At 40.2% G+C, this 229,521-nt stretch overlaps 7 protein-coding genes and 2 long non-coding RNA genes across 26 annotated transcripts; 3 read left to right on the top strand and 6 right to left on the bottom strand.

Moving 5' to 3' along the window:
- Nucleotides 1-2,950: 2,950 nt before the first annotated feature.
- Nucleotides 2,951-9,411, bottom strand: LOC104482480 (transmembrane protein 14C). The gene is made up of 4 exons (XM_010123971.2): nucleotides 9,020-9,411; nucleotides 6,579-6,680; nucleotides 3,719-3,806; nucleotides 2,951-3,522 (listed from the first exon to the last, which is right to left on the bottom strand). The coding sequence occupies exons 1-4, from the start codon at nucleotides 9,093-9,095 to the stop codon at nucleotides 3,465-3,467; spliced, it is 324 nt and encodes a 107-aa protein (XP_010122273.1). The 5' UTR covers nucleotides 9,096-9,411; the 3' UTR covers nucleotides 2,951-3,464.
- Nucleotides 9,412-10,433: 1,022 nt separating this feature from the next.
- PAK1IP1 (PAK1 interacting protein 1) lies at nucleotides 10,434-20,835 on the bottom strand. Of its 4 annotated transcripts, XM_086740205.1 has the most exons (11): nucleotides 20,486-20,835; nucleotides 19,554-19,716; nucleotides 18,508-18,628; nucleotides 18,350-18,424; nucleotides 17,641-17,693; nucleotides 17,004-17,149; nucleotides 16,820-16,917; nucleotides 15,336-15,435; nucleotides 13,668-13,794; nucleotides 12,869-13,058; nucleotides 10,434-11,784 (listed from the first exon to the last, which is right to left on the bottom strand). In XM_086740205.1, exons 1-10 carry the CDS (start codon nucleotides 20,546-20,548, stop codon nucleotides 12,898-12,900), a joined length of 1,107 nt encoding a protein of 368 aa, XP_086596331.1. In that variant the 5' UTR covers nucleotides 20,549-20,835; the 3' UTR covers nucleotides 10,434-11,784; nucleotides 12,869-12,897. The 4 variants fall into 4 exon arrangements, with proteins under 4 accessions (XP_086596331.1, XP_086596329.1, XP_086596332.1 ...); XM_086740203.1 differs by lacking the exon at nucleotides 10,434-11,784 and having other exon boundaries at nucleotides 12,045-13,058; XM_086740206.1 differs by lacking the exons at nucleotides 10,434-11,784; nucleotides 20,486-20,835 and adding an exon at nucleotides 20,110-20,241 and having other exon boundaries at nucleotides 12,045-13,058.
- A 1,058-nt stretch (nucleotides 20,836-21,893) lies between these two features.
- Nucleotides 21,894-33,989, top strand: LOC104475240 (tRNA selenocysteine 1-associated protein 1-like). 4 transcript variants are annotated; one of them, XM_086740209.1, is made up of 10 exons: nucleotides 21,894-21,964; nucleotides 23,402-23,482; nucleotides 24,483-24,559; nucleotides 24,658-24,791; nucleotides 25,440-25,571; nucleotides 26,456-26,575; nucleotides 28,687-28,882; nucleotides 29,480-29,525; nucleotides 30,327-30,495; nucleotides 33,673-33,989. In XM_086740209.1, the coding sequence occupies exons 3-9, from the start codon at nucleotides 24,530-24,532 to the stop codon at nucleotides 30,461-30,463; spliced, it is 795 nt and encodes a 264-aa protein (XP_086596335.1). In that variant the 5' UTR covers nucleotides 21,894-21,964; nucleotides 23,402-23,482; nucleotides 24,483-24,529; the 3' UTR covers nucleotides 30,464-30,495; nucleotides 33,673-33,989. The 4 variants fall into 4 exon arrangements, with proteins under 4 accessions (XP_086596335.1, XP_086596334.1, XP_010113981.1 ...); XM_086740208.1 differs by lacking the exon at nucleotides 33,673-33,989 and having other exon boundaries at nucleotides 30,327-30,722; XM_010115679.2 differs by lacking the exons at nucleotides 24,483-24,559; nucleotides 33,673-33,989 and having other exon boundaries at nucleotides 30,327-30,722.
- A 758-nt stretch (nucleotides 33,990-34,747) lies between these two features.
- On the bottom strand, nucleotides 34,748-35,391 carry LOC147601688 (uncharacterized). Its single transcript, XR_015257835.1, has 2 exons — nucleotides 35,165-35,391; nucleotides 34,748-34,982 (listed from the first exon to the last, which is right to left on the bottom strand). It is a non-coding gene; the product is annotated as an uncharacterized LOC147601688 (long non-coding RNA).
- Nucleotides 35,392-35,990: 599 nt separating this feature from the next.
- NUP153 (nucleoporin 153) lies at nucleotides 35,991-82,036 on the top strand. Of its 5 annotated transcripts, none has more exons than XM_086740201.1 (22): nucleotides 35,991-36,104; nucleotides 51,605-51,818; nucleotides 54,059-54,307; nucleotides 55,631-55,770; nucleotides 55,881-55,982; nucleotides 57,807-57,923; nucleotides 58,055-58,099; nucleotides 58,198-58,251; nucleotides 61,056-61,202; nucleotides 61,936-61,988; nucleotides 64,466-64,595; nucleotides 66,120-66,257; nucleotides 67,034-67,126; nucleotides 67,365-67,455; nucleotides 67,746-67,865; nucleotides 70,101-70,706; nucleotides 72,656-72,850; nucleotides 73,938-74,780; nucleotides 76,544-76,912; nucleotides 78,658-78,930; nucleotides 80,298-80,457; nucleotides 80,926-82,036. In XM_086740201.1, exons 1-22 carry the CDS (start codon nucleotides 35,997-35,999, stop codon nucleotides 81,002-81,004), a joined length of 4,326 nt encoding a protein of 1,441 aa, XP_086596327.1. In that variant the 5' UTR covers nucleotides 35,991-35,996; the 3' UTR covers nucleotides 81,005-82,036. The 5 variants fall into 5 exon arrangements, with proteins under 5 accessions (XP_086596327.1, XP_086596325.1, XP_086596326.1 ...); XM_086740199.1 differs by having other exon boundaries at nucleotides 55,854-55,982; XM_086740200.1 differs by having other exon boundaries at nucleotides 35,997-36,104; nucleotides 51,602-51,818; nucleotides 55,854-55,982; nucleotides 67,368-67,455.
- A 1,434-nt stretch (nucleotides 82,037-83,470) lies between these two features.
- Nucleotides 83,471-92,654, bottom strand: FAM8A1 (family with sequence similarity 8 member A1). The gene is made up of 5 exons (XM_086740197.1): nucleotides 91,990-92,654; nucleotides 88,379-88,499; nucleotides 85,996-86,119; nucleotides 85,639-85,778; nucleotides 83,471-85,333 (listed from the first exon to the last, which is right to left on the bottom strand). Exons 1-5 carry the CDS (start codon nucleotides 92,627-92,629, stop codon nucleotides 85,189-85,191), a joined length of 1,170 nt encoding a protein of 389 aa, XP_086596323.1. The 5' UTR covers nucleotides 92,630-92,654; the 3' UTR covers nucleotides 83,471-85,188.
- Nucleotides 92,655-98,012: 5,358 nt separating this feature from the next.
- CAP2 (cyclase associated actin cytoskeleton regulatory protein 2) lies at nucleotides 98,013-167,303 on the bottom strand. 5 transcript variants are annotated; one of them, XM_086740189.1, is made up of 15 exons: nucleotides 167,068-167,303; nucleotides 166,271-166,404; nucleotides 160,952-161,061; nucleotides 155,661-155,785; nucleotides 151,907-152,007; nucleotides 136,708-136,785; nucleotides 124,003-124,146; nucleotides 123,684-123,769; nucleotides 121,862-121,967; nucleotides 106,569-106,761; nucleotides 105,540-105,715; nucleotides 104,206-104,329; nucleotides 103,901-103,983; nucleotides 101,157-101,297; nucleotides 98,013-99,601 (listed from the first exon to the last, which is right to left on the bottom strand). In XM_086740189.1, exons 4-15 carry the CDS (start codon nucleotides 155,782-155,784, stop codon nucleotides 99,518-99,520), a joined length of 1,440 nt encoding a protein of 479 aa, XP_086596315.1. In that variant the 5' UTR covers nucleotide 155,785; nucleotides 160,952-161,061; nucleotides 166,271-166,404; nucleotides 167,068-167,303; the 3' UTR covers nucleotides 98,013-99,517. The 5 variants fall into 5 exon arrangements, with proteins under 5 accessions (XP_086596315.1, XP_086596317.1, XP_086596314.1 ...); XM_086740191.1 differs by having other exon boundaries at nucleotides 160,952-160,982; XM_086740188.1 differs by lacking the exon at nucleotides 166,271-166,404.
- A 5,751-nt stretch (nucleotides 167,304-173,054) lies between these two features.
- LOC147601687 (uncharacterized) lies at nucleotides 173,055-205,533 on the top strand. Its single transcript, XR_015257618.1, has 3 exons — nucleotides 173,055-173,182; nucleotides 204,111-204,197; nucleotides 204,808-205,533. It is a non-coding gene; the product is annotated as an uncharacterized LOC147601687 (long non-coding RNA).
- On the bottom strand, nucleotides 195,854-206,921 carry RBM24 (RNA binding motif protein 24). 4 transcript variants are annotated; one of them, XM_086740194.1, is made up of 6 exons: nucleotides 206,198-206,919; nucleotides 205,540-205,663; nucleotides 204,379-204,433; nucleotides 198,838-198,889; nucleotides 197,770-197,964; nucleotides 195,854-197,147 (listed from the first exon to the last, which is right to left on the bottom strand). In XM_086740194.1, the coding sequence occupies exons 1-6, from the start codon at nucleotides 206,363-206,365 to the stop codon at nucleotides 197,121-197,123; spliced, it is 621 nt and encodes a 206-aa protein (XP_086596320.1). In that variant the 5' UTR covers nucleotides 206,366-206,919; the 3' UTR covers nucleotides 195,854-197,120. The 4 variants fall into 4 exon arrangements, with proteins under 4 accessions (XP_086596320.1, XP_086596318.1, XP_086596322.1 ...); XM_086740192.1 differs by having other exon boundaries at nucleotides 195,854-197,964; nucleotides 206,198-206,921; XM_086740196.1 differs by lacking the exon at nucleotides 198,838-198,889 and having other exon boundaries at nucleotides 206,198-206,789.
- Nucleotides 206,922-229,521: the final 22,600 nt, after the last annotated feature.

The following is a 229,521-nucleotide window of genomic DNA, read 5'->3' as shown; positions in this document are numbered from 1 at the left end:
AACCTTACTTGTATTCTTGCACTACACTACAGATTTGTACTGAATTAAAGAGATTTTGCTACCTGTGAATGTCACATTAATTGAAAGAACAGCTTAGAGTGTGACATCTATCGATGGGCGAGTAGAAAGACTGCGTTTCCTCCCCTCAACTCAGTGCTGCCATTGAGCCTCAGTATATTATTGCTGTATTGGAGGTCTCTGTGTTGTACCTGTAGAGTCTAAGGCACACTCAAGGCACTCAAGTGTATAAGATTTTGACGCCCCCAAAATCTTTGTTCACATCTCTGCTAAGTGAGTGGTTTGGGACATTCCCTGCCTGCACATGCCTGCTGCTGCCCCAGCGTGTGCAATTGGGACAACTCAGGTAAGATCTTGAATGGGAAAGAATCTAGGGTTAGCCAGAAGTAAACATATAGCATAGGTGAAATGAGGGTTGGCCCCTGGGTTTTCCACCTGGGCAGAGGACAAGCTGGGTTCCATTTCTCAGCTTCAGGATGTTTCTGTATTTTTGCCAGTTACTATTTAGCTTTAAAAGAAGACTAAAAAAATAGTTTCTCCTGTTACCACAGGTCCCAGAAACTTCATGTTCTCTTCTCTGCTACAGCGTTGCTTCCCCAGGTAATATTCTTCCATGGGATATCCCATGGCCTGAGGAACAAAGCCCTTTCCTGGGAAGGGAGCTTAAACCCATCCAGAGCAGGAACTGAAGGGAGTCCAACATGTTTCACTTTCCAGGACTTACGGTAACCAAAGACAGGTATGCTTATACATGCCCCTCACAAAGTCTAGGGCAAGCTCCTACTTTGAAGAAATCATTTATCTACAAAAAAAAAAGCAGGAAATTCCCTACTCTAGTCTTGAGTCAGCTTCTCAAGAAAGGGGTGAAATACTTGACATTTCCTATTGCCACCCAGCTTCCACCAGCCACTGTAGATGTGACAGCAACACACGGAATAGAGGGCCTGAGTCTTCACTCCAGAAAATGAGGATTTGATAACCTAAACTCTCTTCTTCTGTCATTACTGTAATGTATTTGAGTTCTGGAGGCATGATTAAACTCTGAGTTGTTGAATCCTGGTGACTGTGTCTATTGCACTGTTCCTGTGCCTTGTTAAAAAAAAAAAAACAGTACTTATTTCAGCTTGTGCTGCCAGCTGATACTATAAGTAATTTTAAACTAACATTTTTTTCTTTTCAGAGTGTGTTTTGAACAGAGCAGCCTTAATTTAAGAACTATTTCAGCAGTTCATTTCCTAATCATAATTAACTAAATCACTCTTTCCAAACATTACATCCACATACAAGCTGACTCACAGCATGAAGTTTCACTGAAGCCATGGCACGGCCACAGCGAATTCAATGCAGAAGTAATAATGTCTATTTACAGACAGACCACCCTCACTGGAAAAAAAAACAAACACCCAAACCTACATAATAAAATAGAAAAGAAAACCCGTAGGATTATCTAAAAATTAGCCTAAAAGCACAGGCAGTCTGGAGAAAGGATATTAATGTCTTTAATTCTTGAATGGCTCTAGAAAATTCTGTAGGAGGAATGGAATTTTCTACTCAATTACATGGGGTGATTTGAAATGTATAAAGGTAATTACAAAACTTCTGTCGGATTTTGCTTACAGCATAGTCAAAGAGACTATGATTTAACCGAGACTAGAATTTCAGACATGCTTTTACATGTTTTTAGTGTTGCTCCCTGCAGATCCATCCTGTACAGATCAGGTTATTTACAGATGAAGTGCCTGGAAACAAGAGAGGTTACAATAAGAAATATGCTCCAAAGCCTGGAATTAATTTTATAACTTTTGCTAAGAGAATTAGTAACACACAGCACAACTGGCCCAACATCTGTAGATCTGCTTGCAATTACTACTTTCTACTACAACAACTTTCAACCTGCTACCATATGGGTTTCCACTGATTCATAACAATGGAAACATCACTCTGCTTCAATGCTGTTAAATGCCATCTTCAGAATAGGAAATACAAACTTTGAAATGACAAATGAAATTGAGTGATTATGTATTTGCTTTATGTGGTTTGAGAGAATTGTTACAAATCCCTTTAAGCACTACAAAATGGCAAGTGTGTATGATATAAGTTAATTTAAACTTGCTTTGTCATAATTATTTGTTGTGCAGTCTACAAAGTTCTGATATAATCAGTGGTATAAAGGTCCCAAAGTAAAATCCTAAATAGTCACTACATAAAATATAACTTTAAAATATGAGTTCCACACTGCAGGAATCCTAGTATATCAATAACCATGTAACACTAAAGAGTAAGTTGATAAAGGATTTTCTTTCACACATATCTTGCCTCTTCCTTCTATCATGGTGCTAAACCCATGTTAGCTGCACCTGCACTAATAGAGCCAAGAGACTCAGTGCGGGAGAAGCAATCAAGATTGGTGTGTCAACAAAAGCACCAGATGCCACTGATGCCCATTCTACACTTCAGTCCTCAGGCACCACAGCAGAACCAGGAACTCTCCTGATTCCAAGGTTTCCTAGTAAAGACAGATTTGAAGAGGCATAGCCACTTCCCTAAGAGATAAAAATAAAATGCTGATACATTCGATTGTCAAATAAGCCTGTAAGTTCAGAATTACACAGTGTTAGTGTTAAGCTATTTTATTCTGCTTAGACAGTCCTTTGGCCAGATCACATTCAAGTGTTCCTTCAGCCTAGCACAGATCTTGCTTAATTAATCCACAGAGCAAGTTCCTTCCCAACAACTGTTTTAATGCAGTGTTAACAAAGGCCCCTAATTTAACCTTCTGCCCCTCCATTTAAAAAGTGATTTTTAAATATCATTGAAAGACAGCACTTGGATACTAACAATTCACTGCAAAGACTTCCACTGAGAAGAAAAGAAGGTAAAAAAAATACTCCCTACCCCCATACACACAGAAAGGATACAAAAACATGCCAAATAAAGGTTTGAAATAGATTTTACTTGTAGAAAAGCAACATTTTAGCATCATTTTACAATAAAAAGGTAAGATCTGTTTGGTGTTATATAGACATGGTGTGTCAACTCAGAATGCAACAGGTAAAGCATGCTGTAATACTCAGTATGAAAGGTATGAGATACACTGCTGTATTTAGCCAATTACTCCGGGTGCCTCTTTGTGGATACTTTCTTAATTACAGGTCCTCTCTGCTTCATACGTAGTATATTTTGGAATATAAAAACTGGAAGTGTTAAAATACACTGAAATGTATCTGGAAAAATCAAACCCAGGACCAATTTGGCACTACTCCAGATCATTGAAACAGCACCTTGTATGTAAACTATCTATCCCATCATTCTACTCCCCCTTACACAAAAAAAAAAAAGAAAAAACAAGTCTTGATATAGAAAATTGTTCCATCTTCTTGCTTCTGCATTCATGCAACTTCATTATCAGGTTTTCTTATCCAGATATTAAACTGTAAAATGAACAGTTACTTATCATGGGGCTTTTCCACCATCTTCAGCGCTAATCTTCCAACCATTAACAAACTGTATAAGGGGGAAAACCACAGAATTAAACAACAATAATAATTTGTCAATTAATTTTCAAATACTTCCCATGTAACTGGTGCATGGAAACAGAAAAGATAACACAAAATACGATTCACTCCATTTCCATTTAATTAAGTAATTAAGTAAGAAATCACACATAGGAGGTTAAAAAAATAAGTATATTGTGTTGTACCTGACGCCAGCAATTAGCCCTGCAGGCATGAATTTTCCAGAGTTGTAAAATCTTGTTCCCATGACGGCAGCCAGTGTTCCAGATGTAACTTAAATGAGAGATTATACAGACCAGTCAGCAGAGATGCGTGTGGGAGAGATGCTGCAATTCAAAACTAACAGAAGTAGTAGGATCAAGTAAAAACCTAAACAGGGTTATTTCATGTGATGGACAAAAAGAGTCAATGAATTGTGTAAACTTTGGAATTCCTCAGTATGTGAAGTGTAAATATTCTAAATCAAGTTCTACGAAACAGTGCACTCCATATGTTTCTGCACACACTCCTCAAATTTGTCAAAATGTGCTTCCTTGGAGACTGGAAACAATGTATGCTACACTGCTCTGGAACTGTGCACAGGCAAATCACTAAACCTGTGCACATAATACTCCCACTGCTCATAAAAGGGAGAGCATTTTCATGTCTAACTTGTAGTAATGATCTGAGAATTAACTAATTTATGTTTGCAAAAGACTTCAAAAGGGAAGAGTGCTACGTAAGTGCTAAGCATCACTAATCCATTTCAGCCCTGCACCACTTTCCACTAAGATCAGAGAGTTAAAGCTATCCACCCTGACCACCTGACAAGTGACAAGAGCCAGGTAGTTTCACCGAGCCAGTAAAATAGAAAGGGCAATCCCTGGAACACTGTATCTCAAAATAAAGACAGAATATCAAGACAACTATACAGAAAACATACTGATTAAATCCTTAGCCTTAGCATGCATCTGCTACCCAGTGGTAACAGCTACACATTAATATGTTGTGCCAACCACTCTTAATTTCTACCATTCCTTCTACGTGATGGCTGGTCCCCCAGGACCCAGCTCATCTTCAATCCTAGCCATGGCATCCTTCCTCCTCAACAGCACCCTCAATATTATTGTCCTTGACATCTAACAGGCTCATGTAAGTACATATGTCAGAGACTGGGACTAAAGTCTAACACGTAGGAAAGAACTAAAATCCTTCAGTATTCAAATACCTCAAGCTCTAATCAGTAGCCAGTCTTCAAAATATGCGCACCTCACTAAATGTAGTTTTGTCTAAGACAGCAGTAGAACCCACCACCTCTAAAAGCTTTAAGCATGAGAAGGAGGAGGAGAAGACTCCATATGCTACTAAATTATAAAAATATATGTCTCCTGCATTTGGGAAAATACTTTGTCTCACTCTTGTTAAGCTTGCTGTATTTGCAGTTTATTCCAGTTATTCCAGCTTGACCATGTACAGCTTTTGACCTATTGAGATGTGAACGTGGACTGCAGTGTAGACAATGCTGAAGTGGAGAAAAATGCTGGGCCTTCCCCTTTCACATATTAAAGAGTTAGATGCTATATCACAGCTTCAGTGAACAAATGCTACAGTCAGTGGCAGCTCTTTAAGCACTGACTTAGCACTTAGACTTAGTGACTCTCTGCACTTAGCTTCTCAAAGTCAGGAAGAAGGGAAGCTCCAGTTCTGAGAAGAAGGAAGAAGAAATTGCATTAATGAAGATTCTTTCTCTTAACTCTCCCCAGGTGTGCAACACCTTTGTAACTCCACTTATTTGTCATATATAAAAATAAGCCACAGTCTCTGCCATTTTCAGCAATAATGAAAGAACCTGCTAAGGGTATGGGCATTCTGCAGGGGAACGACACTTCCTGAAATGGTCCAGCCTCCTACAGGATGCTGAAAGTACGATCCAGCCAAAAAGAGGACACACAGAGATCAGACATCCAGTTACTAGCACTTCCCTTGCACTACGATCCTTCAAACACACCAGTATGAGACACGTGCACAGTGCCAGCCATCAATTCAGTGAAGCCTGGGGACTGAAACAATAGCTAGTGCTAGAGGACTGCCATGCACTGGTATCTTCTACAGATCAGGAGAGGATACTACTAACACAGATACCGGCCAAAGGATTACACAAAACACACGCTCACAAGTATCTGAGATACAGCAGCCTAACAAGTGTCAGGTGAGCTACAGGAATTATCTACATATATTTTCTAAGCCCATTTCAGTTGCAAGATACCTTAACTTATTACCAAATGCAAAAAGATAAAGTCATGCTATTTTACAACTGGCATGACTTTAGGCATGCCCAGATTAAAATGATAAGTGATAATCATCTTAACTTGATCACAACCCTGAACTCTAGATGGTAAATGGCAGAAAGACAAAAAATGCATTTTGAGGATTCACACCATACTACATACAAGTTTTTAAACACAAAATGCTTGGTTTTGGGTTTGTGGTTTGTTTTTTGGTTTGTTTTTTTTTTTTTCCTTTTCTGAAGGATGTGAAATAATGGTATTTAGTTTGATTTTTTTTTAAAAAAAACCACCTAAGTTTCACTTCATCCTAGCACATATTTTCCTTCACAACCCATAGGTTTTTTCATGTTCAGAAGAAAATCTCTAATGATAAATAACAGATATTTTCCTCTCCTCTCCTGTTGTAGAAGAGGAACAAAACTTTAAGTTTGAACTATCACTCAAAGCACTTCATACTTCTTGCAGAAGGAATGCAGGAACACAGTGAGAAATCACTGAGCAAGACACACCAAGATAAGCAGTTTTTATATGCCTTCTCAATATATTCTTTAAAAAAATAATTAAGTAATGCTAAGAGTTCACATTCCTTGAAAAGCAATGGAGTTTAGCCACTAATGGAGATTTTTCACTAAAACACAAGTTTAAAGATTGGATTTAAACTAGATTTATAACATAATCACTTTAACCCTTCTGCAAAGACTTTTAAGTACTCATTTTAAGCATCCAGTTATTTTAGAGTAAATATAATCCCTTCTAATTAAAATTTTAAACAACTTACTCAAAGAAACCCAAACATTATTTGGATTCTGTGAGAGCTGATAGGCACCCAGTCCAGCCAAACTCCCAAAGAAAAGGCCAGCAGCTAGCGATGGGACACTACCTGAATAAGTAAAAGATAATGCACTTATTAGAAGCTCAGAAATAAATTTGCTCATCAGCTCCTATGTTTTGTAAAACACCAACAATAAAAAAAAGATAGACATTCATTGCTATACAGCAGATTAGAAATGTTTTTCTTTCTTTTAAGATATTAAGAGCATGCTGATCTGCACCAAGAAACATGTTCAAATACTCTTGCATAAGATACAAATAGCATTAGTATTGAATTATTTAACAGTAAAGCCATTAACATATTTACGATGGAAAGACTAGCAGGAAAAGCAAAAGAATTGGCATTTTCTTTGTGCAAACTGAAGCACGTGGTTTCAACACAGTTATATCAGAATTTCTTGAGAGGCAGTAAACCAGATGGATTACCTAGTAAGGGTTTAAGATCAGAAAAAGGACACATGGACTGAATTTGGCAGGAAGGCATGCAGATAAACAAAGAAAAAAAGTTGCCAAAGAAAAGAGCAGAGTCAAATAAAAGAGATCCTATCTCTTAAGTACATCTGAGATCTGATCCAAAGGTAACTGCAGATTTTGGAAGAAGGTTCCCTGGACTCACCTAAACTGTGAATCAAGTTCCCAGTATAAATTATAATCCTGAGCTACCAGAAGATAAAGGATACCACATCCAAATTGGTGATTTATAGATTACATCAAGTAACAAAGTGGTACGACCTCCTTAAGTAGTCAATAAGGTTAACAGAGAATTCAGGACTTAATGCTACTGAAAGTGGTTCTTTATATATTCCATTTTTCAGGTCACCTTCACAGGACTCAAGATGGCAAAGCTGAGCTGATAAAGATCTCCTCTCAATGTTACAGGAGGATCGCATACTGCTACCAGAAAGTAATCATCTTTCAGCCATCAACAAGGCAGCTGTCACATTGCTTTTGGTATAAAAAGCAAGAGATAAAGATGACAGAAAGCACCAGATATTCATGTACATGTGCAAGGAAAAGATGTACACTCTAGTAAGTGGCTGCTCTGCATGGTATACAGTTTAGCAACCAACATGTAGTAGATACAATTCTTTCCAGAAGCCTGGGAGCCCATAAATGGCCATCATATCCTTGACTTTTATCTCGAGGCATTGTTTAAGCAGCTATGGCACATACACTTACTAGGACAACCACATCACTTCTGGCTCAGGAAGTTCCTGAGTCCCAAAACACTGGGACCCAGAAAACTTACTAAACAAAGAGAGAAAAATCAGTCAATCATCAATCACTCTTTGCTTGCCCTGTTATCATCCCAAGGCACCTAGTGCTGACCACTGGCTGTGTGGGTAAATAGACCTGGCTGTAAAAGAACAGATGACCATCTTAGCTGTATGGATGAAAGTTTCATTTTCTTTTGGTTACTCCAAGTAACTCCAACTTACAAGTCATACAAGTTTCTGTTCCCCCTTCAAAAATCCTGTGAGCTGGATTCCCTTGCCTCCACATGACCATGCCCTCCCATCTGAGACCAGAGGATAAGAGAAACACCTACCACTTCATAACAGCCTCAGAGAAATATAGCTGCAATTAGTTACTTAAGTTCTCAGTACCGTCCTGCCTGCCCTAAACTCCACTCACAGCCCAAAGGATAAATCAAGCAAACAGAAAGCAGATTGGAATAGGCATTAGCATCTCTGTCGTTAAATGCACTGGTAAGAGTCTTACTGACTTCAGCAATGCACCTTCATATCACATATACTAGGATGGCTTAGGGATTTTCAAAGCTGAAAGAGAGAGTATTGCAGCAAGGATGAATCCACGGTTCTGTCTAGAGGAGGACAAACTCAGAAAATGGTCAGGAAATGAAAGCAGTAGGTCAGAGGGTAAGATTATGATGCAGAGCCCAGAAAAAGAACAAGCTTAAGGACTGATTTGCACTTTTCAGCTTTACTTGGAGAAAGGATCCTTCTGAAAACTCTCTGGAGTTTGTAGTATACTGTTACCAGCAAACATTAAAATGAGAATAAATCTCTAAGGACCAAAAAAGTGCTGATCTATGTCATTTGAAGATATAGAAAATTTATAGAATACTTATATTTATAACAGCAGGGAAAGAAGCCTTTCTGAAGCAAACATGCCAATTCACCCAAAGAGCACGAAGCAGAGGATACCAGAAAGCAGACTCTGGGCTTATCAGCCCAAAGCACCAGCTGAACCCAAAAAGCACCACACCCCAACAGCAGCAAGTTAACAGCGCATGGCACGAACTGATAAACTTTACATCAGTGTGAACTTCGAGATAGGAGGCTCTCGTAAAAAGCCGGCCAGCTCACACTAAGTTATTAGGGGGCAGGGTGGGGGGAGAGATCCAAGCACCTTCCCGCATCGTACCTGCTTTCGCATAGCCAATGAGCCCTCCTGATGCCACCAGGGCGGCGTAGCCAAAGCCGAGCCAGTCCACTGCCATGCTGAAAACCAGAAGAGAAATGGGGGTGAGGATCAGTATGTCTTCAATTTTTTTAGGGAAGCAAAAAAAAATAACAGCATTTCGCCGCCGGAGCGAGCTTTTGCACGAGCAAGGCCTGCCTAAAGCCTAAGCCCTAAACCGAGTACAAGCGATGAAACCCGAGCTGCCAGGAATGCAGGCCTGAGAGCAGACTTGGGGGTCAGCCCCGTCGGGGAGGGTACGCGGGCGGCACTAACCTACCCGCCGTCCCTGCTCCACAGCAGCGCAGGGCGGAGCTGCCTGCGGAAGGGGAGGCGGGAAAACAACACACTGCGCAAAGCTTCCCTTTTCCGGCTGCTCCGAGAGAAGAAGGGAAAGAACACTCCCTCTCCCCCCATCCCCCCCGAACCGAACCGAACGAGGTGGGGAGGGTACGTCCCGCAGCCCAGGGCTGGCGAGGAGAAAGCGCTGGTGCGCACCCGCAGAGCTGCGGTTATGCCCCCGGCGGGGGCATCCCGGAGGCCTGGGCACCTACAAACGAGGAGAGACTTCGGTGCAGGCTTGTCGAGTGAGGGGCAAAGATCCCTCCTACCTGCATTTATGTGCACATAGTCTATCCTAGTCCTGTACCAGAAGCAGGGGTATGCGGTACAGCTGAGAATTTGGGGTCGGGTTTTCGGTGTGATATGAGATACAACTCTGTACAGCTTAAAGGCCGCTTCTAGCTTTGATTAGTAATTTCAGTATAGCCGTTCTATGGAAGATGTCGGGGATTTCTAGAATCTTTAAATTACAAGCCGTTAGTGCACCAAAAAAATTTTTTTTTCTGCTGTAGAGGTTATGCAACAGTGGGAGATGAAAAAAAAACTCTTGATAAAGAAAATACTTTGCATTTTTTTCAATCTGGAAAAAATGTAGACAGATGTTTATAACTCTACAAAGATAAACTCTTTTTTTTTTTTTTTTCCAAGTGCTGAAACTGGCTTTCTTCATATAAACGGTGCTGCATGATTTATTCCAGTTGGCTAGGTGCTTCCCTCCCATGGGCATTTTTAACCACATATAAAGAAACAGCACTCCTCCCGCCATGTCTCTGAGCTGAGGGGCTTCAGATCCTCTTCCTAACAGAAGGCACAAAAGAGCAGAAGCCTGTGCTTTCTGCAAAATGCAACTTTCTCTAGCTGCACTGCAAATTTTCACATTTTTGTGAATTAGCCTAATGTTCAGAAAATGGAGAGCGGTTTAACTCCCGTGTTGGCCTAGGTGGTTTAAATAGAGATCTATCTTCCTGAAAAGTGCCACAATCAAGGTAGCTCTAAGCTATACTAGATGGGGCTCCCTTTTCTGTAGAAGCTGCGTAATGGCTATGAGGTTCAAGTCGCACTGGGCTCTGCTTTGTAATCCAGCACTGGGGTTCCCCAAGAGGGAAGGAGGAAAACTGGAGGAAATCCACAGCTGCTGGAGCTGTTGAACTCAGCTGCGGCTCAGCTGGGATGCTGCTCACTAGGCTGTGGTTTCCTGCAGCCCTGGCTCCATCTATTCTACCAGTGTCATACATGTTCACCCTTTCTGACACAGGAAGAGCTTTCTCACTGCTGACGTCTCCTCTCTCTCTGCACTGCTGCCTCCCCTCTATCATTCTAAGCAGTTCCCTGAAAACTAGAATGGAAAATGTTCTGAAAAGGAAGATGTGCCCAGGAAAACAACAACAAAAAAAAACCCCCTGCCAAGTACTGTTTAGTAGCTGAGCATTCACTTAAGGTATAGAAAACACGAGTTCTCCTCTCAGGACTGTTTCTGTATTTCAAATTAAAAGCTGTTAGGACTTGTCTTCTCTGTTTCCAGTTCACAAATTGTTCTGAGTCTCATGAGATCATGATTTGTTGTATAATACACAGGGACTTTGGTTTTTTACAAATGTCTAACTTGTACTTTTACGTCTAAACCTTAGAACCAAAATTCTGTGGAATTTTTGCTTTTTAATTCTTAAAATTATGTGCACACTGGATTTTCCTGGAGCTCATGAAAGCTTGCTTCTGCAATTGTGACATCCATGGCCATGAGCTCATGCACTAAAAAAATTCAAACAATAGAAACTGTTTTAGTAGTGGCAGCCATTTTGTCAAGGACATAAGATAAGCACTATAAAATAGATACAACACGTTACAAGTGAAGACACTTTACACAATTATCTTATTTAAGCTTATACTTTGTAAGTCCTATATTTACTACAGGAGCCTTGTTACCAATTAAAAACCTGATTTGGTACCTTTCCTGCCAACTCTACAAACCGTTTTAAGTCCCATATTAGTTGCCTGTGTTTGTGTACACACACATTCAGGGTATTATTAAAGTTCAAATTTGTGTATGTTCAAACTAAAGTACAGTTGAAATCCCTTCAATGTTGAATTAAACTGAGCTCATATAAATCAACTATACTGAATGTTCAGACGAGAGGTTATGATAATTTATCTAAATTAAGGAAACAGTTACAGCAGATAAATACACACACCCACCTCCAAGAAAGTACTGCTATTGCCACGTGAACAATCTCGTAAGAGCACTGATTATGCTCACTTTGTTTCAGTGTCAGAGCATACACAGGGATGAGCTGGAGTTACATCCTTTTTTACATCCCTAAGACAGACTGCATTCCTGTCTTCAGATTTCACTCAATCTTTTTTTCTGATTTTCTCTACCTTTTCTCCTGCTACATAAATAAGGAAGAACAGATTATTACTAAAGTGAATCAGAATAAAACATAATTCCAATTGCTCTTTGATAACAGAAGAATTAATGACCACTCTGGTAGTGCAGAGAACTACATTAAAATGCCTTACTTTAAAAGAAATAAAGAGAACATTTAGTACAGCTATTTGACCTTGTTCTCTCCAGCTCAACTTTGTTTTTTCCACTGTATATTTGTAACAAGACTTAGGATAAAATCCAGTTCCCACTGACTGAGAAGGTCAGGAATTCACTTTTTGTTTAAGTGCAAAACAGATGGATGACATTTTATCAGCATGACAAACATTTCAAGTGTTAAATAGGTTGGTTTTTTTTAACAATACAGCTCAGATCAAGGACTTGAAAAAATACTATGGGAGGGGGAAGAGAAGGTAAACCCTTATTGATATAAACTCTTCCACCTAAAAATATGTATCATACTCCGAACAAAATATTTAAATCATGTGAACCATGAGTACAAAGATTTTTTTTTAAAATGAAATGCATTAAGTATCGACATGGTAAAAAAACCCAAACATTTTGCTTATAAACTTTATATATAACTCCATGTCAAGAACCAGAATGTACGATTTTCTGTGGCTGTATGAATGGAACGTGATCATCATATTTTAAGTAATTTTAACATTTTCCTTCTTACAGTAGGAAAAGTAATACATGACAAAGGCAGAGCATATTCGGAGTCAAATGAACAGTAACCTTTCCAACACTAAAATGAAAAATTGTACATATTTTCAATATACATTTAAGTGAGACAAAAATGTAATGGAGACAGATACAACCATTTTTATCATTTTACCTGGCTTTTTCAGAGCCAGTTAAAAAGTGTATTCTACTGTTTGTAGAAAATATAAACATCACATATTATGAATTTATTTTTGCCTCATTCACTTAGAAAAAGTTGCCATGTCTTTTGCTAATTCCCAGAATGATCAGTCAATTTATTAGGAAAAAACATTCATTACTTTTAAACAACAGATCAGTTCAGAGGTATATGACCTGTTAGAGGTTTACATCCTTATAAAAACTGCAGCAACACCAATATTTACTTTTTATTCAGGAGAGAAAGTAGCTGCTTTCATGCTAAGCTCTTCCGTTTCTTTTTCTTCTTTTGCAGTGGAGCTTCCAATGTTTGCTTCTCTGGAGCAATTTTTCTCTTTCTTTTTGCTGTTGTATCACTTTTCTCAGTCCGACAAACTTTTTTTACCCTGACTATTGATGCTTTTTCATCTTCATTTGCTGAAAAAAAGCAAAAAATTATTCACACTGATATTTATGTCCAGTCTTTGTAGTCTAAAATTGCACAGAGACTTATTTTGATGTCATTTTAAAAAGGGGACTATAAATGATTTCTTATTTACAGTGGAATGTGCCACTTATTCTAGTTTTATCTGTGATACAAAAGTACTAAAGATCAAGTATGTAAATAGATTACGATACAGGAAGACAACAGCAAAAAAAAATATACTGAGCAAGACCTTCCTAAGTTTGCCCAACTACATTGGCCTCAGACCGAACTTTGTTTACAGGAAAACAAGACATGCAGTTCTATCAAACTGTTTATTCTTATCTGTCCCAAAAGCTTCACAGTGGCTTTGTCAGTACTTATTTCAGTAAAGAGAAACAAAACTTTCATATAATAAAAGTAAAAAGAGGCTTATGTGGTTGAACATACATAGAGGCTTGAGACACTGTCAGATTAGTAAGGATATCTGTATCACTTGCCAGCGTCATAGCCCCAGTTCTTCAAGATAACAAAACTTTTTCCAATGCATATAGTAAAACCCTCCCACTTAGTATCTTCCATTTCACAGACATATTAAAACAAAAAATACACAGCTCTGTTACCTTGAGATGATGTTGCAGCTTTATCAGAATTTTCTTTCACTTCTGAAGCTTGGTCAAGCCATACTGCAAGACATGTCAGCCTAGCTTTGGTATTGACTTCACACAGTAAAGATGGCATATCTTTAATCTGAAGATAATACAGAAAAATATTAATTAAACATTATCTTATTTCTGTTTAAATTTACTGAAGTATTTGAAGTAAGAAAGTATCTTACTGCCCAGCTTCCACTTTATTTCTGGTGCCTAACCATGTTTAGAGCTAGAGGCTGTATACAGGTTAATGGTCACAGTGCTGCAGTCCTGTTCCTGATAGCATTCCTCAGCGGTGGTTTTACAAGAAACTCACAATGGTTTTAAGAACATAACTTAATAAGCAAGATCAGTGGGTTTCAGGCACTTGGGGCTAAGTTTAATAGGAGGAATAACTAGATGAATCATAGACTCACAAACAAAAAAAAAAAGTTAATGGTTTCAGAAGTTTCTCCAGAGTAACAGGTATTTTTTTGGTACAGCTAAAATAATTTGAATTAAGTTGCTGCATCAGAGTCCTCTTCTCCCTCACAAAGACAAGGCTGCAGATTAAAAGTAATCTCTTCAGAGTGTGTTTCAAAGTGCTTAACTGCAACTGATCAGTCAGCTCTGGGAATACTTGAGAGAATATCCTATTATAGATATCAGGGGATAAAGTATCACAAACACATGTGCCACATAACGGAGCAGCCCACACAATTACACAAGGTTTTACAAAATTTTGCCTGCACAGGAAGAAAATCATATGTTTGGTCAAAATAAAGACAATGTTACAGAGAAAAGTAGAGAGTTCCCTGATCACTATGTCAATTATGTACAAAGGGAACAGAAATTTGAGGTGAATGGAAAAGAGACATTTTCACTACTTCACTTAAAAGTATAAAAATAATCAGGGAGAGTGAAATAAAATATGGGGAAATTAAGCTGAGACATATAAGGTGTATAAATGTTGAGAGATATTTATTTGAACTATTCAAGATACTTATAGTAGACTATAATAGATCCTATATTACTAGGCATTAAATTTAAAAAATCTAATTATAATTTTAAAAGACAAACCCCAGAGCAAACAAGAATCATGGGAAAGTTTAAAGGTAAGACACGATTCCTTGTTGAATTGTGATACTGTTTGAAAATACAGGAAACAAAAGTACACAGTCCATTAATGTGTTTGAGTTTTTCAAAAGTACAACTTTTTTTCCCCTACATGAACATCATCCCCCAAACCATAGACTCTGCATTTTTAAAAGAGTAGCTACAGTCATCAACATTACAAAAATTGAGATTCACAGCAGTCCTTAGAACATATGTAACAGATTACACAGTCGTAAGTCTGGCCATGTAGATCTAAAGGGAAGCATGACTTTACATAAAGAGAAGATGAGATCTCTGAAATAGCATCAGGTTTTATAGTCTCTCTAAAAAAAATTACAAAGATACAAAAATATACAAGTGCATAAAAATATGTGCATAGACACACGCACCTCTACTGAACATAACATGGAGGAAGATCAAGACATCCAGATTCCAAGTAAAATTTCCTTAGTGATTTAAAATTAATGTTTATACCAGAACTGTCTGCAGTTTTGGTTGTCTGGTATTTTTCCATAAATGTAACAAGCAGTTTAATAGACCAACCTTATTAAGATCCAGATTCCATATTTTAATGTAACCATCACTGGATGCAGTAACAATAACATGTTGTCCTTCTCTTTCAAAACTATAGATATCTTTTATTCTGTGAAAAAATGTAATACTTTGTTAGTATATAGTTAGCTTATAGCATGGCAGTTCACTTCAGAACAGTAAGCTGACAGAAATTAAAGATGAATAGCCAACAGTCTAAAAATCAATTTGAACTGAAAGGCGGGAACTTGGAACGGTAATCTGTTTTGAGTGCTGTCATTTACAGTAGGAACACTTGCTTTTGCTAGGCTTGTTAGCATTCAGTTCAGAACACTTCAGTACTTTTAAGCACACACTATTAATCACATCGATGACATTTAAGCTAATACTTTTGTGTTTTGATGAATTAAAATCAGCATTTGGACAAATATTTGATATTCAACAACAACAGAGAATATGTGATTACCCTCCTGTTGTCTGGACTGAGTATAACTGCTTTGTTTTATTTAAGCATTCTAAAGAGTCAAAATCTGTAAAGACTGGTTAAACATTCTTTAGATGGTCTTGCAGGAAAATACTGGTACCCAATTTCAGAAATACACAGACCACACACACAGAAGTGTGTGCGTATTTTTACACACGCACACGTATATAAATAAATAAAACCATACACATGCATTCTATATAAAACCATGCAATTTAGCAGAACCTTCTTCTGTTTTGGTCTCCTTACCTACCGCCTATACTCTTCAAAGCTTTGATATACCATGGTGACCAAGCTATGTTTCTAGAGACACCACTGGCCCCTGAGCAATTCCACACGAGCCAGGGGTGCGGGCTCTATTTCAGGCCTTGCAATAGGGATGAGCCTGCTGGGTAATTCAGACTCAGAACTGCCAAGAGGGCTACTGTCACAAGGACTGACCGAGGTAAGATAGGAGAACATCGACAGATGTCTTATATTCAAATTTGCTGTCTAGTATAGTCCAGTTTTGTAGTGGAGCACTGTGAACCCTGTACAGCCATTTTCATCTCCTGCCTGAGAAGCACTACAGACTCCACTGCAGTTTTGATACAACAAAGCCTTGGGGAGGGAAAGAGGGAAAGATGACCTTCTTCCAAAAAAAAAGATTAACATAGATCTATGCCAGTATATTGAGATCTTATATTTAAGACAGATATTTAGATATGATCTATATTGATCTTATATTTAGACCTAAATATTTTATACTGTACTTAGATCATACATTTAGAATTGTAATATTTCTAATTCTATACCCGGCTGTTTTTGTAACATGCATGGACAGCACAATACTTGGGCTCATACTAAAAGCAAACAAGTCTGTCTCAAATTTGGAATTTAGTACGTAAGTAAATTTACTTTCTGTACTAAAACAAAAACAGTAGTAAAATATGCTGAACATTACAAGTCATTGAACTTTACTGAGCACTCAGCATTGCCATAAATATTTAAATAGCAAACAAATATAAAATACCTGTTTTCATGAGCTTTAAATTCACACAGGCATTTTTGAGAGTCACAGCTGTAGAACCTTATCATTTCATCATCTCCAGCTATGGCAAGGATAGAATCCTTGGAATGGGAAAAAAGAAATTCAAGATTAATTTAATGTGTTTGAAACTAGTTAATTTCCTGGCATCTTTCTTTTTTGTACTTACTGTAATAAATCTAAGTGAAGAAATTCTCTTCTCTGTTGTGATAGTGCCAGTGATTGAAGCTGTGTCAAGCTTGTAGATATCCACTTTATTCGTTATCACGGTCACATACCTCTCTCCATCAGGGGACCATTTAATTATCTGGGCATCTGTACACATGGATACATTTGTTTGTATACACATGTACACAGTTTTTTTTCATCCTATATTGCATGAGAATCTAAAAGTAAAAATCTTTAAAAGCTGCTAGACACTCTTTTCTACCTAAACCTGAGAAAAAAAATGCAGGAAAAAAATCAAGTAACCTAAATAAACAAGTATTATGCTCTTAAATGTTTATTTCTGATTATCAGAAGTGTATGAAGTAAAAAAGTAAAAACAAAACGTATTTGTTTAAATGTCTTGACATCAACTTCCAAGGAAAAACAAAAATTGCTTTAGTGTCACTATGCTTTCCTTTTGGTAAATGGTTATTATTAAGGACATATGCTTACATTTGCTTGCCTGCATGTGTAAAAGAGACATTGTGAAAGTTGCTTCCAACTAACTGACTTGTTGATTAATTCAGTCTACTTTTCTTTACATAAAAATTAAACTATCCAATTTCACTTTGTTGTGGATTTAGACTGATAAAACTCACTTTGCTTCAGGTTTTTGATAAAGGCTGATCGTCCTTCTACAAGATTCCAAGTTCTGAAAGACAACAACAGATAATGTGCATTCCAGTTAAAAACAGCACAGTGAAACCGAAGTCCTAACTGCTGACATGAGGCATCCAAAGAAAGCTTTTAAGCATGTCTATGCATTTTGCTGCCTTCTTAATGCAAAAGAAAGTGATGACTTGTTATATCACTTACACACTATAAGGTTGAATTAGTGATATTTATTTTATAAACCACTGTTTGCAATGCAGAGCCCAAAAGGAGCCCAATACCAACCTGTCCTGTTAAAACAGCATTTTATATATTTAAAACACAAATATACAGCAACATGTAGACACTCCAAGTGAAAAATTACTTTTCTCACACTGAACAAAACTTGATAGCTTTCAGAAGTTTAAACAAATTGTGTTCCAAAATGCAAATGTATTTATACATCTACAAGCAACTATAAAGAGTCAGAGACTAACAAGAGGCGAGGAACAGGAAGGACTATTTTAAAAATACTTTAAAATATCGCTAGTACCTAGAACTTAAAAAGATAAGCCAATGCCTTTGAACCATTTGATGTCCAAATATATTTTATCAGTGTTGCACAGTCTAGTGCCAACACACTATTGTTGCTTACAACAATTTACTAGGAATTACTGAACTATGATTCTCAGCATTTCTTCATCAGTTTTGACTCACCTTAATGTTTTATCTGTTCCTACTGACAAAGCTAATTTCCCCGAAGGATGAATAGAAAGAGATGTCACGTGCCCCCTGATAAAAACAAACCAACGTATTAGCCACATATATTATTTAGAAGGAAAACTCATGTGAATATGCAGATTTAAGAAACTTACTTATGTGCCCTAATGGATTTCAGGCATTCCCATCTCTTTGTGTTCCAGATACAAATTAGTCCATCTTCAGCCCCACTCAGTAGATGTGTAGTACCATAGAATTCCAAACAAGTTATTGTGCCTACAAAACCCAAACAAGAGCTATTAACAATGTTTTACATACTAAACATTTTCTCAGATAATGTGTTAATTAACAGAGAAGCTTCTAGCATCAAAACATGCCAGCTACTACCCTACCCTTGGGCAATCTGAATTATGTCCTAAGTACTTCTTTACAATCTCCACCTCCACCAACTTTCTTGTTATATTCAATCACCAATGTGCTCTATCAGTCCCCCTATACATCTGAACCCCCATATACATCTGAACTCCACCAGATCTGTTCCCTGAAACAGGCAGCACTTAACCACTGTGGCTTGCTGCGCAGAGCTTCTGTTAGTGATAAGAAATGTTCCTATGTTAAAGCCCTGCTCTTGACACACAGCTGAATTTACTGCACATGCTTCCCATAAGCACCATATTTATCATACATCAGCTGAATGCAGGTACCACATTCAGTCTAGCTCCATGTTATTCTTGGTTATCAGGAGAGAAAAAGGACAATCAGGATTGAGCTACAAACGACCCAAACAGAGCAGCCTGGTCTCACACAGACACTCTTTCATGGGGTTCACATACATCCGGGGCAGGACAAGGACACTGGGAAAGATGGTTGTAGGAGGGAGTAGGCATAGTCTAAATAAACTGTCCTGGTAGAACAAAAGTGGTTTACAGGCCATTTGTGGGCCATAAATTCTTAAACAATTAAAACTAAAAATAGTTGGAAGAAGCAGCTATATTTGTGGGCTAACACCCAAACTGAGTTCTGGACTTTTATGCCCAAAAGCTTACTTTGCCTCTATCATCAGGCCATCATGGCTGCAACACCATCACTATTAAGGACTTACTAAAAAAAAAACACCCCGATTTTCTTCTTCTGGCAAGGGCCAGTTTTTCAGCTATAAGTTTCTATCATTAATGCTTTTTACGACGAAAAGTTCCCTTACCATTGTGCTGCAGCAGCGCCCCATGTTCTACCTTCTTTTTCATGTCATAGATCTGGATGGTCTCATCTCTGCTCCCAGTGACAACATATCTGTTATTCACTGCTACCGCTGACAACGAGGCAGAGTGGGCATGATGTGTAAAATCAGGGACAACCGTCCAGGACTGTAAGTGAAATACAAAATAAACAGGTCTTTCTGAAGCTTACCATAGTGAGCTTCAATTTCATAATCTTGTAATTTTTTTTTAAGGAAAATCTGAAAAACGTATATGTGTAAAATGTAAAGGAATTATACTCAGCGATAAGTATAATAGGATATTATTGAGTTAATGTGCTGTTAGGAGATTAGTGCGAACGATTTAAGTGTGCAAACCACCTCTTGTAATCAGCGTCGGGCTTAGATGAAGCTGTACGTGAAAAAGCATCTGCAGAGAGATAAATCTCGTGGACAACGGAGGCAGATTCTCTCTTTTTCCACCATTGCAGGCTAGAGACACGCCTTCCACCTGCCCCCCCCTCCCCACCATGTGGCATCCATCCCCTGCGCGGCTGCTTACGAAAGCCCGACAGGAACGAGCTCAGCCCACTGCATCCAAGCGGCCGCCCGCTTCCCGGAGCTCGGAGGATCCGCAGCTCCCAGCGGCCCTTCCCGCCTCCCGGGCCGCGCCACGCGGCGGGGCTATCAGCAGGCCGCTCTCACACTCTACAACCGGCAGCGAGGGGCCGAACCTTGCGGCTGCGGGAAACCGCCCCGCCCCCCGCGGCGCTTTAAAAACGTAGCCGGTGACCGAGCTCCGCGGCCGCGGAGAGGCGAGTCGGTAAGTAGCGGGGGCGCGCGCGCGTGTTCTCTCTCTTCTTTTCAGGGCGGGCGGCCGTTAGGGCGCAGCTAACGGCCGCCGCGCGCGCGTTCTATCCCTCTCTCCCTTCCGTTACCTCGGCGGGCCGCGCGGCGAACCCGAAGAGAACTTGCTCGTAGCAGCCCGCCACCAGCTCCATCCGCCACGCGCGGGGCCCTGCCGCTCTCGGCCGCCGTCCGTCTTCCGCGCTGCCTGCGCGCCCCCCCGCCGGAGCACTCCGCGCCGAAGTGGGCCCGCGGGGCTGGAGAACGGCAGGGCTCCTTCAGGGGAGAACCTGCGGCCTCCGCCGGCGAGGGAGGAAGCGCCGAGGTGGGGGGTGAGGAGGCGGTTTTGCGGGTCAGGCTCGGCGCGGGGCAGCCCGTACGGGAGGTCCTCGCGGGGCGGAAGCAGGGCTGGCGCTGCTGCTGATGGCGACGCGGAGGAGGAGAGACGTTAGTGCCGGGATCGGGGCGGGGGGGTGGCGGCCAGCGGGGAATGGAGCACGAACCCATCCCCTATGCAACGGAACGGGGGGCAGGAGGCAGCGGCCCTCTCCTTTCTACCGGGGCCTCGGAGCCGCCGCCGCCTCATGGGCGGCTGGGCCGCGGGCTGGGCGGGGAGAGCAGGGCAGGCTAGGCCAGGCCTAGCGGCCGTTAGGCCGAAGCGCGCCCGGTGGACCAGCCCCCCCCCCCCCCCGCCCGAGGGAGCGCCGTGGCCTTCTGCAGGGCCACGCTGGCTTTTTTTAATTCCTGTTTTCGTCGGGGTTATGTTGTGGATTGGCTTTTTTTTTTTTTTCCTTCCTTATCGCGTAGCACAATAAACGGGAAGCGCGGCCTGGGCGCCAGCGCGGCCGCAGCGGAGGGCGGCGGCCGGGCGGGGCGGGCTTCATGCGGGGCGCCGTGGCTCTTTCCGTTGTGCTGGGTGGCTTAGAAAAATGCGTCACGGCACGGTGCGGCTTGGGCCTGGGCTGGGTGGGCGCCTCGGCTGGGCCGAGGTCACCGCCCCGGCCTGAAGCGCTCTGGGAGCTTCCCTCAGCTCCGCGTGTGTGCGAAATGAATGCGAGAAGGGGGCGACTCGCCCTCTGAGCTCGAGTGAGCAGAGTCTGCCCGGGTGATTTTACTTGTAAATAGCTTCATTTGTCTTTTTTTTTTTTTTTTTGCCAGTACAGACGTTATCATAGAAATGTGGAATAAATGGGCTGGTAAAATGCTGGTATAATCCAATTAACGAGGGGTTTGAATTCTGGAGGTTAAAGCTGCCCCACTGCTTAAATGATAAGCTAACTGTGACTGTAGCTACGGTCACAGCTGGAATCACAGTTAAGGCAAGTGTGAAAAAATATGATGTTAATACATGCTAGTTTAACTGCTTTTTGCATATTTTTATTTTCTAGTGAAAAGATCAAGAGGCAACAGTCAAGATCAGACAGGGAAGAGTACAGAAACGAAGTTTTGTGTAGAAGCCTGATAACTGTGATCAAGAAACAATTGCATCGCTTGCCTTCTGATTGTCTTTTGCAATAAAACAGCTTTGTAGTGCATGCCATCTTCTGTTACATCTGCATGAGTAAAGAGTGGTAAGTTTAAAAAAAAAGGCATTATACAGCTGTGAATTCAAGTATTTCAGTGTTTAGAGCATGGAGGAGTTCTTATGGTTATGGAGGCGTTAATTTACTGTTAATAAAAGTAAAGCTAGCATTAGAGGAACACCACTTTGTGGTTACTTTAACTATGATCCTCTTTAACAGGAAAAAGGATATTGCTGCTGATATTTCTTTATAATGAGCACAGTTAGGTTTAGTAAGACAGCATATGCTAATCTTACTGGTATATGCCTGTAGTTAAGGACCTGTTTGTACTTGACTGTTTTGCTGGCTTCAGAATAGGTGTAAGGATGAAGTGCTTAGTTATCCTGAATAACACCATGCTCTAATTATGGTACATGGCTACCCTGTGTCAGGTTAACCTAATCCGTTTTCAGAAGTAGCACTCTGAACGTTCCTCTGTGTGGGCAAGCCTTTAAGGCATTACAAACAGTTTGCATTTGTGGTAGTATGCGAATGTGGATTTGATCAGCCAGTGTGTAAAACATTTCATAAATTCTTGCATGGAAATGGGAATTAAGATTTAGCAATCAAATATCTGCACAGAAGGAGCAGTACTGGATGTAAAAAATCAGTGGTGAATGAACAGGTGTGTGTGGAAGTAGATGCAAAATATTTTGCAAATGAAAATGTTTTTTGTGCTGACTTATGTTGGTTGGATGACTTGGGGGGGGGAAAAAACCCAACCTTAAAGGATATTGAAATCAAGAAGGAGGTACATGCCTTTTCAGGAAAGTGTTTCCACTGGTTTAGTGATACCAGTAAAAGGTCATTTATTGTTGCTAACTCACTGGTAGTGAGTGAAATGTGTATATAGAAGAGGCGAAAGAGAGAAGACACTTAAGAAAAGGTGCAAAGAAAGATCACATTTACCTGTACTGTGCACTCCTCCCTGTTTTATTTCTCTTGTTCTTTAGCACAGTAGGAAGTACCACTGCTTGTTTTCAGCTGTATAATTTGTGGTACAAGTAAATAAACTTTTAATTTGGCTAAAAGGGGAAAAAACAGAGGGATTGTGTGAAATATATCGAAGCCTCTATCTTTGCCTTATTTTTAACTATTTTAGAACATGGATCTTCTGAATTACTATATTATTATATGTAGGTATTTCAGAAATAAGGGTAAGGCATAGGTGACTTAAAAGCTCTCTGTAATTTTTTAGTGCTTTGAACAGAGGGCAAACTTTGTGGACTGTTTCAATTTCAGAAAATGAAGATGACTTCTAATCATAATCCCGTTGGCTGTATATCCTTTTTCTCTGCTGCTTCAGCAATGCCAAGTCAGAACTTAGAAATTTAAGTTCTGAATTAATAACATTAAAAACATAAGGCAAAGTGAATATCTTTGAAAGTAATTCATCTCAAGTTTAAGATTCTTTATCTTCTTGTTCTTGCTCCACATCTTTTTCAGCTGAAGGAGTGCAGTAAACGGAACCTGTGCAGCCGTATTTTTTGAGAAAGGCAGAAGACAGTTTGAACCATGGCAAGCCCGGTAAGATCACTTGGTCAGAAATTCAGGCAGGCAGTGCCTGAATGAATTCCAGAGCCGTACTCGGAATTCCTAGTAAACGTAAAGCTGAAATAGCTAGCTTGCTCTGAGTTGGATATTCTTTTAGTCCTGTGATTTCTTCTGGTAATTTGGTAATTGGTGCCTGTCCTCTGGACACTTAATCATTTCAACTGAAGCAGGTTGGGGGCATAACATTAAGCTTTGCAGTTTGGATTATTTGAGCATGAGTTCTTCTTGAAGGACCTTGTGCATAACACTCTCTATATAAGATACATGTAGAGTGTTCTAGAGGAAGAACATTAAAGCCTGCGTAAGTAAAAAAAAAAAAAAATGCTGCAAAACACCATTCTTATTTTCTGAAATCCTTGTTTTTCAGAATATTAAGCGAGGGAGGCAACCTTTGTTAACACAGCTGTTGTTTCCCTCCTCTTTTGTGTAGTTGCCCCACTTCCTCTTTCAACTGTGGTTTTTTTTGGGGTTGTTTTTTTTTTTTTCTTTTTTTTTTTTTCCAAGAGGTACTTTTTATGCCTCTTTCTGGCCTTGCGTCTGGGTTTGAGTTTTCCCTCAGCCAAGCTAGTGCCTGTTCTGGTCTGTTTCTCCTTACGTTCCATTAATTGGCCTCCTGTTGTTGTTCCTGGCCTGGGAGAGTGACTTACAGCTGGGTAGTGAGGAGAGGCATCTCAACGTAAGAGGAGTTCCTAGGTAAGGGGAGATAGGGACAGCTGAGATCCCCTCTAGGCAAGAGTGAAGATTTCCCTGCCTCTTCATCACATGGACTGCTGCTGCAGGGTTTTTTCAGTCCTGGAGCTCAAGCGGAACACAGTCCAGTCCTGAAGCTAATTAACATTAGGATTGGCCAACATCGAAGGGCTGTCTGCTTTTTCCCGAATTCCAAGAGGAAGCTGTCAATCCATTAGCCAGCTTGACAAGTCAGGGGAATATGGCTGTTCATACAATCCTTTGGCTCTGTTATTTTTGCCAGGCGTTTTCCCCAGAGGCTGCTTTCCCTCATGGGAGGCGGAGGGAGAAATGGGACCCCAGGCTTCTTTCAAGGGCAAGGTGAATATGGGGAAATCACCTGTGGTGATGGGGAGTGGGAGGGAGGAATGTAAATGAGGCTAAATATTATAAAGGTGATTTTTTTTTTCTCCCAACAGGACTTAATGGCAAAAAAAAGAGAATGTCTCCAGGCCTACAGCTGGTGGAGAACGCCACAGAAGAAACGGAAGAAAAAGAACAAAATAAAACCAGGAAGAATAGAATTCGTCCCTGCTAGTACTAGTTCAGCCAGGTAAAGACCTTTTGAAATTAGAAGCTCTGACACATTATCTGTTTAAATTGATAGTGACAAGTGGTTGCCATCACTTATTTTTAAAATACTGAAATGGCACATCTGGTGCCTGTACACTCAGTATTGCTTATAGAAATGTATTACCAATAGAATAATGGAGGTTTTTAGTGGTTAATCTCTTGCATAGTCACTGACAACTGGTGGCAAAGTAGTCATGCTCTTTTGAATTGTCGAGCTGTAACTTGAGTTAATAGTTTTTCTTAGTATTTTTGCTCCCATACCTGCTTCACACAATAAATACTCCTTTCTAAAACCAACTTCCAAAACTGGTGGTTTGGTTTTTTTGTATAAAATGGATCTTTGGAAGGTGTGGCTGTGTTTTGTTGGTGGTGGTTTTTGGGTTGTTTTGTTTGTTTGTTGATTGTTTTTTGTGGTTTGTGTTATGGACCAGAAAAATTGGTAACTTTATGCTGAAGTGATGGCACTGCAGTTCTGTAATTACTGACACTTTTGCAATTAATACTCTCTTCAGACTTTGTCTCCTTGTTTGTCTAGTGATAACTACCAGCTTATACATTAGGTACTTTGATACGGCAATCAGCTACCTTAGTCTCAAGCCTGACAACTGTTCTCTTATCTTCTTTAAAGACCAGATTATTCAATATTTGTTGGGGAGCTTACTCCAGAAGTGGATGATTTCCAGCTCTATGACTATTTCCTGAAGAGGTACCCGTCATGTCTTGACTGCAAAATTGCAACAGACCTGCTGGGGTATTCCAGGTAATGCCTGTGAAAATATGTAATGCTGTCAGTGTGTTTGCTTGTCGAAGTAAGGACCTGTGTTGGAACTGTTTCTGCTTTTTCTTCAGAAGCAGGAAGAGAGAGATTAGGGGTTTTTTAAACAGCAAAGATCCTTGTGTTTCTAAAATTTTCTGTCTAGTTTAAGCAGTTAATGTGATAAGCTTCAGTTTAGCCATGTGCGTATCTGCATGAAATAAATTAGGTGGTGGGAGAAGGGAGAGCTGTGCACTGAGATCTGTGCTGCTGTGCTTACTTACAGCAGCATGTCCACTTAGCCATCTGCAGTACTGAAGACAAAATAATTCCCTTTTTACATGTGGGAGAAAAGCGTAAGGCCTGGCAAGTCTTAGGGGGCTGGGAGACTGAATCTATCAATATTAGTAAGTAAAGCCTAGTAGAAGCTATACTGGCTAGGCAGTGAGTCAAGCAGGGGTGAGTGAGTTTGAAGTTCAAATAATGCTGCCTATAATAGACTAATTCAAGTAACTTATGAGAAAGTAAGTATAAAAAGAATATTAGTGCTGTACAGTGGTAGGAGTGGGTTAATACTGACAAATTAACTGCTTTAAATGCAGAAATATGGAATCTGATTACTCAACACAGATAGGAAGTAAAATGTATTCTTTCGCTGGCTCTCGGCAAGTTGCATCTTAATGCTATCAACAAGCTTTTTGCTTCTGGCCCAAGTTCTTAATTTAGTGAAAGCATCTTCTGTGCATATACGCATGCTGGAGAGGTTGCTTAGGTAACAGAAGCTGTAGTAGCTACTATCTTCTGGTTTTGTAGAAGACAGAAATTGAAATAATTAGCTTTGTAACTGTTATGCATACTAGAATTTGTTTTCTCCCTTTTGAAAATTGTAGAGGGTATGCCTATGTCAGATTTGGTGAGCAAGGTGATCAGATGAGGGCACTGCAAGACTGCCAGAATGCGCCAGGTCTGGGGGGAAAACGAATCCGGCTGAGCATAGGAATTTCTAAAAGGTAATGAGTTGTGCATTGATACAGTAATTCTAAATAATCAGATTCTTGTAGCTCTGCCTTTGTAAAGTCTGTGGCCCTTGCTATAATGGCTGTACACATGATGCAGTCTACAAAACCAAAAATACAGAAGTGTTATGTTTTGACTCCCTGGGTTCATCAACATCTTCCAGGATTGCTGGGGGAATCCAACTCTTAAGTCTAGCCAGATTGTGTAACTTGGCTTAGCTGCTGTTGTAACCAACCTTAATTCTTACAGTAGCCAAGCTGAATGCATTCACAAATGGTTCAGGCCTGAACAAGGTAGAAGGGACAACAATTGTTTGTATGCTAGGGAGCTTTTCTTGTAGACCCTTCCCTCTAGTTTAGGCAAGGTGGCACATAGCTAGTTTTACAGTAGGCTGGCAGAGGAAGGAGCTCTTACATGGAACAATACAGAATGTAAAGGGGAAGAATCCAAAGGAGATGTTGCTTTGGAACAGTTTGAGTACTGTTCTCTGCTTTTCAAGTGACTGGGGCAGCAGGGAATTTAGACTTTAATTGATTTTGAGAGGGGTTTTTACTCTGCTGGCTCAGTTGTCTCAGTTATTTAAGGCAATTCAAGTCTCTGAACAGTTTAGATAATTGATACTAAATTTGATGAACTTTGATGCAAGATACAGACAAAACCAGAATTTTTTTATATAAAACAATTTAGGTGTTAATGAGATTAGCTTGTATGTTCTGTTAAATAGTGAAAATAACAGCTTTTGTTTCTCTTTACCCTGGATAGTTCTGCAAATGTTGCCTTTTTGCTTTAGAATGGAAATGCTCTTACCCAAGAGAGCACTGTTCAGAATTACTCTGACTAAATTATTTTGAAAACAAGATGTCAAAACCAGGTTTCCTCACTTCTGCTATCCAGAAGAATGTCAGCAGTATTTTCAGATTTTTCTTTCCTACAGAGATGTATGTAGGAGAGAAATTGGAAGCAGAAGACTTTTAAGACATTATGTAGTCATTTGTTTACTACAGTAGTGAGTCAGTAGAATACCTATTTAGATTGTGTGTGTAGCTTTGCAGTAATGAAGCAAATGTAATGTTGGTATTAAAATACACATCACTAACTTGTATCTGTTTACAAATGGATAAGTACTGTGCTTTCCTGGCATCAAAATACCCAGGTGTCAGAGTAGCTTGTCACTAAGTCAGTTATATTGGAAAGTCGCTTTCTGGGCTTCTTCAGTTTGTGTCATTGACAAAAAGCCTGACTCTCCTGTAAGGAAGTGGAGATGCAGAGAAACTGGACTCTGCAAACACAGGAGGTATGCCTGTACATAATCAGTGAAAAATTGTCTAAGCATAGAGGATTTCTTGGAATTTTCAGCTGGGTTATCTTGAATGTATTTCATGTAGTGTATCTTTGTTTTAGTACAGTCAATACTTGTGTGTTGATTCTTGTCATTAGTGTGGAGTTGTCTAGTGTGGAGAAAATCTACTTAGGAGAAGGAAAGTCCTGAAAGCTGATCAGCTGGCACTTCAGTTTTAAGAACCCATGAGTTTTGTCATTTTCCTGCTGCTTTGGCTTCATACTGGATAATTACAGTGCTGACTTCACCTGAGAGCTATACTGTGGTGACTGTTCATGGACTAAAAATTGAGCAGGTGGAGACAAACTGGCAGGCAGTGTCAGATCCTCCTCTGAAACAGATAATCTGGCTTCACCCCCTTGTTTCTGGAAGTAATAAGATTTAGTATTAACCAAACAAAAGAGAAGGGCCAGTTAAGACTGAATGCATCTTTAAAGCAGCTGTGCTTAATAAATGTCTCTGATCTTAATAAATTGGTTTTTAGCAGAGCACAAAGATCTGTTAGCACCTTGCTTATACAGATAAGTGTCATGGCTTGAGTTAAACCATGAGAATAATTACTCTTGGTATTGGCAAAGGTGAGAGCATTTGCTTCTGTATAAACATGAGATCTTGTGCTGTAATTTCAACTGTTGCTTAGGCAACTGTTGAGAAAAGCTTCCTTTTAAACTTTGAGATGTTTAAGCTGGCAAATTGTTTAACTTCAGAATGGGGTTTACAGTTCATTGTTCTCAAACTCTAACTGTATATAACTTCATGTTTCAGACTGAAAGCAGAATTCCAGCGGTACCAGTCGTACAACTATAATGATTATTACCAAGATTATCAGAACTACTATTCACAGTGGAGTTATGATCCTTATGCTGACTACAACTACAGCTCCTATGCTCCCTATGAGAGCATGCAGGCTGTTGGAGACTGCTCTTTAGGAGATGCTGTTATGGCTCCAGCTGTTTTTGAGGTAAAGATACTACACACTTGCTTTGAATAAAAACCTAGTGAATAATGAATTGTATGAATTGTGTAAGAGCAAAGAAGTCCTAAAACTGAAATCATGCTTTCTGTGTAGTGTGGGGGTTGGAATAGCAGGCTTTATTCAGAAGTATCTTTAAGTGCTGAAGTAGTACATCTGTACAATTAGAGTTTTATATACCATTATTTATTCATGTATGCCAAATAACAGTTCTGGTAGCATCATTGTGTAGCCTTCCTCTCCCTATTTTTCTGTTGTACTTTGCTTAAAGCAAATTAAAGAACTACTGTAAGATGGTCTTGTCTTAGATCAGCCAATTTATCAATTACAATTTCCAGAAATCCCTTCCAACCTGAACTATACTATGGTTTTCTTAAAAACAACCAAAAAAGGGACAAAAACAGACAAAAAACCCAAAACAAATCAACCAATAAAAAAAAAAAACCACCCCAAAACCCAACTGTCCCAAACAAATACACCCCCCGCCTGTTTTTCTAGTTGTGAGGAAAGGGAGTGGTTTCAGATTTGTGATGCTTTCCGAAATAGATTATGATTAAACTTAAGAGATTTTATTTTTTTTTTTAGGAAACTTCAGCTATGACTGAAATCAGTGATGACCTAATAACTGAAGGTAATGATGATGCTGTCACTGCAATTTATATTTAGCCATACTCTTGTGCCTTTTAACAATACAAGCCACTGAGTACTGGATGAAGAATGCCTTGGAAATTCAGCTGATACAGTAGGATCCCCTATGGGTTATAGCTAAGATGAAGTAGGATTTTAAAGTTGATAGTGCACACAATGTCAAGTAGAATGGGACATTGCTAACAGCACTTCACAGTAGGTTTCTTGTAACTTTGCCTTCATTCTTCTTCCAAGATGGTCTAATACAGAATTTGTCATATCTTTGTATTGATTCTGCTAAGCATATTCTATGTTAAACTTACTAACAGGCAAAAGCTTTGCTTTCCAGACACTGGGGTAAAAGCTTACATTGTGGGTCCCAAAAGAAGGATTCAACTTGCACTTAAGGATTTGATATGGAACTTAGTTGTTTAGTCTGGAAGGTTTGCAGACAGTTCCTTGCATAGAGACATCTTGTGTTAGTGTTCACAAACTTTATCCTGCATAACGCATTGTAGTAGAAATTAATTAAATGGAGGATTTGGGGAGAGTTTCATGGTTAATTATCCTTGATCCATCTCTTTATCTTGAAATAGCAATACAGTCCTAGCATTCTCATACACAAATTTCAAAAGAAGCTGGACTTGTAAGGTTTGTTAAAATTCTAAGTGAATAAACATCTCAATTTACTACTAAATCTATTAAACTATGAGCTAAAATGCATTTTGTTAGGTATTTACTGCAGGTTTTTATGTGCATGCCTCCCAAGATCTGATACTTGTACTTACCAGGCTTTTATTTTCAGATCCACAGCTTTACCTGGATGTTGATGAAATGAACAGACAATTTATGGAGACAAGTGAAGAACTCTATGATTCCCTCATGAATTGTCACTGGCAACCTCTGGATACGGTCACTTCTGAGATCCCCCCTGCTATTTAAGTGTCTTATATAGCATGACCGTTATGACCAAGGTGCTAAAATTACATTTCTTCTACATTGCTCTAGATCATAAGTTTTAAAGCACAATGATAGGTTGGATTTTTTTTTGCTATGCTTTTGACAGTTTCTGTAATCTTTTTTTTTTTTGTTCATCACTCTTGGAGCATCTTGAAATCATGTAAATATTCTAGAAATGTAAAGAATTCAATGGGGTCTAAAGATAGACTTGCCTGTGTAAATAAAATTTTGTTTCTGCAAACCTGCCAGCAAGGGATTTTACTTACACATGTGAAGCACGTTCTCTTCTGGCTTGTGGAATTTAGCTGGAGGCAGTAGAGGTATTTAACCTGTCTTCAGTGTGGGCATCAGGACACTAGCAAAAACTAGCTCTCATGTATTTCCAAGTTACCTAGGCAATCTTTTACAAGTTCTTAATGTGCTTGCTTGGATTGTATGTGTACTTGGGAGACGCTCCCAGGGTTTATTAAGGGAACACTTAGGCCCATTCTTTCTCCTGCTGGCACTAATTGTACTGCTATTGATCTGCTAGATCAGTTGGAATTGCTTTATCAGTACAGTATTTGAAACACACAGAAGGGCAAACTTTCAGCTGCCATAGCTGCAAACATTCCAATGACTAAGGGTGATCCCTACTGACAATTTTATTCCTGCCCATTTTATCATTAATCTTCTCATCTGACACTTTACAGCAAAGACTGATGTAACATAATACATGTTACTAAACATAAAAATCCTTGGAAGAAAGCAACTTTCTGGTTTAAAGGAGGAAAAATAACCCATCAGGAACAAAAAAGTATCCCAGTAACAACTCCTCAACTAAGTTGCAGTCTATGCTAAACATCTCTAAAACACCTGAGCATGAAGTCTGAACAAGTTATAGTGATAAGGTTATAAGATTTTAGTAGTATGACAGTTTCCAATATTCAAGTCAAAGGAGATCAGGGGAGATAGCAATGAGGAAAGTTCTGCTTTAAGCTAGCAACTTCTGAGTGCCTTCCTCTAAACAGTTTTCATCTTGAAGGGTATAAAGTACTTTCTAGTCATAGGAAAATAGCCTTAAGCCCATGGGTATGCAGACTTACTACCTAATGTGCATAATGATAAAATAAATTGGGCTGGAAACAGAAGAATACTCTTCAAAAGAAAAAAGGTAGCAGAAATTATCATAGCCAACAGCTGTGGAAGTTACTGAAGCTAGTCAAGGCACTTTGGTACTGCCATGTGTGTTTTGGGAGCAATCTAAGTCGTACTTGCTATGGTGGCAGAGGCAGATAAGAATAAAGTTCTCTGTCTTTTTATGACTTAATGTAATTAAAGTGGTGGTCGTAACTATATGCTGTTCTTAAATTTAAAATGGATACTGTGGTGCAGGATGATAGCTTGGCACTGGCATGTCATTTCTAGCTCCTGACCAGGATGTCCCTCTTTGCACAGTTTAATTTCAGCTAGGAATATTTTCAAAGTCCTGCCCATGAAATGCAGATGCTCTAGGAAGTTGTTTCTTCCTGGATTTTGTGCAGATGTATATGTAGGTAGAGACAAAGCAAAAAACCTCATCTGGGCAGGGAGAGTAGCATCACAGTTTAGCAACTGTTTCCCTGCTTTGGGGAGAGCTAGTTGCAAGGTATCTGGGAGCATGGATTTCTTGGGTGAATGTTTCTCTTCTTTGAGCTGGTGAGTCTTTGGAGGGTGATGGTAGGGAGATTATTAACAAGAATGTGACAGAAAGTGGAGTAAGTGAAGCAAAGATAATCTGAATGGGAATGGGTGTGCTTGTGTGCACATAGAGTTGTTTTGGGGGCTGCAGTAGGGAGGAAACTCAAGATAGTAGATGCAAGCCCCTTGATCTTGGATGGAAGTGCTAAAACTTCCTAAAGCTTTAAAACCATATAGGATTTTATGGCACTTCAGTGCACAGCTGTGGTGCTTGAGCTTGGTAGTACAAACTGATCTGCTGTCTAGCCAGTACCATTACCACGAGCAGCAAGACAGCTTCCAGGTCTGTGCATGGGTTATATCCTGCTTTGAAGTGGTTTGCATAGCCTTGCCGAACACTGCACTTAAGTTGTAGCAAGTAAATTGTAAAAATCTTTTATTGTGTTATCAGTTAAAAGGGTGGTGCTAAGGATGTGTATTGGCTCAGCAGAAATACTATGGAATATCTATGCTGATCTTTAGCATTTGAGAGGTTGATCTATGTATGAACTGTGTAGTGAGGGGCCCATGTGGCTATGTGATTTCACTTAAGTCAAACACTGTATCACTGCAACCCCAGTGAGTCTGTAGCCACCTGCTTTATGCAGACTTTACCTGTTAACAAGATCTCTATGCTCTGCATTAGGGACTGTTATCAGACATACATACACTTTTTGTTCTGGGCTGTAAAGGACTCACAGAGTGAAAGTACTGTTTATGTAATGCAGTGGAAGAGGTTGGGCCACTAGTTCTCCAAACCTGAGAAATGTTGTGGGTGTGTTTTCTTCCAGTCAATGTACAAGAAAGTTGAGGTGAGAAGGAGAGCATGTTGGTTGCAGCCCATGTGACACTGTTCCAAAATAGCTCTCTGACCTCATTTTCTGTCTCCTGAGCCTTACTAGCCTATTCCTCTTTCCAGTTAGGAGTGCATACATGGGATCAAGGTGGTGTGTGCAGCGCACATTCTTTACTATAAAGGCACGCTGAATGCAAAATTTCTTCCTGTTGGGTTATGAAAGACCTGAAGTACAGGTGCCTGCCATCAGTTCTGCAAAGATCTGATTGCAGTGGGAGCATTTCAAACAAACAAACAAACAAAAAAGCCTTGGAAGCAAGTTTTTCAACATCATGATATTTCACTTCAAGTTGTGTTTTGCCTCTCTTTTACCCAGCTGAAACATGTTGGGTTTTTTTAAGCTTGATGAAGGTTTTTTTTTCAAGAATACCTAGTATTGGTTTTATAAACTCTTCATTGCACCTAGCTGCAATAGATAGTGCCTTTACTCAAACCCCACTAACTTCTTGAAGAAGAGTAGTGTTTTGGTTTTCTATCACTTCTTTAAACAGAATGGCTTTCGTATGATGGTTTGAGGGGCTGCTATTCCTTCAGTTAGTGAACAGGGAGAAGGAAACAGGCCAGAAAGGGTAGAGAGTAATTAAAAAGGGACAAAAAGGTTAAATGGTACTTAAGCCGTGAATGTTTCTTTTTGCAGGGATGCTCTTGGACCAACAGCTTCTTTCTAGCGCTACCTCAAAGTAACTTGCAGATATAACTCACAGGGAAGATTGATCAAATGGTGATGATCCGTATCATTCTGCTGGAGATATATATATATTTGCCTTCTGTTTTGTCTCATTTTTAGTAACATTTATTTAACTTCAGTGACTCACGTCAATAGACATTGTTTGACTACATCAACAAGTGTTTCTGAGTCATGAGTGTCATTAAAGGCATGTCACCTTATGGAAATTGTTCTAAATAAGTAAAATGGAAGTAAAATAAGTAAATAAAGCAGCACTTGAATTTACAGAGCAAACGTGGCTGCCTTTGACGCATACATGGAAGAGAAAATCATGTTTACAGGTTACCTCAATATACTTGGCATGCACCAGAAAGAAGGAATCTTGTTTTAAATTTGCCCAGCTCTTAGGTTTCCAGAGCAGGAGTGTTTTTGGTCAATTCCTCAACAGGTTCCATTTTAGAAGTCAGCGTTATTACTGTTACCAAAGGGCACAGTTGACAGCCCTTTGTAAATCTTGTAAATGGAAATACATCATTATACCCTTCTTTTCCCTCCTCTAAGTTGCAATCCTGCATGATAATTGTTGCCGGGACAAAAAGAGTTAACAAATCCAGGCTAAAATAATATTTTTTCTTGTATTTTGATGATTATATGGATGTTGATCTTTTCTGAGAAGTGTATTGTAGAAATAGAGCCTCATCTTAAAGTTGGTGTGCAGACTTAACACACCAGCGGTTCACAGGAGATGAGGTGGTTCTTGCAGGTCACTTCTAAACCCGTGTGTTCCACATCCTGGGAGGGATTATCGATCACTGCAAGCCATCCCGCTGTACCTAAAGTTGTATTCACGGTGCGGGAGGAAGAGCCACGAGTTCATGAGGAGAAATATCTGGAAAGCAATTCTGCTCTGCTGGGATTTCAGAAAAGGTTATCTCGATTAGATAACCTTGAAAGCAGGACTAAGAAATTGAGGAGGAGCAAGTCACACAGGAGAGCTGGGAAGATTCTGATTAGGTTAAAGAAAAAGCCAGTGTGAAACAAAGACTGGGCAGTACACAACTTTTATTTTTGGTGGAAGGGGTGTGCATGACATCACAGCTCTGACTTTCAGAGTACCTGTGTCTCATCCTATGTAATTTTTAGTACATTCTGGTTTTTTTCAACATAAACATTTTTATTGACTTCTGCATAGGGAAAGGGGTTGCAATTTTCTGCTCTGCCATTGTTCCCAGGGCACATCAATGCTCTAAAGAAGATGTAGAGCCATACATTTTTCTGACCTTTAGTTAAAATAAAAAAAAAAAAAGGAACTTCAATATTTTACATTTTAAAAATTTGTGGTAGAAATGCACTCTTCCTCTTGAAGAAGCAGCAGTTGTGTGGAAGCCTTTGTCCCCACCTGTTTCCAATCTGCCCCAAACGGAGCGGTGGTAAACCTACAGATCGTCCCTTCCACGCTTACCCAAACCCAGCTGGCGGTGGCACCTCGCGGGAAGGCCGCGTCCCCCACCCCGGCACCTCCCCGTCCTGCTCCCGCCAAGGACGCGCGAACCCTCCCCGGTCTCTGGGGGGGAGCCTTTCGTTGCGCCCGGCACAGGGCAAGTCCTTTGTGTCCCCGGAGCGCGGCGGGAAGAGGGGAGAAGGTGGAGGAGCCTCTGCCACCTCCGGGTCCGAGCCCGGCGCGGCCCAGCCCGCGGGGTTACGAGGACGCGCCCGCCTTCTGTTTCCGCCCCTCTCGCTCCCCTCCGGCGGGCGGTGCCCGGGCGCGCGGGGGCTGCCGGGCGGCCCCGCTCTTGTGACGCAGCCCGCGCGGTTTAGTGACGCGCGGCCGCCCGGGCGGGCGCCGTGTGGTTCGTCGGCCGGAGCGGGGGGGGGAGGGGTGCAGCCGCTCGGCCGCGGGCAGCGGGCCGGCCGGGCGCGCGGAGAGCAGCGCCAGCGAGGAGCGGGCGGAGGGCGCACGAGGGAGCGCAGAGGAACGTGAGGGAGAGCGAGAGCGAGAGCAAGAGCGCGAGCGCGCACCCGCGCGAGAGCGCACGAGGGGTGGTGCGGCGGGGAGGGAGGGGCAGGCCGCGCAGCCCCCGCGCCCAGGCCGCGCGGCGCGGCACGGCGCGTGGCGGGCGGCGGGCGGGTGGGTGGCAGCGGCGGAGAGGCCGAGCCGGGCCCATCGCTGCGGAGACGGTGACAGCGCCGCGGGCGGAGCAGCGGCCACACGAGGCAGCCGGCGGCGAGGGCCCGGGTAGCGGTGTGGTGGGGGGGTGGGGGGATAGGGGGCAGCGGAGGGGCCGGATCCCATCATGGCCTCGAGCGGCGGCGACTGCGGCGGGGGTGGCGGCGGCGGCAAGATCCGGACCCGGCGGTACCACCTGGGCGCCGCGAAGCCTCCCTATGCGAGGAGCAAGCAGGTGAGACGCGCCGGCGGGAGGCTCCCTGTGCCTCCCCCCCCCCCATTTCCCCGGCGACCCCTCAACGGCGAGAGGCGGCCCCGCGCGGCGGAACCGCCCTTCCCCGCTCCCTCTCGCCCACACGTGCGAGGCTTTGGGCCGGGCTTTCCCGGTAAAACGGCCGGGGGGGGGGGGGGGGGCGGGGAAGGGTTTCCCGCCGGCGCCGCGGGGATTGTGGGATTTCCGGGCGCTCGCCCCGCTCCCGCCCCGCCGGCAGCCGCGGCCCACGGGGTCTGGGGTGGGAGCGGAATTCTCGCCTCCCTTTTGTCTCCTGCCGGGCCGGGGGAGATGCCCCCACTCGGCGGGGAGCGGGGGCGGCGGGAAAGGGGTGGGTGCTCCTTCCCCCGCCCCTCGGCCCCGCGGCTGGGTTGGGCCGGCTCCCCCTCCGCCGGGTGAGCGTTTTGTCTCCGGGCTGTTCGAGTCGTTGACGACCCCGGGCGAGCACCGGGAAGAAGAATCTGTGCGGGCTGTCTGCATGCACCCCTCTCCGAATGAACCCCCCTGGTTAAATCGATGCTAGGTTAGCCGGTGTAGCTACTCTTCAGGTTTCAGTGCATCGATTTTAATATTTGCCTTTTCAAGTTTCAGATTGCGCATGAGTTTGTGAGGGTGCTGTGTAGTTGGGCATCTTCGATTTTTTATTTTTTTTTTTGTTTGTTTTGTTTTTGTAGGATGCTGCATGCAGAACCCTCAGGTCTGCATCTGGTCGTTTCTTCGGTCTCTTGCCTGTGCCTAAATGTGCTGATGCAGTGCAAGTGCAATGTAATTCATAAGGCACTTGTTCTCCTTTGTATTGTAGGGCAGAGTAGATGGATAATAGAGAACAGTTTGTAAATTGAGACACAAAAACCCTGTGCCATTTAGAGTGACTAGAGGGAAAGAAGCAGAGATCTTTCCCAGTAACTGTTTTTTAAGAAATTTCAAGATGCTCAGAGGCAGTGCTCTGAAAATGTCTTCCACGTGTGTTTATGAACCTGAAGTGGACTGTTCAGCCAAAGTCTTTACATTATTAAAATCGGTAGCTTAAGCTAGGGGATTGAATATTACGTGCAAAACTGAGGGAGTGTTATGCACAAGTTGTTGCTCAATTAGGTATTATTATTTGGGAAGTACTACACTTGGCCCTTTATATAGTGTACCGATCAGCAGTGTTGTACTTGTAAAGCTGGAATGGTGACGCTTCATACAAAGGATCGCTGCATTTAGAGAACAAATGTTGAAAGCTCTTTTGTGAATGATAGAATAATGTTAAAATCACCATGTTGCATGTGCTGGTAATATGTAGATAACTGAAACCTTACACATGAATTTAAATTAATTAGTGTAGATAGTGTTCTGACTCTTCTATTGTCTGTTACCTCTGTGCGTTTTCCAGTAGGTTTATTTAAACAATGTACCAAAGCAAGCACGTGCTTGGGGATATCTGTGCGATTCTGCCCAGAGAACAGATGCTGCAAATCGAACATATAAATCAAATTAACCGTAATATATTGGGGGGAAAAAAAAGTAATTATTAAATAAACGGGCAAACTGATAGATGTCAGAGAGGTGCATTTGTTATAATGAACAACTTTTTAACCGTGCACAGCTCACTAACTTACATTGTATAAAAAAGTGAACTTTGGATAGGTAGCTAACTTAAATTGGAATTAATTTACAAGTGTTCCTATTTTCAACATAATGTCCACTTGGCAGAAGTATTCTATAGTTCAGTGTTAATTGTGTCTCAGTAATGAGTTCGGGAAGACATGAAAGTGCTCAGTGCAATCTTGACCTGAGTTTATACTTCTGATTCTGAGCCCGCTCTCCCCTAACTATTATCAATAAGTAGGTTCATAGAAATACATTAATAAAACTGTGTTAGGTGCTTGCAGTCAAAACTGCGGTCCTGAAAACCCACAGTCTCTTATTATCAAGCTCCGAATGTGCCTAAGCACTGTATGCAGTATAGCTCACAGCTTGAAAGTTCCTAGGATATCTGAATTTTTTTCCACTTGTATGAGAGATGATTAGCATGATGCCTGGATCACAATTATCTGCTTTCTGGATGTTGTTATTTTGTCTTGGTCTCCTGGCGAGTTCAGTCAGATGAGAATTCTCTGACTGAGAGTTCTCTGACCAAAATGTGCTGCAAAGTCAGTCTTCTATAAAGTACAGCGACAGGTTAAGAAGACAGTTGGAAGAGGAGGTGCTGCTGCTGCTATTTAATGACTACTAGCTAAAGCATTTGTTCAGCATGTGGTATATGCTGCTTCAGATTTCTTTTTTGCCTGGAGGGATCAACCTACATCTTCCACTTTCCGGGTGAATATCCCAGTTGCCAAGCTGTGTGTTGTCTTCAGTTCTCCTAGCTGAAGCTGTGTTACTATCCAGGAAAAAGAATGGATGATTCACTGAGCCAGAAAGAGGATGTGTAAGATGATGTTGCCCTCCAGTACTGGAGACATTCAGGCTCTGATCCTTGATTTCAGAAGTTACTTGTTTTATTTTAGATATTCCTTGGAGTAAACACACAAAGCCTAATGTTTTGTGCCCTTTTCTCCATGATCACTAAACTTTAGAGCCATGCTTCGTTATGCTTGTGTGTGGTTTTTTGTTTAAAATCTAGAGCCGTTTTGTAAACCAACCTCAAATAGGAGAGGTGAACAGATGCTGTCTAGAAGAGAAGACTCTCTCTTGTACCTTGCGTATTCTCCTGGAAGATGGAGATATGGGTACAGATTCTCCCACTAGTGAAGGAAGTAAACCGTGGTATCTTCCCTTCTGAGCTATCATCGTGCCTTACTGAAAGTGCACTGTCAGCAGCTATGTTGTTAAACAAACTAATAAACCAAAAGTAGCAGCGCTGCCAAGTAATCTGGTATAGACTCACCCGCCATGGAAGTTTGTGGGGTGGGAATCCTCAGAAAGAAAAGAGCCTCCTCCTATCTCTATGTTGGGCATTCTGGGAGTAGAGCTGAGGAGTTCCTCCCTGTTTTCCTAGTGGCTGACTGTTGACAACTCCACGCTGAATGCATTGGCTTTAGATTATGCCGTGTTTAGCACGTTACCTGTTTACTCAGCCACCTCATGCTGAAGTATCTAGCCTCCTTATGTACATGTGTGGAGCTCAGGCACTTGGGTTAAAATCACAGCTTCTAAAGCACGTGCCGGCGAGGGAGCTGTTGCGTCTGACATCTGGGTTGCAACTTCCGGATGTGGCCCCAGTGCTTCTAAATGCTGGTTTGTCCTGGTCATTTAGGTAGACTAATGATTGGAATTACTGGTGTGGATGTGTTAATAGGATGAGTGTTTACATTGTTGAGTTATTAAACTTCTAGTATCTGTATGTTCCTATGGTTAATTTTATGCTTAGTTTTGTGCTTGTGTGTGTGTGTGCCCTGGTTTAGCCTGGAACAGTGCCATTCTTATCCAGGTAACATGCAGTTTTCAAAGATTCTATGTGTGACTTTAAGGAGAAGATACTAAAATAAATTTTTTTGTTATTTTTTTTTATTTGATAATTAACCATTCAAATGAAAGTGTCAGAGAACTTTGGCTCTTCTGGACTTAAACTCATACAAACAGATTTAAGCATGAGAAGAAACAATTTTCTGAGAAGTCTTTATAACTTTCCCATAAACCTGTCTGTTTATGTTAAGCTTCAGCTTGGAGCTCTTTGATATTAGAGATAATATTTGTAGACTGCAGCTTCTGCTGGGGAACGATATGTTTTTGTTTTTTCTTACATGTGTACCTGCCAGTGCATATTTATAATGTAGATGTGCTACACTGATACACAAGAAAACAGTCCAAAGATCTTTTCCTTGATGAAACCAGCATGAGTTTCTGCATGTTTGTGCTTGTTCCTGTGCTGATGTAGTTAGGGTATTACCTGAAGGAGAGGACCATAAGGCCGTTGAAAGGCACATTCGCTGCTCCTGGCCATGAAAGCCCTTCTGGATTGTTAAGTTTCAGACTCTCTTGAGACATTGTGTAAGATTCTTCTGAGATGAACAGCTACAGGATTGGGAACTTAAACTATATGCAGCAATGCCTAAATCATTACGTTATCACCTGCTACTGTCTTGAAGGTAGGCCAATTGTAAACTTTTGTTTGATTTATGCATGGGATTTTCTTGGAGACTGCAGGCAGCGGGGCAGATGGAATCTTACAAACCACCAGGTTTATTTTGGTAGGAAATTTTGAAACTCATGCTGAATTGTTCCTAGAGTATCATACTGAGTAGTGTAAACTAGGTAATGTTTCATAAACCTTAAGCAGGAAAATATTAATTAAAAAAACCTTTATTAAGACTGTGTAGGGGCCTACACAAGTATAATTGTATTGGTTTCACTCCTATCAATAGGATTGCACCTTGAAGCATGCTTAGGTGATTGTATTTATATTTGTATGCATCTCTCTGCTTATTTTGGTTTCATAGTAGGTTAGTACATTGAGCTAAATATGAATAGATTTGAAGAAATGTTTAACGTGTAGTTAAAGATTAGTTTTAAAAGAATAGGATAGTAGTTAACATCAGAGGTTTTGTCTCTGCCCCAGCAATATCAAATTGCATTAGCAAAGCAGATGTTTAAATGTGGTACTTGCCTTTCTACTGCTACCGTAAACAAAAATGTATCCTAATTGGGAAGAACTTCTTAAACTGAGCTATTGGCAGTTTTCTCTCATTTAGGCTAACAGTACTGTCAGTGGTACAACAAACTGTAAATTATGATTGCTATAGCATTTTTTTAATATTTGGATTTTGTCTTTTATAGTGTTGTCACGACAGCCTTGGAGGCTGTGAAGTATTGGGAAAAAAACAATATTGGTGAGCGGTATCTTAGAAGAAGAAAAAAAGCAGATGAAATTATTGACTGTGTTAGCTGGGATGCTGCAAATTGCCTTTGGTTGCTGGCAGCACATCACTTCCTCCGAGTTATTTATTCCTCCAGTCAGTAATTAGAACCGGTTCTTGCTCCCCTGCCGTGAAGGAACTGAACTGCTGCTGATTCTACGGACTGCCGAGAGGACAGAGTTCAAAATCTCTTTTACTTGTCTAAAAAAGTTTGAGCAGAGCTATTTCAGATCAATGCGGATGCAAGCTACCATAGCATTGTATAACAAATTAATAAAACAGTGGGATGACTGGCTTACTGGACATGGGGCAAGCAGTGGCTGTTGTTTACCTGGACGTTAGCAAGGCCCTCAGCAGCCAAACTGCTGAAATATGGTCTCATCGGGTGGACTGTAAAGTGATTGGAAAATTGACCATTGACCTCAAAGGGTTGTGATCAGAAGTACAAAGTGCCAGTGGCAGCCGATTGCTAATAGAGCCTCTCAGGGGTTGATACTGGGGCTTATACTGCTGTATGTCTTTATTAACAACCTGAGATGAAGGAATGGCATGCATCTTCAGCAGGTTCTCAGACGCTACCAGACCTGGAGGAATGTCAGCCACATTGTATGCTGAAGGGTAGTGGTGCCATTGAGGGATCTCAACAGAAATGGGCTGCCAGGAACCTCATGAGGTTTGACAAAGGCACATGCTAAGTCCTGCGACAAAACAACCCCACATACTTGCTGGACAGCAAGTTGAACCAGAGTGAGCAGCATGCCCTTGAGGTAAAGAAGGCCAACTGCATACTGGGCAGTATGAGTAAGAATGTGGGAAGGATATTGAGGGAGGTGGGGTTTCCCCTCTGTTCAGCACTTCCAGGACTGCATCCGGAGTCTTGATTCCAATTTTGGCCTCTCCAGTACAAAATACGTTGACATACTGGAGTGAGTCTAGTTGAGGGCCACCAAAGTGATTTAGGGGGCTGAGGCACATGGCTGAGAGAGCTGGATGCTTTCAGTTTAAGAAGAGCAAATACCGCACAGGAGTGTAGAGAATGTGGAGTAAGATCCTTCTAGGAGGTTCACAGGAATAAAAAAAGAGATAATGGACTCAAGTTGCAAAAATTGAAATTCTGATTTCATATTAGGAAAAAATCTTTTACCTGTGAGGATGGCCAACATGTTGGAAGAACTGCCCAGAGAGATCTCCATCCCTGGAGGTGCTCAAAACCCTGGTGAACACAGACGTGGGCAACCTCCTCTTCTTGGCCTTTGTCTGAGCAGGAGGTTGGAGTAGGTGACCCCTGAGGTGCCATACAGCCTCTGCATGTATATAATTCTGTCATTGCTGCTGTTGGACCACAGAGCATGCACAGACATGTGGTTTCAGCAGAAATGTCAGTGTTACTCTAGGTTGATAATCCTTTTGTTGATCCATCCTCTAATTCTGTCTTCAGGGCTATATACTGCTTTTTGAGGGAAGAAATAATGCCTTCATCTCACTGTTGCATTTTGCCTAGATTGCAAGGTTGTCCAAGAGGCTTTTCTTCAGGGTTGCTGTTTTCCAGGCCGTATTTTTACATGTCTTCTGGTTTTTTAGTGGTAGATCATGTGATATGCTTTTCCATTTTTCTGCTGTTAAATTGCAAAAGCTCTGTGGGTTTTTTGCTATCTGTTTAATGTTCTGTGTAATCAATCCAGTATTTATTGTGTAGCTATTGTACATCTACAGTATGCTGAATAGTGATATTTATACAGTCAGGAGAGAAGGGGGAGGAGATGTTTTTCAGTATACATTTCTTGGTATGTAGTACTAAGACAATATAATGAAAACTGTTCTCTATGCTTTTTGTAATGTACAATATAAGTCCTCAATGCTGAAGAATTATTGAGTTCCCACAATATTTTTTTAATGAAAAATTATAGCCATTGGGCAGAATTTTTTATTACTTTTTAGGGTATTAAATTTCTTATCTATGCAGTTTCATGAACAACTGCCCTAAATTTGGACATATTTCATGTTTTCCCTTGTACAGATCTCTCGTGCCAGTTATCTTCCCCTCTTGCCACTGTGTTCTGTATTTTATTTTTATTTATAATGCTGCTTAAAAGTCTTGACTTGCTTTCCTCTTATGCCTGAACAGGACTTATCTGCCTATTATAACTGCCTGTTTGAAGGTACAATTTACATACATCTTTTAAGCCAAAGAGATGTTAATTTTGCTAACAGTTGAGCTGCTTGAAGGTAGTGTTTTTTCCAGCTATTTGTCACCACCTCTGGTGGGAGATTAAATCCCCAACCTTGTTGGTGGAAGGGACAGGGTCAGAGCTCTCTAAACTCCTTTAAGCTAAGTCAGTTGGACCATCTTAAAATTGAGTGAGTGAAGGCAAGTATGAACTAGCTTGTTTGACTTTGCCTGAAGCAGAAGTAGTTTTGCAACTTGATGATACAGTATTTGTCATTGTGGTATTCTAGATTACTGTACAAAAATACTTATTAATTAAAAGATCTTCTCTTAACTGTGAGATTTTATTTTCTTTGTTTTTGTTGGAGAGTTTACAGATACATTCTTCTTCTTTTGACAAGAAAAGACTTTAAATATTTTTTCTCCCATTCGTCTGGGAAGTGTGACAGCACTAGAGCTTTTATACTGGGGCTGCAGTACTAATATTTCTGAGGGGGTAATTTCCTTTGAGTTTCTGTAACTCGTTTCATAATTGCATGTTGCATTTAATTACAGTGCCTTTGTATACATTTGGCTTGGTTGTCATCACCAAGTTTTTTAAAGTAAGCATAAATTCATCTTTACGTTCACCTTTGCTGGGAAAAAAAAGTGTATGCCAACACATGGACACCAACATGCACAGAAGTCCTACAGCTACAGTTTTAGCATACACACTAGCTTTGCAAATACCTTTGCCAATGGAAAATTTTCTTTCACTTTGCTGAGGTTGTTTATTATTGTCTCCACAGCTCTGCTGTTGGAAAGAGTTGTGCGAGAGTGTCCTGTAAGGCTGGCTGACCTTACTTTTAGTTATGATTGTATTTTGTATTTTCTCTTTTTTGAAGCAGATGTGTCTCATGACTCCTTCCCCTATTAGAGCTCAAGGTCTGGTGACCTGCAACACTAAAGTAAACCAAGCAAAGAGTTAAATTGTTCAACCGGCATTTTCTCTGAGACTGGTGTACAGGTCTAGTAAACAAAACATTACATTGGTGACAAAAAACTATACCAGTATGTGCAACCCTGTAGTATAGGTGCATTTGTCGTTTAAGTCATTGTGAGCTAAGCAGATGTAAACAAGGTTTAAACTGTTTTAAGTGTAGCTGTATTAGGGAATTACTGTGATGCAACTAGATACATGTTAAATTTAGCTATAACAGTGCAGCTGTTCTAATGTCAGCAGTTAGTATTTGTTACTAAACTTTACAGAGTTGTAGCATATATACAGTTTGTAGATGCCATTACCTTCAATCACTAAAAAACCCAAATCTATGTGCAATGGCAATTTTTCCTGTTACTTGTAAGAGAACAGTGTTTGGAGATGCTGATTATATATTTGTGAGACGCTCTTTGTTCTGTCACTTGAGCTATGATGAAAAATTATGGCCAGAAAGACACTGCTGCCCCTTATGACTGAAGATTACTGCCCTGCTGCAGAGGTGAGACTACCTTTGCTTTACATTTTCAGAATACTACTTAAAAAGTAGGAAGGCTTTGAGTTTTGCTAAAATATGAGGTGTTTACAGATAATAACTAAAGATTATTCTTTGGTTACGTCATTTTAACTTATGTGTTCAAGTTTATTAATAAGATAACATATTGAATGTGCAACAGAATTGATATATTGCATCTTGCAAAACCACTAGCATGTCGTATTGCTAGCTCAGTTTGTAGACCAGCATTAATAGAAAAGATATTTCATAGGGTACTTTGCTATCTTTTGCGAACTTAGAATCATAGAATCATAGAATGGTTAGAGTTGGAAGGGACCTTCAAAGGTCATCTAGTCCAATCCCCTTGGCAAGGAGCAGAGAAATCCCCAACTAGATCAGGTTGCTCAGAGCCCCATCCAGCCTGGCCTTGAACGTTTCAAGGGATGGGGCCTCCACCACCTCTGGGCAACCTGTGCCAGTGTTCTACAACCCTCATTGTAAAAAATTTTTTCCTAATATCCAATCTAAATCTACCCCCCCTATTTTAAAACCGTTACTCCATGTCCTATTGCAACAGGCCCTACTGAACAGCCTCTCCCCATCTTTCTTGTAGGCCCCCTTGAGGTACTGGAAGACCGCTATTAGGTCTCCCCGGAGCCTTCTCTTCTCCAGGCTGAACAGCCCCAGCTCTCTCAGCCTGTCCTCATAGGAGAGGTGCTCCAGCCCTTTTATCATCTTCGTCGCCCTCCTCTGGACCTTCTCCAACTGGTCCATGTGCTTCTTATGTTGGGGGCTCCAGAACTGGACACAGTACTCCAGGTGGGGTCTCACCAGGGCAGAGTAGAGGGGGAGAATCACCTCCCTCGACCTGCTGGCCACGCTTCTCTTGATGCAGCCCAGGATGCGGTTGGCCTTCTGGGCCGCAAGGGCGCATTGCTGGCTCATGTTGAGCTTCTCATCCACCAGCACTCCCAAGTCCTTCTCCTCAGGGCTGCTCTCAATCCATTCCCCGCCCAGCCTGTGCTTGTGCTTGGGATTGCCATGACCCAGGTGCAGGACCTTGCACTTTGCCTGGTTGAACTTCACGTTTAATTAAAAAAATTAATTCCAGTCTACTTGTTTGAAAATTGTGATGTACTTTGGAATGCCACTCCAGAGTGACAGGAATTAAATTTTGTAGCACTAAGTACGTAATTTTGTGAAATACGCTTCAAGTTATCAATAAAGCCTTTTCTGCAGTGGAAAGCATTGGACACGGGTATGGACATCAGCAAGCTGTGAGTTGCCCTTGAATGGCATTTAACCATTGCTGCAGAAGTTGTTGCAGAATTTGTCTTGCCCTTCCTTGTGTTTTACATACATAACGTGTCCTTAGTACTGTGTGCCATAGATTAGCCATTCATAAACTACTTATTTACAGTAAATGCAGAAAAGAGGAAGAGTTTGCTGTTTCTGTTGTCAGTTATGCTTGGTGATGTTAAATACATCAATTAATTGGGTCTTACAATACAGAGAGTATGTATTAATAAGATGGACAATTTTATGCCTAAACTGTGTATTTAAATCCTAAATAAAAAATGTTATCATACTTATCTGATAACTTGTACTAATGGCCTTGTAAAGACCATCTGGTGCTATGGGAAATGTATTTCTTGATGATTCTAATTTTGAAAACGTTAAAGTTCTTGTCCGTGTGGTTATGTCAGAGTTTGTTATTCCGATGCCATGTTGCTTTACCTATTGCTGTACTTGTTAAGTAAAAATAATTGGTTTAGACTACAGAGTTCACTTACAGGAAAAGAAAAAGTCGGAGCAGCATTTCAATTAATGTAGTTCTGCATACTGTCTATGAAACTTAGCTGAAGCCACGCAGCTGAAGTGTAAAACAGCACCTGAATTTCCCTGAGATGTTTATTCTAAAGCTAACTAGACTCAGGAAAATAAGGCTCACTTCAAGCAATAAGAAGGAAATACACTGGTATCTGGAATCATAATCCCCTCTTCATGATGTAGAAATCAATCTGAACTAGTCCACTTGCCTTAAATAAAATGTTGTTTTTCAAATGTTACATAATTAATGGCATTCCTGTAACATACTGTTCATATTAAGTCATAAGTTTTATTGTCTCTTTTGTAAATGAAATATCAAACTCTGCTGTCGATCATCCAAATTGAAACCACTCCCTAAACAGGAAATAGCAAAAGCAGAGTTAGTTTAAGCCAGTTTAAGTCTGTGCCGCTGCAAGAGGCAGTCATGTCATGTTTCCATTTCTGTTCCTGCTTTTGCATCGGCACCCGGGCAGACACATGGTGAGCTGGACCAGCGACCTGATGCCCCTGAGGGGTAGTCCTCACTGTCACAGTCTATAGACAAATTTTTGGCTGGATCTATTTGATAGAGCCCTAATACAATTTGTCACTTGGCTGCGTGTGTGTGCTAGTGTCAGCACAAGAGAAGGGTGAGGTGAATAGGAGAAAGGGACAATCTATTTAATGGCAGTATGGACACAGGATGGTTGAAGGAAGGGAGGAGTTTTTCTTCTTCCTCTCCTCCTGGCTGCCTGATCTTGCTATCTCTCTTGGGCCAATTCTGGTGCACTGAGCCAGTGGAACTCTTTAGTTCAGCAGAGAAACATGTACTTTTTGCCAGATTAGTGAATTCAACTAGTACGGAGAGTAGCCTGTTATGTGCCAGAGCTGGCACGAGTTAACTGTGGGGGATGGAGAGAGCACAAAAATTCCTTTCTAATGGTTGGACATGGTTAGATTGATCTGCTCTTATCTCAGTGAACTTTTCTGTTAGGTGCAGGTTTTCCTTTTGAGAACTTACTGATTCATATGTTTTAATAACTTGAACTTTGAAATGGGAAGCAAAGAAATCTCTGAGAGCCCTGCAGGTAAACACTTGATGCTTTTCAGAGGTGTGCATACAGTGAAGTGGAAATTAGCTCTTTTATCCAGTTGTATATTTTGCATCTCTGACAAATTCATGTTAGTGAATGACCTTCATATAATTTTTATATATATTTTTTTTTTATTATGTCCTGTGTGGATAGTGGATTTACTTAAGTCTCTCAGACTGAAATAAACTCAATCACAAAAGTAGATGTTTTCCAGTATTGCATCATCGCTGAGTACTCCTGCCAGGACTTTTCCCCTGCGGTACTATGTGAAAGACCCTTACGAGCTAGAAAAACTATCCTATTCCATAAATATTTTTGACCAAGAAGTAGCCTGCTTTTAAGTTTGGAAGATGAACTGTGACTGTAACCTATTGATTTTTCTTTCTTTGTATAAGTCCTTTGACGAAATGGTATTTTAAAGTAGTAAATTATGACACCTGTTTGTTTGCTGGTCAGTATTTTTTGCTTGGAGTTGCACCTCAGGGCAATATGCCTTGAGTAACTATGGTTACTGTTGCTATGATGTTTGTATACATAGATATACGTAGCAGAGCTGCAGACACTTAGGATGTTGCACAGAATTTGGAAACCTGTGGTAAATATATTTTTCTAAGCCACTGGATCTTTTCAGTGGCTTTTTTTTTTTTTCCTGCTTTCCTGCTGATATTTTAGGATAAGAATAGATTGTGCGTGTATTTAGGATGAGATGACGACTGTTGGTACTGACAGCAGCTTTCAGACTGCTGAAATCAGTCAGTTAAGGAAACATATTCACTGACTAAAATGCTGTTAAGTGCAGTCAGGATTGCCCTGTGGCATCTTCTGCCCTTTCATGATATTAAGTTTGGTGCCTTTGTGGCCTCTAGAAATGAGGAGTTAAAAGCATTAAAGATGTGTGCCAGTGCTGCTTCCTCCGCTCCCAGCCTGGGCTTGGGAACTAGAAGAGGTTTTGTCCAGTAGTCTGTTTGGTGTAGCTGTAGTGAATGGAGGTGTTCAGGAAGGGACTGGTACATAATTGTGGCATGAGAAGATTGGGATCTGAATGGTCCACTCAGATTTTCTGGCGCAATAAGCCTGTTTTAGAGTTGCCCTGCGCTGTCTCTTCTGTATTTCACTCCCAAAAATCTGTTTGCATCAATGAGATGTGCCATATCCCTGTCGGCCTTCTAGAAGGATTAATGATGCCTGTGTGGGGAGGTAGTAGCACCAGGTAACCTGGAATGGACAAAGTACAGAGCTGGTGGCACAAGAGCAGTAGAGGGAGAGCACTCTGCTGCTGACAGGGTAGGCTTGTGTTGCATGTGCAGGGAGAGGGAAAGTGTGTTCAAACACATGTGCTGAAGTTTCAGAATAAGGAAACAAAAAGTTACGTTAAGATTAAAATGTCAGCTTTGAAGACAGTGTAAGACATGACAATTTGCTGAGATGTCTTGGCACGAATACGGAGTGTGCATGTTTGGAGTTAGTCAGTGGTACTTTAACTGCCTGACTTGGACAGGAATCCAGCCATGGTGTTTTATTGATTGGCTTTCAGCTCTGATGTGCTGTGAATGGGCATACCTGGGGTGTGTGGCTTACTTTTAGAGGGGAGGTGGGTTTTTTTTAGCAAGATCTGTGTTTGATGATGGCTCATTCCGAACACCTACATAGTTCTTTCATGATGCCTTTAATCAATATTTTCATTTTGCAGGCAGAAAATGGACATGCATTTCCATGTATTTTGCTTTTCCTCGCTTTGTCACTAAGCCAGCTGTATTCTGGAGCATAAAACTATGCTTCTTGTCTTACACTGTGGCTAAGCCAAATGGAGCAGGCTAAAGTACAGCTGCACTGAGCAAGTTCCGTTGGTTTGGGAAGTTACCCTGTGTTACCCAGCTTAGTCTTAAAGTGCTGATGATGGGGAGAATGCTAGCAAGGCTGCCATATGCAAGAAAGGGTCAAGCAAGTCTGGCTTTAGATATGGATGGTAAAATGACATCTTGGTTAATTATTATTCTAGCTAGATTCTCCAGTTACTCATTTGGATTACTAATGATGCGGTGTTTACTCTTCTGGATGTCTATGATTGCTTCCATCTTGAGTCTCAGGTAGCTTTTGGTCCTGGGAGGATTTCTTCAGCAACAGAATCATACAGGCCTATTTTACGGCCAATAATATATATTCTCTGGTGGAGAAACTAGCAATACTGAATGCAGTAGTGCTTAGCTTTTTGGAAAGAGCATTGCCGTGGATGCAGTTGGCATGTTTGCTCATGTCAGCAGATTTCAACTCCTTTGAGTTCCCAGTATGCTTTTATTCATAGCAGCAAAATATTTGCCTTAAAAAAGAGGGACAATGTGTCACAGGGAAAGGTGGAAATGACGGGCTGGGGAAAGAGTAGGGACAGCCTCTTTACTGGTGCCGTGCATTGAACTGTTTGTGAACTCTGGTATTACATACAGTTAGTAGTTTTTGTTGGAAAGCTGAGGCTCAGTACTTATGTAGAACAGCAGCAATATCCTGAGCATGGTATACTTGTGTGCATCTTAGTGTGATAACTTGATGAATATGTTTATTACACTGTATTCTGTCTGATTTAAACTATCCGTGGATATTTATTCTGTTTTTGTGCAAGCACAAGATTAAATTACAGATCACTATGAAAAATGTCAAATTGTAAATTAAGACGACTTTCTGTGAAAGGCTTTTTGTTTTCTACTTTCCTGTCCTTTTTCCCTGTCCCACTCTTAACTCCAGATTCAAGGGTGTCTAATTTGTTTATAACTCCTGTATGCATGTGTGTTTATAACTCCTGTATGTTTGCATTATTGTGTATGAAAGACTTCAATAAGTTATACAGGCTTCTATTTCATTTGTGTGATAAATTTTTAAAGAAAGTTGAATGCAGCAGAGTTCTTGTTTCAGAACTGTTTACTAGATTGTAACCTGTTCTTTCTACACCTGCATAATAATTTTTGACTAGAAAATTTTGTTGTGTAAACCCGGAAAAATATTAGAGTACCTTGCCAGAGCCTTTGATACACGTGTTAGCAACTGACAATGGAGTTCAACAAAAATTTTTTTAACTCTTGTTACTTCTTAGTTTTCAAAGTGTTGAGATTGCTGAGTTAGCTTTCATGTTTACTCGCAGCTTGCAGAGTTTAGCAGCTGGTTCTGTAGCTGCAGTCAGTGTAAAAGGGAGAGAGCTCCATGCTGCAAGTGATCTGCTCCACAGGGTTAAGATCTTACAGGAAGGTGTGTTGAAATTTTGAGGGCATGATGGGGAACAAGTGACTGCTAAAACAAAATGGTAAAGAAATATTTTTTTTAAAGTAGAGTGTAAGCATTGCAAATAATTGGTAAATGTCAAAATGGAAATGGCTTTTATGTATTCAATAATTGCAGAATATTAAAGTTTGGAGATCCAAAACTTTAACATACATTTCACATGAAGTGAAATTTGATCAAAATGGATCTATTTAACAGTCCTGTGGTGAGGCATCTCTTATTCAACTGTAGCTGTTTCTTCCAGGATTTCTTTCAGGATACTCTGACTGCTCAGAGCATAACAGTGGTTTTTTTTGATACATGTTGTTACTGGAGTTCAGCATTAGAAAAATCAGAAATATTTAAGTTCACTGCTTTTAGCAGCTATTGGGGTTATCACTATGATTGTAGATAATTGCTGAGCTTCTAGTTTTGATGGTTTTTCAAGTCAAGGTGTTAAGAGGAGGAGTCCTCAAAAAAAAAAACAACAAAAAACATCAGGAGTTATTTAGAAATAGAATTTCCTGATGCACTTGTGACTTGACAAGCCACTGGTGAACTCTGGCTGAAACTTCAGAATTTTGAACATTGCCAAGATCACTGGGAAACACAGAAACTGACATGTTAGTAGTAAATCAATGTTAGGTGAATTCTTGTCATGTGTGTCCAAGAAACATAGAGATCCTCTGTCAAGGATGAACCCTGTCTACCTTAATCTTGTCCTGAGTGTTTGCCATCTAATGTCTGTCTTCAAGGTCTGTGCAAGGTTGCATCCCAGTGCATGCTGTTGACTGTGTTTCTGTAATTAACAAGTGTTTTTTCTTTCAAGCAGGGGATCATTAGTAGAGTGACAGAATCAGTGAAAAACATTGTGCCAGGATGGTTACAGAAGTATTTCAATAAAACTGAAGATGAATGTGTAGATACAAATGAATCTACAAACCAGGAAGAGAATCCGGTAAACTATCACCATGATTATGCAGATGAAGATACCATAATGATTGATGGGAGAGTCACGCCTGAATCAGCAAGAATTAATTTAGAAGGTATGTGAAAAATCATTTAGTATTCTGGCCATCTGTATTTATTCACAGATTTCTAGTTTTGAATCTAAATTTCTAAGGAAAGCTGGAAGGAGTGTTTTGACAGAATTAAAAAAAAAACCAACACAACAACCAACCAAAAAAACCTCACGTAAAACAAAACCAAAACCAACAGCCTGCCCCAAACAAAAAAAAACCACCCCAAAACTAAACAACTGTTTGTGAAACTGTCTTAGCTTTAAACTGTAAACGTCATTTTAAAAAATACTGGAGCTTGTCTTACAGCTTTTGGAAGTCGTCTGTTAACTTCAGGTAGTCAATTAGCCAGGTGCAGAATATTGATGATATTCAGTTACTGGGTTAGATTTTCTTTTTAAAAGGACTGGAATGAAAGTCTAGCTAATTGCCTAAGGTAATAAAAACATTAATTTGTTATGTTGTCCTCAAAACAAAAGACCAGAGGCTAGAATGCCAAAGGAAAATTCCTTCTCATGTTCCCCCCTGCACCCGCCTTTGAGTTTCTTCAATCAATTTGGTAAAGTTCCTTGTTAGTTTAATGGAGACCTAGGGAACTTGGTTTATTACATTATTATTTTTGAACTATTTGGTAACGTTAAGGTATGTGTATGGCTAGTGTGGGGTCTTTGAAAACCTGTTTGGACCCTTGGCAAAGAAGTTCTCAACCACTTGCTTTACCATATAAAAGATTAGTCTGTGTTTTATATCTGCACCTCTTACTGTTTCTGTAGTTCTCCTTTGTAAATTTCCATATGCTTTCATTTGAGTTTCTCTTAAATTAGCAGTTTTGTGGAACTTAATTTTTAATAAGGAGAGAAGTTTTGTCTGAGCACACGTACATAACCATCTGTGTGGAAAGTCAGTTGCTTCTTTTGTTGGCAGAATGAAAAATAATGAGGAAATACCTTTGTCACCAATATAATGTAATTGTAAATAAGGAGCTTTATTGCTTCCTGTGTAGCTGTAGCTTGAGAATTCAGTTTGGATAAAGGAATAGAGAAGGTCTTCATGAACGAGGAACACATGCTGGCTTTCCTGAAGAACTGTGTGAAAGGACCTTTCAGTAAGAACAGCTGCAGAGCAAACTTTCTAGCTCCCAAGAAATCAGGAGCAGATGGACACCCTAGAACCTTTAGTAGCTTTGTGTTGTAGACTAAATCTTACTTGCTATAGTTAATAATAAGATTTTTTTTTAATTATTATTGTTACTGTTATAATTTTAGAAAGCCTGTTGCTTCAGCTCTGGGGTTCCAGTGTGCTAGAGCCTGTATTCCTTTGCTCGGCCAGCCTTCAGCCTGATAACACTTCCTTTATCTCAAACAAGACAGTTCGAAAAATCTACCAATGCTTTGGAGAACCCATTACTAGTACTGCGGTGCTTATGAAGATTGAACTAGCTAGTTTAAGCTTCAGTGCAAATATCAAGAGGATAGTGACTCAAAATCATGTTCATACCCAGAATTCCCAGGAGACACTGTGGACTTACATGGATATGAGGCAAGATAACCATTAATAGCTGTTCTGTTCATGTGTCAAGTTGGAGCTGTGAGACCACCTCCTGCAGGACACTGGCAGTGTTTACAGACCTCTTGGTTCATGAGAAAAAAATGCCCATCTTGCAGCTGAGGGCCACGATGCTTGCTTGTCCTTCGTGCCAAAATCTCAAAAGTTAATGCATAGGAGATAGTGTTTTGCCTGTAGCATGACCTGATCTGGTAGAATTTGGGAGGGGGGACGGCAACACCAAAGCAAACAAATCTCCCCAAAATCTCTGCAAATACACATTTTCATGTTATGTATTCAGATTAACATTGTTTTTGTTACAAGATTATATAAACTGCAGAGTTGTCTGTAACTTGCCATGTAATCTCAAATTTTGGAAAGCTTATTGCAAGCTTTATCTGCAGAAGGAATCTATACATGTTTGATTTAGTGAAAGGCAGTGTTAGGGGACAAGTAGTTGAGCATGGGGTCAGAATTTGGTGTTGTGAAACCACGTTGTTAACTCCTTATTAACGTGACATTAATACTTAGTATTGCAAGCAGTGTTGCTGTTGTAATCAGGCAGTCAGATGAAACCCTATCTGGATGAGGAAGAAGTTAAATTCGGCTTCTCTATTTTTGTGCTTAGAACTTGGCAATAGCATGACTGTTGATCGAAAACAGGTTTTGGCTTCTGTGAGCTTGCCTATAGGAAAGCTAATTGTCTCCTTGTTCTTCTTTAGAACCATCCACGAGTAGATCTGCATTGAACTTCTCAGATGTATTAACAAGACCCTCTCTTCATCGGAGCCATTTGAACTGTACCATGTTGGATTCCACAGTACCACATTGTCAGCCCTCCACATCATCTTCACTTGGCATTGGCAGTCCTGGACTGTCTCTTGTAAAAGAAATAAAAGATTCTACCTCTCAGCACGATGATGATAACATCTCAACAACCAGTGGCTTCTCCTCTAGAGCATCTGATAAAGGTAACTTCTGTGTTCTTTAATTGATTTTTTTGGTAACATGAAGTACTTTGCATTCTGTAATATTCCACATCACCTTAGTATATAAAGTAGGTGAATGTCAGCTTTGGATGGTAGAATTAAATTTAATTTTTAATATTTTAGAAGTATATAATCCTGTCACCTTTTAAATATAACTATGCTTTGGGATACCTTTATGAGACCCTGATGTTAGAAAGAGTCGGTGCTGATAAACACGCTTTTAGGTAGGTTACCTGTAAATCTTGAAATCTGGGATAGTAGGAACTGAAGGTGACACACTGTAGGTTGGCAGCTAGGTTGACTGTCTAGAAGGAAGAGTGACTCAGGATATCTAACAGACAGCTGGTTAAATATGAATAAATACAGGTGAAAAATAGAAACAAGATGTTTTCCTGTGTTTTCATCAGGAGTCAATAAAGGAACTATTCTGACTGAAAACGTTTTGGGCTGCTTTTTGGCCATTTTGGGGTGCTTTTTTGGCCTTTCTTGGTAGAAGGCGTCAGCTGTCAATACTGCCTTGTCTTTTGCCGAATTCAGTTAGGAATGTGCACCATGTTAAAGTAAAAACAAAACAAAAACATTGTATTGATGTAGATGAGATCTAGGTGATCTCACTGAGAAAGTGCAAACAACAAGTTTGCAGCTTTTTGTAGTCCCCCATATAAAGGAGGATTTGAGGCATGCTTAGCAAGTTCTCTGGAGAACGTATTTTTACCCTTCAGAGTAGATGTTGCCATGGTTTAGCAATATAACCTAAGTTTACTAGAGCTTTCTGGTGCGTCTCTGTAAAACATACATGTAAAATAGGTCATTAACTCTGTTAGTTCAGCCTTGGGGGTTTAAACTTTTTCAGGCTTAAAACCCATGCCAATTCTGACCTGTGCTGGCCTTCAACCCTTTACCAACATAGGAAAAACTTTTTATCATTATAGATGCGCCAGTGTTTATGCAGTTCCCTTTTATTTTATCATTAAAGAATTAAAAATAAAATTGCCCTGCATTGAAAACATGCTATTAACTTGTTATGCAGGCTTTTGAAAGATTACTGAGAGGTAATGTACTTGCAGTTCGGTGAACAGATTTCAAGTTCAGAGTTAATACGTGATTTTCATACCGTATGTGAAATTGATCTCTTTGAAGAACTTTGAAGGTTGGGATGCTGGAGAAACAAGTGTTAGAGGACTTTATCATTCTGTAAGACTTATTTTTCTGTATTAAAGAACTCTGGAGTTAGTGTGATCTTTAATATTAAAAAGTTCTTTATGTACACAAGGCATTTATGTGTAGCATGTGTCATTTTTGCAGATATCACAGTTTCAAAAAGTACTTCAGCACCACTGCTCTGGTCCGCAGAGGCTGAAAGATCTCATTCCCTCTCACAGCATCCTGCAGGTAGCTCTAAAAAACCTGCATTCAATTTATCTGCGTTTGGATCTCCCTCTCCTGTAAGTACTGCAAAATTATTAATTTTAATCAGTTTGAACGTGTAGTCATTTTACTTACAATTTATAATAATACTTTTCTGTAGTCACTTGGAAACACTTCTGTCTTTAAGACAAGCCAGCTTGGGGATTCTCCATTTTACCCTGGAAAGACTACTTATGGTGGTGCAGCTGCAGCAGCAAGGGAGACAAAAGCGCAATTTGCTGCTTATCAGGTATGAAAATAGTAGTGCAGTGTGAGGGGAAAATATAATTGAAATACAGAAGGTGTAGAACAGCCAAAAGAGCTGTCAGCAGCAAGTTGAAAATATGGCAACAGTTCCTATTTTTGCCTTTTAGCCTACAAGAGTAGAAAAGAACAATTCTGTTTAAATTTTTTTTTAACAGTTTACATAGAAATACGTGTCATAATGTACAAGAATTACAGTAGCATCTTAGGTTCTGACTAGTTGTTTGCAGTTGGAATTTCCTCTTTTGTTAAGTCTTTTAAAAAATTCCATTTTCTGCCATTGTCTGTCTCTGGCTGTATTATGTCAAAATAAAACATAAATAAAACCAATGATGGCATAACTTTGAAAACTTGTGTTTTCAAGCAAAAACTGTCTGTCTGATACTTGTCTATAATCTTACACAAGCATGCCTACACTAATGCCATGAATATATTGTGTAAAACTGTGCACTCTTTGCTATAGTAGTATCTAAAAGGCAGCTTTGGTGATCCTTTGCTCTTCTGTTACCTAAAGGGAGACATGCAGTCCTAAATGCAGTCTCAACATAAACAATAAAATGCTTTCTGTTTTGATATCATTCAGATAGCTCTTGAAAAGTTACTTAGCCCTGAGAGGTCTTCGTGTTCTAAAATGAACCAGCAAATAAAAAAATACTGACAACTCTCAGTAGCTAGAGTAGAATCTAAAAGCAAGTAAATAAAATCTAGTTCAACTGGAATGTGTTTATATCAAAATGACCTTTATTTTAAAAAAAATCAAAAGTCAAAAGGAACTTTATTTAAAGGAACTGGAAATAAGAGTTTGCTGGACCTATTCTGTCGGTCTGTTTCTACCATGGAACAAGGTGACCTACAAGTTCCTGAGTTAGAGGAAGCCTTGAAAACTTGTGGTTTGTTCTGACTTGATGTTAAATCAAACTTCAGAACACTCAAAACTTCCTGTAAGCTAGGAACCTTCTTTGGTCAGCTATTTTTATTTTTTACAAAATAAGTGTGAATTGTGCTGAAAAGAGGAGCCAAAATACTCGCGTTTTAAAGGAGAGACTAACTTGCTTGTTGTTGCATGCTGTGGATTACAGCAAGTCTCACTTGTGTTTTTTACATGCTGTATGTATGCTCTGCTTCCTGTCTTCACATAGCAGTGTGGTAAGCATGATGTGGTTACATGAGGAGTTTAACATAATTACCAAAAATAGTCACACTGAAAGAATTTTTGCTGAATTATATTCGAAGTCCTGTGGTGCAAATAAAACAGTTTACTTTTTCAGTATAGTATTTTTAGATCTGTTAGAGTTCAAACCAGATCTTTAGCTTTTTAAACAGAGTAAAAAGATCTGCAGTCAATTCTAACCTTAGAGGAAGGGAGGAAATGAGAGAAGTAAAACTAGAATCTTCTGATGATAATTGTATACATTGGTTTTAAGATGGTACGCTTACACCATCATGAAATGCTGAGATTGTTTTGTTACTGAAAGTACTTTCTGCAGCACAAGCCTTTGCTTCACTTCTGTTTTCCTGATTACTACTTGAGAGACCATACATGCCCAACATCTTCCCTTTTATGACCTTTTACATTTAAGTATTTCTTTTGTTGCTTTACCTGATACGCAATATGCATGCGGCCCCACTTAAACTTCTGTAAAGTCAGTAGAGTATATTTTCTTCTTCATGGGTTGCACTCCCAGTGAGTGTATTTTTCTCTGTCGTCACAAGAGTATTTATATATTGTCAGTGTAGCCATAGGGCATAAAATACATGCATGTTTAATTCAAAATCAAGCATCATAACATTTGCAGTGCTAATTTTTCAGCCACCAGTGAGAAGACAAATGAAAGCTAAGCAAGCAAGTGTGCAGTCCTATGGTGTGACAAGTTCCACAGCACGGCGCATCTTGCAGTCATTGGAGAAGATGTCAAGTCCTTTGGCGGTAAATGGCACTCATTTCAATCTGTTTTTTTTATTTAATGTATTTGAAAAACATAGTAAATGTGTCAGTACAGGATGAAAATCTTCCTTATGTAGTGTCCTGTTTAATTTATTGCACTGTTTTTTCAACAGGATGCTAAGAGGATTCCATCTTCTGTTTCTAGTCCACTGTCTTCTGTAAGTTGATCACAAACCCCCCACATTTTTGTTGGATGGAACCCTTTCTTAGAAAAAAAAATCGTCCTCTAATATTTAGGCTTTTTCTTCCCCCTTAGCCTGTGGACAGGACTATGCTGAATATTACTAGCTTCCAATCCAAAAGAAAAAAGGTAAGAACCAGTAACATCTTAAGCTGAGATAGATAGCTTTCTATGCTTTATTGCTATTAAAAGTGTCACAAACCTCAATGACAGCATACACATGGTTTCAAGTTAATATTAGCCTTATGTGAATTATAGTTGTCTTGGCTGTGTGAAAATGGCTAAAACTGTCTTTCTACCCACACTAGATGAAGGACTGTGAAGATTACTCAGGTTAAGAATTACGTTATCTTTATGTGGTGATCTTTTGAAATGTCAATCAAGAGCAACTTCTCTAGAACACACAAAGTAGTTTTTATCTTGTCTTGCAACTTGGGGTTAAGTTGCATGTTAATCTTTCTATTTAGGAAAACTTTCTCTTGCAGAAATGATCAAAAATAGAAAAATGTTGATTGAGTAATCATACAGACCTTGTGCAGGTTTCCATGTTTCTTTTGAGCGAAAAATAATACTTACAGTTTCTATTACTGCTCAAAGTAAGGAGAAGGAAAATTGTTAAATATTGTCGCTTCTGTAACCTTACGTTCCTAAATCCCTATTTGAAGGTAGCACTGAATTGGTGATAATGCTGTGGTAAATCATTATTTCCTTTGTTTAAAAAAAAATAAAACTGGTAATGTTTTTTAACCACTTTAATTTGGGGTATCATTGAGTTTATTAAATTGTAAAACCCCAGTAGACCACTTTAAGATCAGACAACCAAAGGGAAAAAAGTGTGTTTTTTCTTCCATGCTAACTTTTAATCTGCTGTTTTAATGCAAAAATGGACAGAATGGCTCAAGAAGTTTATATGCTAATCCTTTGATTAGAAGTATAATTAATTTTACAGAACATTTCGGAGTTTACAGACATCTTGGATTTCCTGTACCATCTTTCACCATATGCTAAATTACAAGAATGTTGAAAAGTAGAACATAAAATTTCTTTACCCTAAATATGATCCAAAGAACTGAAAACAAAGCTGGTATGAATTCTCAGTTAAATTGTAGAACTACACCTGTGATGAGGCATTAAGAAAGACTTACCACATTTGCAGCAGAGAACCTGACGTCAGTCAGAAAGCGAATGTTGCACACAGCTGTCACTGGGTAAAAGTAGAGAAACTGTCTATTCATAATAGTAGAATTCAAAAAGTTTGGCAGAGGAAGGGTAGCCCTTGATTAGAAGGGGAGGAGAGGGTTGTGTGTGCCAAGGAGGGGGTTGTATGTTTTCCTGCTTAAGCAAACATATGGTTGACAGAACAATTGAGCACCCGGGCAAAACTTTTGAAGATATCTTTTTGTGGTATTTTTCTTATTTCAAGGACCCGTAGCAGGCAAAATAGCTCTTACTGTATTAAATGTCTAACTGGGTTAGTTGTTTTCTTCATTGTACATTCCTGTCTAGCTAATTTGATATCCCTCTGTGGTAAGGTCACCTACCTAGTGGGTGAAAGGAAGGCAGTGGATGTGGTTTTCTGGATTTTAGTAAGGCTTCTGATACTCTCCCTTGCAGCATCCTGCTGGACAAGTTCTCCTGTGAGCTCAAGCTGAGAGAATTGAGGTTGCTCAGCCTGGAGAAGAGAAGGCTCCAGGGAGACCTTATTGTGGCTTTTCAGTGCTTAAAGGGGGCCTGTAAGAAAGATGGGGACAGGCTTTTTAGCAGGGCCTGTTGCAATAGGACAGGGGGTGATGGTTTTAAACTAAGAGGTGGTAGATTCAGATTGGCATTTGGACAATGACCTTGATTCTATGCTTTATCTTTTGGTCAGCTCTAAAGTGGTGACGCAGTTGGACTAGGTGATTGCTGTAGGTCACTTCCAACTCAACTATTCTATTCCTATAGCAACTCTATTCTCTTTACATTTAAAAACAGTAATGGACACTCAAAACGGGTTTGTAAATTTAAATAAACCACATTTTATTCAGTATTTCAAAATGAGTATAATAATTTTTAGAAATACGTACTTTAAAAAACTTTATAGATAGTACAGCATTACTTTTATTACCAAGATTTGGGAGATACTGTGAAATTAAAGTTACATTGTAAACACAGTTTTCTGTTGATACGTGCATCCTAAGTCTGGTTCTTCTTATCCTTAAGACTGCAGATGGAGCCTTTGGTAAATCTTGCAGCCTTTTGGGGTTTTGGTTTTTTTTTGTTGTTGTTTCACAATTCAGTTAAGTCAGTTTTGCAGAATGTATAGTGCTTTGTGTTAAAAATTAACTCTGGTCTGTGAAAATGCTTTCACAAGGATAGAAAGACCAGTGCTTTTAAGTGCATCTAATACGAATGTAAAACGTTGGAACATATTTTAATGAATGAGACTATTTTAAAATTACTTTATAACTTTTTTTTTTTTTGAAAGTGTAAATTCAAAGGAGGAAAATGTAGGAAAAATGAAGTGCAGAAGCCTGTACAATTAGAAGCCTGTATAATTAGCCGCTTAACACTTTGAATGTTAAATTAATGGATTAAGCCAGTAAAAAATATCACAATGTGGGTAGAGGAGAGGAAAAGATGGGAGCATATTATAGTAGCATGAGTTATTTTGATTATAGTAACATGAATTATTTTGTCTATGCCATTAACTGCCAGATTTTGAAATAGAATTCAGTCAGACTTTGGCCAATTCTGAAGCTTTTTGGATTTCATAACTGGTTTTCTGGTGATTTCCCTCTGCAAGCTAAATGCTTTCAAGACTTCCAAATAATTTTCACTGGGTGCTGAGACTGTTGGGAGTTTTATAGTTCTGTAACTTTTTTCATCACTAAATGCTGCAGTAGTTTGGGCGGATGTGCAAGGATATATTGATTACTGCTTCTCTTTCAAAGATGGAATCACAGCATCCACCTGTCCAGAAACTTGTTACACCAAAGGCAATCTCTCTGTCAGTGGGTCGGACCCAGTATTTTAAACCATCTCTGACTCCAGCTACTGATTCCAGCAAAATTCATCAGAGAGTGGATGTAAAGCACAAAGTAAGTCAACTTTCTGGTCCTTACCTGTCTGCTTTTCACAAGCTTGGGGTGTCTCTAACCAGTTATTCTACTAAGATGCTCTTTCTTGACAAAGAGTACTGATAATATGTTTGAGGTAAGCATTAAGACAGGAGGAATTATTGTGGAGGAGGTGCTTTGAGGTTTTATGGATTTAATTGTATTTTTGGAACCACAAGTGGCTGGTGGTTATTTTCAGAATGTGATGATGTGCTATTGGGTCAGGCTGTTCTCAGTGAAAGAATATTAAAGTACAGAAACAACATTTTCCTTTTTGTAAACTCCTGTACACAAAGCTGTCGCTAATGGAATGTGCTGATGTTGTATATAAACTCTTTCAGGTGAGCTATGGGCTCTGAGTGAGGTTTCTGACAACAAGCTTAATTACCCATTCTGATCACTTTGGTGTAGATCTAGTCCCTGATCAACTTTCTTTAAAACAAGATTGGCATCTCTTTCAGAAAAAAAACCACACTCATGGTTCCAGTATCAATCTGAATTTTAAAATGACCATGTTACATCTATGGGCTTTTTAGGTCAGAGATGGAAGTGGATAGTCGTAGCAGTCAGGGAACAAGCTTGAGAGGACAAGGTGTATTTAGTAGTATAAATTAGAAAACCCAACACAAAACAGGAGTGTTGTTTGTCTTTGCTTTGTGAATAGTATATAAATACATTCAGGTAAACCTTGAAATAAACCAAACTTAACTTGCAGGGCATGAGAGAGAAGAGTTTTCCTGCAGAGCAGCAAGTAAAACCATCTGAAAGGTATGACAAATCTATTAATTTAAAACACTTGAAAGAAGAAAGCTCTGTCTTCTGTTACTAGAGTCTGCATACCTGTCTTCTTTTGGAAGGGCAGTAACAGTTCTCAGTAAAGGGAATAGAAAATACAGTGAAAAATTTGTATTAGGAGAGAGTTTATCCATTTGTGCATCTTGATGTTCATTAGGGGGGCAGCTATTCGTTTCAACTATTTATTTAATTGCTTGGAGTCTTAAAGCTTTATCCTAAAGGAATCATTCTGAAAGATTCTGTATAAGGTGAAGTGGCTTACAGTTTAGGATTATATTTAGTTTTTAATGTTTTTTTTTTAAAAAAAAGCAAAAACCTGGAGGAAGATTGTTTTTAATGCACCTTTCATGGAGAAGTCACTTGTCTGCTCTGTGAGTTGTCTGCTTCTGAAAAACAGGAGCCCTTTAGAATCACCTGAGGCCCAGTGCCAACTTCTCTCTAAAACACAAAATTCCACAAGAGTTAATAATTGTATTTCTTCTTGCAGGGTTTCTCTTGCATTAGACACCACTTGCTTGATTTAGGTGGAATGACTTCACCTTCAGATAATATTAATGTCTCTCCTTTCTGGGCAACTCGTATTTTGGGTAGTGCTGGAATTATGACACTTTTGCGTTCAAAGGATAACTTTTTTGGAGGCTTCGTCCTCTTCAAAAAGAAAAGTAGCAGGGAATCTTATTTTGTTGTCTCTGTGTTCATCTTCCAAGCAATTCTTAGGTTGCCTTGGGCGTTCTTTGGCTTGCAAAAAAAAAAAAAAACCCCTAACCCTTCGTTTTCACATCTAACACTTTGACTTACACCGACCACCTTTTCAGGGGTGTAGGAGATTGGCTCTAAGGTTTTGGCATAGGTGCAGACACATGTTAGGTTTTAATTGTGGGTTTTCAATCTGTTCTAAATTTTCTTTGGTAGAACTCTTTTTTTTTCTTTTTTTTTTTTTCCCTCCTCCATGTGGAAGGGAGATTCAGAAAACCGATGCTGCTTTTTATTTGATTCACAAGTTTTGCTGCTATGTTCTACTTTTGTCTGTGAAGTACATGGTCCTTTTTTAAAAATTCTTTTATAAAGCCAATCTCTGTTAGCTGCCGTGTCCTGGACCAGGAACACAACACTGATAAGGGGCAGCTGGCCAGTCCCTTCATGCAGCTAACATGCAGTACTTTGGTACATCTCTGTTAAACTTCAGAGAGGCTATTTAGTTTTTTAAACTTGGGTCAGAGTTGCAGATTGGACTTACTTGCTTGAAGACAGAAAACTGTCTTTGCCCCTTAGAAGCTGACAGGCTTCTAAGAGGAATACGAGCTATTATAGGCAGACTATAATTGTCTGAATAAAGCTGTATTTTGACATAAGATTTTTTTTTCAGAATTCAAATTGATTGTCAGTTTGGATTAGAGAAAAGTTTGAGCATATGGCCTAAAGGATCTGGCTTCCTCTCAGTGGTTACAGTGCTAAGCAGACTCCTTGCAAGTATATGACAAGTTTAGACCCATTCTCTTCCTCAGTCTCCTGGAAAGTTGACCTGGTGTCTTCCAGTGTGATCAAATGTACTTTTGTAATAATTGACTGCTTGGCTGCAGGATAAGCTTTAATATGGTAATTTTTCCCAGGAATATTTAATTTTTATGCCATACTGCTTTTTATTGTTGTTATTCCCGTGGGGTTTGGGGTAGGGGTGGTGTTTGTTTTGAGGGTTTTTTTGGTTGATTTTTCTTTTTCTTTTCCTTCCCACTTAAATTGGGAGCTTTTTCTAGTTTGGATCTAGGCTTTTAAAGAAATGCCTTTGTATGCCTTACAAAAGGGATCTGTATTTGTGCCTGAAGAGACTTCTGGAATGTTGGCACACCCAAACACCTCTGTTGCTTCTGCTGATGGCCCCAGGAAAGCCAGAGCTGCTTCTGAAGCTTTTGCCATATTATCTTGCCACACAAGTTTAAGCCTCTCTATTCCATGAGAGCTGTTGGCAGCATTTCATGTGTGCACACACACACGTGCGCTCTCTCCCTTTCTTTCTCTCTTTTCATATATATTTTTAGTTGTTCTTTTATATCCCTGCAAAGATGTATGCTCATCACAGAATCGGAGAACTGGCAGTCAGAATTTCCACTGTCTGGACTATTAAAAGGAAATATTAGAAAACAGCAATCTAAATCAGCTCTTTGGTTTCAAGTCTTCTAGCTTAGTCATCATTCCTTTATGGATGTTGTGGCTGTTTATTGTGTATGTCCTTCTCATTGCTGCTATTATTAATGCAGCTTTTGCTGTTTAGAACATCAGGTATTTACCGGCATTTAGCAACTTGTGGAATAGGGTTTTTTTAAATTCAGATTAGAAAGTGTCAGTTCTAGGACTAATAGTGGCTATAATAGCTTGAAATAATTAGTTGATAAGTTAATTTTTTTTTTTCTTCTCCCCTCCCCCCTAACTTGTGTCCTGTTATTCTGTGTCAGCAATTTGACCTACCCCAAATTCAGTTCTCCTGCATCCAACGGTCTGTCTTCAGGAGGAGTGAGCAGTGGCGGAAAGATGAGAAGAGAAAGAGGGGTACACTATATAACAAAACCTGGGCAAGAACAACAGGTAAGGGACTCTCAGGTTAGTTGCTTTCACTGAGATTACTGAAGTAACGAGCTAAGCATGTCAGTTCTATTGCTTCATCATAATTTATAATAATGCCGTTTCAGTTTTGTGGGTTTTTTGCTGTGGGTTTCAGGGCAGGCTCCATTTTATTTATCTGTTTAAGTGCGCCAACTTTGGTTTTATGGTTTTTAAATATTTAGTCATATTATCCTGGAGATGCTTCATACTATAAAGTTTCTCATTAGCAGTTGAATGAACAAATTTAGGTGAAGGTTTGTAGAGTTTTTGTAAAAGAATGATGTTTGAAACAAGTGCCAAGTGAATAAAGTTTATTTAATTTGTTATTTCATATTTAAGTAATATAGAAAGATATAGACCAAGAGTCTGAAGCAAAAGACAGTGTTCTGCATGTCTGGTATTGATCATTCACAATTTTGGCACTTAATCAAACTCATTGTGAGAGGATTTTTTTTCTTATTTTAATGGGAAAAGTCCATTTAATAAAATGGTGATCATGACTATCCTGAAGATTATTTTTCTGACTGGATGGTTACGTAAGCTGCCTACTACTGGATTGTAAATACAAAAATTTTAGATCAATCTTCTGATTCAAAATGAAGAAATAGTAAATACTGGAGAATATTTCTGTCATACACATGGTCTGAATATTGAGGTCCAATAGACTCTTCAAATCAAAACTGTGAAATAGATGTAAGTGGTAGGATAAAATACATTTCTGGAGTAGCAACTTATGTCTCTGCTTAGTCACTTCTGGGTAGATCTTGGTACTACTGTGCAAATTGTAATTAGATTGGCTATTCCAATTTAAACCCTAACTAGTCTTGGTAATCAGATAGTTTAAAAGGCAAGGATAAGACCAGAAGTTTTTCAGATAGAGTGGTTTCCGAGTTTTAAATTTGCATCCCAATACATGATATGGACTAGATTTACCAGAGTGTGATCTTCTATGCTGCTAGTCAGGCTTTCTTTTTTTTTGGTGTTCTCTGCTTTGGTTTGGTTTCGGGTCTCTAAGGAACCCACAAACTTCTTTAAACATCATCTTTTTCCAAGCTCACTGCAGTAGCAACTTCAGAAGCTTTGGCAACTGTCCTCCCTAATTTTGCAAGAGGAATTTTGAAGGATGATCTTTGTCTAGATCTTTATTAACTAAAGTATAGAAAACAAAAATCTGATCTGTGCACCTCTCTGTTCTGCACAGGTAAGAATTTTGAGCTAAATTTCAGTATTCTTACTGGACAGGTGATGAATGTAGTATCACATGGAACCAGACCTGCCATAAATTAAAATAACCGTGGCAGACTGAGGTGGGGAGGTTTGGATTCCTTTTGAAAACTTACTTTTTCTTAATCTATAGATCTCCCTTATATTTAACTTTGTTAAGAAGTTAAGGGCAGGACAGGGTAGGAAAGTAGTATATCTTGTAACAGAGAAAAACAAAAGTTTACAACTTCTTTAAAGAAAGAGAAAAATTTAAAATTTACACAGATTAAAATTTACACCTAGGAAGTGGAAGAACCAGCACTACCAAAAATTCCCCTACCCATCAGTACTGTGTCGCTGGCTTCGTTCAACTTCAGTTTTCTTGCCAGTACTCCTGTCTCATCGTCACCAAGCACAGTTTCCACGGCAGTGATGAATAAGGTAAATCTTCATTGTATATTGTGACTACTTTTTTTTGGATGAGTATACATCTACTTTGTTGCACATTAATTCCATGGTGCTTGTGAAACTAACCAAAATTAGTTTATATCCTGTTGAATAAATCAGGGTTTTATTCAGATTTAGAGTTGGGGCGAGATGTAACGTTTTTGATTCGGCCTCTGTCAGTCTTATACTTTGCAAACTTCTAGTTAACATAATTGTAAAAATGCTATGGAAATTTTGTTGGGATTTTATGCCAAGCTAAGTTATTAAATTAGAGGTAGCATTAATGGTCATATAAGCCTAGGTGGAATATGAGCCTGGGGTGCAATAATTTGGAGTGTTATTGCAGTAGAATAAACGTTCATCTGTTCCAGAGTATTTCAAATATTTTTGTATGTTTTGAAGTAGATATCTGCTTTAACATGTTGAAGTATTTGCTGAAGCTCTGACTGCAGTTGAGCTGAGTTAGTTTAAGGTTCTTAAGCTGCCTGGTCTGCTTTTCCATATATTTAATATATTTAGATCTAAGTAGCATCTCAGGTTTCTTTCTCTTGGTTTGTGGGATTTGGCTTTGATGATTCTGTACTATAGGCTCACTTGCAAGCTTCATTTTCTTTTATTATAACTCTTATCTGTGGATTAGAAATAAATATCAGATGTCAGATTTCCCAACTTGACTGCAGAATGTCTACTAGTGAATTCAGGTAGCTGCTCTTGTTTCACCACGGTGTTTTCCTTTTAGAGGACAAACCTTAATTATTTTGAAAATGCAGGTACAACCAGCAAGTAATGTTGGCAGTCCTGTGTTCAGATTTTCATCTCCAATTGTGAAATCTACGGAGGCGGAAGTGCTACCTCCATTGTCTGTAAGTAAAATAAGTAAAGCTCAACCTTTTCTCAAGCCTTTAGTAGAATATTGCAGAACAATAAAGCAGAATTGGCGCTAATAATGGAGAAAACAAATATATAGGTTTCTGGCTTGTAATTTGTCATCCAGCATGTATACCAAAAGTTTGAAGACTGGATTTCATTTTTTTATTTGTGTGTGAAATTTGATTAAAGTTTCTTTATTTTCTGAACCTGAAGAATCTCTCCTTTTCACAGCAGATCGGTTTTACATTTAGTGTTCCTGTTGTAAAATCAGCAGAACTTTCTGGATCCAGTGATACACCAGTGACGTCCTTACTTACTCTAGGTAACAGAAATTTTATCATTTTGGATCAGAAGTGCTGATTTTCTCTTGTATATTAAATAGTACTTCAGTCCTTTCTGAGCATATTAGCGATTCCAGGCAAAACATGTTTTCAGTAACAGATTTGCTTTTAACCAAACAGTAATTATAAACGGTTGTAAACAAGGTAGAATTTTGAAAATTCTTATAGAAGAAGCATGAAACTTGGAAATTCTTGTTTCTAGCAAATGTGCATCTCTTAAATGGATTTCTTTGTGAAAGGTGTTTTTTTTTGTTTTTTTTTTTTTTTAAAGATACCACTGTTGTAAACAGCACCAGCAATAAGAAGGAAGAAAAAGAAGAATATAATGGCCCCTATAAACCTGCAAAGTTCTTGAAGGAAGGAAGTGTGTTAGACATTTTAAAAAGCCCTGGTGAGATAATAAACTTTTAAAAGATATTGCAAAAATTGCACTAGTGTGTAACTGGATTCATTTTTTTAAAAAACACCACCATAACAACAAAAAGCCCTGCTTTGTCACAATTAGTGCAATATTAGCTATAAATACAAACATAAGGAGAGCTTTATGTTAAACGCTGCATCTGTTAGGCTGGATGTCCCCTTCTATTCTAAGTGGCTTTTATATAGCTGAAAGGAAAACTACAACTTTAAATCAGATGCATTACTTCTTCCTTATGTGTTACGATGTAATTGTAAATGAAGTATAAAGATAATTAGCCAAATAATCAGTGTTTCACTTTAAATAAATAAAATTTATGGATTTGGAACGGAGGTGTTTGTAAAATGCTTTAGAAACATTTCTCTCCCACCTTTACCATCCTTGGAAATAAGGAATAGTAAAGACAGTTTCATTCCTAAAGATGTTTCAAAAGCTGCAAATCTTTTGGCCTTAAATTGTAAGTTAGTATGGATTCAAATGTAAATTTTAAGCAGAAGTGGGCTTGTTTCACTGATTTTTATTTTTAAGCAATTGCAATTGTTTGCAACTGTTTTAATAAAGTGTGCATGTGTGTAGATGATATTTTTTGTTTTAAGAAAAAGGACTTTATTGGATTTTTCTCTTTTCCCATAAGCCTTCAGTTGCATCAGGACTTTTTTTGTGAAGTGACAAATCTATATACTTCTTAAGAAGATAGCGCCTTTTTATATTGGAAAGAGCTAAGTGAGAGAAAATACAGTGTGTTTTGTTTAAAGAAAGACCTATGAGTGAAGTGACTTTGATTTTCTTTATCAGTTTAAGAGAAGCAGGTTTAAATCCACAGTGTTCAAACACTCCACTTCTCATATAAAAAAAAAACAAAACAAAACCAAAACTAATCCCAAACCAGCATAATAGTAAAAAAAATAAAGTCTTTGTTGTAGCTTTACAAGTAATTTGTGTTGCTATTTAAGATGCATTGCCATAGCATTTTTTTTAGTGTTTCCATATTGGTGATGGTTCTTTTCTGTTAAAATTGGCACCTTTAGATAAGGAGTTGGCCTGTCTCCAGTGCATTTTGAACAGAGATTATATATAAACAATTGTTCTACTGTCTTAATTTTTATTAATTAATACTGGATATCTGTGAGGAAATACCATGTGGATTGCTACTCTGAGTACTAACTCTTGTACAGCTACTAAAGTAAATGTGAGCCATCTACTATGGCAGAAATAGCTTTAGAAATTTCATTCAGTTGGGCATGGTGTCTTAAAGTGAAAATGGATTATTTAGAGTCTGTGACAAACAGTCAGCTTTTAGGACTCTTTGTTCACACTTGTATCTACCAGTGAAGATTTGTATCTAAAACTTTATTGGAAATGAAAAGTTAAGTCAAGCTGTCCTGGTTTCAGCAAGGATGGAGTTAATTTTCCTCTCAGTAGCTGGTGTGTTTTGGATTTTGTATGTGAAGAATGTTGATAAACACACTGATGATATGAGTTGTTGCTAGTTAGTCCAAGGACACTGTCTGACTTTCCAGGTCTCACTGATGTGCTGGTGCAGGAAGCTGGGAGGGATATAGACAGAATAATTGATCCAAACTGGCCAGAGAGAGTATTCCATGCCATAAATGTCATGCTCAGTATATAAGTGGGGGTTGCCTGTGGTGGGGGGAGGGGAAAGGGGGGCGGGGCATCTCACTTCCTCTCCCTTGCTGGCTCCCTTTTGCTCCTTTGCTTGCTGCTCAGTTTCGTTTCCGTGATCACTGCTTGGGACGGGCTGTATCAGTCACTGGGACATCGGGTGGTGAGAAATTGTGCATTGTTAATTTTACATATTTTAGTATCCTTATATTCTGTTGTTATTGTCATTTTCCGTTTGCTATTCTAGTAAACTGTCTTCATCTCAACCCACAGGTTTTCTTTTCTTCCCAATTCCTTCCCCCATCCAGCTGGGGAGGGTGAGCGGGAAACTGGTGTTGGTGACTAGAGCTAAACCACAACACAAGCTTTAAATAAATGCTCTGTCATGTCCCAGTGCAGCATATGACATTTCATCCCTTTAGATAAGAATTCCAGGGACTTCCTCTTGCAGTTAGTCAGAAGGTATAGTTGTAACCATTGGCACTTGGTTTAAATTTATGCCGTTAGTATTGTAACTTACGTGTAGTGGGGGTACTGCTTTATCAGTAAGATCTCTTCTTGTGTTTGTTTTTTTTCTTCTTCTAGGCTTTACGTCTGTGAAAACACACTCCTCTACATCTGCACAGCCTGTTACAAGTACAGTGGTCTATACAAGGCCTGCAATAAGTAGTTTTTCTGCAGGTAAAGAAACCTCTAAACAAGCATCCTCATTTTGGCAGTCTGACACATGTGACCCATGTCTGCAAAACAAAACCACAGATGGCAAATGTGTAACATGTCAAGTGTCAACAGTTGAGAGTACGAAACAGACGATAAGCTCAAATCAATGTATCACCTCTAATGCAGCAGTCCCTACAGCAGGGACATTGGGCCTTGAGGACAAATCTAAAACAACACCCAACACATGGGATTGTGATACCTGCCTGGTCCAGAACAAACCCGAAGCTACAAAATGTATAGCATGTGAGACACCAAAACCGGGAACAGGAGTAATGCCCACTCTGACATTGCCAGTGGTCCCAGACAACTCGGTGACAGTCACATCCTCCTCCAGCAGCACTGACACAACAGTCACTCTGGGGTTTGGAGACAAATTTAAGAAGCCAAAAGGCTCTTGGGACTGTACGGTGTGCCTTGTATCAAATAAGGCAGAAGACAGCAAATGTGTAGCTTGTGAATCTGAGAAACCAGGTGTGTTCTTCTCTTTTCTTTTGTTTCAATCTCAGACTCTGTGCATTCTTTACAGAATAAAATATGTTGCATATAAAAAATATTTTCAGCAGCGTAGCTGTATGCCAGACAGGATGGATTAGTGCCTGTCTGCAGGAATGGTTACAGGCACTTTTGGGGTCTTGGCCCAGATTCCAACCTGTCACATGAATTGAACTGATTGTGACATGTATTAGTGCAGAGTTGAATTGAAGCAAATATACCCTGCTTTGCAGCTGGTGAGGAAAGATGACTAAACTGGATGCCTTAATTAACTTAAAACAAATTTACTCATTTTCATTGGGGAAAAATGTGAACTCCATAGAAAGAGTTAAAAATTACTTTATTTCCTGTTTCAAAATATAAGTAGACACAGTGTTTACAGAACATGGCCAAAAATGTCTCCAGTCAGCATTTGTGTGCAACTGAGCAGAAGTATGAAGCCACATTTCAAGACAGTGTAGTCTTTAACTAGTTGCGTAAGCTAAAACAAAACTGTGTGTTTAGCTATGCCTATGAAGGCCAGTGTTAGCCTTCCAGAACATGAGTGACCCTGTTCTGTAAGGTCATGGTCCTCCCAGACCTTGGGGAGGTGGGTGCCTTCTTCAATGCAGCACTGAGTAGTTTCCCGTTATATGTGATTGTAATTGCTTTTGAATGTGGTGAGTGTGTTGTTTTTAAAGCAGAAATAATTATTTCAGTGTTACCTTACATTGACTCTTAACATCATTTAATATACTATTATGTCAAAAAACACCTTTGCAGGTATTTCGGGGGTCGGGGCTGGGGGCAGAATCTAAGAGTTGCTAGATTGGACTTTTAAAATCATCCTGTACAGTAAGAGTGGAATTTCTTCAGATAAGATAATGCATTTCAGAGAGAGCTTACTCTCAGGGACTTTCAGCCTCAGAGTGATCAGCTGGCACTTCTCTCTAAGACTCTAGCCATTGCAAGGAGGAATTTTGGAAGTGTCAGGGGTTTGCCATGGCCATTGTGGTGCAGAGAGTTGCAGTTGTATTACATTTGTCAAGGGGAAGAGCAAGGCAAGTAAATGAGAAAGTAAATATTGTCTGGATGTGCTGTGGAAGAAAAGACACATCCCTGTTTCTGTTTTGAATATGAGACATTATCTTCTGCCTTTCTTGAAAACCGCTCTCAGTAGTTTAAAACTGTAGGTGAACATGACAGTTATGTGATGGTTTTGTGCCTTCTGGACGTCCACTTCAGTCATCACACTTACGGAGCTGAAGGTTTCTGTTGCAGTGCAACATCAAGTGACATCTTTTCCTTTACAGGGGACAAAAATCAAAGGCAAGCATAATCTTTCAGGCGTCTTTGTAGAGGTTTCTACACAGTGTAGCTTGTGTACTGAACACAGAGTTATGGGTTTGGAAACTTTGAGTTCCTCCCTTTTTTTTTTTTTCTTTTTTTCTTTTTTCTTTTTTTCTTTTTCTTTTTTTTTTTCTTTGGTCACGGTGTAGTTTTGAACATGTCTTGTCTTTGGGATTTGGTGATTAATCATTCTGATAAATTCTCAACCTTGCATCACTTAACAGTGATCATTAACTTGAGTGGTGTTAACTTTGACTATGGGTTACTCATGTCATGTCACCAGAAATTAATTTTGTAGTTTTAGTTGACCACAGCACCTTTCATTTACATCTGAAATAGGCTGTGTTGCTGTATTGTATGAGCTACAGTTGCTTTTTAAATGTAATTTGTTTGATTTGTGCTTAAAATCATATGTAGAATATAAAGAAAAATATTGTTTACATTCTCAGATTGATTTTTACTGAAATTAACTTGTAGTTTGGTTTTTTACTGTTACCTTTGTCTCTTTTGTAATTTAGTGAGCATTTAAGAGTTCCGTAAAAGTTCATGTTCACTTTATCATTTAAGCAGGATGATTAACTGTCTTGCTTATTTCTCAGGGAGTTCAGTGCCTGTGACAAGTAGCAGCGTTTCTGCATTTTCTGCTTCTTCTGGAGGATTCCTGGATTTAGACAAGTTCAAGAAGCCCGAAGGAAGCTGGGATTGTGAGGTCTGCTTGGTCCAAAACAAAGCAGAAGCCACAAAATGTGTAGCCTGTGAAAGTGCAAAGCCAGGCACTAAAGCAGAGCTCAAAGGTAATACTTAACAAGAAAAACGAAGGTGTACATTCTGCAATTTCTCTTTTCTCTGAGCACAATTTATTTTTATTTGGCAAAATTGTTCATTTTTCCTGTCGGAATATTGCTTTAGTAATGTAATGTGCTGATATTTCCACACCCTTTCCCTAGAAAAAGATTCCACTTTTTAGAGAAAGGCTTCTATTAATGACGTAGTTGTTCTTTACAAGCCCGTCCTGGTTTTGGCTGGGATAGAGTTAGTTTTCTTCCTAGTAGCTAGTATGGTGCTGTGTTTTGGATTTAGTATAAGAATAATGTTGATAACACACTGGTGTTTTCATTGTTGTTAAGAAGTACTAAGGCAAGGACTTTTCAGCTTCTCATGCACTGCCAGCCAGAAGGCTGGAGGTGCACAAGAAGCTGGGAGGGGGCACAGCCAGGACAGCTGACCCAAACTGGCCAAGGGGATATTCCATATCATATGACATCAAGCTCAGCATATAAACTAGGGAGAGCTGGCCTAGGGGTGGCAGTCACTCAGAGACTGGCTGGGGTGTCCGTTGGCAGGTGATGAGCAGTTATATCACCTGTTTGTCATGGGTTTTGTTTCTCCCTCTTTTTGTTGTTTTCCTTTCATTACAATTAGTATTATTATTTTGTTTTACTTTACTTCAGTCATTAAACTGTTCTTATCTCAACCTATGAGTTTCCTTACTTTTACTCTTCTGATTCTCTCCCCATCGCACCAGGCAGGCAGCAGGGTGAGCAAGTGGCTGTGTGGTACTTAGTTGCCTACTGAGGTTAAACCATGACAAAGCCTTATATGTTGTTCATTTGGAGTTTAGACTACAAGCATGATATTTCAGAGAAGTTAACAGTATACTTTTCAAAGCCAAGTGGTGGACAGAAGAATAGCATTGCAAAAAGGTGTAGGTAGAGAGGAAGCGTGGAGTTTTCTTATTAGTTTTGTAGTTTGTTTGTTTGGGTTTTTTAAACAGTTTTGACTCTGGGAAGTTCAGAACTGGAATTCCAACCATGCAGCTAAAGCCTATTACATATAGCCCATCATATATTGCAAACTTAACATTATCACTTATTTCTGCAGGTTTTAGTACTGCTACTGTGTCCACAAATGCTGCAATGCCATCATTTACATTTGGTGTCCAGTCATCCTCCTCTGAATCTTCTCATACGTTAGGTAACACAGGAAATTTTAAATTCGGAGAACAGGGGAGCTTCAAGTTTGGCATTGCATCTGAATCTGCATCCTCCAACATTGTGACTGGGGGATTTAAGTTTCCTGCTAGTTCAGGGGACTTCAAATTTGGAGTTTCTTCCTCAGACTCTAAATCAGAAGACAGTACAAAAGAAGGTAAAAGTAACAGTTTTACTTTTGGAGTTCCATCTACAAGCAATCAGGCTCCTTCAACATTTCAGTTTGGGACAGCGAGCCTGGGACAGCAGGAAAAGAAAGAGGAACCAGTTTTGGGAGGCTTTGGTTTTGGCAAGAGTTCTACTTCTTCCGTAGCTACCAGTGACAATAAAACCGGAGTCAGTGGCTTCACTTTTGGAACTGTGGCAGAAAAGGAGGTAGCTTCACCTGCTTTTACATTTAAGAAGTCAGATGAGAAAAAGGATGAAGCTCTTTCAACAAAGGGAGGCTTCTCTTTTGGCAATGTGGAGTCTGCACCTGCCTCACAGTTTGTTTTGGAAAGGACAGAAGAGAAACAGGACTCTGTCCCTTCTGCTGCTCCATTAACATTTGGAAAGAAAGCTGACAGTGAAGAGTTAAAGTCACAACCTGTCTTTTCAGCTGGGATGGCTGAGCATACCAAAGAGGAGAGCACAGCAAAACCTATATTCAATTTTAGTTTTGTTAAACCATCGGAGAAGGAGACTGAGCAGGCAAAGCCATCTTTTGCATTTGGAGCACCAACCAGTACTTCAGGTAAATGGAATGTCTTTTGTCTTCGCTTGTCTGCTTGTGTCCATGAAAGAATACCTCTGAAGCCATACTGGACAAAAATCTATGGGATTTGATACATTAATGCATTAGAGCTTTAAAAAGGGCTTAATTAGTAGTTGCAGCCTGTCTTTAGTTCTGGTTGTTGATGTGTAGACAATATGTAGCAAGTCCTTTTTAGATTTCAATGAGTTTTAACACTATGTTTAAACAAAAAAAATCAATATTCCTTAAGGAACCTGTGTTGCTTCTTATATGAGCGCAGAAGTTGTATTGTCTCAGTGGTAGGAGCACAGCTGGTGATAAAATCTATAGTATGGTGCAGTATAGAGACCTTGTGCTAGCATTGTTTTCCATAGTGAAAGGGGATGAGAGAGGGAGTATCTTGTTCCTGTGTACTTGCAGCTATGGCACAGGGCTTACCGCTGTTTCACTACTGCTACAAAGGTATAAAAATAACTTCATAGATATTACAGTTTCGTATTCCTTTAATTTGTTGAGACTCTGCAGTGGAGGTGTAAAGTTCTTCAGTGATGATCACTGCGTGGAAAAACTCTGGTTGTTAAATTCCATTTGTATGACTTAGCAACTGTGTTTTAGAGAACAGAATTAGTTTCTAACTTCTGAGGTGATATGGAAAAGGACACCAGTAAGTAACCCTGAATAAAAGCAGTACATAGGGTTATACTGGTTTTAATCACAGTATTCTTAGGTTGAACTGCTTCTGAACAGACAGGTTTCTGAAGGATTGTGGGCTTTGGGGGAGGAGAGATGGTTGTGGGGGGTGAGGTTGGGTTTGTTTTGGTTGGTTTGGTTTTGGGTGTGTGGTTTTTTTTTTTGTTTTGGTTTTTTTGGTTTTTTTTTTTGGTTTTTTTACCTGCCAGGTAAAGTTCCGGAGTTTGGTTTAGTTGTGGAAATTTGATGGAGTATTTTGTGCCAAAGAAAATTTTAACAAATGTTCTTAAGAATATAGTCCCTTAAAAATGACATAGATGAAAAGGGCCCATAACTCTCTCCATAACTGCTGGGAGAAAAAGATAGTGGGAAACTGAAAGCAAGATCACAAATTAATCATTAGAATTAGACCAGCAGCTTAGGGAAAGCTGAAGAATGACTTTAAAAGTCATCTCTTATTTTAAGCGTGTAAAATGTACTTTATAACAGTACTTTATAACAGTGGTCTTAATGGAGGGTTGCTCTCTGTTGCTCCTAAAAGCAGGTCTTGCAGATACTTAAGTACAAAGAACTTAAGCTTGGAAGAGTTAGGCTGGAGGGTGGTAAGCTTTCCTTAACTTCACTATAGCCCTGTGCCTGCAGCTTTTCAAACAAGCTCCTAATGAAACTGTATCACTGTGTTTTTCAATACTCCACGGAGTAAAGCCATAAAACTATTACAGGTGATTGATGTAGTTCTTCAAAGAACATCTGAAGTGTATTTTTGTTTGAAGAGTTCAGAAGAACTGGTTAATAATACTGGTTCAGGTAATGACAGCCATTGCCCAGTGTTTGTAACAACTGAAGCCCAGACTGCAGTGGTGTCCTTGTTCTTCACAGTTCTTCCATTCCTTTAATTGTGGGTGGCAGCAATCAGGATATTAGATCTGGATCTTTATGTAAGTGACAGTAGCTGGAATAGTAGTTGAGGTGTCACTCAGGACTGCTCTCTGTATGGTGATTGAAACAAGACTCTATTTGCTGTACTTTGTTTGGCATTTCTGTGGTGGATAATGTGCTGTTCTTCCTCTCAGATCAAGGAGCAGCAAAGCCATCCTTCAGCTTCTTGAGCTCTAGTTCCTCCAGTACAGCTGTAGCCACCACTTCAGCCAACAGCAGCAGTGTGTTTGGCAGCGCCATCTCTTCCTCAAACCCTCAGCCAGTTCCTGCTCCGTTTGTGTTTGGACAACCCAGCAACACTGTGAGCAGCTCTGTTTTTGGCAATTCTGCAGAATCTGCAGCATCTCAATCATTTGGCTTCTCTCAAGAAAACAAACCAGCAACTACATCTTCCAGCACCGGCACGACTCTTACTTCATTTCTCTTTGGTTCAGGAGCCAGCAGCACCAATGCAGCAAATTCAGGCTTTACCTTTGGAGCCACAACCACATCAAGTTCAACAGGTACAATTTAAACAGATGCTCTTCTCGTGTTTGCCATTACACAGTGGACCAAGGAAATACAGTTTCATGAATATTTTACTTTGGAGAATGTGTAGGCCAAATGCACGGAAGTAGAGAAAAATACTGAGTATTTATATTCAACAATATAAATTGGGGCTCAGTTTTTCACAGTCAGTATGGGAAATACAGTTTAAGACTGAAATGGCAGCAGCCTTGCTTTATGCAAAGGACAACACTGTACTTGATTTCAATTTGTGTAGGAGCTTTTCACCATGAGAACGATAGTTTCCTCCTTCTCACTATCAGTCCAGTGCTTACGGTTAGAAGTCAATGAATTACAGCTTTCCTGATTCTCCTTTCCCATACCTAAAGCTGTCAAGTGTTATAAATAATGTCAGGGTTTACAAAATCCTTCCTTCACAAGTCTATATAAAGACAGTACCTCTACATGCAATTGCTGCTGCTTAAGGATTGGTTTCTAATAAGCATTATGGCCAGTGTTTGTTAATTTTCTAGCAATTTAGAGAAGGCAGAGACAAGAATCTAAAGTTTCTTAATGTTTTATGTTCATTACCGCACTGCATAAATTTAGTAGTATGGCACAAGACTAAATCAGCCAAATCATCTGCATTCCTGCTAGCTCAGCAGTACATTGGAAATAAAATTGAACCTGTGAGGAAGAGACTTAGTCTAGTTTGATCTGATTGCTTAACCTGGTCATTCACAGAAATTAAATTTGCATTCTTTTTTGTCTATCAGAAACAGAGAGAAAAGAGTCCTAAATCAACCAGCAGATCAATTTAACCTGCTTACAAATCAGTAATTTTCAGTGTAATTTCGTTAGTAGGTGACACCATATTTCAAGTGTCTTTACAAAGGATTTTTTTTTTAATGCAGAAGCCTGTGCTAACTTTTACTTTATATCTGTTCATCTTCTTGGAAAGAAAAACAGTCAGCCATTCCAAGTTATGGTGCAATAGAGGGTATTTTCTGTTGCATGAAGGCTGCTCTAAATTGCATTAATAGTGCTGTTTAAAATATCCCCTTTTGCATAGCAGATCTGCTGTGTATGTTCAGAGTCACTGTTCAGTCACATATTTTCATTTTGTTATTTCTGCTGGCCATGCAGAACCAAAGCAGCTAAACAGATGAGCTGGTTGTCTGTTGATGTTGCGTTGAGCATAACTCTGCTAAACTGAGTTCTTTAGTACAGAGAGATCACTGCAAGCTTGATTTGGCCCCTGGAAGTTGATAATGGTAAAGACTTGGGGCACGGAGCGGTGCAGTTGCTGACAAGAAAGATTAATGTTCTTCTGATCCTAATAAATCGGGAGCTGTATTTTGCTTTGCTTGAAAAATACAATTTGAATGAATATTCTCCATGTCTGATATAAACCGCTTTTTGTAAATACAAATTAAAATGTACTATTTGTGGGAATCCGTTTCTAGAACATGAATATTAACACAGCAGTTTCAGTCCAGACAACCAATCTGTTTGAGATTTAATTTTGTCTGACTCTCATAAACTTGGTGTTTCTCATGTTACTTACAAGAAAAGGTGTAATTCCTGTTATGGCTGATGTAGTAATTGCTTTATATAGTCCACAGTTAGTTTGAAATTAAGATGAGTATTCAGCTCATTCAAGGCTTGGGAAACATCACGTTTTAGAACCTTTGTTTCTAGATTCATTCTTGTGGGGTTGAAAAAACCTGCCTATACTGACATTTCTCTTCTGTTCCCCAAGGGTCGTCCTCTTCTTTTCTGTTTGGCTCCGGGCCTTCTGCGCCTGCTGCTGGCCCAGCATTTGGCGCCAGCCAGCCACCAGCATTTGGCCAGAGCCAAGGGTCCAGCCAGCCAAGCGCTCCAAGTTTTGGATCGCTGTCAACAACGTTGTTTTCAGCTGGCGCTCAGCCTGCTCCTCCTGCCTTCGGCTCAGTGACGAGCAGTACTCAGCCCTCTGTGTTCGGACAGCAAGCGACCCAGCAGCCAGGGTTTGGCTCTGGTACCCCCAGTGCTGGTGAGTGCTGAGCATCCTCTTCCCTTTTGGTCTGAAAGATTATATTTTAATTTTATTTTTCGTGAAGTGCACCCTAAAATGTGGAGAAAGATGACTTCTGCCTTGCGCACATCTTTAACTGTAAGAATTGCCCTCCATGAAAATAATGGGTACAGAGTTAAGTCATTTGTATCTCGCTCCTTACTGTGGAGGATGTGCCATAGGGATGCCAGCTTCACAGTAAGCCTTGTCCACCAGAGACTTAGCAGACATGGAGGTTGCAACCCTGCTTCTAAATATTGGGGTTTATTTTCTTGAGAAATCTAGCGATTAAAAGGAAGTGTTGAAAACCAGGGAGTAGTCACTGGTAAGATTGTACAAACCAGAATGGCAGAAGCACTGCAAAATTAATTTTTTATTTGTTAGAGTGGTTCTTAGTTATCTGACTTTGTTAACAGGCTTTGGCAACTTGTTTGGACTGGGGGCTTTGTTGTATAAGAATATTGGTCAGAATTATTTTTAAGCATTGATGGGTTAAGGTTTTATTTAAAGTTCTTTTTACTAGCGAAGTATAAAATACCGTGGGAAGGGGGCAGGCAATGATCCTTATAATTTAAGTGTAAGAAAAACTTGTTCCACACTAGTAATTATTAAAAAAGAAAAACACACTGCCAGAACATATGTATTTGATATCACGTCAAAAACTTAAAGGGAAAAGCATCCTCTTTTCCCTCTCAGAATTTTTACCTCCAGAAGTTTAGCCTCCATTAAAAGTAACATTTTTGTACTAATCAGTAGATTAGTTGGCACACCGTGTTACTCAGTCAGTCTTTCATTATTAAAGATAAAAATCTCCCTGGATTGTCTGTGTTGCTTAGCAGTTACTTCAACAGTAGGATTTATTTATTGATTGATTGATTTATTTATTTATTAAGAGATGAGGTGCTGTGTTAGCACATTAAATGAAAGGGAGACCCCAGATGAACTGCATGAACACAAGGAAGTTTACTTAAATATAAATCTACATGATTCAATACTGTCATTTAAGACTTTAATACATTTCAGAATGCACACGTATAAACTTAATGGTGGTACAGAAGTTAGAAAACAACTTATCAGTGTGCCAGCAGTGTTACTTTAAGGATCCCTTTATGATTCTTATAAAAGTGAATGAGTTCTTCTGTGTACTGTTCTTGTAGTAATCTGGCACTTCTGGTGCATCCCCCCACCCCCAACTCTGTCATCTTGAGTGATCTGTTAAATAAACAAATAAATAAATAAATAAAAAATCATTAAAGATAGTGGGAATAAGGTGAGGATTTTGCTGGAAAGGATGAACTCAAATTACAACTGTCTTATTCCCTTCTGCTTCCACCCCATCTTCCCAGGTTCTGTATTCCAGTTTGGAAGTAATACTTCTAATTTCAACTTTCCAAATAATCCTGGAGTATTTACTTTTGGTGCAAATCCTCCTGCACCAGCAGCACCGGCACAGCCTTCTGGCTCTTCAGGATTTTCGTTCAGCCAGCCTCCAGCATTTACAGTGGGGTAAGAGACCAAATCAGAATTTCACTTGAGCTTCGGGTAATATCAGTGGACATATGTTCAGCCTCTGCTGCTGTTAAATCACGAGGTATTCAGATGAACCTTGGAGTCGGAAACTAAACTGGGCATCCTTCTTGCATTAGCCTGACTGGCTAACAAAGCAACGGTATCTTTAAAGGAGCCTAGTTGTCAGAAAATACCACACGTCAACATAGGCAAAATTCTCTCGTTCTTGAAAGGTAAGATCCATACCTAGCCATTGTGCTGCTACTTACCTTCTGAATGAGACACATTTAATAGCTTTTGGTTTCTGGAACTCTCTTCCTCCTGTTCATCGTATGCCATTTGTTGGCAGCTGATAACTAGTGAGACCAGACTATGAAACAGTTGTTCTGGAACATCTGCTCAGTGCTGCTACTGATTTTTCAGCTACACTGTCCTAAACTCTGAACTACTGATTTCTTTTGATAGGACTAATGGGAAAAATGTTTTCTCTGGATCTTCAGTTTCTGGCCGGAAGATAAAGACTGCAGTTAGACGTAGAAAATAATCGCCCGATTGGTAACGCAACTTCCGAAGCAGCTGCTGCCCTGCATTGTTCAGTTGTTGGGATCGTACCTCATGCTGGGTTAGCTGAAGTCAGATCTGCCTAAAGGAATAAGAAACTCTGCTGCCCTTTCCTTCCCTTTCCTCTCCCCCCGTTAAGATTTTTTTGGTAACGATCAAAGTTGGCAACAGGGCCGTTCTCAAGCAAAACTATTTCAGACTCAAGCAAGTTACTTCTTTCACTGACTCGGTATGGTCTGGCTGTAGCCGTGAGTAGAGCCTGCACAGAGAATGGCTTGTACAATACCTCTTCATCTGCACCACTATGTGCGCTCATCTGCGTTTACTGACGCCTCAAACTTGTAATTATAATATCAGCGAGCGATGCTGTATAGAGTAGAGAATGTTGGTAACGAATGATTTCTATGCTGAGTTTGTGCTGGTGTATGTGTGAAGTGAGTGAGTTTGGGTGTATCGTGCACTAAAATTTTCTGATAGAGGAAGACTGATTAAAGGATGATCCATGCTAAGGACTTGTTAGATCTGTAGTTCTTCATTTAATAATTATATGCTATTTCTATATTTTCATTCTTACAGCCCTTTATCATCTGTCTCACCTTTGTTATTTTATTATGAAACATGTGTAAATACAATTTTGTTTCTCTCTGTACTTTTTTGGCATAACAAATGAAATGTGAAATGGAAATTTTAATTTTGTGTGTTACGGCCATTTTTGTTTAGTATTGTCTCAGATTTTATGTAAATCCCATTATTCAAAGTTGCCTAAATCCATTTAGAAAATCTTTAAAATTGGGAATTCTTAAAGTAAGTTTATTGGCTTTTCTGATCCATTTTTGTTTGGACCAAAAACCAGTATTGTACAAAGTATTAAGTATATATTTTTATATTTACTGAAATGGACTGTGGTGACTTTGGATAATAAGGAAAAGTTTAATATTAAAGCCATGTTTATTACAGTATAATTAACATGTTAAACCATGGGATAAATGCCATCAATAAAAACTATGAAATATTGTCTGGCAGTCTTAACTCTCCATGAAGGCATCTGCAGCTGTAACTGTACAAGATGATGCACTCAACCTGAGCGGTCAAATGCTTCCTCCAGCCTCTGCTTTGTGGCAGACACTGACGCTGATTCGTAGAGGATTTTAAACTAGTTAACACTCAGTGTTAGGAAGGAGAGTTTTATTGTAGACTTAAACTCAGAGCTGTATGTCAGTCTATTAGCTGTCTGTCTCCAGTGGTTGCAATTCCTTTTTATAGAGCTATTAAAAAAAAAAATCTAAAACATAATGTTACAAACATTCACCAGCACTCTAATTGAAGAGGAAAAACTACAAGCAATTGTGCGTAATTTGGGGTTTTTCCACTTTTGTACCAGTTGGAAGAGCTTCTTGGAGAACATCATTATTCTAGTGACATGACGGGAAAATGTTCTCGTTTGTCTGGGGACCACACCTGAACTGTGTACTAAGCCGAAGCATATGGTTTGTAGTTGAGATCTGATTGCTTGCTGCTGCTAGAATTGAAAAGAGCTGTGTAAGTTGCATAAGATTTACATGTCTCCAGAGGTGTTGCTGGGTTTTTTTTTGCTAGCACTCCTGACATTCACCCCACTGCTGCTCAGCATGTGCACAGCACCAGGTGCTGCTGGTATTACAAAATAAGATCTTTGCTAACCATGAACTAGACATGACAGGAGGACAAAGGCTAACTTCTGTTTTCATAGGAGTCTTACATGTGTAGACCTCCAATCGCTATTTCTGTAAATAGAAAATATTCAGCAACTAGACTTTTAAAACCACACACATAAACTGCTCTTAGGCAGCTACCTCCTGCCAGTGCAGCTGTGGAGGAATTATATGCAATTATGTATTTCCAGATGTCTAAATCTGAAAAAGGCCACAAATTTCACTTTTTTCTATAGTTTTTTTTTTTCTCCTCCTTACTCATCCTACAAACAGAAAAAAAAGCTGCATCTTCACTGCACCTTGCAGCTAGCATTTATAACAGCATAATGTATACATATTTCCATGGACAAGCTCTGTGTTCTTGAACTGTAATTCTTTGTCTGCTGTGGAAGTGGTGGTGTTTTTCTCCAGGGTAAGAGATACCTTACCTTCCCTCATATCTGAACTGGTAGCAATAAAGTTTTAGGTAACTGGGTTGCACTCCCCCTCCCCCCATCTTAAATGCTAGTTTCTGGATTACTGGCACAGTAAATAGAACAAAAGAAGTTGTCAAAACTCCCTCTAGAAGGGGTTTTACTTATTAGTTCTGGCAGTGTTAACTAGGTCCAGACTGATTCCCATGCCTGAACTTTTAATCCTTAAGTCAACAGTGCCATTCTTTGAAAGAACAGGTACGTGGCATCTCTGAAGTTCTGGTTCAGCTAAAACATCTTCACTTCAGGTGGTTTACCAACCTCAAAACAGTGCTTTATTCAGGCTTGTTTATTGCCATTTATTGCTCAGACATTTTTATTTCAGTGATGCATGCCAGTAACATTGCTGTAATCCTAGTGATACATTTAAGATGACAGGTTTTTTGGTAATAAATTATTAATGTAAAACAATAGTGACCCTCAAAATGATGAGGTATTTTCATACAGATACATTTGCTCAGTATGCAAAGACTTTAAAATCAGGTTTCTAGCCAAGACTTTTTTTTTTTTTTTTACTTCAGCAATATCCAGAAGTTGTTATCTAAAAAGGTAGTGACTTCATTCTGGAGAGTTAACTGATGGGAAAGCATCATTCTCCCACTATTAAGCAGTGAATCTTGTCCTGAAAACATCGTAAATGAAGATCTGAACACATACGCAGAGCACTGTATTTATAAACAGAACACCACCACTTGTCAAACTAAAATATTGCAGAATATTAATGCATTCCAATTAAGTTTTTTCATGAGAAGGCAAGAGATGATACAGCATTTCTATTGTCAACTAAACCATTGTCCAAAACTGGTAAGAACTTCAGCCACTGAGTCGCGAGTTACAGCTAAGGGAAAACCACACAAAATCTGGGCTCTAGAATAATTCCAAACTCTTACTCAAATTTTAATAAAACATTAACATTGCTGCTTATATTCCTTTCCCAGGATGCTAATAACATGAGAATAAACGAATTATCAAAGCTATGTAACCATGCAAAGTATTAGCCTTCTTTATTCAGTATTTAAGTAAGTTATTCTGAACATACAAACAATTAGCCAGAATTATAAAGTGAAAATAACCAGTATTTGTACTTCCGTAGATTTACACCCATAACACATTTCAGTTAATGTCTTCTGCATGCTCCTGAAACACATTCAATTGTTTTGGTTGGTATTATACGCAAGAAATAGACAAGTGCTTTCACTCCGAACAGAAGCAAAAAAGTTTCCTTTCACTAGCATGGTCTGTACTCTTCATAGCTCAAAAAAATTATTTACACATGCCAGTTGCCCTAACACTGCAGTGTAACATCCTTCCCAGAGAAAAAGCAGCTCTTATTTCACCTGTGTTAGCTCTGACATGAGAAATACGTGACAATGCTTGAGACAATCAGGCAAAAAACTTCACATCAATGTTCTGATAAAATACTGAAAGAGGTGAGGGAATACGATCTGTGAAGCAATAAGGGACGTGGTAACCACTGCTCATCTCTCTTGCCACACACACAGCACTCAATTAACATGATTTGCCTCGCCGTCTTAATACTGCAGTTCTCTTCCCCTCAGAGTTTATCGTATGACTTGGGCAGCTGCTTGGAAAACAATTTGGTTTTCTAGTTACCCACCAACATCCAAAACTGTAGGAGTGACATTTCTTGGTGGAGTATTTCTAGGTATCTGCTTTCCACAGACTGACAAACAGAACAGCTCCTTCCCGCAGTTAATACAGCCTCTTACTTTATCATCAATCAGCGCTTAATACTTCCAGATTTAAAATCGATTGTTTCTCCCAGACATCTCTTTGGCATTTGTGAAAACTCCAATACTTTGAAGGTAGCCACTGGCATCATACCAGAGGAAAACATTTTCTTTAGCTTCTGAATCAGTTCCCATTTAAATTTGGGCAAAAGATTCTGATAGACATCTCTATTTCAGTTTTGGGGTAGGTCTTTGTTCACTGGGGGTGGGAGGGGACGTTCAAAACCAGTCTGGAAATACCATCTTTTGGTATCATCTGACTCCATTTCTTCTTACCACAATAGTTCCTGCTACAATATCATAGGCTGTTCTGTTATGCTGGAAAAACAGCAGTGTAATGAACGCAGGAAAAAATGAAGCAATAGAAAAATTCTTGATCAAAGCTCGTATTGTGGACCTGAAATGAGAACAGAACATTCAGTGCCTTATTTTCACTTCTCTGCTTGGATTAGTAGCTCGTTTTGCGCCTCAGTTTTGCACAGCACAGAAATAAATCTCGAGAAGAGCTTATTTTACCACCTAACCTGAAAAATATTAATGATTGAATAATTGCTATTTTATTCTTAGATCACAGACTCTAAACAGCTCTTGCAATCTAATTATTGCAAAGGCCAGTAGTAAAGAAATGTGTATTTCCTTCCAAATCACATGCTTTCCACACTCTTAACCTGAAAGCAACGTGACTGAGCTAAGAGCACTTACGTTGTCATACTGACGTTGGAAGATGGAATGACTAACACGCGGCTGGGCGCGATAAGTACAGATGTATCACATGTCACAACTCGCAGGCCCAGCAAGAATTTCCCTGGAGTTGCTCCACCTGCTCCCCAAATGCAGATTATCTGTAAAAGAAAAAATTATTTCAATTCCACGCAATGCCGTGTTATTGACTGGGCTAGCAAACTTGGTTTTCCTCAAAACTACGTGAATGTCATAAGCTTCAACATAATCCAAAATACTATAAAGAGGATTTACTTTATAGGCCAATGGTGACAGAATTTTAAAAAACATTTATTCAACAACTGACAATTATAGATGTTGGCGTTTATGAGTACTTACCTCATAGAAGCAGACTAGTAACCTGTAGATGAGAGCTACTATCATCATCTTCTGCAAATCTTCCATCGACGTATCTTCATCTATTTCTTCTATTATGTAATGCATGGCAAATTTAGAGATGTCCCTGTACAAAACAAGACTGAACTTTAAAACCATCTTTCTCCCAAAGCCAATGTTACCCCTTTAATACTAAAATTCACTCCTTCAGTTCTGGTACTAGTAAAAGAACAAAAGCTCCTTGGCTTCTCTGATACTAAACAAGCCATGAAAATTCAGAACGCTAGGTTTCCTTCCGAGTTGCGACCTAGTTTGTTTTGTCTTTTTCATTAAGAAAAGATCATTCTTTATTACCACTTTTGCACAATGGTGTCCCTGGGCAGTGAGCTGCAGAATTGTTCTGAAAATTCTCACACTTCTTGGGAGATAAACAAGAGATTCTGCATCTGATCATCTAACTCCGTAAAAATGGAAGGCATCCAAGTCTCTTCCTTACAGGAATTATCGAGAAAAAAGAAAGAGGACTTTTCTTTATAAATGCAAGGGGAAAGTTCCAAGTCTCCCTAAGCAAGGGAGACCTATCCTCCCTTGCATGATCGGGGTTCCTCACGCTCAGTAGTCTTTACCGCTCACCATACTCTTCCAGACGCAGGCACCCGGGCACACAAGAAGTTTTGAACTTAAAGCAATTGAAACCTTCAGATTTTTACCGTAATAAAGCTATGCAAAGCATCCATTTTGAGTCAATTGCATATTTTCACAAGATAAACTCTACAGATTTAACATTCTTATCTGATACCTGGAATGGACATACTTGCAATGTGTATTTAGGCAAGGACTTTTCACTCACATCTAAGTGAGAATTACTACTCACATAGAAACGTGCAGTCCCTCTTCAAAACAGTCCACCTATATTTGTACTGCTTGCCCTCCTCTCTATTCAGACTTAAGGATTGGAAAAGATAGCAAATTAAGAAAACAGTGTGCAACAACCTGCCATTTCCCTTCAGTAGAACCTGGGCCTGAAGTCTCTGTCTTAAGCCTGCGAGTAAGAATGTTTTTCATGACATCTCAGTTTAAACTCAAGCACAGCACATCTCAAGCAAAAAAAAAAAAACCAAACCCAGAATGCTTCTTTGAAATTACTTATAAGCAACTTATTGGCTCTTGCAAAAGTAGTATTATTGAATAAGCTGTAAATTAATTGAGAAAGAGTCCCTCTCTGTCACCTTCACTACTTTACAGCAGCAATATACATATAGTTGTTCCTCATCTTTTCTGTCCTTCATTTTGTATCGTTATCCGCCTACTACAAAAAAAAAAGAAAAAAGATACAAGCTGTCAAGTTAGAGCTGAAGATTTTGCCTAGGAAACAGAACCAAGTTTGGCATTTTAACGGCATGCTTATCTGAACAAATACCAGTGATCATTTACGCTGACATATTTATTGTTTTGGATTTGACCCTCTTCCACACACCTTTCAAGCAGCAATTTAAGGTGTCCGAAAGACAGAGTATCAGTTTACAGCCAATCAACATTTGGAAGGTTATTTAGGAGACAACTTGGATTCCGAGATGTGTTTGTAGAGTAATGGAGTTACTGACTACACCAAACTCTCATCTCCTAATCAGAGCGAAATATTTGAGTACAGCAATCCACCGCAGAGGTACTAAGCGAGCTACAGAATCAGATATCTACAGTTAAAGAAGCAGATTAAAAAGAAACAGTCTGAGGTAAATGATTATATCTGAGCATAAAACGTGAAACGAAGAATCTTTCAGTCTAGCGTATAGCTGATACACAGAATGCGTAATCAGCTTTTAAGAAACCCAATTTATGCCCAGTAAAGACTGCAGCATGGTGGCATTCCTAGCAATCAGGCTGTATTTTACGAGTACATACATATCTGACATGCATGATCCGAAATAATTTTTTGTTGTGGGTTAGCATTGTTTTGGTCACAAATCTAAAACACAGCACCATAGGAGATGCTACGAAGAAAATTAACTCCATCTCAGCCAGATCTAGTACATTTTAAAAGGTTGTTTAAAAAACAAATGTATCTGTCAATGTTTTTTCTTTGAAATTCTTAAAGGACTTTTTAAAAGTTTTTCTCCTCCAAAATAATAGTGCAAGTATAATCTATCCTTAGTAAAGAGTTTGTCAGCCTACGAAGACACCTGTACACATTCTTTGTTTCCATCAGCTGACCCAAAATCAGGAAGTATTTAAAAGGAGGTTAACCTAGTGGTGCTTCTTGCTCAACTTTTGACAGTTATTAAGTGCCACCACATGCATAAGCATACCACAGATACATTATGACACCTCAAAGAGCATGAAGAGCTGAAAGCTGTGTATAACAAAAGCATTAAATTGTTCAACTTACTTTATTCCACTGAGGTGCATAATACTTAAAACAATGGTTGCCTTTATAAAGAACAGAATAAAAAAATCCACCATCTCTGCTATGAACCTGTGTGCCAGCGAAGGGATAACGAACTCCTGACCTGTAACAGAAATAGTTAACGTTACCCAGATTTTACTGCACTAACATAAAGTTCATAACACCATCTAAACGTTTCGCATTAACCTCACTGCAAGAACATTATCAAGACCTTGATCTCAGCTCACATCATCTTCAAGAAAACTTCTAAAAGTGTATGAATAAAAAATGACCTGAATTATTTAAACTGGGTTATAAGAACCTTCTTAAATCAAATCTCCTTCAGAACTCTGAGTCCCCTCATAACTAGCATTATAGGCAAAAGCCCACCCAGCTAAAGAACCAAAGTACATTGAAGATGTACACAATTTTTGTGTTCTTTCACTTACAACAGCTTACAATAGATTTCAGTAAATCTGAGAGTTCAGATAAAAGGGAAATCAGATCTTCGATCTACCACAACTTTTCTACTGCTCAGCAGCAAAGCTTCCCAATGTACCAAGTACCAGCTCTCTAAAAGTAAAACACAGCCTATTTCGTCTCAAGTCAGATGAAGAAACGGGAGCGGATGAAAATACTAGTCATACCTGGCATAAATATTCCTACAGACGCCTTATTACAATAAAACACAGCATGCTGCCCTACCGCAAGCCAGAAAAAGTAACACGTTCCTCCTATTTAACTGGCCACATGCAAATGAAGGCAAAATAAGCAGCCACAGTTACAAGCTTTTGTTGCTAACACTACCTCAGATGACTAAAGCAAAGAAAATATTAAAGAGTATCTGAGAAAGTTTCCAAGGAATAGTGTTGCAAAATAACTTCATCTGAACCCATCCACCCCTCTGCATTTCCCAAACAACAGGACTACTCATTTGAAACCAGCAAGGACGTGCATCAAAACCTCATTTAGAAATACCCAAGTACTACTAGATGTAACTCGTGGAAATTAGTGACTGTGTTTGTCAAGTGTTTCTGAGAATGCAAACCCTCACACACAGGGAATGGAGAAAAGGACACAGGAAAGAGAATCATTCCTCCCTCCGATCTCAAAAAATATCACCGAATTTCACTTAGAGTAAACCTCCACAGTTCCACTGTCAAGACAGATAACATCAGTCTGGGCCTCACAAGCTATGCAACGAAGCTGAAAGTCCACAGCACTTGGGTGCTTTTTAAATGGTGTAAGCATAATCAAGCAGTGATTAGGTAAGAGCAAGTTCTTATTTAACGTACCTCAGTTTATATATCTGTATTTCTTACCTGTTTCACTGATAACTCTGCATCAATACTATCAAGCAGCATGACTGTTACATAAATAATACTAAAATTGATTCAATTCTCATTGTCAAAGCATGTCCCAGTTGTTAAGTAAATTCCAATTAAAGATTCTTCAATTAAGGCAGAAGGGAACATAGCCAGTTTCCCCAGTCCCAGCTTGAGCATACAGCACCAGGTAAGTGTTCATTTGCTCTGTTAAAACGAACACGTTCGCTGGAGCTAGTGGCACAGTTCCATTTTAAATATATTAGACTCAACGACTGAAGAGGGAAGAAGCTAAATGGGGCTAAGAAAACAAGTATCCAAATAATGTTAAACTCCATGATATTAAGAAACCTTGGCAACCTTCAGACTCTGACAGATTTCCACTACAGTGATTTCAGATGTTCCTCCCATCAAAAATCCACTACTTGGCCAGGGGTTACTATTGGTATGGCAGGGACAGCCAAACGCAACACGCATCCAGCTCAGCTCAAAGCCTAGGATCTGACATTAAACTAGCAATGACGATGGGTTTGCACCAGCCAAGCCAGGCAGAGCAGGTGAGGCTTGAGCACACGTTTTGCCCTGCTGTTCCCAGCAGAAGAGCAGTAATCTCCCGCAGAAAGGCAGGGAGGGGTAAGGGGAGGAAGTGTCTCAAATCACGATGACCGTCCATAAAAAGCCTGCTGCTGCCCAAACTGCTGGCAATACCGGTGCCCTGACACACAGCTGCAGGCAGACTGAACTGGAAGACACAGTCACCAATTCCACTTTTTGACATCCTAGTTTACAATCTGCAACATTAACACAAGCTGTCACTTATTTCAGCTTACGTAAGCACATCGAGCTGTAAACTGCAGTGACGTAGCGACAGACAGATGACCCGCCCCGCCAAGCCTGCCGTGTGGGCAATAATCTGCAGCAGAAAAGAAGGAGCCATAATTGGTTTAGCTGTTCCAGATACATCCATTTGCGATCTGGAGCCAAAGCACCAGCACAACAGTCTTTGTTTATAATTGTATCATACCACTGTATCATGTCGAGTTCCCTTAAGAAGGCCCAGTGTGTTGCAACAGTATTCTGCATTCAGAATAACCATGTTCAGCAGCAAGAAATTATACTCATGCCCTAAATTACCTTTAACATACAGAATTAGCTCCTGAAGCTAGGTAAAAATCCAATAATCATTTCAATCTAGCCTTTGTCCATATCATCTTTATCAATGACTGCCAATACCTGTTTATAGGCAATTGGTAACTGAGAATCAGGGCACAATTAAAGAAAACACTACTTTGTGTTATAACCTTGTTTAAACAACACCTGCTCAAAACCACAGGAAAGAAGTAAGTTCAGAAACTAGACTCCCTTCCCTTCAAAAGAAAGAAAAAGCAGCTAAAAATGTTCTCCCCTCACACCCAGCCACGGAGCTTATAATTAATGTTACAGATCAGTAATGCTGCACTTTGCCCCGCAGAAAGAAAGGAGACCTGGCTTTCCTCCAAAGTCCTTTAGCAGTGTTCTGCTCCACGGTTTTCTACCATTACTCAAGGTGCTACCAAACATTCGAGGAATGCCACCGCGGTGCTCCTCGACTTGGGAAGAACTGTTTGTGCTCCAGGTTTTATCTCTGACATGATCAGAGCAAGTTTGTCTTACTCTTGAACAAATACAAACAGAAGCACTGCTATGCAGAGTCTTCAATATTTATAACCGTTAACAGGCTTTTGTTTGATTTGGGTCCTGCCGCTACCTGTTGAACGTAAGCACGTTTTCACTTCTCTGCTTCAATTTCATAAAATGATTTTATTTGAGCACCAAGAGCTCACTAAAACTGACAAAGTCAGTTTAGATTTCATCATCCAAACACGCCACTTACAAAGCTAGATGCATTACAAGTCTGTGATCACAAGAATAACTTTCACTGGAAAAAATGAACTCCTTCATATCTGCGAAAACCCCTCACAAGAAATGAAGTTGTAAGTCACACACACAAGTCAAACCTTCTCCAACCTGCCTATGGATTAAACTCTGGATTTCCAAACTCGGCGGCGTTCAGGCTGCCTGTCCCCTTTCACAAGGCACGGTTCCCCGGCCCGCAGCAGCGCGGCGACCCCCAATCTTGCAAACCCCCTCGTTTCCTCCTCGAGGCCCCGCTTCCCAGAACGGCGGCAGAGGGGCCCGCGGAGGCCGAAGGCGCTGAAGGGGGGGCGAGGCCTCCGTTCCCCCTTTTTCACGCCACGCCAAGCGACCCAGGCCGACCCCTGCCCGCCCGGCCGCGCCCCCCCCGCTCACCTGCCGGTCGCCCTGGCTCCCTGTGGACGCCGCTGCCGCCGGTGCCGGCGGGGCTGCCGGAGGCCGCCCTGGGCAGCGGGGCCAACCTGCCCGCCGCTCCCGCCCAAGCCGGGGAGGAGGCGGCGGCGGCAGCGGCGGCGGCGGCAGCGGTGCGGGGCCCCGGCCCGGCGGCGGCCGTGTGTGCCGGCACCGGAGCGAAGAGGTAGAAGGGGCTGTAGTAGGCGGTGGCGGCGGCCACCCCGGGCGGTGAGGAGGCAGAGGAAGGGGGCGGCGGGGCGGCGGCGGCGGCGCAGGCGGGCGCGGCGGCGAGGAGGGGGGGCAGGCAGCCCTGCCAGCCCAGGTACCCGCAGTACGAGTCCCACAGCCACTGGTGGACGCGCCGCGCGTACTCCGCCGCGCTCAGCGGCTTCGCCCCGCCGCCCTCGCCCTCCGCGGCCGCCGCCGCCGAAGGGGAGCAGGGCGGCGGCGGCGGCGACGACCCAGCGGCAGCCTCCCCTCCGGCGGCGCTGTCGCTTCTCTCGCTGTCGTCCTCCGCCATCGCCGACGCCCCAGCACCGGTCCGGCCCGCGTCCGGCTCCGCGCCGGGCTCCGCCATCTCCTCCATCCTTGCTGACACTGAACGCCTCTGCTCACCGCGCATGCGCTGGGAAGACGCCTCGCCCCTCCCACTTACTGCGGGGGTGGAGCAGAGGAAGCGGACAAACAATGACGCGGAGTCCTTCGGGCACGCAGCCTGACGAGGAGCGTACCACTGTCCAAAACACCCCTTAATGCTGTCGCGCTAGGAAAGAACCAGCCTTCCTGTCCCCCCTACCCCCCCCTCCGTGAGATGGTGTCGCCTAGCACCGCGACGCGGTCTGCCCGAGGCGGTTCCAACTGACCCCGGGAGGGGGGGGGGGGGAGGCCTAACGGCCCGAGCGCGGTGTGCGTAGCACCGTCAGTGCTCCTCAGAAGACTCCCGGCGGCAGCGTACGCGTGGAAAGCACGTAGTTTTTTTTCCCTTAAGCTGAGTTCCCCGGCCCCGGTTCCTTCGGCAGGTAGGGCGGGGAGTAGCCGTCCCTTCAGCGGGAGCGGCCGGCGAGCAGCTTGGCCCGGCCTGGGGCCCGCGGCCCCCTGGGAGTGAGCCCTCCGGGCCAGCCCGACGGCAGGGCCTGCGGGTTTGGTAGCCGGGCAGCAGCTGTATGGGCAGCTGGGCGCAGCTGTCTGTCCTGTGCCGCCACCCGTGACCACAGTTTCTGACTTTCTGAACACTTTCTCTCTGCTAATCGGAAGTGGGTTGAAATTGTTGGGAGAGAGAAAAGGCGTTAAACTGCTCTTGTCTACTTCTACAATGGGATTTTGTCTAAACGTTGCTTTCTTTTCTTTCCCCCCGTTTTCATCTTTTCCCCCTACCACATTCATGTTCTTCCTGTGCAAAAACACCAAACGAGGAGCCCAGCAGCAGGTTTAAACACAGTCCTCCAAGTTAATTGTTGATATGTAAGGTTCCTGCGTACTATTAAGCATCTCAACCAGACCACAAGTTCCGTATTACACAGATGCTAACAAAGCTCCATACTGAATGAACTGGTAATATATACTGTAAACATGGAGCGTTTCCCATTTTTAACACAGCAAATAGTTTTTCTGGGGAAAAAAACCAAAAACTCAGAAATTTCTCCTGTTCTGTTATACTAAAACAAATACATTATTTTGTCCCGTAACCCAAACTCACTTAAAAACTGAAGTAGTTTCTGTGGACTGAGTCTCTCATATAGAAAAAAGCTGAGGTGAATTGACAAAGTGCTTAGCAAAGAACCCATACCATCTTAATTAGACGCAGTTATATTAAGTGCCGGCACTCATTGTGTAGATACGGTTCTAATTGCACTGGCGTGTGTTTTGTAAGATAGACCTGTGTGCAATCAATATGGGTAAATGATTTGGGAAAAATAGCAAGTTTTAGTAAGATTAGGAAGGACAATGAAGAATGAAAGAAAGGAAGGAAAGAAGGAGACAAGCATGTAGAAGAAAACATGCTCTTAAACAAGCTAACAGAAAAACTAGCTTGGAAAACTGACAGTAAAAGTTAACATAACAGAGCTTCTTCCTTTATAATATTTTATATCTTCCTTCATCAGGTACAGTCTATTTTTTTTTTAATTGGATTTTCACCACAAACCCTTCAGGACCAAATAGTGTCAGGCTTTTTTTTTTTTTTCTGTAGGTATGTGGCTGCAGGGTTTGCAGACCAGATCAGGTCTCAAGGTACAACTACAAGGTGCCACAGGCTTTATATAATGCTGCCAGTCACATGTAAGTTGTAGGGTCTCCAGCAGCATTGCACAGGCATAACCAGTTAGAACCCACTGTGTGATTATGCTGGGTACTCACTGTGGAACGTAATCACTGACAGCAGAGAGAAGGGGAGTGACAGGTAACAGAGACAATGTAATATTTCCTCATTTCAAAACTTTTCTGTTACTAGTTTCTCATTATTCTACCTTAAAAAAATTAACCCAAAAAAGACCCACAAATTCTGCAGGCATTCAGATTATTCTATCCTGGGATGCATATGATAGAGATGCTGTAACAACAGGGCTTGCCAGTGGTGGGAAACACCTTAGCTTAGGCTTTTGATGACAAAGGGTCTCGTTTTGCTGCTGTGTCAGATTGCCACACGTTATGGGAATACTTGAAGTCTTCTGCAGCACCGATTTCTCCCTACTTTAGTTTGCTTTCTTTTGTAAGCAGAGTCAGAAAGGGAGATAATCTTGGGTAGTTCGTTGTACCAGCTGATGAAAGTAAGTGGTTGAATGCCTTGGCAGTTAAATATCCTCTTATCCAGAAATGAGACTTAGGCAAGAGGAAATGTTTTGAACTGCATCAAAAGAGGGATGTAAGCACCTAAAAGCTGATATTGCAATAGTCAAGGTTTAAGGGGAACCTGGAATCCCATCTTAAGCTCTTTACGTATGAGTAATGCTGAAAAGCCCCATCTGTCACTCTTGAGTGCGGAATCTTTTATAGTCAATAGGAAGCAATAGTGCACCGCTCTGCTGTAAATCTAGGTGTTGTTCAGAGCTACAGACAAGTATCTTTTCTCATTTTTGATGCGCATTCTAGTGTCTTGCTTTCAAGGCAGGGTTTTTAACAATTTTTAAAACCAAAGAATTGCTGAAACATTCATCTGGATGCATGAAACAGAAGTTCAGTTCCTTCCTTTGCCTGGGGGATGCAGATCACATCTGCATCATGCTGAAGTGTTCTAATAATAGGAGCTCTTTAAAAAGAGTCCGTGGATGAGAGTTGTTGGACATCAATCAACAGCAACCTCTTGTCGTTCCAAAGTGGTTAATTACTGTTGTGCTCAGCAGCCTACATATATTCCTGCTATTTAGACATTTGTATCATGTATGTTCATGTACAGAGTGAAATTAAATGCAAATGTTGGTTAAAGAACATCACTGAAACATACAGACTGAGTCACCGAAGAGTGAGAACTTTATCCCTTGTTGGGGCAAGCAGCCAGGTATAGAACATGAAACTTGAGCCAAAAACCAAATGTCTGCCTTTACGTAAGTGTAAAGTAAAACATTATCTATTTCAGTGTAGAAAAATGGCACAACCGTCTCCCAAATTAAATAAATTTAATAATTTAATAAAACGGATCTGTCTCATCCATCTGAGGATTTTGAAGCAGAGATTGGCTCTAAAAGCTATCATGGTCCACTGAGAGGTATTTTCTTTCCAGTAGATGCAACTTCAAGCGTAATACAGACAGAAAACAAAATCCTAGTGGTCACGGTTGATAAAAATGCCATAGCAAATCAGCTGGAGAAAAAAAAAGGATGTTTTCCACTTTTATCTTAGGGCAGTTGTTTTTTTTTTCTTCCTTGTTCATCTCAACCAAACTTTCTCCTTTTACCCATCTGATAATTTCAAAATCAAACTAATCTTTAAATGTTTTTACCGTGACTTCTGGAGAGGAGAATTCCCCAGTACTTTGACAAACAGAATACATGTCCTTTGTCAATACCCTAGCCCAGCATTTCTCATGAACAGCAAGAGCTGGCGAGTGCCTGAGCCTCAGCTGGTTTCTGCCATCTGGTGGATACATGGAGACACTACCTCAATGCTTCTCATTTGCACAATTTTTTTAGTAACAAATATCCTAAATAACTAAGCAAGTTTCACAGAATCGCAGAAGGGTTGAGGTTGACAGGGACCTCTGGGGGTCATCTGGTCCTACCAATCCGGGAGTCTAGAGCTGGTTGCCCAGGACCAGGTCCATGCAGCTTTTGAACATCTCTCAGGAGAGAGACTCCACAACCTTCCTGGGCAACTTAGTCCAAAATCTCCTTCTCTTTTACATGTATTTTACTGGCTGATTGCCAGTATCTATACTGCACTTTCTGTTTTGACAGTTGCACTGATTTAGAGCACAATCGCAATTTTAGTGCAGTGTAGAGCTGAAATCAAGAGGCCTATCTTGTATGGCAGCATGCAGTAAAAAGGAATGACCAATAGGATCTTAGGGATGCTCAGCATTTAGCAGTTCATTCCTTGCTGGAGTCAACTATTAAACACAGATGAAGCTTGCTGCTGAAGACTTGGTGGACACAACTGATCATGGTTGGGATGATTGATCAAATCATCATTCTGCAGCTTGTTGACTATTTCTATCTCAAGATACACTTGCTTTTTCAGAAAATGAGTTTTTAACGTTTAATTGTACACAAATTCTTGTAGGGTAGAATCAGAACCTTGGAATTATTTCATTTATTTAGCCCTCCTTTAGATTTTTTGAAGTAAAACACCGGTTGCAGGGAAGGAACAATCCAACCTGCTGGAAATGTATGACAAGTACTTTTTATGAGGACCAGAACTGACAAAAGATGGTTATAGATTTTTTGTCATGTGGCTGACTAAGAGTACCAAATAAAAGCTATTTTAAAGTCCCTCTCCTATTTTTCTGGTGTCCAGTAATAACATGGACTTGCTAGCCTTTTCTCCAGCTGAAGCAATTACCTTGGGTCTGTCCATGCAAGGCCTCCTTCCTTATGTTTTAAACCTCTGCCCTCTGACAAAGTTCTCAGGTGTGTTCAAACTGTCAGGCATGCACTGTTACTGTGTAAAACTTGTTCCTGTTTAGAAACCAGTCAAAAAAATGTACTTGGGTCTTGGATGTTGCAGGAACAGGAGCGTTAGGGAGAAGATCTATGAGGAAGCCACAAGGTAGTTTGCTTTCAAACGTTTAAAAGAAGAATCAGACCAGCCTTCACGCAGTTTGTTTTTGAGGCAGGAGTTAAATCCCTAGGGGGAACTAAAGGAATTTGCCTGTGCAGTGATTCAGAGCTGTCTCACTGCTTTCTGATTATGATTGAACAGCTGATACTTGTTTTGTATCACACCTCCAATGGATTAAGTGGCTTCCTGTTGCAGCATAATGACTTGATCCCTATTTGATGCTGGATGAAAACAAGAATATTTCAGGTCAGAATGCTCCAGAATGACATTATTTTATGGAACAAATTATCCATTGTATGATTCTTTGATTATGATTTAAGGACTAAACAATTCTTCAACAATCCTTCTATCATGAGAAGTATGCGATGCCCATTTTTCAGATATGAAGCACATCCAAGTGAAATATGGAGTGGTACGCTTGTGGTTTGTTAACACAGGACGGACACATCCAAAGCCTTATATGGAAACAATGGGAACACCTAAAAATAGAAGGCAAACCTTATAAACTTGCACCAGGTCATGATAATCTCCCTAGACATAATCTCTGAAAGATTCAGGTGTACCTAGAAGTGAGAATCATGAAAAGCTCAGTTCTCTGGCTGACACCGAACTTACACGCAAGAAACTGCAGGTTTAACTGCTAGCATGCAGAATACCCACTCTTCACTGTCAGGTGAATTATGGCAGCAAAAGTGATAATATTTAATGAAAGGGGAGGAGGAGGTACTTTTTCTCAATCAAGCTGTTGAAACAGCATTTAAGAAGGAGAAAGCATATAGGACAAACACTGCAACGGAGCAAGCTCTGAACAACTTTGTATTTAAACAAGTACGTTTTCCTTTTTATTTCATAAGAAGTTTACTGTTGAAAAAATGGTATATATTAAAGCAAAGACATTATACACATAGATTAAACATCAGATAGCAAAACCTTACGGAATGAGCACTACTGGTTGTATTGTATAGGGTTTACAATCAAAGATATACTTAAAAACCCTCAATAATCAATGTACTTTCAAGGTAAATTAGGCACAAAGTTTAGCTTGTAACTAGCTCTGCAAGCATCTCACTGTGATTTCACTGTTACAAAGTATTACAAGTGATCAAAAACAAGCTTACTTTTTAAACTTTTAAAATTTTATTTGTACTATGTGCTGAAATAGTACAAATGTATACAATACTCCACCTTTGTTAAAAAAGCGTGTACAATAGGGACTATAAAGTAGAATCAAAGGGCTAAACAGGAAAATACCCCTTTTTTGGGCTCAGAATTAGTATGACATGAATCTATGGCTCTGCTTTGTGGACATATTTGAAATTGAGTAAGTCCTACAGATGTGGGGAAAATAGAGGAAGATATTTGTAATGAATTGGAGCTACAATAGCAATATTTTAAAGGAATGTTATTAGTAAGGAAACCAGTTGGTATCTGACATATATGCCTCCCTCAGTTTTCAAAACAGGATGCAAGATAAGTGCAAAATTTTAAAGAATGAGAGATTGTCTCACAGAAAAAAAAAAAAAAAAGAAATCCAAGAATCAAAAAACCTTCAAGTTATTTTCTGTGAAGTTTTAGCTTAGATGAGGCTTTAGGTTAGAAAGAATTATTAATCTGCAAGAAATGAGAGGGCAACAGCAAGTCCGTGGACCATAATAAAATCTTACCTCACAGAAAACATAGCGATCTTCTAAATATACAATTAGAAAAGTGTTTGATTAAAATATCAGGGTTTTTTAATCTTCTGTTAGCAAAAGGTATTGCTGAAAGTTGTCCTTTTTTTTTCTTCTTTAAAACAAAACCTATTATGATTGCCACAGAACTACAAGGAATTGCATACTTTCCAAGGGTACATTTTTACTGCATCATACAGGAATTGCTTAATAGGTAAAAATAAAAATCTTAAAGTGTTAATCCTGGTTTTGATTAGCAGAAACAGAAAAAGAAATTCACTGAAGCATGATGGTAACAAAGTGTATCATGCAGTATTTTGGCTTAAAGTATACAGCATTTCAAACCAATCATGTGACTGGAGGGTGGGGGTTTTAATCCATTACATTCATGTGACATCATTTAGAAATAAAATCGTATGCGAAGGCAAATGGTGTGGAAACGTGAAAAATACGGGGATGCCTAACAAAAGCGTGCCGGATGTGTTACTGTTTCTAGCATGCAGAGCTAATGCTTGAAGGCCTGTCACAGCAGTATGAACTACTGCTACTTCTAGTTCTTTACATTACTGCTTTGTTTGTGCTGGCTGTGGTCTGGTCACGGTCAGCAAGGGCTGTACGGCATTAGGAAGTTAACCCACAATCTCTGCAGGTTCAGTGACCAACTTAGATCCATCCCATGCTGTCTTGAACTGTTCAGGAACCGGAAATTCTTTCTGGTAAGAAACAAAAGCAACAATGATGGTTAAATAAACAGCGGATAACTCATGAAAACTGGCGGAATTCGATTAGTGCTACATGACTGAGAAAGCATTGATAGCTCAGACATGCCAGGATTAGAGAGAAGCCTTCTTCATTACCCTAGGAAGCTATTTTGCAATGCCACACAGGAAAAAGCCTTATTGCTACGCAGTTTCAAATAGCCTTGGTATGGTACTACTTTGCAATAATCCCTCTCACACTATTATTTGGAACAACTAAGTAAATAAGCCTCATGTCAGAAATTACTGTAGATTCTATCAGTGTCTGGGTTGGAAGACAGTAGAAAGGATTTAGATGTGGAAATTTAGCGAGGAGACATTTTAAGGACAAAAGCAGTACTATAATATGGAAGAATAAAAAAAAAACCACCCTATCATTTAAAGTGTGATACACTTCAAAAGACTCGGCATCCCTTGCGGGGTACACAAAACGAAGCTGTTGTCAAAGAAAGTCTCCTTCCATTCCACGTATTCAGTGAAAGGTTGTGAGATATCGTTGGGCCTTTCTCTGTTCCCAGTTAACAGAAAAAGATGTGAAGAGAAGGATTTTTTTCATTCAGACCTCAAAATGATGTTTTGATAGCCAGTAATTTCAGATGATACAGTGATCTGAGGCAAGACTGATCAAAAGGACATTTTAAAAAAAAAAAGGGGGGGAATACGCACCCACTGAAAATCATTCCCTTTTTAGTTATCTGAAGTTGGGCATCCAGCAGTCACTTTTGGAAATGCAGAGCATTAGAATTCTCTTGTTACGTATTTTCTTCTATAAAGCCTAAACCCCTTTACCATACAAATTCCAGCCCAAAAGATTAATCAGAAATTTAAGTTCTGTCTATGGCCATTCAGTGCAATTTCAACACTGCTCTGTTGAGGAAACTAAGAAACTATTAGGAGCATGCTTTGCCTGCATGATCCCTTGCTAGTGTGTGAAGTGACAAAGCATGTACTAGAAATGCTGGTGGACATATTCTGAAAATCTTACTAGAATAGAAAAGAAGCCAGGAAAATGCACATGTTTAAGTGGTTTTTAAGGACATATGTGGAAAATACTAGAAAGTACTACAGATGCTACCCATGTATCAACAGCTCTAGGGAAAAAAAAAGTATATTATACTGTATTATTTAACCTGTAGTAGTATTATATTTATCTGAGTTTTAGCATCATCATCTTCAGGCTTGAGTGCTCTTGTGTGAAGTGAGTTTCTTTGAGAGATTATGTTTAGATATAAAAAAAAAAATGTAGAGGACATGAAGCCATTGTTTATAAAAATTGAAATAAATAACATCATGTCTGATCTTTGAAATTGCTTTGTGCCTCAGAAAATAAGGAGTTCTTCCTGCACTGATAGCTGAAATATCAGTACATAGAAATTCAATTGTTTTGGATATTTTTTTTGTGTGATGTAGTATGTGTGGTACGTTAGTTTCTTTCCTAGCAGTTTAAATGCTATTAGCTACCAAAACTAGTGGGGAAGGGGGAGGAAAACTTTAAAAATATCTCACTCACATAATCGCCATCTTGGGGGATAAGGATGTTCATCTCGGATGACTTGGCGCTCACAATCTCACAATCTAATGATTCCTCACTGAGGTAGATGTGGCAGCCTTCAGTTTTGTTAATAGAAATGGTTGGCACTTTCCCCATAACCTGCAAAATAAAATCTACTTAATATCAGATCTCAAAATGCACAGAAAGATACTGTTAATAAAATCCTCATTGCCTGCCAGGTCTAATTTTGGCGACCAACGTCTGATCTGTGTGTCAGCTGCCTGCATGATGGTTCTATTTGATTTGTTAGACACTGTGAAAATTCTTGGTGGTGGTAACAAAGATCTATACACAACAGCAAACTTACACAGCAAGCTTTTAGTACACAGTTTGATGAAAGGCCTTCCCTGATTCTCTCTAATTTCAGTGACACTTTTTGTGTTGATATTTAGGTGGTGTTCACGTTGTTCATCAGTGAGAACTGGCTAAGAAATCAAACATGTCAAGTCCAACCTGCGAAGGGCAAATGAAAGATCCCAGCGTACAGTGCTACTACTCAACGTACGTTTTGTAATACATTCTGAAGACTTCAAAGCTCTTCCAGGTTTTACAGCATACAGTAGGAAAGGGTTTTTAACCCCTTCAGACAAGTTACAGTTCTAAAAACCTACTGAGAACAATTTAATTAAATCTCTAAAGGTATTTCTTATGTCACTTTAAAAGCAAGCATAAGATTTTCTTGGGGAGAAAGGGAAATCTTCTCTTCTTTACAGTTCTAGAGATTAAAAGATTTCTTCATGGCTAACTGTCTGTCTTGCTGGTTGTCAGTAAAAAATCCTCCTTCTCCTGCTGTCCTCCCTAGCAGGGACAGCAGTATACTCTGGACAATGCATCCAAAGGGCAGAGGTTATTCTGAGCCATAAAACAGTAACAACATGATAGATAGGAACTTGTTAATGAAAGTGTCTCACATCATTCAAGTTAAGAATATATTTTCAGCTTTGGTTCCTTAAATGTGACAGCAAACAAAGAACAAGTCTGTCTGCCCTCATGCATCCCACTCTGATCCTGAAGTCTGATCTATGTAGTGATCAATGCACCTTAAACTGATCTTTCTTTTTCTTTAATGGATTCTCATGCCACAGAGAACAAAAGGAGAGTGTGTTTAATACATTGTGCAAACATCTGGCAAGAAAAAAACCCAAAACACTAGAAGGAAGGAGAGACTAGGAATATGGCACTGAAGTAACTATTTGTAGCAAAATCTGTAGGATTAATTTACTGACATTTGTTTCATTAACATATCATGTATTTGCAAATTATAAGCTCAGGTCTTCAAAATACTGAGAAAACTGAGGTGCTCAGTACTTGACATATTCAAACCCCGTGGAAGCTGCCTGATTCAAGCAGCACATAGCATAGAGCCAGACTCTGCCTTCTTAAGTGGAACCCCACTCTGCTCCACGGCCTTATGCAATATTCATGGAACCTGCTTAATCACAATAATTTTGATTATTAGAAAAGATATTTCCCCTTTATTTGAGTATTAACAAGCTTTGGATTTGCTGTTCATTACATATGAATTTTTCAGCTTTCATGAATCGTTCTAGAGGTAATCATAAAAATCATCCAGTTATTTAAAAAAACACTCAAATAATGCCTGAGATCTTTTTCTTTAACTAGCTGCCTCTGCCATAAGAAGACATGTCATGATCATGAATAAAACTGCTTGTTACAGTTCAGAAGATGATGCACAGCTGGTAGCAACATCAGTCACTTGCGTGAGGTTCAAAATATAAAAACCCATCTTGCTATTATTCCCTGTGGTGGCTGTGACCAGTATTTCTGAAGCGTGGAGCGGAACTGTCTCCATTACATGCCATACAGCAGGCACAGTCTTTTAAGCAAAAGACCTCATCTTGCCTGAAGACTGACAGTTTGGCATAATTTAATTAACAATTCATTTCTTTTTTGCTTAAAATAGTACATCCTAAAGTCTCTTCTTGAGACTGGCTCGTGTATGTTGGACACAACCCGAGCAGCAGAGCATGCATAGTCAGACCTCTTTGGAATGAGATGAATGAAGTGCTGTACATGTCAGGCAGACTGTCTGTATTTTGAACAGGGCAAGTATCCCCAACAGAAAGGGCAATATATGGATTTAAAATACATCTATTTTCTTTTCAGAAGAACCACAAGGAAAGTGATCTCCGATGAAGCTTTGTTTATTTTGCTTACTCATGTAATGTGTCACGTTGCTGGCAGAGGAGATTTTAGAAATCCTGGTGCCTACTTTCACTTTCTGTGATTTAGTTGTCCTTTGTCAGTCTATTTGAACATTTCCATTGAGAGAAAAAGAAAAAAAGAAATACCCATATTCTGGGCTTAGAAATCAGTTAGCTAAGTGCCAGAATTTGTTCCATAAGAACTGCTGAACTTTCAAGTGCTAGGAGCTGTTTACCATGAAAGCAAGAACATGAGGGCCAGAAGAAATAGTTCTTACAGTGTATAAATCTTTCAGCTCCACTGGAACCAGAAGGGACTGGGGTAAGTGAGGTTTGTTCAGTGATGCTCTATAGTTTTCATCGGCATTTGCGAAATACATCAGGAGGATTTAGTGCATATAAAGATAAATTTGGATGGATCAGTCTCTAATTTTTGTTGTGCTCCTGTGAGTTTTTAAAATCTCTTGAAGCTACACCGTGAGCTTTTTGTTTCCTGCTTGTTCTCTGCCTATCTTTCTTTTTCAAATAGATATTTACCTGAATTTGAATGTCCCTGGAATTGATCACTTCCACGATTCCCACAACGTTGTCAAACACAAGGCCAAACTTTTTACAGTTGTCTAAAATAAAAGCAATAGTAAATAAGAAAGGCAAGATAAAAGCAAATATATGCACACCTGCTACATTAACTATGAAAGTTCCCAGTCTTGCGCTGCATAGCTGAGCGGCGTTACTCACGTGATCAATCCGTTAAGGGGAACGGAATGGTTTAGATGCATTATTAATCACATAGACAGTTTTTCAAGATTGGCATTTAAAGCCCAGCTGAGCTATCTACTCACCAATAGTAATTGAATTGATTTTCCCTTTTATCTGAAGTGTAGATTTGTTACACTTAAAAATGTAGGCCACTTGCTTGAGTTCAGTGTTGGTAATGACCAGGTCATTCTTATCCTCTTGATATTCCTATTTCAAAAGAAAGTTTATTTAATTGTTTGTCTTTAACTAGCTAACAGTCAGACTGAGTTTAGCACAACTTATCCTCGAGTCATTGCATCTTCAGTTACAACAGAGCAATATCCTTCCTGTGGCTTAAAAATCTAATCTGCTTGGTGATCGGGTGTTTCACCTAATTCACCCTTAGATGACACAGGTATATTTTAGAGCTGCAGAACTGAAGAACTCAGCATAGACCATGAGAAAACCATCAGTTTTGTAGCAAATACTCTATGCTCACAACAATTTAAAAATGCCCCCACAAAACTGTTGCTTGGCTGCCATCCAATTTAGAGCGGCACCTCGAAGAACAGAGCAAGTTTTTGTTCCCCCAGATGTTTTATGATGGCCTACACAGTGTGTTATGAACAGGTGCAGGCATTACCATATACAATAAGGCGTAATAGGTGAAGAAATTTCCTTTCATTGTGAAGTGTTTTCTTTCATTCATGGATGTCAAGGAAAGACTAGGGATCCACAAGGAAAGTTCCAGGTACTACAGCTCCAAGGCAACACAACACAGGCAAACTGACTGCACCTTCTGCAAACTCAACTCCACAGTAATGGCTGTGTATATAACCCCCCGCATGACTAAACCGCTTATTGTTTCTTCCCTCTTTTAACCAATACAGTCATGTGAGTTTCCACTCTTAGATTCTTTGCTATATGCCTACATAAATCAACTCCCCAACTTCAAACAAATCTATCTTTTCCATCTGTAGATTGAGCAAAAAGAAAACACCTCTACTTTTAAGCACAGGAGATGTGCTTGCGTGGTGATGAAAAACAAATTTATAATTCCATTAGTTAACAAAGCTGGAGAAAGTGCTCTGTGATAATACTGTTATTTCTCACTTGCACAAATGGCCTGTAATGAGGGATTTTAATTAGAGTTCTTCACTGGACTTGTTTCTGGGGGATTGTCTAATTTTGCAGGAAATTTATATGCTGGTTCTGACGTTCTCCAGTTCAGACAAATTACTGTATGATTCTCAGAGACAAATGAATTAACTTTAGATGCTACAGAATATTAAAAACTAAACTGTGGCAAGGCAGAGCAATGCAAGAACCAGTCCATTTCCGTTGCAACTTGATCATGGACAGCCTTTTGCAAGATGTTCAGTGCTCAACCTGGTTTGCTATAAGCAAGGTGCAATTCAGAGGTGTGACTGGAGCTCACCACTCTCCACTTCTTTCCCTCTAGCTCCAAGACAGGCGCATGGGTCTGCTGCGGGGAATTCTTGGGAGAGGTGGGACTTGGAGTATGGCTTTTTGTTGGAGAACGAACAGATGGACACTGGGCACGTAGGCTGGGGTTCTTGTGAGTCTTCTGGTCATCAGAAACATGTCGAAGCCCTAAAAAAAAAGTATGTTTATTAAGGAGATTCTGTTTTCCAGTCCTAAGGGTAAGGTTCATTTGTAATAGTGTTAAATTATTCTGTGAATTTACATTTTTTATTTCCTCAAAGTTTGCCTGGGTAACAACCGAAAGTGTGACTGCCTACATATTTTTAGCAGTTAATATAAAACCTCTTTCCCTGTGGATGGGCTATCTTAGTATCTTTAACAGGAAATGCCACAATGTCTTCTAGTCCTTCTCTATCTGTAGTAAGCTCTGAGGGCTTGTTGTATCATATTTTTCTATCCATAAAAATGAGACTACTTTTCTAACTTATGACAATATTTGACGTACCCCTGCAGCATTAAAGGCAGATATATCAATCGTATATATTTAAACTCACAACCTTCCACTTTAATTACAACTATCCAGTATTAATACAAAAAGTTTTATTATTGTACTCCACACTGAGCTGTAAGCCATACCTTTTCACCTAACATGTAACACATTTTGACACAGGCTGGTAAACTGAATGTCAGTCAGAAAGAGGGATACATTTTTATCGCAATTGCAACTTAGAGATTCACCAGCTACTGCGGATTGAAGATGTCCAGTTTGGCTGCTTTAAAATTAAAAAGATACTTCTAAATAAATGGTGTGAATGTCAAGTATGCTGAACATATGTGAGTGCTGTTTCTTCTAAAGGAGATTTTGGTATGCAGTCTCATCCATCAGACCCAGTGCAAGCCTCAGAAAGATCTGAGCTGCTTGAATGTAACTTAAAAATGCAACGGAAGTTGGGTTAATATACATAGCAGTTCTCAATGTAGTTTGACTCATGGACCAAAATTTGATTTCTTTTCTCCTGACCTTTGGTAATTGCCTCTCCTTGGTTAAGCTGTGCAAACAGGGCTGAGCGAGATGCAGTTCCTTCATCCTTTACGGTTTCTGTATCAAATATGGGGGGAGGTCCAGGTGGTGGCGGTGGTGGTGGCGGTGGTGGGGAGAGGCACGACCCGCTTGTTAGAACAGATCGCATGGACATGGATGATGCAACAGGACCCTGTTTGAGACAGATGGAAATTATTTTACATACAGTATTTTGAGGAACATTGTATTATGATAACTGTTATTTATTAACATCCTTGAATGCTGTGAGTTTGAGTGACTCTAGGCAGCTGCAGGCTCAGAAGAATTTCTGGCACCACAATCGAACATGAAACTGTGAATCTTTCCCTGGATCAAAGCAGGCAAGGCTGGAAAGACTGACAGCCTACAGTGCTACCTTACTGCAGAACTACTCCACCAAAAATATTTCTCTCAAATGCTTGTCAAGACTGATGTGAAAAATCTTTAATAGTAAAGCTTCCATAATTTATTCCAGTGTTTACTTTCATAAAAGGGAAAATGTCTCCTTTTTTTTTCAGATACCAAATTCAGTTAGCCATAGATGATTGGTGTACATTCAGAAGCACACAGAAAATGTTTTGATCTAGCACAAGTGACTGGGAGGATCACGAACTGCCAGTTATACATATGCAACATGCTAAATCGTACGCAAGATGTAAAATGCCATTCTTCAGACTGTTCAAGTAATCTGCAAAGATTCAAACACAGAAGAATGTAAAACTATGGTGACTCAAGTCTCTTATTTCTGAAATTCAGTATTTGAGTTTTTAGTTCAATTTCTTAAATTCTTTTTTTATTTTTTACAATTGCAGGAAATCACAGCACACACGTTATGAGTGAGGGGGGCCTTAGTAAAGTAAGTAATCCAATCTTTATTTCAGTTTGCCTAATCAAAAGTACATGTTTTGGTCTGAATTATAATGCTTACATAGAATATTAGCAAACAGACAGAAAATACGAATAATGATCTAATTAAAATTTCATGCATCCTAATAATAGATGTTAGAATCTGAGAAACCGAGAATGACTTTTTCTGTGTTGCCACTGAGTGTCACTCTGATCCCACCTCTCTGCAGCAGAGCTGAGACTGTTTTAAAAGAATGGTTGTAAAAAATTAAGATTGGTTCTGATTAATTTAGCTGTACAGACATTGTGCATTGCACCAGTATGTATTTACTAGGTGGGCAGACACAATAAGAAAATGACAGGGACTTACAGAGTGACAGCTCCTCTAATTGTCTACCTTTGTTAATAGATACAGGTTGTTAAAAGTGCATCCCTGGTAATCAATATTGGAAGTAGATATTGCTTAGCTGGACTCTGAGGATATTTTTAACCATTTATGATGCCACTCCTTTCTGCTTTCCACTAAACTGAAACAGCAAAGTATCCATCTGTTCACATATCTCACATGAGTGAAAACTAGCTATTTTTTAAAAAGTAAACATGTTCTGGCCTGTAATCCCAAACTGATAATGCGAAAGAGGTTGACATTCACATGCTCCTTTATTTTTTTACTCTTGAGACATACTTTTTTTTTTTTAAAAAAAAAGGAAGACTGGCACATTTTAGGAAGTAACTGTATTCAAACCTCTTAGTCATTATGACCCTAATTAGAGTAGCATGGGAAGGGAAAAATATTAGTTAACCTCTTAATGTGCACCCTCTATTGGCACATGCATCTTCAGCATGTAAGTACGGTGGCATTTGAAGGAGCTGTTTATGGAATATGTTAGTGATGGATATATAGCAAGATTCTTTGTCACATTAGTGACATTCAAACTGCATTGTACAACAAAGGCCGCTGAATCCCCAGTACTTGGGTGAGTAATGAAACTGATGTAGTGCTACAGTTTGGTTGTTTCTGATCCAAGATCTCTTAAGGGAATGAGCTCTCTTCTATGCCATTAAATCTTTTTGATCAAATGTAAACAAATGAGAAGAATTCTTTTTAAAAATGTATTATCATCTATTGTCAAAATATAGCAGAACTGATGTGGATTGTTTTTAGAAACATTTCATTGTTGCATGGACATATGGATACAGAAACTAAAGAGCATTTCTGCTTACATACTTAGTAGTTGTAGGTTATTGTTTTAGGCTGGGGACAACTTCGTCACTGAGTCCTCAATTTACTGTGCCTCTCTTCCTGCCTCTGCTAATGCTAGTAATGTTACCTGCAGCAGAGTCAGCACTACTGTGAATTATGATAGCAACAAAAAAAAAAGAATGTAAGTGGATTTAGTGGCACAATCAGTTGTTGCTGCCTGAGGTGCAACAGAGATCTTCCCTATCTGTTGCCTGCAACCATAGCAACTGAATCCACTATGTCCTGGTTATCCAGAATTATGAACATTGCATTTGCAGGGCTTTTTAAAATACTCAGATACCCAGAAATGGCACTCATCATTCACCGTGCAGTGTGAACATGCAGTTATGAATTATGTATACTTTATGGGAGGAGATTAATAGTAGCAGTGGTTAATAACTTGTAGTCTGAGATAAAAATCTGACTCCCCAAATTCCAGATTGACATATGATTTCTCAAAGAAACCTTATTGCTGCCACCTGCATAAATACAGTGCTGTGACTTTACAGAAACCTGTGTGTGTAAGACTCACATGTTCATTTGAAATTAACACCAATTAAATTCTGCAAAGGCTGCAAAGATGCATTAGAGAAAAAAAGATGCATAAGTTATCTGGGTATTCTGCATACAACACAGAGACTCTGCCAGTCTCTTTGCTTAAAGTGTCAAACTGAAGGCCATCACAGATCATGCAGGAGACTCCAAGCTCAAATGATGCTGCTAAGTAATGCATCAAAGGCAGTTTCCCAAACGGCAACAAAAGTATGGGAGGGTTTCTGTAATAGAGGTGGAAGCAAAACTCAGAGGGATTTATCTGTCAAAGTGGATGATCTCTCTCCCAAAATTCTGAAAGAACTATTTTGTGAAAGTACAGACAAAAAGGAAGGATTTTAAACACATCAATCAAGTTTGGATGTGGTTTTGCATGACTGGAGAATGTCTTATTTACTTTTCAAGAAAGACCAGAGGTAGGAAAGGATCTGGGAAACTAGGAGCAGTACTGATGAAAAGACAAGTCTAGTCAAAAATCTAAATCCTTGACCTGAGGAGTGAAGTCATTCTAGTCCTTTGAATGAGTTCCAAGAGTAGGAAAAAAAAAAATCTATCCCTTGCACTCATGTCTCCTCTTTTCTTTACAAGCCTGATCCCTCCACCAAAGTCAGTGGCTATCTCCACTGAGCTCAAAATATTATGAGTTAGATCTAATTAATAACTCATGAGCTGTCACAAGGTCTCAGAAGACACCTAAAGTTCAGTCACCTCTTCTGCTTTTCCTCTTAATTTTGTGCAGCCACAGAAATAAGAGATGGACTGAACCTTTGTTAACTTTTCTCCTGCATGAAAAATTCTCGTCTAGTTTATGATCTGAGTTACAGCTACACAAGCTAACAGATACTGTATCATGGTATTTTCAATTATGTCTGAACATCTATGGCCATTCCGGAAGCTGCAAACAATTTAAATCATAAATTAAGCCAGGCAAAATTGAAGGAGAAATCAAAGGAAAAAAGGTCGCTGAAAGTACAGGGAGGGACTAACTGCTCCACTGTAGATCTACTGTCCTATGGCATGGACACATCCAGTAGGACAATTCCCCACTGAAATGGAACAGCATGGAAAAGACAGACAAGTCTCACTAATGAGGAGGCAGTCAGAGACTTGCTGTAAAGAGGAGTTTGGTCTCACTCTGGCTTTTGCCTTCTTTTCTTTTCCATTTTGGTTTACCTAACTGAAATCAAATAAACAAGTGAGGTGGAATTCTTGGTGGGAAGAGTGGCACAGGGAAACTCTAATGAGGTGACAGAAAGCACAAAAGTGAACTGGAAATGCAGAAAACTTGTTGCACCTCTTGCATTCTCTGCATGCCAGGAAGATGGGACCTGTGCTGCACTCAAACATGCTAATGTAAAGGGCAGTTTAAAATCAGCCCAGTGAAGTGGTTCCAGGAACTTTCTCTTTTGATTAATTTTGTCCTCTGTTAATACATAGACCCCCAAGTTACCAACCTAAGTCACTGGTAATTGGTTTGCTTTCCTTAGTCACCCTTCCAAGATCACTCAGACCCTCAGGCTCTAGAATATTTCTGAACCAGACTCTTAAAACTGCTCTGGTATCTGGCCATACTTGTGTATAGTCCTATCCGATTTCAACTGAAGGGCCCTTCACAAAATCCATTCATTTCTGTTCTGTATAGGGTGGTGTTTGTGAGAGCTGCTGGGAATAAAATAGCACGTTATATGCCCGCAAAAGTTCATCTATCCTAAAGCAGCAGGTGCTTACCAGCATTGCTATTTGCAATCAGTTCTTCAGATTAACTTCAAGCAGATGTTAACAGCAGTGTGTCTTTACACAAAGAGCCACTTGGACTAGCAAAGGCGGTTATTTGCAAGCCGCCTTTCTTTCTCTTTTATTTCAGCTGTTTGCCTCGGTAACAGCTGCTGTTCTGAGCGCTGTGGTGTCTATAGACATCACGTCAAATTATGCTGGTAGCCGACTGTTCCCATTAACATGTTGGTGTGGTCACTTTTCCATCATTTGCAAGTACGCCCCTTGTAAGAATTATCAGGGGAGTAGATAGCTTCAGCCTTATTTTGTGCAAATGTAACACAAAAATAAGCCATTAACTTTTAACCTCTATCCTGGTATCATAGTGAACCGGATGTGCTTTAAACTTTGTCCTGGAGCTTTTTGAAATAAAGGAAAACGTCATTCTCTGAGTAAGGTACTATCAAGAACAGGAGATGCAGGCCCTGCGGCCATGAGGTAACAGCTTTGTAGGTGATGGAACATTCCAGAAATTTCCTCCCAGGCAAAAAAAATTGTCGTCTTCAACCTCCAACTAAACCATGCTCTGAATGGGGTGACAGGAACGGGTCAGGGTTTGCTCCTGGCTGGATGCTCCAGAGCCATCTGCAGACAGGCCCAAGGGCCTCCCACTGAGTGTGGCTCAGCAGCTTCCTCTAGAGACAGTCACGCTGGGTCTGATAAACACACATTATCACTGGCAAGGGTTTGCAGGATTGCAGTACAGCCTCAAAGGATGTTGTATTTCTACCTTTATCTTGTAAGACTGGCAGAAAGGAGAGGTACCCTTCTTTTTCTCCTTGCTGGCTACCTAGCTGGCTCACTGGAAAAAAGAAATGACTGTTTATGTTGAGGCAGCTGGTTGGTTAAAATTCATCTGTGTTGAATCTCATTTAATTCCCTTGAAATTAGAGTAGAGATGAGTGAAGCGCTTTGCTTCTGAGAAGCTGGGCCTTGTGACAGTACATTTCTCCTAAAGGCTTCCCATGGAGCACAGGGCAACAGCCAGTCTTATTAGAGAAATAAAACACACTTCACGCATAACAGAAGTGCTCTGGATACCATACTGTCAGTAATTTTTGGTGGCCATATGCAGCTTGCCATGTCTTTAGGTTAAACCCAGATACTGAGAGATAGAAGGAATTTCTTTTTATGTCTTATCACAGATGTTCCTATTTCCTGAGACATTCTTGCGGAACAATTCCCTGGGTTAGCCTTCCATGTCACTGTTACTGTATTTGTAGTATTGTGGCAGCAACAAGCCCTAGTCAGAGGCTTGTACCTCTGGGGATGCAAGGGGCTTATGTGCCGGGCCCTGTATAAACACCCACGGCATTCCTCTGTGTTTATCCAGCTTTGGGCCAACACAGTGCAGCACGGAAACTGGGAGGAACAAAGTTCTTACGGTGGGAACCTGCTGTGGGGCATTTGAATGGACATACATTCCTTGTAGCTGCAATGGCCATTTTTACTTAGGACAAACAGATTATAAACATCTATATAATGCATATAAATAAATTATATATGCATGTGTGTAATACATAGTCCTGTTTTATTAGTCATTCATATTAAAAGGTAAGTATCTATTTGCAGCTGAGACAACAGGTGGCTTAGATAAAGGCATAAAATCCCTTCCTTAATTTATTGAAAAGCCTTCTTTTCATGGCAGCAGATAAACAGGAATCCTAATGGGGACTAGGTTCTTCTCAAAAAAAAAGATATCTCTGTTTTCTCCCTCTCCACCTTTATAGAAATCCTAGTTTGACACCTAAAATGATTTCAGCATGCTGTATTGTTCTTTCCATACATATGCACAGCCAAAGACAAGAATCATGAAGCTCAAAATATCACATATCAGCCTCTGGGAACAGGTGGACTGTGACTCAGGGGCACAGAGCTCTTGTTAAGGTGTTTTTTTTGTGTAAAAGTAGCTTAGCACAACAGTTCTATTACCTACAGTACTTAAGCCACCTGTCTGCAAGGGGTTATGCTGCCTTGAGAGCCACAATTTACTCGATGAAACAGCTGACTGGCAGGGTCTGTAATCTGTGTGAGTTAAAACACAAAACAGCAAAAACCAGACCGGCCTCTTTTCTTGTTACCGGGTCTCAGCAGAATTATTTATCTGTTGAGTGTTCAAACTTTGACGCCCCTTTTAATACACTTCTGCCATTTTTCACCTGTTCAGGATTTAAAATGGTGCTTACATCTTCACACTTACCCAACTAGGAATGTTTTACACAGCCAACGTCTTCTAAATCATTTGAGAACTGTATGCTAATCTAATTGTCAACAAGTAATGTGCTCTCACAGGCACATTAAGCCATCTTTTACTTGTATAAACAATCAGTTAAAAAGAAGACCAATCTCTTCAGTGATACAGTAAAGTTTTAATAGAAGTGCCTTTTTCTTTTCTCTACATTTTACATACTTTCAATTTTCTCTTTCCTTTCCCTATTCCACTGGAACTAGGTCGCATTATGTTACAGGACAGCTTGCGCTTGACAGCTGTTGTCAAACTAGCCTCTCCTAGGTTCTCCCTTAACATGTCTGAATGGTGTTTGGTCACCGATGTTAAAAGGACACCGCTGATATCCAGTAAAGACAAATATTGCCAGCCATTGTTGAAACAAGGGAGTAAAACTACTTTCTTTCAAAGGGACATGGATGTAATTGAGGCAGTCTCCACCAAAGAGGCAACTATTGTAGAGCTGCCAGGATAGCTGGTTTCTAAATTGACATTGAACATTGCCTGTTCTCTGAAAAAGAAACAGTTGAGATTAAAGGATGCAAATTTCTCAACAAAAAAAAAAAAAGTATAAGGAAATAGGGAAAGTGAAGGGAAGAGAAAGGAATGGAAGGCGACAGAAAAGGAGAGGAAATACTATGACTGAGAAAAATCCAGCACTCTGAAAATTTCTGCATCTTATCCAAGACACAGGCATTTAAATCAGTCTATCTATGCTGCCCTTACTTCTATCTGGATGAGGCCTCTGGGATTGTAGCTGGGGCTGGAATTTAGCACTACAGTTTTGACCTTTAGCTTCAGTGAAGTGGCTCAGACGATGGCTGCTTGATAAGTGGGTCAAACTAAACACAGGATAGAAGAGATAGCAGAAGGATAATAGGAGGCTTTTGCCTGCAGAAGTTGGTCTTTTGCAGCTTGTTCACCTCAATATGTAGAGAGACAATATATCACAGGAAAACATTTTGATAGTACAGGAGAGAGGCAGGGCCATTTTATAAGAAAATGTCTGGAGGTGATTATTTTAGACAAAAATGAAATGGCCAAAGCCTGTACTGCGAGTAGTATACTGTGAGTAGTATAATTGTGCTCAATCAGGCTAGCGTAGGAATTACAATGGTTCCTCTCAGTGTGGAGCCTGTGGAGAATTTCAGCTTTTAAAGAGCGCTTTTAGAGTACTATCTAATGAGTTATAAATATTTTTTAAATGATATTTTAGGGAAAAAAAGACTTGAAGATACTGTACACAGGCCCTGGTTCTCACGGGGGACTTCAACCACCCTGACATCTGTTGGAGAGACAACACGGCAGGGCACAGGCAGTCCAGGAGGTTCCTGGAATGCGTGGATGACAACTTCCTCCTGCAGGCGATAGAGGAGCCGACAAGGAGGGGTGCCATGCTCGACCTTGTGCTCACCAACAGGGAGGGACTGGTGGGGGATGTGAAACTAAAGGACAGCCTTGGCTGCAGCGACCATGACATGGTGGAGTTCAAGATCCACGGGGCAGCAAGGAAACTACATGGCAAGCTCTCTGCCCTAGACTTCAGGAAGGCGGACTTCGGCCTCTTCAGGGACCTGATGGGCCAAGTGCCATGGGAGGCGGCCCTGGAGGGAAGAGGGGCCCAGGAAAGTTGGTCCATATTCAAGGAGCACCTCCTCCAAGCTCAGCAGAGGTGCCCGACTTGAAAAACAAGTCGGGCAAAAAGGCCAGGAGGCCGGCGTGGATGAGCAAGGAGCTCCTGGACCAACTGAAAGTAAAAAAGGAAGCCTATAGAGGGTGGAAGTGGGGACAGGTAGCCTGGGAAGACTACAAAGAGGCTGCGCGAGTGGCCAGGGATAAGGTAAGGAAGGCCAAAGCCCTGGCAGAACTGAATCTGGCCAGGGATATAAAATGCAACAAGAAGAGCTTTTATAGGTACGTAGGGGACAAAAGAAAGTCCAGGGAAAATGTAGGCCCCCTCCAGAAGGGAACTGGTGTCCTGGTTACCCAGGACATGGAGAAGGCCGAGTTTCTCAATGACTTTTTTGCCTCAGTCTTCACCGACAAGAGTTCCTGTCCCACCACCCAAGCTGTAGAAGGTGGAAGCAGGGACTGCGAGAGTGAAGAACCACCCATTGTACTCGAAGAGCAGGTTCGGGATCATCTGAGGAACCTAAAGGTGCACAAGTCCACGGGACCTGATGACATCCATCCGCGGGTCGTGAGGGAACTGGCAGATGAAGTTGCCAAGCCACTGGCTATCGTATTTGAGAAGTCGTGGCGGTCTGGTGAGGTCCCCGATGACTGGAAGAGAGGGAACATAACACCAATTTTTAAAGAGGGGAATAAGGAAGACCCAGGTAACTACAGGCCAGTCAGCCTCACCTCTGTGCCTGGCAAGGTCATGGAGCAGATTCTCCTGGAAACCATGCTAAGGCACATGGAGAGCAAGGAGGTGGTTGGTGACAGCCAACATGGCTTCACCAAGGGCAGATCGTGCCTGACCAATCTGGTGGCCTTCTATGACGGGGTGACGGCATCGGTGGACAAGGGACGAGCAACTGACATCATCTACCTGGACTTGTGCAAAGCTTTTGACACTGTCCCGTATGACATCCTTCTCTCTAAACTAGAGAGACATGGGTTTGATGGACGGACCACTCGGTGGATAAGGAGTTGGCTGGATGGCTGCACTCAGACAGTGGTGGTCAACGGCTCAATGTCCATGTGGAGACCGGTCACGAGTGGGGTCCGTGCTGGGCCCGGCCCTGTTCAACATCTTTGTCGGCGACATGGACAGTGGGATAGAGTGCACCCTCAGCAAGTTCGCCGACGACACCAAGTTGTGTGGTGCCGTCGACACGCTGGAAGGGAGGGATGCCATCCAGAGGGACCTTGACAGGCTGGAGAGGTGGGCCCGTGCCAACCTCATGAAGTTTAACCAGGCCAAGTGCAAGGTCCTGCACCTGGGTCATGGCAATCCCAGGCACAAATACAGGCTGGGCGGGGAATGGATTGAGAGCAGCCCTGAGGAGAAGGACTTGGGAGTGCTGGTGGATGAAAAGCTCAACATGAGCCAGCAATGCGCCCTTGCGGCCCAGAAGGCCAACCGCATCCTGGGCTGCATCAAGAGGAGTGTGGCCAGCAGGTCGAGGGAGGTGATTCTCCCCCTCTACTCTGCCCTGGTGAGACCCCACCTGGAGTACTGTGTCCAGTTCTGGAGCCCCCAACACAAGAAGGACATGGACCAGTTGGAGAAGGTCCAGAGGAGGGCGACGAAGATGATAAAAGAGCTGGAGCACCTCTCTTATGAGAACAGGCTGAGAGAGTTGGGGCTGTTCAGCCTGGAGAAGAGGAGGCTCCGGGGAGACCTGATAGCGGTCTTTCAGTACCTCAAGGGGGCCTACAGGAAAGATGGGGAGAGGCTGTTCAGTAGGGCCTGTTGCAATAGGACGAGGGGTAATGGTTTTAAAATAGAGGGGGGTAGATTTAGATTAGAAATTAGGAAAATTTTTTTTACAATGAGAGTTATAGAACACTGGAACGGGTTGCCCAGAAAGGTGGTGGAGGCCCCATCCCTTGAAACGTTCAAGGCCAGGCTGGATGAGGCTCTGAGCAACCTGATCTAGTCAGGGATGTCCCTGCTCCTTGCAGGGGGGTTGGACTAGATGACCTTTGAAGGTCCCTTCCAACCCTAACCATTCTATGATTCTGTGATTCTATGTATTGGCTTCAATGGGAACAGGATATAAATAAATCTCAACTGCTGGTAAAGATGCAGACTTCCTCCTAAGAATGTGTTTTGATTTGTAAATGGGGGAGAACATTCATCACTTGAGTGAAATGTGGTATTAGAAACTAAACATTGTAATAACACTCACTGCTAGTTTGTAAATATTTCCTGTTTGTAAATAAGCCTTCTGGCAAAATTTGTCCTCAATGACTATTGTATACAAAGAACAAAAACTTAACTGCAGATCCACCTACAATTGAGAGAAACATTCAAGACAATTATCCTCGAGGAAGATTTGTTTCTTAACACTTATTTGATGTACAGGAAACCACAGCAATCTCTCATTACTGGTTGTTTTCTTGATGCAAAGTTAACCTGCAGAAATAGGAACAAAAGTTTCACTTCCCCCAGCTTACTCATGTGGTCCTTGTAGCAAACAAACTTTTATTAGGCATTCTTGTGAGCTGGTTCATTTCTTTGCACCACCAAAAAACACTAGAGAGGGAAGAAAGAGCCATGTTTCAATAGAATCCCTTATTTAGGAAAAAAAAAAAAAGAAAAGAAAAAAGAGCACTTGCTGTTTATCAGTAAGAACTGAAAAAAGACATAGGCTACTGTTACAGCTGTAGATTTCATGTGAAAGTCAGAAAGTTGTAGCAAGCAAAAATGAAGGTTGCTGCATGGGTAAAATGCTACACTGGGCACTTAAAAAAATTTGTTATAATAACAATGTTTGCATAAGATTCATTGACATCTGAGAATGTCATATCTGGTAGCAGATTAAAACTTGCAAATCTCCATTAGGTTGGTAATCGCTGTTGTTCCCTTTGTCAGGATGGATAAATTGAGATGTTGTGAGTTTAGCAAACTGCTACTCACCACAGGGTATGAGTGACAGAAGACTCACACTTTACACTGGAAAAAAAAAGGAACTACAAAATTACACTTTTAAGGTAATACTGTAGATCCATCTGACTTCCACTGACAAGCGTCTTTTCCCTGACATGTGCACAATCAATAATGAAAATGAATACTGCAGATCATGGTGAAAATACAGACTGGAACATTTTACTCTCTGGGACAATCCTATTCACAAACACACATACTTTAAATATGTAGTTTTCTTCTGTGAGCACAGTACCAACAAATATCCTAACTGTATCCCTCATGTCACGGAATGCCTGCAATTTACTTAGGGTCCAGTTTTGCACCACCACTCCACATGGGCAGCGAAACAGGCTCAGATACACAAAGGTCTCAAGGTCCTTAACTCCACTGATTTCTGGCATTTCAATAGGATGCCCTCAAGGAGTAAAATACTGTCAGACATCTTGGCAGAACCAGAGCCAAAATGAATAAGGAGAGAGAATTGTGTCAGATCCAAAAATCTGTAAGCATCTGTTTTTGTCACTAATTTCTTATAAAGCTGACAGAGGTAACTGTTCTTGTCAGAGCCGACTGCTTAGCCATTATTTCAACCTTTTCCACCTGTTTTAGTGCCTGTCTTGTAATTTAGTAAGACATTTCTTTCTCTTTCCTCTAAAGTGCCTGCCTGTGTGCTCACTGCCAGAGCCAGGAGCACTTTGCTGCATGCACCAGTGATCTGTTCCAAGGTTGCCTGCAGCTGCCCTGTGCAGCTTGATGGAAGGGTACACGGGGGCTGGAAACGGCACAGCTTTGTGACAGTGCCACGGAGCCCGGCCAGAAATGTGCGTATCGCAGTATGCAGTACCTATGTGTAAAGGGGCCAACTGCCCATTAAAAAAGCCTGCCCCCTCCTTTTTGGGAACCCAAGCATAGTCTGCTCTAGGCTGATGCTCCTGGGGTTTTGTTGCAGTTAAAGCTATAAGAATACAGCTCTGAGAGAAGCAGTTAATCTTCTCCCTGACTCTTCAGTCTCTTCAGAAATACTCATCTATGTTACTTAATAGCTTTTTACATGAAGCTTCAAGCATTTGTTGACTTCTGCCAATATGAAGGGTAAATTATTGGTATAATGCACTTTTAAATGTGTACTTACATAGGCCAAAAACTTTCTCTTCTCTCTCCCTCTATAATAAAATAGTGTTTCTGTATCAATGTCTCCCTTTCATAAATGTGCCACTTTCTTAATGCCTTGCCAAACTACTGCTTTTTTTCTTTTTTTTCCTTTTATGCATATAAGTGGAAGCTGCTGCGTGCAATGATTAACAACTGTGTCTGGAATGCATCTACAGCTTTTATATATATCCTATTTCTGTCTAGGCCCTGATTCTGCAGACCTTTATGCTTAACTTCACACAGCATGAATCTGTGACTTTCATTCTCACTTTAAAATGTATAACAAAAATCAAATTATCACTTGAGTAACTCATTGCTTTCTTGAATGTATTTGTTACCAAGCTTCAAAGAAATATTTAAACAACATTTAAACAACAAGCTATTTAAACAACCTGCTAAGTTACTGGATTTTAATTTCCTTACACTCACAGGAAGTAAAACTTAAAAAAAAATTATACACCCATAAAAATGTGTTTGTAATTTAATCTTTCCGACACATATTACATGAATGATAATTTAAATGAGCCACACTTCCATGACAACTTTCAGATCTGAGTGATATCCAAAGTGAGTGAAATCAATACTTCACATGCAGTAATGGGAATGAGCACTGTTGGCAGGGAACTATGCTTAATATGAATAAAGAAGTCACATCCAGATTTGTATTCAGCAATTTCCTGCACAACTAAAGAAAGGGAAATAGAAAGATATGATGGCTGAGATGCTGGTTTAAGACCAATCAAACATAATCTGCAATAGCTACACTTCTGAATACTATTACTAGTACTCCCAGCACTGAGAGTTCCTCCTGTTTTATCAGATAGCTATAACAAATCTTTATCTTATAACACTATTTCCATACTTGTGAAGTTCCATAAAAGGTGAAGATGATTCTTTATCTGTATTAACAAAACTAAGTTTGTCCCGGATTCTCCGGCTAATGCTGCTAACAAACAGGCTACTACAATTCCTTTTCCTTATCTAATAATCATTTAAAAATCATTAGCTCTTCTCACATTCACTGATTAAAACAGAGTAGGCTGTAGCAAGTGTGAAATTTTGTACTAAATTAAGGAAGAGAATAATGTTTAATATTTTAAATCTTTACTACAGAAACCTACAAAGCAGCAGATAATGCCAGTCTTTTAATTTATATTTAAACATTTTTGCATTGCTTCGAAGAAATACACACAGATCATGATCTCTCCCGTGTTTGAACTTGCACTTGAATACATGAGTACTGTAAGGCCTTGTACAGCGCCTAATGAAGGGTGTGAAGAGAAAGTTGCATAGTCCGTTGCTGAGCACAAGTAACATACATTCTCTTACATGGGTAACACCTCCATACAGAAGAAGATAAAGTAACTTTTCCAGGTACCATGGAATCATAGAATGGTTTTGGTTGGAAGGGACATTTGAAGGTCATCTCGTCCAACCCCCCTGCCACGTGCAGAGATATCTTTCATTAGTCCAGGTTGCTCAGAGCCCCGTCCAGCCTGGCCTTGAACACTTCCAGGGATGGGGCATCCACAGCTTCTCTAGGCAACCGGTTCCAGTGCCTCACCACTGTCGTAATAAAAAATTTATTCCTCATATCCAGCCTAAACCTACCCTCTTTCAGTTTAAAACTGTTGCCCCTTGTCACTGCAGGCCCTGGTAAAAAGTCCCCCTACAACTTTCTTGTAGGCCCCCTTTAGGTACTGAAAGGCCGCAATAAGGTCTCCCTGAAACCTTCTCTTCTCCCAGATGAACAACCCCAACTCTCTCAGCCTTTCTTCATAGGAGAGGTGCTCCAACCCTTATTCCATGTTAAGATACATTCCATCCAAAAGCTCTACTTCAGTTCCCTATGTTCCTGAGTTCTTACAGTGGTTTAGTCTGGGAATTAAATTATCTGGTGGCCTACATCAGTCCTCTGAACAGTTATTCAATTAAAAAAAAAATTATTTGCCTATACAGAAGAAATGATAAACTTGGTGTAAAAGAATGTATGTACAGGTATGTGAGTGGACTGGTAAGTTTAGGAGATGGTAACAGCAAAGAGCTGACTGATTGTATTTTTTATATACTTCTGCAATTCTCCTAACCTGCTAATAAAGATGAGCACATTATTAGAATAATATAGAACATCGCAGCGCTGTAGACAGTGAACAGAAACTCTTACATTTATGCCGAACAGAAGAAAATTCTTCATGTTTATACCTCTCTTAGACAACAATATTCATTGCCATCATCTTGCTATGCATCTGAGATGTAACACACAGAATATGTTTATATAAACATATAGAGAGAGTACAAATAGTTATGTATACAGTTACATTTACTCTCTCTATATATGTATTTAAGAAATTATTTCTGTATGTATAAAATAACAGTTTTATAAAGAGAGTTATATATGAAGTAATAAATGGGGATGTATCCCTTGTGTTTCTTTTTCCTGTTATTAAATATCTCTCTTTGTTCAGATTCTTTCCACCATTTTTCTTTCCCTGTCATGTTCCTCTAATTTTCCTCTAGACTGACACATTCTTTACATTTTTGGGGTTTGTTTTTGTTCCCACCTTCTACTGTAGCAGGCCTGGAGAATTGTATCTGCCTCTCCTCACCATCTGCAGCTCTGGGTTATGGCTATAATCGTCCCAAATAATTCTTCCTTCTTCCTCAAAACCTGTACCACAACGGCCTGACACATTTTCTCCACCTGCCTTTCAAACTTTTACTGGCTTGGTTGGGAAGTCCATGGATCATGACTTCTGTTCCTGCCCTAGATACTTCTCTTTCCTGAGCTAATGACCTGCATTAAAAGTCAAATTAGTTACTGGCATTTTATGATTCTTCTTGAAGAAGGAAAGAGTACTTACAGTTTTACTCCAGGTGAGACCTGTGGTGTGATGCTCTTTGATATAAGCTTGAAGCTCAGACCAGATGTTCAGATACGACTTCACCCAATCAACATGGCGTGTGTCACTGTAAAAACAGAGACAATATTTACATATGTGAATGTACTTAAAAACAGAAAGCATTGCTACTCTTGCTTAAAGCAGGTAAAACACAATGCCTGCCTTAAAGCCAAATCAGTAAGCAGGCAGCCAGCCAGCCCAGTGCAGAAAATACTGGGGCTTACTACACTGGAAAGATGTTAGATCCTTCAAGAGGACAAACAAGGGCAAAGGATGCCTCCAGCACAAAGTGCTTCCTGCTGGAAGGGTGCATCATCACCCTGTGCAGGCTCCAAGTCAGCTGAAGAAGCACTAAAGGTACATGGAGCTGTGTCACAGCTACCCAGACTCAGTCTCAGCGTGCTGAACTTCAGAAAGTTAAATATCCGTGAGTTCTGTAAAATATTCTAGCTTCCAAGTTCAAATGTAGCCAGGGTAATACTGGATCGTATTATAGTAATCAGACTAAAATATTTATACATCAAGAATTTTTAAAGTACAAGTCACAAGTCAGCTCCGGAATCATTATTTGGAAGGCTTAGTCTTCCAATGGGACAGTCAGTGAAAACAAGAAGTTTGTAGAGAGAGAGAAACTGCTTGTAAGATGGGGTCCTTACTTATGAAGATCCAGAAAAGAATTATTACTGAATAACGATGGCTGTGGACTGGATGCTCACAAGGATTTCGGTGTCTACCTCCTATTTATTTCCTTTGGAGTTTGATGCTTTATACTGCTGAGGATCTGGTGTAATAAAAAGTCTACTGAAATCAAGGGAAAGCCTTCCGCTTCTTTGGAAGACATTGTGATCTGATTCAGTGAAAACCAGGAAAAGAATTCCTTATTAGGGGAAGAACTAAATACCTAGCTAATGTACCCTTGTCTATAGGATTATGTGAGATATTTTCTTCTCCAGAATAAGTACTTCTAAAGCTACATTGTAAAAATCTTTAGTTACTCCAGTAGGTACTACCTTCAGTAGGTAAACTAAGGCTTCAGGAATAACACATTTTTTCTATATATATATATTAAAATATATATTTGTACTTATACCATAAGTAGTAATATATACAAAAGGTTTTTATATAGATAAAGTTTTCCTCACTAAAGAGTATTGTTCTTCACTGGGATATAAAAATCAAGAGCCAAAATCCAGCCTCCAGAAGTACCAAATCAACAGGATTTATATATGATTTTTTAAAGAGGGCATAGGAAGGACCTGTATTTTTTCTCTTTCTCTGTCAGCTCGCAGATCTCATTCATGGCACTCTTCTGTGAATTCCTTGTGCTCTTTAAGAACAATGCAGTGGTACAGAAAAAAAATCAATTTGGGACCTACAGATTTAGATGCTCAGTTGTATACTCCTACCACCTAAATGCACATTTTCAAGCAAAGAACAAGAACAGCAGCAGTGTGAGTGCACAAGTGAGACAAGGACACGTAGCAGCTAGCTAGCCACACACTGATGTGTAAATCTGCATTTGCATATAAGCTTATGATGCTGGAATGCCAGAAAATTAAATATAATTTGCAGAGAGTGAAAACCAGCACCGCTAGTGCTGCTGCCATTCTCACTGCAACACGCTGCAGGTCAAAGATAAGGAGGGGAAAATATACTACTGCAAGCAGATTTTATCAAATGCTTTTTACTGTACAAAATGCTTTCTGTGATGGCATTGTGAACCCCATTGGTATGGCTAATGCTCCATTCTCTGGCTAGTAGATACTGGGGCTTGGCAACATACCTGTGCTTGTAGTCCTTTAATACCCTGTTAGTATAAAAGGTAGCAGCATCATTCATCTCCTTGACATAAGGGCCTGGTTTAGGAGACTAGGACCATCAACCCACGGTAGCAGGAAACAACAGAAGGAGAAAGGAAGTAAAACATTAGTCAGACACCTTCCCTGATGTATGAGGTATAGTATAAAACACCTGCTTGGGTGTAGTAGACTGAAGAACTATGCAGGTGAGACTGTAAAGTTCTGCAAGACTTGGAACAGTTCTGGGCCACACCATCCAGAAGCACATCTACAGCCCTCCCAACCACCCTCCGTGCCACTCACCACTGCTATCCACCCAAGGGCAGGTATGCTTTCACTGACGGCAGAGAGGTGGTTGAACATTTTACTTCCTCTGTTCCTTTCTCTGAAGTTCTGGATTTCCTGAATCTTCTCTGATATTGGCTTGAGAAGCATTGTCACCTCATTCTGCAAAAAAACAAAACCGACACTGTTACAATGGGTGGTCCGAAAACACCCTGTGGTTGAACACTGTCCTCCCTGCCCATTGATTTAACAGTTGGAAAGAAAGGTCAGCGTATTCGCTCCATTACAGTAACAATTTAATTACCCTCCTCTGATTGCAGCAGCAAAATGCACAGACACTAAGTATTAATAATGTGTTGCAGCAAAAATTGTTCTCAGCACCGGCAGGATTTTTACATGCTGCCCAGGTTAAGATCCATAGAGACCCCATAGCTCAGAGTAAGCAGAATGCTTGTGTTTTTCATCTGATATCCCTGGAACCTTTTGAGAGTCTTTACACTGGCTTGAGTTTTCCAAGTTATTAACCAAGTTGTTTTTTCTATAAGAAACACAAACTACTTGTTAGGTTAGTGGCCTGTTACCATCTGGCAACAAGACTGAGAAAGTAACACACCGAAGGCAACATCAGTTTTGGCTTTCCCTATTGGTAAGTTTTACTGTTTTAATTTCCTTTGGCTGCAAGTAATGTGGGAGGGTTTCATGGGAAACATACTGCCTGCAAGCCATGGTTTGGGAAAATTCTCCTGTGTTAATCAGAAACAAGTGGTATCCCGGGGAATGACTGGTGAGCGGAAGGAATAATGTCTGGAGTGAAGAGAAAAACAGATTGAATGTAGAAGCTGTCCAAGCTCTTTCCTGTGCAAAGTGAATGCTAATCACACCAGCTCAGTGTGTCAGAACAAATAATTTAGAGCACCAACTTACTGGGAAGAATTCTTCCACTTAGAAGCAGCATATTGAGGCACAGTCATTAGTTCACAAGCAAAACAACTGCTGTACCTTGCTACCCGATAAATAGTTTATATAAAAACAGTCCAGCTCTTTATTGCACAAGCATGTTCGCAGAACCAATACTATGTCCCACCAAAGACAGTGCATCGTTCTGATTTTCCCTGGCACTTCACTGAGAAATCACTCCGGATCTAGCAGAAGTCTGCATTTTTTCTCATCTTTTCTCCGGACTACTTGTTTAATGGAATTAAGTAGTTGTTGGAGACAACTAACCCTCATATTCTTGAGGACTAATGGTGTAACGACACACACAAGATGATGTGTGCATATGTGCTACTTGATCTCTGTCATCTGTAATGTATTTCTTGTCACCCTTCTGCAAGACCTCAGCTTTACAGAGTTTCATGTCACCTTAAAATAAGCATGTTAGCCATGGATCAACATAGGTCAAAAGACACTTCCAAAACCAGGACAAAAAGAGATTCTGCATTTTTAAAAGAATTTTGATTCAACTATGGAGCCTTAATATTTTAATGGTAATGTAATTTTGAGAAAGGCTTATATATCTGAAATGCATGGGGATATTTGGTCTTCTCCTACAAAAATGTGGGTTGGGAGAAAACAAGTATTTACAGTATTACTGGGAGATGAAAAGATTTTTTGTAGATGGCTTAATGACCAACATAAGTCATTAAGTCTGAAAAAGCCCTGAAACCTCCATGATTTGTAGTTCTTAAAAACTGATTTTGTTGCCATAACATGATAAAGTCTGCAGGAATTCTTCTTTCTAATTTTTGCTTGTTTACAACACGCTGCAGCTGGTTGGTCCTTTCTTATTTTGCAGGGAAATCTTTCAAGTATGACAGTAGTTAACAAAACTGAAATTTAAGAAAGTGCTTGTTCTGCTTTGATATTATGCCAGTTTTCCTCCCATAAAGTCTAAGGGATATTTACAGTCCTTAGCTTACTGGGAATCTTCATGGCCCGGTTCCAACCAAAGAGAGTATCTTTGGCTAAAAATACAGCTCCACAGTTGCCTGGTCTATCTAGGCAGCACTGGGAGGCAGCACCTTTCCGTGGATAGAGTCCATAGATGGGGGTTCTCTTTGCAGCTCTCCCACCCAATTTCATCAGGTTTCAGGAAAGCTGTGTTACCTTTTTGTGCTTCAGCTTCCTATATATGAAATGATGCTAATGTAGCTGTTTTATTTTGTAGAACACTTTGATATCTACAGGGAAGAAAGCAAAATTAGGGCATTTTCCAGAATGGTACCATAAGACCCATGCCTCCTCCTACTCCTCCTAGAAAAACTCCAATCACTTTTGTAAGGGTTTTCTGTCAGTGGTACACACAGAATTTCTGTCCCTCAGAACACAGGACTCAACCTGTCCAGTGAATCTACTGTTTATAAAAATGTTATAGATTTATGTAATTTCACAGGAAAAGTGCACTGTTGGTGCTTTAAAGGTGAAATACATATTGCTAAGGAATGTAACTCAAAGTAATAATTCACTTGGCTCTGTAGTGACCCCAGAAAGAGCCGCAAAGGGCTTGAGGCTTTGCTCAGCTCTGGCCCACGGGAGCTGCACCCGGAGAGCAGCACAGCCTGCCTTCCCTTCACCGGGTGACACTTGTCCTGTTCTGCAACGGCTGCTGGCTGGCTGCACAAAATCTGTGTGTGTGCTTGCGCAAGCTTCTTGTGGTCCAAGCTGCTGCGTAAGGGCCGGACACAAAGGAATACAGACCTGCAAGGAATCACTTAATTGAGTCCTGTCTCCCAGCAGTCAGTTCTAAATTTTTAGTTAGTGATTAAACTGCAGATGAATTACAGTGTATATGGCATATGGGCATAGAAAGGCTCATTAATTCTGGCAGTAATCAGTCTTGTTTGGCTCCACAATGCAGAACCAGTTGTGCTGAGGGTTCTAGAAGAATACTCTCTTCATTGCAATGAATATTAAAACAGCTGGTTGTTAATAAAATGATTGTCTATACTGTATCGCTAAGAAAAAATGAATTCAAGGAGATGATTCAGAGCTGTTGGAAAAATCTTCAGCATGTCTTTGGCATGTGCTAGATAAAATTTCTTGTCATTTAAGACACAGCACAGTTGTTTGACAGAAATTTAAGAGTCTTTGTATAAACACCGTTCCTATTGTAGTATCAGTTTTGCTGAACTGTTTAAAAATGCAACAGTGGCACAACGTAGAAATAGCAAAAGCGATTCCCAGTATGCCTTTGTCCTTTTAAAATAATTATCAAAACCAGATTTTTAAAAAAAATATTAACACCTAAACAAGCAGGCAGCTTTGTTCCAAGTCTTATAATTCTTATTAGAAAATCAAGAGTAGTAAGACTACTGCAATGATTAGCCAAACACTCAAAAAAGTTACCGCATCCAACAAGAACTGCCTTAGGTTTTGGCTTCAGAGATTTAACAGGCTCAGCCCAGTTCCATAAAATGGCCTGGCACACTGGTATTCCAATAGACCACGCCAAACAGACATTCTTCTCCGTCACATGTTTGTAATACTCACATGAGAAGTTCCCCATATGACAGGTTTAACAGGAGTAGGGCACATGGATTTAATTCAGGAGAATGGCCAAACTTTTGGGTTTTGTGATTTTTGTGATTTGCCTGTGAAGTCACACTAAACTGCTTGAGCCACTGTTTACTTGAAAACCTCAGCGTTCATGTGAGAAACTGGGTATTTTCTCAGGAAAATTGCTGTCCAGAAACCTGCCAGCATGAATCACAAAGGCGCAAAACCCAGCAGGTACATAAAAATACAGTTTTTAAAGATCTTATGTATTTTTAAGCTAATCTTACATGGTTTTGAGGGGTGAGATTGTTTACTGAAGAATTTTTATGTTGATGGGTGGCAACACAATTCAGACCTCACTATTATGGTGTTTAAATCAACCTGACCTATTATGAAAAAAACATGGCAAGGGAACAAATACTCTTTCAAGTTTTGCTAACTGAGAGGGTGGCAACCTTTGGCGTAGGAGCAGTAAAAGAAAGCTGAGAGCATTTGGGATCAGCAGCCCCTTCATTTTACTCAGCTGCAACCAGAGCAGCATGACTACAACCTTTATTCCATGGACTACAGTTCTGTTATTTTCTTCTGTCAGTTCAAAATCTCCCTCGTACTTACATTGTATTTTTCACTGGCAAGTTTGAACCACAGAGTTGATTTGAATCAGCTGTCTTTGTGTGTGTTGGCAAGTAGTGCAGCCTAATAGGATTGGTTCTGTAGAGCAAAACAGTTGGTGCTGAGGACCTGACATTCACACTGTACATGTTTGGGGGGGAGGCTGTTTTGGACTAGCTGTAAATCATGGTTTAGGTACTGCCTAGGAGTGTATCTTCCATTTAACTTCATCAGAAAGATATCCATTTTGTATACCCTGGGACTGCTCTACAGTGTGAATCACAGCGTAGTAAATGGGGCTGATTTGAAGGAAAAACATAGTCCCACTGTGAACTAAAACACTAATGTGTAGACACAGCCATTATCTCTGCAAACAGCCTCGTACTCTCCCATCTTACACTTCATCCTTTCAGGGACGAAAAATGTCATGGATAGCATCCGCCACACTCAGTGCTAACAATTTAAAAGGTGAGACTTGATTGCCTCTACTGTAAATTAAGAAAGAGATGTCCCTGAGGAATTTCTTCCACCTATTAATAGCTGTTAGAAGACTATATATTTGAAGACATTAACAGATGTGAACACTGCACTCTAGAGGTGCTGCCATTTACTGTGAAGAGAGCCTGGAAAGACACCTTACACAACATGCCTACCCTGACAGTTAAAGCTGATCAGCAGAATCCCATCCTCTGTCTGTAGGACTGAGATACTGGTAGCTTCAGTGATCATCAGTGAGGTGCATTTCTGCTATGGGCGGCTATGATTTTAGAACTAAATTAGTTTTAGATTAACTGTACTTTCCCATATTTTGTATTTTGTAAAAGGCAACCTGTAAAGAAGTCTTTAAAATGTAAGTTAGTCTTTTTTTTCGTATGTATGGGGTTTAAGAAAGGCCTGTCTTTTTTGTTGTAGTTGTGCATCAATGGTCTGAATGGAATCGGTGTTCAGATTAGGCTGAGGAATAACCTCTTTAAGTATATAGAAATTTATTTTTTTTCCTCCGGAGGTGAATCTAAGCTAGTTGGCAACTTTGCGCCTCCTAATGCTGCACCTGGATTCCTCAAATGCCTACTTTTTTTTTCCCTTTTCCTTATTACTTCCATAGTGAAGTACTACCAGCTTTTGTTGGTGGCTGTCAAACTGGTTTTTTAGCACTGCCTATCTCCATCTCTCCTTGCGGAAAGTGTTTCACATTTGGTACCACAGTTTTGCTCTTAAAATTGCAGTATAATGTACTGCACCTTAATCCAGTGCTTCTCTGCAAGCATTTTATGACTGGCAGTGGGGACCACCAGTGAGATCTTTCTGTGTAATCACTACATTCAAGTCCTCTCGTACTCTGATATTTTCAGGGTTCAAAAGTCTCCTCCTAACTAACTGCAGAGAGATATTAACTTATTCTGGTCTCATTTTCTTAGGCTGTGAATCTTCCACATAGTGATGTAACAAGTGTCTGATTTGTTTGTCAATAGTACAGCTTTTGCCACTTCAACTCACTGCTGTGCAACAGCAGGACTATGACTCAGAGCGACAAATCTGCAGAAATGTCTAGTCAGCTTCATCAGCACAGAAGCTTAGACACATTTGTGTGCTTCCAAAGTGACTTAATTGGTATTTGGCTTTTATTCCTCTTAGATAGCACATAAATTCTCAATCTAACAGCCAATATTCGCTGTAGCAATTGTATGCTTTGTGGGAAAAAAAACCGGGGAAGACTAAACCATAACCCCACATCACAAATTACTAGTTTAGTCATTTGTGGGTTTATTTTGCAATGTAAACTCTGAGGGAGGGCAAATGGAGAGGAACATGAATGACAAATAGCTTCTAACCAGTGGAGAAATCTAGGGCCTGATACAAACTGCATGCACCAGCTAACAGCAGTAGAGAATCACACCAAACGCGTTTGGCCAGGACTCTGGTTTGGACTTGAACGCTCCATGTATTGTTTTCCTGCACACTACAGCTCTTCATGGGCAGTATATTCAACAAGGAAGGGTCCTCCTGCTGTAATCACACAGGGAACATCCCACACCTAATCAACAAGAACAATTACACTAATGAACTGTTTTCAACCTTTTGATTTACTACCCCTCAGTCCCTGCTGCTCTGATCATAATCCATGTCAGTGCGGCCTAGGACATTCCAGGAGGCAAAGCTTCTGTCAGAAAACGGTGCTCTATTGCGCCACAGTTGTTTTGTTCACAACATCTGAGGTCTGATGAGTCTTTGCTAAGGCAAATTAGGTTTCCCATGGGCTACGTGCCCAGACAGGGATGTTAGATGGTGCAGGCTTCCAGCCTTGGACATTCATGTATTTCACCCGAGATCTCCCCAGAGACAAACTGTAAGACTTCCAGGTTCAATAAGCAGTCCTGGAGTATGCATAACATCAGAATTCAAGAATCTGATCTGATTTAGATCAAAGTAAAATTACAGAAAATTGAAATAACCTGTGAACTGAAAAGACTTGCTTTTCAGTCAGTTGTATCCCCACTGCTTTCATTTTTGAAGATGACGCACAGTCCAGAAATCCTGGGGAACAATTGAATAGCACAGAGAAAGGAGTGTACTGGTTTGGATTTGCGTTTAGCAGAAATACAGAATATGATACTTAATCGGAAAGGGAGCGTCCTGCCAGCATAGCTCAGTGGGATCTTGCATGGTGCAGTTCGAATACGAACATTGCTCAAGGGATTGAAAACTAGCCTGGTGATTTTAGGACATTATTTTAGGACACAGCAGAATTCCAATAAGAGTCTGTAGGACCCCCAGAATTGCTTAGCAGATATGTCAGATGAGGAGCTAGGCAAGACACAGAGTATCTATCATCTTCAATAATGTCTTCCTTATGGGGTGATGCTGTTCTTGGACCATGTATTGACGTACTGGAGTAAACACGTGCAAGGAGCCTTTTCTTACGGGAGCCTGGTTCTTGCACAGAACGTGAACTGCTGGAGAGTCTGTGCCTGGTGGTGTTGATGTGAGACAGTCTACAGTGTGCGATAATGTGCATCTCTGGCTATTTCTCTTCTGTACAGGCTGGGAGATGTAGCACTGATCATGCCCCTTCTGTGTTCCCTGGATCCCTAGGTGTCTCTAGGCCTTCTTATGGCTGAGTGCACTGCCCCTGGGGCAGAACTGAATCTCAAACGCATCCATCTTTTCATTGCAGGGGCTATTGACCTGGGAGTTTTGGCAAACACAAGTGAAGAAAGAGAAATGGTACAAGGATACCTACAGAAGTTAACTACAAGAAAGACACTGAGGTGCTGGAAAGCATCCAAAGAAGAGCAACGAAGATGGTGAAGGTTCTAGAGCACAAGTCTTATGAGGAGTGGCTGAGGGAACTGGGGTTGTTTAGTCTGGAGAAGAGGAGGCTCAGGGGAGACCTTATCGCTCTCTACAGCTACCTGAAAGGAGGTTGTAGCAAGGTGAGTGTCTGTCTCTTCTTCCAAGTAACAAGCGATAGGAAAAGAGGAAATAGCCTCAAGTTGTGGCAGGGGAGGTTTAGATTGGATATTAGGAAAATTTTCTTCACCAAAAGGTTATCAAGCATTGGAACAGTCTGCCCTGGGAAGTGGTTGCGTCACCATCCCGGGAGGTATTTAACAGACGTGTAGATGTGGTGCTTAGGGGCATGGTTTAGTGGTAGACTTGTCAGTGTTAGGTTAATGGCTGGACTCAATGATCTTAAAGGTCTTTTCCAACCTACATGATTCTGTGATTCTATGATTCTATGACCAGAAAATATAATGAGCTTGAGGCTGGTTAAATGCAGTGGAGCACCTTTGAGACAAAATTACGAGATAACAGGTGCCGGGGGGCTATCTGGAGACTGGCAATACATTTACAATGAAGCAATAATCAAGGATTAAAGTGGACCTGAAGCTGAGTAAGACTTTGCAACAATATCAAAAAATGAGCCTGTAAACACTGTGAGGCAGCAGGCTAGCGACTGAAAACTGTCAGTCGGTCCATCACTGCGGCTGTGAACACTCTGTGTTCAGTTGTAGGCTTGCTGATTACAGAAATATGTCAACAGTTTGGCAAGATTTCAGACAACAGGATGGGGGAAGGGGTTCCCTTTGGAGATCAGGACTCTCAGGCTCTGTCCATGTCACTCTTGGCACCTTCTGTAAGTTTGGGACCTCATGACCTTGAAAGGACTGAACTGAATTCTTCCTTAAGCTATTTCTAGATACAGAGGTGCAGATTTGCAGCAGTCAACCAACTCAGTAGAATGGCAGCAAAACTTGGCTCAAACTCTTTTGTGTAAGTAATAAATTAATGAGGTGAGGAGCATCCTGCTTTTCGTATTTCTGGAAAACAGTAAGGGTGATCCCAGTAAGAATGAGGAAAATAAGTCGAAAATGGAATCACATAAGCAAGTCAAGGTAATTAGAAAACAAATCCTGCTAGGATGCGGAATAAGAAGTCCCAGGAGTCCTGTTATTGAAGTGCTTTAAAAATAGAAGACAAAAAAAAGAGCAATCCTACACTGACAGAGAGTAGAGAACTGTAAATCTCCATGTTAGATTTCTACATAAAAATTCTGAGAATGAGTGCTTTATTCAAAGAAATTGACTAAACTGTTCTGTTCCTACAATAGATTTTTTGCTTGACTATAAAAAAACCTCAGGAATTGTTCTCATGGCTCTGAGTCTAACTTCAAATACAGTTGCTTGGGTTTCAGGTTTTTTTTTCCTTTTCTAGGAAAAAGGGAAAGCCCTCCTTTACCTCTCACTTTCTTCCACCTCCTTCCTCCCACTTGTGTATAGAATCTGGATATTTAAGCTAGGTATTTAATCTGAATGTTTGTCTGCACATTGTTTGGAATTAAATCAATGAGCTCTGGCTGTCATATGAACTCAGCACTTTTTTAATGAGAAATTACGTAATCATTTATAGTCTGAACTGCATCTGTCATTTAAATCTGTTTGTAGTACTTCTTACCATGACTGTGTTCATCCTGCAAATGGTTATATTGATTCACAGGAAAACTTCTCTCATTAACTAGTTCCCACTATGGCAACAATGGATTATTCATGCCCTCAAAGAAACTCATAAAATTGTTTGTACTCTTAAAGTGAGATGAAACAACTCATGAAGAGAAGACAGTATATAAGTTACCATTCACAAAGAATTCAGTGCAGTGACTTTGAGCAGTGGTCCTGTACGTTAGTATGCATGATCATAAATTTTTACAAAATTGTTAAGCAGATAAAGTTGCTGAGGAACACTAATAACTTTTAAAATTATTATACAATAAAATAATAATGTTTCAGTCAGAATTGTATTTGGCTTGGACTATGGGGAATAGAAAATTCAGATCCAAAGTATTTCATAACGTTTTCTGAAGGTTTATGTTATTTGAATTGCCCAAGCAACATGTAAGCATATGTTCTCAAAATACCTTTTTATACAACTTCTCAGAGACTATAGTGATATATTTTCCCTTCTCCATCTTCTCTTTATATAGTAAACAGTTTATAACAGAGCTTTTTTTTTTTTTTTCTTTAACATTTGAAGTTTGGCGCCAGAAAACAATTTCTAGCAAGTGGATGAACTGAAGAATCCCATCTTGCTGAATGAGCCTGTATCCAGCAGCCATTAGCTGGGACAGACACAAACAGGACTATCAACCGGTGCTTTTGTCATATGACCTCTTCCACTGCACATGCAAATATAGAACATGACCATAAAAAGTAACAGAACATGCTCTCTGTGAAGTAATTTATTGCAGTTGATGCTAGATTGGTATGCCAGCTGGAACTACCTTCTCAGCTCCTACTATTTTCACGTATACAGATAATAAGGGCTGTGCACTGGAACAGATTCCAAATGAAAAAATATCAACACTATTAACCAGAAGCAAAACTCTGAAAAAGCAGCTTCAGCAAGCTTAACTGTTTGAAAATGTTTGCTAGTGACTCATAGCAGGAGTTAAAGAGCTAAATGAATCCTAGGGCTTTGACATTTTCATAGAGGAGAAAAAATATTGCTTTTTGTATGATATACATTTCTCTCTTTGCTGAGCACCAAAAAAATCTAAGGATTATTTTATATATAGGAGCTTTCTCTTTGTTTGAATTCCTTATTAATTAGTTTCTAAGCTGCAAGAGCTGACCTAATTTATTTTTCCACGGTATTTTCCCCTCCCTCTTTTTTTTTTTTAAAGGCACCATGTATGACATCCCAACATGACAGGAACTCAGTAAATCCCCTCAGTCTCCACACCGCTGTCTCTGAATGTCTACAAAGCTACTATGCCATAATCGCAGCTCGCTGGCTCATTCACAGCTTTACATTATAAAGCAAACAGTCTAGACAGCTGAATGACAGAATTACTCTCTTTTCTCTCGCATTTATAGATATGCTGTCATCTTCATTTGCTTTTCTCTACTCTGTGCATTCTGATACACTAATGATTAGCTTTCCTGTTTGGATTCCACACTGACTCTGTGGCTCTAGGCTATAAATACAACCAGAGCCCAGATGACATCACATCAATAAGGTCTGGGGGGTGGCGGGGAGGGCCGCTGCTTCTTTTCTTCTCCTGGGTTAGCTGGTGATAACCAGCTTTTTCAAAATGGTTAACCAGTGTGGCTTTACAATAGGATTTTTTTCCCCATTGAGATAGAGATATAAAAAGCCTAGTGCCTGGAACTGTCATTCTCTGCAGTGGAAAATACTGTTCAAGTGGCACAGAACAAGCAGCCTTCAGTTATCTTCATATCTCTCCACAGTATAGTTGAATGTATCGTTGCAAAAAATATGCGAAAAAAAAGAGAAAAAGAATGAGCAACAACATGTCTTTGGAAGCCTATAAAAATGTGTACCTAGCAGTCTTTATGTTAAAAAAACTGAAATAACTGGACAGGGTTTGTTTTCACTGAGAAAGGAACTTCAGTCTACAATATTCCTGGTATTTTAACTTCAGAGTGATGTGTACACACATACCATGTGGCATTTCCTTGGTGCTAAAAGATAGTTAAATGGTAAAAGTACACTTTCTTGCCGTCAACAAGCTGCAGAAACCTACGCAAGCTTGCTAACATGCAACTAAGACATATGGATACACATGGACAGCTCTGGTGATGTCTATAGCAAGATTTTAATTTTTTTGTTGTTTTTCTTAATGCTGCTGTATCAGTCATTCTGGATTGCTGGAGAATCTCTTTTTACATCTGTTCTTTTTTTTTTTTACTTGTTTTATTGCCATTTTAAAATGAAAATTTCTAACTTCACAGTTCATAAAATCTCAAAGCCTTGACTTGAGGTCAGAAAGTTTTAAGTGTAAAAGTGAGGAGAAGCCATTGCCACTCTCACTTGAAAAGCAGAGGAAATCACACTGACAGCACATCAGCACAGGAGGCCAAACAGCGAGCCACAGCTTTTACTCTTACCAGACCTGGGACAATACCAACGCTTCAGAACAGTGGATTACATTATGGGCCATCGGAAACTGTTCGTTGGGGAATATTTTACCTATGAGCACGAAGAGTTTTGTGGGCCACTGGGTGCAATTGTATTCACAGCCAATATAAATGACTGCTTGAGGCCTGTACCAATGGGAATTTTGCCGGTTCTCTGTGAATCATGACCCACTTTTACTCTCTGAGATCAGGGACAGCTGGAAAAACAACTGATCCCTTCTTGCTTGGAACTCTATACATCTAAAGTCTCGCCTGGAATATCTATATATTTTTTTTCCTTAAGTACCCTTGCCATTAAAACATACTGATTAGAAAGCTTTTCACTTATGTCTCTAAGAACAATAGTGACAGCAAAATTTGAATAATTTACACCAGTATCAGAGAATTCTTTGTGGAGCAGGGAGCTAGTGGAAAAAGATAGAACTGAAGGCCGTGGAGAGCCTGTGCAAGCGAAGTCTTCTTTCTCTGCATACTTCAAGAAGGAAGGTTCAAGGGTGGTCCTACAGAAGGGCTGCATGATTGCTATTCCCAGGAATGATACAGTGCTGCTGGCCAAAACCTTGTGCCCTCCAGAAACTATGGATGAGATTTCATAACAACTCCACAGCTTCCCTGAGCTTCCTAGTTGTGAGGGGAGGACTTAAATAGTTGCCACTAAGATAACTACATCAATCAACTTGACAGAAATTCTTTTTTTTTTTTTCATTTTATTGATATAATGCTTTGCCTTCCTTCCAGAATTGGCCTAATCTGGACCTCAGCTTGGAGAATATTGAGTCTAGGGACTGGTATTGATTTTTCTCTCAATAGCTTATCCCTTGACTTCAAAGTCTGTCATAGAGCATCCCTGCGGGGCTAGAAAAAAGCCGTTCTGTTCCATGGCATTTCCAGCTTTCTAGATAAACATTGATCCCACTTACAGCTTTAAAGTGGAAATCTCCTTTGGTTGCTTCAATGATCTTATACGTATTGGTACAGAAAAGGTTCTTAACTCTGAACCATGGCTTTCTGATTATTACAGTGCCATGCTAATAATACTGAAAGCAAGCCTCCAAGTGCACTGTATAAATAAAGTAACAAATAAAAGCAGATGCAGGGATTAATATTAAACATATGGGAACACAGCCTCTGACAGCCTAACACACTGCCTCTTGAAATGCTGGGTCACTTTTCTTACCTCTTGAGGCTCTTGACATTGGGATGCTAACACCAGGAAAGATCTCTGCGCTTGGAAAGCAGCACGTACCATCTCTGCCTGTAACAAAAGGAGGAAAATAAATTAAACCTTAGCCTGTAACCTCCAATACCTCTTCTTGGCAGCTCAAAGTCAAGTGTGGCAGCTCAAATCTTTCTTGCTGCTTCTCATCTAAATCACAGCAACACTGACTGGAATAAATGTATTGCAGTACTGGCTCAGCTATAAATTTTTTTGAAGTCTAAGGTTAAGTTCCCTATCTTCTTCAGATAGGAAATAAAATGAGTTTACATGCAGTCTTTTGGTTATCATTTATAAGATTAGTCATAGGAAGACTTAATTTTAACACTTCAGAGTGCGTCTAGGAATTTTAATAGTGATGTTTATATTCGAGTGCATGATAACAACTTATTATTGCTGAGAATGGCAACCTGGAAACTTTCTGTTGAACTGTAACTTAGGCTGTAGTGATGTTTAAGAAGAGTTGAGCTTGGCATATTTGCTGAGGGACTATGCCATAATTCATTCCTCGCCTGTCCTTTACGAGCAGACTCTAAGATTAATGGCTATGAGAGACGGTGGCTGAAGATTTTTGGGCAATTTCCCCCCACAGAACTTTAGAATTTGGGTTAGAGCTGCGTCTGACAGCAAGACTACATGCAAACAGTGTGAATGGGAGGTAAATCTCTACACTTCCCAGTGTTCCCTACTGTTCAAATTTCTAGTCTTTTTTTGAACACTACACATTTTCTGCAAATTATGAATGATGTACATTGATTAGAGTCTAGTCACTATTTCAGTATCACCTATACCTCATCCAAGTGGATGAGTAGTGGCTAGGAGAAAGCATTATTGGTACAGAAAAGAACTATTCATGACTAGTATGTATTGCTAAATAAAAACCAAACCAAACCAACGCTGTTAAGTCAATCTAATATGAATAGGTACATTTATAATCACTTTGTGAAAGGGTGGGGAAGCTCATGCTGTTTTTCCTTGGGGTTTCTTCAATCTAAAAAGAAAACAAGGAAATTTTATATACAGGCCTATGTGGATGCAATTTAAAACATATAAAAGTCAGGAAATTTGAAGCTGTAGCAAAGTAAAACAGGCAAACTGTGTTTATCCATCTTAAAATGTGATAGCATGAATAAAACATAATCTGTTAGGATGAAAATCACTGCAAGGAAGATGGTAAGAGAGGCCCAACTTGGAAAGTATTTGGGGAGAAGGGGATGTTATGGTCTGACAGACTGAGATTTGGAAGAGGGTAATCATCTCTATAAATAGATAAAGAAATAAATAATAAGGGAAATTGTATGAGCATAGGAGACTTAAATTTTCCAGACACAGACATAAATACCATCAATAATAGCAAGGTTTAGATATTTTTAGACATTTCAGAAGAATGGCTTTTTGGTACAGAAATTCATAACGCAACAACATGTGTACTATTTTAAACTTAGGGTTTTTTGTGTGTGAGGAGGATCTTGCAGAACAGCTGACCAAAAACTAATGTTCAAGGAGAAAGTGATTATGAATGGATTCAGTTCTTCTTAAATTGAAAGATGGACAAAACCACATTTATAGCTAAGGCTTGGTGTTTTAAAATGTCAAACTTTTAGAAAAATCAGTGAATGAAGATGACTGGCCCGAGGAACTTAACAATTTGGACGCAGGAAAGGATGGATTTACATTAAGAATGGAAATAATCTATGCATGCTGGGCAGGAGGGAGAAATTGTAGGAAAGGGTCTAGAGTCTAGAGTCTGGAGTCTCTGAATGAATACATCACTAAAGCAAGATACTAAGAATAGATATAAAAGCCCCAAAGAGTGGTAAGAGGCCTTGATTATCACGGAGAACTTTTTTCAGGCATTATAAAATATAGAAGCAAAGGAATGATGGATAAAGGCCTTTTTGAACTGCACCTTGCACAGAAAAGTAAAACAAAGCCTTTTTTTTAGCTACTGGAACAATGAAGAAATAAAGCTATTAAGTGAGGCCATGGCAGTGACCCGAAGGGTAAGTTGGGCATGCCTACATTATTCTTGATGTATAGCTTACCTGTTGTTGAATAAATGCTTTTCTCCAGTTTCAAGGAAGCTGAGGTACATGAAGATATTGAAAGGATAGCTAAGGAGAATGATGATAAATCAACGGGAATGACATCATTTGAAAGGGAAGTCAAATATATGTAGCTTAGTGTGACAAAATCATTGGGTCCATATTGTCTTCATTCTAGAGTACTGAAGACACTGGCAGATGGAAGCACAAGTAGAAAAGATTTTAAATATATATATTTTGGAGATAGCACCAGATGACAGAAGTATGCCATGACAGATTCTGTAAATATGCCCAAGAAGAGGGGGGAAAAGTATGTCAAGTGATTTCATGGCTGTTAGTTTGACTTCAGCACCATGCACATTTATAACAGATTTGAAAATGAGTGATTAAAAACATATGAAAATTAAAATTGGGAGAAATTACAATGGGACTATCTGTGGTTAAAATCATTACTTTTGGGTATTGCTTAGAGTTTTCAGTTTCCTAGAGAAGGACAATGTGTCAGATCTAGCATATTTAGATATTATATAAAATCCTTATTGTGGTCCTCATAGGAAACTCATACATTAAATGGAAATTATGCAAATTAGTCTAAAACCTCTTAAGCTGGATAAGAAGCTGGATAAATGGAGACAACCATAGGGTATAATACAGGTGGTGTTACTTGAGAGGAGGAAAGTTCCTCGTTGTGTTTCTCAGGGATTAGTTTTAGGAACCATTAGCGTCTTAAGAGCAAGAATTAGGGGTGCACTCATAAAATTCGTGGGCAACACAAAGCTAGGATGTTTTAATGTTGTTGAACAGGACTCAGTCATCACTTGAGAAGAGTAAGACAACTTTGTTGGCACAGATAATATGAATAAGATAAAATTTAACAGTCCTCCTCCCTGCCCCTTTGAAACAACACATAATTTTAGGTGCAAACCGATTAATTTGAAGTGCTGAAGACTGGAAAATGCAAGTATAAAAGCCAGGAAGGTGGCTTTGCAAAAAGAGTGTATGCAACTGTACAATGGATGTGGCAAAATATTTTTAGTAGTGCTATAGAAGTGTTAGTACCATTGGAGAGGACCTCCTCTGGAATTCTGTGTAAAGCACTAGTCATCTGTGTTAAATAAAGATGAGCTTAAATCAAAATTAATGCAGAGAAAACCTATTTGGATGTTTAGAGCAATGAGTATCTGTCATACAAAGATAAATTTTAACAGTTTCACTTGTTTTGCTTAGCAACACAGTGGCTGAGGAATATGATGATCCTTTCTCATACAAAAATGTAAATATCAGAGAAGGAAGAAAATGGCAGTGTCAGCACAGGATCATAGGTTTGTAAACTGGGTCACGAGTAATCGGAGTCTCAAATTCAGAAGAAGATTTCCAGCTATCCAAAAAGTGAAATTCAGAAGGGATCTTCCAAATTCCTCCAAAGAACCAGCATTATTCCAAGACAGAACTTTAAATGTTGATCAAATAGATCATAAAACATGAGCAAAGTGCTCTTAGATATAGACATTTAAGACTGTTTTATGAGTTCTTGAATATATACTGAGCTGGTAGCATCAATGAGGTCTGAAAAATGTGTCCTACACTTTGCTTACACTGCATTAAATCCATGCTTTTGGGTTCCCACTAGTCACTTGTGGAGGCTCAGGACTTCTCCACTCAGAGTACAAAGTAACAACTATTTTCTTGTCTGATTTTTCACCTCTTTTTGCTAAAGCACTGGAATTTGGTCACAGCAGGAGACAGAGTGTTGGATGATGTACACTGATGTTCCTAAAAGACTGACATTCCTTGAGTATGCCTCATACATGTCCCTTGCTCGTCTGACCAATGTTAAAACTATTGCTGGATGTGGAATCAAGATGCACTTCTCCTCCAGACGTGTATTACTCTCTGATGTTTATTACTTCTCCTCCACTGCAGAGTGTGGCTAAGGCCACTTTCTCAAAATGTCTGGGAGCTGTCTAAGAAATCTGCTGTTGAGGGCACCCAAGCCATTGGTAACACTGTTTGAGATACCTCTGGTGCATTACAAGTGAGGCTTTTTGCATTTTCTTATTATCCTAAATTTATTATAGGATGTTGGAAACATTCAGTGGTCAGTGGACTAGATATTGATTCCAAGGCTTGTGATGCATGCCCAAGATTTATCCAACACGAAAAGCTTTTAGTTGTGTAGGGATGAGAGCACTCACATCTCTCACCTTCAAAGGGTCACGCTAACACAGTTTTTGCATTTTACAAGCAGAATTTTGTAAGACTTCTGCATGCAGTACTTCTTTCCATGCATCCCATCAAAATAACAGAAGAACTTCTTCTCATTAAGAATGCATCAGCTCAGTCTATCACCATTCCAATTCTTTCCTGTAGTCTTTGAAATGTGACGCTTCACTGCTACCTCCTTCTATTTATCAGACAGGCTGTGTAACTAAGCAGACAGCACTATTTTTAAGAGGGAGATGACTCTTTCATTAGACCTCTATATCCAGTGAAGACTAATGAGTGAAAATGGACCAGAGGGATTTTTCTGAACAACTTGTGTAGCTCAGCCAAAAGATTGCCACAAGAACAAATCAGCTGAAACTCTTTCGATTATTAATGAATGATAGTAATGAAGCCTGAGTGACAAAAATGTTAGGGAACCATGAGTAAATTTATCAGAGTAGACCAGAACACAAAGTTGCACACACCTATCTGCAGATAGAAGTGGGCATATTTTGGAGCAACAGATAATTGACATCTAAAAACTTTGGGTAATCTTTTTGTCATTCTTGGGATTATGCATGGACACAGCAATCATCGGATGGATCTCTCAGCTGAGGTGAATATTTTGAAGGAAGCAAGTTCCTCAAAGCATCAGCTACTTTGCTTTTAGCAGTTTGTTCTAGAGGCTGGAGGAGACAGTTGTGACTGTGCACCTGAATGCCAGGACTGCGTTGCGTTCCAGTCACGACCTCAGTTCACCCATCAGTAAAGTGCGGAATAAGGTGTCTTAATTCTTTACCTCAGATGTGTTTGATAGCCAACTTAGAGGACTGACATGGTTGTAAGCGCCAAAGTGTGACATATATGCAATGTCAGCCCAATTCCATGCCTGTTGAAATCTGTGGCTGACTACCGTGAGTGCCCTCTCTGTCGCCATCGCAGTAACAGCATAGACAGGCCTCTTTACAGTGAAGCCTGCAGAAGTTAATAGAAGAATCATACGTACTTAGAAATCGTATTTTTAATAGCAACTGGTTTAACTTTCTCTGTCAAAATACAATGCCAACTTTTTATATATCCCAGAAGACACTGCTTGAAAAGTTCCCAGAGGCTCTGTGAGAGATGTCTAACAGTGACAATGCTTCTTACATGTTTGAAGTAGAGTGAGTGTGGATTCCACCCAAGCTTGCACTGCTTCAGACTGCATAGACATAGATTCACTGAACCTGAAGCTTAAACTACCAGTTTGCTTTAGCAAAGTTCAGTTCTCCAGGGAAGATGTGATTTTAGGAGCTATCTCTTTCTCATTTTAAATGTTTTATTCGATCTAAGTTGTCCATCACTCTGGTATCCAAGCACTAATAAATATAAATACTATTTACATGACAACAGTTTGGCAAACTACAAGAAGAAACAGATACATACATTCAGATCTCAAGTTACAAGTAAATTCTGTCTTTGAAAAAAAACCCAAAACTAAATAGAAATAAGAGAAACAAAGGATTTCTTAATGAAATTTAGTCCAGAAAATTACCCTATTGACCTGATAATATTAAATTTGTCAAACATTATTATATTTAATAATGTATTTCCTCAGAGTCATAGCACTGAAAAGCATAATGTAAATATCAGAATCCACTGGGCTTCTGTTGTTAGTGAATAATACACATCTGCATATATATACATGCAAACATTAACAGCAATAATTTGCAAATCAAAATACAGATCTATGTACATTTTGGATTTCTAAAATATACCTAATGACTTTATTCTGAAACAAAATAGGAAAAGAATTGGGATGTAGTGCTCCAGAGTTCTAATCGTAGTTTCTGCAGAAATAATTTTGGGTCCTTTGGCTTTAGCAGAAGACACAATGACTGACAGCAAATGACAAGGAGAGATGGAGCTTCACTGTAATGAGCAAAGACCCCACTCTTCCTCTAAAAGGGACAGTACTGCCAGAGGAAGAGAAACAGTTTGTCTTTTACATTCTGCTTTCAAGAGCCTCTTCGAACTGGTGAAGTGGCTGGTGGCTTGAAGGGAGAAGCAAGAAATGGAAAAAGAATTAAGTTTAGATTAAGTATGGGGCTGCCATAGAAACTATCCAGGCCAGCTGAAGAGACAGTATTTATTTTGTACAGCTAATTGGCTGAGAGAGATTTTTTAAAAACTGGGCCAAATGCTGAAGAGTCAGTGGCAGTTTTCCAAACAGAGCACTTTATACTGGAAAAGGAAAAGGGAAGAAAAAAAAACCACCCTGTCACTTTTCTCTTACTGGTCCATGCAGAAAACAGGGTTGAAATTCTAGTAAAAATTGAAGTCAATGGGAGATTTGCCATTGATTTTGATGGAGCCAGACACCACTCCAGATATTTTCTTTTCTATTTTCAGACAGATACATTTGACTACCGCCAATCAGCTGTCCTCTACTAGCAGCTTTTTTTAGTGTTTTTCAGCCTCCATGGCTATGTCTATATTAGGGAATTTTTGCTAAAATTTCTCTGCATTACTACTGCCTGTCCAGTACCAATCTGAGGTTAAATCAGGGCTGATCTCTCTAGCTGTTTATATCTGCCAGTGCATTAAACACTGTATCATGTAACTGTGCACACTGCTAGCCAATATTACTTATTTGTTGTTTCAGAGTAGCATCTGTATCTAGGTTCATTAACTTTACCTTTTAGAAAGTTTGACTGTGACTTAAACCACTCAGAGCTCTTACAGCTCTTACCTCTGGTGGAGTTCAAACCATATTGGTCTTAAAGATCTTTCAGTGCTAATGACATAGGACAGAGGGATAGAATTGTTTGTAAATCGTTGTTCATCTATCTGCCATTTTATTTCTCAATATGAAACACGAACTGTACAGATGTACTGAAGTAAGGGGATATTTAAAGCCACAACAGTTGCTTTTATATTAATTACAAAATTATTGCCTTGGATAAAGAATATACAGGTTCTGCATCCTTTGCACCAAAAAATTTGCCCCAGTGTTTCAGAATTTCCTCTAAGCTCTTCCAGTTTTGACATGAAATGTTCTGATTGATCACAAGGGATTGTTAATTTCAAAACCTAATGAATACTATTTAAATGTCAGTTTTGTTAAATAATTAATTATTAATCTTGGTAGCAGAAGCAGTCAGTTATTTTGTTTGTCTGTGGCTGTTTCAAACAGATATAAATATTTGGCTGCAGGACCATTTTGGCTACTGATTACTACCAAGTGAAGCAGTACGAGATCATATTCTCCAAAAACATCTCTAATAACCTCCACCCACTAGAGAAGAAGAGCAAGTCCAGACCAAAGTTCTCGACTAACTGGTGCTCTCCTAAAGCTCAGGCTGCTTTTGTGTCTTCCAGATTCACAAGTTCTTCATTAATCTCTTACAACAGCCAAAAATCCGCAACTCCCTTGACCTCTGCTCATTTCAACTTTTACATGGACATGCCAAAACCAGATGTACGGACAGTTAGGGATTCCAGAAGACTCAGCATAGAAAAATACTGAGATTTGTGTGCAAAAATAAATAGTTCACAAATTACTGAAGTTATGGTCTATTTACAGACTAAGTGTTTCTCACTTTTCAATACCTTCCTTTCCTGAACAGCTCTGAAGATGTTCAAGAATTCAAGTTTGCTATTTACACTACAGACTGCTAACTTCTGCAAGGGGTCAGTCACCCACTGGAGATTTCAAAGCCACCTCATTGCACAGCATGCAGTCATGGATCTACATTTAAAGGATTCCACATCAGCAGAAGGAAAAGATGCTGTTGTGTATTGTATACGTTCTATTTATGGATGTCAGCAGACTAACAGAAGTTAGCAGTGACAGTGACATGGTTTAATCTATCCTAATGGACTCCTCAATATTCAGAAATCTGGCCATATTGATCATGCAATTCATACTGGATAAAAAGAGGCAATACACATTTGTGGCCACATTCTACCCTCATCACTCCTGACAGCACTCCCAGCTTATTTAAAACAACATTCAAACTGCGCATTGGTTTCCCTTGTGGCTTAATTCTCATTATTCACTGAACTCCTTTTTACTAGAAACTGACTGAAGAGCCAGATTCTGAGCTCATTGTTTGGTTTTTTTTGCTGACTACAATGAACAGCCTTCTCAGTTTTCAAGCCCAGCATTTCTATACACTCAAAACAGTTGCAACCACAAACTAGCAAAATAAAAGCAGGTCAGGGATGGGGAGGCAGGGTGAGCGAAAAGACTGTGCATGTGCTTTTCAGAAAGAATGAGACTGAAAATTAATAAAAGACGTGCTCATAGTCTGTAGCAACAAAAGACATCAGTCAAGCACAGGAGATGTGTCCCCCAAAACAGAAAAAAAGAAAATTAAAAAAGAACATTCATGGATATGTATTTCTCAGCTTGAAATAAATGGTTTTAATGTTACCACTCCAACTTGAAAAATTATAATTCTCTGCAAGAGAAATACGAACCATGAGCACTGATGCCATGCACTGAGAGTTTTCAGTTGCAAGAGATTCATGCTGAGGGCAAGAGCAGGGATACTGTCTCTCTGCTCCCATCTTGGTTTTCCTGCTGGATCAAGACAGTTTAATTTGCCAGCGGTTCACTGGAAATTACTGCTGTAAGAACCACAGACCTCACTGTTCCAAGGCTGAGTGCCTGAGATGACTGCCACCTCTGCCCTCCCAATCCTGGACTGCTTTGAATCAGAGAAAAAAGTAAAAACTCTGATTGCCTTATCAAGGCTTCCTCAGGGACCCTGGACCTGTGCCATCTCCACATCGCCAATCCTCCCTAATAAGTTTCTCCCTGCTTTACACTGGGAAGTGTCCTACGCCATGACTTTGCGACAGGCTCATGGAGACACTCTCACACTCTGTTTCTGGCTGTAAGTGCCGCTGGTCCACACCCTAAAGCTAGTTTATCATTTAGGTAGCTAATTTAGCCATGTAATTTTATCACCTTATGATTTTTGCTTAAGCTGACGCAGTGGTTTTCAACCTGTGAGTCACTTAGGCCTCTAGGTCTATACACTACTCCTCCCAGAAAACCACAAAGAAAACCAGGTTTCCTGTCAGTAGACTCAAGTTTGCACTTAAAGGGCTCCAATGAAAAATTTTTAGAGGATAGCAAAATTAGCATGAGCTAGAGCATATGATCAGTCCTGATTTAGACTTCAAATAGCTGAAAATATAATGTATGCCTTGATTAATTGCTCCAATCATTAATTAAATGAATTGGTAAAACATGGCCCTTAAATCTAGTCTGAACACTGGATATTATTCTGAATTGGGTCAGTTAAAGAGTCCTTCGCTATTGGAATTTTTTCATATGAGCAAGTTATCTTTTAACATTTCCTTGGGCAAACATGATGGGTTTCCTATTGCATATAAAGTTGCCCACTCAAATAATTCTGATCCCTTTTTTCTGGCATCTTTTGGAAATCAGCAAATCCCATTGTACTGGGTAATCACATACAGATATAATCTCTGCTTTTAGGAGCCAACGGTTTTAGAGCCTTACCCCCAAAAAATGGTCCCTGATCAACTGCACTACTTTGAAATCAACACAGCTACTTACGGGTTTAGTCAGGAACTACTCCATGTACAAAGAAGCCCCAAGAAGACAGGTTACGGAGACCTGTTGACAGCCTTGACCGTTTGTGCTTCTGATTTCTCATGTTTCTGACTGAGGGAATGCCATATGGAACGTTCTCATTATATATTACCACCACCACGACCCCTCCAAATTTACAGGTGCACATTTCTCGTGCCAGCAACACACAACTAAATGCCCAGTACTGGCCACCATGGCATGAATTTTTCAACAGAGTCTGTTTGACTTTTGCCTCTTCCTTGCCTTTTTAAATAAGAAGAAAAGCAATGTCAATGTCAGGAAACTAACAGCCTGATTCAGCTCCCATCAAAATTAATGGAAAAACTCCTCCTCTTTCAGGGAGTGGTGGTTTAGACTCGCAGTGGACAGGTTCTTCATGCTCAGGAGCCATCTTCATTCCCAACCAGTTGGCCTACAGTCAGACAGGTGGAACCACATCTGCACACCACTGCACCTGACCCAATAAACCCTGCTTGTTTTGAAAGCCAGATCTAATCCCTAGGCCATAAATAAAGTTGTCCTTTGGAACTGAGCTATCAAAAGTTGTAAAGCTCCTAAAAATGATACTTTTACTGGATTAGCCACTTGGCTACATTGTGTATACTGCATTTCCATCTTCCTTGTCACATAAAAGAGAACATTCTTTATTGCTTATGTTATGAAGTATCTTGTAGTACACATACAGGGGGAGCAATATAGCTGAATTAGCATTTCAACATCAACTTCAATATTGACAGATTTCCAAGGTTGCTTTTTTGGTTGATGATTATTTGTTGGGTTTTTTAAACTTTTGGTGGATAGCAGTACTGTTTTCTACACTTAATCTCTTTCGTTCAGCTGAATGTATTTTGTATGCTACTAAAAAATGTTTGTCTTTTTATTCTTTTTTATGTATTTTCTTTTTCCCAGTCCTGTGGTAGCTATTTGGTTTGATGTTTATTTCACGTAGCAGAAAATACCTATCAGAGAAATGCAAAGGCAGCCTGACAGCGAGCTTCTCTTTGGGCATGTTGACATCATCCTCCTCTCTGAGCTCCAATTCAACTTTCAACACAATGCCTAAAACCGCACAGCCTCTGGCCACAAAAGATGAACACGAGAGTACACTTGTGCATTCTGTTGCCCTGTAAGCAAATTGCCTTGTTAATGAGGAATCAGTCAAATAATGGGTTTGATAGTCTGTGTTTAGATTACGTAAGATAAAGCGCAAAAGTGGTTTTTGGTGTATCACAGACAGCAGCACATCCTGTTCAAAGTTCAGGGCTATGAAAGTCATTGACTAATTCGTCAACATATCTCACAAGAAAAGACAAGATACAGCTATTTAATGTTTTATAACTACTCTTTGGGAAAAAAATGAGGAAGCTAGGATTTTTTAACTTCAGTGATAGGCCAAACCAGAGCGGCACTTTGCAAAGCACATACATACCACATAAAAGATACCTCCTGCTTTTAGTTGTCTGTTGATATTCACATGGACTATGCCTGGGAGGAGGAGAGGAGAATGTCATTGCTTTCATGGAAGAGATAAGGAAAAGAAACTCTGTGGGCATGTGCATACAACCAATGTTTGTGGGGTGAACATTGCTTCCTTCGCTCATGATGGTAACAAATCTATGCACACACACAGAGAACCCCTGCAGATTGGATAACGTGCTGTGAGTTGCTGCTTCCTGCTATCTTGCTCGTGTAGTCATGCATGTAATGAATTGTATCTAAACTCTCTCCCAACAAGGAGAAAGCTAACCAACAGCCTTTTCATTTCTGAATGCTCCAAGTTGGTTGTCGGTCTGAACTCTGCATTTCAGCAGCTGGAAGTTGATGGAAGAGAGGAGGGAAAAGGCATCCATATTTCAATAGTTTTCCTTTCCAATCTAAATAGCTTGGATGAGAGAAGAGGGAACATAACGGAATCACTCAGACAATCTGTTCTTTCAACTGGTGGGGTTGGGAGGTTAAAAAGATTTTTACAAATAAACAATTTAAAAAAGGCAAGTATTAGTTTATGTGTTTGACAGGAAGGCTGTAATTCTGCTCTGCTCTGTACCACATAAAATACTAAAATATGGAAATTTTACGTTATCTGTCCTTGTCCTGTAGAACTAGTACATTCTCTTCTTATCATTTTGTCTCATCTGGTACATTGTTCAAACTCAAGCCAAAGTATTCCACCACTTGAGATATCACGTAAACAAAAACAATGTGAAGAAGTTCATAATAAATACATCATAAAAACCTACTTCTTGGCCTTCTAAAATCTTGCCTGCTTTGCTTTGACAGGGTGAAGAGCCCATCAAACCCACATGACCAGCTTCCTCAGTGGGACACAATCTGAAAATAGACTGTGTCTTCCACAGGCAGCTCTTTGTCATCTTCAGCACATTTTCTGCAGTATTGGATGTATCTGGGCTAACAGTGATGGGACTCATGTTTCTGCGATGCGGCCATCAGCCAATGCTATCCTATCCGCTGGGCATAAGAGAACTGCCTACACTGTAGACCCACAGTCTATTTTACACTGCTTTTGAATTTCCCTCATTCTGACAGAAGAATGGTTCAGTGCTGGCACACATGGTGAGTCAGTTTCAGGGCTGTTACAACCTGTAATAGTTGGTGACAGCCTCCAAGACACTTGTATGTCAGGCCAAAGACAGCTGGTTGGCAGCAGTCCTGGCCACATTCAGCCTTTCACTGACTTCATGTGCTCTACAGTTATGACATGAACAGCAGAAAGTGGTTTCATAAAATCTGTGCCTGTAGGGGACTTTGTATTTCATAGAAATATTCTTGTAATCACCATATATTTATCCACAGTGACAGGACAGGAAAAGGATCTCATCGTAGCCGTTTAGGATAATTTGATTTAAACAGACTAAGTAAAATCTCTAGCCATTCTCTCTGTCTGTCTTTTAAGAAGTGGTTAGTTTCTTTAACGCTATTGACCTCAGAGATCCACCACTGCATGTACTGTAATTTGTATGAGAAACATGCTGCTCTCAAGATTAAGTCCAAGCAGAACTACTCTTTGATAAAATAATCTTTGTAAAATCCACGGTGCTGCTGTATTTAACAGAGCCAGGAGCTAGCTATTATTTCTCTTTCTTATTTCCTTCTCTTTCAATAGACTACCTAGAGTACAGCACACTGAAAAAATAGGAATGGGGCTCCCCAACAGATATTAGTTACGTCTGTATTCTTCCTTTCGCCAGAAACACAAACCACACGATCCTTACAGCAATCAGCATAAAACACATCACGTTAAATCCCTCATTTCTTTAGCATAATATGAAGTCTCTCTTTCTCTCATATTACCATTCTGGTCAGTCAGGTATGTGGGGTTTTTTCTAGGCAACAGGTGTTTTTTGAAATAAAATACAACCTTCCCTTCAGCTCATTATGTGAAAGAGACAGCAGCTGCAAGTATAATGCTGAGGACACATGGTCTGTAAGACACTCAGAAGAAAAATACTCCTTGTTTCACTTGTTAAGGTAAAGCGCAGATGTTGCTTCAGTGATAAGCATGAGCATAAGGCAACCACAGTCTGCTTCATGTTGTAAATTCAGAATCTAAGATTTCAGAATATTTAATAGGCTGCAATCAGAATCACCGGTTTCTTTATGTAAGGGAAAGTTGTTTATGTCTAATCTCATAGTCCTAACAAATACTCCTTATCACAGCTTGCATTACACTATCATCAACAATATGCTAGGAACTATCCACAGACTTGGCAGATAAATTATTAATAATCTTTTATATGGACTCAATTATGAGTATCAAACAGTGACAAATGCATAAATTAATACATTTATTGATTCAAACATTTACAGATAGTGGAAATTAAAAGGTTTTAGTCATTTAGAATGTTAAATACAACTTTTTTTCCCTGCTTAGTGTCGGTAGTAAGGCTATTTCTGTATCTTTCAGATCTAGTCCATTGAGAAATCAACTGCAACATAAACATGCTGTCTAATGAATGTAATGACCAAAGCTGAAACAGATCCTTTCCAGCTAGCAATTCTCTGCTCAGCTAGGTGGATAATTCTCCCCAGTTTATTAATTTTTCCCTGATTTCTTTTAAGAACAAAGTATACATATAGTAGTTTATACTCTAAACTGCTAAGGTGAAAAGGCATTTTCAAATAAAAAGGAAGTGCAGCATTTCCTTAGAAACAGAAAGATCCTCTAGAAACGCCCAGTCTCCTTACTCTCTCCAGTTTTCTAGGCCTAACTAGGTCAGAAATTCTACCCTACCAACAAGAACATGTAACACTACAGAGAAAACACAGTTCATTGAATAATCCCAGAGCTCTTGCTCTGTGAGTAGACTAGTTGCTTTGGCTGTCTTGCAAAATATTTATGCTGGCCATGCAGCATAAATCCCAGTAGCTTGTAGGATTGTGTGTTTTGCTGGCTACAGTGTTTGTTATGTAGACTAGCAACTGCAATGAATTGGGAAAAGTACACACAGAGAAAGGCTTGATGGCATGGATCTACTAGGAAAAGTCAAAAGCTTCACACTCCTTCAGATCCAGCTCAAACTGACCCTGGCTTTTTTTGTGTGTGGTTATTTTGCAAAATCTATATTGGTAAGCTGTTGCTAAGATGTGTCCATCCTTTGTCACTCTATCACCACCAGTTTTACAGAAGGCAGGCTTAAAAAATAAAATTAAACAAACAAGCTCTGATCACAAGATATTATAAGGTTACAAAGTAATTTAATCATTAAAATGATAGCATAGTATTTCCTTGCTATGACATATGTGGTAAAAAGGGTCATTTAAATGTCTGACATACTCATGTTATTCCAAATGAAACAGATGTGAGTAATAAAAACAAACAATCAAAAGAACAAAATCTGTACATTAATTGAAATGATGATACACATGCTTAGAAGACAACCACAAGAAGTCATCACTGCTTGGACCCATCTATTGTTTGCTGCTCATTTGTTGACTCCTGGAGTTCTCAACTGTGTTTCTGTCCTGCAAAGGGCTTAGCAGCCAACTGGACAATTCAAATTCCTTGTGACTGAGAATATTTATGTATTTTGCATACTATGGTCTTCAACTTTTGGTCTTGTAGAAGAGGAGCAGTCTCTTCTTATAAATCCCTACAGCCTTTTGCCCTTCCTGAACCAACTATCCTCAGAGTGTTACGCCAGGTTATTACTACTACAAGAACTCATAATTCACAGTACGGCTATCAAGATTCTCCTCTACTCAGCTATCAAGGCTGATCACACAGATCCCAAGACCTGTATGCATATATCATGGGGAGAAAATTTGAGCAAATACTCACATGTGTCTTCACATCTCCTTCAAGAATCTTGCTGTACCTGAGAAACTCAGCAACACTTCCATTCAGCAGCCTATCAAAGGCTTCAACATATGGTGCTATGCCTATAGAAGAAGAGCATTCCATCATAATGGGTTCATAAAGTACATGATGGGTAGGACATTCCTTTGTAGCAGATGGAGGAGAAATACCATAGAAACAGGGGAAATTGCTGTGACTTAATTTCTGCTGTACTCATTGATTTGTGAAATCAGTGAAAAAGGGTGTATAATGGTTTTTTTCTAGCTAGAAGGAAAAAAAAAGTGTTCTTGGTAGAACTTGGCTAGGAACGTGAAGATAATTTACTCTGTATAATGTAGTAGGAAGCCTCTTTTGTCTTAAAATAACAGGTGCTAAAATAAACATTTCTCAGCCCTTCAAAGACCTAGTAGCCTGATAAGCATGATTGTCTTCACAAAGATCTACTGTTGTACATAAAGCAAATATTAACCCCTAAAAAGAGTCTGCACTGTACTGAAAAACTATTTTTATACCACCGACCCATTCCTGAAGATCTTTGTATTGTTTGGTGGCTCTTGATAGCAAGCAATTAAATTTTCTGTAAGATAAAGTCTTTAGAATCTGTTGACAGTGGATTTATGCAGTGAGATGTGGCTTTGTAATCTCCTGATTTTGTTGTCTGACCTTGCAAAAGTGTCACTGGATAAAGAACGCTCAAACAAGTCTTGCAGATAACACACATCCCGTTGACTACATATACGCTATACATTCTAACAGAGGAATAAAAAATGCTGTTTTCTATATGGTATACAGAGCAGTTTCCCAATAAAGTAGACAATCGGAAAATGCAGATGAGACTCAGTTTCTTATGCACTTGGCTTCTAAATGGCTTTATGTGGTACCTTTTAAGAAAGCAAAACTAATCTTTCCTTGGATGCTTTCCAGCCCTCTCTTTACTCCCTGACATATCCTCATGTCTATTCTATGCCTCAGAACCTCTGCCAGGTCCAGCATGAGCGACGCACATGTGAATTTATGGCATCTGTAGGATCTGAGAGACCAAGGTTAAAATTCTTCCCAGCCTCTCTCCCTCATTAATGAAGCCTGAAGATTGCTCTGAAGAGGTACCAGGCTTTCCCCAGAGAGTTTGCTTTAACCTTTTGGCACTATATGACAATTGTGTCCAAATTCATAATCTTGAAAGCCCTCTTTATTCCACAAGAGTCATCTGGCTCCTTGACAGAAAAAAAAAAAAAGAAGAAAGACTCTGGCAATGAGAGTTTGCAATGGCCTGTGTGAAAAAAAAATGTAGTTAGGCAGCTAGGTGGGATTTCAAGGCTCCTTTTGTTCTCTCGATGTCACTCACCTTTAATTCTGAGGAATTTCTGGGCTTTCTTCCATATTAAGTGTTTGTGTGTAAACCCTCAAATGAGCCAGTGTACAAAAGGTTTTAGTTGTGGAGATGCTTTCCAAAGCCCATTTATATTTTGTCACAATCTGTGTATGTCTCCAAGAGAGTCATTGTAACCTTTTACTTTAGAGCAGAGTTTTAAATACCAGTTCACCAAATGGCAATTGTCCTATGCAAAACTAGAAAGCAGCTACGCTATTTTTTACTATTCAATACAGCTAACTCCCAGGAGCATTTACTAGAATATGCTGTGGGCTGTGCAGAGCAATTGAATGATTTGTTTGCAATCCTGCTGTTGTAATGCCATTTAGGAAAACAGTAAAGGTACGGTTCTCCCATCCTCCTCGTTATTTTGTTGTTTCTGAAAAAGTATTAATTGAAAAGTCAATGTTATTTGTTGTAATAATTTTAATTATGGAATGGTCTTTTAGGGCAGGGGGTCATGGCAGAAGAAAGTAATATATCTCCGATTCCACTAGTGACTTAAAAAAGGTTGCACTCTGGCTGAGTGTCACTTTTAAAGGAGAAAAAGAAAAAGAGACCTGTTCTGTAAGACTGTCGATTCTGCACCTGCTGTGGAGGTTATGTGAACCTCTACAGCAGCACAGTAACACAGGCATAAAGAATGATGTTTGTGGCACTGTATGTGTATCACTTGCCCAAACTGAAGAATTGGTAGTCTTTCTTAACTGCATCAGCAAAAACTAATTCCTGAGACCCTGTGTGAGAACAGCTCTGCCTGGAGACGTGGTGCAGGCTGGCAAGTGCCTCATGGTGCTGCTCATCACAGCTTCTTACTGCATTCTCCCAGTGTGTGTGTTTTATAATCTCACTCCAAAAAGATTTGTCAGTTGGTTTCTTCTAGGGATCTGCTGGGGTGGTAAGGCTCTGCTTCCCTGCGGAGCAAATCTGTTCACCTGCCTGAGCTCTTACGTTAGGCCAAGGATATAGCCATTTTCATGGAAGTATCTCACAAGGTAAGCTCATCTCCTCTTCTGAAAGCAGCCCTGGTTCTCCAATAATGAGCTCTGGATTAGTGCAGAGATTCACCTAAATGGATTCATTATAGGATTGAAGCCTGGAATTTTTGAAAATTTAGATTTCCTAGTAGTGATTGATTTATTTGTCAGTTTGTACATGGATTGTTTTTCTCCATGACTTTGCTACAGTTTACTAGCTGTCTATGTTTCCTCTGGACTGTACATATTTTATTACTGAAGCTTACTCTGACAGGCTAACTCATCTGCTATGGAAGCCTGCTGCAAGATGCTCCCACCCTGCCACAGAAACACGCTGCTTTCAGTCAGCTGCTCCACAGCAGCTGCCAGTGGGTAGGCCCACGGCACACATGACTGCTGGGAAGGTCCCTCACATGTGTTGTTGGGTAAGGGCTGGCATATGGGGACAATAAAGCAGCTGACATAGACTTTCTTTGTAAACTTTCTGCTTGTTCTGCAGCTTCTGTACAGCAACCGAGTCCATGCTGGGATGTGCTCTTCTCTGGAGAACGCAGGAAAGGGCCAAGGAATACAGAAAGCAAAGGACATGAAGCTAATAAAGGGATATACGTTGTGGTTCTGGGCGAAAAAAACAAGCTCTGGAGAAAGAAAAGGGCACCTCTATTCAATTAACATTAGAACGGCCACATTTATAAGGTTATTTACCCTGTAAAATTCAGGAACAACAGAAAAATAAAAGAATGAAAAAATATGATTTGGTGATACCATGTGACTAAATTAAGATAGACTCTTAGGTGTATTCTCCAATGTAGTGCTTTGGAGATCCACTTGAGAAGGGAGAGCTGAAGAGATAACAATGTAAGGCCACAGATCTGTGGCAGCTTTTAGTGAGCAAATCCTTGTGAACAAACTCATATTTGATTACGGATATTAAACAATTAAATGAAATAGGTCTGCACTGTGAAGTTCAGAGAGTTGTCAAATAAACTCAATATTTATATTGCTGATTTCTTTAGGAATATTTATGCTGTAAATTTTGGAGATGTCTCATTTCATCTGCTAAGTGGGCTCAACCAGACATTTTCACCTGGTGAGTTATCTACAACAATATAAATGCTAAGATGGAAAGAGTGATAAAGCTTGAAATATGAATAGTATATTTAAGAGACTACTCAAATCCTGAATTTTCTAGACTATATTAATTTAGAATTATGCATATGACTAAGCGCATCACATGACATTTCTAAATTAATTTTTAAAAATACTACTTTCTTTTGATACAGAATTCATAAGGGATAGGATCGCACTCCTCCTTAGAAGACAAACATGTGCGCTACTTGCAATTTTTCAGTAACAGAGAGATGGTACTTCAAAAAAACAGACTTACTTCCATTGACTCCATTGATGGCATCACACTCCATTCCGCCAGATCTGTGTGAATCTGAAAATAATGATTCAAGTCGAGTCACTGCTTTCTCCAGTCTCTCCATCAAATCATGAGTCTCTGCCATTCTGAAAAAAATCATTACGTGTAGAAACAGTGTTAGACTTCTCTGAGTAAAGCCCATGGTTTACTTCATGTTACAGTTCTGTTCACCTTGTGGCTGTATCTTTTACCAGCATTTATGGTAAAACTCGTATTTTTAAAGTATTGTCTTTTTGGACAGCAGTTGCAGTGAAGCAGCTGACATACAGTAACTTGCTTCTTTGTCAACAGGGAATACGATCAGTACACAGCTCTGGTTTTTCATTGCAAACAGCAGATTCAGACTACAGCTATCATAGCTTTGGACAGTCTGTATGTGGACAATTTATGACAAATACATGTGTATGCTCTCAATCAGATACTGAAATGACTGAAATATTTATAAACGGAATTAGTAAAAACTTATGCCTACAATGATTTGCATCAGCCATTTAGAGAGGCAAAAATACAGACCCAGTTAATACCTGACTGAAAGCCAGACTGTAAATGTATACCTCCCGATTTCTGAAAAAGTACATTCTGAAATTTGCCTCGGTCTTTTACGCTTTGTCATAAGAATCAGCCACTCTGTTGAAGGCTACACAAGAAGCCAAGAAGGTCTTCTGTTTATTCTTCTGATATTATTTCTCATCACTTCTTTTTTTCTTTTTCCTATGAAAGTACTTGATGTGAATCAGTGTTTTCCAAGCTTTTTAAATCAAGCACTTATTAACCTTTGGAAATAAAAAAAATCCCGGGGCCTGCCTGTGCAGTACTGCTACAATGCTTTTGATTTAAAATGAAATAGAAATTAAGTTACATTTTTAACAACTCACACATCACTTTCTGTCCCCGCAATGTCATTATCTGCTTTCTTACATGTGAGGAAGTGTAGGCATTGACATTTTTGAATACTGGCCAATGTCTCAGGAAACACGGTGCTAAACACACCTCAGACTGGGAAACGGTTATACAAGCAAAGACTAAGCCATGTTTAAATCCCCTATCACTTAATATAATAAGTTTAATGTACATGTTCTTCACTTAAGCTTGTGAGTGGTTTATTCTGCTAAGTGACCTGCAGTAAGGAGAAGGGGTGAGCTACGCTCTTGATGAACACGATCCTTGTGAACAGTTCCAGCTCAGCTCCCACACTGGGCTGCATCCCCTGCTCAGCACTGGGTTGTGCAGAAGTAGGGGCAAGAGGGGGACCGGCTACAAACCTGAGGCATACCTGGAATATAGGTGTAAATGCATTAGTTCCTAATGAAGAGCCGTCTAAAAGTGCTAGTATTTTGGAAATAGCAAAGCATAACAGTAGATGTCAATAAACTGTGCAATACTATGCAACACTAGCAACCAAAACACACAATGCTATTTCAGTGTCCTCATACCCAGTGGAGAATGCCTAGATGTTCTAATTAAAAAGTAAAGTAACATGGAAAGAAGGGGTTTGATTTACAAATTAGTAAAAATATTTCTTATGAATAAAAAGAATAATAATAGTATTTTTACTTTAAAAATCTAACTGCGAGAGAAGATAAGCTACTAGGTCTGTGGAAACACACGCAGAGCTCTTGTGCTGAGTCATGCTGCCTGTCAAATGAGGTGGGACCTTCAGACTTTACCCTATAAATATAATGAGGTTTGTGTTTGACCTAAAAGTGAAGTAGAAGATTTTACAGTGAGAAACCCTTGGGAGAACCATTCTCATGAGAAAGTTTTGTCTGGAGTTTATGGGTTTTTCCTATTTACATTAAATAAAAAAGCAAACCCCCAAAAGAAGATGACATTAGACAGTGTGCCTATAAACACTGTCAAAATTCAGAGGGTCTCTCTTTGCTTATACTGAAAATGCACACTATTCTGGTTGAAAAATCAGTGATTTAAAAAAAAAAAACTTTTGCAAGGTAACAAGTGTCTCAGCAGGAGAGATTCTGAAATGTGTAAACTTTTGTGAGACTATTAAACCTCTTCTTAAAACAAAGCACCATTAATCCTCAAAAATCTCATAGACATATTCTTTTCACATCTTACCCTGCTACATAAAAGCCTAAAGTGGGTCTGTTTTAAAAGTTGTGTTTCAAACCAGTCTAAAGTTAGGCTGGTCTAACACAGCATGCTAACAGTCAACTCATTTCATCAGTATTTTGAAGTACATTTCCAGTACAGTTCTGGTTTGTGTTTATTTGAAGATACAGTCTGGTAGGGTTTTTTGTTCATCTGCCTTAAAATTCTCCTTGATGACACACACAAATTTCTTTGGAGGACCTGCTACTTTTTGGCCTCTTCATCCTGATTTTACCTGTGGAAGGACCCAATTGTTTGACTGAAACTCAATTTGACTGCACACACTTGGGAGGTCTGAGTCGTCTCACAAACAAACAGAGCTGGATCAGATTTGTAATGTTCTACTCAACAAACTGCCCTCTGTAAGATGCTAAAGATATGGATTACAGTGTCAGAAGCTCAAGGGAATAATCCAACTCAATAACCCTATGGACATTTTTATGCAACACTTTCCAACTGCAACACAGTCTTTTGCTCGTTATATTCTTCAAACTTTAATCTATTCCCACAAGCTGGAGAACTACAATGTTGTTCTTCTAAAAGCAGTGATCACCAGTGAGGCAACCACAGAGTAATATATTGTTACAGTCTTTTCAGATAGTGGTACGAACCATTTTTACTCCAAAATTAGGGATACCAGATTTTCATTGTTTTTATAAGGAAAGTTACACTTAAGAACTCCCAAATCATTATGTTTACACTGAACCTACCTTTTTATCTGTGTATGTATATATTAATGACTACAGGGTATTTGTATCTATACTTATAAGTATGTGTGCACGTAAATATACACACAGGTATCCCTGTCACGTACGAGTAAAGTGCAAGTATACTTTTGCCATTAAACTACAAGAGCAAATCAGCTGTACATATAATAACCTCACACCTACACTTCGCTTTACCATCCATTAACTAGGTATCTACCTTACAAGCAAGACTGGAATTGATGTTACTGTTCTTAAGTGATGGCTCCCCTGAGCAACAGCATGACAACTCTCTCCAACCGTTCTCAATCTAAACCTTGACGTCTTTGCCTATATTTAGGGATTCACATATTCAGCTCCTATTATGACAACCTTCAGCATTTTCTTGGCCTATATTCAGCTGTTCATCTGATTACTTATCATTCCACACTGCACCCTGCGTGGTCAAACCGACACCACAAAGCCGCAGCTCAAAAGAAGTCAGAGCACCAACAGTACAGCTTGACTCTGTGAAGATACTGGCTGTGCAATAAAGCATCAGAGCTTATATTATAAATAAATAATAAGACTGGTCTACTTACAGTGCCAAATAAAATCTTTGCGTGTTAACGAAAAGTAAAGAGGATGTAAATACATCTATGGGATGCTTCTACTCCCATAAATCACATTTTTACATCAAGATAGATTCTCTATTTCATCTCTACTAGGATTTTAATTAAAGTTTTGATCTTGAAGTGGATTATTGGGGTTAATCATATATTTTTTTCCTAGAGTTGATGCTGCCAGCTATGAGGAGTTAAAAGCAACAGTGCTTCAACTCCCATGTAATCCTGTATCCAGTTGCTCTCTTGGCAGAGAAGTACCCTGTGCTTCATTGAAAAGAAGGTCAACTAAGAGCCAGGGAAGGTGTTATCCCACATCTACTGACAATCATTTAAACGTTGACATTGTTAACTGTCTCTTGTGCAGAAAAAAATAAGAGGGAGGATCCACAGATCTGCCCTGTTTACTGTTAGTGATATCTTTTTTTGGGAGTGCTAAAGGCGTGTGGTAATAATACCATCTGTCATTTCTTTCCCCAAAGAAGTGAAGCCAAAAGCAGGTAGAACAAGGCATGCTGAAGACCAAAAAGCAGTTCTCTTTTTACAGACAGGCCTTGGGAGAACACTGCTTTTCCCCCCATTTTGACAGCTGTCTTAAAGCACCATTTATCTATTAGCAAAGGGGAAAAAAAACATTTGTCTGTAGACTAAAACTCCCTGACATACTCATCCCAAACAGCAGTCAAACTGGAAGCCAAAACACTCAGGTAGTATTCCTGTTATCATTGTACGCGACTTACGACAGACGACCATATTGCTCTATCTCAAGAAGAACAAGCTGTAACAGGCCCACAGGAAAAAGCAGTATGGTAGCATAAGGGGAAAAAATAAACATATGATGACTATCAGGCATGTAAAACTGGCAGTTTTGAACACAGGAATGGTGCCATCCTGTAATTTATAATATTATTCTGATGAACATCAGCAAGAGACAGTATAAAGTTCCATGCTTTGTTTTACTACCTAGCACTCTTTTCATTTAGAAGAAAAACAAGCGACTTGTTCATTTATTTGTTTATTTTTTCCCTAAGTATCAGTCCTTCCAAATTCACCTAGCATCTCAAAAATCAAGCCAGGTTCACTCATGCTCATCATCTGAGATGCTACAGGTCAGATTTTGCTTTTCCTCTCTATGCCAAAAAAGGGTGGATGCCTAAAAGAGAATACAGGCACCAATGTGGCATTTTAATAGTATCTAACATTCCTACACTGCTTGGAAAATCACAGTCTTATTGAAAGTATAGCAGCCTGCAACTGCGCTTTCTCTCATAGTCTTTTAATAAATTGCTACTGAGATATGAAATAAAATATACAAAACCCTAGATTGCCAGCTGGTACTATCAGAGAGCCAGTCATGAACGTTCTATAGAGCCAAAGTACTGTGTCCCTTAAGAGTTCTTCTTTACAACATGTATCAAGGGAGGGGAAATGTGTACGCATGGCTGAACATCTCCTCAAATTACAAAAGCATCTTATGGCACTTTACTTCTGAAAAAAATACAGTCAGCTTGAGCCTGTAATGGCTGGCTTTCCTACACCACCATTCAAACGAAGGTACCAACACCAAGCTGTGTTGAGTGGGCAATCTTTCTGCCACCTTTGGCATCAGACCCAAATTCCTGCTGCACCCCATTCTGGTACAGACAATGAAAACCCACTGCCTGGGGGCCTCAGAGTTTGCTCATTCCCAGGCAGAGCTCAGAAGCAGCTGAGTGGCTAACCAGGAGTCCCTGAAGCTATTTGGGTTACTACCATAAAAGATTTTGGGTGGAGAATGCAGAGCAAGGGACTATTGGTTAGAAGAAAGTGTGTGGTGGTAGACAGGCAGAAACATTACCTTGTATGGTGTGCGGTTTGTTTCCCATTAGCTGTATGGGAGGAATGTAAACAGAGGCTTGTCAAACTGTTGTCAAGTTGGATTAAACCAGAAGACCTCTCAGTAAAGCCCTGTGTGAGGAGAATGATTCATGGTTCAAATCAGAGCCTTTGGTGACCTTTCTTTCTTGTTTTGCCCCTAGATCTGCTACAAGCTCCTTTGGAAGCAATGTTCTTCTAATTATAGAGAAAAAAAGACTGTTTTAAATCCTAGTAAAAGATATAGTCTCGTACATCTAACAGTATTAGAATTTTGACAACCTTTTTTTTTTTTTTGTTAAAATGGACAAGTGTTATACCTAGAATAGCAGACAGGCAAAATGTCTGTGTGACTTCTGCTTTTTGTGGGTGGGTGTGCCACTTGGACAGGTAAGTTGGTTTGAAGTCTTGGCTTGCTCTAGTATACTCACCATAAAATATTTCTGTCTATAGCTCAATGTGTGTGTCAAAACCACTGATATGCTACAAATGGTCCTCTGTTACTGTGTGTTAATGTGCTCCCTAAATTATCTTGTCTGTGGACTTCTCTCTTTGGCATACCCTGTGTGTTTTTAAAGGGTTACTTTTTATAAGCAAGAGATATTTGTGTAGAAAAGGAAAAAGAAGGTTCATGTTGAACCTCTTCCATTTAACCTAAGTTTTTTCCTTTGTCTGGATTTATGCTGTAGGTACCACAAAGCATACTTTTCTGTTTGTATTCTGGCTCTTCCTCTGCTTCTCTCCCTCTGCCAGTGATAAGGCTGCTGTCTACAAAAACATGCAGGAAAGGAATGGAAGCATTTTTGTATCCTACTATTTAAAAAAATATTACAAAACTGCTTTGTAAAACAATCCCTATTTTGACAAATATCCCTAAGACTGTTGTGCATTTTAGATTCCTTATCACATCCCAGTTTAGTCCTGTAATTATGGGTGAGCAACTGCACATGTCAAGCTGTGTGTCTACAAGTCAATGTAATAATAGCATGGACTGTGGTTAGGTTTCTGACAATTTAATAAGAATTCTTTAAAATATGTCATGTGTTCATGTATGTGCTTAGTATCTCCTAGAATATCAGTTCACTTTCTAATTATATGTAAATTCTGTGCAGAGCTCCTATCCCTTGCTGAATAATTTTGACTGTCTTATCAATTTTGTGATCACAAAGAACAAGTTTGTTATTTAATGATATACTGAAGCAGCCAAGACCTGACAGTCTGTGAAGCATGATTGACTTAAAATAACCAAGGCAACCCAGTTTCTAAGAACATTCTCCTATTCTTTTTATGCTCCCTTTTTATGTCACCATGGCTCATAGTCTTTTGTCTTGGTTTTATTTTCTTCTCTCCCTCCAATGAAGTGTAAGATTTTTAGTATCTCTCCAATCAACAGAAACACAGCGTTCTTACCCACCTCATTTACTATGTATTAGTGTGGTGCTTTTCATGTAATCAAGCATCATAAAGGCCTTACAAGCCATTTAATTACCTGTCACAAGTCAAATTACTGTATGTAAGCAGGCTGCTTTGCTGAACTGAGAAAATACCGTATGCAGGCATTGATTTTACGAAAGCGCTTCGGTTCAGTTCATAATAACTGAACAGTAAGATTCTTTATGCTACGGTTCCAACGAAATTGAATTTGCACTGCTCAAAAGGGTAAACTCTGCAGAGTACAAACCCTTATGGAGTGTTCCAGCACTTCTGAGATGTGAAAGGAGAAAGGCGAAAGTGGAAAGCTAAAACTAAACAGATAGTGTTGCAAACTCTAAAAACACAATTATGAAATTACTCCTGCAGAAGAGACTGTAGTTATTCAGTACCAAGGTTAGTAATTATTTTGTTTGCTGTGAGGGTGGCCTTGCACAACACTTCCACATCCCACTTCACATGCATATCCTTATTATGCCAAAGCCTGAATAGTTGGGCTTGATTTCAGCCAAGTTAGCTAGCGTTCTTGCTCTTACCAGAACCTCCTGCTGCAATTATGATCTCTGTACTCTGTGTCTGTTGGTCTCAGGCTCATCGCAGCTGCCCTGCTCAGCCTGCAGCCTGTGGCCCTTCTTCCAGCATGGCAGCAGCCAGGAGGGCTGAAGGAAACTTTTTGCGATTTGAGTACTCCCTTTGCCCTCTAGCTCCTTTGTGATCTTTATTGATCACAAAAACTCAAGGCCACTGCCCACCTCCCATTCCAAAATTCGGCCCATTGCCTCTGCAATAATGCTAGCATTGCAATGGGTTGTGCCTTTGCTTCTGATTCAGGATGAAATGGGCCACCTGCTACTAAAAAAGACCTTTCTATTTCCTGCTATAACCTGGTTACTACTAAGAGGTCCTGAGTTTTAACGACAATCCGTGGAACCTTGCTCACTTACAAGATCTGAGACATGTGGCTATTTAACCCTCCTCTGTTTCAGTGTGAGGTATCATCAAGCACAGAAAGATCAAACTGGATCCACCCTAGATGCTTGTAAACTTAGCCTTTTCTGCAACGGTTGCTTTAGAGGACCCAGAGCAGTTAGGTGAATTATTCTGCTGTTTCTTCTCTCTAAATAAGGATGGATTACACAAGGAAATGTAAATAACTTTACATACCTTCCAAAATGCAATTAATTAAGTATTTAAACTAACACAAAACCACAACTTTAATGCATAGGATCTGAGCATGTCTTCTTAGAAAAATACCACACTATTCAATTATGTACTTCAGCATTTGCCTGTTGTTTTTTTTTTTTAATATATGCTACAAAAGCATTAAGCCTTTGATTCCCAGGATACTACTACTGGTATTTTAAATTTTACAAGCAATTTCTTTAGCCTGCTATTCTCTGAAAAATTGTGGGTCAGACAGAGCAATTTCCATTAGCATATACTCAGGAAAGTAGTCTCAATGGGACCTTCTTCAGTAACAAAAAGTCCCTGAAATTTGATATAATCAGAATACCTTACATACATACCTTACATGTGAAATGAAGACACCAGTAGCCAGTATACATATGGACCACGGCCATGCCTATGCCATAAAGTCTTGCTAACATGGTGACAAAGATCACAGAGGTTTAAGAAACCCCTAAACCCGTACATACCCTTGCTGAACTAGCTGAATCAGCATAATCTCTGCCATAAATGCAGCTGTGCTTATGCATGCTTTTGTCATTTCAATGCATGCTGCTTAGTAAAGGTGTTGACATTCCGGTGTAGTTCTAAAGGTGACATTCTTGAAGAATGGCTGAGCTTTAGAGTTCAAAGCACTTCTTATTTGAAGAGTCAGTAAACCACATCTGCCAAAACTACTGATTTTTCAAAAATATGCGAGCAACTGGAGCTGACTCTGTGCCTCAGGAAAATGACAATTTCCCAATTGCTCATCCTGTTGCAAAAGGTGCACTTAAAATTTTAGAGACAGGATTAAAATTATTTATATCTATTAGAGGTGCTTAATCAAGCAAAATCTTTTAACCAGTTCATAATAGCAGCTGTCTGAATAACTGCAGTTAAGTTACACCTGATTTATTGTAGGTGTTTCTTTGTTTTTGCCCCAATAAGCATGATAACTAAAGAATGTTCTCTTTCATGTAGTCAGATGTTCTAGCAGGCAGCAACTGCAATTACTGAGTTAGCTGCTGTTGCACATGATGTTAAAACTCGTACAGAACTGCAAAGAATATCAGTTCACCATTTTTCTCTCTAAAGCTCAAACCTCTTGCAATGTTATTGTTGCTGACAGGCCACAGATTGAAACATGGGAAGATCATCTGACTTGCTCCAGGTAACATTGCAAGACAATGTCAGAGCTGGGAGGTGAACACCATTTGTCTGGTTTCCAGCCCTCCTTGCTGCACTCTGCGTCTTTTCCAATATCTGCTAGTTCACAGTCCCATTAATTTTAGTCCTAGGTGAATTTTAATTTTTTTTTTTAGCATAACTTAGAGTCCCCAATGTATTTTAAATGGTTAATAAAAATTATACACTGGGATTAGAAAAACTAATGATGGGGGTGTTAATATATCTGATCTTTGTACCCTTACTCCTTACGGTATATCAAGAAGCCTTTTTCTCCACTGAAGCGAGCACCATAGCTGACAAAGAATAACGAGAACATGTCATATGTTGGTTCTACTGTAATAGTAAATAATGCACATCCTCTTCATTTTTATTTAATTGAGAAAATGTATTTTATTCATTACATTTGGAGTTGTGCCTGTCCACCTTCCACATCTGAGCAACATTTGTTTGAGGGGGAAGACGCAAATGAATCATAAAAATATTCTGAAGACCAGCATTTTTGTTATGCCCAAGACCGAAAAGGGCCATACCATTGTATGTGCCTGGCTTTGCTACAGAAGGTGGATTGCCTTTGTTCTTGTGCAAACTTGCTCAAAACAGAATCAAACAGTGTTATGAAATCCTTGTGCTGAAAATGTATAGAATCAGAAAAAAGTTTATTACCATTTGCATAAGTAATTAAAAGGAAATGCTAGGATAACATTTGCATAAAATTAGGATCTCCGACTCACAGTAATCTCTTAAAAGGCCAGCTTTCAGAGTACTGTATTGAGTCTCAACTTATTCTATCTACCACTTTGCTATTCTAAATAAATTTTAAAGTTACATTTCTGAAGTAGGACTAGTTTCCTGACTACAGTTTCACAGAACAATGAAACATGTTAGTCCATGAACCACAGTGGCTTTTGCCTGGCCTAGAAACAAATTAATAAAAATTAGCAGTATTGATCCTACCCTGTCCTCCTGCTAAACAGACTCCTTCCAACTATTTCCTAATGGACTGGCCTCCATGTAGGTTTTTTTTTCTGAAAACATTTTCCATCACTGGAAAACAACTATATTTAGGTAATGCATATAAAGAAAGCTTTCTTCCCCAGATGGTCTTTAAGACTGCCCCTATGCATTATGAAATCTGAATTTTACTTCATAAAAATCCTCACTGTTGATCCTATAATGCTAATAAACAGATCTATAGCAATCCTTGAAGCAAAGGACAGATTTCACATTTTCAGGTGGGGTCATGACAAGTTCTCAGCTTTGTGCTGGCTGCGTCTCTGGGGGAGCATTCCTTTCAGATGTCAGGTTATTGCAAAATGCAGCATTTCAGCTTCACAGCTCTTCATTTCTGCCTTCCTCCCGCCCCCTCTGAACGCCGTCTTGTATTTGCAGAATCCCTTGCATATTTTTAGACAAAGGTAAAGATCCTGTCTTCAGACCTCTCACCCTGAGATGCTGTTTAACCCTTTACTCTGGGCTAAACCTGTGGGCTGTTTAGTCACCCCCAACACATACATACCTCTGGCTCCGAGGGTGGGGAACAAGGGCCCGGAGCCCAGCTCCCCACCAGCACCACAGCTGCCTCCCTCAAAATTAGATCATCTTACGCTGATTAAGAGAGTTCAAGACTGGCATCGCTTGACAGAGTCAGGTCTGCATAAACAAGCGGAGGGCATTTTTAACAACCTGTCGGAAAGCTGGGCTGCCGGGATTCCGGGGAAGGCGGAGGGGGGGGTGTTGGGGCACAGCCGAAAGCAGCTCTCGGGAGTCCTTCGCGGCTGCCGCCGGCGCTGACCGCGGCCTGGGCGGAGGAGGTCCGGGGTCGGCCTCACAGAGGATCCCCCATCTGCTGCGGTATTTAGCTCGGGTTTTCCACCCACCGCTCCCCGTGGCTCTTTGCACTGATCACCTGGGGGGGGCGGGGGGGGGGGAGAGGCCTGCCGTGCGCAGCCCGGCGCAGGTGACAGCGGGGGGAAGCCGTGCGGTACAGCGAGGGGCACCCCGAGGCCCAGGCCCTCAGCAGAGCCGCGCCCGCCGGGCCCTGACCCAGATAGCGCCCAGGGCACTGGCCGCTCCACCACGCATTTCGCCGCAGCCCCCAGCCCCGGCCCGAAAGCGTCCCCTCATCGCTAGCCACCCCCTCCCCAAGATGTCCGCCGCTGCCGCCGACGCCCCGGCCGCCAGCCCCCTCCGCCCCACCGCCGGCGGGAGCGCACCCCACTGCCACGGCCCCGCGCCGGGCCCGCCCCGGCCTGCCCGCGGCCGAGGGGGGTCGGGCCGCTCCCCGCATCCCGCCCCTCCCCGCTCTTGAGTTACCTGTTTTGATGACCCGTGTCGCCTTTTTTTTTTTTTTTTTTTTATCCTCCCCTCCTCTCTGCAATGAAAATCCGTGGCCGGTCACTCGCTCCCCCCTCCCTCGCCTCGCCGCTGCTGCTCTCCCTCCTCCTCCTCCTCCTCCTTCTCCTCCTCCTCCTCCTCAGCGGGAGCCGGTGTCAGTCAGTCACATCAGCTGCCCGGGCAGGCAGGGAGAGAAATGCCCAGCGGCTTCCGGGAGTGCCAAATAAAGACAAGTCCAGAAAGAGAGAGAGACGGTGGCAGAGATGGAGAAAGAAAGCAAAAAGTGGGTGGAGTGTGAAAATGGAGAGAGAGGGAGAGGTGTCTCTGGGCGGCGGCTCGGAGCTTGCGAGGAAATGGCCGTGGTGGAGCATCCTGGAGGAGCAGGGGAGAGCCTGGCCACCTCGGGTAGGGACACCCGTGGCCACAGGCCTGGTGGCCCCGCTTGCCCATCGGGCACAGCTCAGGTGAGCGGGAAGCGAGCACCCCACGCCATGCAGGCCTGACCCACGCTGGGAAACGACAGGTGTGGAAACCGGCAGACCCCTGGCGTGGCAGGGGAGGCTGAGGGCAGCCCCACGTACACCGAGGTCGTTCATTGCCTGCTCCGAGACGGACTGAACTGTAGCAGCCCAAGCACTGCTGTAGCTGGGCCCACAGCATGGTTACCATCTTCCTTCAGTACAGCTATGAAATCAGGACTTCTCCCAGTAGGCAACCCTCATGCCCAGGCCTCGTTTGCCAGGCTCTACGGGCTTTGCGCTAGCCCTTGCCAAATGGGAGCACGCGTGTTTTGCAATTTTGCGGTGCTTATCACCACGTGGTCGCAAGGGGCATCTGATCATCCCCTTGAGATCTGCGTCGCCTCAAAGTATCATATGGCCTGGCTTTCTGCAGAGAGGTCTTGGGAGAAGACCATGAAGTCACAGCCTTTAAAGGAACAATTTGCTCTTGAATGTAAAAATTATTCCTTACTTAGTGACAGTAAAAAAGACCACATGTATTTTTCAAGTCAGCCATGTGGTTGTGTGAAAATCAGTAGCCCTTTTCCCTATCAAACATATAGCTTATTTTAGAAGACTTTGTGTTTAATTTCTGATGGTTTGACAACAGTATAAAATATGGAACACAAGAATTTGTTATAATTGTACAGCAGTTAAATGAGGGCTGAGGAAAGTCCTATTTTAACAAGGATGCCATAGCTAGCAGTAGCTTATAGACCTCACATGCCTAAAGACAGCTTTAAACAAAGCAAGCTGACTGCAAGAATCCGTCTGGGATCCAAACTCACTACTGCAGACATCGAAAATTTTTTTTAAAGTGTCACAGTTTCCTGTATGCAGTGAAAAGAACTACTTCTCCTTGGCATGTATAAATAGCTAGATGAAATCAACAGAACAGCACAGGTTTTAAACCAGAGGGCCTTGCCAGACCTTCCAAAAGGGAAAAAAAAGTAGTATGGAATTGAAGATCTGATTGCAAAAATGTATAGAACACAGAAACTACTTCAGAGAAGTGAGAAGCAAGCCCAGAAGATCTCTTTCTGGAAAGAAAACCCAAAAGGATTAAGAAGCTGTGAAGCTCGTACATTTAGATTAAAGCTCAAGGTCCATATTCCACACAACTCAGAGAGAAAAAAAAAATCCTGACACCTGTGCAGTGTCAGCATGATAAGTGGAAAGTTTAGCATGATAAATGCGATTGAATATCTGTAGAATGTCAACTTAATTTGAGAAAAATGTAATGTAGTTAACTTATGAAAAGTTTTACAAGCTCTTACTGTAAGAGTACAGTCAAGCACTCCACATCAGCCTTTTACATCACAGGCACACGGAAAAGAGAGAAAAAGCATTGGGCGTTTCCTTTCCATGGGAGATCTTCTGAGGCTACCAAACTAGCAGATGCCCTACATGTCTAAACCAAGTTCCCTGTAACACGTCTTCACTCCCGACTTCTAATGATTTCTTCACAAAACAAACAAGTTCTTTCTTCTCTTCTCCAGGAAAGAAGGCAAACTTAAAAGGCTAAGACTAAGGTAAAGGGAACAAGAAGAAGTATAAATCTAGTAAGAAGGGAAAAAGGGAAGATTCAGTAATTGTAAAGTGGTCTCATAATACAGAGGAAACCTAGCAGCAAGCAAAGATGTAAGATGTAGCACCTGAAAACATTAGAGAAGAGAGCCTTCGGGGTTTCTATATAAATAAAGGTCCTCTTAAAAGGTAGTTCTATAAAGAATTTTGTAGTTATTAACTCAGGTTGAGCAACAGCCCCCTAAAGAGAAGAAAAGAATGAGAGATGTGTGAATCTTGGACTTTGCAAAATACTGTATGTGCAAAAATATTGATTAGATGACTTACTATTGTTTCATCCCATCAAGGGAAGGGAAGGCTTGGACAGCAATAAATAGAAACTATTTGAAACTGCTTGGCATTTACATCAAGTGAAACACTGAGCAAGGAATGACAGGAAGATCAGACTTTGGGGCTGAGTACTTTGCCCTCAGTCTAACGTTCATATATTGGCTTAGATTTGTGTGCAGAAAGTACATTGATGCCAGTAACTGCAACATTAAAAGTTAAAGGTTTTTATTTGTATACTTGTTTTAGTGGAGACAGAGTCACCAACTTCAGGATCAAAACGTTAAAAAAAAACCACTACAAATTAATTTACGCTATAGTCCTCCTGAAATTATAAGGAGCTCTTTTTATGCAAGAAATGCACTATTAGCCCTCTTGTGGGAAGTTACCCAATTAAGATATAGAGTGCAGTGTAACTTTATAATTTTTTTTCACTTTACTTTTTGAGTTTGGTGCTGCAGACAATCTGTGCCAAGGCTGGCATGTTTTATTCCCTTTTATACAAGATGTATTTCTAAAGTTCTGCAGGGATCCCAAGTTACACGTCAGAGGCTGTAGAGATAGGCTATCAAAATCTCTATAGATTGACAGCATTGTCTAACCTACTTAGAAGAAAATACTCTGGTGCATCTTTTATTTGCATATATGTTTTTTCACGGAAGAAAACTGTTGAAAATGTTCATGCTTTCCTTCCCAGTGTATATTGAAAATGGACTTTCAATTTATGTGATTGTAAAATTTCCCTATTGATATAAGTTGCATCTAAATATTCATAATTGGGTTTGGAGAAAACCACAAATATTGTCGCTCATTTCCTTGATTCTTGAAATCTATCTTTGCTGAGGCAATGCAGAAAATATTAATATGAATTAAAATTGCACAAGCACTTATTGTGAAAATAAAATGGAATATCATGTGAAAATCGTGCTAGTGTGACTTGCTAGATTTGCTTAAATAATATTGGAGTGCATTCAGGACATGTCAAGATGCCTTTTGCTTACCAAATCTGCTGTTTAGTCCACAGAATTTGAAAAGCAGCATATAGTTAATTAACTAAATGGATCTGTGTAGAGCACTTTGTGAGTACCTTGTACAGATCAAGTGTCAAGACACGCAGGAAAAAAAAGGAAAGATTCTGCCAAAGAAGTGGACTATTTCTCTTTCAAACTAATGTGAAATAAGGCTGAATCCATCATCATTCAATATGATGACCTGTAAAATAAGATGAAGACAGATTCAAATCGCATTTAGATTCACAGATGTCACTCTACTGCTTTTTCGTCTCTTCTCTATATCCTCTTTTATGCAGTAAGCTCTGGGGCTGTGGGCTCTCATTTCATAATTGTACATTAATTAGTTGTATGCTCTTTAGGCATGGCAACATAAAAAGTTAAATAATAGGCATGTGCTTATCATTAAGTGTGTGAGTAATGGCATCCCCGTGTAGCAGAGCACTTAGGCATTCCAGTTGTATTTAAGCAGCTTCTCACATAGGGATGGAATTACTCACTTGGTTATAATTCAGTATATGTTTAAGGGCTTTGCTGAATCCGAGGGGAAAATGTCCTGATCTTATAAATACTAATCTTTGTGACTACTTTTACTAACGGTAGTTTTGCAGTTTAATTCAGTTCTGTGGAGCTGCTCTTTTGGGAAAGCTACTCAGTGAATATTGTAGGCTTGGACCTCAGTTCTTCTAAGTATTTACATTGCCCTGCCTATTTGTTATCATCAGATACAGGCTGCTGTTGTATTTTTGTGAGAAATCCTGTTTTATACAGTACTGGATTTTGATATGGATTTCAAGTGAAGTATTGTGTTTTTCATTTAATTACAGGCAGAAATTTGCAAGGAGTTTTTAGTGAGGATGATTTAACTCAGAATCAGAGGAAGGAAAGCAAAACTTTCAAGTGTGTGAGTGTAGTGTTACCATATTTCCTTGAACTACTCTTTTGCTATGTATGAAACCTATGGAAGCAGTAGTCAAAAGAAATGACGAAGTCTTACTCATTGGTCCATGTTAGTTTTCCTGATTTAGAAGCATTAGTGTTCCTGTTTGAGCTTCTTAGTTCTGTTTTCATCTTTCTTTCAATGTAGTCTGCAGGGGGATCCTTTAAGAGACTGGCTGTGTCCCCATCAGTACAACTAAACAAAGTGAGGTACTGCTTCCAGCTTACTAGTTGAATATACAGTTCTGCTTGGACAGAGTTTCAGGACAGCTTTACCGTGATGCTCGGCCACCGTTCCAGCCCCAGATGTGAGCTGTGAAGCATCTTAGTAGGATAATTGCAGCTGGTTAAATGTCTGTGCTCTTGACTTTGTCATTGTCAGTGCTTTGTAATCCAGCTGTGTCTGAGGGAAATGCAAGCATACCCAAATACTGCCGAAAGTCAAGAACTACTAGAAATTATTTTGTGGTCTTCATGCCACAGCTTCTTTGACTTATTCAAAATTGTCCCAGCATCCTTAGGAGTTCCAATCACCTTCAGAATGTGCAAATGAGTCAGGCGTGAAAGTCTGGTGTTTTAATCTGTGTTTTCTTGCGGTTACAGTTTTCTTTCACTAGATTACGTTATTTTCATTGTTTTCTGCTGCTATGTTTCTTTTATCACCATGTGTATGATGACATCAATGTCATGATCAGAGTTTTTCCAGACTAGCTGTATCTACATCATCAGTAAAATGCCTCGGTCCTCCCTCATCTAGTGTTCAGTAAGAGATACTTGGTGCAGCCGAAGTACTGAAAAATCCAGACACACAGAAAATATGATTTTTTTTTTCCCTAAAAAGCTGGGGATATTTGAGATTCTTTTTGTTGCTACTTCTGAGATGTTGGGGAATAATCAAGTAATGAATTCAAGGTTTACTATACAACCCACTGGGCTAGAAATTTAATTTTGGTTTTAAATAATTACGCAATCACCTGATTGTAGGAAATGGTGCTTTAAGGAAAACACCAAATTGTGCAAAATTTATGGTAAAATTACCTGAATTGATTACTTGGTGACATAATTTTTTTACAGAGAGAACACTTTGTAGGATGTAATCAAATAGCAATGTGGGCAGATAATCAATGTGTATTCTGACAGTTATATATTTAGTGTTGTTCCAAGCACTTGACTGGACTGTGCTCTTATTCAGACAGTGGTTCATAAGTGGCATAACCCCAATTGCAGTCATTGCAGGCCAAGGAAGTCAAGGAAAGCCACTTAGAGGCAAAATTCCTCTGTTCTTTCGCAACAGTTAATTAGCTACTGGGTGACACTTGCTGCCCCTTTCTGCCAATGCTGTACCTCGCTGGTTTTGTTAATCTCCAAGCTCCTTTGTGCTGGATGGGTGAGGGGAAAGTGAGATAAGAACTCAGTCCCTGTTAGATCAGCTCACTCAGGCAGAAAATACAGACCTTTACCTCACCATATTCACCACGCGTGGGCTCGTCCAGTCAGGACCCATTTAGCTATTGACAGATATCTTCTGTAATTACACTTACTACCCCAATATAGAATAGAGGGGGAAAGACCACAAGCTTTGAATGTGAGTCTTGGGAATCTTTTACTTAGTTCTTGAAAGATACTGAGGTGATTTGTGCTTTTCCAATACAGAACTGGAATGCCAGAGGTGATGGCAGCGTGAATTTTCTTCTGCTCCTTCAACCTCTCCCTCAACCAAGGACTTGAAGAGTGAGGATATCTCAGTTTTATATCCTCCTGCAAAATGAGACTGCTGGCAAGGATCCCTAGGTACAGTACATTACTTACATTAATATGCAGTTTTGTCAGCCTAAATTATTATTTTACAAATGATGACTGCCTAGATTAGGTACAAGGAGCTGATCAGGCACTGCAGCACAGAGCCTAGCACAGTCATTTACTCTGCCTTTCATATTCTCTATGGCAACTGGAGTGGCATCTTTTTATTTTGCAATATTCTGAAAGCTTTTTAAGAACAACCCCCTTTTCTGAAATCTATCCTTCTCAATACGTGTTTTTCCCATACAGCTGTGGCAGAAGGATTTCCTCTGTTGAGTAAAGAAGGGTTTGTTCTTTTATAAGAACTTTGTAAATATAAAGCCAAAAAAGGTTTTAGGATAAATCAAGCCAAGTACTGGAATAGAACAGAATAGACAATTTCAGCTGGAAGGAACCTGTAACGATCATCTAGTCCAAGTAGCCAGATTATCTTCCTGTCTTCCCTTTTTTTTTTTTTTCCAAAAAGAGAAGGAGGAGAAAGAAAAGGAACAAAATATATTTAAATTTATTGCCTAAAATGGATTAGAAGCAACTATAAATATTTCACATTGATGGGGTGAAATCCTGATTCCCCTTAAGTCAGTGACTGTTTTGTCACGACTAACAGGGTCAGCACTTCACTCTACATTTCTGGATTAATGTTTCACTTAAATAAATGTAGGCCAATGATTTACGTATCAGAAATAATCTTCTTGTTTCAAAACCAGTCATTTATTTTATTCTTATTTTCTTACTTTCCTGTATTTACACAGGCTCTGTACATACTGCACTGTATTTTTAAAAGCTATCATTTTCTTTAGAAAAGAATATTGTTTGCTTTCCTGAATAATTAATCTTGGAGTTCTCTCTTAATCCCCCATCAAATGTGCCATTCTTGTATCCTCATAAAGGAAAAGAAAGGAAAACAACACTCTAAGGCTGATTTATGAATTAGACCATGAACATTAAAATATATATAAAGCCTTGGTATAAATAAGAACTTCAGTTTAGATTCTGGTTCAGTTATATTGGTACCTCTGAAACAACACATTTGGTTGTATACAGATTTCCACGAAAGTAACTGCCTTGTCACAGAGTATGAAAAAAAAGGAGCGTAAGAGAGAAATATGATGAAGATTTGATATTTAGCCGTGAGCTAATATGGTTGACAATATATGTAGGATTTTAAGGAAAACAGAAATGCTTAGAGTACGATGTAAATACAATGCAATTTATGCTATTTGTGAAACAAGCAAATAGTTCATAAAAGAGCTTTTAATCCAAGTTCCTATATACCCTACTAGGTTAAAATATAAATATTTTACATGCAAAGGAAAGAACCCAGAAGCACCTTCATAGAGAATGTGTGGCCCATGAGCACTTGTAAGGTCTTTAATTAGATTACTGTTATACATTTGATGTGCACATCAGATTAGCAAGAGACCTTTCAGCATCCTGCTGAGGTTCAGCTCCATCTTGTCCCTTCCAATCAGTAGGAGGTCATCTGCCTCTACTGCCCAGCTGCTGAGCTGGGATACCTCCAAATCTTTGTTGTAAGCAGCTCCAACTCATTTTCCCAGTATAAGATAGACTCGGGCATTGCAGCTTGTATGAAGTGTTGTTTCAAAGCTGTGTAACTTGTGGTGTTTATAAAACATTAAACGGTAATAACCAAAATAGTCGTGTGTCAGCGTGAAGAATGTATTTACAAAGTCAAAGCAGTATTAAAGGCGCACATCTATGCCACAGCATATAAAAGGTTGTTGCATGTATCCGAGCTGACCAATCCTGAAATGTCAGCCTCTTCCAGCCACCAGCTTCATTTCAGCCTACAATAATCAGCCAAACCTCTCCTGCTTACCTGCGGTTGGTTGCCTCAGCAGGGTTGAGTAGTTTGTCTACGGCTTCTGTGACCTCCTGTGTACGTACCTTAGTGATAAGCAAAGTTAGGGGCTGCATCGGGGGACCTCAGGGGTTGCATTTCATCAGCAGCAAGGAATGAATTGTTGAGAGTTCCTTTGTGTAGCACTTAATAGAAGGAAAAAAAAATGTGTTAGAGGAACAATGGAGTAAAATTTTTGGGGAAAATGAAAGAGAAGATGGTCCCCACAGTAACATTCTTGGAACCATAGGCTGATCTACATCATCAGTTGTGGTGAGCAACACATATAATCCGTTCTTCCTGAGTCACCCATCCGTATTTATAATGGTTCACCAGTGCTAATGTGATAATCTTTAAGAAGTCAAAATATTTCTGAAGTGTAGCTTTCCCAGAAATCTTCATGGTATTCATAGCAGATCTTCCTTAAACCCTTTTTTTTTTAGTGTTATTGAACAAATTTGGTAGAGAATCTGATGTGCTCCACATATGGGAGTTATTTGAGGTTGATTTGTTCATTGGTTGTCCTGATTTTTCTGTGATACAGATCCCCAGCCAAAAGGTTGTATGTCTTATATGGTCATTTACTGTTTGATTAATAAAAGCAGAACTGAAAGGACTATTATTTGTTTGCTTTTACTAGTTATTTTGATATTTGTTGCTACCTTTTTTCACTCTTCTGTTGTAATTTTGGATATAAGTTCTAGGACATTAATCGCAACCTGTTTAATGTTTTAATTTTCAGAAATGCAAATATTCATATTCAGGGGTACAACCAAAACCTAGATTCAAAGTTACCATGTCACGTTGCTGACTGTTGGCCAGATGCCAACAAATAACAAGCAGTAGAACAATAGTTTCATATATAAGTAAAAATACACATATATATTCATGTTCCCTAGTACTGACCAGGAAGAGGATGATCCTTGGGTCTCTTACAAAAGTACATTTCACTACAGACACTAAATAGAAGACAGGCAGTGCCAATATGCATCTATATATGTCCTCGGGCTGTTTTTAGCAATTGGAAGTTCATACAGGAGCCTTTCTGAGCAAAACACCTGCTGTTTTTAGTCCGGTTTTGTTTGAGAGAGGACCTCAGGTTTAAAGGTCTGTTTGTTCCAGGATGACTGAAGTCAGCACAAGTTTAGCCATTGATTTGAAAGAGCAGGTGGCAGTCCTTAGGGGTCCACTCCTGTTCCAGCTGAAGTCAACTGAGTCGCTACCTTTATTTAATAGGAGATAGCTGTAGTTCAGCAAATAATTAGCAAAAATGTCAGTAAAAATGTCCTTAAACCTTTGTGCAGCTGAATCAGCTCACCTTTGAAGAACGCTTGTCTCCTTCAGATGTTGGGGCTATTGACAGGAGCAGCAGTAGCAGCTGCTGTGTGGGTGTGCATGTGTCTTGCCCGGCAACCTCATTCACTGACTGTGGATTTCACCTCCCACGCTCCACCTGCACAGCGCATGATTATTCAGTTTCTGCACAGCAGCGGTAGATTCTGCCTGGTGTTAATACTCGGTTGAAAAGCAGTTGCAGACTCTCCTTTTCAAAATCTTTATATGCTAGGGATGTACTTCTAGCCCCCCTTACGCAGTATTCATGAACTTCAGAAGAGCTGGAAAGGTGTGATTGCATGCAGAAAGATAAATAAAAATGAACCAGTATTCTATTAGGACTGGTTTGTCATGTATATGTATATGTATATATATATATATACACACACATATAAATGATCTATTTTGTATAAGGATTTGCAGTACCAGTAGTCACAGTAGTTACTTCTCTGTTGTCATTATACACGTTGAATTGGGAGACTGTGCTGTTAAAATACCTGATCAAGAACATAGAAATATCCTTTTTTTCTCTCTTACTATTTTTCTTTGGTAATACTTTTTTGGTTTGTAACTTCATTTATAAAAAATAAACACATTAGCTTTTCTTTATTTTTCTTTTGTACCATATATAGAATATATAAAATACAATGTATAATAATTATATAATGTATAATAATTATGTGATCTGCAATAGATATTTTATATATATGGTATATACCATAAGGTATATAATATATAACATATATATAAATATCTATCAGATACTCACAGAATTGTTCATGTTGGAAGGAACCTCTTGAGATCATCTATTCCACTGGCTCCTACTTTTTTTTTTCCAGAATTATTTTTCATTTCAGCAAGAGGATCCTTTCATGCAGTTTCTTCTGTCTTATTTAAACCACTTACATGATGCATCCAAAAAAAAGGAAACCAAAGAGAAATATATAAATTACATAAAGTATATAAAATAAGTGTGCTTTTTAGAAAATTTAAAAAAATTTCATCCAAAAGAATGATCACCAAGTTTAGCAGTGAAGCAGCCATCAGTCCTTTGCAATTAATAATATGATGATTTATAGCATCTACAATTCTGTATCTGAGTTATTCTGTGATTCTTTAAAATAATCGTTCTAATTATGGGTTTTTTTACCTCCTTAAAAACTGGTTTAATCATTCCATGTGTGAGCCACACCCTGAAAAACCGAAAGGCTTTGCACACCTGATTTGAGATTTAACCTAGTATCAGTGTTAAACCTGTTTCGGTCTGTCATTCTCTTGCTTAAAATGCTGTGGAAGTCAAGGGTTTCTATTCGCTTGTTTAGCAAATCAATTTATTATAATCTGCCATGGCTTAATACTTGATTCCTGCAGTCTGAGGTGTATAGTGCGCTTTTCTTCCACTAAAAATAATTGGGACAAAAATCCACTGGCTTTTTTTTTTTTTATTTTCTAGTGCAAGGAAGGTAACAAAAAGAGCCAGCTTGATAGCACTGTAAACTAAACTCTCGTAATTGTGCTCAGAGCAGGCAACAGACAATCAGACCTCCTCACGTAAACTCAGAGACCTTCAGCCTTTCGCCTATGTGCAGCTGGTTTTATATGATCTTGCTGAGGTTTTCAGCAACGGTCACAGTTGCTGATCACCAAGAACTGGACTGATACCACTCCTGATTTCTCCTAGATTTCTGAAAAGGTTTTGTGGAAATTAAAAAAAAATGGCTTATTCATTCATATTGCTTTAGGCTGTCATGATGCTACAGCCTAAAAGATCCCTAGCTTTAGAGCTGCAGAATCCCTGGGAAGTTCAGGAACCTGACTCCACGGTGACCTTTTCTGAAAAAAAGGTCAGCATGCCACAAACAGACTTGCCAAGTCAACTGCTTTTCCCTGTAGACTAAAGCTTTGTAGTCTTATCCACAGATCTGTTAGGAAACTTCGCCAAACTAGTGCTTTTTGTTGTTTCAGGCATAATTTGTGTGTTGAATGGAGTTTCATACTAAGTGAGAGTGATTTCAGTCCCATGGAAGTAAACATAGCATTGAAAGTGCTTAAAATTCATCCTGTGGTTCCCTCTACATCATATCCAAATTTTTATGTCTTTAGTGCCAATTTCCTAGATTCATTTGTAGGATTTGGTTCTGTACAAATCTCTCTCTCCCATTTTCATGCTTGTTCTTCGTTTGTTCTTTCAAAGTTGAGGGGGAGTGAGACTTACTTGTTACATTAGGGAATGATCTTCCAAGAGTTTGAATGAGCTTAGGATCAAAAAAAAACCTCATTACTGCCACCTCATCATTGCTACTTCATTATTTCCTATGCCAAAGAGCTTTTAAGCACAGGGTTTTATTTCCTTTATTTTAGGGGAGCATTTTGGGGGTACAAAATCTGGACAGGCCATTGCCAGTTATTTTAAACACAGTCATAGAAGTGTTTTGACAGTTGGAGGTGGCTTGGGGTGGCAGTTTTGCTTTGACACTGGCTTGGGGCTTTTGGGTTTTAACTGAAGATTAAATTTGGGCCAGAATAAATATATACTCTTCCCATCCTCTTCCTTCAAACTTTTCTTTGTGAGAAATGGGCATTAATACCGAAAAGATTGCAAAAGCTGAAGATTTTAGTGTAGTAAGTCTCTCCAATATTGTATTTTCTCTTCTTTTCCTTTATCTCTGTTTATTTGCATCTTAGATTAGGGTACCTGTTTAGAGCAAGAACTATGTCTTTGAGTAGTGTTAATCAGATAATATATCTTTGGAGACAATTACGTGAATTTTTCTGTTAATATTTTAGAAGTAGACTCTTACCTGTAACAGTTATTTTTACCTATTACATGTTTCAGGTCATATTCTCAGTTCTTCTAGATCTCCAGCCCTGTACAGAAAGCTGCAGACATCTCCTGATTTATAACCATTGCGCATCTGACCCATGTGTTCATGCAATTATTTCACTAAAATATAATCTGAAACTAGGAATGCGTATGCTGATCATAGAATCATAGAATCATAGAATGGTTAGGGTTGGAAGGGACCTTCAAAGGTCATCTAGTCCAACCCCCCTGCAAGGAGCAGGGACATCCCTGATTAGATCAGGTTGCTCAGAGCCTCATCCAGCCTGGCCTTGAATGCTTCCAGGGATGGGGCCTCCACCACCTTTCTGGGCAACCTGTTCCAGTGTTCTATAACTCTCATAGTAAAAAAATTTTTCCTAATTTCTAATCTAAATCTACCCCCCTCTATTTTAAAACCATTACCCCTCGTCCTATTGCAACAGGCTCTACTAAACAGCCTCTCCCCATCTTTCCTGTAGGCCCCCTTTAGGTACTGGAAGACCGCTATCAGGTCTCCCCGGAGCCTCCTCTTCTCCAGGCTGAACAGCCCCAACTCTCTCAGCCTGTTCTCATAAGAGAGGTGCTCCAGCCCTTTTATCATCTTTGTGGCCCTCCTCTGGACCTTCTCCAACTGGTCCATGTCCTTCTTGTGTTGGGGGCTCCAGAACTGGACACAGTACTCCAGGTGGGGTCTCACCAGGGCAGAGTAGAGGCTGATAATGATTTAAAACTTTATTTATGTGACTACTCTAGCAAAAATATATGCCAATCGACAGTGGCTTCTATATTGAATATTGTCAGGTCATTGGCCAGTCATGCCCTCACAGATTCCCTAACAGACCTAGAATTCAGATGCTGGACACGGATATGGCATTGGCAGGTGGGAGCTCTGAGGTTGCACTGACAGAGATCGGTGAATCATGGACTGATCCAAGTCAAAGATATTACTCTTTTAATTTTTTATTAACCTCAGAAGCCTTGATCAAGGTGCTTACAGCAGAGTAAAGTAGGAATATGTCAAATACCTGTATGAGTCACAGACCAAAAATCTGTGGATCAAAAGCTTAGTGGCTGAACTTTGCACTGGGCTTTATGAGAATAACTTGCACTTGAGAGCCCCTGAGCTCCCTGTCACTGCTGCGGGTTCTGTGTTCAGATAGCTCTGCGGTGTTGCAGCTTAGGACAAACATATTCACCTAGAATTTGTTACGTGCTCTAAGGAATAATGTGTCATCAAACCTGCATGTCAGTAACTATCTGTGTAGTGAATAAAGACAGATTGTTCTCATCCGTGGCCAGAAAAAGCAGGGGAATATACGTCAGCTGGCTGTTCAGTTGGTTTATGATTCAGTTGGCTCAATTGACTCAAATCAAGTTTTATGATACAACTGGCTCTTCAGTTGTTTTATGATACTTTTCCCATGAAGTTCCATCTGTTTCAGAAGGGTGAATCAAATCTGAATTTGTGAGATTCCTGTCCTTTGCTATTATCAGAAGGACTTAGTGAGATATTTTGAGTCTGGCAGCACCACTGGCTCTTCTGGCTGGTGCTGTTCAGGATGAGATGGGACTGGCCGTTACCAGCTCCATGCATGTGTTGTAGCAGCAAACATTTGGTTGTCTCTATGGGTGGTATGTACTGACAGTACACTTGTGGCGCTGTCCAAAAAAGAGGAGGGATACTAGTGGTGATGCATAGTGTTATGCTCAAATTTATACAGTTGCTGTGCTTCAGTGACTGAGGGAATGTTGGATTTTATAGCGTGATCCCCAATCAGCTGTGAAATTTTGGTGCAGCTTTATGAAGAACTGAAACTTTCTAGCAATCATTTTGCTTAAATGCTATAAGTTTTTCACAACTTCTTAAATAACCTATATTTCAAAAATTGTGGATTTGCTGTGACTACTCATTCATAAAAAGCCTGCTACCTTCTTTTCTCTGAATAGAAGTCGTTTAACAGACATTCTGTATTCATCCATTGTCTTGGCCTGGTAAAAATGGCCATTAAACCCACAATAATTCCAGCTCAAGTATTTTGAAATAACTTGTATAATCCGCTCCTCTCTTTTTAATGTGAAAAAATGTCTATATTTTTCTAGCAGGTTTTTTTTCCAAAGAACAGCCACAACAGAATGCTACCAGACAAACTCAGTGCAAGCTACACGGTGGATAAAACCTGGCCCACTGATACTGAATTTATTTGAAACTCCCTTCCTGCACACAGTCATCTGAGGTGTCTGGGTTTGCAGCTTTGTGCCGCCACACCTGTGTGGCACATCTTTTAGATTCCACGCATTGTCTGGCTCTCAGTCCACATGCAGATGCATGCACATATATTCACACCGCAGTGAGCACAAGCGATCAAACAGAACTGATATCCTGTGCAACAAAACACCGTAGAAATGTTGAGGAAAAGGCTTCGTGGAAAAGACTTTTAGATAACTATGTTCATCTACACATGTGTGGGTGAAAACTGGTGACTGTTTCAACACTAAAAGAGTTTGTTGATTAAAAGGAGATAACCAATATGCAAAAAATAAGTGTTGTATGCATAAAATCAATGTGTTACATACGTGTTTGGTATTCCATACCATATGTGAGATAAAATTAAATATGCAATTATGTGAAATTGTTTACTATATTTGGTTAATTCTTCCCATTCTTTCATACCTTAGTGTTTGATGATGGAGATTCATGTCTGTGACATCTGTTCTAGACTTACAGTCTGTGGCTTTTAGAGAGTTACAAATGTTCATTTGCAAAAGCTACATGGAAATATGCATCAAGTGTACCATAAACATTGTACAGCATCCATGCTCTGTCAGCTCTGTTAACTAGGTGCTGACACTAGATTTATTGGGAGACTTGAAAATTAACCGAAACAAAAATACAGTCCTTCTCTCCGAGCACTTAGTGATCCTTGTGCACCTCCATTCACGCTCATAAAAGAATATTTAAATGGACTACGTGCTTATGGAATTTTGGCATAACTTTTTACAGAGAAAACTTTGTTTCAAACAATGAAAAATTGAGTGGAATATGTTCCTTCCGTTTTTCACTTCTTCTTAGGCAGTTTTTTCTTCTTTAATGAACTCCCTACTGGATATGCCACTTTTTACAATAGACATTGTGATAATTTCAAATGCAAATTTTCACAAAATCATCTTGATTTTTCTGAAATGGAAACCAGTTGAAATATATTGTGAACATTTTCCTCCAATGGTTTCAAATGGTCTATCAAAACACAGGCTATCCTCACTATTATTCCTTACTGAAAATATCTGATATCATAATTAAGGTTCTGTCTTTCAGGCTGATAGTGCTTGTTCTGTGAGTTAGCAGCAGAGTATCATTGCTGTTTATAGAATACATTCATAATTTACTGTGTTGCTATATCACTCTTTTGATTGTTTATGTGAACTATCTTTGGGACTTAGTTTAATTTTAATCATAGAGACAAAGCTAGGCAATCCCTGTCTTATATTTCTGTTTGAAAAACAAAACATCAGCAGAAAGCTTTTTACACAGAAGAAAATAAAACTGGGTGTAGAATCTAAAGAAGCAACCTTTACCTTAGGTGAGCTAGTCCCCCTTGCGTCCTTTTACAAGCAGGAGAAAGAGGCTCCTTCTGACAGTAATGCAGAGGATGTGTGTCTCTCTTGACCACAGAGTAAGAGTAGAGAGATTAATTTTCCTAGAGTAAAGTTAGGCCTGTGGAAATGACTTTCAGTTTTCTCTAGGAGAAACAAGTTTTGCTTTGCCCCAGACTACAGTATTCAGCACTGGTAAAATGCAAGATGCAGAATTACAGTGTTTAGCATCATCAGACAGTGCTTGTCTAATTCATTGCAGGAAGGGGAGGACATATATCCTATTGTCTTTTTTTTTTTTTTTTAAGAGGGAAAGTACTTGAACCCATTCTTGCCATTTAACTTGATGCAACCCTAGATATAGAAAGTGATTCTGTATTTTGTATACTGAATATGTAATCCCATTCTCATTTCTCACTGTCAAAGATATCTGGTGATCTCATGTGGAAAGTTCAGAGTGCTGTGTCACGGTCAGCATATTTGGTTTCTTTGGAACTAGGCAACCTCATCTCAGTCTATTCCAAATAACAACATTTCTTATTAATAGGTTCTTTTTAGAGTATTGATAGTACTTGGCAGGTATGGAGAACTGTGTGTGCTAGATGATGGCCTAGTTAATTGTGGGATTTGATTATCCTTTATTTCATGAGCTGACTTGCAAATTATTTCTCTTTTTATCAGAGAAGCTTTTTGCAAGCACCAGAAACCAAACTGGGGAGGAACCTAGGATTTTTGTACTCAGGTCTGGTAACAATTTCATGTGTTGCAAAGATCTCAGAGCTGTCCTGACTTTAGGAGTGTTTGAAAACATCTGTTAATGCACTTTATTAAAACACTCAAATCTGAAGACAAGTCCATAAGACCTGACCCAAAGTTCTCTGAAGGAATCTGGAGAGTTTTCAATGATTTCACTGTGCTGTGGAGTGACCACTAGACTCTTTGAGAGGGAAACAGTTTTCAGTCAGTATGGAAATGTCTGTGATTCTGTTTAAAACCTCTCTTCCAGCCGCTCCTGTACTTTATCCTGCCCATTCTATGCTCGCTTCTCTCCTGACCGTTGTAGTGATGAAATTGATTCTTAAACTCAAATTGCAAGCTCCCTTGGTGTTTTCCAAAGCCTTGGAATACAGTTCCTTTCTCCTTCTAACATTTTTAGAAGGAGCAGGCAGATCCAGAAGTCCTTTTTTGTCTCACAGTGCCAGGAGTTTCAGAGAGGAACAGGGAAGATGATGAGCAGAGCAGCCTTCCTTCCGCAGTGGCAGAGGAGGGTTGCTTTCTCAGGCACTTTTAAACATGTGCCCCATTTTGCAGCCTGGCATGACATTTATAAATGGATTTTCTGAGTTCATGACCTATTTCAAAGCAAGTGCTGGATGCCAACATGTTTTGTCATGGCTCATCTGTGGACAGTGGGCACCTGTTGCAGAGAAGGTTCTTCACCCAAGCCTCTCCAGTGGGTAAAGAAAGGATAAGAAAAGGTCTTGACTGAAAAGGAACAGCCCTGGTTGAATCAGATAGAAACTTGGATGATATGCAGATAAGGTCTTTGGAATTAAAAAAAAAAAAAAAAAGTTATTCTTTTCTGAACCTTCAAGCATGTTTATTGAAGTGACATTGTTAAAAAGAACCTTGTAGAAAACCCAGTTAAGATTCCATAACTTTTAAGTGCCTCACATGGCCAATTTCATTTTGGTGTTGCCAAAATATGGAAAAAGGTAAGATCAATAGCTTTAAAATTTAATTTTTAGTGCCTTTAATTAGATGACAATTAGATTTTCCTATAACCATAGAGATTTGGAGCAAAATTTTACAAAGCCAACATAACATGAAAGCATTACTCGCTTCTTAAAGTGCAAAAGAATGCATGAGAATAACTAGTGGGTGTGTGTCTAAACTGTCGCTTACACAGTTAAGAGGAATCTATGTATACAGTTTTTTTCTTGACCATGAAAATCAAAGGATTCACATGTACCAAGGCATGTTTCTTAAACATATATGGAGTCTTTTCTATGTCAGTTCCAGAGACTGCAGTTTGCAAGAGTAGTGTAAGGATCGAGGACTCTGTTAGGCTAGTGATTCCAAATTGTAAGCAGAAATTAGCTGAAATTTCTTCTAAATTTCAGAAGTTTTGCACACAATGTGGGAGATTGGGCAATACTTCAGAGAAAAGAGAATGACATACACGAGATCGGTGAAGCAGCAAGAGGTGAGATTTAATTATCTGATCATGGATCACTGTACTATCACCACCTTAGTGATTTAGCACCATGCCCTCCTCCTCCCCTCTGCTTTCAAGCATTTGCCAGCAGCCAAAAGAAATTTGCAGTTTGTGTGAAAATCTTGAAAGGACTTGGATGAGATTCCTATTATGGCAGAAAGAGGCTTTGGAAATCTGCTGTCATGCCATTGGCCCACAGAAACACTCCAAAATGCCATATTCTGGAGGAGAGAATGAAAAGTATCTAGAGCACCAAATGTGGCAGCTGGAAACGATTTAAAAAAATACATGAGATGGGTAGGCCAGTAATGTTATGAGGGGTAAGAGAGGCAGCTGGGAGATTTAAAAGGGAAGGCCTGAGAGCAGCTGAAAGGTGCCAGCAGTCAGTTAGCAAGAGCATCTGAGAGCTAAGTGGCTGTGTGTGATGAGAAAACATGCTGAAATGATAAGAAAAACAGCTGGGGAAAACCAAAATTTCAAAGCCTCTGTAACAAGGATGGATATGTAAATTCTGCTAACAGTATTGAATGAGTAAATTAGTTACTTTTTTTTTCCCCCTGCTTTGATAGATTCCTCTTGTTTCACAAATTACCTCTTCCTGCAGAATCTGCAAGAGTCCTTTTCTGCTGCCTCCTCCTCCTATTGATGTTTTGATTTTTTGGTTGTTTCTTCCATGTAAAATAGGCATCTCTGAGCAATACTGTTCATTTGTTAATAGTCTCTTAAGCCAGTATTTTAACTGTTAATTTTTCTGTTTCCTGAACTTATCATTCCAAATGTGAAAACCACTCGTTGGAATCCCATTCTCTATGAAGAAAATGTGCTGGTAGCAGATGATCTTAATAGTTCCAGATCTCATTCAGGGTAGGACCTGTAAGACTTAGATGGCTTTGGATTCCAGAGGGCTAGCTGGAGGAGTTGGTAGGCTTGAAGGGTCTGTGTGATGAACAGTGTCTAGAATTTGGCAGGGTGCAAAACAAGCTTGTAATAAGAACGTGGTGACTGTGGAAAATAAACGATAACCTGCACAGTGGGGCAGGTTTTCAAGGCTCTATATATTACCACTGCACCTGTATTTTTGCATGTATTTTATTATACATACAGCTTATAATTTACTTGCATCTGATCACATATTTGAATCTTGTCTGGGTGTGTGCATCAGCAATGTAAAGACATCTGCCAATATCTGTATACCGTAGCATGTTCTTTACCTTTGAAATTGTGGCTCTGCTGGTTTTCAGCTGTGCAAGCAAGAGATAGTATGTGTGTACTTTTTTTTTTTCTGTAGATCATAAGGAACAAAGAGCTTGTGTGAAAAGAGTACAGGAGAAGATCTTAATAGATTCTGTCCCATCAAAAACTGAAATACAACAACATGAAAAGAGCAAACATGCTGTCTAGCTTCTCTGAAGCTGTTTGCTAATGACCTCCAATGAACTAGAAAATGTTAGAGAGTGTAGTCTCAGCTTGAAGCCTGAGAGGAGAAAAAATAGCAAGCAGAGAGAAGGATGCAAATAAAGTGAAAGAGAGAATAGAGACAGTCAATAATTATTTTTCAACAACAACAAAACCCTAATCAGGCAGCAAATTTTTGATAGCTTTCATGCTGCCTGACCTACACTGTTTTATCCAGGCCAACAGGAAAAAGAGCAGTACCAGCAGTTTTGGAGGGCATGAAAGCAGACTCACAGAATGATAAAATAGAGCAAATTGAAAGGGGGCGAGGGTATAAAAATGCAGATTAAAATATATTAGATAGAGCATTTAATGAAAGACATTTGAATGATTACCACTTATTATTGGTGAAATATAACTCATTATGTAGCATCTAGTAAGCATATTAAATAAAGAAAATAATAAGGTCAGGTCAAAAGATTTACAGTCCAATCTGATAAAATACCATATGTGACAGAGACAGGTAGAACATTTGCCAGGGTAAGTTACGCATGTTGGGCATAGGGAAAAATACTTGGATTCGGTGAGAAGAAATGTTCATGGTGCAAATTAATTGTTTTTAAATTAACTTTTCAGACACCTGAAAGCCTGTGACTGTGTATTTTAAAATAAGATCTTTTGTTTTGGAAGCCCTTGACATTATATTCCCCTAACAGGAACAATTAAGCAAAAGCATAAACTTACAAGAAATTTTACATACAAGATCTAGTGTTGCACTTTTTATGCTTAAGTGAATTTTTCTATAGGAATAAGAAATTTCAGCTTCTCTTCCTTATTTTCTCCATGATTAGCAGCAGACTAGGCAATTTATTATTCTGCATTCTGGTGTAAATATAGATGGCCTCTGTTTTAAAATAATGAGTTTATGAGAAATGAGTGCAGGTGTGCTTATCTGAAAAGAAGTGAGATAGTGGATTTGAGAAGTAATGGGGGAGGCACTGTCCAACTGTGTTTTCAATGCACTGCCTTTGGTAGTTGAAATAGCTCTGCCTTCTACATGTCCTGCTTTCCAGCCTGTAGGTTAAGAAGACCTTTGCCAGTGGCTTTGCACCACCTTGTGACTTAGGAGCATTTGCCCCGAAGAAAGCTGTCCAGGTTCATACATACATACAAGTTTCTTCTTCATGCATTTCAGAAAGACCCTATAGAATCATACAATAGTTTGGGTTGTAAGGGACCTTTAAAGGTCATCTAGTCCAACTCCCCTGCAAGAAGCAGGCTCATGTAGCCATAGCCCTTGAGAAAGGAGGAGGGTTTCAGTTGCAGAAGGAAGAACGGTTTGGTCAGCTATATTTTTAATTAAAATGATGCCGTGGTGGAGAGACTGAACTGGCAGGACCTCCTACAGCAGGAGCATGAACCTGTACATCCAGATAAGCTGCTATCAAATCTACAAGCTAGAGATGCGCCTAGGTGGCTGCATTCAAACGGAGTGCAATGCTTCAGTTTTGTGGTTGGCATGGTTCCCCCATGTGCTGCTCTTTAAGTGATCTTACTCCATAGTGTTTCTCAAAAATTGCCAAGGGTGCTTTTTACCACTTCTCAAGAATGAGAATGGCTTGAGAGATTTCACCATTGATAATTTTTTTTTCAGACTCTGGGGAATAAGCTGCAAATCTCTCTAATATTTCTTTTCCCCCTCCTCTTCTTTACACTAAGTCATTAACAGAAGAGGACCCAAAGTTTATCACAAACGTGAACATTTACCTACCCTCTTCTTCTTTCTAGCACATCACATTGAATAGCAGAATTATCCTTCCACTAAACACACAGAGGTGTTGGGAGTGTGTTCCCATACTACACATTTCAGAGCTCATCAGTTCCTGCTAGAACAAAATGCTTTTGGAAGCTTTACGTGCAGCTTGCTCTGCTCAACAATGAAGCCTTCGTGAGTTGTTCTTTTGGGTAGCCAATGGCTTCGCAAACACAGGTAATCCTCTAAATACCATGATTTGTGAACAATGCAGTAAAATAATTCATCATTGCTGAATTAGGAATTAAAAGTCAATTAGTATCATTAAATCTTTTACCTGTATGACTGACAGAACCTGAGACTTTGCAGGTAACCCTGCCTAGATTTAATAACATCCCACTGAGAAACAATTTGTTTTCATGTTTGCATATTTAAAACTTTGTCCTCAGGAGTCACGAAATGAGCAATAACTACCCTTATTCTCAGCCATTTAAGACCTGAAAGATCTGCTCTTAGTTTTTAAACTCCAAACAATCATACCATCCTTATAAGCACATTAAATACCACAGTAAATGTCAACATTACATGGAAATCTTTTGATGTTTGCAAGTAATAGCACTTCCATCACCACCAAACAGATGGTACTTCTCATCCCTTTGGAGCAAACCTCTCTGACCTCCAGCAATTCTCTCAAGGTATGTTCATGCAGATTTTCTGCTTTCAGTCTGGGCCGCAGCTCCAGCCCCTGTGTATCAAGCTCAGCTTGATTCTGCCCCAAGCTTGCTTTTTTGTTGTCTCTGCAGCAAGGGCTGTGGCAGTTAGCAACCAAGCTATCCTGCTGAAGCAAAATATCATTAATACCGTGCAGCTGCATTTCAAATAAACCATATCGTAAGTGCAATAGAAGACAGAGTAGAGACAGCGCTTGCTTGTCCTTAATACTGCTATTCCCTGAGTTTAGCAAAGCCAGATTCCTTGAGGCTCCTCCACACACTGTTTGTATCTCTGCCAACCTGTATTCTCAGAGAACTGCTGGCAAGCAGCACTGCTATTGTCAGGATCAGACGGAGGCACTCCATAGGGTTTGCATTATGTTGAAGACAAGATACAAGATCTTTGAAGCCAGCTTTGTTCTTTGAAGTCGCAGTGGGCCACAAGGCTTTCTTCCCCAGAAGGACACTACAGTGCTGCTTTGTTTGCCCTTTGCCTTGCCTTTATTAAGCTAAACCAATGCATTTGCTCAAGAAAGCCTTTCAACGTCGTTGTGCCCTTCTCAGGCACTCGCTCTCTGCGGTACTGCAGCCATGTCAGGGGCAGCTGCCTTCTGACACAAGCCCTCCGAAGGCTGATGGGCACACTTCTGTTTTCACACTCAGCCGCTGCTCTGGGAGCTTTATGTTAGATTCTGATTTCTTTTGGCAAGATCCCAGGTGTTGTTAGAGAGGACAGGAAAATTGCTGTTCTTGATAAGGTCAGAGGAAAACCAGTTTCAAGATACAGTAGTGTACATGGAACTGGTGACATTTACAGAAGAATAAAGCCTGGAGATCTTTGTACTCTTACATGCAAAACAGTACAAATTATGATGGCACTCAGGTTAGTGAAAGGATGCACTTTACAGAAAATGAGAAAAGGGTTTACTTGATAAAGTACTTCTCTAATGGAAAAAAGCCAGTATGGATGGAAATCGGGAAAAAAATAATGCATAATCTTGCATACTGTGGCACCTAAGACTTGGTTTATGAAGACTACATTTTCCTTAAATAACATATATTCATGCCAAGGAATGTGCACTGCTCCATAACCATGTATTGAAAAAGAAACTGTGGACGTTCCTTATTGCGCTAATGTGCTACTTACCATCTTGAAAGGCTAGGAAGAGAGCATACTGGAAAAGGGAGCAGCCCACTTTTAAGGCCCTTTGTCACTAGATGAAGAAATTACATATAGTTGAGAGTGACCATCACTTTAAAAAGCTTCGGACATACCTTGAAAAAAAGCTTGTGTTTCAACTTGGCTATGGTTGAGTTCTCCCTCTTGCTCATGTTTACTTGTCTGCATAAAATATTCCCAAATTGTCCAACTATCCTCAGTGAAAACAAAATTTGCCTCTAGATTTCCATTATTTCTATCTTCATTCAGAAATACTATTAGTGAACAAATTAGGAGATGAATTCCAGTGGTTTGAACAAATACCGAGGGAATCCTAATTTCTGGCAACAGTCTGGTATGCACAGTCTTGAGCAAGTAATCAGTCCTCTCTTTGAAGCAGTTGGAAAATACACTGATGTGTTTCTGTTGAGAACCTTTCAATTGTACTGGTTTGTGTCAGGAAAAAATCAGAACTTTCTACTCTGGTACTGTCTAAGTGCAGGGATATTTTGTTTTTAAACAATTTATGATTTTTTTTAATAGTTTTTTTTTTTTTTTAAATTATCAAAACACAGAATGTTTACAAAATTACCTGATTCTTTTCTGGGATAAAATTTTGCTTACTGCAGTGTTTTAAACTTTAGATTATTTTTATCATCATGACAAATCCAGACAGAAAATTAAACAAAACAAACAGGAAAGGTTTTTTTCACAGGGTGGCAAAATCCCTTATCTGCAGTGCGGGATGAAAACATGTTCTGTTCTTCAAGTGTGTGGTAAAGATTGATTAATGTCCTTTGCAAGTGCATTGACAAAACTCTTAACAGCTGAATGACAGATGATGAATTCACTGAGCTTTGCTTGTGACCTCCATCTGCCAGTTTTGGTATTTTAACATCTTTTGCTCTGGTTCAAATGGAATCTGTGGATTCAGAAGAAGGTGAGCTGTGGATAGGAAGAGCTCTTCTGTAAAGATTTTTCCCGATTTCATAAAGTTAAGGTGAAAGACTGTGGGGTTTTCTTAATGTAACTGAAACATTTTACCCAGTTTAAGTCTCAAGTAGGAAGTGAGTGGGCACCTGCAAGAGCCCTTGCCCTTTATAGAAGTGGGGAGCGCATCACCCATCACAGCCACATCCAGAGAGGGGAGAAGAAACAGCAGGTACATTGAAGAGTGGTCCAAAGATTGACACGAGGGCACTGAGCTAAAGGATATATAGAACTTAGAGACCTCTAACCAATTAGTTTGGATAGCATCTTTTGACTTTCAGGTGCTTGGTGATGAAGCAGACTTTGGTGGGTTCCTCCCTATTCTCAAACTGTTTAAGTCAAAAATAATGATAGTGTCAGCTAGCACAAATTCATGGCTTATCTCAGCAAAGCTGGCACATGGAATTGGGAAATGTTCCAGAGCTAATTTGCTTTATGTTGATAAAAGCTGATAATGGTTCTATGTGCACATCTGCATGTTTGAACACAATCATAGTTGTAGTTTTCTCCTTATTCTTTGACACTTTGTTAAGCTTATTTTTTCTCATAATTTTAGACTGGGATTTGGAATAAAATAAAGAATCTGCAAACAAGCCCCCAAAGCCCAGTCATCAATCATAGTAAGCATTTTGTAAATTCACACATAACCACGCTATTTTCAAAGTCCTTAAAAATCTTGAGTTGCTGCTGCTGTCAGGTGTTTTCTTGGTTATGCTGAATGTAGTACATAACAATATAATGAATCTGTTCCTTGGGATCCTTATGCCAAATAATGTGGTGGCATGAATGTAGTAAACTAGCTTAAAAGAGCATTTCCCCATTGTTTTCAGGGATATACAAAGAACAGCTAGATGTAAACATCTAGCATGCATCTTGTAAGATAGTCTTGCTAGCCAATAGGCTGTAATATGTGGCAATATTAAATGTAGTATAAGGCTGAGTAGTTCTCCTTTTCTGGCATTATCTCCTTCTTCCCACTCTTCTCACTGTATCCCATTCACAGCACTTTGTATTTTGGTGATAGTTACAAGGCCAAATTCCATCATGATCCTCAGTTTTTACTTGCTCATAAATTTTTCATTAAAAATTTCCTAAGGGCCTGAGATTTTTACAGTTAGACTTTGCCCAGAGCCTGTTTTATTGCTAGTTTGAGGAAATACAACCTAGTAGTTTGGAGTTCGAGCACACAGAAAAACACAAAACCAAAGTTACATACTTTGCTATCTGAATACACTGCTTGCATGTTTATTTCTACAAAAAACCTGAAAAATAAATTGACATTGAACTGAAGACAATCATATGGGCAGGCTCTTTAGAACTGAAACATAGGTTCAGAAGAGAATGCTTCTTCTCACAAAGTTTGAGCATAACTAGGGAATTGCTCAGTTTGAGATGTCTCAGCATCTGATGAACAAGACTAAAAGGTGCATTGTTATTTTAATAATGCATTGGTTCAATTATTTAATTTTTAAATTCAATTATTTTAATGGTTGCACCATTATTTTAATCCTAAGATAGTCCTTTCATGTGTTTGAAAAATCCAATAAAAATTAGATACAATGAACTCTAGTAATGCGCAATTATGTTCACTCGTTAATAGGAAAATACAAATATTAGGAAAATCTACAATTCTAGCAGCCAGGTCATCAAAGTAACCTTTCGAGGTATTACACCTTTGTTAATCTACACATTCCTTAGCAATGGTTCCTAGTTTCAACTTCTCCTTCCTCCTTTCCCTCTGCAAGGAACTCAGCACTGATCACTTTTCAGTGTCAAATCTCTTTTGGAGGTTTTGGAGCCACAACTGGAAATGGCATTGTGTGCAGTTTCTTGCTGCTTACATAGATGCCATCTCTCAAGTAAAATGCTAACATATTTGCTGAGTATTCACATATCTGACAATTAAGTGCTGCTGTTTCTCAGTTATTTTATTTTAGTCCTAGTAATATGAACTATTGGCGTTTCAAGTATGCGAGGTGTTACTGAGGTGTATTTTATGTACAAAAGTCTGCTCAGCTACCCACTTAGCAAAAACAAGAGTTAGTCTTCATGTTGTATGCCCAAAGCTAGGTCTGCTAGTGGAGCTTGCACATTAACATTTCTGCTGAGATTACTTATTCTGTCAAGTTACAGAGCCAGCATGCAACTGACCTTTATAAATGGAAGCATAAACTTTTATTCTGCTCCTGTCGTGGCTTACCACAACACAGTCCCCCTCCTGGGCAGCAAGCATTCCCCTTCACGCCGCACCCTGGGGAGTCTGTCACCTCCAGATGGAGGCAGGGGACGCCCCAGGGACATTGCCAGGGGTGCATAGAAGTAGGGCAAAGATGCTTTCTTCATCCTATATCAAATAATAGGTTACTGTGCCACACAGTTTCTTGAGCCATCAGTGTCTTCTATCTTCCATTCAGAGGGACTTTTGGTTTTAATTTCTACTTGATACCATGTCTTGTAGGCAGACCCTCTCTGGGAAGACTGGAGTGGGGAAATGGGAGAACAAAGTAGAAAATGGCATTTATTGTTTCCGACTCACCTCCCTGCTGGGTGGTTAGATGCTTCTTTTAGCAGAAAGAACACTACATTGCGCTCTGCAAGGTCGCAGATCTTAAGGTCAGATTGCAAAAGGCAGTTCAGCAACACTTCTCAGAAGCCAGGCTATATAAACACTCATTAAGAACAGAACATGACAGCATCAGCCCAGGATGTTACAGTTCTGGACAATTGAGTCTCATAATCCTCCATGGTGAAATGAAGTCTGACCCCGAGACCAGGAGAAGTCTTTTCTATCACTTCAGTTTCACTTCTGCCCTCTTTTGCAGATGAAAAAGAACACTTTTGTGGATGAAAGAGCTCAAATTCTGGTCAAGCCTGTGTTTCTGCTGAAGTCCCTGTAAGAGTGACAGCTGCAGTAATTAATTTCAATATGAAGATTATGTGAACATGCCTCCCATTCCTCAAAGAACTCGCCAAGATTGTAATGTATTTCACACAGGCTTCTTTCAGGCATCAGGTAGCAACTGCTTTTGGTCATTAGTGGCTTGGACTGATATTGAAATGTCGAGTATTCCTAAAGATTACAAATCCATCATCAGCTGGATCTGGGCAGCTACTTCAATACTTCCCAGTTCAAGTACTATATGCAAAAAGGTGCCCTGGACTTTATGTTCTTTATAATATCACTTGGTACCTGTAGGAAGGATTCAAGGACAAAAGAAACTGCTGGGTGTGGAAGGGGATTGATTCAGGGACCTCTTAAAGAATCTCATTCCACCTAAGTCCATGGGACCAGATGGGCTGCACTCAAGGGTACTAACAGAGTTGGCTGTTGTCATTGTGAGGATGTTCAGTGTCATCTTTGAAAGGTCATGGAGATTGGGGAGGTCTTCCATGACTGGAGAAAGGCAGATGACACACTCATCTTCAGAAAGGGCAAGAAGGACAATCTAGGGAACTACAGAACAATCACGGAGTGAGCAATCTTGGAAGTAATTTCTGGGCATGTGAAGGAGAAGGTGGTGTTTGGGAATAGCTAGCATGGATTTACAAGGGTAAATCATGCCAGACCAGACTCATTGCCTCCTGTGATGAGATGACTTCATCTGTCTATGAGGGGAAAGCAGAGAATGTTGTCTACCTTGAGTTTAGCAAGGCTTTCCACAAAGTCTCCTACAGAATGCTTGTATCCAATTTCAAATGGTCCAGTCTAGATAGGCAAAAAAATGGATCATTGGTCAAAAGGGTTCATGCTCTGTCTAGAGGCTGGTTACAGTGGAGTTCCTCAGGGGTCTGTCATGTCGGGTATCTTTATCAATGACCTGGAGGAAGATGCAGAATGCAGTACTATCAGGTCTGTGGACTGATGATACTAGATGGAGGGTGTAGTTTATGTAGCCATTTGGTGGGATTTACACTTGCTGGAGAACTAGGCCAACAGGAACCTCATGAAATTCAGTGAGAACAAATAGAGAGTCCTTTATGTCAGATGGACTAACCCCCTCCATACCCCAGGGCATGACTGGCTTGGTAGCAGCCTCTGCTGAAAAGGACCATAGCAGGCTTGGGGCAGGCTGAACAGGAGTCAGTGGTAGACTCTGGCAGCAGTGAAAGTACATCAGACTGTATCAACAAGAGCACAGATGGCAGATCAAGGGAATTGATTATTGTCTCTCTCTCAGCACTCATTAGACCACAGCTGGCATAGTGGGTCCAGTCTCGAGTCTTCCAGTACATGAAAGCTGTTGATCAAGTTGAACAACACCATTGGAGGGCCAACAGGATGGCTGGACGTTGAAGCACAAGGCTTGTGAGGAGAGGCTGAGGCACTGAGGTTTGTTCAGCCTACGAAAGAGAATAGCAACTTTCCACTGCCTAAGAGGAGGTTACAGAGAAGACAGGGCAGGGCTGTCTGTCAAAGAATGAGAGATGAAGGTTATAAACAAACAGGGGAGGCTCTGGATAGACAGACGGGAAAAAAATGACACTGCAGGGATGATTAGGTAGTGGAATAGATGACCCAGAGGGGTTATGCAGTCTCCACATGCAGGACTTTTAAGACCTGACTGGACAAAGCCATAAGCAACCTGAGACCTCCCAAAATCCTTTCCACTCTGAATTATTTTATGATAACAGGACGGATCTTCTTCATCTTCTCTGCAGAATTTCCTCCATGTAATACAGTTCGTATCAGTCTATGTATTTAAAGTCAATGCATATGCTGGTAATTCACTCCACAGACCAGGAAAATTACACAAAGGGTTGCCCCCCTACTTTTAACTGAACAAGATCTAAGAGAATTTGAGCAAGAACATCACTAAACAGGATGCGACAACATTTTTTTTTAATTGTTTTAATACGAGTGAATAGATTAAGAGATCTGAAATGTTGTAAAGCAATATACATAATGAATAAATAATATGCACAGGAGAGTCATGTCTATGTTATAACACTGGCTAGTATTCAGAATACTTAAAATAAATCCAGTGACATTGGATAAAGTCCATAAAAATGCTATCCTGTCTTCCCTTGTATGAAATTGTTCAAGTATAAAAAAATCCAATACAGTGTAAAATATTAAATTCCATTTCGGTCAAGAATAAAAATTGCAAGTATTGTAGTTTCACAGGACAATGTAAAGCAGCATTTTCTAGCAAAGGGAAAAATAGTCAGTCTACATACACGAGTGAGAAAACGGCACTAATGTATTTGAGAGGTCTACATGAAAACCTAGTAGAGGGAAAAAGGATGAACTAGCAATATTTTATGTAAAAACCTAAAAAGTGTTAATTTAAGAGTACCCTCATACAGTGCACATACTGAATTTAAATAAATCCAAGTCAACATCCTTAGTTAATTAGGTTAATATTTAATATGCTACATCTAAGCCTACTAAATAATTTATGCCATGAGATGAATACATAATTTTACAGTGTCACATCTAAAGTCGCTTTCTTTAGAGCGCAGCATAGTAAAACTTTCAAAATAAATATTTCTTTTTAAATAGCATAACAATTAAGGCACAGTATAAATCACATACCATTAACCCTTCAAGAACTGCAGTCTTGGTAACAAAAGTCGCCTTGTGTACTGTATGTTTGCTAATAAATATTTTAAATATAATCCTGAAATAGATATTAAAATTGTACAAATGGTTTCAGAAAAGAAAATTCCCTTAAAACAGTTCTTAAAAATTTTAATTCATTAAGCTTCTTCCTGCCTTTATTCACAAGTTACGAATAGATGCAATAAATAGAAAGAGAAGGCTGTTGTAGTAAAGGGCTGATCCTATTTTAGAATCAGAATAGCTGACACCAGCAGTTAAAGTTTCCCAAAAGTGAAACAGGATGGGGCGAGGGATTAGGATGTGACAAGCTCATCACATGAGCACGAGTGATGTGTTCTGTCCAGAACTGTCTGTGTTATTGATTGTCTCTACAGCTGTTGCACCCCTTACTTCCACATCACTTGCTCCATAGTTCCACTCATCCAGAGGACAGAGAAGAAAATAACTTTGGTGCCTGTCCGCCATCTTACTAGCCGGCCATCTTCCTTGGGTTGTTCGATGCCCGTTAGTGAGACAGTGAGAAGGTACTATCTCACGAAGACAACTTCTGAAAGCTAGAAAGGACAATCAGTGCTTTAAGCTTGTTTCCTCTTAAAATGGATAAAGACTACATATTGCTGACTCAGTTTTTTCCCTGGTTCAAACTTTTCAAATACCATTTTCTTACTTATAAAAGGCAGTTTTGCTTCCCTGATACTGTAAAAAGTACACCTTTGCTTTTTTTGGTTCTTGTTTGTTTGTTTGAAAACATGAAGTCCCATTGCTACTCCTGCCACTCTTTCATGACAGTACAGTATTTTTTTTTCCCCCATTTTCTTCTGGCTTGATACTTGAAACTAGACATGCCGCACTACCCCTCCCCTCTAACATGATTTGGATGCATACTGTATGAAGACAGTGGAATAAAAATCTTTAGTTTCGCAATAGCATCGCTATCCTTAAAGCTCCTTCTTTAATATCAATTGTCTCTGATTAACTACTTAGACTGGAAGGCTGAAAAGAGGAAGAGAAAGAAAGAGCTTCCTTCAGGAGTCCATCTGCTATTGCATACGGTCTGTCTGCAGCTGCTGGGGCTGGTACTGGCCAAAAGCGGCAGCGGCCGCGGCAGCCGTCCCAGGTGCGGCCGCGGTGATGGGCTGCTGCACCGCGTAGCCATAGCCCCCCGCCGCCACGTACCCAGCAGCGGCAGCCGGCGAGGCAGCGTACGGGTACTGCTCGTAGGCGGCCGCGGCAGCCGAGTACTGGGCGTAGGCAGCTCCGGTGTAATCGATGTAGGGTGTAGTGGAAGCAGCGGCTGCTGCGGGCTGAACGTGGGGAATTACCACTCCGGGCTGCACAAAAGCCTGTGGATAGACATAGTGAGCAGGTATCCTGTTGAAAGATGGGAGACGGAGTTAGAGTTGATACGCGAGTCAGCGCCTAAGCGTCATATCCATACTCCGAACTAAAACAAACTCAATTTAGTTGTTGTTATGTGCATAGGGTTGCCACAATAACTAGGCTGAACGGACTGATTATCAGTTCACTGGCCCGAAGAGAAGCATTGCTCCAAAGCACAGCATTATAGCTGAGTTAAATAGGAGTGTTCAATGCTGCTTGAGGATATTATGTTTAACGCTATTAAAATCTTTAGTAGGACCAGGAGTACCAATGTCAGTGTTAAGACAACTATAAAGGAGTAAGCTTGATTATTCCATCTGGAAAATTGCGGTATTTGTTTTTCAAAACAGCTCTAAGTCATTTTTACTACCCTGCTTCTCACTTAGCGACTCGACTCTTAGTAAAATTATTTCCTGCAATACTTTTATTATTAGTAACTGAGCAGTTTGACAGCATCACTACAATGAGTTTGACAATAGCCAATAAGGCAACAAAACGGTTGAACCCTGACTTTATGTAAAGTCTTCTCGTGGAGCGGGGGGGGAAGAGTGTATTGTGGCAACCCTACTTAAGTTGCTATGCAGACTCAGCACACATTAATTTCTCTGCAACCTCAGTCACCCTTATTAAAAATAAGAAAAAAAAAAAAAACCAACACAGGCGACAAAGGAGTTTAAATAAAGTTCACAAGTGTGGTAAACACAGCAAGAATCACACTTTCCAAACGAACGATAGTGCAGCTCACTCCGTCACAAGAGGCCATTGAGGGGAAGCTACATAGATGCTATTAAAATCCATAACAGTGACTCCTAAGTACATGTGCATCACACTTTTACAAAGTTTGTAAGGACACAAGGGTCAAACCTGTTTGATTATCAGGCCACTGATGTCCTGTTTTGTGCCAGCTTGTTTATTTCTATGCAAGACATACAGCATAGAGTTTTTTGGGAAATGGGCATAGGATTAAATCTAAATAGATCTGGTGCTTAACAAAAGAAAAAAAAACCCCACAAATTTATGGCTTAAGAAGTAACCATTCTGAACAGATCAGTACACACTTTCCCATCTTCTCCAAGTCACAAAACTTGCTTCCTTGGCTTCTTTACTTAGCCCTTCAGTTTTGAAAATTGGTCATATCGTTCTCTTAGCACACAAATGTACATACATGTTCATCTCATATTGTTGTATTTTATCATATAATATGATTTTTAAAAATGATATACTCAATATAATTCTCATTTTACATTCATAGCCCTGTCTTGCATCTGGATTTCCACAGAGAAGTCCTTCATATATGCAACTCCTTTCCAGTCAGTGAATCTTTACAGATTGTGCAGATTTACTACTATTCCACACTGAACTTTACCTTTACAGACAACTCTAGTGACTGCACCAACCTTTTAGCGCACTGTAAGCACAGATGCAAATTGCAACGGTAAAAACTGTCCTCTTTTCTCCAAATTCAAGATTTAATGGAATGGGGTTTTTTTGTTTGTTTCAATTTTAAAATAACTTCAAAATTTACTTAGGTGGTCAACAAGGAAACATTTCAGTCAGAAGGGGCCCTGTCAACTAGATTCATAGCAAAGCATAGTTTAAAATAAGTGATAGTCAGGCTTTAGAACAGCCTAGTTTTCTTTTTAAGAAATGAAGAGCTCAGTTGATTGAACAGGGGTATTAGCAGAGAGAAATGTTCAGTTGCCGTGTTTAAGACATGAACGCCACAATCATAAAAACCCAACATGTCAATGAATTCATTTCCTACTATGTGAAGGGAGAAATAAAAAAAAAAAAAAAAAGTGACAAATAGGAATTGGGAAGGGAAAGAAAACATAAAACAAAACCATAAGTTGGGTTTTTAACACTCACCTAATTTATGAGGTGATTAGCCAGAAGTGCATTTGAAGCATACTTAAGCTGGCTCTGTGCATTTAAATACACATCATTACCTGAGCTCTCCATACAAAATGGATGAATATAAACAAGCATTTTGTATTGGTTACCAATCAAGTGCAATCCTAATAAATATAACACCATGGTTTTTTAAGTATTAAGGGAAGAGGTATAAAACCAAATTCAAAGCCACCGAGAGCCTCTTCTGCATCATTAAGAGTTCATTTAACAGCACATCAAAGGGATCTTTACATACAGCATTTATGAAAGAGAGAATTCTAACAGAAGAGACAGTAAGCAAGCTTATCGAGATGCTTGTGTTGTCCTGAACTGATGTTACTAAGATTTTCTGAAGACGTTAGGACATTCGACCCTATCCTTGAACAAGACAGAAAGATACATGTGCTCCCACTTAAACTCTTGTGACTTGTTTTATTTGAGCCAAGAAACTAACAGGTGGTGAAGTTATGAAACATTATCTGTTTGCCACTTCTTACCCTACAATAAACATAAACCCTGTGCAGGCTCCTCACCACCATGCCATTTCACACATGATGATTGACAGCAGAAGCTGCAGTGGGGCTATTTTTGATCATCTGTCATGCTACAACTGTTGAGTTGAGTAAAATGGCTTTATATGGCCAACGTAAATTTCTACCTACTGCAGAGGCCAGCACATGTAGGTCTCAGACATTCAGAACTCAACTGCTTTTAATGCTCTACCAAGTCAAAAGCTGAAATAGCAAATCCCAGTTATGTTGAATATCCTTAGGATTCTTAATTTTAAATAAAAGCTGCTGCTTTACTTTTGAAAGCAAGAGTGAGAGAATTATACATGGTTTAAACTTTCTTTCCTGGCAGTAGTTGTTATTTTGGAACACATATTCGTTGTTTTATGCTTTTGCAATAACGAAAAAGGGAAGCCACATTTAACTTCAGCAGTATCTGTAGTTTGGGGATATTCAAAATTGAATGGCATACACTTCTGCCATGTTCTATAAGACCTTCATTGTTATAACGGAATATTTGCACTTAACTAAGACCTCAAAAATAATCCCATGAGCAATAATAAAGTGAAAGCTAATTGTTTTAGAGGAAAGAAAGAACTTTGTAGGCTAATGAAGAGAGCTGTGGCACATAGAAATTCAGCAGTAGTAGCACATCATTGACTCTCACCATTAAATTCTTGTGAAAGGAGATAGTTAACTTTGAACAACATGTTTTGCTTTGGCCCTAGCGTGGCATCATCTGGTTTTGTAAGCATAATTAAAGAGTACATTTTCATCAATGCACAGCTTTCCTCATAGCAGAAATAGGTTACGTAAAGAGCAAGACATACAAGACCCTTAAAAGACTTCCATTTAAAATTGTGCCTGATACCATTAAGAGGACATTTAGCATTTTGCAGGTTAACTTCTGACTGTCTGGGCTTCATTCCCTCTTTCCAGGTTATCCATAGTCTAATATTATACAGGTCTTTTGATCATAAGCTCAAGAGAGGGCTTTTTCTTCTCTCCTAAAAAAGGCAGAATTGCCTAAGTCTTGGAAGATAATATAAAGCAGGCAGTATCAGCTAATGATTTGGTAATGAACTTAACTTTGGATTTAACTCTGATCTTACTAAAAACAGTGGGAATGTTCTCATTTTGATTGAGGTACAAGTTTTAGACGGAAAATAAAGGAAAAAAAAAATCTCTCCAGTAGAACAAGTTTTATCCTACACCAGTACCTCTGTATAACCTTGTATTTTCCCACCAATATTAAAGTAAAAATTACATAAGCAAAATGAGAAAGACTATCTGAGGAGGCAGTCATCTTCCCCCTCCATAAATTGCTATTGAATTCAGAGATAGTATTTTAATAAACAATCCTGAAAAGAGAGCTGTATAGATAATCAGTCCTGTGATCAAACATCTTTCTAGGAAACACACCAAGAGTAAGATAGATGCTGAATGTAAAGAGCAGGGAGAAATGTTATTTGGTGGATTAATTGATCTCTGCAGCACTGAATCAAGAAAAATTCCCAGCATTTTAAATGCTTCATGCATTGAAGCTAATCTAGTTTCTGGCTCCCTCCACCACAATAATGTTGTACTTAATTCAGAACATTGTACTTCTGCATCTTCTCAGTAAAAGTAATGTAACATAATCCAATTATTTTCAGTTTCTTGTTTGATAGGTGGGGAACCACATCAGAACACTGCTGACCATACCAGAATATGGCAGCACCTCACCAATTTGCACTCTGATAGGAGGAAAAAAAAAAAAAAAAAACCAACCAAAAAACCCAACAAACCAGAAACAACAAAATGTTTGGAGCTTTTGTGTATGGATTAGCAGAGTATTCTTAGTGAATCACCACTACGACCCATTTGACACAGCATATTTAGTAAGTGTACTTTTAAAAAGTGCAATGGCACAGGAGGAAGAAAGGCTCTAAGGTGGCCATATATTTCAGTGCAATCCACATCACATCCTCTCATTGTCAAGGAATATAGTGAATGAAGATGTACATTCATCCTAATGAATGCTGTTCATCTTAATCTGAACTACATTCCTTAGAAAAGGTACAGGTCATAGGAATTTTTGAGGAGGAAGCAGGATTAGTAATCTTCTTTGTTTGCACATAGCAAAAGAAAGGCAAAAGCCAAGGATTAAAAATGACCAATTTCATATATACATGACCTTGCGACCGACATTCCTCTTCTTCAGATGTATGTACATTGCACTAGAAATAAAACCTTATTCAGCCTGCTGGAAGAATTTCCCTGACCTAAACACGATTTACATGATCTATTGTTGGCTCTGGGTAAAGAAAGCAAGAAAGAGCCCTACATTTGCACAGTCCTTTTAGCAAGGGATTGCCACAGGTTCTCCTTTTCTGTTGTGCTCAGCAAATACTCAGTCTCTCCACGGCTGATCCCCAGGCAGGCCACTGGTTCCTCTTTGCAACAAGTGCTTTAACAGCTCCGGAGATAATGCGCTCCGCCTCCTGCCTACCTTAGCGCAGGCATCATAAACTGATCACTGCATATACACTGTCGTCTGCTCACACTTCAAAGAAGTCAAACAAAATACAGTACAGGATAATTGTAAGAAGGAAAAAAAAAAAAAAGTTTTCCACCACCTCCCCTTGGGTCTCAAAAGAATAAACACTCTCTTTTAAAAGTATGTAAGATTTCTAGGAAAACCTTTTTCCTACACTTTTGAGGACAGGAACTGTTTCCTACTGTTTTGACAAATCAAATACTGAGAAGCTATCGTTGCTTCATAACAGCTGGGTACAATATTCTAAAGCTACTCTAGTCGAATAAACAATATACATTTGTTCCCTACTTCATTGTTAGCTTACTCATTAATTAGCAAAATGCATTATTTTGCAAGGAGTTTCTCAGTCAGTGTGCATTAGTGAAGTGACACTGTATGGAAAGTTTAAAGCAGACTTCACCTCCTAATTATATGCCTATAAGAAGCAAGAGTTAGATCTACTTAGGAATAGTACACTCAAGTAAAGGAGAAATGCGCTACATATTAAAGACACATTGAAGAAAAAAATATCTCAAATTAGAAAGCCCAGATGGACGTACATTGTTAATAAGGAGCTCCACACCCCTCCCAAGAACAAACCTCCCCAAAAAATTATGAACATGCAAGCAATACGTTGATTTACTTAAAAATCAAGAAGTCACACAATTTAGCACTCACTACAAAGTATGGTTAAAAAAGTCACAGGCTACAGCTTGAAAGCAAGGAGAAAAAAAAAAAAAAAAAAAAAAAGGGCCTTTGCTCCCCATGGCAAAGTCACTCCTCAACAACAAAAACAAAATTAAAAAGACACCCCCCCAAAAAAAAAAAAAAAAACCAACAAAAAAAAACTTTCACTACAGCTCTTTCAATTAAATAAAAGCACACAGTTTAGCTATCAACACCACTTCATTACTGTAATAAATAAATAAATAAAAAGCACACGGAGGTCTATTGACTATATGAAAAAAAAAAAACATACATGCATCGTTAATCACCATTTTAGCTTGTTTGTGTTTGAGTCTACTGGTTACAGAGTTTAATTCCAAACAGAACTATTCCACCTCTTATCATCATATCCTTCTGATCAGTTATCTTAACTGTAAACGATCCCTGTCAGATTAGAAAGAGATAAATAACATTGAGTCAAGCTGAAAAAAAAAAAGAGAAATGGGGCACAGCAATCTTGCATCAAGTCATACCTCCTTGTTTTATCATAGGGTCATACAGGACTGGACTGCTTAGGTGCAGGGGACACGTCCCACACAACTTGACTCAGCTGCGGCATTTAGAACATGACCGACAAGGTGAGCACGTTTATGGGTATACATTTACAAGACTAAGAACTTCAGCATTGCTGGTGAGTTTGTAAGGCTGCTACTGCAAGAGGCCTTCAAAAAATCATACTTTTTCTTTCCTTTTTTTTTTTAAAAAAAAAAATAATAATATTCTTCCTCCCCTGTTTGAGGTCCCACTGAACAAACTTACCCAAAAGGCCTCTGTATGAGAGCTGGATGAAGCTGCTGGACACCAAAGGCAAAACCTACCAACAAAAACACATCACATGCTCTGTATGGGTGTTCTTTTGGCCACTTATTTACTCTATACATACACATGCACACAAACACAGAGTGACAGCCTTCACTAACAGCCTCCAGTGACGATGTCTGAAAGGCTGCAGAACCACAAATTAGAACACAAATTATATCAGTCCATACACACATACACGCATGCATACAGAACTTAAGTACAGCACATGTTCTCCTAGAGATGTTTAGAAGAATGACTTTTTCTAAACAACGAGCACAAAGTTTTCATTCACATTTTATTTCGTGCTCCATTCTGGTCCCTAACTTCAGCCTCTGAAGGATTATATAGTACTTTCTATTCATCAGTGTATTTGTGTACTTTCTACAGACTTAAATTCGAGCCATCTCTACTCATGAGGACTCAGCGTGGGGGTCAAATCCTAACTTCACTTCTGTTCTTCAAGCACCCAAGCATAAACGCCTTCTTTCCTTGGTCGGCACTTAATTACTCAGACAAGTGTTCCTCAGGCTAAGCCCACCGGGAACTCAGAGCAGCCTCCTTCAGAGGCTGTACACACACTTTGCGCTCCTGTCGCTCTTGCTGCGGAGCAGCAGTTTGGGAAGCTGCTAGGACATCGGACTGGCTCAGATGTGGTCTTAGGAAGAGCCGTTTCGTTTTAAAGTCTGCATAATAGCTCCCATCTGTTTGAGGAGTTTGCATTACGATACTGTTTGTATTAGTAAGACCGCACACATTGGAAGTGATTCATTCCTAGGCCAATCTTTCCCTGCAACGATACTGTAAATGGTCAGCACCACCGCGTTCCCAGCGGTAGGAATAACCAATGAAGCGTCTGGGCTGTGGAAGTCTTCCTGGGGAACTTCAGATATTTTACTCCTGGTGGCTTTGGGTTTTTAAATAAGGCATATGTACAAAAGAGCCAGAAAGTTACTACCTGCTGCACTTAAAAATCAAAACCAAAGCACACCTGAACAGCGGGTGCCCTTCAGGAAAGTGCCGGACAGCACTACCTTCCCCCCACCCTCCCCCCCCAAGTTTTACTCTCATCAGAAACCTGAGGAAAACGGAGAGAAAAGCCCTTCGGGGCCGCTTCCTCACCTGGCTGCATTATCCGCGGCTTGGCACCCAGGTAGGCCAGGTTGACGTTGGCTTTCCTGCCGTCGATGATGGGGTTGGGGTCTTTACAAGCCCTTTCAGCCGCCGCTCGGTCAGCCATGGTGACCTTTAAGAGGCGATGCCGCGCCTTAGGTCCCTTCCCGCGGGGAAAGGGAAGCCCCCCTCGCCCACCCCCCCACCCCCCCCACGAACGGCGCTGGGGGACGGCGAGGGGCCCCCGCTCGCCCAGCGGCTGCGGGGAGCAGGGGACCGGTAGCGGCGGCGGAGGGCGGGGGCCGAGCGCCGCCGGCGGCAGATAAACCCCCGGCGCGGCCGTATCAGGCAGCAACAGGCTGCGAGAAATTAGGCAATTCCCCTCTCAATCTCCTTTTTCAGTAATACCCCCCCCCACCTCCCCGTGCACCCCGCCCCGCCTCTCTCCAAGCTCACCAGCAGGGAAAAAAAAAAAAGAAAGAAAAAAAAAAAAAAAAAAAGGGAGAAAAAGCAAAAAGCCAAACGCCCGACACTCCCAAGCCCGCCCGGCTCCTGACGGCGACCCCCGCCGAAGTTTCTCCGCGATGCCCACACAGCCGCCCACCTGCCCCGGCTCCCCCTCTCCCCCCCAACACCCCCCGGCCCTGCCCCGCACCCCGGCACTTACAAAGCCGTATCCCCGGGACTTGCCCGTCTGCCGGTCGGTGATGACCACCGCCTCCTCGATGTCCCCGAAGACCTCGAAGTACTTGCGCAGGCTGGAGTCGGTGGTGTGGTAGGGCAAGCCCCCGACGAAGATCTTGGTGTAAGTCGTGTCCTTCTGCGTCGTGTGCATCTTCCGCCCGGCCCTGCGCGCCGCGCCGCGCTCTGCACCCACGCGTGGCCGCCGGGGCGTGCGGGTCCTGGGCGGCGAGACCCTCTTCCAGAGTCAGCCCCGCTCTTTTTATTATATTTTTTTTTTCCTCCTCTCTGCTCCCCGCCCCGTTTTCCCCTCCCGCCGCCCAGTTACGATACGATTCCCTTTCGCCTTGGGCAACCCAGCTTCCTCCTCGCAGAGCGGAGCCCCGCAGCCTCCGGAGGTTTTGAGGTAGGGAGCGGCAAAAGGAGGAGGGAGGGCCGGGCACCAGCCAGCCCGGCGGCCCTAAGTGCTGGAAACGAGCAGAAGCAGCAGCTGGATGACGAGCGCAGGGCCCGGGCGCTAACAACTGAGTGGCCTCTCCCCCCTCTAAAAGCCACCGGGTCGGGCACTCTCGGTTCCTCCTCCTCCTCCTCCTCGCAGGGGCGGGGACGGCGGCGGGGCGGACCCCGCGGCCCAGGCGGGGCTGACACACAGCTGTTGGCAACAGCTGGATGCCCGCCCCCCCGACCTCTACCCGCTCCGGGTGGTGGGAGCCGGCCCGTGGTGCCGTCAGGCAAAGGGGCTGCTCCAGAAGTGCCCCGCGGGGAGGCTGGGTGGGCTCCGTGGCAGGTTTGCCCCGGGTTTCTGCAAAATAGGCAGTGCCGGGATGCAAGTTCTTGTGGGGTCACGGTTGCCCGGCCAGCCGGATTGCCCACTGGGAGCTGGTGGTCCTCAAGTGTTTCCATCCCTCCCCGAAGGCTTGTGGTGAAACCCCTGCAACCCTCGCTTACCTCTCTCGCCAGGCTAGCAAAGCTACTGCGCCGCAGCGCTTCCGTTATTGTGGTGGTGGTGGTGGTGGTGATGGTGGTTGTGGTTCTTGTTGTTGGTTTGGACACAGGACGAAAAAAATGGTAAAGCTGCTTCACTTGTTTTTCTCTTCTCTTGCTGCCTCTGCCCTGTGCTGGGACTGGGGAGGACGCAGAGGAACAGAAAGAAAGGAACGTCTGTCTGACATGGAGAGGCAGAGGACTGTGGGAGTTGGGGGGAAGGGAGACTCACAGGAAGGATGGGAGGAAGGTTAAAGATTGGGGAAAACAGATGTGCACACGTGTATAGACTTCTAAACCATTCCCTTGTGGTCTCAAAGTCCTGATAAGTACTGGTGTCTCTTTTTCCTCTTTCTCCTACTTCCTCTATCTATTAGACTTTTTTTTTTCCCCTGCAAAGTCCCTCTCTCTCTTAGAAAAAGGAGCAATGCACCAGTTTGCAGGAGGGACTTTCACAACGCTCTTCAGCCTCTCCGATACCAAAAGTTAACCATAAGGACAACACTTAGCCCTAAACCTAGGCCCTGCTTGCCCCATATCTAACTTTGGCCCCATTTGATTTTTTCACCTGTTGTTATCATAGTTCTAGTGGCCTGTACAATATTAGGTCATGCTGTCACTAAAACTAACCCCAAAGCCTACTTGATCCAGCAGACTCTCCAGATTAAGTCATTTGGTTTGATATGTTTGGACTAACTCAGGCTGAAGCCTGGCAACCCTAGCAGGATCCAGACGTAAATGTTGCTTTTCAGCTCAAGCTATGACAAGCCCTTAACCGTGGCCTGAACACAGTTAGGCCAACTAACTCAGCCCCAAAATTTCTCCCAATGTGGCTCTCATATTGGTCTGGAACATTGTGTTCAAGCTGACACTCCAGCCACTTCTGTTCCAAGGGCTAATTGTAACCTTAGACTCTGGCCCAGTGACCTGAACTTAAATCCTGGCCCAACTAAAGGCATCAGCGTTCGCTAGAGCACTACAGCACACATACCGCTTAGGAGTACATTTAACTTCTTAGTCTCTTGTGGACTTGAAAGATGGACTTCACCTAAAACCAAACAGAGCCCATCCCATCACATTCCCTTTCCCTCGTTGTGCCTGGCCTATCTTTTGGCATCTGCAGGAATGGTTAATTAGCCTAGTTTTTCAGTCATTACACAAACTCCTGTGTTAAGGCCAGAAAAGCAACATTTGGCTATCCCAGAACTAATTGCAGCTGTATTTAGGAATTCGCCTCTTTCATCCCAGACACGTGGCCCAACAAAAATTTGAGCTCAGTGGAAGACTGGTGACTTTGACAGACTCAGACCCCAGACCCCTCCTGGTCTAACAGCAACAGCAGGTCTTCCAGGATCCAGAAACAAAACCTAACTGTCCACATCTATATCCCAACAAAGGACAAACTTCTTGCATTCTGATAGGCTTCACCAGGCAGCCCTTGCTCTAGCCTGAGTCCTTCTGTCACAAGTCCAAACATCCACAATACCATCATTAACTTGAAGTGTTTTGAGACATGTCTTAATAAAACCCTCACATCTTCTTTCCCTCCGATGTCATAGAATCATAGAATGGTTTGGGTTGGAAGGGACCTTTAAAAGTAATCTATCCAACCCCCCTGCAACGTGGAGGGACATCTCCAACTGGATCAGATTGCTCAGAGCCCTGTCCAACCTGGCCTTGAATGTTTCCAGGGATGGGGCATCTACCACTTCTCTGGGCAACCTGTGCCAGTGTTCGACCACTCTCATTGTAAAAAAAAAAAAATTCCTGATGTTTAATCTGAATCTACCTCACTCTATTTTAAAACCATTACCCCTTGCCCTATCACAACAGGCTCTGATGAAGAGTTTTTCCCTGTCTTTTCTTAAACCCCCTTGAGGTACTGGAAGGCCGCTATAAGATCTCCCTGGAGCCTTCTCTTCTCCAGGCTGAACAGCCCCAACTCTCTCAGCCTGTCCTCATAGGAGAAGTCCCTAATCTGCTTACTATTCTTGCAGCCTGCACAGGTTCCTGTAATGAACAAGCCTTTTCTGGTCCTTCTCTTCTAAGGCACAAACCTGATTCCAACCAAACATCGCCTTAAACTAAGAATGGCAGCCCCCACAGCAATAGACCTAACTTGCACTACACCACCACTTTCATGCTACAGGCCTACAGTCCTTCCAAGAACTGAAAATACATCTTCAGCCCAAATTGTTGCCCATTAGATTTTTCTGTGTGCCAAACCTCATCCTCTCTCAGTGGTGCCTACAGGACTCACATATAATATCAGCAGTCCTTGCCCCTCTTTTCCTAACCTTACACTGAACCAGAACTGTCATTGGTACCACAGCCATTGCAAAACCCAGTGATCCTGGAACCACAGTTCTCTAATCTGGTTTCTCTCACAGCCTAATCCCAATCTTCAACCTAACCATCATGTAAAGTTAAAAGAGGTGACACTGCTGTCCTGTGAGTATTCTGCACTATCTCACTAGTACTGTCCTCCTTGTTTGGTTATAGTCTTGAAATAGTCACACAATTCTCCATCCAGTTCCTCTCAGACCTCAGCTCTGTCCCTAAATCCAACACTAACTGTGGTCTTAACACAAGAACTGTTCCTGCTGTGATCCAAAGCATGTACAGCCCAATTTTCATCTTACTCTGGCAGGCTAACACATCTGCTTTTCTAAAACCAGGAGAAGTGACCCTGGCCGTGAACAGATCACAATATATCCTGTCAGCTATGCTATAGACATTCTACTACTGTATTAGCATCCTGAATTTAAGATGGCAGGAGTAAACACTGTTCTGCAGCCCATTCTTTCCTCTAACCCAACCATCTCACTAATGCTAACACTATCACAAGAAGGTAAGTCCTACTATTGAGGGCTAACCCCTCAAAACTCAGTTTTACCTTTTCATCTCTGCCAGCATCAGACCTCTTCCTGCATTAGTGGTCCTGACAGAATCTAGAGTGCAATTTTCCAGCCTTAGGATTCCTCGGGAATCCTAACCTAAATCCCAGCGTGGTGATACCTTGCCATTCTGCAACTAACTCTAATCCATTCAGTCCATTGTCAACACAAGCCTTTATTTTTGCATACCCTATGAAAAACAAACACAGGCCTCCAGCCCTCCGGATGGATGATCTTTACTATCTTATGACCAAATTTGGGCTGATTTGGTGCTACCAGCACCAGTCTATATCTTACTTCAGCAGTCCCCAGCAATAAAAATAATTTCCAACCGTTACTCAGTTTTTACTCATCACTTTAACTCTAGATTTATCCAAAGAGGTGACCTCTATCATATGGAAATTAATTAAAAACCATTTGAACACTTTAGTGTTCAGGAATATATTGTATAATTCTCTCCTAAACTGTGTGTTAACCCCAAATTTTAGGCTAGTCTTAACCCAAAGGAGGTGACCAGAAACACTCCAGAAGGGTAGTTCTTTCAGATAACACCCTTTTAGGATATGTTCTGGCCTGATTAGGGCTTGTGTCTTTGTGCTAGGGTTAGGGGTCAGGACGGTGAAGCTTGGAGGATGAGGTTTATCTGTGGAACCTGTAGGTACCCTGGGAAACTGATGAAGCTGTATGGATTTTGAGAAGAAGATGAGTCTTGAGTTAGCTGTTGGTTGGATGGTGTTTACCTGGCTATGCTGGGTGTCTGACTAAGTTTGCAGTCAGACTAATGGGTTTGAAGATTTAAAGGTATGGACCGTACAGCATCTATTGTGCTGCAGGGAGTTGCTGGGCAACTTCACCAATGTCATTATCCCAGCTGCTTGAGGTAGAATGCATTTTGTGTTTTGGAATGGGTCATCGGGATGACTTACTGCTAGGGATCTGGTTGTGGCTTTGGAATACAAGTGTGGAAGAAAGAAATTTATTCCTATATCCTGCAAATTTTGCAGTAGTGGTGCCACTAGTGAAGGCGTGCCAGTTCAGGCAAGCAGTGAGAACATGTGGAAAGAGGGTATAGGTAGGGCATTCATGGGGGAGATGTGAAACTGGGGTCCCTAAACCCATAAACAGATTTGGAAATTGAATCTGGGTCACTCATGTCCTGGTAGGTACCACAAACAGTAGACCACTGTAAAACCTGAGAGAATTATTGGTCTCGTAGGCAGCTATTCTGGAATTTTCAGGATCTCAGTTCTGAATCAATGTAGAATGTAGGCACCTAGGTCCTGCTTAAGTCTTTTCTATCACTGTGAGTATCTCCCAGGTATGTAGATACTGTTGCTGAAGGCTGTTGTAGCTGATAATTACCTTCTATGTAATTTTAATGGCTTAAAAAACATAGCTGAAGCTATAAATTAAGAAGTGGTCTAGCATTTCTTTTGGAACCTAGTAGCATGACTTAATTGGAGGAAGCCCCAAAAGCTATCAATTACAATTAATTGTTTTTACTCAGAGATTTTGTGTTTTTGCTGTCAAGGTAAGATAGCATAGACAACTTGCCAGCTTACCAAATGTTACCACTCACTGGTATCACCATAATTGTATTATCATGCTTTTTATTTATTTATGAGCACCATATGCCTGTCATGTCAGAAACCAGTGGATGTCATGTGTTCATTCATTAGGTTTCTGAAAACAACAAAGACCCCTGATTACGTTGCACACCGTTCATTCTGGTTAGTGCTTTATTTCAGTAAATAATAGTGGTCTTCAGAACATTCAGTACACCATCAATTAAACGCAGTTGGAATGTCTCTATATGTTTATATATACATATACATACACAGACATTTTGTTTGCTGACATTATTATTAGAATGCCTAGGGCCTAAAACTCCAGGGTTTTTAGGTAGGGCCAAAAATAAAAGTAGGTTTTTTTAGCCTAGTAAGATCATCAGTTTGGTCAGTGAGACTTACATTTCTGCTGAAGTTCCATAATGCTGTGACTCCGTGAAAGCATTCAGCTAATAACATTAGGCATGGCTTTGTCTGCTAATCTGTGTACTTCCACCAACCACATCCCATTACAGAGAGGAGCAGAATGTCTGACCTCTGCTCTGCTCTGTGTATGTTATGTGGGCAATGGTTTGGCTTTGCCTAGGGAAGCATAAAGTACAGTAGTAGGTTGTACACTCATGTTCTTAAACACACCGCAATGTGAGGAACTTGGAAACCTCATCATCTTCTCACTCTTCTTGCTGATGTACAATGTTTATCTATGATTAGTTCTTGAATTGCCAATTTCTGCTAAAAATTTCCTACCTAGGGAAGCTTCCACCTCCTCTCTTCTGGTAGTGTGTCCCTATTATAACAGATTTCATAATAGTTTGTTTTTTTTTTCTTCCTGAAATATATTACTTTTACTGTTTTCCAGAGTCCCTTTTACTACAGTATCTGAGTGCTAATCTGCATGCTTCAACTGTTGTAACCTCCTTATTCCCAATTAAATCACCAAATGTAGACCACCAAAGGTAGTTTCTGATGGGAATATTCCTCCCTTTAAAGGGCAGTGGAGGAGGTGACACAGAATTTAAGTTATTCAGCAAACAAAATTCAAAGCTTGTGAAACTGTGGATGTAAGACATATTGCCTATATATAAGCAAGTAACAGGTATGTCAGGTGAAGCAGGGGTGAACGATTAGTGTACCCAGAAGGTTGAATGCATTCGTAAAGGTTACAATGAGCACATGATGTTGGTAGGGGAACACATGGAAAGGGGTAGTAGGAAAAAAAAAAAAAACAACAAGGGAAAGGGTTTATGAATACCAAATCATGAGTGCTATACTGAATAGTGCTTCCCAGTGCTAGAACAGGTCAGAGGTAGAATGAGGCTAGTGTCTGGCATGAACTGAAGTTGTCCTATGATGATGTAATGGAGGGAGCACTGATGACAGAGGCTGAACCTGCAAAATCAGAAAGCTCCCACACCCGCCATATGATATGCCAAGAGTCAGGAGAACAACGATTCTTAATGTTGACAACAAGCAAGGCAGTTGTGCAGGGGAAGGAATAAATGTGGATTTGCAGACTAGCTGGAGCTTAGAAATTGGAGTGTGAAACACCAGGCTCTCATACTTACCCGTCCTGGTCACAGGAAACTAAGAGACAGACATCTAACAAATCTGCAAAATCCCATTTATGTTGATCATAGAATCATAAAATCACAGAATGGTTTGGAAGGGACCTTTAAAGGTCATCTAGTCCAACCCCTCTGCAAGAAGCAGGGACATCTCCAACCAGATCAGGTTGCTAAGAGTCCTGTCCAACCTGATTTATGTGGCATAATAGTTGTACAAGTCTATGCTAAGCACGCTCCTGTGCATCTTTAAAACGTTGTACACTCACCCGCATTGTGATACCTGATGGGAAAGCCAGTGCTCAGGGTTGTCTGCTGAGCCATATATATGTAGCCCAGACTGATACAACCACATAACTCATTGCTTGCTTGTATTTTGTATGCAAAACAAGAAGGCCTGGTACAAAGAATATTGTTGAGGAAAAATTCTCAGCCAGTCTACATTGGTGAAGCACTGCTAAAAGCAAAGAAGCTCAACCAAATTACATCAGGTTGCCTCTGGCCTTCAGTCAATATAAGCAGGAATAAAAGAAACTGAAATAAGGGGATGCTGGTGAAAGACAGAGCCACTAAACCCTAGTCAGTTATTATTACAAGGGATTAAACTGGCAGTTGACAAGCTGTATGCTAGACATTAGCCTCATAGAACAGGGCACATCTGTTAGTAGGTTAGCAGAAAAGAAAAAAAAATGTGGATAGGTGCATACAAATGCAGAGAAGAACTCATTCAAACACACTTCAGCCTCTCCAGTTCTTAAGCCATATTGGAGGAAAGCTACTGGGGAAAGTCCTTAGTGAGAAACTAATTACCTGTCACATGAATATCCTAATACTGCAGGTCTGGATTCAGGAATTGCCTTCTCTGTGGCCTCGTGCACTCTCAGTCCTCCAGAGGAGGGACTTGTGCTTTCCTGTCAGAGACCTGAAAGGCTCTAATTTATGGCCAGGAGATACCACATCCTCATTTGCCAAGTTCAACTCAACACTTTTTTTTTTTAAAGGGCTTCGTTCTTCTGGCATGGGTTGTACTGAGGAAACTGAGTTTGCAAGCAACTTGGCTTTCATCTAACCACTGAGGCAATTGAAACAAAGTCCAAAATATTCCCTTGCCTGCTTTTCAGTAAGAGAAAAATAGGAGTTTCAGTGTTCCTCAGTCCTCACACAGGGACATGTCTGCTAATCCCAGCGTGAGCAGAGAAATAGAGGGAAGATTGCTCCACGAACTGTCCTCTCCTTTCTCTTGAAGGTATCTGGGGCACAAAGGCACGTAGAGGAAGAGAGGATGGATTTAAATTTATGCTCTATCTTCTTCACCCAGCATCTTTTGCTAGGGCCATGCTGTGACTCAGACACTCAGACTAGAGCTTGAGACTTCCTTTGCAAGTGCTGGAAGAGAGCATTTAGGAGGGAAGACGGACTTTAGACAGAGGTCAGCCCACTTACATGCTCTCTCAGGACAGACAGTACATTGCTAGTCTCACCCATAATGTGCTGGTGAGTTGTGTTGCAGGAGTATGTAGCTTGTTTACTAGTTCAACCATGTTTTCTGATCCAAAGATATCATATGTTGCTATCAAGTATTTTTAGTCTGAGCTTCTTAATATCCAGTTCACTCTGCAGACTTGGTTTCTTCTACTAAAAATAGCTCCAAGACAACAATAGCTTTCAGGTGGTTCCACTTTTTGGATTAGATGTGGTTTGTTAAAAAAAGTAGCAACATGTGATGGTAGTTTGGTGCCTTCATTCCAGAAGGATTTTGGAGAGATTTAGTAGCCTGCACTGAGTCCCACCACCTACCGTTGTGGTACAGCTAGGTCTCCACTGTGACACAGCATTCCTCCTCTTCAAGGACTACCAGAGCAGATTATCTTTTCTGGTTCAGAGAGATTTTTTCTGGCTGGGATTTTTTTTTCTTTTTCTGGTAGGTAAAATGAGCTAGGTTACTAAAGTGAAACAAACTTCCAGCTGAGAAAGATCGTGGAGACTTCCTTTGCACCCCTCCAAAAGGTTGGGATCTCTGTAATACCTTCTCTTGGTAAGGTGACACCCGCAGCACTTCTCCCATCTTCCTGCGATATCCAAACAGAATTGACTCAGAAGGCAGGAGCTCTGCCTGCAATGAATCACCATTGCTTTCTATAAAAAAAAAAATTTCCTACAAATTCAAAAGTAAAATTCTGTCAAAAACTCTGTTTAACCTGTAAGATCCTATCCCTGAGGGCTACAGCTTTATAACTATATAGCAGGTTGGGGGTTTTTTTTGTTTGTTTGTTTTCTTTTGCAGTATGAGTGGAAGTTTGAACATGTTACTGCTTGAGCAGTGGGAGTTTCGTCAATGTAGCATCTACATACTCATCGCTACAACCCAGTAATGTAATATGGGCATTCTTACAGCCTTTATTGTCCTCGGTTGGAAAAGACATGACTTTTGCCTTCAAAAAGAAGTAAAAAACCAAACAAAACAACCCCTTCTGATTTTGTCATGAGAATAAAAATAGTACTGTTTGGCTGGTTTGTGATGTTTGTCCCTTAGTCTTAAATTTCACAGTTCATCTAAGGTGTGAGGTTATGAAGTAGGACATAGAAAACGAGTCATGCTCTGATGCCTCCATTTTCACCTCTGGAAAGGACCTTTGCTAAGGAATTGCAGCTGTGAGTGTGTTAACAGGGCTGCAGAAAATATATCACATTGCCCTTTGGTTAGCCATGTACAAGGATCAAACCAGATTTAATTCCACTGAAGAGTTTTCACTGCTTTGAAAAATGGACCCTGTCAACATGAAACAATTAAAATTTTGTATTACTTGCATGTAAGGCTCAGGCAAAGTCCTTGGATTGTCTAAGACACAAAATGTAGACTGTCTCTTCAGTCCTAAGATAAGCATCCTGTCTACCCAATTAGCATTTGTCAAGGTCTGTTAATTTTCACTGAGATTTACCAACTGATCACTTTTAAAAGTCAGAGTCTGAGCAATAATTTTTTTTTCCTGAGATCTGATAATTTCATCAAGATCTGCTCATGGGTTTAGCAAGGTCAGGTAAGGAAGAGTCAGTCCGTTTCCTGACCTGATCTTGCTCACTGCCTTCCCCCTGAGAACTGCAAGTATGTTGCGGGAATTTGGGAAAAGGTAAAAAATATTGGATCTGCTGCAGGAGTGTGTCTGGGACCTTGGTGAGGTCTGTGCAAAACTACCTTGCTGTCTGATCTGGACGCATTCTGCTATTTGCATAGGCCTGGACGAGGCAGGATTGCCTTACTTCAAAGCACAATAGTAATTTAGGGGCCTAGAATACAATATCATTAAATCAGAATTATGAGGAGAAATTGGATTCCTGCACATTGATAAACAGGATTTTGCCATACTGGCTACTGTCATGCACAGACTGTCATGTATTCCATATTGAAAGCAGGTGTATTAAATGAAATAACAAGGCAGCAAAAACTTTGGATTAAAGCATAATTTTTTTTAACCTCCCTGGGAAAAACCTTGGTCATTTCAGCCTGTCATCTATTTCCTTGGTATTTATTTTTCTCTGTTCATCTTTGAAACTCAATAAGGAAATAAAATACCAACATAAATAAATGAAGAAGAAGGTTTCTCAACACCAATAAGCTAGACAAAAGAAACAGAACACTAGAGAATGTTTACTTATTCATGATATCTTCATGAATGCCATACTTTGGAGGGAATTGGAGATTTTTGTTCATGTTTGACTGGAGTATGTTAATCAGGTTTTATTAAAATGGGGATGGGGGACAGTTAGCTTGAAAAAACTAGAGAACCTAAATACAACCAGTTTAGAAGTTCATATGAAATGCTAGCAAGCAAGGGGAATGGTTTAAAGTTGACATATTATGCAGGGCGATGCAAAAATATTTTCATAATCATATTTAAGGGAGGGAAATCTTTGCGAAAGGATGCATGATTGTCTGGTGAAAGTACAGCTTGTTCTGGGAGGTTTGTTCTGTTCTCTTCCTCGTACTACAAAAGCATCCTGTGTAAGTTTTAGTAGTTTTGTCTTCTTAAATAGATTAGAAGGCCTCTTGAAAATAATGAAATTCCTTATAATGAGTTCTGTACGTGCATAAGTGTTTTGGAGATTCCAGAGTATCTCTGCAGTTTGGATCCATGCTGCCTGTCTCTCTCTGTGACTGTTTTGCGTTAGCGTGTAACACAGGGAGTTCTGGCTTGGGGTTTCTCTGTACTGCTGTGACCCTGGAAGTGTCAGGAAAACAGTCCTAAAGCTGAAATCCAGGTATTATGCAACAGTTTTCTCATCTGGCTGATTGAGAATTGACAAGAAGATAGAAGCAGGGAAAAACAGCCCCCTGTACCTGCAAGGGTATAAATTAAAATGCGAGATCAGCCCTCGTCATGTGAAATTTCTCAGAACTCCATCTTTGCACTATGCTGCCTAACTTCTCTTCCCACAGAAGTTCAGGGACTCAGGTCGCGTCTACCCGTCTTAAAGTCTATGCGTAGCACTACCACGCCACACCTCATAGGATCAGATTCAAGAATAGAGTCACTAGAGCCTGTTTGCTGTTTGTATGGCCTGTCTAATGGCATTTCAAGTTATCTGATAGCAGTTCTTAAAATGCTGGCAGTTTCCATGCTGTTAGGCAAATGAGGCTTAGATGAATTAACATACATCTATGGTCAGTGACAACACAGAGCAATAGATGTGGTTTCCATTTAGTGGTTTCTTCGTAGATCTTCTTCTATCCCCAGGATTCCTTTGCATTTACTTACATTTTCATTATTCTTTTCTAAACAGCATGTGCATTAGAAAACAAATGTCAGATAACTCGACATTGGAGTTGTCACCCCAGTAACAAACAGCCACATTGGGGGTAGGGGTGCCTTCTCAATCCAACCGTAAAGGACTTCAGACTTTTATGAACTACTTACTCATGGGGGGAAGTGAGCTTATTCTTTAATAGCATTTAATTTTACTAGAAATCTTTGCTTTTAAAAAACTGTATTAATAAATAAGATAATATAATGCCAGAAGTCCAGCTGTAAGCTCCCAGAGCAGCCTGGGCTAATGCGCGGGTACTGCGGCTGTGGGTGCCGATGTGGGTGAGAGGTCATTAGTTTCCTTTGCTCTCTCTGCTGTCCCCAGAAGGTGACTTGTATCAGGAGAAGCTTGAAAGCTAATCTTTAGGGTAGTCATGTCAGCTCCAGCATTTTGTTATTGATTTTCCAAATAACCTTATTTCTACTATAGCTCTTTTGCTTGTGTGAATTTCTTGCATTGATGCAAAAAACCGAACCCAACCCCAAAGTTTGCAAATCAGAGGCTAACCATGCATTTCTTTTGTTCTGGCATCTCTGTATGGCTCCACTGCAGTTTTGGTTGTGTGGAGGGTGTGGCTTGAGCTTTACAAACCTAATGCCTCTCTTGCATAAAGAGATTTCTCTTCTATTCTCCAAAATATTGCATTATAATTATAATAAATAAATAAATCTGCATTGCAGTATGATCTCAGTCTAAAACCACATATCTGAATAGACACCAGTAACTGTGAAGAGACACTTAAAGATGAATATTAACTATTTCATTGTTCATGTAAGACTGGCAAGGTCAGGCACATGGGAGTTACGAAGGCTGATTTCATACAGAGCCCTGATTGACATCAGTGTCTAAATAAGCTGTCAGCTCCCACTGAAGCTTCTCCCATGACTGGGGCAATCCTAAGCGTGTGTGCTTTTTTGCCTCTTGCCCCAGTGCTAACGTTGATTCTTGCACAGCTAACAAGACAGTGAACTAACTTTTCTAACAGTCAGGGCATGGAAAGGATTTCTTTTCTCTGCCAGAGAACTGTTTTCATGAAACTTGTGCAAACTTAACTGTCTCTGAGAGCAGACCTCCTTTGCTGCGTTTGGTTGACGCTGCCATTTGATTTGCTAGACATTAAGGGAAGGCAAAGCAATACCTGGACAGACAGACACTATGACCACATACCTTTGAGGCCACTGTTTAAAAGAAATAGGGAAGTAAAAACAGAGCGGAAACCTAGACCTGTCCTGCAAATGCCCTCTTGTTTGGCAATGGGCAAGATTGGTGTTTGAAACCATTTTAAAAATGTTGGTTTACCTACTCAAGAAAAAACAAAAGAAAGCAAGCTCAGACAACCCCTTGGTATCTTTGAGCTCCACCAAAGTGCAGACAAGCTCACGAAACCCTCTGATATACGTACAACCCACCAAAGACTCAATCCATAAAGCATAGCATTTGCAAACTCCAGGGAGGTTGTGGCCACATTCGATGCGCTCAGAGAATATGCACGGACATGACTTGGAGATTTCCACTATGTACTGCACGTAGGGCCTCATTTTTGTGATTGACATGGCCAGGAGCATATTTTGCAGATGGGGTCTGGCAAAGTGTCATCACCTTTTATTTTCTATTTTTGCTTAGCATGGACACGGGTCAGCCAAGACTGTCTGTTGAAAACAACAGGTTGGTTTGTGCCATCGTTTTTCTAGCCTTGCTTTCAGCAGATATTAGTGGTGAAGGGGTCACTTTAATACCTGAATCCAGAGCTGGAGCCCATGGAATTCCTCAGTGCAGCAGAGGCTCTTGCTGTACCAGGGAAGCAGGAGAGCAGTAAGAAAAAGGGAAAACAATGGATCTCCATTTCAAGTTCTTAATAATTTTTAAACTAGTGTAAAATACTAATGAAGAGGACCCTTTGTCTAAAATATTTAGATGTTACATTTATTGTCTTACTCTGCAGGAACACATTCAACACAAACAAACCAACAAGAAAAGCCCAACAACTTTTGCCATTGTTAGGAACATGGGGAGGCCATCGCTGATTAGAAGCAAAACGACATCCAGGAAATATTTGTTGCCATAGTGACCATATTTAGTTGATGCCTTTTTCTGCTGTACAGATATGATTTAATTAATTGAGTTATTTCTAAATAGCTTCCCATGGGGCCAAAACTGATGGCTGCAAAGTAAAGTTGCAAAGACTTTGGATGTGCAGCTCTGTACGGACAGATGGAGACCCCACTTCAGCAAAGCAGTTAACGTTAGCACGCCGTTTTAAGCGTTACATCTCATTCAGCAGAATTGTGTGTGTGCTTAAACTCATACGTGTGCTGAAATAGTCCGCTGTAGTTGACAGCAGATAGTGAGCATTGCTATTTTAAACTGTGTGGTTTCTTTTGATCTAACTTTCATGAACTCCAGTGGAAATAAGTCCTTAAGTAGTTACACTATTAGTCATACTAGGAGTGGCCAGCTGCTTACTCGGCACTTGCTGTGAGCACTACAGAAATATGGACATATACACCTTTCATGGTTTCACGTTCCTTTCACTAATCTCCAGCCTCTGTGAGTTGTTCTCTGGAGCCCTTTTTCTCCTTATCTTTGTTTATACTAGTGCTAGGGAAACACATGCATTTTACAATGACCTAAAGGGGAAAATTTCTCAAAGTATGCAAATTGAGCACGCAGTATGTGTAATCTCCAGTAGTTCAGGTGCCTTCAGTAGAAAATTATCTCGAAAGCTTCATCATAGTCAGGTGCCAAGAGTCTTGCAGCTACTCTGCATCCTTTGCTTAGAACAGGAGTTCCACATCCATTGGCTCTGTGTTGTCTCGTGTTAATTCTGCCTTGTAAACGCTATCACACAGTCAGTTTGGGAGAGAAAGAAGCAAGAGGAAAAGGTTAAAAGATTTACTATTCTTGCTGCTTTTCGAAGGTTTTATCCCCTCCAGTAAAGCATGGCATATGCAGCTGGTTCTCTCCACATTTGGCACATCAGGGGGCATTAGCATATTGTCCAGCATCAGGATAGGAAGGGACAGGTGAAACTGGAGGAACAGAAAGGGAAAAGTCCAGAAGCAACTTAAAAATGACAGTGACACAAATTGTCATCTGCAAAGATTAATAATCAGAAAATTGGTTAACACCTCTAGCATCATCTTTATCCATACTCCTTTCACATGTTCAGACCATAGTTTCTATCAGACATTGACACCTTTCCTAGCCTTCTGCACTCAGACTTCTCCAAAATTCTGGCTTTTGCATTGCAAATCTGTTTTTGTTTCAGAGTCAGAATCCAGGTGGCATCTCTACAGAAAAGTTTGGTTTCTTTAATGCTCCTCAGCTTCTGTGAGGCGCTGTTCTCACTTTCTCCACCCAGAAATTACATGGTCTTTGCCATTTTCTTAGACTTACAGAGACCTAGATTGGCTGCACACAAAGAGAGAACACGAGTGAACTGAATTTCAGAATTCACGCTTTCACCTGCACTGTGAATCAACAGGAAACAGTCAAGACATACTGAGATTGTATCTGTAAACGTCCCATGGCAAAACCTATGCCATAGGGCCCCTTATTTCTTTTCACCAAAGCAAGACCTGTTCAGGGAAGCTGTGGTGCAGAATGCCCCTCTTGAAGCTGTGCTGCTGGACTGGAGCAAGGTCTCTCCCTGCAGCATTTATTTTGGAATATGCATTAGCTCTGGATGCCTGGTGTCTGCTTTCCTTACTTTACCATGCATGTTTGTGGCAGCTTGCCCTCCATTTTGCCCCGCTGAAGTATTCTGGGGTGGGGTGCAACGGTCCTTTTCCATGGAGGGGCTTTAGAGAGAGGAAGTGCTGTCTGCCCAGCGCTGAGGTGAAGGCTAGGCAAGGAGGGCTGCCAAACCTGGCTGCGTCCTGGTCCTTCTCCTGTCTCATGGGAACAGGGGCAACAGTATCTCCCACAGCAGGAGGCTTTCTGGTGTAATTATTTGATAATTGTGAGCTTTTCTCTTCTGCAGTCCTCAGTGTAGTTTCCTCCCAGTACAGTGGCATTGAACTTAGTGGGAGATGGTTCAAATAAATAAGAAGTGTCTCAGTTTTTAATCCAGTAAGTTCATGTCTTACAGCAGCGATGTCAGAACAACTAGATGCTTTTGTACTCAGTGCTGTATTTATCAGAGATTTGGAACTTTTACACCCCAAAACAATGCAGTTAGTGTGGAAAGGAAAAGTCCTCTTCTACGCATCCATCACACCTCTGGGTGAGGAGGGGCATTTTGTGTCAGAAGCTGAAACAGGCAAAATCAAACGAAGGAGGCAGGGACAGGCATTCCTCTGCCTTGGCAAAACCAGAAAAGGGCATGTTGGAGAACCCCTCAGAGGAGGACCCAGACAATCCCAGAAGGATTAAGCTGTGATATACTGTACACGGTAACCAGAGCTGAATCTGGCAACATGCAGCCCCACGAAGCACGGCTCCAGCACTCTGTGCGCAAGAGGCTGTTGTCCATCAGCTCCAGCATGACCCTGCGCAGGCTGTTATGACAGCTGTTGGAAACTGTTATGTCAGTGTACCCTTTCGGTCTCTTCAGGAATAGAAGATGCTGTGCTCTTTTGGATTTTTTTAATGCCCTGCTTAGTCTGGATCACAAGTTAGTGAGACATTGATTATTTTAACCATGAACTGCACAGGCCTATTTCTTTATATTTCTGAGACGTGCTCTTTGTTTTTGGCAAATGCTTTCAGAGGAAACCTATGCAGAAAGTGTCTGGAATAACTTATCTTTCCTTACACCTTTATCTTCTTTCCTTCTTCTGCAGAACATTGCTACGTTATCACTGTATTCTTTTAAAAGAAACTTCTCTGTCTGAAGTTTACTTTTGGCATTGTGCTCTTTCTTTTCCAGTAATTTTGTAAGGGACAGTGCCAGTTTGAGTTTCACCTTCATAACAAATGCACTACAATTTGTTTCTGCTCTCAAACTTGCGCAAATCCCCTGTAAAGTCAATTTTACAATTGCATTCCCTGCTTTTCTACCCCTGCTGCTGTTTGATTTTCAGAGAGAAAGGGAGAAGCTAAATATTTATACAAGGGAAACTGCATTTACATAATAAATAAACAGAAAAAGCAGAGAAATAATCCCCCCCTCTGCTCTTTAAGTTTCAGTAACACTGCATGTAGGCTGTTTCAAAGAGATGTGTGCCTCCTGCCCTCATCCCAGCTTCGGCAGACATCTCTTTAACTGCTCGTACTCCTTTTTAACTCCTTTGCATAAAAGAAAACTCCCATTGTGTCTCAGAAATTCAATATGATTTGGAAACCAGATAGGTTGTTTGTTTGTTTTTTTTTTAAAAAGAAATGTCTCCCTCCCAACTTTAGTATGGCAAGGAAATTTGATTATCACTTGTTGACAGGCATGCAGGTCATGTCAAGTGTTTCTGACATGTCTATTTTAAGTTAGGCTAGAATTTGTATTTTGATTATGACAGAGTAAAAATACTTGGACAATAGATAGTCTTTGCCTGTGAATGAAAATTGGAATATGCAAGTTATGGTCAGACAGACTTCTATTAGGGAGATGAGGCTTTGATTGGGTCACTGCCCAGATGTCCTAATTAAAAAAAAAAAAAAGAAACAAAAACCTCATACCACCCTCCCTCCTGTTACTTTGAAAGGGAAAAACATGATCACAGCAACACAGGAGAAATAACATGAAATTACTTTGTTGTGAAAGACAACTGGAAATTTTCCTCTTGCCCATTTTAGTCAAGTGCTTAACCGTCTGTTTTATTCCACAAGCCTGCATTGCTGCAGCATTGCAGGATGTCTTAAGTGTTAAAGACCCTGCGGCTCCTGGCTCCTTTGGCTGGCAGCAGTAACTAACTCCATCAGAGTCAACAGCTGAGAGCCAGAACGAAGCTGGTGTGTGGTCAGGAGCAGGGCTGCTAGCTGTCTAGCTAGCATGCTGAAATCACTTGGCCCCCTTCTTGTCTTTGGGATTCGGCAACAGCAGCAGCAGCATCGCTGCAGAGCCCTCTGCAAGCCCCCAGCAGCCGGCTGAAGCAAGCTGAAGTGCTGTGCATCCGTCGGTCTGCAACCGGGCATTGTGTCTCTGTGTGGGGTCTGTAACATTAGGAGCAAAGTAGAGAGCCCAGTCAGAGGCCATCTATCTGTGCCAATATATGGGGTCAAGGGCTCACCAGAACTAGAGTCCCAGTTTGCAATGGGGTCATGACCAGAAAACATTTGAAGATGGCTAACAAGGGCACTAGGTTTGAGTGTAGTTCTCTGTAGAACAAACTTTAAGTGTTGCTTTCCAGGCAGTTGTCATGTGAAGTCCGTAAGCAAGGACTGTTGGTCAGTATTCAGCTCACTCCTTTTGGAAGCAGATTGGTTCTTGGAAGAAAAATATTGTCAGAAGATGTAAATGTTTCTGAAGAGGGGGACGCTGAAATTTTGCTGGGTTCAGTGTCTCTTTGGTCTTTATCCAGCTCTGAGCTCAAAGGCAACACTTGTGATAATACATTTTCTTCACCACAGAGACAAATGTACCTCCTGAGGGAAAAACAGTTGCTTTGACATTTCAGGCTGGGAAACCTGTCCTTGACACGTGCATAGGCCCTGATACATGGTGTCTTGGCTTCGTGTGCTTACGGCTGTCTGGGAGGCTGGCACCGTCCCTGTGGCATGGCAGTGGCATGCCAGCACCGCAGTGGTGAGGTCCCCAGCAGAGATGTTTGCACTGGGAAGGCAGCAGAGCACAGAAAATACCATCTCTGTCACGGGAGATATGTTCTCTGCATTAGCCATGGCGTTGTGCACTTGCTCACAGGTGGTAACGCACTTCTGTTAGGAAAAAGCCCTGATGGTACAGGGAAAAGAAAGAAACAGAGCTTATGTGATGTTGTGGCTGCCAGCAGTCACAAACTGCACCGTGGCACGAAACTGAGTGTAAGAATCAACTGTGTTTTCAGACTTCTTCTAGGAGCTGCAGTCTTGATTTGCAGAGCTGCCAAAGACCTGCAGTGCTTCTACTTTCAGCTGGATGGGGGAGTAGCCATTCTGGAAACCTGTCCAAGGGATTTAAAATCAAGCCCTTGACTAGCAACAGTACTGTACGACTAAATACCAGTGCTCAAAGGACTAGATAGCAAAAAGCACAGAAAAAGTGACCGGGCAGAGAGGTGACTGTGCTGGAACATAAATCATTAATGTGAGTGATAAGGTGAAGCACAAATAAGGGAACATTCCTATTCTACAGTATTACTACTGTGGTTCTGCATCCATAGTCACCGTTTCATAACACTGACTGGCCAAGACGATGTGAAAAGTCGACCCTAACAAATGAACTCTTGGCTCAGTGCAGGTGACGAGGCTTTGATAGTTATGGAGAATTCAATACAGCCAGCTTTACTGCCTGTTTATGCTTCTTCACCATTATAATTCTCCTTCAGCCAAATAAGTGCTTACTGATGAGCTGAGAGGTTATAGGCTCATAAAACCAGAGGACACCAAGAGAGGATCTCTACATGTCACAGTAAGATGAGCTATCACATCCAAACACAAACTATGCCATTAGTATTACTTACTTTTAAAGCGCCATTATCCCTGCATTGTTCTCTCTCATTAACAATTAGTCATTCAGGCCCTTGAGAACTATAATACAATAATCCCTACAAGCTCATCAACCAAACCTCACACAGTTGCAATGTTGCATACAAGATTTATAAGACGGAACTGGCTGGATGTGAATGTGGGAGTAATGGTCCATAAGCAAATGTGACATAAAAAGAAGTCAGCCAGGAGAGCAGTCTGCTGAACTCAGAAAGCCTCACTGTAGTGGGAGATGCTGTTATTGCAAAACAGCTTTCATCTTTTGGGGTGAAAGGGGGTCATTTTGTCATAGGAGAAGAAACAACTGTATAATGTCCGTGGCATTTACATAGTGGTCAATGAAAGTCAGCCCCTGGTTTTGAAATCATGTAGCTGTATGCATTTTCCATTTGCATGCTGTATTAGGAGAGCCTGTGCTCCTCCATTCCCTCCCCCTTCTTTCCCTTCTCCTTTTCAGCAAAAAGAGACCTCACTAACAAAGAGAAAATAGATTGAAAGCTCTTGGATCCAGACTCTTTCAAGCAAAGCTTGAGAGAGACTTTGGCACATAATGTCTCTAACATTATGTTCACTGCCCTTAGAAAGCAATAACCAAATACATTCTGCTGGCAGTTAGCAAGTGCAGTGATTTCAACACAGATGAGAGAAGAGAGGACAAAGAAAGAATATGCTTAGAGCATCTCTTTCACTAGGAACCTATGGGCCAGCTGGAGTGTTTACAAAGCTCTAAGGCCAGCCAGCAGGGAGTTGCAATAATCTAATTTTAATTATGTGACAAAAGCATGAAGAATCATTTCAAGGGCTAACAGAGGAAAATGGTTGCAGCCTGCCAATATCCCTTAGATGGTAAAAGAAGACAAGTTAACTCACAGAATTTAGTTGTTTCTCAAAAGACTAAATGGGATCTATCACAACTCCCAGCCTGTTGTTGTTAGAGAAAAAATTGGTTGCCAGAAAAAAAGCTTTAGATGTTAAAGTTCCCAAGAGGCATCTAGGTAGAACAGCAATATCTATGCTTCTCTTCTTAAATAAAAGATATACTGTACCAGTGAGAAAACAAAATCCCATAATCATATTAAACTGGCTAACACAAAATGCAGAGTATACACATCGCTGGGTATAAATTGACAGACCTTCAGTCTGAGTTCTCCAGCATCACAGCCTTCTGGCAGGATCAGAGTAATAAAACAGCTGTTTTGTTGTCCCAAAGCAAAGCACAGTTAATAAAAGGGACGGAGAGGGAAGGGAAGGGAAGGAGAATGGAAGGGGAAAGGAAGGGAGGGGAAGGGGAACGGGCAAAGCTCAAATCCTCCTGCTTTGCACACATCCCAGCCCTTTGGCAGAAAAGGAGTGTTGTCTCCTGACAATGACAGAACAGAGCTCACAGCAATGAGCCAAATCATTTTGACTCCACTGAGTAGATGGCCATAGTGAAAACACGGGGAAATGAGTTACATTTCATGCTACCAGAAGATTAATCCATAGGTTCTTATTTTAGTATTTTCTTCTTCTTTCTGGATGCACTGAATCCAAACTTTTAATATAAGATTATCCTTAATTTTATTTTTCAATAATACTGAAATACTATTGTGGCTCTCTTTAATCTGCTGTTGCACAAGGATTTCATGCTTCAGTTTTATTATTGCTTGAGACATCTAGTAGTGAACAAAATTTGAGTCTTTTGCAAAGGCATTATGAGAAATACTGCATTTTCAAGCAATTCACATTCAATAATTTAACAGTCACTGGGGCTTCATGGGAACTTTCACATAATGGCATAGCTTGTTCCAGAGCTTGGTGATGTGCTTGAGCTATTCTCCTTGCCACAGCATCGCTTCGATGACAACACTACACAGGATGCCAAAAAGCACAGGTAGTCTGGCTTTGCTTCTACTCTTCATTATTCCATTAAGTGAAATAACATACTGCTAAATAAATGCATGGCTTTCAAGTTCAAGAAATGTTAACCTTGCTCCGTATATAAAATCTTTGGTTAAAGTACCTCATCATAATTCAGAGCAATTGTCATTTGAAGTAGGAGCACACTACAATAATACGTGTATGTTAAGCAAACGCAGAGTATGGTGTGTGTAGTCACTGTTTCAGCACAGTCCTGTTTATATCTGGGACTGTAATTTTGCAGAGAGAGTGTATTATGGAAATAGGATTTGTCTCCTGTATAGCCAATGGAAAAGCATGTGAAAGCGGTGTAATATTTATTGTGCATATCCTCAAAATTAGTGCAGTTCCCTCCATAGAATCAATTAGTTCTCTCTGTAGAGTGGCTTTTTAATGAAAGCCTCTACACAAGTACAAATTATTATTAATATGGTATCATACAATCATTATTAATAAAGTAAAAAAAACTTTTATCTGCTAACATCCTATACTCCTCTCTTCTTTAGAATGGCCTCAGTGATAATCATTACTAAATTGAACCTCAGAGTAATTATTGCCAACAATACTGCCAGCAGATACTGCCATCTACAAATTACTTTTCCCCATTATGTGACACTGATGTTCTCATTCTCAATCAACACTATCATTCAGATTTGCATAACGTGAGGACTTTTTCTGTCAATTTAGCCACTCTTCAAAGTGGGATTTCCTTCCAACACTACGTGCTATTGGCTCGGGTTAATAGTAGGATTTAAGGTGTGATGTTACCATTCCTTTGCCTATTTTCAAACTTTCCCTGGTCCGGATTTTAATGCAGACATCTTGCAAACACATTGAAAACATGTCTGCTGTGACATGTCAACATGTACTGCCATCACACCTCGAATCAGGTGAAGAAGGCAATCTCCAATAGTCTGTCCTCCTCAGTGACTGCCTATGGTACCTGTCCTGGAGGAGGTGAGAATGAGCTATTTGACCACTATGTGCTGCCTGAGCATCAGTTCTTGTTACTGGTGACTGAAGGTGTCAGAGCAAGAAGGGGAACATGGGGAACGAAGCAATAATTACTGTTGTAAGGGCTGAGAATGGCTTTTCCTTGCAGCCAAAGTCACTGATGCCTCTCTTGAGAGATGCTACTGGGGCTATTGAGCAATGTAGCATGATGCTACAGTGGGTCTTAAAATGTAAAATAAATCGGTTTTGCAGCTAGACAACAACCATTAGCCTGCTGATGCTTGAATTCAGCTAACTAACAGTTTTACATGGGTAAACAAAACTTTTTTTGAGCCTTTCTAACCAAGCTGTAAGCTGTTCCTGCCTCTTCAGAGCTTGAGCTAGGCGTAAAGTCAGAGACTGATGAATTCTAGACAAATCACTGGATGAATTTAGGAGGCACATTAGAAAAGGGAAAAGTGGGGAAAAAATTAAGAAGTTGGGGTTGCCATCATCTTTCTGGTGATACAGATGCTTGTATAAAGGTTTATGACTACCTGCTGACACAAATAATTCTTGCTCTCAAACAAAGATTTTGTAGTCTACTGTTATTTTCTGAGTAATCTGGTGAGGGGCATCTGCAATTTCTGGAAAACTGAGGCCATTTGCCATGAAATTGGCAAACTAGGATAGATTTTGAAAAATAGTCCAGAGGGCAAAAACCAATGAAGGGTAAAGCCTTAGAACAAGTGTAATTTTTTTAAACAGTCCAGTTTAACTTTTCATTTTAAAAGTGACCCTCTTTCATTTTTACAATGAAATTTAAAATGTAGGTTCTTGAAGCTACATTGGATAACTCCATATGAGACCCACAGGATTTTTTTTTTCACTTATTTGATGCAGAGCCTGAACTGAGAAGTCCATTATTCAATCAGCTCCAAAGGGTGTGAGTTTCAGAAGCCAGAACAGGGAACTAAGGTGGGAGAGCAGGGCAGAGTGGAGGGAGTGATAAGCTCAGCACTAGCTGTTAGTTGACATTACAAAGATTGTTTTTGTCAAGGGAAGAGGTGGAAATATCCTCTCTCC

Source organism: Chlamydotis macqueenii, chromosome 2, assembly GCF_036417535.1.
Source record: "Chlamydotis macqueenii isolate bChlMac1 chromosome 2, bChlMac1.mat, whole genome shotgun sequence".
Taxonomy (NCBI): Eukaryota; Metazoa; Chordata; class Aves; order Otidiformes; family Otididae; genus Chlamydotis; species Chlamydotis macqueenii.
The sequence above is the reverse complement of the archived record's forward strand: the minus strand, read 5'-3'. Positions and strand labels throughout refer to the sequence as shown.

Coding starts and splice junctions, on each gene's coding strand:
- LOC104482480 (XM_010123971.2), bottom strand. CDS start 9,095: ATGGCAGTGGACTGGCTCGGCTTTGGCTACGCCGCCCTGGTGGCATCA. Junction 6,681..9,019: donor CATTGGCTATGCGAAAGCAG/GTACGATGCGGG, acceptor TTACTTATTCAG/GTAGTGTCCCATCGCTAGCT. Junction 3,807..6,578: donor TAATGTTTGGGTTTCTTTGA/GTAAGTTGTTTA, acceptor CTCTCATTTAAG/TTACATCTGGAACACTGGCT.
- LOC104475240 (XM_086740209.1), top strand. CDS start 24,530: ATGGGACCCCAGGCTTCTTTCAAGGGCAAG. Junction 26,576..28,686: donor AGCATAGGAATTTCTAAAAG/GTAATGAGTTGT, acceptor TTCATGTTTCAG/ACTGAAAGCAGAATTCCAGC. Junction 28,883..29,479: donor TGGCTCCAGCTGTTTTTGAG/GTAAAGATACTA, acceptor TTTTTTTTTTAG/GAAACTTCAGCTATGACTGA.
- PAK1IP1 (XM_086740205.1), bottom strand. CDS start 20,548: ATGGAGCTGGTGGCGGGCTGCTACGAGCAAGTTCTCTTCGGGTTCGCC. Junction 19,717..20,485: donor TCGCCGCGCGGCCCGCCGAG/GTAACGGAAGGG, acceptor TTTCACTTACAG/TCCTGGACGGTTGTCCCTGA. Junction 17,150..17,640: donor TATCAAAAACCTGAAGCAAA/GTGAGTTTTATC, acceptor CCATGTGTACAG/ATGCCCAGATAATTAAATGG.
- NUP153 (XM_086740198.1), top strand. CDS start 35,997: ATGGCCTCGAGCGGCGGCGACTGCGGCGGGGGTGGCGGCGGCGGCAAG. Junction 64,596..66,119: donor AACCTGGGCAAGAACAACAG/GTAAGGGACTCT, acceptor ATTTACACCTAG/GAAGTGGAAGAACCAGCACT. Junction 72,851..73,937: donor CACTAAAGCAGAGCTCAAAG/GTAATACTTAAC, acceptor TTATTTCTGCAG/GTTTTAGTACTGCTACTGTG.
- FAM8A1 (XM_086740197.1), bottom strand. CDS start 92,629: ATGCGCGGTGAGCAGAGGCGTTCAGTGTCAGCAAGGATGGAGGAGATG. Junction 85,779..85,995: donor TACTAGTCTGCTTCTATGAG/GTAAGTACTCAT, acceptor TTTCTTTTACAG/ATAATCTGCATTTGGGGAGC. Junction 85,334..85,638: donor TCCAACGTCAGTATGACAAC/GTAAGTGCTCTT, acceptor TTCTCATTTCAG/GTCCACAATACGAGCTTTGA.
- CAP2 (XM_086740189.1), bottom strand. CDS start 155,784: ATGGCAGAGACTCATGATTTGATGGAGAGACTGGAGAAAGCAGTGACT. Junction 106,762..121,861: donor GTCTCACCTGGAGTAAAACT/GTAAGTACTCTT, acceptor TGTCTCAAACAG/GGTCCTGTTGCATCATCCAT. Junction 99,602..101,156: donor TCCCCCAAGATGGCGATTAT/GTGAGTGAGATA, acceptor GTTTCTTACCAG/AAAGAATTTCCGGTTCCTGA.
- RBM24 (XM_086740192.1), bottom strand. CDS start 206,365: ATGCACACGACGCAGAAGGACACGACTTACACCAAGATCTTCGTCGGG. Junction 198,890..204,378: donor CTCATACAGAGGCCTTTTGG/GTAAGTTTGTTC, acceptor TGTCTTGCATAG/AAATAAACAAGCTGGCACAA. Junction 197,965..198,837: donor GTGGCCTGATAATCAAACAG/GTTTGACCCTTG, acceptor ATCTTTCAACAG/GATACCTGCTCACTATGTCT.